General features: G+C 36.4%; 32 protein-coding genes, 1 long non-coding RNA gene, 3 other non-coding genes and 2 pseudogenes across 46 annotated transcripts in view; 12 read left to right on the forward strand and 26 right to left on the reverse strand.

Moving 5' to 3' along the window:
* The first annotated feature begins 9,283 nt into the window (after positions 1-9,283).
* CML41 (calmodulin-like 41) lies at positions 9,284-10,119 on the forward strand. Its single transcript, XM_018113995.2, has one exon. The coding sequence runs from the start codon at positions 9,444-9,446 to the stop codon at positions 9,987-9,989; it is 546 nt and encodes a 181-aa protein (XP_017969484.2). The 5' UTR covers positions 9,284-9,443; the 3' UTR covers positions 9,990-10,119.
* Positions 10,120-12,138: 2,019 nt separating this feature from the next.
* Positions 12,139-14,408, forward strand: LOC18611001 (cold-regulated 413 plasma membrane protein 4-like). Its single transcript, XM_007046987.3, has 4 exons — positions 12,139-12,594; positions 13,780-13,887; positions 13,978-14,048; positions 14,155-14,408. The coding sequence occupies exons 1-4, from the start codon at positions 12,500-12,502 to the stop codon at positions 14,379-14,381; spliced, it is 501 nt and encodes a 166-aa protein (XP_007047049.2). The 5' UTR covers positions 12,139-12,499; the 3' UTR covers positions 14,382-14,408.
* An 836-nt stretch (positions 14,409-15,244) lies between these two features.
* LYK4 (protein kinase family protein / peptidoglycan-binding LysM domain-containing protein) lies at positions 15,245-17,506 on the forward strand. The gene has a single exon (XM_007046990.3). It carries the CDS (start codon positions 15,375-15,377, stop codon positions 17,307-17,309), a length of 1,935 nt encoding a protein of 644 aa, XP_007047052.3. The 5' UTR covers positions 15,245-15,374; the 3' UTR covers positions 17,310-17,506.
* Positions 17,507-18,199: 693 nt separating this feature from the next.
* On the forward strand, positions 18,200-21,554 carry LOC18611003 (lysM domain receptor-like kinase 4 pseudogene; annotated as a pseudogene). The gene is made up of 2 exons (XR_016027221.1): positions 18,200-20,306; positions 21,064-21,554. The product of XR_016027221.1 is annotated as a lysM domain receptor-like kinase 4 pseudogene (transcript).
* LOC18611004 (serine/threonine receptor-like kinase NFP) lies at positions 20,304-22,464 on the reverse strand. The gene has a single exon (XM_018114238.2). The coding sequence runs from the start codon at positions 22,447-22,449 to the stop codon at positions 20,536-20,538; it is 1,914 nt and encodes a 637-aa protein (XP_017969727.2). The 5' UTR covers positions 22,450-22,464; the 3' UTR covers positions 20,304-20,535.
* A 1,250-nt stretch (positions 22,465-23,714) lies between these two features.
* On the reverse strand, positions 23,715-26,206 carry LOC18611005 (Tetratricopeptide repeat (TPR)-like superfamily protein). Its single transcript, XM_007046993.3, has one exon. The coding sequence runs from the start codon at positions 25,888-25,890 to the stop codon at positions 23,941-23,943; it is 1,950 nt and encodes a 649-aa protein (XP_007047055.3). The 5' UTR covers positions 25,891-26,206; the 3' UTR covers positions 23,715-23,940.
* A 390-nt stretch (positions 26,207-26,596) lies between these two features.
* On the reverse strand, positions 26,597-32,156 carry LOC18611006 (protein DA1-related 1-like). Of its 5 annotated transcripts, XM_007046996.3 has the most exons (13): positions 31,628-31,978; positions 31,375-31,523; positions 30,845-30,987; positions 30,518-30,608; positions 29,463-29,784; positions 28,866-28,986; positions 28,649-28,732; positions 28,148-28,267; positions 27,811-28,023; positions 27,650-27,712; positions 27,421-27,539; positions 27,284-27,342; positions 26,597-27,194 (listed from the first exon to the last, which is right to left on the reverse strand). In XM_007046996.3, the coding sequence occupies exons 3-13, from the start codon at positions 30,944-30,946 to the stop codon at positions 26,845-26,847; spliced, it is 1,644 nt and encodes a 547-aa protein (XP_007047058.2). In that variant the 5' UTR covers positions 30,947-30,987; positions 31,375-31,523; positions 31,628-31,978; the 3' UTR covers positions 26,597-26,844. The 5 variants fall into 5 exon arrangements, with proteins under 5 accessions (XP_007047058.2, XP_007047062.2, XP_017969503.1 ...); XM_007047000.3 differs by lacking the exons at positions 31,375-31,523; positions 31,628-31,978 and adding an exon at positions 32,000-32,156; XM_018114014.2 differs by lacking the exon at positions 31,375-31,523 and having other exon boundaries at positions 29,463-29,781.
* A 22,752-nt stretch (positions 32,157-54,908) lies between these two features.
* On the forward strand, positions 54,909-61,856 carry LOC18611010 (BEL1-like homeodomain protein 2). Of its 2 annotated transcripts, XM_007047008.3 has the most exons (5): positions 54,909-55,165; positions 55,509-56,974; positions 58,039-58,424; positions 59,137-59,197; positions 60,777-61,856. In XM_007047008.3, exons 2-5 carry the CDS (start codon positions 55,628-55,630, stop codon positions 61,455-61,457), a joined length of 2,475 nt encoding a protein of 824 aa, XP_007047070.3. In that variant the 5' UTR covers positions 54,909-55,165; positions 55,509-55,627; the 3' UTR covers positions 61,458-61,856. The 2 variants fall into 2 exon arrangements, with proteins under 2 accessions (XP_007047070.3, XP_017984454.2); XM_018128965.2 differs by lacking the exon at positions 54,909-55,165 and having other exon boundaries at positions 55,193-56,974.
* A 5,596-nt stretch (positions 61,857-67,452) lies between these two features.
* LOC18611011 (BTB/POZ domain protein) lies at positions 67,453-71,442 on the reverse strand. The gene is made up of 2 exons (XM_007047011.3): positions 69,908-71,442; positions 67,453-68,745 (listed from the first exon to the last, which is right to left on the reverse strand). Exons 1-2 carry the CDS (start codon positions 70,541-70,543, stop codon positions 67,777-67,779), a joined length of 1,605 nt encoding a protein of 534 aa, XP_007047073.2. The 5' UTR covers positions 70,544-71,442; the 3' UTR covers positions 67,453-67,776.
* A 2,814-nt stretch (positions 71,443-74,256) lies between these two features.
* LOC18611012 (transmembrane family 220 helix protein) lies at positions 74,257-75,282 on the forward strand. Its single transcript, XM_018127728.2, has 3 exons — positions 74,257-74,461; positions 74,563-74,889; positions 74,999-75,282. Exons 1-3 carry the CDS (start codon positions 74,371-74,373, stop codon positions 75,076-75,078), a joined length of 498 nt encoding a protein of 165 aa, XP_017983217.2. The 5' UTR covers positions 74,257-74,370; the 3' UTR covers positions 75,079-75,282.
* A 129-nt stretch (positions 75,283-75,411) lies between these two features.
* On the reverse strand, positions 75,412-85,535 carry SUVR5 (histone-lysine N-methyltransferase SUVR5). 2 transcript variants are annotated; one of them, XM_007047013.3, is made up of 12 exons: positions 85,238-85,535; positions 83,177-83,732; positions 82,528-82,830; positions 82,310-82,420; positions 81,671-81,781; positions 78,455-81,331; positions 77,940-78,101; positions 77,400-77,516; positions 77,226-77,329; positions 77,000-77,137; positions 76,610-76,697; positions 75,412-76,153 (listed from the first exon to the last, which is right to left on the reverse strand). In XM_007047013.3, exons 2-12 carry the CDS (start codon positions 83,660-83,662, stop codon positions 76,046-76,048), a joined length of 4,605 nt encoding a protein of 1,534 aa, XP_007047075.3. In that variant the 5' UTR covers positions 83,663-83,732; positions 85,238-85,535; the 3' UTR covers positions 75,412-76,045. The 2 variants fall into 2 exon arrangements, with proteins under 2 accessions (XP_007047075.3, XP_088662061.1); XM_088805935.1 differs by lacking the exon at positions 85,238-85,535 and having other exon boundaries at positions 82,528-82,835; positions 83,177-83,319.
* Positions 85,536-86,675: 1,140 nt separating this feature from the next.
* Positions 86,676-88,710, reverse strand: LOC148764422 (uncharacterized). Its single transcript, XR_016025311.1, has 2 exons — positions 88,391-88,710; positions 86,676-87,206 (listed from the first exon to the last, which is right to left on the reverse strand). It is a non-coding gene; the product is annotated as an uncharacterized LOC148764422 (long non-coding RNA).
* Positions 88,711-95,107: 6,397 nt separating this feature from the next.
* Positions 95,108-100,530, forward strand: LOC18611014 (uncharacterized). Of its 2 annotated transcripts, none has more exons than XM_018114276.2 (12): positions 95,108-95,600; positions 95,714-95,790; positions 96,438-96,513; positions 97,026-97,115; positions 97,289-97,411; positions 97,670-98,089; positions 98,383-98,783; positions 98,914-99,013; positions 99,107-99,166; positions 99,252-99,338; positions 99,660-99,788; positions 100,011-100,530. In XM_018114276.2, the coding sequence occupies exons 2-12, from the start codon at positions 95,744-95,746 to the stop codon at positions 100,311-100,313; spliced, it is 1,836 nt and encodes a 611-aa protein (XP_017969765.2). In that variant the 5' UTR covers positions 95,108-95,600; positions 95,714-95,743; the 3' UTR covers positions 100,314-100,530. The 2 variants fall into 2 exon arrangements, with proteins under 2 accessions (XP_017969765.2, XP_017969766.2); XM_018114277.2 differs by having other exon boundaries at positions 95,109-95,600; positions 96,441-96,513.
* Positions 100,531-100,661: 131 nt separating this feature from the next.
* On the reverse strand, positions 100,662-101,575 carry LOC18611016 (protein MIZU-KUSSEI 1-like). The gene has a single exon (XM_007047023.3). It carries the CDS (start codon positions 101,375-101,377, stop codon positions 100,778-100,780), a length of 600 nt encoding a protein of 199 aa, XP_007047085.3. The 5' UTR covers positions 101,378-101,575; the 3' UTR covers positions 100,662-100,777.
* Positions 101,576-102,893: 1,318 nt separating this feature from the next.
* LOC18611017 (CAP (Cysteine-rich secretory proteins, Antigen 5, and Pathogenesis-related 1 protein) superfamily protein) lies at positions 102,894-103,768 on the reverse strand. The gene has a single exon (XM_007047024.3). It carries the CDS (start codon positions 103,628-103,630, stop codon positions 103,097-103,099), a length of 534 nt encoding a protein of 177 aa, XP_007047086.3. The 5' UTR covers positions 103,631-103,768; the 3' UTR covers positions 102,894-103,096.
* A 9,389-nt stretch (positions 103,769-113,157) lies between these two features.
* LOC18611021 (uncharacterized) lies at positions 113,158-113,942 on the reverse strand. Its single transcript, XM_007047028.3, has one exon. The coding sequence runs from the start codon at positions 113,868-113,870 to the stop codon at positions 113,385-113,387; it is 486 nt and encodes a 161-aa protein (XP_007047090.3). The 5' UTR covers positions 113,871-113,942; the 3' UTR covers positions 113,158-113,384.
* Positions 113,943-121,319: 7,377 nt separating this feature from the next.
* Positions 121,320-123,940, reverse strand: LOC18611023 (CASP-like protein ARALYDRAFT_485429). The gene is made up of 3 exons (XM_007047030.3): positions 123,538-123,940; positions 121,786-121,918; positions 121,320-121,692 (listed from the first exon to the last, which is right to left on the reverse strand). The coding sequence occupies exons 1-3, from the start codon at positions 123,669-123,671 to the stop codon at positions 121,495-121,497; spliced, it is 465 nt and encodes a 154-aa protein (XP_007047092.3). The 5' UTR covers positions 123,672-123,940; the 3' UTR covers positions 121,320-121,494.
* A 1,672-nt stretch (positions 123,941-125,612) lies between these two features.
* Positions 125,613-127,398, reverse strand: LOC18611024 (oxygen-evolving enhancer protein 1, chloroplastic). The gene is made up of 2 exons (XM_007047031.3): positions 127,039-127,398; positions 125,613-126,507 (listed from the first exon to the last, which is right to left on the reverse strand). The coding sequence occupies exons 1-2, from the start codon at positions 127,276-127,278 to the stop codon at positions 125,749-125,751; spliced, it is 999 nt and encodes a 332-aa protein (XP_007047093.3). The 5' UTR covers positions 127,279-127,398; the 3' UTR covers positions 125,613-125,748.
* A 477-nt stretch (positions 127,399-127,875) lies between these two features.
* On the reverse strand, positions 127,876-127,949 carry TRNAI-AAU (transfer RNA isoleucine (anticodon AAU)). Its single transcript has one exon. It is a non-coding gene; the product is annotated as a tRNA-Ile (tRNA).
* A 443-nt stretch (positions 127,950-128,392) lies between these two features.
* LOC148764423 (small nucleolar RNA Z105) lies at positions 128,393-128,461 on the reverse strand. Its single transcript, XR_016024383.1, has one exon. It is a non-coding gene; the product is annotated as a small nucleolar RNA Z105 (small nucleolar RNA).
* A 90-nt stretch (positions 128,462-128,551) lies between these two features.
* Positions 128,552-128,639, reverse strand: LOC148764424 (small nucleolar RNA SNOR75). The gene has a single exon (XR_016024367.1). It is a non-coding gene; the product is annotated as a small nucleolar RNA SNOR75 (small nucleolar RNA).
* Positions 128,640-129,218: 579 nt separating this feature from the next.
* On the reverse strand, positions 129,219-132,511 carry LOC18611025 (cold-regulated 413 plasma membrane protein 2-like). 2 transcript variants are annotated; one of them, XM_007047032.3, is made up of 5 exons: positions 132,356-132,511; positions 132,021-132,228; positions 130,563-130,670; positions 130,405-130,475; positions 129,219-129,601 (listed from the first exon to the last, which is right to left on the reverse strand). In XM_007047032.3, exons 2-5 carry the CDS (start codon positions 132,194-132,196, stop codon positions 129,348-129,350), a joined length of 609 nt encoding a protein of 202 aa, XP_007047094.1. In that variant the 5' UTR covers positions 132,197-132,228; positions 132,356-132,511; the 3' UTR covers positions 129,219-129,347. The 2 variants fall into 2 exon arrangements, with proteins under 2 accessions (XP_007047094.1, XP_007047095.1); XM_007047033.3 differs by having other exon boundaries at positions 132,021-132,233; positions 132,356-132,504.
* Positions 132,512-133,708: 1,197 nt separating this feature from the next.
* LOC18611026 (Phototropic-responsive NPH3 family protein) lies at positions 133,709-136,510 on the reverse strand. The gene is made up of 4 exons (XM_018127940.2): positions 136,050-136,510; positions 135,888-135,957; positions 134,443-135,792; positions 133,709-134,363 (listed from the first exon to the last, which is right to left on the reverse strand). The coding sequence occupies exons 1-4, from the start codon at positions 136,085-136,087 to the stop codon at positions 133,782-133,784; spliced, it is 2,040 nt and encodes a 679-aa protein (XP_017983429.2). The 5' UTR covers positions 136,088-136,510; the 3' UTR covers positions 133,709-133,781.
* Positions 136,511-140,272: 3,762 nt separating this feature from the next.
* Positions 140,273-142,952, reverse strand: LOC18611027 (Tetratricopeptide repeat (TPR)-like superfamily protein). The gene is made up of 6 exons (XM_007047036.3): positions 142,633-142,952; positions 142,143-142,399; positions 141,608-141,805; positions 141,352-141,442; positions 140,880-141,153; positions 140,273-140,796 (listed from the first exon to the last, which is right to left on the reverse strand). The coding sequence occupies exons 1-6, from the start codon at positions 142,950-142,952 to the stop codon at positions 140,461-140,463; spliced, it is 1,476 nt and encodes a 491-aa protein (XP_007047098.3). The 3' UTR covers positions 140,273-140,460.
* Positions 142,953-143,247: 295 nt separating this feature from the next.
* YCF37 (homolog of Synechocystis YCF37) lies at positions 143,248-143,792 on the forward strand. The gene has a single exon (XM_007047037.3). It carries the CDS (start codon positions 143,248-143,250, stop codon positions 143,731-143,733), a length of 486 nt encoding a protein of 161 aa, XP_007047099.3. The 3' UTR covers positions 143,734-143,792.
* Positions 143,793-143,995: 203 nt separating this feature from the next.
* On the reverse strand, positions 143,996-148,134 carry LOC18611029 (Protein kinase superfamily protein). The gene is made up of 4 exons (XM_018125623.2): positions 147,907-148,134; positions 146,816-147,601; positions 145,503-145,577; positions 143,996-145,371 (listed from the first exon to the last, which is right to left on the reverse strand). Exons 2-4 carry the CDS (start codon positions 147,558-147,560, stop codon positions 144,089-144,091), a joined length of 2,103 nt encoding a protein of 700 aa, XP_017981112.2. The 5' UTR covers positions 147,561-147,601; positions 147,907-148,134; the 3' UTR covers positions 143,996-144,088.
* Positions 148,135-155,467: 7,333 nt separating this feature from the next.
* Positions 155,468-157,685, forward strand: LOC18611030 (UDP-N-acetylmuramoyl-L-alanyl-D-glutamate-2, 6-diaminopimelate ligase). The gene is made up of 5 exons (XM_018113801.2): positions 155,468-155,599; positions 155,705-155,757; positions 156,687-156,866; positions 156,957-157,037; positions 157,139-157,685. Exons 1-5 carry the CDS (start codon positions 155,540-155,542, stop codon positions 157,323-157,325), a joined length of 561 nt encoding a protein of 186 aa, XP_017969290.2. The 5' UTR covers positions 155,468-155,539; the 3' UTR covers positions 157,326-157,685.
* A 4,104-nt stretch (positions 157,686-161,789) lies between these two features.
* LOC18611032 (vacuolar protein sorting-associated protein, putative (DUF1162)) lies at positions 161,790-185,274 on the reverse strand. The gene is made up of 36 exons (XM_088806965.1): positions 184,801-185,274; positions 184,627-184,720; positions 181,927-184,109; positions 180,995-181,109; positions 179,751-180,620; positions 179,235-179,499; positions 178,722-179,161; positions 178,443-178,569; positions 178,236-178,360; positions 177,069-177,730; positions 176,857-176,956; positions 176,648-176,764; positions 176,057-176,151; positions 175,573-175,724; positions 173,253-173,308; positions 172,924-173,137; positions 171,202-171,621; positions 170,851-171,128; positions 170,612-170,697; positions 170,447-170,521; positions 170,057-170,315; positions 169,554-169,961; positions 169,345-169,441; positions 167,310-167,626; positions 166,514-166,630; positions 166,234-166,401; positions 165,913-166,041; positions 165,743-165,832; positions 165,496-165,602; positions 165,272-165,420; positions 164,697-164,779; positions 164,515-164,610; positions 164,250-164,372; positions 163,789-163,872; positions 163,368-163,511; positions 161,790-162,339 (listed from the first exon to the last, which is right to left on the reverse strand). Exons 1-36 carry the CDS (start codon positions 185,088-185,090, stop codon positions 162,007-162,009), a joined length of 9,468 nt encoding a protein of 3,155 aa, XP_088663091.1. The 5' UTR covers positions 185,091-185,274; the 3' UTR covers positions 161,790-162,006.
* Positions 185,275-186,862: 1,588 nt separating this feature from the next.
* LOC18611033 (Transducin/WD40 repeat-like superfamily protein) lies at positions 186,863-188,724 on the forward strand. The gene has a single exon (XM_007047043.3). It carries the CDS (start codon positions 186,976-186,978, stop codon positions 188,395-188,397), a length of 1,422 nt encoding a protein of 473 aa, XP_007047105.3. The 5' UTR covers positions 186,863-186,975; the 3' UTR covers positions 188,398-188,724.
* A 3,261-nt stretch (positions 188,725-191,985) lies between these two features.
* On the forward strand, positions 191,986-198,140 carry XLG1 (extra-large G-protein 1). The gene is made up of 8 exons (XM_007047044.3): positions 191,986-193,496; positions 193,595-193,732; positions 193,817-193,921; positions 194,060-194,245; positions 194,826-195,006; positions 195,414-195,655; positions 196,929-197,092; positions 197,339-198,140. Exons 1-8 carry the CDS (start codon positions 192,333-192,335, stop codon positions 197,916-197,918), a joined length of 2,760 nt encoding a protein of 919 aa, XP_007047106.3. The 5' UTR covers positions 191,986-192,332; the 3' UTR covers positions 197,919-198,140.
* A 255-nt stretch (positions 198,141-198,395) lies between these two features.
* On the reverse strand, positions 198,396-202,631 carry RUS4 (root UVB sensitive protein (Protein of unknown function, DUF647)). 2 transcript variants are annotated; one of them, XM_088805719.1, is made up of 11 exons: positions 201,987-202,631; positions 201,527-201,673; positions 201,155-201,301; positions 200,835-200,897; positions 200,675-200,751; positions 199,816-199,921; positions 199,404-199,506; positions 199,138-199,289; positions 198,964-199,029; positions 198,682-198,847; positions 198,396-198,591 (listed from the first exon to the last, which is right to left on the reverse strand). In XM_088805719.1, the coding sequence occupies exons 1-11, from the start codon at positions 202,443-202,445 to the stop codon at positions 198,518-198,520; spliced, it is 1,560 nt and encodes a 519-aa protein (XP_088661845.1). In that variant the 5' UTR covers positions 202,446-202,631; the 3' UTR covers positions 198,396-198,517. The 2 variants fall into 2 exon arrangements, with proteins under 2 accessions (XP_088661845.1, XP_007047107.3); XM_007047045.3 differs by having other exon boundaries at positions 198,396-198,847; positions 201,987-202,628.
* A 250-nt stretch (positions 202,632-202,881) lies between these two features.
* On the forward strand, positions 202,882-205,617 carry LOC18611036 (B3 domain-containing transcription factor VRN1-like). Its single transcript, XM_018114116.2, has 5 exons — positions 202,882-203,348; positions 203,750-203,868; positions 203,975-204,584; positions 204,773-204,978; positions 205,162-205,617. Exons 1-5 carry the CDS (start codon positions 203,336-203,338, stop codon positions 205,474-205,476), a joined length of 1,263 nt encoding a protein of 420 aa, XP_017969605.2. The 5' UTR covers positions 202,882-203,335; the 3' UTR covers positions 205,477-205,617.
* A 641-nt stretch (positions 205,618-206,258) lies between these two features.
* Positions 206,259-208,629, reverse strand: LOC18611037 (strychnine-10-hydroxylase-like). Its single transcript, XM_088804571.1, has 2 exons — positions 207,579-208,629; positions 206,259-207,122 (listed from the first exon to the last, which is right to left on the reverse strand). The coding sequence occupies exons 1-2, from the start codon at positions 208,533-208,535 to the stop codon at positions 206,490-206,492; spliced, it is 1,590 nt and encodes a 529-aa protein (XP_088660697.1). The 5' UTR covers positions 208,536-208,629; the 3' UTR covers positions 206,259-206,489.
* A 1,525-nt stretch (positions 208,630-210,154) lies between these two features.
* Positions 210,155-212,743, reverse strand: LOC108660616 (cytochrome P450 CYP82D47-like). The gene is made up of 2 exons (XM_018114848.2): positions 211,732-212,743; positions 210,155-210,928 (listed from the first exon to the last, which is right to left on the reverse strand). Exons 1-2 carry the CDS (start codon positions 212,686-212,688, stop codon positions 210,284-210,286), a joined length of 1,602 nt encoding a protein of 533 aa, XP_017970337.2. The 5' UTR covers positions 212,689-212,743; the 3' UTR covers positions 210,155-210,283.
* A 1,345-nt stretch (positions 212,744-214,088) lies between these two features.
* LOC18611038 (putative B3 domain-containing protein At5g66980) lies at positions 214,089-216,760 on the reverse strand. Its single transcript, XM_088810432.1, has 4 exons — positions 216,656-216,760; positions 215,236-215,602; positions 215,010-215,155; positions 214,089-214,227 (listed from the first exon to the last, which is right to left on the reverse strand). Exons 1-3 carry the CDS (start codon positions 216,725-216,727, stop codon positions 215,136-215,138), a joined length of 459 nt encoding a protein of 152 aa, XP_088666558.1. The 5' UTR covers positions 216,728-216,760; the 3' UTR covers positions 214,089-214,227; positions 215,010-215,135.
* A 3,065-nt stretch (positions 216,761-219,825) lies between these two features.
* LOC18611039 (B3 domain-containing transcription factor VRN1-like) lies at positions 219,826-222,648 on the reverse strand. Its single transcript, XM_088809050.1, has 5 exons — positions 222,544-222,648; positions 221,119-221,802; positions 220,500-220,931; positions 220,049-220,331; positions 219,826-219,944 (listed from the first exon to the last, which is right to left on the reverse strand). Exons 1-5 carry the CDS (start codon positions 222,646-222,648, stop codon positions 219,826-219,828), a joined length of 1,623 nt encoding a protein of 540 aa, XP_088665176.1.
* A 2,083-nt stretch (positions 222,649-224,731) lies between these two features.
* LOC18611041 (putative B3 domain-containing protein Os03g0621600) lies at positions 224,732-231,730 on the reverse strand (annotated as a pseudogene).
* A 3,560-nt stretch (positions 231,731-235,290) lies between these two features.
* LOC148764425 (B3 domain-containing protein Os01g0723500-like) overlaps positions 235,291-237,415 on the reverse strand; it is a 2,507-nt gene continuing 382 nt past the window's right edge. Inside the window, exons 2-6 of the mRNA XM_088809061.1 lie at positions 236,846-237,415; positions 236,439-236,724; positions 236,035-236,343; positions 235,738-235,943; positions 235,291-235,581 (exon numbers count right to left, since the gene is read on the reverse strand). The exon at positions 236,846-237,415 is cut by the window's right edge and continues 30 nt beyond it. Coding sequence (XP_088665187.1) covers positions 235,291-235,581; positions 235,738-235,943; positions 236,035-236,343; positions 236,439-236,724; positions 236,846-237,415 — 1,662 coding nt within the window. The remainder of the gene's footprint in view (positions 235,582-235,737; positions 235,944-236,034; positions 236,344-236,438; positions 236,725-236,845) is intronic.

Raw genomic sequence — 237,415 nt, forward strand, 5'->3', positions numbered from 1 at the left:
GCGTACCTCTATCGGGGCAACTCCGTACTCATTAGTATACGGTGCAGAAGCAGTTCTACCTGTTGAAGTAGAAATCCCATCATTGAGGGTGTTGATGGAAACGAAATTGAAAGATGCTGAGTGGGTCCGCTCCCGCTACGAACAGCTGAATCTGATTGAGGAGAAAAGGCTGGCGGCTCTTTGTCATGGTCAGATGTACCAACGAAGGATGATGCAAGCATACGAGAAAAAAGTTCATCCCAGGCAGTTCCGAGAAGGAGAGTTGGTTCTCAAGAGAATACTCCCTAATCAAACTGATTTTCGGGGAAAATGGATGCCGAATTGGGAAGGGCCATACGTGGTAAAGAAGGCTTTTTCAGGAGGAGCTTTGATTTTGACTGACATGGATGGGGGAGATCTGCCTAATCCAATAAATGCAGATGCGGTGAAGAAGTACTATGCCTAAAAAAAAAAAAAAACGGAAGGGGTTCATGCTGAAAACCCGAAAAGGGCGGCTCGTACCTAAAGGAGGGGGTTCGTGCTGAAAACCCGAAAAGGGCGGCTCGTACCTAAGGAAGGAGGCTCATGCCGAAAACCCGAAAAAGGGCGGCTTGAGGTCGAAAAACAGGAAGATAGAATGGAATTTGGGGATGTCAGCCTAAATACACCATGGATGGAGCTCCACAATTTCACAAAGAAGGGGAAGCTAAGGAATCTGCAACCTACAGATTTGATCAAAGCATCAATCAAGGACGATTCTTGAAATCGAATATCAGATTGTTTTCTCTTAGTGGTCTGGGTGTTCATTATTTAAAAGATCTAATGTCTGCCCTGTAAATTCTGTTTATCTTGAACTATTTGATTCCTCATATATGAAGTTTTTCTTCGCCTCTTTATTTCAACTCTTTCGTTATTTACCATCCCATGATTCACATAATGATTGTCATGGAAATGAATAATGATTGGTAAAAGAAATAAACTAATTAAGCAAGAAGTTACACTCATTGTTCAGTAAAAGACTTAATGATGAAAAAAGGAATGGCAGAGCCCTGAACCAAAGACAAAGCCAGATGTCAAGAGAGAGGGTACTTAAGGAAAAATTTGGAGTTACCTGAATTCTACAGGAGGAAAGAAAACAGGCAAAGAAGATCGAAAGTTGCAGTGAAAATCGGATGAAGCAGGAGAAAGGTCTTGGAACCTTAATCATAAACATGAAAAACATTCTATCATGTCAATCATGCATACATGCCTAACCATGCACTCGACAAGAGTCAAAATTAATTCATGTCCCAAGCTTTGAAGGTCAAAATTCACTCGACTTAAAATGTTGAGATTGTAAGACTTCAATGGAAGGATTTGAGTCTTTTCATTTCATGTTATTCCAATTAAGTTAGCATTAATTTTTAAATCGAACATGTTGTGAGATAGGTCGAACCTAGATTAAGTCTAGGAATTTCAATTTTTAGATTGAACTTGTTGTGAGATAGTTCGAGCCTAGATTAAGTCTAGAAATTTTAATTTTGTTTAAATTGAACCTGTTGTGAGATAGGTCGAACCTAGATTAAGTCTAGGAATTTCAATTTTTAGATTGAACCTGTTGTGAGATAGGTCGAGCCTAGATTAAGTCTAGGAATTTCAATTTTCAAATCGAACCTGTTGTGAGATAGGTCGAGCCTAAATTAAGTCTAGGAATTTTAATTTTGTTTAAATCGAACCTGTTGTGAGATAGGTCGAGCCTAGATTAAGTCTAGGAACTTTAATTTTGTTTAAATCGAACCTGTTGTGAGATAGGTCGAGCCTAGATTAAGTCTAGGAATTTTAATTTTGTTCAAATCGAACCTGTTGTGAGATAGGTCGAGCCAAGATTAAGTCTAAGAATTTTAATTGAATTTGTTCTAACATGGGTCAAGCCCAGATCAAGTCTAGAAATTTCATTTTTGTTTAAAATCGAACTTATTTTGAGATAAGTCGATTCTAGATCGATTTGATTAAACCAACTGGCTTCAAGATAAGCCAAATGTGGTGTCTACGTCTTTGCACTATCCTTGATTCTCAAGAATGTGCAAAGAGGGGCAACTGTAGACACATAAAAAAATAATAAATAAAAATAAAATAAAATAAAATTAAATTAAATTAAATTAAATAAAAAAATAAAAAAATAAAAAAAAATCGGGATGGCTGGGCGTACGCCCAACCATCCCTTCGCCTTCCCATCCCCCACCCACTACGCGTGAAGTGGGGGGCTCTGACCACCAACTCCAGGGGGTGGCAGAACCCCCCTCGCCGGGTTGTCCAAAAAATTGGACAACCCGGCTCTTTAAAAACCCTGCAAAAAAGAGAGAGAGACAGCAGTTAGCCACAAACAATCAAAGAACAAAAAACAACAACAACAAAAAAGGGAAAAAGGGTTGAGATCTGAGAAGAGGAAGGGGTAGAGAGAGAAAAGGAAGGAACGACCGGCGGAGAGAAGAAGGGAGAGAGCTTGACGCCGGCAACGGAAGGCGAAGTGATTCGCCGACTAGGAGAGAGAAATTCGAGAGGAGAGGGGGGGGCGCCGGCGCCGGTGAAGAGAGAAGAAATGAGAGTTTTAGAGAGAAGGGAGAGGAAACGCTAGAGAGAGAAACTGAAAGGCTGAAAATGAGAGGAAAGGACGAAAGCGGGGTTTATATACACGAGTCCAAGGCCTAAAACGGCGTCGTTTCGGTAGAGGGAAGAATTCAAAGGGTCGACCCCAAAACGACGTCGTTTGAGGGAGTCCCCAAAGCCCCAAAACGGTGCGTTTAGGAGAGGGCCAAGCGGACCAAGGAAGCGGGCCAGGCAGACCTCCACGCGGCCCAGACAACTTGGGCCATCCTTCCGGCCCAAGCAAGGTGAGGCCTTACCCATCTCTTGTGAATTTGGGCTCATCTAGTTTAGTTTATTTTAATTATTTAGCTTTAATAAAGATATGTAAATAATAAAAAATATTAATATTATAAATATATTTCAAGGCTTGCAAAAAAATAAAATAAATAATAATATTAATAGTAATTCATGATGCAAATATACGTATATATATTATATTATATTTAAAAAATTAAATAATAAATAAATAAATATAAATATACATATATATATTATATTATATTTTTAGATAAAAAAAGTAATTAAATAAAAAAATATATAAAATAAAATAAAATAATGATAGTAATAAAATGAAAAAATAAATAAATAATAACAATAAATAATATAATTGGAAGAAAATATTTGAGTATTACCGCCAAAAAGGGGGCAAAGAGTTGCCTCTTTCGGGCGGAGGTTTTTCGGGTGCGAAGTTCTAGACGGATTTTCACCGAAGCGTCGGGATAAATCTGAACTCTAAATTTCAAAACCCATTAAGTCAAATAGTTATTATTAGAAAATAATATATGAAAGATTTCGTTAATTCAAATAAATATTACCAAATAAAGTTAAATTAATCGTTTAAAAGTTAATTAATTAATTATTTAAATAAGCTTTGTAAACAAGTAAAAAATTGACCAACAACAAACATGGATTTAAATAACCAAAAAATAAAGTATATATAAAAATAATAAATAAAAAATAAAAAAAATAATAAATAAATAACCAAAATTTTTAAAACAATCAATAAACGCGTGCATATAGATACCATCATTTTATACTGTCATTGCATGCCACTCATATTTTGCAAATGGCGCGGGAATCCCGATGATGGGATTTCCCCGAGGAGCTTGTAGAGACGAGTTCTTCCGGGGATATCTCTAGGTGAGGAAGATTTCGAGACTTCACCAAAGCGTTGGGATAGTCTTCGAATAATTTTCCAATAAAAGATTACCGACTCCATCATTTAAAATAAACAAGTCACGACATCATTCTACGCTTGCATCATATGCATACGTAAGACCAAGTGAAAAATTCAGTCTGACAATTCAATAAAAATTTAATTAATAAAAGAGGGATTAAACTAAGAAAAGGCTATATTAAGATAACTTAAGATTAAATGGTACCGTTCGTAGAACGGGCGTCACGGAGGTGCTAACCCTTCTCCGTGCGTAACCGCACTCCCGAACCCATCTTTAAAAAACGTGGATCAGTTCTCGTTCTTTCGACGGACCTAAAATTAATTTAGGACTTCGTCGATTAAGAACCGGGTTAATAGGTGACCAATCACACCTAGATAAAAAAGATTGGTGGCGACTCCCGCACCTTGCGATTTAATTTTCGCCCCACGTCTGGCGAACGGCTTCCCGAACCCGCACGTCACGACAGATGGCGACTCCGCTGGGGATATCGAGAGTCAAGCCATTAATTAATCATAAGTTATCTTAAAGCCTTAAATAATTTACTGTTTTCCATAGCGTCAATTTTGCACATTTTTGTTTAATGTATTCATTTATTTTGTTATTATTACTTCACTATTTTAATAGTTGCGGGAAATTTAGGATAAGGGGAATGTGAAATTATTGGTCCAAGGTCGGTATATTCCTTCTCACACACTACACATCTTGCATTCATGCATAAGCCTTCCACCCGGGCTTTATCCTTAATTAGGAGGGAGTTAAGTAGCTACGCTCTCGTGAGGTGATAACCTCCGCATGGGCTAGTGAAGACTCCCACTCAAATCGAACCTAGTCCGTTTGAAGCCTGTAATGGGTGAGGACCGGGGTGCCTTACTAGTCCGTGTGGACGACAGTGAGGAGCGATTAGGGAACCTTTAGCTCCATTTTCAACCCAAACTCAGCATGTAGAATGCCGAGAGTCGCCTTTGCTTAGGTAGAGCTTCACCCGTGAGAATATACCTTTTGACTAGGTACACATGAAGGAATTTTCATAATCCCCTCGTTCTAAATCCTTCTCCGCAAATAATAAAGGTATCAGGTTACTAATTACTTTCATTCATCTTTTGGGAATTTTTGTTTATAGTGCTAACTTGAATTTTTGTCATATGCATATTTGCATCATAATAGGAAAAGTATTTGTCACCTGACAACCATTAACAGAGTAGATCCAATTGCATACATGGAGTCGTCATGGCCATCCTCCAGTTACGATGGAATTTATCAAGTGACTCAGCATATGGCGAGTACCCAACAAAGTGAAGGAGATTGCTTGTCAAAGGATCACTTCTCATCACTACCTGATAGGGTCCACCTTGATCTCAAACAGAACGACTTCACCGATTTGCTCAACATATGGGATAAGTGGGGGGCTACCACTCGGGCAAATTTTGATAGGAAATATGGTCACATTGCTCGACTCCTTAAGGTCCAGGTAGATGAACAGTTGTTGAAGGCCATTGTGCAATTTTGGGATCCGTCGTATAGATGCTTCGTGTTCAATAAGGTGGATATGGTCCCCACGATTGAAGAATACTCGGCTCTCCTGCAAATCGATCTCGATAATCCGGACAAGATATATTGGAGGGGACAGAAGACCGGACACAGGCGAAAGTTAGCCAAGATGATGGGTATTACTTCGGCGGAAGTTGATCAGAACCTAAGGAAAAAAGGGGACAATGAATGTATCCCGTGGAGTTTTCTACGTAGTTATATCATGAAGCAACGGGACACCGAGCAAGGACAGCTTGTGATGGCCTTGGCAATTTATGGGCTAGTGATCTTCCCCAAAGTTTTGGGACATATAGAAGTCGGAATTATAGACTTCTTCGAGCAAGTCGTCAACAAGGCCAATCCTTCGCCTTCTATTCTAGCGGAAACTCTCAGATCACTGAATTACTGTCGAAGAAAAGGTGAGGGACGATTTGTGGGATGCGCACAGCTTCTTTCCATCTGGATAGTGAGTCACTTTGAATGCAAGGTCAATAAGTTCAGAAAGCCATTTCATCCGCAAACCGCCCCTGTCAGAGAATTTTGTGAGAGTGAATGGCCAGAAAATAGGACTAAGGAGCAATGGATCTCTAGATTTCGGGAACTCATGAATGTGGAAGTGACATGGAGAGCTCCGTGGATGCCGCATCACCCAGTCTTGTACAAATGTGGAAACGAACCTTGGGTACCGTTAATGGGGCCATGGGGAGCCATCAGTTACGCCCCAATTATGGTGAGAAGACAATTTGGGTCAGAACAGTTTGTACCGATGACACACCGACTTAATACTTTAGAGTTTGCTTATGGAGAGCCGGGTTTTTTGAAAAGGATCGAGGAAATTGCGCAAGCTTGGAAGAAAACTAGCCGAGTTGATCAAGGGAGGTACACCGATGAAGTGACTACCGGATATCATATATGGCATGACCAACGAGTTAAGGACGTGGTATATCCGAAAGAAGATGCACTACGTGGCCCAGTTGATCCAGAACCACGAGACGCTTTGCTCGAAAGTGAGTTGGCTCGAAAGAAGTCCGAAGCTGAAAATGCCAGTTGGAAGCAACGGTATGAAGACCTTCAAAAAGAGTGTGAGAAAATGAAAAGAGAAGTAAGTGAGCAAAGAAAGAAAGTCCGAAAAATGGAAGGGAAGTATGAAAGCCTGAATGATAAGTTTTCTGCCACAACCAGCGAACTTCAAAGGGAAATACAGGTGAGAGAAAATCGAGGCAATGAACTTCAAACGCACAATGATGGTTTAAGAAGACAAGTGCGATTCCAACAAGAGTCCATCCAATTACTAAGACAGGAGTATGAAGAGCTCGAAGGGGTCATGACGACTTATCAACAGGAATATGAGCGCCTCAAGCAACAGAGCACCAGAATCCAAGAATGGGGTGAATCGTACAGACAAGCTTATACAGAGAAGTACAACCAGATGGATTACTTGGTTTAGAAAATGAGGGAGGTGGCTTACAAGGCGAGAAGCATGGCTTGGAAGACGGACATATTAAGAAGCCAGATCTTTCCAGTTGGAAAACAAGAGCAACAGTTGATCAAGTATTTAGATGAGGTGTATAGCCATTATAATAAGATTGGCGAATATTTCTAGATGGCCTTTGAGTTGTAATCTAAGACAAATATCTTATGCAATGGATGACTTTTGTTGTTGGGTGTCATGTGATGAATACTTTTAGTACATAATCATTCATACATGCATAAATCATCATTTCATGGCAATAAGTATTTTCATTTTAAAAAAAAAGATAATGGGTTCACTCATGCATCAAATACGCATCTAATTCATGTTTATGATCAATAATAAGGTTCCAAAATAGCTCGACCACCTAAACCAAGATTTCGAGACTTCACCAAAGCGTTGGGATAGTCTTCGAATAATTTTCCAATAAAAGATTACCGACTCCATCATTTAAAATAAACAAGTCACGACATCATTCTACGCTTGCATCATATGCATACGTAAGACCAAGTGAAAAATTCAGTCTGACAATTCAATAAAAATTTAATTAATAAAAGAGGGATTAAACTAAGAAAAGGCTATATTAAGATAACTTAAGATTAAATGGTACCGTTCGTAGAACGGGCGTCACGGAGGTGCTAACCCTTCTCCGTGCGTAACCGCACTCCCGAACCCATCTTTAAAAAACGTGGACCAGTTCTCGTTCTTTCGATGGACCTAAAATTAATTTAGGACTTCGTCGATTAAGAACCGGGTTAATAGGTGACCAATCACACCTAGATAAAAAAGATTGGTGGCTACTCCCGCACCTTGCGATTTAATTTTCGCCCCGCGTCTGGCGGACGGGTTCCCGGACCCGCACGTCACGACAAATAAATATAATGCATTAATATAATACATAAATAATAACAAAGTCTATTTCTTGTAAGACCTTTAAAGATGCCAACTGGCCCACGAATACCTTTTTGCTAATATTAATGCCGCAGAATTAAATCCAAGTTTCCATCTATACCAACGGTCACCCAATTAAGGCTCCTTAGGCTTTATTTTATTTTAATGCATTAAAAAAGAAAGAAAAAAGGAAAAAAGAAAAAGAAAAAAAGAAGTCTACTAACAGATAAGTGTGGCATAAAAATACACACTTAATTAAACAAAATAATATATATTTGATAAAAACACATATGAATTATTAAATAAAAAGAATATGAATTAACTATTAGTTTCATGTTAATAAAAATAAATATATATAATTAATGCTAGTTCATTATAATATAAACGTTAAATTTTATTTTATTTTATTTTTAAACAATGTAATATGTTTATATGTTTTATTTAAATAGATTAATAGATAATTCATTTCACACTACTATTTTTATATTGTCAAGAAAGACAGACATGAAAGTGGAGAATGTGTAACATAAAAATAATATATATGAATCTTACGAGAAGTGATATGATATATTGAAATCATATTCATACTTATCTTTTTTAGAAGGAAGATTAGAAACCAACTCTTTGATAGGGAAACACATACACTTATCATTAAACAAAATAATTAACTATTAATTTCATTTTATAAGCTATATCTAAAAATAAATTATTGAAAAGCGTAATTGGTTATATCAACAATATTATGATTTATATAAACAAAAAAAATTAATATTAATTACTAATTAAATAATATTATGAATCGTTTTATAATATATTGATGTTAACATATATACTAAGATATGTAAAAGAATATAAATATTTTAAAAAATTACAAATTGTTCAAATAAAAAAATCATTTTTTGAAAGAAAAAAAAGTTAATATTACGTCAATTAGAAATTCAAATGTTTAAAGTATTCAAAGAAAATATACATGTATTTATTATTAAATTAAATATTTAAATATAATATTTTAAAATTTAAGAGTGCGTGTATATTTCGTGTTAGGCAATGGTTGATTTTCCATTTCCGATATCTAACATAACGAATTGGGTCTAGACAAGAATGCACCAACTTACCTAAATTTGTTAGGCAAACTTGTATTGGTCAATTAAATGAAATCATATCATTTAACTTCCAATTAACTCTACCTAAACTCTATCCTTTCAGGAAGGAAACTCTTCAACTCACTCTTAGAATAAAGTGCGGTTCAAGTTTTAGGAATGACTATATTATAACTTGGTTATCAATATCTCTCTCTTGTTCTATAAGAAAATACCATATAATTTTGATAACTAACGAAAATGACCAATTAAACCAAATAATTAAGTGAATTGGACATTTTTTTTTCATTTCAAAATATTAAAGGAAGGAAAATAATTAATAGATAAGGGTTGATTATTTTATAGTGCAAGGAGTTTCATTAATGAACATATGGAAGAACTTTATTTGCACGACATTTAAAGAGAGTTGGCTTTTTACTGGTAAGGACAGTGGTCAATCAATTTTGGGGTCCTTTAGGAAACTGCCATGCACTTTCCTAAAGAGAAATAAAAAAAGAATGATACGTTTATATCAATATTTTTCATCTTCCACGCTTCTCTGCAATTTCTCTAAAGCGAGCATTCTATGGTATCATCATGGAAAAAATATTTTTTAGAGATTTTTCCTCCTTTATTTAACCTGTTGAACTCTTGCTAATTTCCTTGAAACTAGGCTAGATTCCCATCTTCAACATGGCGACTGCTAAAGTTTCCAAGGCTTCCAAGTGGCTCTCTAACAAGTCCCTTAGGTTAAGCCTTCACCGGCGCCGGTCCAAGTCTAGTTCAACCTCGAGCTCCTTTGGACCATCCCCAACGTCACATGAGGGAGACGAGATGAAGGAAGTGTTTCGCTATTTTGATAGTGATGGGGATGGGAAAATCTCTGCCCTGGAACTTAGGGCTTACTTTGGATCCATTGGAGAGTACATGTCACACGAGGATGCTCAAGGGGTGATCAATGATCTAGACTCGGACGGCGACAGCATGTTAGACTATCAAGATTTCTTGAAGCTGGTGAAAAGAGATGCCCGCGATGGCGATGACGATCTGAAGAAGGCCTTCGAGATGTATGAATTGGAGAAAGGATCGGGGTGCATCACTCCCAAAGGGTTGCAAAGGATGTTGAATCGCCTTGGGGATGCAAGATCTTATGATGAGTGTGTTGCCATGATTCAGGTATATGATATTGATGGTAATGGGGTGCTTGATTTTCACGAGTTTCACCAAATGATGGCTTAAGCTTAATCTTATAATCTGTGAACAATATTAATAATACTAGTAACTGTATTAAGAGATGTATGATTTTTTTTTTGTAAAATGATATGACACTCAAATAATATGATTTTAATAAATCGCGAAAATTAATTAATATTCATTTATAAAATTTGACACATCGTATCATTTTGAAAAAGAAAAATGGTACTGTCTCTTTGCATATGTACCACTATTATTAGTTTTCCAAGGACAAGATGTACATGAGTGCACAGATTCTGTGCCTTTTTGTGTTTTTTTTCTCCATTTGAGCAAAAGCAAATTTGTTGTTAATTACCAGCAAAGCAAGAGTTTAGGCCTAAACATGCAGCAATTGTAATAATTAATGGTTAATTACCTTCTTTACGTTTTGTGGAAACAAAGCATATATAGTTTGGGTCTGTAGAATATTCTTGATAATTATTCTCCACTCTTAATTTGTTCTTAGACAAGGTGAGGTTGCCGACTAAGTTGCACTTGTATGACCATGAGAAACAGCACATGTATATTGTCGTCTTGAACTCTGAAAGAGCCTTACCATGCTATCTGCAAAAACCCTTAAAGCTGAAGCAAACTATTTTGGCATATAGTTTTGGAGAAAGCAAAGGCAAAGGCAGACCAGTATTAGGTTTAAAACTAATTTATTATATTTATCTACTTAATATATCTTCAACTTAATAGATGTGAAAATTTATTATTATTATTTTAATTTTTTTTTAAAGATAATAAACTTAACACATGACAATTTATTACAAAAAGTATTTATCACGAAAGAGATAACAATAACAGAGATATGCATATTTTGATACCATGTTAAATTTTTTTAATATAAAATCGATTGACTATAGATGAGGTGAACATCGATTTTTTTTTCCTCATGGACAATCTGTGAAGCATCAAACTGATTTCAAAAACCGTAAAATTTAGGCAATTCCCACAGTATATTTTAGAAAAATTAAATCAAACATTGTGGGCTGGTGCCAAGCTGAACTCTGAATCCGCAACTGCAATAAAATTTTATACGAATTAAACATGCTGAAGGTGCTGATAATTGACTTTCTTTCAGTATTTGTTTCTTTTTTTATTTAACACGAGAGAAAGGAAGCAAAATGTGTGTCGTCGACACATTTTCTGTTCCTTAATGATTTCTTTTCATCATTAGTTACGAAGGTCGTGTGCAAAGTGTGAGACTGAGAAGAAAGTGATGGCAAATTGTCCTTTGACGTCCAACTGCAACTTTCCAAAGTGCCCATGGGTTTTGCATGTGCGTCTTGGTGGCCGCTGGAATTAATTTGTTTGCTTCAAAGTTGGGTAGAGCTTGACCTGCTAATGTCTTTGTCAACATAATTTTAAAAGATTATGCACTTGACAAAAAAAAAAAAAAAAGCACTCTCTGTTGAATAGATTTAATAGGGAAAGTACGGATACACCTACATATAAGAGACAATCAGTATTGTTAATTAACGAGATGAAAGCTCATATGAACTTATCGAAAGAAAAGAGAATTCATACTTAGATTTATCATATTATTGATATTTTAGGGTGAGCTCCGTTTTATGTTATAAAACATTGATTTATCACTTTGTCAAATTAATTTTAAAACAAATAAATTGATAGCATATCAAATATATATTTATTAAAATAAAAATTTTATGTTAAAAGTTTTGTTAATTCAATGAGACGATGAATACTTGCAATTCACAACTCAACCCTAATTTTTTCTTGTTATAACAAATTCAACCCATTTCGACTTATCTTAATTGTTTCTCTCAATTTTTAAAAAATATAAATTATTTAATACAGAATCAATCGGATTTATAATTTAACAGCCAAGCAAACTCCATACAAAAAATTGATGGATCCAAACATTTAAGATCATAGTTAAATAATTATAGAAAAATATAAGTAATTATAGTGGATATAATCTTGTTAAGAATGATTTTTTTTTATCATCCTTGCTTTTGACTCAATGAATTTTAACTTGAAAAAAAGGTAACAAAAAAAAAAGTTTTGCTTGACAATAAATGGGCTTAGGGCCCGGATTAGTAAAAAGAGCCGAAACGCCAATGGCAAGACACCGGGCAGTCATTGGCCCAACTTGAAGGAATCTTTCATTAATTTCCTTGCTTCTTTTCCCGTGTTTGATGCTTGTGTTCAACCCCACAGGTTGGAGCTTCCTTTGTTGAATGGAATATCCGAAGATGGAAATTCGAATGTACGAGGAACTGTATCAAGAACCAGAGATCAGAAATCCAAGGGGTACGTATCTGCCACGTGGCACATTTCCTGACAACTGCTGCGGGTAGACAATTTGGAGTTTGGATACCCCGACCCATGAACCACGATGTCAAAAGCAACAGCCAACAGGAGACAAAGCCAGCAGCGTATTGCCAAAGCTCAGTGGAATGAAAAGACAGGAGTTTTAGTCAAGCATTCTTTTGATATTAAGATAAACATTAAAGCAAAAGGAAAAATTGGGAACTCTAGGATTGGCAAACATGGAGATGGAAGTGGTCTCTAATTTCGCAAATTCGGATTTTGGATCCACTCGGGCTCGATCTGCTTTTCAATGGGGTGGCACCGTTTTTGCTATGTGAGTCAACCCAGTTCTTGCTTTCTTAATTTAGGTTCTTTTCCCATATTATTGCATCCATTGTCTGTATTTTTTTAATGGTTTATTAATGGGGTTGGTAAAGTTAGCTTTTCTTTGGTTCCAAGAATGGTTCAAAGATGTTGAATTTGGTAGTATGATTGAGTAAGATGAGTTATTTCTCTTTAATTGTAGATGAAAAGTCGTTTTGGGTTGTTTTTTATGTTAGAGATGAATGGTTCTGTTGGTGAATTGGTGGGGTTACTGTGTTTTTGGCTGTAGAGCCAATGATGCTTATTCTCTTGAAACTTTGAATAGATCAAAGACATGTAAATTTTATTGATAATTCAGCTACATTTTTCTGTGTTTCAGGTTTAAGACTGTATGTTTGAGGGATGGTTTGTGGTTTAAAATTCTAGCAAGGATAAGATAAAAGGTTAGGTTTTGAGGGCTTTGAGGATGCTGAAATAGTGGGAAAGAGTTTAGTATCAGAATCTAATGTGCTGGCAAATAGAATAAGCAGGAAATAGATAGAAGGAGATAACAGAGGCAGATCACCAGAAAGATAGAAGAGATGCCGGCTATCAAACCTTATTTGGAAGCAAATTTTGTTGAGAAAGTTTTATTATTCTCTGTTCTAAATCAGTACAATGTTCTCCTGACGCGTATAAGACTTGGGACTCCAAATCAGTAAAACAACAGAGGAGAGGTCTCATAATCTATTTCTAATATGACTGGGAATCATTGACCAACACAAGCATAAAACTGCAAGTATGACATTTATTTTAAGTCCATTTGACTCTAGATCCTTGATAATGCTCAAACAAACTAAACCTGGAGAATTATAACGTAAACAAACATGAAAATAGACTCAGTTTTAACTGGAGAAGTACTAACATTTCCGAAATAATCCCAGGAATAGTTGTTAGATCTTGTCTTCCTTCTTGTTGCCCCCATCATTCACTTATGCTGATGCCTGACCTGGACATTCTTGAATAAGATGCCAAGAAGTAAGCTGACATATTTGAGTAACATCTCATTCAAAATATTCTTTGTCCATGATTTCTGTTTTGGATAAGAAGGCTTCAGTTCCATCAGTGAGCCATTTCTAGGATTCTGTAACACTCACTCTGCTGTTTACACTGTTTTCTTATTCAAACATTTGTACATTAAATGTTTTCCCTACAGATTTTTATTACTCATGAACCGAACAGGACGGAGATCACACATGCAGACTAACCTCCTAGTATTATATCTCTTCACTAGTTTTCCAACCGTACTCTTCAAAATCTTAAGGTGCTTTTGGATACTCAACATTTATTTCGGTTGATTAGCTTCTGTTTTAGAGTGTTATATTTTACTGAAATTTCTCCACTAATGATGCAGAGGGCAATTTGGTTGCTGGGTTGCATTTCTTTCTGTTGCTGCAAACCTGTTTTTTCCTCGAACCTTTCCAGGTTCGAACCAAGATTTTTACAAATCAGTTGATTGTTAATATATTTGGGGTAATAATATGAGCACATTTTCCCTCTGATAAAGATTTCTGTTTGTTGTATGTAACAGTTGCCCGTTTCATTCTATTTGTCATTACACCTGATTGGCTGGCGGATAGATTGCGAGATGACATTGTACCAGGCATCTTGTGTCTCATAATTTTAATTTTACTTGTCCTGACAGAAATTTGTGGAATTGGAGGATTGGAGAATTGCCAATGTAATTGTCATTGCTTTGGTTATTGGTTTGGTGTAGCTTTCTTATTCTTCTTTACAATATTGTATGTTGCTAGTTAAAAGTATTGAAAAGAACCATTTGGAGAACCTTTTCTTCTTTGTGACTTCATCGTAAAGCTTGCTTATAGCTCCAAATGAGGAACAATTTTTTCGATCAATTGTTTTGGGAGCTTCAGCTACTTAATTCTTCTATAAATAGCCTTGCTAAAAGGGAAAAAACATGTTTCCTAAAGAAGAAAAGGTGGGATTCTTGAAGCAGGGCAACAAGTTTTACTCATGTATCACCAAAAACAAGCTGTTATACCCCTAACACTTGCAAGAACTTCATTGTTAGCATTGTCAAAATGTCTGCTTGGTTGAGATTTCCCTCATTAGATTTATTTACCCACATTAGAGGCAGGAGAAACTTGGGTCATTGGCTAAGTCAAAAGCTCAATTATTTACTATACTGTAACTGAAGCGATGAGCCGAAAGAACCTTTTGATGATTTTGGCACCCTGATGTCGGCTAACCTCCTTGCTCCATTTTGCCTTTCAATAGACTTAGAGCCTGACTTTGAACTTCAAAAAGAAGGAACATAGGCATATTGGCATCCGCTGCCGCGCTGCGTCATGGTTTGAGTGGTTGAACTTTATGGCTGCTTTGGCAGTCTCATTTGACCAACCATTAGCCGCCGCCGATAGACACAAGAAAAATCTCTTCTTTTGTTTTTATGCAACCGAGGGACGGGGAAGAAAAAGGGTGGGGTTTGGTCAGCGCAGAAATGCATTACTTGTCACCAGCATTTAATATCTGAAATGCAAATTTCGTATCAAAAGAAAAGTCAACTTTGTGATTCTATATCACACTTTTCCCAGATGTTACGTGTCTGAAGACTGGGTTATTTCAAGCTTGGAAAAGGTATTTCCTGGATGTTTCAGTCAACCACCCTGTTTAGTATCCTCTTACAAATTCAACCTGCAGGCTTCTTAGACAATTATTCAGTTCTACAGGTTTTGCCAAAACAAATATATTCACCCATCAAGGAACATTTTTGCACATCCTACATTGGCAATGGGTTCTTTCTCTCTCATTTCTCTCTTTACCCTCTCCTTATTTTGTTGTAGCTGCTTGATACACGCTCAGCAGCCTTATGTTGGACGAAAAACAACAGATTGCACAAATCCAGATACTTCAGATTCTGTTCTTGGTTACACCTGTAATGGCTTAAACAGGAGTTGCCAAAGTTACCTGATTTTCAGATCCCAGCCCTCATTCAATACCGTTGCATCAATATCCAATCTCTTGTCTTCTGACCCATCTCAAATTGCTGAGATAAATGAGGTTTCTGAGACCGCGTCATTTGAAACAAACCAGATGGTGATAGTTCCTGTCAACTGCTCATGTTCTGGTGACTACTATCAGGTAAACACAACTTATACTGTTCAGAGTGGGGACGGCTACCTTTTTATTGCAAATAACACCTTCCAAGCCCTCTCAACATGTCAAGCTATACAGAACCAGCAGCCTGATATTCCTTCTCAAAGTTTGACCATTGGATTGAGAATAACGGTTCCTCTTAGATGTGCTTGTCCCACAAAGAATCAAACTGATGCAGGAATTAACTATCTTTTGAGCTACCTAATTGCTGAAGGTGATAGTGTTCCAGGTATTAGTCAGTTGTTTGGGGCAGATACCGCAAAGACTCTTGAAGCTAATGAGCTTTCCGATCCCACCATTAATTTCTTCACCACACTTTTGGTTCCCCTTCAGGACCCACCGTCTAAAATCACAGTGCCCTCTCCACCCGCACCCCCACCTTCATCTCCACCTCCACCTCCACCTCCTCCCAGTGGAAGCTCAAACAAAACATGGATTTATATTCTTGTTGGTGTTCTTGGGGGAGGTGCTCTTATATTGGTTGTTGGCGCAGTGATTTTTTGTGTGTTCTTCCGTAAAAGCAAGAAGAAACCTGACTTGATCATCACCTCAGAAAGTTTTGAAGCTCATGGAAAACCATTGAAGAAAAAGTTGGATGATGAGTCCCAGGACGTCTTGGATAGTATGTCAAATATAGCTCAATCTCTCAATCTCAAGCTGTACAAATTTGAAGAATTGCAGGTTGCAACAGATAACTTCAGCCCCAGCTGTCAGATTAAAGGATCAGTTTACCGCGGTGTAATTAAAGGTGATTTTGCTGCTATTAAGAAAGTACATGGAGATGTGTCAAAGGAGATAGAATTATTGAACAAGGTCAACCACGCAAATCTTATTCGCCTTTCTGGAGTTTGTTTCCAAGATGGGCACTGGTATCTGGTCTATGAGTATGCCGTCAATGGAGCATTGAGCGATTGGATCTTTCACAACGACAACAGCGGAAAATACTTAAGCTGGAAGCAGAGAATTCAGATTGCATTAGATGTAGCCACAGGACTAAACTACCTCCATAGCTTCACCAATCCTCCTCATGTCCACAAGGACTTGAAATGCAGTAATGTTCTTCTTGATGGTGATTTCAGGGCTAAGATTGCAAACTTTGCTCTTGCAAGGGCAACGGAAGGGCGTGAGGGCCAATTTGCCTTGACAAGGCACATTGTTGGGACAAAGGGTTACATGGCTCCTGAGTATGTGGAAAATGGCTTTGTCTCCACAAAGCTTGATGTTTACGCATTCGGGGTTCTTTTGTTGGAAATAATAACCGGGAAGGAGGCTGCTGCATTCTATGGTGAGGAATACATGAACTTATCAGACATCTTAAGCAATGTGCTTCATGAGAAAGATGGACAGGAGAGTTTGAAGCATTTCATTGACCCCTTCATGCTAGAGAATTATCCTTCAGAACTTGCCATACTTGTTGTCAAATTGATAAATACTTGCTTAAAGAAAGATCCAACTGCTCGCCCAGCCATGCAAGAAATTGTGCAGTCTCTGTCAAGAATTCTGACCACCTCATCGAGGGATTCATCAAGCAACATGTCGTGGTCTCAAGCGTCTAGTGGGAGCTACTGATGGCACCGTGGCTGAAATGGAATCTTGAGTTACTTTTAGTTAGCTTTTAGCTTCTATTTTATTTATTTATCAAGTTTCTGCAAGTTTTATGGCCTTCTCTGCCAAACCCTGTCTCCCTCATTTTCTAGTTGGCTGCACCATGAGTTGAGTTAATTCACATCTGCAATGGCTGCACTTGCAGTTCTTCTTTTTTGCTATTCATTTTCCAGATATATTTGAACAGTTTGCCATGATAATTAGTTGTTCCCTACGTTGCTTTTAAAAGATACTAAGCAATTTAAAAGTGTACAAATGAAGCATCTGATTGGATATATAACCATGGCGGTCACCATCTGCAATATCTAAAAAACCAATTTAAGTGAGAATTTCTCAGGATCCCGGTATTTGGATTTTGCCTAGAACTCCAATGAACAACCTGACAAATGCATCAACAGACAATTTATCTTATTAAATATTGAAAAAAGATGATTAGCAGGCTGGAATGTACTCACCTAATGCATAGGTATGGTTCACAATAAGAACAATAGAAATGATGTTTTGTTAAACGTCTCTTAGCTTGATGAGAACCAGTCATTTGTGGAAGGCATGGAATTCTTGTTCAAACCAACTAATCCCCATTTTTACTCTAAAATCTATATCAGTAAAATAGCTATGCTGACCCAATAGGTTGAATACTGAATCATATGAAGTCGGGTTTTCCATCCCATGTGAAACTGTAATTAAATTCTCATAATATAGTAACTAGATACTATTATCCTCCATTTTTTTAATCTTATCTTATATTTCTATCATTTTCATGACTCCTGAGTTAATAATAGAAGGTTACTTCAGATTGTTAACCCAACTGCTTGCTTTCATAAAGGGAAAACTTCAACGCTGTTTAACGATTCCTCTTCTTAATTTTTAAGTCATTTTCATTTATTTAGAGTTGGTCTAATCTTTATACCAACTGGAAATCTTAAATAATTGAAGTGCCTGAGGGGTTGATCTTCCAGGTAAAGTCCAGTATTTAGCACATTTAAGTCAACAGATTTTTATTTTGTTGTTTTTTCCATCTGTGCAAACATATGAATGTTTCTCAGACATATCTATAAACCTTCTCACCTTCCTGGCATGGATCAGTTTCTGCTCAGTTTCTTCATATTCTTCGGTATTTTCATGCCAAAGCTCCATGCTCAACAAAGTTATTCAGGAAACTCAGTGATGGACTGTGATGCTAGCAATGAAACAGGGCCATCTTCAGCTTTTCTTTACACTTGCAACGGTCAAAAGCTATCCTGCCAGGCCTTTCTCATCTTCAGATCTCAACCTCCTTATAATTCAGTCTCGACCATCTCAAATCTTACGTCTGCAGATCCTTTGGAGCTCGCTTATATCAACAATATTTCACTTTCTACAATCTTGCCTCCAAACAAAGAGGTGATTGTTCCAGTGAATTGTTCATGTTCAGGTCAGTACTATCAGGCCAACACCTCTTACATCATTCCAAGTATGCACGACACTTATTTTTCGATTGCCAACAATACCTATCAGGGGTTGTCCACCTGCAAATCTCTTTTGCAGGAGAATGTCTATGGTGGTTCAAGCTTGCAAGCTGGTTTAGTTTTGAAAGTACCACTTAGATGTGCTTGTCCTACAATCAATCAAACTTCAAATGGTACTAAATTTCTATTGACTTATGTGGTTGATTGGGGGGATACTGTTTATGATATTAGTAAGAGATTCAATTCTAGTACAATAAGTGTGGATGATGCAAATGGAATTGATTTAGATGATGCAGTTATTTTTCCCTTTACAACAGTTCTTGTTCCACTGTCAACCAAACCCTCAAGCTCGCAAACAATAATTCACTTTCCGCAGCCACCCTATTCTTCTCCCTTCACTCCAATAAATTTGAAGAGAACTTCAAGGAAAGGACCAATTGCTTGGATTGGAATTGGAATTTCCTTGCTAGTCCTCTGCCTTCTGTTGGTGGTCTTACTACATCATAGGAAGAAAACAAGGGAGGCTGCCCGAAAACTTCAACTGGGGAGAAAGAAATGGGAGTTACCCAAGGATTTCGTAGTTAGCATAGATCAAAGTTTGAAAGTTTATGACTTTGAAGAACTAGAGGTGGCCACTGAAGATTTCAGCCACAAATACAAGATGGGTGGTTCGGTTTATAGAGGTGTTCTCAATGGAGAATCACTGGCCATTAAAAAAATGAGCAAAGATGTAGATAAGGAGGTAAGTTTGCTGAAACGGATTAATCATTTCAATCTAATAAGCCTTCGCGGGGCTTGTGAGCACTCTGGTGTTTTCTACCTTGTTTATGAGTTCATGGAGAATGGTTCTCTAAAGGAGTGGCTTCAAAAGAAGAGTTGTCAAAGATTTCATATTTGGAATTACAGAATTCAGATTGCTTTAGATGTTGCTAATGGGCTTCACTATCTTCACAACTTCACTTCTCCAGCCTATGTGCATAAGGATATTTGCAGTGCCAACGTGCTACTCGATGGAGATTTGAGGGCCAAAATTGCGAACTTCAGTCTTGCACGATCAGCAGAAAGAGAAGAAAGCAGAAAGTCATTAATGTGGAGTTCTCTGGGAACAAAGGGCTACATGGCACCTGAATATATGGAGTATGGCTTGGTGACACCTGAAATGGATATATATGCCTTTGGGGTTCTCCTGCTGGAACTGATTACAGGAAAGGAAGCTGTTTTTAAGCAGGATGGAAAGGAGGTACTATTATCAGAAGCAATATTAACAATTATGAAAGGAGAAAATGCAGATGCTGAACTTGATGGTTTATTAGATCCTAGCCTGAAAGGACACCTCTGGAAGGAACTTGCTCGTCGAATGGTCAAATTGAGCATCAACTGCTTGGCAGAAGAACCAGAAATCAGACTGAGCATGGCTGAAGTTGTTTCATATCTGTTGAGGATTCAACTGGATGCACAGCGATCAGAATCCTTTTCTTCAGAGTGGCGTTAAAAGCAGAAACTATATATACAAGTAGTATTCTTCATTCCAGTTTCAATAATACACAAGCTTAATTCTTCTGTAAATTGTGTACATAGATTACATGGACCTGTTTGAGGTTTAACAATTGTACTATTGCTCTTGTTCTTCACATAAAACACAAGCCAAACATCTTCAAAACTGAAAACCAAGCAAAACCTGTACATTAGATCATTCCATACTGGATATTACATGAAATGAACCTAGGGATTTACTGCAACTGTCAACGAGCTATGACTGGATTGATGATTTGAGCAAGTTCTGTTTCTATCCCTGAAGCCCAAGAGCCTTCCGATGTCTCAAAAGATGACTGAATAAGAACAGAAAGGCTAAAGACGATTTCCGCCATGCTTGGCCTAGCCAGAGGATTCTCTTGTGTGCAGGCCATGGCCAGTGTTGCCAAGCTTAGAGCACCATCAATGGGATAAAAGCTCTCCAAGTTTGGATCCATCCATGTCCTTAGCCTCTTCTCCTTCTTCTCGTCAATTTCTAAGACTTCCCTTAGATTCTTCCACAACAAGAAAATCTCACCATTTTCTTTTGTTGCCATGGCTTCCTTTCCTGAGAGCAACTCTAATAGTACAACCCCAAACGCAAAAACATCCACTTTTGGCATTACAGTATTTGTAGTGGTTCTAGCCATGAAGAAATTAGCAATCTTGGCCCTAAACGTGGAGTCAAGAAGTATATTACTTGTTCTGATATCCCTGTGGACGATGTTTGGTTGAGTGTGTTCATGCATGTATTGCAGGCCATTGGCCACATCAAGTGCTACATGCAACCTCTGGCTCCAGGTGAGAAAGGCTACATGGCTTGAGGAAGATGAAGATTTTGGATGCAACCACTTATCCAGTGATCTATTTTCAGCATATTCATAAACCAAGAAGCAATTGCCATCTGAATCAGCTGAGACACCCATTAACTTCACCAGATTTGCATGATTTACTTTCTGTAAAATCTTTAGTTCCTCTGTAACATCATCCTTTGTTTTCTTTATGGCTAACAGTTTCCCATCAATAATGGCCCTGTACACGGATCCTCCAATCCTGCAGTGCTCATTGAGGTTCATGGTTGCTACCATAATCACGTCAACCTCATACATGACGGGCTTGCCTAAGTAGCCAGAAACTCCAGGCAATAGCTTGTTTTGTATGATCTGTGGCTGGAAACTTTGACTTTTTGTAAGTGCCTTCTCTGTAATCAAACCAACCGTCTCCAAAGAGGAACCATTGCGCTTAAAAATCTTCTTTCTCTCATAAGTTAACCAAGCTGCTAAAAGGAAAACAAACAAAGAGCCTACTGTGCTTATAACAACAATCAGGATCCTCTGATGTTTGGATTTGTTTCCTCTCAAAGGAGAGAGGTGAGTTTGAGAGAGAACCGGCAATTTCAACACAGGGATCATCAATGGAGGAATTACCGCCAAGCTAATATTCTGGTAACTATTTAACTTATTTTCATCAACGATGTCTAGTGGTGATGCATTAAACTTAGCACTTACACTCCAAACACTATCATTGGGTTGCCACACATAGCTAATAAAAAATTCAGTACTTCCATTCCCCTGGTCTTTGGAAGGGCACTTGCAGAACAAAGGAAATACCACTTTGTCACCAACCTTCAATTTTCTTGGATCTCGATCGGGGTTCATGTCTTCCACTGCAGTGTAATTGGTGAGATTCTCAAAAGTAGTGGTTGAAACTATGTAGAAGGTGTCACCAGGCTTGATGTTGTAAGTGATATTGGCAAAGTAATGCTTCCGGGTGCAACCACAGGTTATGGGTACCAACAATAGTTGGCCTGGGAACAACTGGGTATCCACAGAAGCCAAGTTACTTGCTCTTGCTGTCTCTGGGGGACTGGTTCCAAACAGATCAGATATCTTTTGCAGGTCCAAAAAGTCTGGTTCCTGGGCAAAATACGCAGCATATGTTGAGCATGAGGTGGATGACTTCGAGCAGGAAAAGTCTGCACCATTGGTATGTGGTGACTGAGCACTGATATAGGAGGCAAAAAAGTAGTTAAGTATAAAAAATAGAACTTGCATGGATTTGAGAGAGAGCACAGAAATTGCCATTGATAACAAGCTGTGAGTCAAGCTTATTAGTGCATTAGGCCCTGAAGCAGTATATTTCATAGGTGCTAAGATGAAAAAAGTCTTAGGTTGTCTCACTTAAGGTTGATGGAAAAGCTAAAAATCATTGCTATTTTGTTAACATGTAGCTTTCCATATGAATAAATAAGTTTTTCAACTAAAAATCCAAGTGGCCCTTGTCTCTAGCTTTGATCTTAAATGATAACATGGTTTTCTTCTCCTCCATAACACAGAAGAAAATCAAAGATGACAAAACTTCTATTACTTCCAGCATTTTCTGGATTATACTTCAATTTCTGGTAGGAATCTTTTGATTAGTGTCAGATTAGTTTAATGCAATTACCCAAGTCAGGACGGCAAGCGGTTGCAATCCCATAAAAAAAGTAAGTAAGCTGACCTATATGAGCTAACTAAAATGACAACTCCCGCATCAGTATACATTTAAAATTGATTGAGAGAATATTCTAGTTGGTCTTGCACTGTACACTAATTGCATCTCAATGATGAAAACTGACAAAATCTACTAGCATTAAATCCTACATGAGGGACTTAAGTTGCCCACAGAAATGCTTACAGTTTGGCTTGCTGGAAACGTCCAGTAACGGGAACTTAGCCTTCTGCCTTTCTGGATCAATAGATACAACCAGCACAGACAAAGAACAGAGATAAACAAACAAAATGAGCCAGCTTTATTATTAGAAAAGAAGAAAAGAAATAGTTCTGCAGGTTTTTATTACCTTTGGCGCCCTTAGCTCACTTCAGTACACAGTATAAGTTCCTTTTTCCTTTTATCATCCCTTTCAACATAATTTTCTTCCTCCTTTCCCCTCACGATTTCCCCCTAGTCATGATCTCGTCCCTTATTGTTTCTTACATCCAGACAGTTGGCCAGTAGAAGATGTCAAAAGGTTGCTTTCCAACTTAAGAGATAGTAGTATAACCCTGAATTTATTTTCAATTCTTTTGTTCAAATCATTAAAAAAAAAGGGAAAAGAATAACACTACTAACAATATACAATCCAATCACGTGAACTGAATAATGCCAAATATGATAAAAAAAAGGGTGGGGTGGAGGGGGAAGGGGCCCTAAAAGATCTTGCTTTCCCTGAATATTAGCTAGTTCAAAGCCAGAGATGAATAAAATTATTAACAGACAAATTCTACCTGCATCTTCAGTGCAACAGAAATATGAAGATACTTTGAACACTGTAATGCAGTAGAATTCAGATTTTGCCTATGGTCCTGAAAATCTGCAATTCCAGAAAAATAATATGGTGCCACTGATTTCACAATGATTACACTACGAGTTTTGAGAAAGATTTTGCCTTCATTTGCTGAGCCAGTTTTATCTGTCAAATTTCATTTGATAATCTGTTCCAACAGGTTTGCAACCCAGATACACCAAAAGATAAAAAAGCACTAATGCAGTTTCCTGCCTGCAGGAAGTAAAAAAAAAATGGTGGGTTAGGGGTTGGCAACCCAATAAGACCATGCTGCTAAATGCTTTGCTTTGTAGAAGATAATTATTCAACTCTATGTAGTGGCTGTAACACTGTTAGAATAAATACTATAAACTCTAGTGAGATCTTCAGAGCTAACTGTCCATACATGACCACGTAATGCCAGTGGAAGGATTCCATCAGTATCCTCATACCTCTCTTCTACAGTAACAGCCTCTTTTCGCCTGCCTTCTTGCCAAAGACTCTTCACAAGCAAGTCTTTTGTGGCAGAATCAGGCATTAGATTTGAATTCCTCATGTCTTCAAAAACTCTCCATGCAAGTGCAGCTCTCTGACACTTGCAATAAGCTTGGATTAGCAACTTATACATATAGGCATCTGGTTCCAAGCCACTCTGCCTAACCATCAAAAATAGTTGCTGGACAGTTTTGATATTGCCCTGTAGTGCAAAGTGATATAGCAACCCAGAAAATGTCTGAATATCTGGGCAAATACCATTTAAAATCATCTCATCAAGTACATCCAGGGCATCGGAATTTCTCTGACACTTTGTTAATGCCCTCAAGAGAGAAGAATACAAAAGCATTAGATTAAACTTTGATATGGGACCACAGAGTGTTCTATCATCACGGAAGACCTTCAAGGCAGCATCAGCATTCTTTGAAATGCCATAGAATTCAATAAGCAACCTGATGGTGCTGAAAGGCAATCTCATTCCCTCCCTCCGTACTTTGTTTATAAGTTTATTGACCAATTCAACATTTCCATGACGTGCCAGTAGGGTCATCATTCTTTGCACTGTGTAGATATCATGAGTGAATCCTGGCTGAGAAGCGACCCAACAGAAGAAATTCCAAGCTGTCTCAGCTGAACTGAAATTCCTAAGAACTTTGCAAACCAACCTACTAGTCCACACAAATTTAGCATCCTCTAGTACAGCTACCACTTCAGGCACCCATTCTTTTAAGGCATTTGCCAAAGCTTTTGGATCTAACCATGGTTTCAACTCAACCTTATGAACATCAACTCCTTCGTTCATATCATCATCCTCATTCTCATCCTCATCACTACTATCCTCACAAGAACCTATGCTCTTGATCCTTCCGTCAGGCAACATTTCTACAAGAAACTCATCAGTCTCATCAACACATCCCGCCTCTTTCATTCGTTCTAAATACACACGCATTGCTCGTCCAAGTAACTTCCCATCCTCTTTCATTTCCTTAAGCAAACGTTTCACCACATCAAACTGTTCTCCACCAACAAACCCTTCAATTAAAACTGAATACTGTTTTAAAGTCCTCTTGATTCTAATTAAAGGCAACACACTAAACACTTCCATAGCTGCATCCAACTTCTCTAACCTCACAAGATGCTCTATTAAAATTGTGTAAGTCCTTGAATTTGGAATCACACCTTCATCAATCATACCCCGAAAAGCCTCCACAGCCTCCAAATTCATACCCTTTTGAGCATAAAGCCCCATGAGAATGTTATGAGCCTCTGTCGATAGTCGATTTTCCTCACTCCGATACTCTTCCCATCTACTTAAAACTTCTTCAAGGTCCCCAACAGTAGCATACCAAAACAAAAGGTTCATAAAACTGACTTTAACATGGTTAAATTTTCCACCTTTAATGTCAACAATCAACGCTTTAAGTTCATCCTTTCGCTTGAACTTTGCAAGAACAGTTGCAAAAGCAAAAATGGTATTCTGGGAATGCTCGAAGTTTGGAACTTGCTCAAGGTTTTCAATAAGCGAAACAGCAGAGTCTGCTGAAGGAGCAGAACGAAGAGCGTTAGTGACAACGAAGGAATCAAGAAGGCGAGTTTGGAGAAGAGGATTGAGCGAGTTAGGAGAGTCGGAACGAAGAGCGAGTCGGATAGAGTCAATGAGTTTGGCTCGATGAAGGTAATGGGTGAGTTTGTTGGGGAATGGATCACGTGCAAAGGAGCGAACTTGTTGGTTCAAGAGGCTAAACAAGTTTTTACCAGGCGAGAACTGTTTAAAACACATTGCCATTGTATCAAATGAGAGATTGGGGAATGATTAAAAGAGCTAGCTTTGGGTCTTGGCTTATGGCTGTAACATAAATGCAAACACTTTGTGTGCATCAAATTTTTTATCAATTTACACCGACGAAGTTTCAAGGGTTGTCGTACTTCCCGCCAACATGGAAAAAAATATGCAGGGTTCTGTTAAAACTGCGAGTTCAATGGTTTGGATCGGGCTTGAATAAAAAATGGGCTCCTTTAAATCATGGGTTCAAGGTAGCCTCTACCCTTGTGTCATTACCTTCTCAAAAGGTTAACTTGGTAGAGTGTACACCAGTTATAAATGTACTTTGCTTATTTCTTTATAGCCGTGACATCTTCACCCACCCGATTCGGCAACACCAACCTCCTCAAAAGTGCTTGAAGTAGAATTGAATCAAGATTGAATCTGTTCTGATATCACTTGTTATAAGATCACTATTCTCTCTTCAAAAAATTAACCTAATTGAATATACAACGTCCCTATTTATAAACTTTTTAAAATTTCCTTACATTTTTAGATACATTCTACATCATGAAAGTCCTTGATATCATTACATATCAATATTTTGTGTAATACTTTAATAAAAAAATGGTTCAATATTTCTTCACGTTTGCAAGGCAGCTAAGAAATGGCAGGAAAATCCCAGAGATGCTGGTCAGGAAAAGAAAAATAAAAGGTGCACAATGTGAAATACTATATATGTATTTGTGGTATTCTATTGCTTATGGTCACCAGTACTGAAGTACAGTGCAGTAACTAGTAACATACTACGTGAGGGAGAAAAATTACAATAGTCGCAAATGGACATTTTCATTTTGCTTATTCAGTTCTATCATATATTAATCTGTAAGGCTTTGGATGGTATAAGATTTAATAAGATAGGAACCCGGTTCTTGAATGATGTAAAGGGAAAGACCGGTTATTTGTTCACTTTGAAAATCAGTAAGGAAAGCTTCCGGTCATCCGAATATGATCAAGGGTTCTTTTAAGGCCGTACTTGGTCACTGCTCGATCACCTTGCCTAAATCCCTCTCCATAAGCTGTGGATGTATCTGATTCTATCTGGTGCTTAAAAAAACCACCGAGTTTCTTCTCGAAATCAGAGCGCTTGCCTTTCTTTGATGATGTTGATGAGGACGATGATGATGGTGAAGATGATGAAGAAGAAGATGATGATGAGGATGAAGCAACGCCACTTCCCGATGCAGCATAGATCTCGGAGTCCAACCACATGTGAGCCAGAACCTGACATATACCTTCCTCAACTTCTGGACTCAGACTGGGATAACCTGTCAAAGATCCCACTCTGTTAATAATCCCTACCTTACCATCATAAAAATGCAAACATTGATCATGGACTAGTGGAACAAATTAACACCTTTAAGCCTAAGCCAGGCGTGCATCATCTCATGAGCTAGGATCGATCCTGTCAGCAACCTGTATCATATCAAAGGTACAAATAAGTCTGAAACTTTGGATAGAAATACCGCACAGAAAGGAAACAAAAGATAATACCTTGGAAGGCCATACAAAATGAGAATAGCTGTAACTTCACATCGACGAGTTAGCCTGTAAGGCTCAGTTATCATGTCTATGAACCGATAGCCTGCCCCAATCCTTGGCCTCCTTAAGACCTGGAAATTTGAATCAAATAATTGTGGAAATCACCAATTAAACAAGAAGGCATCTTGACAAAACTGAACTGCTGGAGTTAATATGTAAGAATCTGAAGGGAAAATCGTACTGTGGTAACAGTCTGTTCTTCTGACAAGCAGAGTCCTCTAGTTTCTGGTAAGTGATGATGCCCCTGCCAACAGTTATGACATTATGGTAAATGAGATGATAAAGAAACAAGGCAAAGGTCATTACCTCTGATAAATAAAACTTTCAATGTTTAAGCCTCACATTCTTTTCTCCCTCCATGGCCTCATTTAGAGCTTGCCTCTCAACCAAAAGTAGAGGAACCTGTTGTTCCACTTTCATATTTAATCCTTCATAAAATTCTTGGATTTCAAGGTAAAGAGGTTGGCATTCATGAGTATCCATTATTGCAGAATCTAGACACTCTAGACACAGCTTCCGACCATCATCCAGTGATATATATTTTGCATCCGTTGGCTGCAAGCATTGCAAGGCTTTAAGAAACTAACGATGTAATTTTTATTAAAAATCTACAAAAGGATGCAGCTCCCTTCTCTTTGTTCCCTTTCTTAAAGAAAAAGGGTTCATTCTTTCAACTCACCTCCACTCTTTCACAGCTACAACAGCGAGGAGTGCCATCACGCTCATGCGAGGGGCAGTACTTTTGCATCCAGTAGGGATGTGCCCTGTACTCAATAAGACCAGCTGGATTTGTCGGAATCTGTAAAAAAGGAAAAAGGAAAAAGAAACAAGGTCAGCTACTCTGACAGGCAGAGAAAAAATAACTGGATGTTCAAAAAATTAATGCTTAAAGTAAGTAAGAGATAGCCTTAACCTTGAAACACCACGGCCTTGGAAATATCATATATCATTAAAAATCTAAAAATAACACATGAACAGTGGCTTAGACATTGAGCAGCTGGCTCATACAGCAGACAACAAGCTGTCTAAGGACACTTGATCAGGAGTTCTCAGATCCAGTAGCTTTTGATGGGCTAATAGGAATATTTAATGATATATTGGATAAGGAGATCAGATAAGAAAACCTGCTTATGCAAAATAAATAAGGTTGATAAGACCCTGAGATGGGTTTAGCACTTACAAATTTCTTGCAAACATCACATTTTGGATGATGCTGCTCCTTATAGCAGGATTTATGAAAAGGGCGATTCCCAGACACTGAAAACTATCACCAGGGAAGAAACTTAAAATTAGGCCATGCCCATAAACTCAATACAATTAAAATGTACGAGAATGACTGAAGCACTATGTTTAATATCTTTGAATTAAAATATCGATAAACTAGATGAGATTTAGACCTCATAATCATTAATTGGCTGGCCACAAGCATGGCAGCGAAAACATTCTGGATGCCAAACAGCACCCATGCAACTCAGGTATCGTCCATGACCAATCTCAGCGTTGCAACCAGCACAGATTCTGCAAGCAGCATGATTATGTAAATGAAGTCAGGTTTCATATGATACATGTGAATAAACTCAAAAAACTTCAAGAGACAATGTGTTATGATTATATATTTGCAAGTCTTGCATGCAAGTGGTAATGTTGCATAAGAAGTACTACACTAACAATTTTTTAATCTTCATGTTAAACACAGTAAAGTCAGACCATACTTTACCCATTTTATTCCAAAAGAAAACCAGATTTTGTGACTAAAGGAAGTTCTCTAACAACTGAAATATGGGTATCAACTGCTTAGTGCTAACAGGCACAAAAAATAGTTGTGTTTGTCTGTGTTAATAGGTCTGATATCTATGCCTGCAACCAAGCCTTATGCAGGTTTTATGACTTCGCCAACATCGTATGTAAGTATATATTAGCTTCCTTCTTCTACACTAGTCAATTTGAAAACCAATACGAATTTCATGAAGAAAGAATTAGTACGACTACATTACCTGTAACTAGCTGGGAAGAAGAATGGATAAGGTGAAAATAAGCCCCCATGACCGTAACGAGGTGGAGACTCCACACTCAAACTTTCTTGAATAGCCTTAGCAAGCTGTTCGTCTTCTTCCAATTGAACTTTAGCACGTTCTTCATCTTCTTCCTGTTGCACTTTGGCATAGTAGTCATCATCGTCCTCGACATGAGCTTTAGCATATATGTCTTCTTCCTTCTTCCCATGAGCTTCGGCATATTGGTCATCCTCCTTCTCTACATAAGCTTTAGCATCTCGATCATCCTTGTCAGATTCCTCCTCCGGTTCAGATTCATCTTCTACCAAGTGAATGGGAAACATGAGATTTAATATAAAAATAAATTTCTAACATATTAAAACCCAGGAACCAATTTGAATCTACCCCCTAATCCTGACAGAGAAACTGGTACGAGAACAATGACCCTTTGGTTTTCATTTTTTTTCTTTTTGTCCAGCCCCTAGAGAAGATGAAAAGTTCTATTTGTTTACTTCTCAAAAAAAAAAATTTTTCTATTAATTCATTATGGATATGGATATCTCACACATTCAAAAACTTTTCAGCAGGATATAATGGAGCCAATTCTAATATTTGTCTGCTTTGGCAATTTTCTTACAGAAACAGAATCAGTTCACTACTTAAAGATTTTGTTTCAAATCAATTCACATTTGCACTATAAAATATTTTACCACTAGTTTAGAAACAAATTAAACTGGTTGTAAATTTTCCCAAATGGCCCCTATGACACTCAAGAAGGAAATGACATCATCATCCCAGTTCCCCAGTTCAAAATCTTTGAATGTGTGGTTTCAACCAGAAATAACTACGCAGAATACAAATTTCCAACCATCTGAAGCAATTTGGATACTGCCAAAAGACTATTTTTCAGAAAACAAGGATTAAATATTAGAGGGTTGAAGGGGACTGCTATAGCACAATCATTTTTTCCTTTGTCAAAACCATCTGAGTCACCTTTTTACTAGTTAAGCACACTGTTAATAGGCATGACCAGTACTTCACTCATGCAACCATACCTATCACTTTCTTGCCTTTTGCATCTCCTTCTGAAAGGGAAAGTGCAATAGCACAATCAATTTCACCTTTGTCAAAACCATCTGAGTCTTCCTGCATCCAAGTTTTCCAACAAAGACTTACAGAGTTAACACTAGAAAAACCTCATAGGAATGATGAACCAGGATCTTGCAGACAGAGGTTTGTAAAGCATGACATTACATGCATAAACAAAGTTGTAACATCTAAATTTTATCATACCATCCAACTGCATTTAAGAAAATAACAGCAGAATCAATGAGAGATAAACACAAGCAACCGGCAAAAATTTATAAAGAGCAGAACATTACTTCTGAACGGCGAGGCTCATCCCAAGTTCTATCATCTCCATGTCTCCCATAATATCGACCTTTATTACTTGAACCTTTAAGAATCTTGGTCAGCCAACCCATTATGTGAAATGCTATTCGCTACCCAACCGGCAGCCTGTTGCCTGCACCCAAGTCATCCATTAAGGACAGCAGAAACAATTACAAAAGGAAAAAAGGAAGCATGTTTATAACTAAAGATGGAAAGAAACCATAATTAGTAAACAAATGCTGTTTACTTTGTTTTAGATATCATTCTTGTGGAACATGGAAAGGCACTTCCACTTTGGGAGGCATTATCTCAACTTACTGTCAAGGCCATTAATTCTATCCCTTCACAAATCTATTTTTGACGAAAATAATTTAAATAAAGAAAGAAAAACAAAAGAGAAACCGTTGAGATAGCAATACCAGCTTTGGCCAAAAGCATCAAACTGAAAGAGAAACCATAATTTAAGTTTCCGAGTAATTAAACGAACCCAAAAGCATTGAAAAATTTTCTGAATTACAACCTGGAATTCCCAATCAAGTAACTTTTCCCCATGTATCAGAATTCAATTCCCCAGAATTCACACATGTGTGGCTCTCAGTGGCCTTAATATAACCACATCTCATATTCATATCAATATCAGGAAACTGGAAACATCCGCAACCAATATTACTGAGGGAAAACAAATCCAGCTATTCAATTACTGAATTAAAATGATATGAAACAGTTGCCACTGGAGTGAATATAAGAAAAGTTAAAAAGTATGAAAGACTAACCAGAAAAAAAGAATGAAGAATATGCAGAAACAATAGAATCTGATGAATCCCCAGATCAGAAACAGCACCAAATTTAATGCACAGTCACCAAATTACGGGAGACAAAAGGTTATTCCAAGTTGGACCCTTAATTGCCATCAGCTAGCAAGAAAAAACAGAGCCTTTTTCTTTTATTGTGACAAAGGAAAAAGTTAGATAACCAATTCTTAGTGAAAGATAAGATAGAGAAAAGGGAAAGCAAAGAGATGAATTAAAAAGAGAACTTGAATCCTAAGCAACAACCAGTTCTTTAAAAGGACAAAAAAAAGATGGAAAACAGTGAAAGTTGGCTTGGAAAATTGGAAATAATGTCATGTGCTGAATGATGTTTACCTTCCTTAAAAATCACCAAAAAGATTGGTTTTTTGAAGATTAGAGGTACCAAAACCCAGATGGGTTTGTTGAATTGTTACATTTTCTTGCCTTAGCATGTGGGTCCTTTATGTTATGCCCATTTTCCACCACACTCCACTACACGTCAAAGACACTTCAGCTTTTCTTGTTGAAAAGATGACAAGGAGAGAGAGAGAGAGAGAGAGAGGGGGGGGGGGGGGGGGGGGGGGGGGGGGGGGGGGGGGGGGGGGGGGGGGGGGGGGGGGTTAGGATTTCATGTCTTGATTTCTTGAGCTTCCTTTGTGGTTGTAAGTAGTGGGACTTGCAGTTACTCTGTACTTACTCTGGTTTATTGCTGTCTCTAGTTTGCCCCCCCAGTCAGTCAGTTACCCCACTCTTTGGTCATTGCCCCATAAAATGACACCATGCCAAGTGGCAAACAAAATCAGAGTGTCACCCCTATTTTTAATTTAAAAAACTCAAAATCCTTTATGGTAAATGCAATCTTTTAAGGAACAGGTGAAAAAATAGTAGTAAGATACGTATATTACAACCCCATGTCAAAAAATTGTGATCACTCTCACTAGTGTGAGAAGGACACCCTTCACTTTTTATATCCCACTCCTTTTTTCTTTCTAAATAAAGCTTAGAAGACTAAATGGTATATTATATAAAGTAATATACTTTGAAATGATTTATTGTCCATAAAAAAGTTCTTATGATAATCAAATTATCTGTATACATAGATCTTTTTAAAAAAAAAAAAGTTTTCAATGATTATGCTTGTGCATGCTACTTTTGTTTACTCTGTTAATTCATGTATCCACAGACCGCAGCTCTCTTTTGCATGTGTCATGAAACTAGAGACAGCTAAAATTTCATCAGTCAGGTGCTTCTTCAAATATGTCATTTCATTCAAAACTTGCTGTATTACTAATTTTTATAGGTTTATTATAAGATTAGGTGATAGTTTTCTTGCTTGGGTAGTTGGACATAGCTGTGTAGCTTTCATGTAGCTTTTATTTTATTGAGTGCAGTTAATTAGGTGCTAATTGATGAAGTGTCAAAGCAGATAACTTCAATAATAAAACCTTGTTCAATTGCCAAATGGTAACTTCAATAATAAAACCTTGTTCAATTCCCAAATGGTGTCTTTCAATCAAATTATTATGCATTTAGGGAAAGGTACCAACCAAAAAAAAAAAAAAAAGAAAGGGTAAGATGGAAAAGAGACTGTTCCTTCAGGAATCAATGACTCAGAATGCTTATTATATTCATGGAAGAGAAGCCATGTTCAAAATTCAAGGTCTTGTTGCAAAGGAATATATTTCAACTTCTAAAAATTGACATGCATTATCCTTTTCAACCTTCTTGTATTCATTTTTCTGTTGATAGATACAAGATTTTGTTCAAAAATATCATTCTCTCGTCCTTTCACTACCTCAAGGAGGTGTCAATTAGGTGCCTCTTGACTGAACAATAGGGTACTTTTGACTTAATAATTGGGTATTTACTTGGTTGGGATTACATTAAATATCTCATTTTCTTCTCGCATTTGTAACAAAGGGCAACATGCTTTTTTGGAGAATCTTATGTTCAAAGAGTTGTTCTTATCATATTTAAAATTGTTTTACTTTTGGATTAAATTATTTATAAAAAAAAAAAAAAGGAGGGGTGGGGGCGCAAATTGGATTCAGTATTTGGAACTGTGCTTCCACCAGAAGGGAAGGATCTGGAGGACATTGGTGGGCTAAACAATCATGGGATTGTCCACCACTTTCAACCCCAAAGCCAAACATAACAACACAACAACAAGTAGCAAGTCCTTAGGGCATAAGGCATCAACTCATCCCATCATCACCAAGCTTTGGGTATTTATGCCCATATCTTACCTTGGAATCTTGACCATTTTGTTTGGAAATGAGCCAAGCACATTCTGAAGCATCCTTTTTTTCCTTTTTCAGCTTTTGTTTTTCCCCCTTTTTTCCCCATTTACTTGTCCTAATTTCATTAGTTAGGATCTCTGGGAAACCACAAAAAAAGAATGATAAAAAAAAATCAATTCACCCACCCCCAAAAACCAAAGCATCCTCAGCCGACCACTCTAGGTTCTTTTGTAGCTTTTCCATGTAAAATGCCATGGCCCCCTGGCCCTACCCCTCGTGTCTATTAGCTGATTGAATGGCACTAATCTCTTTTCCATTAGTCAAGTTGTTATATTATGGCCAAATGAAAAGCTAAACACTCATTGCCTGTACAATTGATAAACCCCAGTGCTGCAAAGTGGAAAGCCTTTGATGACCCTTAGCTTAAGTAATATCTGCGTAAGGAAATGAATGCACACCCTTTTTCTATTTCTAAACCAACTATTATTTTAATATATATCTTATCCATTGAAATGTTGAATAGCTTTTTCAAGATTGTACAACAGAAAATAAAGATGCAATGTAGAATCTAGGTAGTAGTCAGTAAGTTGGAGCTTTCAAAGGGGGTATGTGATTGGTTTCTGGATTGAAATCATGGCAGCTGCCCCACGAAGCTGTGGCCGGGGGGAGGGCGTCTGGCGTTTTGTAAGTTGTTGTTATGCAGAAAAAGAAATCGAATTTGGCGACTGCTTTCATCGCACAAATAATGGAACACCCTTTGGCCTTTTTTGGTGCAGCCGACTAAAATATTTCTGTTTGACACAGGCAAGCAACACACAAGCCAACTTAAAGCTATGTTAGCAACCACGGTCACCTTTGACAAGAAGCATAGATTCTTTAGCATCGTAGTAATGAGAAAAAGGGATGACAATTGAACCATCAAGAGGTTCTAGCTAGTTGATCTATAGCATCTTCTATATGCAGCTACCCTATCGCTGTTTTTTTCTTCTTTGTTGCTAATCCAAATCATTTTATTAATGTGTCAGAAGGATACAAGGGGGCACGCCTACTACAAACATATTGCAGCAACTGAGACACATCAACAGGGAAAAGTACCCAATTTGTACCCAATCATTCCATTCAAACTGTTCTCCCAACACAGTGGAAACAACAGAACAAGGTCAATACCCCTTCACGAAACAAAGCATAAAGCCATACCATTAGGAACTTTCACCTCAATTCCAAGCCACAAACATAACAGCTCTATCCATCCCCAATTTCGCAAAAGGGTCTACACAATAATTAGCTTTCTTAACAATATTTTAAAAGAAAACACACTCAATGCAATCACGAATCATGACAATTTGTTGAAAAAGTTTCCAATACTTTCATGGCATTTTGCAAGTATCTATCCAGGATCCAAATAATAGCATTCTTTTGAATCTGATTCAATAATTAAAGACTTTTGTCAAACAAAAGTGACTTGAAAGTAATTTCAAGAGCTATTCCTCGAGGGGCTTGGCTTTCCTCCAATGGAACCATCTACCTTGATCTTTAGAAAATCAGAATTGGGGAGATTCCATCGGGCATCTTTATTGCAACCAAAGAATCTTGAAACACGTGGAGATGAGACTTGTGTTGGCCCTACCCACCAATTCACTGTCCTTATCCAAAGCAACCAAATCATTTATTTCTCATTCCTCCTTTCGATCACAATTCCATCTCTAGCTACCCAGAGAATCCATAAAGCCACATCATAGAAGCACATTGTTGGACAACAAGCTGGGCCGAATTAGGAAGACAGCCGAATAACAACACCCCCACCGGTCTAGAATTCCTTCCCCAAAGAGTCCAACTCTAGTATTAGGTAAAATCTAAGTGGGTTACCATCCTCGACTTCAGCATGGCATCAATTGGGCATTAGCAACGTTCCTCCAACCACGAAATTTCCTTCGAAATCATAAACTGTTTTCATTGGTATACAGGTTCATAAAAGATAACCACAAGAAAGCATTGAAGTTTGGAAGGATTTTAAACTTTCCATACATCCCTTCCTTAAAGCAATGAGATTGTTGTTCCTTAAAATTTTCCATAAATAGAAGGCTTGAAAGGTAAAAACTAGTTTCTCTATAATTAGATTTCCTTGTGCTCTTGATGTCTATTTCTCTCAATGTTGTTTTTGGCCCATATTAAACTAAAATATCAAGTTTATGGATTATATTTTCCAGAACCGTAGCTTGATTTATGGATTATATTATTACTTAATTTTTTAAGATTTTTTTCACTTCAAAATTATGAAATTTTTTGAATTGTTAATAAAATAATTCTGAATAATTTATTTTTTTCATCATTATGTGTCTTTTATTTTTTAAATTGATAAATGTTTAATAAAAAGTAGTTTCATAATTATTTAATTAAATTAGATTAAGATATTTTTGTATTTTTTTCAATTATTTGAAATTAATTATGATTTTAAGGAAGTTTTTATATTTTATCCTGTAAAACTATGTAAGAAGTATTAGTAAGTTTCACTATGTATGTGGATGCCTTCTTTTTAAAAAAAAAAAAATTATGATACTCTTATAGTGGAAAAAGAAATAAACCAAAGTAAAAATTATGCAAGAATCGACGGTAATTTGGGTGCAAATCAAGGTAAAAACTGACGGCATTAAAGCATAATTGCTGGTTGTCCATGATCGGGGAACATTTTTCGCAAAAGGTTTAATGTTTAAATTAACTTCCAACATGGAGAAAAAGGAAAAAATCTAATTCTCCAATTCTTAAAATTTTGCAATTTAAATATAATATTTCGTTATTTGACCACAAGTCACAGAGTTAGAACTTTCCTCTCTACTTCTTCTTTTTCCTCTACCAGGAGTCGGACTGGGAAACAGCATACTTGCTGGAGAAGGACTCGTAGTACTTTCAGGAAAAGGATTATTCTCTTACATATAGGCGGAATGCAAAGCCTTGTTTGGTTAAATTACTGAAGTAGGGATTATAGTGAAATCCTGGTGTAGCAAATTATTCAGAAGGAGAAGACAAAAACGGAAGATGGCGACTTCGAGATGTTCAGCAAGCTGCACAGACGTACGAGAACCTATCAAACTAAGCTCCGGATGCAGCAGGGAGAGATATCTGATGAGGCAAAGGTACCTGAGAAGCTATCCCTTTACCATCAAGAAAGAGAATGTCGTGCATAGAACGAAGAAGTGGTTGAAGGAGGAGCGCAGGAAGTATAAGCAGACAAGGGAGGATAACAAATCTAAGGGCAGTAATAATCGTGGTGGCGGTTCTATTTCTTCCTCCTACCTTGAAGCCTGTTTGAAGTTGTTGCTTTGTTTGCATGGCAAAAGTTGATGTTAGAATGGAATAGAAAAGTAGCCCAAATTGCCAACCTTTCTATCCGATTTCTATCTAGTGAAAAAGCAGGATATCAAGTTTCCGGTGACAGTTTTCTCATTGCCAATTAGGCAAGTTACTGCTGCAACTGCTAAGGTAAGGAAGGCTGTTTTTCCCTTCAATTTTCTCTTGCAATATCCATATTAATGGGGTACTTAGGCATAGCAATTTTCCTAGACTAAACTGTTTACATGTCAACTTGGCATATTAGATACTGACCAAGCAATTTTATATAGTGGGGGAAAGAATTCGAAACATGTGATACTCATGAAAACGAATAAAATAAAAGGAATATTGTAAAGTCTCATTAGCATATATCGTGCACCCAATTTGGAACAGAATTAGTGAACTTGTGTTTCTCCAAATTTGACTTCTGATTTCAACCATTCAGAAATTCACTCTAATTGATTTCCTCTTTAAAGTTTTGAGAAAAATCGATCAATTTATAATCAGCAATCTGCATGCAATTTTCTAGAATAAAGCTCTTATTCCACCACAAAAATGGGAATAAACATAAGTAGTACTTGGTAGTGCCACTAGCCTAATCAATCTTTCAATATGTAAGCATAATTAAAGTGTCGTCAATTCTCCAATCAAATCTTATCCTAGCATGAGATTCTAATTTATAGTTTAGAGTTAGAAGACTATCAGAATGGACTAATTTAGCCTAATTATCCAATTGATCTCATATCATAACTAATAGTCTACAAGATATATACCAAACTTTCAATGGGCCGTTCCACACATCCATAAACCTTTGGCGATTTGAAAAATTTTGCAAACCTATCCTTTTGTGCTTTACAATACAAAGCAGTCTTAAGTAATACTATGAGAATAACAAAAAGAAAAGGGCAGATAAAAAAAAAACCTTCGTAGTTGGGAATGAAAGCAGTGTTTTTTGCTTCATCTTTTGTATAAATTTTAATTTGCCTTTTTAGTGTTTGATCTTTATTTTCACCTTTGGACGGTTATTATCGGTTTGTTTTTGGTACTTGCATAGAACAATGTTTTCTTCTTTGCTTTCTGTTGATTAGTTTTGTAACCTTTTGATTGCTTGGTAAATATCTTCAACTTAGCCAAAAAAAAAAAAGGCAGAAAAATTGTTTTCATCTGATGAAAAATATATAGTTGCTATGTAGGAAAAGGGCAATCTAGTCCTTTCAGGAAAATCAATATCTAAGTCTAGGGCAAGTGTATATATATAGTAATAATCTAGGGCTATATATATATATATATTAATTTTTTTTTAAAAAAAAAAAAGTAGTACTCCTCGCTAGTGAAGGAAATCCCAGAGGAGAATATCAGAAGAAGAAGCTGCAGAAACTTTACAGGCAGGGGGAGGAGCAAAGGGACCAGGAAAGGATGATGGTGAACTTGAACAGCGCAGACATCCGAACTGCCGTTAAACCAAGGAGTACTGATCAATGGAGCAACGAACGATATCTGATGAGGCAGAGATACCTGAGAAGCTACCGCTTCACCAAGAAGAAAGAAACTGTGATACAAAGAACAAAGAAGTGGCTTGTGGAGAAGCAGAAGGAGCAGTACTTGTCGTCCGATGACAAACATGCGGCAGCAGGGACTAGAAAACCTAAACACAAAAAATTATCTGCTTACGTTCGAGCTTGTCTGATCAAGTTATTGTTGCGGCTTTGCGTGGCCAATGTTGACACTAATGCGGAGGAATCGAAACTTTTGCCCTAAATATCTGTCATAATTCTAGTAAAATTTTTCTTTTCTTTTTTTTCCTGTTTTGCTTTTGCAAACTAATAGAGATTATTATGGTTTTGCTATTTTTCGTTTTCCTTCTGTTTTCATTATAAGTATTTTTTTAGATATCTCCTACTTGTCTTTCATTTGATCTTGTTTCTATAATTTTACATCTCATGTTAAGTCTTATATTATTAAAACTCTAACCCCTAAATCTCTAAGCATAACTTTAACAGCAGCTGCAAAATAATATTAAAATAAAAAATTTATTAAACACGTGACATAAATTTATAAACGGACACCGAAGGGGTAGAGAATTTTTTTTTCAAATCTCATGTTAGTGATTAATTTATCACGGAACCTCATATATAATTTGAAGTTGGTAATAGTACACCTACCATTGCCAATCCTTTAAAATAAAACTTTTTCTTCAAGACATCATACTCATCACATAATTGAACTTGCAAAAGTAATAATTATTTTTATGTAAGATTTTGACATCAGATTTTATAAATAAAATTGAACATTTTAATTTTAAGATTATGGTGAGGGTGATTTTTTAGAGTATATCCCTAACAATTAAAAATAACGAAAATGCATTCCATGAAAAGCCCATACTTCTTCCACATGAAAAAGAAAAACAAAGCCCATTTCATGAATTTGTAGTTGGACTTTTCCCATCCATAAAATCTAAGCCCAAAAAGAGAAAGATCCCCAAAACAATACAGGCTTGGTTTAGCCCACATGTTAACTGGCATAGGCCTCTTGTTGAAATAAGAAGGAAAAAATTGGCAAGAAAACATTTGGGAAAACTTTCATGAAAATACATTAATTGTTATTCTTTTGGTAAGAATATAGTAACTATATTGTTTATGATACATAAAAATTGGGACATATTTTAATGGCTAATAGTGATTCACATTACAAAGTTCAATGATTCTATCAAAAGGGCAGAGCATTTACTATTCCCAACTACATAGATATTATTTAAATTACAATTTCATTCAATTTCGCAGTCACCAGATTCTTATACTTATTGTGTGCTTGACCCACAGGCTATATTGGGACAAAAAATATATATTACATGAAGATGCTTAAGGCCCACTTGTAAGATTGAAATCATGAAAGTAGCATTCAATTTGGCTGCACGCTTAAATCCTTGAATCACCAAAAAAAAAAAAAAAACAAATAGAGAAGAAGGAGAAGGCTACTGTTGAATTATGTATTATTTAAATTAAAACCCATGATTCCTTTTCCTTTCAGAAGAATGATCAATGTCTCTACCAATGATTAGGAGTTATTAGTTTGACTCATATGATAAAGAATAAATTTGTATGTTCATCATAATCAAGGAACTCTCTCACTGCAACTGGTTCAGGGGCTAGAAATTCAGTATGCAATTATGTCAAATGTAAAGTAATTACCCTAAACATGTAATAATGAGCTTTTATACTTTTCTTTCTTTTGTTTCCTTACATGAACCCATTCCTCTTTAGGAAGGTCTATCTACCCTTTTCAGCAAGTGGTTAATTGTAATTTGAGAGAATAAAGAATCATTAATTTCCAAGTGTTAGCTAGGCATATGGAAATGAGAAGCACACATCAAATCTAAGTTCTCCTCCATTTCTACATCAAAACTTTAGCAATTCCCCAAAAACGTGAGAAGTGTATGGAAAAATTGACTGTTAGGAAAGGAGCTGGTAATGGAGCTTATGCAAGTTGTACGACAAGTGCAACCCACATAGGTCCATGCCAAAAGCTCAAAAAGAGCTTTTCTAGTCTTTAGTCTTTAGCCTTGGACTGATGAAAAATAAAAAATTCAAGTTCCCACCTTGCAAGGCTGCAAATCACTCCACCAACACTCCCCCCATACCCACCACTATCGACCCCCATTTCCTCATCTCATAATCAAAAAGAGAAGAAAGAAAAAATCACTCTCTATGAACAGCCTGTCACCTATCTTTTATCGACACATGTTGCTATCCAAACACCTTGATATCTGCATGGACCACGGCTCCCACGTGGCCGCGGCCACACTTTGCCGGCCGTGCCACGTGGACCCCCTTATGCGAATTTTAGGACCACCTTTGGAGATATATGCTCTTTCATATATTATCAGAGAGCTCCCATTTCTGTATCAGAAGTGCTATGCTTTTCAATTACTTCAGGTCGTTTTCCAACATGGGGCCATGTCCATAAGGCGTCCAAAACCGAAAGACTCACCACCAATTGCTTTTTTTCCTTTTTTCCCCCCTCCCCTTCTCCATTTCAATTTTATCTACAAACCTGGATCAATGATCATGGTCAATTACAATGGGAAAGGTGTAAGTTGAAAAAGAAAAGTAATGGTATGCTACTATAACAAAAGAAAAAGGAAGTAAAATTATCTCGTAAAGGGTGGGAGCCATGCCATGAGAATGTTTGGTCCCCTAGTTAATGTAATCATCTGCGACGAAAGTGACCCACTGGAGAAAGACATGGGCCGGTTTTGGTTCTCAAGTCCCAAGAAAAAAACAACTCACCCTTATGATGATCCGTCCATATGGAACCCTACTTGTCTTATTTTCTGATATTTTCTAGGTATACAAACAGATCCCCCAGACCCAGAGTCTCTAGATTATAAGTGGAATTTAGTTCATCACATTAATTGCATTTGTTCATATCTAATCTTAGTCCTTTTCAAAGATTCAAGTTCCATATATTACGAGTGTTAGGAAATGCCAGATCCAATGAATATGTACGTATTGTCTTCTTACTCTTTGTACTTTGTTTTTATTAAACATGACATTATATTTGTGATCACTATGGTTCTGTCTATTTCTCCGAATTCCAAAACATGAAAAAATTTCATTTTGCATTAATAGATTAAGCTGCAGTACATATATATAGATACAGAATATCATATCGGACAACAGAAAATATATAAATCAAACCATTTTAACATATATCTTAATTTATGTAACATGAGAGAGAGAGGTATGGTATGCGACGTCCTTCAAGTTTATTTCCTTAAATATGATTAAGACATAGAAGAAGTGGCCCCTATATCTATAATTTCTATCCGTTTTATAGCAAACGTACAAATTGCTCAGTCTTAAATCAAAGCATCATACGTACGAGATAATGTTCAATAGTGATTATAATAATTAAATAGTACACTATATAAAATGCAATCTGACATGATACCATATTGGATCTGACCAAATTGTACCTAAGAATTCCTGACGTTTTCGTTTGTTTCCCTCTCTCTCTCTCTCTCTCTCTCTCTCTCTCTCTGTCCCTTTGTTTCCTTCTCAAACATAAACAAACAATCTAGCATGACAAGAATAGCACCTTTGAATTCCACAACATTTTGATAATTTTCTAATCAGTTTCTCGTAGTACACGCATTAACTAGCAAAAGGGGTTGGCTTGGGTTGGGTGCTATTAAAGAAAACAAAAACGACAAAGGGTTGGGGTTTCAGCTTCCTCGACCAATGGAATTGGAGACTGAATCATTCACAACAAAAAAAAAAAAAATAAAAGCTTTAGAGGTTTGGTTTGGTGGTGTAAGAGTCGTGACAAAGAGAGAGAGAGAGGGGCTTAATTTTTAAGACAACAGAAAAAAAATCATATTATTATGTTAATAGTATCTAAAGATACTTGATTTGGAGAAAACAGTTGGTTGAGGCATAAACATCATTAGGTGAGAGGGAGGGGGGTTTCCCCCTTTTTCAAATAATTATTGTCGATGATTTGTTGTACAAACAAGCAATTGGGATATGATTGCATTCTAATTATACATATATTTAATTTAAGTAAAGCTTTTGCATAACTATTACTACTACTATAACACACGTCATTTTATTGTTTGTAATGTTACTAGATAAAATATAAGATAAGATATTACGACACCCGAAAGCACAAGCTTCACAAGTTAGATTTTAATATTAAATCCTTATCTTCATACTATGAATCTGTCAAAAAATTATACAAGATTTTTTTAAAATTAAATTTTAAATTCTTATCATTATAAATTTATGCAAAAAAATTAATAAAAAAAAAACTGTACTAGATGAGATCTGATAGCCGTAAATTGGTATTATAAGTGGTTTAGGTAATTTTATTCAATTATCCATAAGAGGAAACACGTAAAAAGGTATATTAAATGTTGGAGGAGTGACATCCGACATGAATAACACTAGGTCCCTCTCGATTTGGAGAATCATAAGCAAGGCTGGACATTAAAATCCATGGAAGATATGAAAACCAGGTGCCTCCAAACCTGGAAAAAAGACTTGACCTATGTCGATGCATCATAGTCATTTGGGGACATGCCTCAACCTTGCCTTATATTTGTCTAGTGTTTTCAGTTGCTTATTTCCCCAGTAAATCTCGTCTCAAAAAAAAAAAAAAATTACACATACACTAATTTTAATGTTTATGTTTATAAACCATCCACGAATTTTTTACTTGTTCTATGTGACATCATAAAAAATTAAATTTTAATCACTTTTTGAAGTAATATATTTTTTTTATAGTAAAATGTTAAAAAGTACAGTTATTTAAACTTTAAACTTCACTTTTTTCACATTTAATAGTAATATAAAAAATATCATCTTTGTAATTTTATGCAATTTCTATCATTACATTTTATTTACAATGCATATAAAAATTTATATATTAAAGTTATATCTACAAAAATGTTCTAAAAAATATAAAAAAAGTATTATTAAAAATATTTTTAGTAATATATTTTAAAAATATGTTGTTTAAGTCAAATTTGTTATAGTGTGAGATTAAAACACCTTGTATACTTCTTTTGAAAACAAATATCGCACAGTATTGAAATTCATTTTAACAAGATACACCACAATTATCTAATTTCATTGATTGTTACTTTTATTCAATGCAATCAAATTTTAATATTTCTTTCCTTTAGCGTCGATAAAGATAGAGCGGAGATAGATTATAGGAATAATAATATGAGAGTTACTTTATTAAGAATACATTTATTTAATTAATTCCTTAATTATTGTACTTTAACTTGAATATTTTTTAAGGGGAAAAAACCTCGGCTGCCCTCAATCCCAGCCCCAGGACAGGACAAAAAATTGATTTTAGGCCACCATCAATTTTTTTTTTCCATGCTATTACGTGTGCAATATTAGTATTAAAAAAATGTTTTGTTTTATTTGAGACTTTAAAGTTAAAGAGTTTTTAATTGCAGAAGTCGTCGGTAATATGAGTATACCGCCACTAATAATTAATTCCTTTTATTCTAACCTTAGGCAAATTTGGCCATAAGTAATTGACCTCACATGAAATTAACCTTGAATTATTTGGATTAGTAGCAGCCTGAACTAAACCATGCACCCTTTTTCCACATTAAGTGGTTTACGATTTGGGGTTAATTGAAGTACTTAATTAAATTTATGATATTGTGTTAGACTTTTCGACGATATACAAATGACATGGATATAAAAATAATAATTTTTTTAATCTTTAATTTTTATTGGATTATCAAATATTTATAATAGATTTTTATATCTTCCATTAAAAAAACCATCGAGTTCAAATTTTTTTTAAAAAATAAATAAAAGAGAGGGCAAATCCAACTTGTAATATTTATTCTCAAGGGTTTGGTAGGTAGGTGATTTTAATTTTAATGGTTGCTTTCACAAAATTCAATGGGCTTTAAAATATTAAAGGAAAAGGATTTAACTGAAGAGGAAAAAGAGAATGTCCAAAGGGGGAACTAATCCCAAATTCCCAATTCCCCAAAGCACAAAAGTGAAAGTTGTGGTCACCCGCCCTCCCCTCCCCTCCCCTCCCCTTTGTAATTAATTGGTATGCAAATGTGCACAAAAGTTAGAGAATTGAAGAAAAAAGAAGAGAAAGAGAGAGACAGAGAGGATGAAGCATCAAGAGAAAAGGAAGGGAATAATTTTGATTGACATAAACCCAAAAAAAAAGAGACAAAGAGAAGACCAAATTTCAATTAGATTTATGAATTTTATTTATTTTAATTTTTAATTTTTTCGCTTTTGGAATTGTGGAGGAGAGAAAGCCTTTTGCTCTGCGTCACTTCCTTTTCCACCACAGAGACAGTTACAAATTTGGCGTTGACGCTTCCTCGTACAACTACTTCCCTCTCTTCGTACCTTCTTTATATAAATCTTTACCTCCTTTCTTCCTTTTTAATTTCAATTTAAATTAAATTCTTTTTCCTCCTTTTCCTTTTCCCTTTTTTATTTTTATTTCTTTAAAAAAATACAAAATTTTTTTATTTAATATTATACTATCTGTCCCCTGGGAATCCTCATTCGTTTTCTTCTCCTTGGCAACGAGCCTGATTCCCTAGTCCTTGAAAAGCTGCTCGTGGTCAAACGCTATCGTTTTGCACCGTTTTGTTGTTGTCATCACCACTGTTGCCAGTTTTGTTAAATCAAAATCTCTTTTGATATTCTATCCGTTGCTATTTGGACAGGCCACTATCAACTTATCCTACCATTTCTTTTGCATGGCAGATAAATCTTTTTATTTTGTTTTTTTCTTCCACCTCTCTCACTATACATATAAGCGAATTGATGTTTCACGACGTTCCAGTTATATTTTATATATATAAAAAAATATCAATCAACGAATCGACATATAATTTTTCAAAGGAATGTTACGGGACTTGAGTCGAGAACCAGAAAATTTTAACTTTTATTTAAAAGACAAATTGTATAGTGAATATGAAAAAGGCAAAAAGATGCTATACATTCATTAACTAGCTAGGCTTTCTTGTTTGGATCATGTAGCCTAGCTGTCGCACATACCCTTTTTGCCAGCCATGTGAAAAACGAGCAAAACTGATAACCTCATCTTACATATTAGCTCTTAGTCTCTTTTACAGCAAAGATAGGAAGCTCAAGAACCTTGTAAACAATGGGGTGTGTTGATAGCTTTGTATATATGTAAATCACCTTTTCTTTTTAATTAAAGCAAAGTGATGCAACATGTGAATTTCTTAAGAGATTACTTCTTTTATGTCTAGTCTCATGGAAACACATTTAATTGCGGAGTTTTGTTGAGATTCGGTGTATTAGTATTAGTGTAAATTCAAACTCGTAATCTCTTTTTTTCTCTTTTCGTAAGATGAATTTATAAAACAAGTTAATTTAATTTTAACGTTTAATAATTTTAAATTTCAAGTTATTATGGAACTTTGCTAATAATTTAATTAAAATCAAATCTCTTCTCATATATATCTTAATCAATTAAACCTCGTTACTTCAAATACCAAAGCAAAGATAATCTCACTATTCTTACCGTGACTATATTTGTATCAACTTTTTTGAATGGAATTGTCATTGAAAATAGAAAAAAGGAGTTCATGCCACATTAGGACTTATATATCAACCAACAAAAATGCCTTAACTTAGGATCCTATCATATAATTCAAAAGTAAAAACAAAAAAAAGATAAAATCGATGTCGATTAACATTGGTTAATTATAGTATTATTTATTCGGAGAAGGGAGATTTGAATTTCAAATATCGGTTTCAATGAAAAAAAATTGATACATATATTTAATGTTGAGTTTAAATATTTAAAAAATCCGATTTTACTTGAATTTTAGTTACAAAATTAAAACATACTTTTGACGATGAGTCCCCACGTGTCTAGAATTAGAGAGAAGCCAAAAAGCAATAATTGCAAATGAACACATAGGCATCATTTCCAACCGGTGAATACAAGCACAGGGGAGCAAATTTTTCGTGCATGTGGGTTTCCTGCAGGTTTCTTGGATTCTGATCAGGAGGATAAGATTGCGTTTACGAAGGTATTGCTCATCATGGTGTTCATTGACAAGAAAACTTGAGAGACGACAACCCATAAAATCATTATGTATTGACAAACACAGGGAAATTTAATCAAGTTTCTTGACAAGAAAATGAATAATGTATGCAATGCATGGAACACTGCAATTAATTACGGTAAGGGTCAGGTTTTGCGGCTAATATATATTACAGCTGCAAATGGGCTGTGAAAAACATTGATTAAGCTTTGCCAACTGCATCTGAATATGTCTAGATTTGCATAAAACATTGAAGCATTTAAACTCCATTGCAGGTGTTTCAAGAGTACGCAACAACAAAACAATTTTTGATGATACATATATATTAATTATTTCAATGGAGAAAAACCATATGGAGACAACTCGAGGACAACAATGTCACCATCCAAAATATGCAAATTGCAGTGATAAAAGTAATATGACTGGCAAGCAATGGACGACATCTCTTTCCAATTAATAGAGACATTTCCAGTTGTTGTAAATGAGGAAATGAGAGGAAATCGTTTTGAGAATTTAATTAGCAGGCAGTGTTGTGTCGGCCTCTGATACCGATCAGGCTCGAAATTGAGGCATTAAAATTTTTTTTCTGGATCTTGGGGTATATGTCCAGTCAGTGTATAGTGATTGAGATTGGTTTACCATTGGATTAAAACCAGTAAAGTAGAAGAATTTTTAGCCAACTGGAAAAGGAGCCCAAAAGAGAAACAAAAAGAATTTAACCCATTGAAGAAATTAAAGAGCATGTTTTAAACTTTAAAGCATTATCATGGTTTCATTATAGGTTCGTTTTAAGGCCGTTTGCAGATCATATAGGGCGTAGAAAACAAACTAGAGGTCAGCGTCCTGCCTTGTGACCGAAGCAGAAACAGACTGAAATTTTGATTATTAACTGAAAAAGAACATGTAATATCTGCCCCTATCATTGTACTGCCTATTCCGCCATCAACATCTCTGAGTTTCACATCTACCGCCATCTTTCTCCGACAATACCCCCGCCTGCTTCTATCAGATACAGGGCTGCAACCATTTTATTGATACACCGTTGCACCAACATTGAACCGGAATGAGTGCATGCCAACAGCAGAAAGTTTCTATCAGAAATCATCAAGAAAAAAATGTGACTGCCTGCAATCATGCCCTTTTCTCCTACTGTTAAGCACGTTGCAGTTGTCTGTTTTCTGGGGCATGTTGATGAAAATGATTTGTCTCGTCACGTTTTAGGGATTTCAACATCAAATGATGAATCAATAACAACGAGTGATCATGAAGCACCGAGTTTTAACTAGGAAAACGGTCTGAAACAGTGACCTTCATAAGAATCTTTCCGTATTCTATCAAGTATGATGGTTAATTGCAGTTCTTGCTGGGATCAGTACTTGAATGACTGCAAATGAACGGCTTTGTTGTATTGATAATTATAATGTACTACTGTACATGCAATGAAACAAATGCAAAATGCCAAAGCAAATAACTCAAAGAGGTTAAATCCAGTTCCTTTCAGCATGGAAAATGCAGGATGCATACGGTTGATATGTCTTTCCCTCTTTTGGCTGATCAAGAAACATGTTTTCTAGTCCATTTTGGCTGCACTTGTATGAAAAGTAATGCAAATGGGTGCAAGTTTCTGTCGGTATAAAAACTACAAAACGACATGTTTAGCATGCAACCCCCTCTTTCCGGATCCGGGAAATGTCCGTTTAAGATTTATTATTCCTTAATAACGAGCCAGCAAATTGGCTCTAGAGGCTTCAATTCCTGGTTGCAGGGTCATACTTCGGTTCATAACCATAGCTGAAAGACGATGGTTCAAGTTTTCTGATATTTTTGCATGCGTATAGCTAGCACTGAACTCCCATGCATGGCGTGGGCCGTGAGGGGAGACAATGATAACTGATAAATCATACACCGAGGATTCCTTAAGTCGTGGTACAGAAAAAGCTTAGCCGGCCTGCACTGCACCTAACTGTAGTTAATGAATTCAACAACGCCAAAGTACTGGTGCAGGTCTGATCACATGTCTTCTAATTAATTAAGACCCTAAGTTAATTTATGTGGGACTCACTTCCTAAAGCTACATAACTTTGGAATATATGGAAAATTAATCTAAGATCATCTAGCTTACTTATCAATACATATTTCAGAAACTTACATAAAACCCTTTTGCTCAACTGATGGTAGTTCATGGTGGTGCTTTTGAAACAAAATTGTAAATAGCAGATCACCATGATCGATGAATGATCTCTCCATTTCATCAACCCCTAACAGCTACCTAAACCTTTGCTATGAACAAGTTATGACGCTGAAAACGTACTGTACTAGTTGCAAAACAAGTGCGGCGAAAACAACTGCCACGTTAAATGAAAATCACATCGATGATAACCATATATATGCATGCATTATTGAACCATATGCAGTACCATACCGGCCAGTTTTCTTCTGATCTGATGCTCAGTATCTGACTCAACAGAAAAGCAAAAAATGTGAAGAGAATGTCGAATTTCTGTTACAATCATTTATCAGTGGAAAATAATAAAACATTGCAGGGACGATAAATCACGGATCGAATCATGGGGGGCGTACGTCCCTCCAATCACTGTGTGTTTTATTACGACATAATGAGTTTGATGTTGGCTTCGTTCATCAAATTGAAGGGGAAAATGTTGGCACGATTAACTTGTGGGATTCCCCATCTCTCCTTCATCATTAATCCTTGTGAAAATATTAGAATGGAAACAATAAATTTGATGCAAGCCAACCACAGAGAGCTAGCCTGATTGAACTGGGTGCAAACAATTTAGACCGTACTGTTTCCACAACAAGGAGCTTAAATGGAGAGTTCACATCAATCTCATTCGGTCCCGTATAAGTAGATAAAGATTTTAATATCTGATCACATGGTTTTTTGTCTGCTATAGATTATGAGATTCTCAATTGACGTTGCCATCTTTAGGTCCATAAATTCAGAAAAATAAAAAACATGTACACATATATCTTTTTGAAGTTTTGATGGCTCTTTCCCACTGTTCGACCAAGTTCAAAATCATCAAACCATTTCCATTCCAAGCTTGTCTGAGATACAGTTTACACGCCTGAAGGTGCAGGGTACTCGATCAGAACTAAAGTTTTCCTGAGACAGCATGATGAAACCTTGCTCTGCATGCCACATTTTTGGGGGCAAAATGTACAATAATGAAACACAAATTGATGCAAAATAGCAATCTGTAATTGTTTGATGGGTGCTTTGCTTGATATTTTCATTTCAGGATTTTGAGCCCCTCAATCGATGCGAGCTGAGATAGCTTGCTGCTATCTTTCTGTAGCTTTCCTCTTGCCAGGCAAAGGGGACGTGTACATGAGAATAATAAAGTTAAGCAAGGACAACAAAAGTTTTGGGAAGGAAAATTTTTCCCTTTTGGAGCTGCATGGTAACATTAAATTTGCAAAGAGAGGGACACGTGCGTGGAGCCGACTTTCACACGTGAGTTGGGGCAGATGAGATTGATCTGATTTTTCATCAATCATGAAAAAGTGGAGGGCTGTCAAGCGTGTGATCGGAGGGGTGGGATTCACGTGACCCTTCCCCCAAAAAGACGACAGATTTTATAGATGGAAAATATATATATATATATATATATATTAAAAAAAAAGAAAAAAGAAAAGAAAGTTGGCCTGTCAACATTCAATCTGGTTTGCAGTTGAATAAACAAAGCAAAACCCAAAATGAAAATGGGTTTTGTTTTTTAATTTTTTAATTTTTTAATTTTCGATTGAATGTTAAGTCTTGAGTGGCAAATGAACTAGGAGAGAAAAAGAACATTTTCTCACTTTTTATGATTTTTTTCTCTCTCCAATTTTTTAATTTAAAGTCATGCTTGTTTTGAAAGAAAACAATGTATTGTATTTTGTTGGTGAAACCATAGACTAATAATTATTATATATGTGAAAATTTCCATGAAATTATTGAGAAGAAACCTTGTTCCGATAATATAATTAAATGTAAAAGGGATGGTGACAAGAAGACTGGTTAGCCATACAAAGAAGAAACTGCCTAGACCTGTTACTATATTTTTCTTTTATTTTGAAAGTCAAATATCATTTTACCTTGCAGCTTCCTTGACTTCAATACCAGCACGTCATAGATTTTTCATTATACATTATAATTTATTCATGTTTGAATTGATGCAAATGGTCCTCCATGCTTCACGATTGCTTTCTTTATCTTGGTTTTTTTTTCCTTTTTTTCAAATGAAATTTAGGTAAAGGTTGTTTCATCTGTATACTTCCAATGATATATTGTTTAATAGAAATAAGTCTTATATTTAAATTATTAACTTTGTATCAATTTGTTTATTTCCATTGAAAATTTTGACAAAAATAATATAAAAAATTCAATTTCAATTTGTTTTAAACTATGATTACAAGTATTTGATTCCAAGAAGTAACATTTTCTCTCTTTCGTCTATTAAAAAAAAACCCTATCATGTTATCTATTGTCATTTATTTCTTATTAAATAGATTCTACTATCTCACGACATCAAAGCTTATATTTATATACTTGTGTCTAAACTTACAACTATTTATTTGAGCACGACGTTATTTAGCCACTAAGCTAAAGATCTTTCACGATCAATAAACCGATTCAGTTTACTTCTTTTACGACACAATAATTAGTAGTTTTATGCAAATTTTATAATAATATTGCTTTCCTATAATTGTCAAAATTATGATGATGCTTAGATCTGTCTTTTAATATAATTCTACATCTCCACTTATTTGAATGTGATGTGAATTATTAATTACTTATAATGTATGCCAATAAGTTAAAGATCTTTCATATCTAAATCAATTCCTTCTTTTTTTGGGTGATATAATCAATAATGTATTATAAACCAAGCTCAAGTAATAAGAGAGGAATAGGAGTTTGGATAGAGATTGAAATTTGACCCATGGTATATATATTCTTGTTTCTCAAACATATAAACAATTAATATGTCATAAACCTTCACGACAACATTTTTCTTCTTTTTTTTTTTTAATTTTTTTTGGCTCCTCTAGCTTATGGAATAAATTAGATTTGGCATTATATGGAATTGTGAAGCATCCATTTTTGTCACTCTAATAATTATGGAATAAATGGTTCTATTTTTAGGTACAAAATTTCATGTCACAGATTGACTAAGACCCAAACTTCCATATGCATTTGGGTATATGATGGTAGTCGAAATATCCTGACAAAAAAGGCTTGTAGGTTTTAATAGACAGCTTAGTCCATAGTTGATTACAGGGTGGACAAACATAGTGCTGCTTTGCATTGGAATCTCTCAACCAGAAACTGGATATGTCTCCTCTCTCTCATGGCAAATCACCAAACCTAGCTAATATATATATATATATATATATATTTAAAAAGAAGAGAAAAAGAAACCCAAAATGCTGCATGAGATCATATACCACTTTAAAGTTTAAAACTAATGCATGAAATCTGACACCATATAGAAACAGTAGATGCCAAACATTTGGGGGAAAATTATTTTAAAGAAACAAAAAGAGAGACCCCAAGTTGGGACTGAAAGGTTGGGGAGCATGGCCATTGTATTTATTAATACATCCAAGTCACCTATATCCTGGCCTACGTGAATTAAATTTTTATACTTACATGTACTGATATTCTAGAATATATATATTGCTGTTAAATAGAAAAGGGGGTTAATTATTATATATATCCTTAAATTGTAAATATAGAATAGGCTGGAAAACCAACATGGGAGGTTATTCATTGTTCATCAATTATTATCTCCACCTCTTCTCTCTCTCTCTCTCTCTCTCCATATCCCTCCAAAATAATATGAATGCCCACACATGTGATACAAGAAAAATGGTAAATCAAAATAACATGAATGCCCATACATGTGAAACAAGAAAAATGGCAAATTAAAGTTACTTGGTTATCATTAATTATTAGCTAAGAGGTATATATAGTAATAGTTTTTTTTTAAATTGAAAAAAAGAGAGATTTGAACCTTACTTTTTAAGTAAATAAATCATAAATCAACTAATGAACTAAATATTTATGTGTTATATAATAATAGTTTTGTTTAGAAATAGAACTAATATTAGACAAATAGCATTTCTCACATGATGGAAAATCTCTACGATAAGTTTTTGCCGACTTTTTCTTCTTTTTTTTTTATTTTTCCTTGTTAAAAGGTAAATATCCCTTTGGTATATATAGAAAGATGAATTTGGAGGGATAATAGAAAAAAAATGTAATTATAAAGAAAAGAAACATATTCATAGCTTTTGTTGTAAGAAGTGATAAATATGAAGTACTAATAACTTCATTTTTTGTAATATAATCAAGGGTATTTTCATATTCTATTTAGTTTAATCTCTTTTTAAGATGATCTTAAAAGACATACTCTCCCATGGTGTATTAAAAGTTTTACTTTGAAATATTTTTAGATAAAAAATATAATAACTTGGTGTTAACGGGAAAAACAAATGTCTTTTTCTTGATAATCAATTAATAGCATCATTATTATGTCATAAATGAGTGCAAGATTATCATCTTCCATGATACGAGTCCCATATTGTTTATAGCCCTACCATACCCCCAAATACGTTAGAATCAACCATTTATTCCATGACATTGAAATGAAAAATCAGTAATAAATAATACGAAAAGAAATAAAAACGTTTTGTAGTTACAACCATGCAAGAGAGGAGTAAATCGATGTAATTAAATGATCAAAGTGGTCTCTAATTCAAATACTATCATAATAAAATGTAAATCTTATTGACGAACGAGGACAAAATTAAAATAAAATGATTGTCTATCATAAATTAGGGTACTCTACTTATATATATATATATATATATATATATATATATATATATATATGAGAAAGGAAAGTGAAGAGATAATTAAAACTCACGGGACTGAAAGAGAAAAAGAAAACAAAAAAACATAAGTAGAAATCAAAAAACATGAGTAAAAGGTTACTCAAAACATGCCCATCGCCAAACCAGAAAGCAGTTACGTGTGCTTTTCAGACCTTACGAACCCCCCCACATAAACCTAACTTGTCTTCAGCCCCAGCCCTTCGGCACGTGCCACCCATCCTCGGCCTGTAACCTTTTTTATTTTTTTTTAATAAATATTTTTAAAAATTATAAAAATACTGAATTTTTAAATTTGATTTGCTGATAATACATAAAATCTATATACTCACAAGGTATCAAATAAAAACTCTTAAAAAAATCTCCATTCCTTTCTCCCTATATTTTTTTATTGCTTTCTCATCTCTCTCTCTCTCTCTGAGCTTTGTTTCTGATATTAATGCAAAAAATAAAAAAGCATCTCAAAATGGCCTATTTGCCCTTACCAACTATTGATATCAATGAATATATATAATGATTAGTTAGGGTATTTTGGTAAATTGAACATATAAAAGGGATGGTGGTAGTTTGGATCATTGAGATGACTTTGTACTGACCCTTATCTTTATTTTATTCCGTAGTTTGCGTTGGTTTCCAAAGGACGTCTATTAAAATTACAATAATAGCCGACTTTTTCCAACATAAAATTTTTATTTTTTTTATTTGAAGGTTATTTTACATCTAATTTAAAAAAAATTCAAAATATACCCCTAATCTAAAATTTTTAAATAAAAAATATTTATCTCATTAATTGATACATAATTTCTTATCTAAGAAGTAAAATTCAAACCCACCTTCTCCCAATAATTAAAAAAAATTGAAACTCAAGTCTTTGTTTTTTTTTTCCTCAACTTAATATTATATTATTACCAAATGTCACATTTTAATTTAACACCCTTTTTTAACTTCCTTGTCGTCCATTTGAAGAACAAAATTATAGTAATAATAATAATAATAAAATATTGGAGAGTAAAAAGTGGTGAAGAAGAAAGAATAGCGACCTCTTCTCCTTTTCTGTTTTTTGCCCTCCTCTCTGTGGGGGGAGAGATATCAGTTGTTGTCTCAGCCTCCATTTTCCTTCCCCACTTCCATTTTAAATTTATTTTTCTTTTTTTTGGTTAATTATTGTTATTCCTTCATTATATTTCACCTTTCCTTGCAACAAGAGTGATTACAAAAAAAAAAAAAAAAAAAAGAAGAAAAAACAGTCACTGCTGCAAAGAGCAACAAAGAGAAAGAAAAGGAGAGAAAGAGAAAGAAAGAGACGACAGACAGAGGACAACACACATATACAGAGAGAAAGAGAGAGAGAGAGAAAAGAGAAGAAAAGAGAGGGGGAGGGAATTGAAGAAGCTTTCAATACCACAGAGGAGAAAACGATGTCTAAGAGCTTTACATCCTTTCATACTCTGCAACTCTAACAAGGTCTGCCTATATATACACTCTTACATACACTCTTTCACACACATACATGGGGGGGAGGAAGAAAAAAGAAAAACTTTGAAAGATGATTATCCAAAGCTGAAAATGATAAAAGGGTTACAACCAAATCAGAAAGATAATCAACAAAGACCCATTTCATACCTTTCTTTTTTTGTTTGTTGTTCCTTCTTCTCTCTTTACCCTCTTTTCTTTTTTCTTTCCTTTGCTTCACTTAACTGAGAGAATTTGATCCTTTCTTTTCTTTCCTTTTTTGTGTTTCTGATGTTCTTTATGATGAATAACACTAATTCCAAGATGGGTGTTATTTGTTTTTGTTTGGGGTTAGCGATCCATAATTGAACAGCAAAAAGGCGAAGAGAAAGCACAAGTAGGGGCTGCTATACTTGCTTGAGAGGGAGAGAGCAAAAAAACGAAGGATATGATCATGAAGAAGAAGATATTGATATGGGAATAGCAACACCGCCACTCGTCCCATCGATTCTTTCTCATCACTCCAAGACTCTCCATCAAATTCCAATTCAAGACAAGAGCAATAATTCTACAAATTCTATGTCCCAAGATTACCACCAAGCAGCAGCTGGCATCTTCAGCTTCTCGAATGGCTTCGAGAGACCAGCCGTGAGCCACCAAGAACACCAACAGCAGCAACAACAACATCACTTTGCTCAGCAGATCCGGAGAGATAAACTAAGAGTTCAAGGCTTTGAGCCACCACCTCCACCATTAATAGGGATCGACGAGGAAGAATCAAATGCTCTTCCTGTTTATGAAACAGCAGGTATGTTATCAGAAATGTTCAATTTTCCTTCAGGTGTGGCTGCTGCCGCCACCGCCTCTACCGAGTTATTAGACCAGCCTATACAGCCTAATTATCGAGCACACAGGCCACCGGGTAATACCAACGACTGGTATAACAACAGGCAAGGTGTTGTTGGGGGTTTGGGACAGTTAGGTGAATCAAAGAGTCACAATAACCGTGACAGTTTAGCTCAACAGCATCATCAGCAGTTACCAAGCATTAATGCCGACTCAGCAGCTGCCATGCATCTTTTCTTGATGAACCCGCAGCCAAGATCACCATCTCCTCCTCCAGCAACTACTTCTAATACTCTTCATATGTTGCTTCCAAACCCATCTTCTTCTCTTCAAGGGTTTAATGTATCAGGTCCTGGAGGGGCTTTCGGTACTAGTGCTGTACTATCTCCACCTCAATTCACTTGGGTTCCTGACAGTGCTCATGAAGGAGGTAACACCGGTTCCCAACTCAACAACCCAAGTGAAATTGGAGGTGTTGTAGAAGGTCAAGGGCTTTCACTATCTTTATCATCTTCTTTGCAACACTTAGAGGCTGCCAAAGCTGAAGAATTGAGGATGGGAGATGGTGGGTTACTGTATTATAATCAAGGAGGGGGTTCTTCTTCTGCTGCTCAGTTTCAGTACAAGGGTTTGGGTAATCATCATCAGCCACTGCATTTGCAAGGTGGAGTAGGACAAAACCATCAGGTTCATGTTGGGTTCGGGTCTTCATTAGGAATGGTCAATGTATTGAGAAATTCAAAGTATGTGAAAGCTGCTCAGGAATTGTTAGAAGAATTCTGTAGTGTTGGAAGAGGTCAGTTCAAGAAGAACAAGTTTGGTAGAAACAACACAAACCCTAGTTCTAATCCTGGCAGTAGTGGTGGTGGAGGTGGTGGTTCTTCTTCATCAACAAAGGATCTCCCCCCTTTATCAGCAGCTGATAGAATTGAACATCAAAGAAGGAAGGTCAAACTTTTATCCATGCTTGATGAGGCATGTAATCTCTTTCTCTATTCCTCTCTTTTCTCTTTCTCTTGCATTCACACCTTCTCTCTCCCTCAAGAGTCAAAGACCCAATCCTTTTTTTTTTTCTTTCATTAGTTTAGTCATCCTTTATTTTTCTAATCAAAAACTTTCACAAGGACAAATAGAAAATTTCCGGCCACTTATAGCGAATATTTTACTAAATAAAACAAAACCCAGATAGAGAAAAGCCGGCTGGTGCAATAGGGTTCTATAGGATCTAGTTGGTAGAGTTTGATTACGCTTCACTTTGATTTTTCTATTTCACAAATTTCGTGTCACACTGATTGGATTGGTGGGTGTGAAGGTACCCTGGGGCTGTGGTTTGGTGGAAACATGGGAGGCTACTATTAGGGGTATGCGTCCACCGAGAAGCGACGTTCCTTCTGATTTGGAGGATGACTATTAGCCCACCATATTACGTATCAATATTGTTGTGAAGCTACTGCTACCAGAGAGATCCATACCCATAATAGTAATATTGCGGGGAAAACCATTGATATTATAACTTGGTTGACCCTGGGGAAAGGGGTTGTTATTTCCTTTTCCTTTCTTTTTCAAATTTCTTTTCTTTTCTGTATCCCCGGCCCTTTGTTTTTGTTTACACACACAAGCCCGTCAATTGGCTGTACTGCAGGCAGAAAAAAAAAAAAAAAAACAAGGATATGGATATACTTTGTTCCCACTTCCCATTAACAATCATTTCACTGTAGTTTGCTTTGATTCACGCATTTATTCTTTTGGCTTTCCTTAAACAGCAACTAAGTCTTGTCAAATGATTTTTGGGGGTTTTCAAAATTCTGAAATAGGAAGTTGCCGTTCTCCTCTAATCGTCTGCTATCCCCGTCCAATGTCAAATCATGTCATTGGTCAGCATTATTATTATTATTATTATTATTATATTCTCCTCTTAGCATCAGAAAATTTGCCTCCAGGATTGGGATAAGGAATCGAAAGGCGATCATCAACATTTATCTTCATTTATAATTGTGATTAACAACAACAGTTGAAGTCGTGTAATTCTATGGTTGCAGGTGGACCGGAGATACAACCATTACTGTGAACAAATGCAAATGGTCGTGAACTCATTTGATCTAGTGATGGGCTTTGGATCAGCAGTGCCTTACACTGCCCTTGCTCAGAAGGCAATGTCAAGGCATTTTAGGTGTTTGAAGGATGCGGTATCAGCACAATTGAAGCACAGCTGCGAGGTGCTGGGTGAGAAAGATGGAGCTGGAACCTCAGGCATAACCAAAGGGGAGACCCCGAGGCTAAAGATGCTAGAGCAAAGCTTGAGACAGCAAAGGGCGTTCCATCAAATGGGTATGATGGAACAGGAAGCTTGGAGACCCCAGAGGGGCCTGCCTGAACGTTCTGTCAACATTTTGAGGGCCTGGCTTTTCGAACATTTTCTCCACCCGTACGTTGCCTTTACCTATCTCATCAAACTACTATCACTAGAATCTGCATCTTCTTAATGAAAGTGGACAGGAGGGGGAAAAATTAAGCTAAAAAGTGGAAAGACAAGCCATCATAAATAAGCAAATGACATAATGACACTTTATTAGCTCACAAAATCCAAGTTTTTTTTCTACTTTGTCATACTTTCTGATTAGTGCTTAGAGGAAACAGTAATGCAGTGTCCTTGGGTGTTGTCTCGTCAGCAAAAAGCTGTTAAAAGACCTTCATTTCCTCTCTGCTTTCCTTCTGATACATAAATAGCTTTATTTTGTCACTGGTAGACCCTGAAATTAGTTATTAAAAAAACAACTTTATTAAAGCATAATTTCACAGCCTTTTATCTCTCTCTCTCTCTCTCTCACTGTCTCATATGATATTAGATATACACACCCAAACCAAATAAAAAATAACTTTTTCTTTTGTTTTCATTACTTGTAATAAAGAAGTGATGCATATGCATGTAAATAATAAGAGATGTTGAAAGTTGTTGTCCTCTTTACTTCTGCAAACTACTGCTGCTGCTGTTGATGATCTTTCTCCTCTTAGATTCTCACGCCCATGCAGGGAAAGAAAAGAAAGGTTCAATCCTATCTAGGGGTACATAAAGATCGGTGTCTCTTTATACGGTTTTGGGCAAGGCCTCTGATGTCATTTTCTCGTCTCGTTCTCAGGTACCCAAGCGATGCAGATAAGCATCTGTTGGCTCGACAGACTGGTTTATCGAGAAATCAGGTTGGTCCTCTCTCTCTCTCCTCCCCCCCCCCCCCCCCCCCCCCCTCTCTTTCACTACAAAACAGTAAATTCAGAAAAGGAAAATATATACATATATATATATATATATATATTAGCTGATAGTAATAAGTTCTTTTTTTCTCTCTCTTTTTTAAATTTCATCCTTTGGGGTCTGAACCTCTGCGTTTTAAAAAGCATCACTTAACTAGTAAGTAGAAGAGAAAAGGATACCCTTAGGAAGGAACCATCAGTAAGTTCAGAAGAACTTGCATGGATTTGAGTTATATTTCCCTGATTCTTTTTTTTGGGGTTTCATTCACTGTTTTGAGAAAAGGACCATTTCTTTTTCTTTTCTTTCTTTTCAGTTTTTTATTTTGTGTGTGTTGTGTTCCATTTAGAAAAGAATTATTATACTCTTTTCCTTCTGATACTTTACCCCAGGACATAGATTCTGATTTCTGAGTTGAGAGACATAAATACTGAATGGTGAAGGAACTTAACAGATTATATTTAAGAGCAGAGACAAAGTACACTAGAGATGAGACATGAAAGTTTGCAGCTTTGATTTTCTCTCTCTCTCTCTCTTCTCTCTTTGTATTTGTCTCTCTCCTTTTCTCTCTCATAACAAATAGCCCTATGACACCCTCCAACCACACGATAAAGCCCCATAAATACACCAAGATAAGTTTTTTTTTTTTTTTTTTCTGTACTTCGAGTAGTAGTAGTCGTAGTAAACTTTTTAAGTACATATTTTTTCTCCACTATACTTTTATTCATTTAGCTAGCTTTTTATACTACTTTGCAGAATTCCATTGTCATGTTCATGCAAAGTTATATCAGTAATTAATATTAGAATCTGACTTAAGAATATTGGTTTAGTTTAATTAATGCGGGGGGGAAGGGGTAATTCTTTAGTAGGGGCGAGTTGTTTTTGCACTGTTTAAGTCTGCATGAAAGCCAAAATGGAAAAACGTGTGGCTGCAACGTGATAGGAAAGACAAACACCTAATTCTAGTCCTATGTCTTTTATAATTTATAACTCGGTAATAAAAAGACAGTGATTCGAGGTCATAAATGGAGTGCCCCCCCTAATAATCATGACTGCTTTTAGACTGTGTCAAGTTTTTTGGAGCTTTCTATAGCAAACAGACATCATTGAACAAAATGTTAGGAAAGATGGCTACCTGATGAATTATTCCTGATAAATTATTTATTACCTATTGCTTCTCTGGACTACTACTTTTTTTTCTTTTTTTCTTTTTTGGACTGGACCATAAAGTAGAACAGTAAGCTCATAATGTTGGAAGAAATTAAGGTTGCTGATTGAGGTGAAGATTTTGTTCTTAAAAATTAATTAATCATGTAAACAGCTTTTAGGGACAGATTAATGTTGTACAAGATTAGTCTTTGTCTGATGGAAACAAACAAAGAAAAAAGAGAGTAATTACTGATGCACGGTTTGCATATAATCAGTAGCGACTTTTGTCTTGTTATGTTAAACTTGTCATTGATTTTGTTCTTTGCCTGGGATTTAAATGCATGTGGTGCAATGTATTAAACTGATCATATGTGTTTGCAGGTTTCAAATTGGTTCATAAATGCCAGGGTTCGGTTGTGGAAACCCATGGTGGAAGAGATGTACCAACAAGAGACTAAAGAAGGGGAAACAGATAAAGAGAGAGAAAGGAACCCAAACAATAGTAACAACAACAGCAACAATGCACAAACATCAACGCCTTCAACAACAGCAGAAGCAGCAGCTGCCACAGCAGCATCAACACCAACAACAACAACAACAGCTACAACAACAACCACACCAGCAGGCAAAAGATCCGAAATCAATGCCATGGAAAATGACCCATCACTCATTGCAATCAATAGACAATGCTTCTCGGAAAACCAAGCAAAACAGTGCACCCCCAATACCACCACCACCACCATTATCAGTAGCCCTTCCACCACCACCTCCCCCACCAACAACAACGCCACCGAGGTGGCGCCACCCATTTCCCAGCCTTTCACCACCAACCATGACCCGGATATGCACCACAGGATAGCTGGCGTTGAAGATACGTGTCGTCGTGGCAGCATAGTCACAGCGGATTACGGGACCACCACTGGTAACACTGACATTGGTTCTACTCTCATAAGGTTCGGGACCACGGCTGGTGATGTGTCACTCACTCTAGGGCTACGCCATGCTGGAAACATGCCCGAGAAGAGTTCTTCTTTCTCGGTTAGAGACTTTGGGGGCTGTTAATTTCATAATACATATTCCATAGTATTCTCTTAAAATAGAAAACAAGAAAATCCCATTCTCATTTCTTTTTCTTTAATTTTCCTTTTGTTTTCACCCTCTTTTCTTCAATTCTATTAAGAAACAAAAATTGCATAACGATAAACGTAGCATTAAGTTAGCTAGCTGTATTTGTCCTTATTATAATTGTATAGTAGATTGTTTTACTTCTATATGTACTTAAGGTTTTGTACCTTTTATATTTTCTAGAATAACATGACCTATTCATGTTTTTGAGGGATAGAAAGAGAGAGGTGATGAGAATTGCTCCTGTTTTCGGTAATGGAGGATGATAGATTAACATACATGTTCTTCCATTTTTGTTATTTTTACCATAATGACAAAAACCCTAGTTATGGCCTATTTATCTGCTAGCTATAACTGTATAACTACAGTCCGTATATATAGATACGTCCACACACATACAAACATACGCAGAACGTTTGAGACTATATATTATTAAGCAGTGATAGCTACCAATCTATGATTGAAATAATTGTGTTATATGATCACATGGAGGAAACTGTAGATGCAGATGGTGAACATGAATTTAAGGCACGTCAATTTTGGTCACCTCAGTTAGGTATGAACATTGGGTGCATTAATGGTTTCATATTTGAGCTTGTAAGTTTCTCTTTCCAAATGACAACACGAATTTACTATCTGAAACTGTAAAGTTTTTATGGAGGATGCTGCTGAAGGGATTTTACCTTCGAATATAAAAAGACCAAAAGGAATAAATATCCCAAGAGTTAGGAGGGAGAAAAAGAGAAGAAATTTTTCTTTCATGCATGCTATCTGCAAATTTTATGCAAAATTTTGTATGGCTGACAGTTTTTTATGGTCTGGACCTACGATTATTTCTGTCTTGCCTTCCTCTAGAGTCTAGTCCTAGGTATGACTCTTTAATCCAATTACTTCAAGCACTGTTTCACATTTGTCTTTCTTTGATTGTTATCTCCTTGGACGTTAAGTTGGCAAACAAGATATAGAATTCTTTTATGAATGTGTAAGAAGAATTTAAGAAGAAGTAGGCAATAAAATTTTAAGGGCTGTACAGATCTTCTCCTTCCCTTCCACCCTTCTGTTGATACAAGAATCCAACTCAAAGTGCTTCAATGCCCTTTGCACAAGCCCTGAGCAGCTTTAATTTCTATATGGTTATATTAGTTATCCAAGTCGCTTTAAAAAAAAAAGATATCCAAGTCTTTAAATGAAAAAATATATACTAATCATTAAATCAAATATTCGAATAGTTAATTTTATTTGATCGTCAATTAATGCTTACAAGTTCGAAGATTAAATTTGTTTTCTTACGCAAATATACATTTGTAACATCATTCATTAACTTCCATAGGGGAACCTTGGTGGGGAGAAAAGATTATATTTTGAAATGCTTTCACAAAGACTGGAAAAAGGGTGCAAACAGCTGCCCCCAAAATAATCATTTGCTATCTTCAAAAGTCACTAGTAAAATGATGATTATAGGTGCTCGAATATAGTCCATATGCCCAAAACTACAACTACTATATAAATGTATGTAAAAAGTATTTGTGGCTCAGCACATATAATTAAATCACAGGAACAGTGTGCGTTTCCAAATTGCAAAATTGTGTCAGACAATATTGTCATTGCATAATGATTCCTTGTTTGGTCTCTTGACTGGAGAAATGCCCAAGACAAAGAGAGAAAAGAGGAGTACAAAACGTGAAAGTAGCTAATGTTACCTAAAAAGAAATTGCCTGGCAGGATGTGGCTGGTACAAGTCATTGTTATGCACAGCCACCCCGGCCCGAACCAATCGCTTGTCAAAGTTTCTGTCTGCTTTTGCTCGCAGAGCTATAACTAAGCAGATTGTGTTACCTGATAAACAACTCTATATGTGAAAGGTTCCTTCAAATCCAAAACAAATAACTTGCAAAGCAACAAGTACTCGTTACCTAATATGTTGCTTTTCCTTTGAGAAAACAATATAACCAACATCTCTACATTTAGATTTACTAAGTTGTTCTGCTGCAACGATCAATTCCTTTTTAATCCAAGATATGTATAATTTCATGGGTGAAAATATTGTGGCCAAAAAACAAGAAAAAGAAGGGAATTGTTTAAACTTTGCTGGGGGGGGGGAGGAGGGGGAGGGAAGGGCTTTTGATATGATATTCCAGCGGTTAAAATCATTATCTAAAGCCGCAAAAATACAAAAGCCTATCAGGCTCAAACGTTTCTCTATCACACAGATAAGTCGCAAGCAGTGTCGCTTTCAGCTGTGTCTCCATTTTCTTGATTCGAGAGACAAGGTGGGAGAGACAGATGCTAAGTCTCAAGAGTTCTTTTTGTAAAAACAAATGAAATGAAAGGAATGACTGCACCCCCCATTTGCATGATCGAGCAAAGGAGTTTGATTTATTTAATGTTTTTGAAGCAACCTGTAAGAATTAAACCATGCTGAAACAAATGCAAAAGTAGGCATTGACTATACGTACAACAACAGCAACAGCTTTGGTTCTCCTTGATGTAAGAGCATTCAGCTGAGCAATGTAAGGAGGGTTTTGGTTTAAAGAAACTAGCTAGAATTGAATATTAGTTCATGACACGAAAAGGGTTTAAAAAATCGACCCTCCAAAGGGAACTGAAGTCTGATAGAGAAATACCATTAGAATCTATGATGAGCCTTAAATGAGGGCTTCTGTTTTTTGTTTCTTCTTTTTTACCTTACAATCTTACATTCAATGTCTGATAAACGTTATTTTCTTAACCGATGGAGAGGGTGGTCCTGATCCTGACCCAATTCTTTGTTTTTCCTTTTTCTTCTGATCGCTGTTTCGTAACACCTGGGTTTTTGTTAGGCTCGAACCTCTACTAGACTATTCAAAAATGGGTCGCCCATGTACGTCCAGAATGGTTTGTTTGTCTTGTTTGGGGTGTGTAAATTACGAATTCAATGCGAAAGAAACAGACGAAAGTTCATATGAGTGCCTTTAATTTCCTCCATTTAAAACAGAGGACCCCTCCACAAAAGGGTGCTTAAGTATTTTGCACAACAACTTGGGTCAGTCCCCACCTCGAAAATGGCTACTCAGAAGCTACCCAAGGACTGTCCACCAACCAGATGACTCTCCTCCCATGGACCCCACTTGGAAAATTTTGGGTTTTTGGGCTTGGGCCCATCTTGGGAAGAATTTATGGAACTGATTGAAGATTTCAGCCAGCCAGGGTGAAGGATGGGGGTCACAATTGTGGATGGCCTCTGCTACACAGCACCCCTCTTTCCAGACTCCAGCCCATGTGGGGTTCAAGCCTGGTTGCCGGTAGATGGATAGAGCACTACCGCCACAATTTTAGTACTAATTCGTCACAAACTTTACCCGCAATGCGGATAAAGGTTCACAAACAGGATGAAAGTGGAAACAAAAGTAAAGAGTTTGATCTTTCCCATGTAGTTTGGGATTGTTGTTAAGATTAGCATTTCACATCATTAGATACTAATGCTTTTTTGCCTCTTAAACTGAGACCAGCTTTTGTATTAAACTGTCAAGGAAATTTTGTAATGTTGTATGTTTCTGATTTCTATTTTTTGCATGGTGATTGCTTGCAGCTGATTATTGGAAATATCAATGACAAGGATGGGCTAAAAACTAAAAGGTCCCAACTCCCTGGAACATGGGCCGCCAGCAAGAAAACCCATATATGAATTCATTAGGAGCAAAGTTCAGTTTCTACATCCAGCCAGCCATTTGTAGGGGCCACTGCCATTCAAGTCTTGTCTGCAAAAGATCCTATGGTTGTATAATGACACTCGCCCGATCTTCTGGTCAGGTCTAGGTAGGGGACCTTATTTGAAGACTTAAAATAAGGGTGTGTAGTTAGGTTATAGAAAATGGAAAGAGTCCAAGACTTAAGATTGGTGAAAAGGAACTCAAAGCATTACGATATTGTTAGCTTCCTTGATGTCCATCTCAGTTTTATGAACTTTACATGTTACACGAGTTTAACTGAATTAGTCTTTAGTCCTTTAGGGACCAGGGTCATTCCAAGTTGGTACGAAGTCGTACATGTCCAAGTTATTGGTTTTGTTGATATTAATAGAAAGGAAAAAATACAAAATCACAAGGATTTGAAGGCTCGAGGAGACTGGAAGCTTAGAAACAAAATGATCTTGGAACAATGTTCATTAGTGGGCTTGAATGCCCCATGTCTCTCTCACGCCCCATCTCAATTCCTGGCCCCCTGATCTTTACTTCATTGTAGAGGTGTACTAATTATAGGACACGCAATGAAGTCTGCAAATTGACTGAAGCTATATGTATCCAATCAGAAAAAGAGAACTGGACTTGAGATCATAAATGACAGGATAGAATAGTTGGATATTGATGCAAATTTGCTTCCTGATTGAAAAATTATTGCGTTGATATCACCTGACATGTCAATTATCTGGTATTAAAACCTGTAGACCGATCAAGAAGTAGAAATTATTTATTTCTTTCCTTTCAAATTTTGGATATGAATACGAAGGTCTAACCTTTTAAATATATAAAGAAATTGATGATAACAGTCACCTCGAGTTCGAATATCATAGGTTTCTAGTTTCTGTATACTTGCAAATCGCAATAGATTGAGAGGAACCCTCCATCCCAAAGCTTTTCAGTAAAGAGATTGGTAACCTAGAAAATGACGGGCCAAGGGGCATGTATATTCCACTTGCAGAAGTGTAAACATAATCAACTCTCTGGTAGTGGCAGTCATGACACATCTTCTCGAACTCGTACAGCTATTTCCATTTAGGGGTGGGTATTAACGGTTTTGAGATCGATATCTGATTATAATCTTAGACTTCCATGTTTGGTTTGAGTTGGATCCCATTTTTCTCAAATCACAATCAATCTTGAAGGCAATCACGCCAATGCATTTCACTGCGTCGGATAGTATATTTACTTTGCAGCTAAAACTTAGGACGGGGCATGCCTAATCCAAAGCTACCGCTGCCTAGTATCTTTACTTTGCTTAGCTACGGAAAAGCATGGCATCATGTGCTGTGGGACACGAAAGGACGTATGATTCAGGGCGAGAAAGCACGAGAAGGGGCACATTCAAAGCACATGTACATGGACAAACTGCACCGACAACTTTAGGATGAAAAGTACGAACACTGTCACGCCTTTCAAATTCATCATACGAGCATTTTAATCCAAAAGAATACAAAATGTCTCATCCATTGCATTTATATTCTCAGTCATGAGAATGGGAATTGTTTTAATAGCTGCATGGCAACAGACAAAAAGAGCCTAACGACGCCAAGTGATGCACGGCAGTCCCACCCTGCATCCGTTGGTTTGTGAAAACTGGAACCGGAAAGATTAGAGATAAACCTTTCAAGGTTGGCCCACGAACTTGGCCTAGACTTGATGGAAGGTTTGGTCCATATGAATACAGAGCCAGAGATTTGCCCCACAACATGTTTTGGTCTTCCCTTGCTAAACTCTTGTTTTATATTTAAGGACGGGCCGTGCGACCAAAAAGGCCATTGTGTCAAGTTTGGGAAGAAAAGAGGAAGGGCCAATTTTCATGGAGAAGTACAACAAGCACTTAGTTCAGAGAGATCCAATCCTTTTAAAAATGGGTTTGGAAAAAAGAAGGAAAGTTTTCTATAAGTATTCTCATGGAGCAAAATGGAGTGAGGGGCTTCAGAATAGTAAGAAAAAGAATTGCAGGAAAGAAAATGGTTAAACTCTGCAGTTATATGAAGTGTGTTAGTTAAGGTGTGTTTGGGTTCTTAGCGCATACCGAAATTTCAGAAAGCAACTTTACTTTTCACCACCCAATTTTCCATTATCACACATGTTCAATCACAGTTTTGCAACCTTCAACAAAACTTGGATTCAGCAGAGGTAAAGATAAACTGAATAAGACATTAATTTGCACCAGGAAAAATGCACAACCATATATCAAGCTAGATGAAAAATTCACAGGAAAGAACCTTGAATTAAAATTTCCTTCTGCGAATTGCCAGATCAAAACAATCAACCAGCACTCATCAATCCAAAGTAAGTTTCATACATTTCATATTGTATTCTAGTACGAAACAGCAGCATGAAGTAGTTAACTGAAATCACGCTACCTCCAAGGAGACTTGCCATTGGTAATGGAGAAATACTCCAACAAGTACTTATAAGTACTTTTGTTTCAGTATACCGTTATTTTAAGCTGAAGTGAGTTCTCCGCAAACTCTGCAAGGTAATTCCAATTAATTTACACATGGTCTCACTTGTATTGTTATTTCTTTAGTCTACTGCTTTGATGTCACCGAGCTATCTGACTGGAGTGCATTGCCTTGGGCATCTGCATAAGGTCTAATGAAAGTTCTACGCCACCAGACCTCAAAGGCCCTCTGAAGATTTGGGCAGTTGTCACCAGCCTTCAGAAAACTGCCCAACCAAGCCAGCAAAATACTCTGCTGATCCTCTAGAGGCAATGTGAGGATTGTCCTGCCGATGCCTTCCTCCACAACTTTCCGATCAAATGATCTGCAGCTATGTTGCAACCAGCTGTAGTCATTGATCAATGGCTGCAACCAGGTTTGTAACAACAGCTGACGAGTGTCCTTCACTGGTAGCAACTCCCCTTTTCCAATTCCAACAAACAACCGAGCTGTAATGCAGCTAACATGGTGACGAGACACAATAGGCAGCTTTGAATGTAACGTTGCTAACTCTTGCTGGCTAGCCCACATTAGTGCAAATTCATCTGCAGCTTGCCTGTCAGACAAAATCTCAAGCAGCCATGAGAGATTATCTGCCTGCAAAGCTATTTGTTTCACCACAGGTTCTTTGCTTTCCATGGGTTTAGCAGTGAATTCTGGGTCAGCTGCTTGCTTGAACAGAGACAAAAGTGAATCCAAGCAGCTTCTGCATGATGCATAAACAGTTTCATTGCAGATGTCAGCTGAACCAGCATAGCTTGGAAGACTATTATTCTCCCTAAGAAGCTTCAATACTATAGATTTCATTTCACGCCGGCCTCTCTCCTCATTGCTTTTAAGAACAAGTTCCATTATGTGTGAAATTGTGTCCCTGGGGGGATTAGAGATATCAGAAGAGATGCGTTTTAGTACTGGGGTAACTCCAATACCTTCACCCTGGAGTTGCAAAACTAAAGAGACCACCTTTTCTTCTTCCTCTTCACCAACCCAAGGAACTGCTTCCAAGTATTCCAAGCATGATTGAATGCATGAGTTAAAGCCGAGTAGTTCAGCGACCTGCAAAGATGTTGATGACATGCATAAGGAAATTTCATAAAAGGAAAGAACTCTAAAATCCAGTAGCTGGCTTCACATACAGCAGAAAAAAAAAGATATTTTAACAAAACATGCTCACATGTATTAAGTTTATGACTGAACAAATTGTTAGATATCCATCAACATCATGTTAAACTTTTAATATGCAAATGTTAAGCATAACTAGCAAACAATGAATCCAGTGATGGACATATGATACAACATGCCCTTCAAAAGTTTCAGAATACACATCACTAAGAATGCAAGTTTGTAACAAAATGACAGGTTATGCCATTCTCACCTTTAGCAAGAATAAAATAATTGGCATCAAGCAGAGAAACAGAAAGACATAGGTAGTTGCTAATAGGATCAAATCTTAATCATTAATTTCTACTAATTCTCCAAGTCAGAATCATCCTTTCACAAGGCAACATCTTCATTCTGTCTCTGAGGCTGGAATTCCATCTCAGACAATAGAGATAGGACATTAGCAAGAATACAAGTAAATCCAAACTACACTTATAGCAAACATCCTCAATGGTAACGTTTGAGTATTTTACTTGGCTTTCCAAGCATGAGAAAGAAAATTTTGATCTGCCAGTTATGCAGCATTTCACAGTGTGAATATAAATATCTGTTGCAGTGAGACAGCTAATTGCCTTTTGAATTCATGTACATCAAAAAATGGTATATTCAAATAAAGCAGAAATAATAGCAAGTATTGAAGATGCAAGAAACAATTATACAAAAGTTGAATAAATTAATCAAACCACATCACTAGATCCAACAAGAGGACAGAATGATATGTTGATATGTAACCTGGCAAGCATTAAGTCCAAGTGCGCAACATATGTACCAAAATTTAGGCAGCTTGATAAGAGGAGAAAAGGCTATAGAAAGATGATGGTGGTAACTAGTCACATGGTAAACTCAGGTAAGATAAGGTCTCAAAATAACAAATGGGCCTCAGCATCAGATATTCCTTCAATCTGAGCTGGGAAGAAGACTTCTCTTTACTAATATAATTATTTGTTAAGGTTGGAAACAAACTACAAATGGTGTCCCTAGCATGTGTGTGTATGCAGAACATAAAAAGATTCAGCTCCTAAAAATAGAAAGGCCATAGCATGAACGTGCAAATTACCTTGAGAATGCGGAGCACACGTGAAACACTTTGTTTGATCAATCGCTGCTTCATTTCCTTGCAGTACATCAGTCCCACAGTTTCAACGTAAATTTCAACATCCTCACAGTCATCAAGTTCAAGGCAAGACAAACCAGACTCTTGCTCAGAAAGTTTATCAGTGAAAAAACTACTATGCTCCAGTAGAACTTTCTTGTGCACACTCAATTTCACACAAAACCCTTGCTTTCCAAGCAGAATCACCTTCATATCACTGGTTCCTGGTTCACCAAACTCAATTGCCACCTTCCTAGGCACATGTTCTACCTTAGGCCTCGGCGCCCTCTCAAGAACAACCGGTGCACTAATACCAGGATTATCTGGGGTAAAAGTTCTTTGATCATCAGAGGTAACTGCTGCCCTTATTGGAGTGGTCATTGGCTTCTTCTCAGTTAGTGGGATCTGTTTCTTCTGAACAGTAGTCTTGGGTGGTGGTGAGGAGGATTTGGGTTTGTTAAGAGGATTTTGTGATTTGAGAGTCTTTTGGAACACAACAGGAGAGGGACAACACCAGAAACCTTCCGGGGTCACAGCAATTGGGACATTTCTAATCTTGGTTTGGCCTTGCTCTACCCTAGTGAGTCTAATTTCAGCCATTTTCAGCAATAACTCAAAGCATTATTTTATGAAAATAAGGCACATACCCACTAACGTTAAAAGATTTCTATACAGTAACAAATTAGCTCTCTCCTCGCCAAAAAAAGACTGTTCAAACTTGCCTAAAACAATTAAGTGAAATCTTATTTGAAATAAAACTACCAAAAATTAAAGTACTCCAACTTACAGCTTTCCTAAGATAAAACAAACTGGAACAGTAATCTAAAGTTAGCAAAATAAAGATTCTACAAAGTAAGAACCTGAAATTTCTTCAAGACGCTTGATTAGCAATACAAACAACAATAACAACAAATCCCAGAAAGACAGGGAAAGGAGAAAAAAAAAGAAAAGCAAAATATTTAGAGATTCTCCTACCTCCAGACTATAGATCAAAATCCTAGAGAAAAATAGGGGAAAACAAAAAAAAAAACCCTTGAAAAAAATGAGAAAACAAGCATGAAAAAAGTGTACCTTTTTATACCCAACAAAGAGAATCTTGAAAACTTCCAAACACAAAAACCTCAGCTAAAGAAAGACTGGTGTTAATGTGTATACTGGGTATCTCCTCTGAAAACCCATTTCTTATCTCTTATTTCTAAGCCCACGGGTGCCTAAAATGATTGAGTGAAAGCTCTGGTGTCAAGCATCAAGGGAACCATTCAACTCAAACTTTGCCCGGAGCAGAATAATGAGTAAAGTGTCACTCTTTTTAATTTTTTGTACAGAGAGGAAAAGAAGAAATATTAACCCACAACAGCTAAAGTAAAAATAAACCAAAAATTAAAAAGAAAGAAAGAAAGGAACTTGATGCGGTTTGGTTTGCTTTTACTTTAACACTGTTTCTGTCTCTCCCTATGCTTTTGATGATTGTTTTACTTTGCATGTCTTTGCCACTCTGAATATTCTTTCTTTTGTCTTAAAACGCTTCCTTTGTGATCAAACAAGCTTCTTTTTTTTAATTGCCTCTCATCACCTTTCTTTTAAATTTTCCACCTTTATTAACTTCATTTTTATATTTTTGCCAAACCCCATAAATTTTTGGGTTCTTTCTGTCTCGAGTCGTTGCTTTTGTGGGCCGCTGCTGGATTTTCTATGCAAAAGTGAGCATCGTTTTCATGAGTACTGGTGGCCTGGTGGGTTAATGAAATGACTTGAGATGCCCTCAAAGGGCTGCTGAATTTGGCCGACAGAGTTAGGAATGGGTGAAGGGCATTGTGGGGAGATCCAACAGTCTTTGATAGTGCTGGGGGATAGTGAAAATGATGGATGTTCCAAGAAAAGTCTCTTAACTCTCAACTCACCTTTGTGTATTTTTGTGGGTGATGAAGAGCACATGCTGATCTTTCTTCGTTACTTTTTTTCTCTGTTAGATGAAGAGAAACTTCAACTCTGGTTTGTCTACGTTAAATCACTCACTTTGTTTGGAGGTTTTCTTTTGGAAATATTGGAAAGGCCAGAGCAATTAAAAGAAAGCATACATTTGGATTTCTTCTTTATTTGAACAAGGTCATCATGCCCAACAGAAACTACATAGTAACTTCTTCCATGTTGAATCTTAATGCAAAACCAGAACATTGTGAGAAGATGACGAAAGGGTTATTTAAAAGACATTGGTTTCATTAAATTCCAAACCTAACATCTAAAATGGAAAATCAGAACATGCATAATACTTTGATTAGTTTGAACAGTAATTGAAATAGCTGTGTCAATGCCTTAACCATGTTCCTTCTTGGTTGGATAGTGTAGTTTGAGCTTAGGTTAACAAATTTATGATGACATTTAAAACACAAGAAGAGCCAACAACATTATTAGTAAAAGTTGCATGGTTATAAAAACTTTTTATGAAAGATTATTATGACCTTGGAGGGTTCAAATTTAAACTAGAACAGCTTTAATATCCCATCATACTAGCAAGTTATAAAGAGCCTAATCAGAACTACTCATGTTATTATTGGGAGCATTCTCTTAATTCAACTTCTCATATATATTAGATAATTCATCATTTCCTTCATTCTTGATCCTTTTATTTTGTTAGCAAAGGGGGGAAAAAAGCTTGTTATAGGCTATATTAGATAATTCATCATTTCCTTCATCCTTGATCCTTTTATTTTGTTAGCAAAGGGGGAAAAAGAAGCTTGTTATAGGCTATAACTACATGTCTTCTTTCCTCTCTGATTTGCCATCAATTCAGATCTTAACAAAAGCTTCTGAATGGACCCATCTGTCAAGAGGGAAAAAAGAAAAAAAATAAAGGCAGAGAGCATCATTCAAATTGATTCATAGGAACATGAAAATACACTTGCTTTGTTTAAAATTGGCAATTCCCCCTACTTGCTTTATAAAAAGGAAGGAAATTATCACAATCAAATAGAAGAAAAAAAAAAGAAGTTAGCATGTGGCACAATTCCACACAAGATGATGGCATTAGTTAGAAGACCAAATATCAAAGCAAGGCTCTTGAAAAATCTTTTTGACTTTGGGGGCAGCCCCTCCTCCCCTTCCTCCTCATTTCAGTAAACTCTCGCTTTCTATGCTGTAATGCAATAATGGAGTTCTAAGAAATGATGGGGGAAAAAGAGAGCAAGGGTTCATCATCAGTGGTTCCAAAAGGAAAACCATTTGCAAGATGGCCTGGCTGGAAATTTGGCCCACCTTGCCACTCATTTGAATCATTCTCCATGTGGTGGGTCGTCCCTGGTGGACTCGTGTGCCATGTTTGTGCTATCAATTACTCACTAATCTCTGTCATTTGCTGGTTTTAATCTTTATATATAATTTCTTACATCGTAACTTATATTCCAAGCATGATGATTAATCATATCTTATTTTAAAAACCCAAGAATAGACCTCATTATGATATGGGTCAAGAGTGGGAGCTGAGGAATAATCTCTATAGAAATATCTCAAAATTTTCCCTTTTTTCTGATTTTTCTCTTATTAAAAACTTCATAAGCAAATTTGTACATTTGTCACATATATCTATTTGATTATAATAAGCTAGTTTCTCGTGGTACATGTTTGTATATAAAAAGAATAAAAAGATGAGCAATGTTAACATAATTTGAGGAAACCCTTTTTTGTTTTCTCTCTTTTCTTTCCTTTTCGCAAGATTCATTCGTTCTTTGTCTTCAATTTTATCTACGCAAAAACTGTGTTTGACAGAATTGCTCAACATCTAGAAACAATGAGTTCTTGGAACCCTATCTGTAACATGCTTTGGCTCAATGGAGGCACTTTTACTTTGCATGCCTGTGGGATAATGTCTACAGCAGATCAGCCAAGTTGCCTGCTATGTCTGCGCTAGATTTTGAACTGTGTCACCCCAAACCCCGTACCCATGTGGACATGGTCCCTGCCGGGTTCCTTTACCCAAGCTTCTGTTTTCCACTCCCAAACAAAACTCGATTTTAGCAATGGCAAAAAAAAAAAGGACCTTAAACATGGTTTTTCTTTAACCAAAATTGATCAATTTAACATCATTGTTTAACATGTAAGAACTTGAAGATGCATGCCCTCTCATTCCTTCCAAAGCTTTACTCATTTGTTAAAGAATATTCTATTGCATATAATACAGGTTTGGTATGGAAAGATGCTTGATATGCCCAAAAAGTCAAAAGCCTCACATAAAGAAAGGTGATCTGCTGATAAAATAAAGCAATTTTAATTTTATATACAACTCCAGAATACTGCTAGTACATTGCTGATTGATAATTAAGAATACTGAACTTCCAGAAAGTTGAGCAGTTGACTATAGGAATTGGGCGTCTATTATAATTGTTATACACAAAACATATTAAACTTTCTTTGCATCTTTGAAACAGAAGACAATGGCAAAACCCACAAAGCTATTCAGCTGGTGTTCTCTGCTAATGGCAATCATGTTTGGTTTTTCTTCATCTGTCCAGTTGAATGATCCTGGTATAATGATTATAGTTTTTCATCTTGAGATTTTGTATTTGCTTTTGTTTTATTAGCTAATAATTCTTTTGTTTTTCTTATCCTAATATTGATTGGCATAGATTGGTACTTCTGGTTTCCCCTCTATGCTTGTGCTTGTGTTGTTAATCTGGTAAATTGGATAAACTCCAGTAAAGGAGCGATCAGGCATATCGCAAAAGTAGCACTGTTTCTTGCAGTGTTCTTGTTTGTTAAGGTTGTGATTGAAGATTCTTTGAGTAAGATAGCAGGATTCTGGTCATTAGATTTGACTGAGAGGGTTGTTAGGGAGAAAACTGGTAGTGCCTTGGTTATCATCTCTATGATTTTGCATCTCAAAGCTATATCAGAACCAACAGATCTCAAGCAAAGGAAGAAGAAGAACAAAATTGGAAGACTTGTTGAATATGGTGAGAAACTTAGAACCAGTTTATTCCATTTGTATTGTTCGTGAACATCAGAATCTGAGATTGAAAGAGTTTTTAATTGTTATGTTTCTGGTTAAATTTGTCAAAACAGGAATGGCATTCGTGGTGGCTTTCAGCTACGGGCTTCCCTTCGTCTTCTTTGTGGTTCAGAAAGGGGAAATGAGGTTTTGAACAACAGCTATGGATGGACCAGAATTCCTTGTCCTGCCTGGAATCTACGAGATAACTTACACCAACACACCATAGTTGATCACACTAACTTCTAGCATTTTGCTAATGCAAATCCTGTAACATTTTTGTGACAGATACCAGATATGTCAGAATAAAGAAGAATGAGGAGCAGTCGTCCCTGTTTCTGTTCGTTTGTGGAGAAAATTTGTACATGACCCACTTCGGAAAATTGAAGTTTCGACATGTCTGTAATGACATATCTTGTCTAGTCATGTCTTTTTTAATCGGTCAGTTTCTGACATTACACAAACATGTGACAATAACTGCTCAAACTTTTGGTGCAATGCAATGGAGAATAAATTTTATACATGGGAGAACAAACTAGAGAGAATGTCACAAATAATGCACTAATACCAAAAAGAGGCAATTCATGCATCAAAAAAACTACAGTACTTACTTTCTAGCATTCCTAGGCTAAGCTATCAACCTAAGAACTCCGTACAATGGGGAAAAACAGAAAAACCTACAGTATACCCTACCCAAAAGTGACTTCAGTACTCAAAAAAGGGAAAAAAAAAATTAAATTGGGGGAGAGGAGGGGGGAAATCTAGAAAGACATCTACCAAAATACACTTCAAGATTTCTATCCCATTCCTTGAAGCCCGTTTAGAAAGAAGCATGTAGGTACAATCTGGCTTGGTAGAAAATCTATATTGAAAGTTGCACCTTCTGTCTGGAGCCTGCTGAATTCCATTGCCAGTTATACAGACTTGGCCAGTTTACCCTTGCCTTAATGCAAGAACGTCCCCATAAAAAGGTAGAACTGTTGGCAATGAGACTCCCAGATTTAGTCCTGTGACTAGCTTGATGGAGGTAAAGCTCCCATGGTCGAGCCTTGTAACCTCATTTGTGAACTCTAACTGCAAACCTTAGATATCATAGAGACCCCATAGTGTTCACTGAGGGTTTAGTAAAGGCGGCCCCGGCATGTGGAAGCTCCACATTGACATGGATACCCTTGTCCAGGCAGTAGTTCATATCGATAGTCATAAGTCAGCTCTTCACCCATAGCTATCTGCAAAATTGTACAACAATAGAATGGCAGGATTCAACACATGCATAATACTATAAGAATGACACCCTTTGATTATTACTTTTTTCTTTCGAAAAGTAAACAAGTGTTTTTTATTCAATAACAAGATCTTAAATAATTACTGCTTATCTGCAAAAGAAAAAAAAAAACTAATTACTAATTAGATGTGGGGGTGAATCCAATCCAATGAGGTAACAATCATGACCAGCATTGAAGAGATCACCTACTATATCTTGGTAGAAGAAAAAAGTCAAGAGATGCCTATTTCTTTCACCCAACTAAACTCTTTTACTTTCTTCTTTCCTTTTTCCGATAAGTCACCCAATTAAACTAAGTCATCTAAACCACAAGGTCTTCCACAAAACATTTTGAACCTTAGTTCATTGAGATTTCACAGATGTGACAGATTTATACTCTACATTGTTGAGAAGTGCTTACATCTTGACTGGCATAGAGACCAATGTGAGCACGCTGACAATCCATGCTGTCCACAAGAACTTGATGATTCACAAGATTTGGTGAGCAACTGGGAGAATTAAAAGAAGAAGGATAAGTTATCAAGAGTGAATCAACAGAAATTCAAGATCTCGAAAGTAGAGATATGGGATTCATAAAAGTTGAACTGCACCACTTAGGCAGAATAGATACTCAGAAAAGTCATAAATGCTAAAGGGCATCTTACTCACAGCAGAAATAAGGTCAATATATTTAAAACCTCTGAATCCTCAGTCACACAATTATTATGGCCAAGTTACAATTTAGACAAACCAGAATCAAGAATATGGGCAAGCATTTCAGTATGTGATGCATGGAAAAGTGTATCCTCACCTATGATTGATAAACCGAGAAACATTTCCATACTTGGTGGCATCAATGATGTATCGAACCTGTCCTTCAATCAATCTGCTCATATCATTGATATGAGAATCAATGTTATACATGTAGTTGCAACCGTCTCTACCATACCTGAAATCAGATCATATAGCCTATTCAACATTAAGCATAAAAACAACCATAAGGTGAAAACGGATCTTCATAAATAGAGAAGTGGAACCTGGTAAGCCTATTGTTTGCCTCCTGCTCATCTAAGATCTCACCAATGTACTCACATACAAATGTGCCACTCAGAATTGGTTCACCAGCCCTGACTCCCCAGCCCTGAAGATCAACATGCAGCAACATCAAAGAACAAACCTATAGGCATTCAACCAAAAATTGAAAGCATTACCTTATTCTTTGTTTTGAATACTTCCAATTTCAGTCCTACTCCATTTTGCAAAACCCTATTTGGACATGACCTACTGCAGCTACACATGTGATTGCATTCATAGACAAGGTAGCCCTCCTGCACAGTTTTACAAAGGTTTCATCACAAGATATAAACCAGAATCAAAGACAGCATCAAGGATGCCAACCAGACTAAGTAGCCATATCTACTTATCAATAAGGGCTTGCCATTTTATAATGTTTTGAATGGTGAAGCTATGCAATTCTAAGAGGAGGAAAAAACATCGTATTAGATGCTTATGAGCATCAAATCAAGTCAATAATTCACTCCTTGTCAAGAAAAAACCATCCATTGCATGCCAAGCAACAATAAAGGGCAAGAAAAAAAGCCATCTGATTGACTGTATAAAAAGATTCTTCAAGCGAATAACAGCACACACTCTTTTATATGTGACCTGAAAAACACTATAAGTAAGCAACACCAAGATATGATGCTTTAGAGTGAAAATAGTAAAGGTTGATAGAACAGGAATTAAAGTACCTCCAAGATAATTCGCCCTTTGTCATCATATGGAAATCTGCCACGCATGGGTTTCCCATATATGTCTCTTGCATCTTCATAATCATTGTCAAAGAGATATACATGATCACATGTCTCAGGACAGCATGTTGAATTGGAACAGGTGCACCTGAGTTGCAAACTCTGAAAAAATTTGTATACATAAATAGAAGGAAAAATGACAATTTTTACAAGACAAAACATAAGAGTTAAACCTATCCAAACAATTTACAAATGTACATCATGTGAGGGGTGAGATGCAAGCCATCTGGCACAAAGATGATGCCTGTCCTTGTCTTAAGAAATAGCATTTGATGGTATTATCAAACAAAACCCAGAAATCTCCAGGCAAGAGAATAATCAAGTATCTTAAAAATAACTTCTGGTGGTAAGGTCATTGTGACATTCAATCAAAGTAAACTGCATTGAGGCATAACTGCAAGGAATCTATATGTAGCAATAGACAAAAGGCTATAATAATCTGAACACAAAGGTACCTCAGTATCAAGATCAAGGGATTGATGAAGCATAGATTTTGTAACATAAGTAAAGTTCTTCCAAGGCATGGAGGATCTAGCATTTTGTTCATCGGAACTATCACCAGAGATACAAAGAAAATCAGAAAGATCATCATCAACCACACAAGCTACTCGAACAGATTCCTTCCCAAAGCTTATATCATCACAAAAGACACTGGCCTTCTGCATGGGCCATTGTTTAAAATGTTGTGAATCGATGATATAGTGACACTCATCCAGTTCCCACTCCTCATCTGCATGATCCAAGGAATCTCCTGATTGGTGGCCCCCAAAACCATTAGGAAGAGGCATCAATGGGGACAGAAGATCTGGGTCCTTGACAGGCTTACATCCATTTACACATACAAATTCCTCTTGGTGCCACTCGACTTGAATGTTGTGCTCACTGCAAAGTTTGGCCGCCTTAAGGTACATACATTCTGGTAAAACTCCATACTTCTCCTCCAATGAGGCTCTGAGGCTCACTTTGCAACAAGACGAGCGAGCAATAGACAAAATGTCTAAGTTATTAGGTCGCGGTTTTGTTTTATGAATTTTGGAAAATAATATTTTTGCAATGGCTGAGCAGTGGAATTCTGCTAATCTACCAAGATTTGCTGTCTTTGTTGCATGAGGCTGTACACTAATGATGTCAGTGTCAATCGATTTTGATGCCTGGAGGTGTTTTTTCATAGTTGCAGTTGCCCTGTTCCTTATCCTATATGATACTGCCCCAAGACCTTTCTTGAATCTAGGGCGGCTAAGTCTCCCAGATTTTAATTTATAAGCATAATAACGAACCCCTCTCTTTGGGGGGCGAGAGCTAGCTAAACTAGGTCCCATGTGCGCAGCCTGGTGGTGGCGACCAAGATCAGGCAGCAAATCAAACTTCAAGCTGCAAAACCTGCAAATAAACTTTCGAAAACTGCCTACATTCTCTGAATTATTCTCCAAAGAAGCTGAATTTCTGAGCTCAAGTTTCAGTGGAGATTCATCACCTGCAGATAAATTATGCTGTTGAGCAACCCTTGACAGTCTAAAATCAACAGGATGAACTGACAGCACATGCAACCATAATTCCTCAGTATTGCCAAAATGGCTGCCACAGGGAATGCATCGAAGAAGCATGCACTGTTCAACAAATTGCACATGGTGTCTCTCCTGAACATGGGACTCCAAAACTTTCTTGTTAGTAAATGAATCCAGGCAAATTGCACAAGCATAACCTCTAAACAACCATTGTGCTTCTTTTTTATGATTCTCCATCCAGTGTGTGCCAAGTTGCTGGTCATCAAGAAATTCCACTGAGCATATTTTGCACTTAATAGTCTTATCATCATCAAAGCTATCATTTATGGCCAATGGCAATGGAACTGGTTCTTCCACAAAAGAGGACAGAGGTGCACCTTCGTTGCCAGTGAAGCCCCATAACCTTTGGAGTCTCTCCTTTTCACTGTAAACTAACTTCATCAAAATTTCCCCAACTCTAAAATCTTTTGATGCTTCAGAAAGGGCCCACTGAAGTTGGACTTCCACAGGAACTGGGTTTCTTAGAGATAAAATACTTTTAAAGAGCTTGTAGAAAAGTTCACATGCTTGGTGTAAATGCAATTTTTGCTCAAGTGAATAGCAGTCCTTCAAAAGATCTAGAAACACTTCTTTCGAAACTATCCTACTCTTACCATTCCTTGCACGCTTGAGCCAGCTCGGAAGGTGTTTATCACAGTATAATGAAAGCCGTTTAGGACTTTCATGACAAGGATCAAAACCGCTATGGGAGTATAAGCCTATGCAACGATGATCATGATCTTTACTGAAATGTTCAGGCTTCTCAATTAAGCTGTTTCTTTCATGGAAGGCATCACCATCAATTACTGACACTGGCTCCACTTGCAGGGGACTTTCACTGTCTCCCACCAAAACTATATCTCTGCAATACGTGGTTTCTGAACTGGGAATAATCTCCACATGCTTCCTTTTATGTGTGTGCTCCAGAGAATGTGAGATATTATTTGCATCATTTTTGGGTCTGTGTTTCTTGCAGAATGAGGAGCCATATAGGGAACGATGCTTGCATCTAGTGCCAAGCACGGTGGTACCTTCACACATTGGTGTATCAACAGGGGGAGTCACTTCTGCTTTGCCAGAGCTACCAATAAAACGAGAGGCCAAGTGCACGCAACAATAAACATCCCCATCATTTGCCCACCTCACACACTGCCTTCCCTTAGACTCTATAAATGCTATGCATTGCCGGTTTTTACTCCCAGTATCTATGGATTTCTTAACAACTGCTTCATTCACAGGTGTCAACTCCACTTCCTTTGGCTGAATGTTCAGAGTTGAGGTGCTCTTGACCTCTTCACTTGCTGGTTTTATTTCAACATCTTTAGTGTGGATGAGCTCAGAATGCCTTGCTTCAACCACAATATTCTCCCATCTATCAGTCAAATTATTTGATGCATCCATCGTTGTGGTTTCCTCCCTCTCATCCTCCTTTTTACAAAGTTCTGGTGTTAGCATGTTGACATCTACAGCATCTCGGCTACTAAAAAAATCAGAGTCAATTTCAACTGTCATAGTTTGATCTGAACCATTGCTTTGCACCTGCGAGGCATGTGTCTCTGCACGACGTACTTCAAGTTTGGGCCTCTTCCTGCAAACTTGAAGATTTGTGTTCAAGGGACCATCACTGTTCCGATGCTCAATATCTCCAGCAGTAGATACAGGATGAGAAGTTGAGAACAACTTCATAACTTCATGCTTCCAGGTTTTCCACTCAGAACCAAGTGTGGGCTGCACAGGTGCATCCCCAAGAGACCTAACCTCATTCCACAGTATAGAATCAAACAATTCCTAAATCAAAGGCAAAGAAAAAGTATTACTTTTATATCAAATTGACTATGAAATGGGCAGAACAACAGTCCCCACCCCACTGCCCCAGAAGAAACAAAAGTTATGCAACTGATGCACGCCCCCCTGTTTGCCTTAATGGAATGTTAGATGTAGTTCTAAAAACTTTACTTCCAAGCCCAAAGGTCAAGCAAAGCGGGAGAGGGAGGGGTGACAGTGACTGTTAGGTGACAAAAATTCTACACACTTGGGAAATCCATTTGAGATTCATAATTTCAAACCACGTTCTATTTCAATATGCACCGATATCAACAGAAATGGCAACCATAGAGAAAAACATACCTCCTTTAGCAATTCAATTAATTCAGCACTATGTGCATTCTGACATTGTTGTACCCATGAGTGAAACGATTCTTGAAGCCAGTCAGCATTTATGTAGCGCTGCAATATCATCTGCAGAGAAGAGAAATGTTATTACCTCATTCTTATTCCATGTAAAGAGGGGAATGGCAGAGGAGATTGACATAAATTAGATAAAAGGTAAATGGTGGAGATGGCTGTGTGGTTATGATATTGACAGCAGTCAACGCCCTACTCACTTCAACAAAGATGAACTCAAACAACTAAGAATATGCGACCATTCAGCTCCCGCCAGGATATATTCTCATATAGTAACAACTAAAATCTCAACAAAAAGGTATAAGGTTAACAAAGAGCTATTTTTCACGCGTTTCTAATAAAGGGTGTAAGTTAATGCATGAAATTAAATCAATTTCTGGTTTAGAGTACGGATATAGTAGGGAAGACCTTTCACTTATCCATGTTTGTTCATTTTCCAAATACCTCCCACCTTATTTTCATTTATCCACAAGGTTTTACATATGTCAAATCATCCACATCACATGCTATTATTTGGTGTCCATCATCTAATGCAGGTAACGTTTCTAACATCTTTTGAAGCATGTCAAGTTAAGGATTTACACTTTGAAGCTTCAAAAGCATCTTTCCAAGATCAGAATAACCACTACAGTGTGAAGCCTCCATAGCAAATTCCTTCCAGACAATCACATTTCGTGCTGTCTCTATCAAAGCCTACACAATTAGGAATAGAACTCTGGTAAGAAGAGAGCTAAGGAACTGAGGAAGTATATCAAATATACAAGGATTAAAAAAAAACGGAAGAAGAAGAAAAACAATACCTCACAATGAAACTGATCAATTATATTCAGCATCCCAACAGCTAGCTTTTGCATTATGTAGCGCCTTGCAACAGTCAAATCTCTAACCATTTTTAGTCCAACTTTATGACTCCTATATGCAATTGGCTGAGGGAACTCATTAATGGACCGGACAAGTAACATGTCTGCCCAAGAATAATTCCTGGTATGAGGAAAAAATATCACAAAATACTGCTTCCGATCATGAGTCGGTTTTGCTTTTAAAGTCGATAATGGCCAGTCCGCCCTTGCACATCTGATTCCAGCCTGCCATTTTCCTCTCCACTATACTTGGAAAAACAGAAGAGTATCAACATGAAAATAAATTCACATGTATTTCATCTTCTAGCAAATAAAAGAACTAATAAACTGATAATCATAAAAAATTAAACAAAAAACTAGAAACAGGATTTTAATAGAGAAAATATTCAGATGATATAATCAAGGGAATTTAAGAGAATAAACGGGATAATGTGTTAAGCACACAAATATACCAATTCCTAAAAAATACAGAAGGCATAATGTGAGAGCACATCCTAGAAACAGTTGCTGAAATGCAAATCAAAACCTTAAACTTTGGATAAGAGATATGGTATTTGATGGATATTAAAGCTAAAACAAGAAATGCTACCTTGACCCACAATGCCACAGATTCGTCACGCTCTAACCACTTAGGCTCTAAAAGAGACAGCTCTCCCTCCCTGTTGTTGCTCAGCAATTCACTTTCTATGGTATCCACGATTAAATTAGAGTTTTCAGATGGCAAATAAGGTCCAGTGCAACAATTCTGTGCATTTGAATCATCATCTTCATAATCATGTGATCCACAAGATAATCTTTGGCCCTCTGCCTGAGCATCATAATATGAAGATCCACTGTGGTGTTCTTCCGAAATAGGCAATTCATCCCTTGTGCCTTGACCTTCATCCTGTCTTTCCATTGGATTCCCTTCCACACCTAGCAATAACTCATCCATCCTACCATCTGCCACTTGAACTTCTTTTCTATGTTCCAAGCGTTTAGATTCTCCGTCAAAGATTACAGTAGTTCCTGAACTCTGTTGAGCACAATCAGAATCCGCAACATACTGAACACCAGAACAGGGGAGCACTTCCATGATTCAAACTGAAGTCTCTACAACAGTGTATTGTGCATATGAACATTGATTATCAGCCAAAGTCACTTCCCTGTCCAAATAAAACTCAACCATGGAAGAGTAAGATGATGCCAAAGAAATATGGCCAAAGATATATATTGAAAACTGCAAAAAAAAAAAAAAAAAAGAAAGATAAAAATACAGAACCAGATACATTATATAGTATAGACAGGACTTAAGATAAAGACAGAACAGAGATACAAGTTACACATGAGCACGAGCATGTAAAATACATAGATATGAATGCTCAGAATGTACTTCATGCAATTTAAATGAAACACTAAGATCCTGCAAGAGGGTTATGGCTTAATGCATGGTGCCATTCAGCCATGGAAAAGTCCTACATAGGCAAACATCTACATAGTGCTTACATGACCAGTTTAACATGCTCTCAGTCACTGTATTGTTACTTATTTAACTTTATTTACAATTTTAAAGAACATGACATCTTCCAGGAAAGGAAGTGCTAAAGCTAAAGGTATTTTGTCAGCATTAATTTCATCAAACTTCACCTTTCACAACAGTTTATACATTTCTAAAACATCCTGGATTAGGTACAGAATTGGCAGCTAAAATTCTGGAATCCATGCAGAATTTTAACAATTCCGGTTCATCCCATTTCTACAACAAACGTGCACTATCTATCAATACCAATGATTTCATTTTGATGCCATAAATTTAGCATAGTGATAATCATCTTTTCGATAGAAATGAAAAGGCTGTCCTCATGTATTAGGCAAAACATGTAAAATAAAACCAAAAGCTTCAAATTATTATCAAACAAGAAAAAAAAAATTTCCAGAAACTTAAGAGATACCTTTATTTTATAATGAATTAAATTAGCAGAATAAAAAAACCCATTTAGCGTTTATTTTAAAGTGTAGGGTTCCTGGCCAAAGCTAAGCTATTTCTGCAAAGAAAATATGCAGCATGGCTAAACCCAGATCTTAAAATCCATCCCAAAAACCAAACTTTCCAGAGATCATTAGCTAAAACCCTAAACCAACAAACCCAGAAACAGAATTGCCACAAAACCCTAACATAATCAACCAATTTCATCATTAATTGTCATAATATTAACCCCCGAAAACCCCTTTCTATTATATTCACATTATGTAAAAACCCCATAAACAGATCATTAAAAATGGTGACTCCATGGTCGGTGGGTCCAAATTCCAGATCATATAAGTAAGAAAGATATCTAATCTCCAAATCAGATAACATGTAGCTAAGTACATAAAAACAATTAATCTCTAAAAATTTTGGATAAACTTACAAGGGAAGGGAAAGGGTTCATTACATTTAAGATAATGGGTTTTTTTGGGAGGGGTAAGTCATGTAATAATACTAATATTTAGGGCATAGCAGCAGGAAAGAGCACAGCAACGAGCAGCTAGGTCACAGAAGAGAACCATAGAATTAGAAATTGACTGCAAAATGTGACATACATAATGCGCATAACATGTGAAATGCTATATAAGCCAAAGTTAATTAACAGAGGAGATAAAAGAGAAGGGGGCGGCTAATGTATTTTACCTTCTATATAGAGTTTAAGGAAGATCACCCAATTTTTTTTTCCATGGATGTTAGGTTTTTTCGCTAGGCAAATGGAATTGGAGAAAAAGGGTTTTTTTTTTCTTTTGAGTTTGGGTGTTGGGGGGGGGTTAAGGTCTAGGGAATAGATAGATAGATAGATAGATGTGGTTCGTGAGTCGTGACAACCAGGTTTTCATGGGGAGTTGGGCATGTTCCCGTGGCCAAAAGTGAAAGGAAGAAAGGGAATTCGATATAAAGGAAACAAAAATATAAATTGGTGTGCCTGGGGGGGGGGGGGGGAGGGATGTGTCTCTAACTCGAAAGACTTCTAAACAAATAAGAAGACCAAACTCAAACTGGGTTTGGTAATGTTTTGGGTCTCGTCTTGTGTTCTGTTTCTGTACTTTGGTTACGTGTCGTAGGTCTAAATCTAAAAAAGAAGGCTTTGGGTGTGTTTTTTTTTTTTTTTGTTTTCCCAATCAATAGAAAGGAGAAGGAACCACGAAATGGGTATTTCCAGGGAGGATCTGAAATTATCGGGGTGGCTTTGGGGTTGTTGGGGCGAGGGGGGATTGTGATAAAATTGGTAAAGATGAAAACTTGGTAAGATGGGGATTTGGTTTCCAAGGTTTCTTAGTAGTAATAGTAGACATCGAGATGCGAAATTGAGGTCCGTCTCATGTTTTGGTTACTGTGTAAAGTCTACTCAAAACGGGGGGCTACTGGATATTGCGATGCGAATCCCCTTTCCTTTGGCCCTTTCAGATCAGGTCATGACCCACTCACCCTTCTCATACCTTACATTGGTCATGCTGTTATTTGCTTATTCCACCGTTTTCAAAATTACAGATTTGCGATTCCTTTTCCTATATAGACTTAATGCACAATTCTGACTTCAAAATCTCTTACTCAAATCTCCCCCTAAAAAGGCTCATTTTTTTTTTTATATATACGCAGCATTCCCTTCAGTTTCCATTTGTAGCCAGAATACAATTATTAGAGCAGGCATGGTGAACTTCTCTTTCCAAAGGATAATGCTATCCTTCTCATCTGTTGAATACTATACTGCCCTTTATCATTATCAGAATATTTGACTCAAAATCAACCATTTAAGAGGGGACAAAAGTTTCATTACTCATCTTTCTCAATAAATTTTCAATGTTTGATACATGATCTCTGTTTAAAAAGTATGATTTAAGAAATTATCGTGAAAATTTAATCTAATTTCGATTCATAACAACTTTTCCTTTTAGATAAGAGATACCAAAATTGATCAATCAGTAATTGTCTAGGAATCAAAGGTATGGACATTGACTAATCACCAACAATATTTATATGATCAGTTAAATGAAATCAAACTGAAGCATGCTTGAAGACTTGAAGAGGATAAAAAAGTCTTAACCCATTCGAGCTGTCTTCTTCATCTTCTACCTTTCAATTTTTGCCTTCGAAAATATCTTGAAACCCAAGCCAATAAAAACATATTAGGTCTAGGAAGCAAGCTTATTCATTCCTCTTTTCTTCATGATTATCTTTCAAGTTAAGAAAGCTTTCACAAGCTTATTTTTCTACTTGTCAACATGCACAAAAGCTATTTAAAAAAAAAAAATGCTACAAATCGATACTAACAGCAATAGCCATTTAAGTTGGAAAGTAAGAAAAAAAAAAAAAAAGAGAATCCAAACAAACTTAAGTAGTTCATTCTAGCAGGAAACTGAAGACCTTTTGCAACAGCAATGGACAGGTTTGAAAGTAACTTGCCCACAACCTGCTTTTATCCTGCAATAAATTAAAAATCGAGGGACAACATACTAGTAAAAGAAAAGTAGAATGAGGGAAAAAATAGAGGCTTTTGGCGGGAGGAGATGCCTGAGGAATGAGGATGATTTTGAACCTTTTGCCAATTCTTGGGTGAGAAGGCAGGCTACAATATTCTGACCAGCAACCAATATTGAACTCCAATGAAATCCTGACAATAGAACACACACCCGCAGCAAAACTAATTGAAAGATCAAAACAACCCCAACTCTCACCTCACTAAAGGAAAAGAGAAAAAAAAAAAAAAACTGGATTTGAAGATGCTATTTCTAGCTTGATACAGTCTTCAAAATCATGGCCAATATATAAATATATAACAATTTTAAATCTTACTTGAATATATTCTCACCTGCTTATTTAAATGTCAAAAAAGTAGTATCTGTACCTTAAGCTTGGACGTTTTTTCTTGTTAACCTTTCTAATCAAGTAGCTTACTCAAATTAAGACATGGTAACTAGCGGGAATTGCCAGGAGAACCTGATTATGGTTATTCTGGAAAAATCTTTCATCAAGGTGCTTCAGAACAGAACTCAATCCAAACCCAGATAAGGAAAAATCTATGGGAAGCTATCAAATGTAACTACCATACTAGTTAGAAGAATTGTTAGAGATCAACAAAATGAAGGATATCAAAACAAGACTAATAAGTGAACTCTATCAAATATAACAACCCATACTAGTTAGAAGAATTGTTAAAGAACACAATGAAGGAAATCAAAGCAAGACCAATAAGTGAGCTCTCATAGACTAGGTGTTACAACTCTACACAAAAAAAAAAAAAAAAAAAACTGCAGATAAATCAATGGTGCAATCAACTTTTATGCAGGGGTCACAGCAATATTCTGTTCATCATTCCAGCTTTTTCTCAAAGGACATGCAGTCCTAAGTAATTATAACTAGGGTGATATTCAGATACAGTTTGCCAATCAAAGAGTAAAAACATCTGATGGGTCTCTATGGCAGTATAAGACATGTACTTTCCACCTTGAGCTTTGAAATTGAAAATGTTCTGGCTACCATATAATTTAGATAGCAAAGAACTGTTGTACTTGTCATAATCATAAAGGCACCATGCAAATGCATCAAACCCAGACCATTTCTTTTGGACACAATAATTGCATGCATTTACCATTGGGCATCAAATTCTTTGCAGGTGTACCAAAAAAGGGGAAAGAGTGATAAAAAAAACAAAAATATAAGCAAAAATGTATAAAATTCTAGCACGTCTGTATCAATTAAAATGCTAAAAAGTTGTATTGGGTGATTTTCAAACAAGCAACCACCCTTAGACAGGACTATAATTTGCAGGACCAAGCAAATTATGTTAAATCTTACCAAATTGTAACAGAACTCAGCAACCCAAAAGAACTGCAACATATGGAGCATTAACTGGTCAGCAAATCCATAAACAAAGAAAGAAAAAGCAGAAAAGGGAAGCCATTGAAGCAGATGTTCACTCCTTTTGTCAATGGAAGATGAAAATCAGCAGGAAAAAATGTGGTTAAAAAAATCAGGAAAAAAATTTGCGATCTATCTCTCGATTTGTGCGTGTCATCCGCCCACGACGGCGGTTGGATTTTTCTACTTTAAGAGCCAAACATAATCAAAGCTAAGCAATGTGGGAGTTTTCCGCTTTCGACACATACTGTTGACCATTTGGCATCACCTTGTTGACTCGCGAATCGGTAGAGACTCAAAACTAGATTCAAGTCCAAGGATAAATTCAAAATCAGCACTCAAATAAACTTTTAGAATATGTGAACAAATATTTTGTTATATAAATAATAATAATAAAAATATTAAAATTTCACAAGTTATAAAGCTTGTTAACTACTTAAAATTGAGCATCACAAAATTCTAAACTTTATTTGACACGTTACTTATTCTAATCCTTCAAGCTCGAGTTGGGCTCAATAATAAATGAGTCAGATTTGAGTTTTGAATAACTTCTGAATAGCTTGATTTGTGTTTCTCTTTAGTTCCATTAAAGTAAATTTGACAATGATTGAATCGAATTTAAATATTTATCAAAATAAATTCAAATAACTCACAAATGATTGAATTCAATTCGAGTCGATTTTGACAATAGTTGAATTTAAACATTAATCAAATCAAGCTAGAGTAACTCTCGAATAATTTGATTTGTGTATACCTTTACTTCAATTAGAGTTAGTTCAACAATGACTGAATGAGTTGAATTCGAAAGACGTGATATGCTTATTACCTTATTTTAAATTAAATAAATTTTTATATTTTTACTTTAAATGATATAAATTTTTATAATTAATTATTAACTTAATTAAAATATCATTTGTCATTTTATACTATATAACATTAATGTGATATAATAACATATTATAATTGATGACAATATGACATGCTAACATATCATAATAGATGATAACATGATATATTAATTTAACATGATAATATAATTATGTGATGTTTTTCATATTTCGTATCAATACCATTGTAACGTCATGCGAATATTAAATAACAAGTGATATTTTGATTAATAATAAATAGTTAATTATTAATCATAAAAATTTATTTATTTCAAAATACAAAAAAAAATTTGATTAAATATAATAAAAAATAAAAAATTATTTAATTTTTAAAAATAATTTATAAAGTTATTAAAGTATTATATCCATTCGAATTGACTTGGTTGTACCCTTTTTCTATGTAGTCATGGGCCCGTTAAGGATAACCTTTCGGGTCTTGAAAGTCAGCCCAATCAAGAAACCAATGGGCCAATAATGAAAGTCCAAAAACAAAATATTCGAGACCTAAAAAGAAGTCAAAACATAAAGTTATATGTGTGTGTATATATATATATATATTTTTAAGGTCAACGTAGAACTCAGCTAGGTGAGTGGTTTTTTACTTGAATTTTTTTTTCTTTTTGGCAGGCGGCCTTTCCATGTGGCCTCTAGCTGGTAGAGCAAATTATCTAATAATTAAATTTTTAACAGGATTGGGGTTTGTGGTTTGATTTTCAACTAATTAACAGTAGCCAACTTGTTTGTTGGATGTGGTTTATTGCTTTATGTTAAGTTATTATATTTATCAGATAAGTCTTTAAGGAAATAGTTGAATGGATCAGTGGTTCTAACCTCTAAGATTTGCTACAATTTGGTACAACCAAAGCATATTCATTGAGACATAATGAAACCAGGAAGCAATCTGTGATTATCTTCTCAAATTTTAGTTGCTCTCAAGCTAATTTACACAATGGAATGAGATGTCAAGAAGTGGGTATCCACCTTTTGTGTTTACCTGCTCTTTTTTCATGGCCTTTTTTTTTTTTTTTTTGCTCCATACTAAAATTTTCTATTGCTTTCTGGAGCCCCCCTCCCCCCCATCCTTTATTCTATTATCTTCCTTTTGAGAAAGAAAGTCTGCTTAAAAAGAGTTGAAAGTCACATTGGATTTTATTCTCCATTGATCGAAATTAGTGAAGCAAGCTATGCTTTTAAAATAGATCTGATATGGGTTTTACCAAGTTTCTTTTCTTCGTAAAAACTTTTATTAACAGAGTTGAACCAGTTCTCAAGTCTGGTTAAGGCATAAAGGGTACTAGTATGAAAGCGAAAAGGAAAAGGATTGTGGGTACTTTAGCAAGATGGGGAGTTTTTAGTAAAGCAAAGAGTAGCAGGTTGTCAATCCTCATTCCCTTCACGAGAAATAAAGAAAGGCACATCAGCTTTTTCTCAGAATTCGTCAATTCATGGTAGGTCATATCTGCTGCCTGCTGCCTGCTAACTTTCAAATGTTCTTTTCTAACATAACCCCACTTCCTTGTAACATAATTACATGATTAATTTTGTGATTAGCGCAATCAATGGACCCCTCTAAGTTGGAAATTTGGTTGAACCATGCAGTCTGAATGTGGCATAGTCATCATCATCAGATTGTTATTCTCTTCTCAAAAAATTAATCTGATGTATTGTGCAGTGGTCACGTTTCAGCAAAGAATTGATCATAGATTAATCCTTTTGTCTTGGTGAAGACATGATTTAGTATTTTCTTGGACCATGAGGCAATATTTCAGCAAATGACAAGTACTACATAGGCTTAAAAAGGAGCTTTTGTTGTAGACATTGTAGTACTGTTTCTTTATATTTGCTCAAAATCTGAAGAACATTGATTGGATATACTGAGAAAATTAAAGAAAGGAAACCAACACAAATGTTGGATTTAAACTAAATTTCATCGCTTGAATGTTCTTGGTTTACACTACATTTGTGTACCATTGTGGGGATTAGGACCATGACAACACAGATAAATTATACAGGCCTTGAGAATGATTTTATTGATATAATATCTGATGGAGAAAAAACAGAACAATGACAATGCAGTTGATGGATATTAATCAAGCCTTGACCCCCCTAAGGGATGCATCAAGTTTTCTTTTGGACTTTGAACCAACCCATATGGGAGAGATAGAGAGAGAAGGAGTGGAGTGGGGACAGAAACGGGGAAGGGAGAGATACCTTTTGCTGGTTATGATTGGCATTGACTCCCTTGTCCAAATGTCCTTGGAAAGTTCGCTTTTTCTATCGCAATTGTGGGATTCTACGCCTTCCCCATTCCCTAACCCAAACTGCTACAATCAAACCTTGTAAAACACCCCCCATATGGCCACGAGGGCCATAAGCCTTCCCATTTTCCCACCACTTTAACATACAGTAATGCCAAACTGCTTACCCTCTCTCCATCTCTCTCTCTCTCTCTCTCTCTCTCCTCTTTGGCCAATATTAATAGGTATTTTCTGTGGATTTCGTGGTTTTGTTCGACCAACTAAAAGCACTGTTTAGTCCCCCACTCTTTGAGGCTTGACAGATTCATGGGTAGTCTCAATGGAGAAGCCCTGCTTTTGAATTCTGAATCACGTTTTTGAATAAAGTTACGTGATTTGGGCACTTCATTCTTGTTTATATGAATTGTCCTTTTCTTCTTATGTCAAAGCTGATGGCAGAGCTGGTTTTGAGTGCAGAATGATGATAACTACAAATAAATTTGATATTTTCTGCCTCCAGGCATGCCTCAAGAATCCACAAATTATCATTATCAAATAAAGATTTATACCAGCAAATTTCTGGTATGGCTAGTAAAGAAGTATCAACAATTTTGTAGGAATGCAGCAGATGCTTAGAGATGTCTGAGAAGCTATGAACAACAATTTATATAGACAGATTGAGTTATAATTTTGTTTCCACAAGAAACAAGCAACTATGGTAACAGAAACAAAAACAAGCACCTTCGTAGCAGAGTCCTATGAACCTGTTTCTCTGAATTTTCCAGGCTTCCTTTGAAATTCATACATCTTTTGTTTTCGTTTCTAATTTGTCTTCGCTTCAGTTGAATATTGTAGTAAGAAATTCCTTGAGAAGTGCAAATTTTGCTGCAAGTACAGGATGTGAACTCACCACCTTCTGATTGATTTTCAAGTTTCAACTTCTCTTCTTCAATACAACATGGTCCTAGGGGATCTTGGCATTGTTTAACCATTCAGAAAAAAATTTTGTTGAAAATAAAACTTGATAATTGAGGGAATATAACCTGATTCAAGACCCCTGGAGACACATGGGTATCTAACCTAACCTTGTGCTTACAAACTGACAACTTTTCGAGAAAAATCTCAGTTTGCATCATGCATGGAACTTCGAGCCTGTTAGATTAGGGGGATATTATTAATACACCTCGATGGTTTCATTGATCTATGAAGCATGTCTGTCAGTTTCATTTGAAAATTTGATTCTCTTCACTTACTCTCTATAACCAAACAAAAATTTACAGGTTTTTCTCGGAATTCTTATATTTTTTTGTCATTGAGAAGCAACCCATCTGACTTGTATAAAAATCTAGATAATAAGATAAAATAGAAGTTTCATTTGTTTATTATTGAGACTGCAAAATTTCAGCCCTTTGCTGATAGAGCCTAAAATATCAGAATAGCTCCAAAAGAACTCTCTGTCTCTCTCTCTCTCTCATTGACCCCAATGGAAGAATCACTTAGCAAAGTAGATATAAGAAGACGTAAATGATGATGTTAAGTACCCAGGTTAAATTAATCAGTTTCATAATATCGTATATAGTAATGCTTCTGAAAGGTAATATCTCACAATCTGTCAATGTAGAAATATTAGCAGCAACCGAAATTGATTTGACAGAAATGGCCAAAATTTTCAGCTAATCTAAGCCATCCTTCATCCTGAAGTTTAATCATATTAAAACATCATTTTTTTTCCTCTAAGCTACCTTGCAGATTGGACTGATTTGTTTATAGACTAGGCTTTTGGATTTTTCTGCAATCTCAATATAAAAGGTGTCAATTAAACAATTATTAATAAGAAAGTTTTTCAATTTAGCAAACTCTCTCTTTCCCTCTTCCTACCTCCTTCTTCCTTGTTGCAGTGATAAGAGAAACTTTTTCTCAGTAGTTGAGTATGACGACAAAAAGAGAGACCTGGCTACCTTACAACACACACAATCCTGCTTTTTTCTTTTGTATTGATCTTGGAAAAGGTCAAGCCCCAATAACCCTTTTTTTATTTTTTAGTTTTGTGGATTCTATGACAAACGTTAGTCTCTTTGACAGTGAAGGACAATCTGGGAATCTGGCTTTGCCCCTATTTTCTCCAAAAAGGAGATTTAGACAAAGAGAAACCCCACAAAACCTCATTTCCTATTAAGCATCCAATGTCTCCTTTTAAAACTTCACCTTTCATCCCTTTTGAGGTGAGGTGAGGTGAGAGCCTGCTATTGGTTTTTTAACCTTACTATTGTTAGCAACTTACATTTGGACATAAACAAGTTCTTGGTTAGTGTTCATTTGTTTTTTGAAAATTTCTTGGTTAGTGTTCATAATCCTTTATATTTGGAAGGACTCGCCTGAGACTTTCTTCTAGCCGGTTAAAGTATAATTTTTGCTGAATTGACTAGCTAATCAAGCCAATGGAATCATGATTGTTTTTTAGATAAAAGGAACAAAACAACAGGTTGAGTTGAGGATAATTGGATGTTAAATGGCCTGCATGAATGATGATATAATCCAAAATGGCAGTTTGCCCGATAACATAAATTATTTGCTTAGAGTATTGTTGTAAGATTAGTTGGAAAACCAACTCAAAATACCAGCCTTTCCAACTGGATTAGGCCAATTTGTGATCTTTTAGTTGAAACATTTTAACAATTAATCAAACTAACCACCATTTTCCACCCATGTCAAGCAACCATTTTAATACAGTAATGATGGTTTTGTTCATTGAATTGATTTGAGTTGCTTGATTTGCCAATTGTGAGAACAGAAACTTTTGTCATGTATAAACATGTGATAGGCTGATTTTTCTCACATCTGAGTCAACAAGTTGGTGAATGGGTGATGCACCAAATTCAATCAAAGTGCGGAGCTAACTTCATGGCTAAAGCTGGAGGGGGAAAAAGAGAACTTGACCTTTTGTTCTTTTCAGATTTTGTTGAGAAAAGTTATGTTAGCTAAGACAAGAAATTCTGGTGGCCAGACTTCTGTAGCTCTGCAGTTTTGGCTTATTACTATAGTAAGCCTAAAAATGAAATGAATAGCACAATATTATTTTTTCCCCAAAGATTATACCAAACTATTGGTGCAAAAGTAAATTAAGATACCACTTTGATAATTTTTACATTTCACAGCTTTACTGAGATATGTCAGAGATTTGCTCATGAAAAATTTACCAAAACAAAGTAATTTTCAGGTAATTAAACAAAATTCTGACACGTACCCATAATCTCAATACTGTTCCTACGTATATATATCAAGTTGAGGATAGTAGTATCAGTGTAGAGTAGCAGTATCAGTATGAGACAGGGCAGCAGGGAGGGTCACCAACTCCCACTTGCTTTCCAACAAGAGAAAAGAACGTAGAAAATGAGGTATCAATAAATAAATGCTTTTGTAGACTAAAATTTCCTTCTCTCTACGTCTAAAATCCTCCTCTCATTGATCGATACTTTGGACCTCTTGTTGAGTGAAGAAAATTGTCCACTTTTGGACCTTTGACAATTGACATTAAAAGGGGGTATAGTGTCAAAAAAGAAAGCTTGTGTGCCTGTGCTCACTTTCTTCTTCAGCCCACGAGCTGGTTTACATCTTTTAACGCGAAAAAAAAGAGACCCTCCTCATTGCAAAAGCTAACTGATTTATAGAGTGAGTGAAGTGAGTGCCTTAGAAAAGAGAAAGAAAACACTGGTCAAAAGCCAAAAAGTCTTATCTTTTCTTAGCCGTATTTGTGGGTTTATATGCAAAAGCATTTTCACTCCTCTGCTAAGTTGCAGGCTGTTTTTAGCAGCAAAATGATCAACTTTCTGCGTTGTGGTTGGTTCCCGGAAGTCCTAGTACTCTAAAAAATGCAAGAAGACAAGCTAAGTTTTGGAGTGTAATCACGGGTCTCTGTGCACCTACTTGGTTTCTGTCTCTCTCTCTGTTCACAATACTGTACCCGGTTGATCTTCCTCAGAACCCTTCTGGAGTTCCCTTGTTTTTTCTTTTAGCGTCTAATTGGTAAAGCCCTCTACTTTGTTCCATTTCTGCTGTCCTTCTATCAAGAAATGTTTTCCTTTCTTCTTTTTTGGTTGTTATGTTCAGTTATAAGCTCTGTGATCATATTTTCTCAGTGAGGGGATTTCTAGGCAGTGGAGACTAAAATGTTGGGACTGAGAGTGACATCATCAAGACACAAGCGTTCAAAGAGGTGACTGTTCAAAAATCTTTTGTTGGTTTGCGATCACTATTGTTGTACCATGATGTTAAGATTTTCTCTAACTGGAAGGAGTTCTGGGATGGAAGTACTTAAGAATACTTGGAACTTTGAGCATTTACAGAAGTAGAAAACCTGAAGAGGCATATGCATGCCTATTCTCCTTTATTAATTTGGTTTCATGTCCATAGTTTTGGTCGGTCATTAAATGCTTTTGTGGTCCAGATGGAGTAACAAAGGGGAGTGTTTTCAAATTATGGAACTGCTTGATTTTGGGCTTCTGGCATCAAATGTTTCTTTTCTCTGCTTAAGATTTGTTGATTATTCTGTTTTTTTTCTTCCTCTTTTCAATCTCTCAGTTTTCTTATTTTTGATAACTTTTGTAATTAATAAGTCATAGGTGAGCTATTTGAAGTAATTGAAAACCGTTTTCAGAAAATGATAGCTAAGCGAACCGCTGGTACAGGGTGAGGAAGACACCATTGGTCTTTCTGCTTCTAAAAATATGTGAGAAAAGTTAATCTCATTGCTTGAGTTTTCGAAAATACTCATGAGAGGCTACGAATTGCAATGACAGTCTTCAAATCCTGCGTTTTGCAAATCTTATCTATTGATTTTTGGCGCTTGATTTTGTCACATAGCAGCTTTCCTGATAAGAATAGAGATGAGGAAGATACCTTGGGTAGTTCTCTTGAAGCATCAAATCGAATAAAGCTGGTAATTCATTCCCTTTAGCCTTTTAACTCTAAAAGTAATTTGCAAGCTACTATTTTTCTATAGTTGGTTAAAGAGCTTAAAGCATAATGATTTGATTATCTTATTGTTTCTTTGACTAATGACTGTTTTTCTCCTGCATCCAATGTAAAGGCCTAGTACAATGCCAGCTACATGTAACTTATTTCAAGGATCTCTTTTTTTCCTTCCCTTTTCCACGCTCCTTTCTCTTTCTTTTTTCATTTACCTCCTCGTTGCTACAAAGTGGGGATAATGTAATCGAATTATTGATACAAACCAGTCCTTTAGCCGAAAGTCTAGATGGAGATGTATAAAAAAATTATATTATTTCATTTATGCTTGAAAAACTGGGATATAAGGCTGTCTAAAGGAGTTAATATCTCTTGCTAGACTAATCATTTGAGATCAATAAAAGAATACTCATCCTAAATTCATCTGCTCCTAGAGAATATTTTTCCATTGGCCAAGGGTCTGATTTATATATCCGGTACCAGGATATGGGGCACTTAAAGGACACTGCCAAAACCCAGAAGAAGCAATCTCCTACTCCCAGCACTGAGGTCCAAAACTCTTTGAAGCAAGAGGTGTGGAACTGAACCTGTTTTAGCATTGTGCTCATCTTTGGATATCACAGGGCTTGAATTCATATTGGGAGTGGCCCAGTCAGGTCTTACATAACCCAAGATTAGGCCACAGCTCACAAGTTATTCTATTGCTCTTATGACGTTTTTTTTCTTTCCAAAAATCTTTTGTGCAGATTTTACAGCTTGAGAAAAGATTAGAAGATCAATTTGAGGTTCGTCGTGCACTGGAAACAGCATTGGGTTATAGAACTTCCTCCCATGATGATACAAATGAAACGTCAGTGTCAATATCTAAGGTAGCTCCTCTAAATTCTTATTTCTCTGGGAAATAGGTGTTCATTGTTTTTGTTTTTCGTCTTCTTCTTGATTTTTTTTTAATGATATCGCTCCGAGTAAATTGCAATTGTGTTTTGGCACTGCTACTTCTAGTCTCAGTAGACAATTGAATTCTCATATATGCCCATGTTTACCTTAGAGATAAGTTTCTTCGTCTACATTTAGGCCTTTCATCATATGTTCTTGATGGTCTGCCTCTTGACACTGCTTTTCTGCAGCCAGCTACAGAATTAATCAAGGAAATTGCGGTTTTAGAGTTGGAAGTTGTATATTTGGAGCAGTACCTTCTCTCGTTGTATCGGAAAGCCTTTGATCAACAAATTGTTTCTATATCACCATCTAAAAGGGATGAAAGGTTAAAATCACCAGTAGATACCCCAAGAGGAAGATTTCCAGATGTTTCCAGACCTGATGATCCACCAAAAGTTGAAAATTCAGCTGTAAAGTCTGCTTATTGTGACAAATTATGGAAGGAGCCTAGTGGCATTGGAGCAGAAAAACTATTAGATTCTGGTGTTCATCGCTGTCATTCCTCACTATCGCAGCGTTCAGCATTTTCAAGTAGGACTTCTCCTCCAGATGAGACTTTGGATAAAGCTGTTCGAGCCTGCCATTCACAACCTTTGTCCATGATGGAGGTAACTTATTTTTAGCATGTAATCTTCTGAGTTTCTTTGTGTTTTACATTTTTTTTTAGTTGCTGGTCATAACATCATAGTAAAGCATTACGTTGTTTATTATTTCTGGGAAGGGGATCAATGATCAGAAATGACTCCATACTTGAGATAATTTAGTTCAAATCAATCATCATCAATTGGATTGCATCCACAGCAGAACAAATTAAATTTATGAGAGAATTATCTCTTCAGATGATAGTTATGGCAATTTGAGGATCTTTTGTGGATTATAACTTTTACTTGGTTCTTTACAGTATGCTCAGAATGCATCCAATATAATCAGTCTGGCTGAGCATCTTGGCACTCGCATTTCTGATCATATTCCAGAGACACCAAACAAGCTTTCTGAAGATATGATCAAGTGCATGTCTGCTATATATTGCAAGCTTGCAGACCCACCTTTGATCCAAAACGGCTTTTCATCTCCCAATTCATCCGTGTCATCAGCAAGTGCTTTTTCCCCACAGGATCAGCAGGACATGTGGAGTCCAGGATTCAGAAATAATTCATCTTTTGATGTACGGTTAGATAACCCTTTCCATGTGGAAGGACTTAAAGAGTTTAGTGGACCATATAGCACAATGGTTGAAGTCCCATGGATTTTCAGAGATAGTCAGAAATTGGGTGATGTGGAACACTTGCTACAAAATTTCAGGTGAGTCTTCCTGACATGTAATTATCACAAGAAAAACCCATTTCTGATGATACCGGGATCATCTAGCAACATTAGATGGTGTGCTCATCTTGCAGCTTTTCAATGTGTTTATCAAATAATTCTGTTATAGGTCACTTATCTGTCGACTGGAAGAAGTTGATCCTAGTAAGTTGAAACATGAAGAGAAGCTGGCATTCTGGATAAATATACACAATGCACTAGTGATGCATGTAAGTTTTCTCAACGATGAAAAGAATCTGCTTTGTAGTGTCAGCTCCATTTTTTAATGTGACAGATTATAATCAGTCTTTCTTTCATAATAGGCATTTTTGGCTTATGGTGTTCCACAAAATAATATGAAGAGATTCTTTCTACTGTTGAGAGTAAGAATAACCTGTCTCATTGTTGTGTTTCTTCAATGATGAAACAAGATTAGTATGTGTTAGCTCATACTCTTGTACTATCCAGGCAGCATATAACATTGGTGGTCACACCATCAGTGCAGATACAATACAGGGTTCCATCCTTGGATGTCGAATGTCTCGGCCAGGACAGGTAGATCTCGGGCCATATCCTTCCTGTCCTTGATTTTGATTTCTTACCTAAAAATTTTGTTAAGACCTTGTAGAGACAGGACTCCAGTCCAAAATCACAATTCTTCATGAGAAGCTTGTCTATGATATACATGAACAATATTTCTGCTTTTCCTTTTCTTCGTAAAAAAAAAAATAAGATAGGACGGAAAAAGCAGAGGAACCTGTCAATTATTTCACCTGAGGTGCAATAAAGCATTTAGTTTTAGTTTTAATTTCCCCAGTGAGGTTGATTTAATTCATGTTTTAAGGTGGTGCTAATAAAGCTTTCTCCTGCTTGTAGTGGCTTCGGTTATTACTTTCTTCAAGGGCAAAATTTAAAACTGGAGATGAAAGGCAGGCATATGCAATTGAACATCCAGAACCTCTTTTACATTTTGCACTCTGTTCAGGAAACCATTCTGATCCTGCGGTACTTTATCATCTTTTATCTGTGTTTTTCTCTTACTATTAACACCAATGATAGAATGTTCTATTGTCACTCCAATTAATTAACGATTACTGGTGAAGGATTGTTAAAAAATTATAACTTAATGGCAATTTATAATAACAATCAGTTGAAAGATACTATTCTCAATGTGTTTTTTTACATGGGAATTATCAACCTTCTGATTAATTTTATTCTTTTCTTTAGGTCCGTGCCTACACACCAAAGAGAGTATTTCAAGAGCTGGAAACTGCAAAAGAAGAGTACATTCGAGCTACCTTTGGTATCCGCAAAGACCAGAAAATTCTGTTACCAAAGATTGTAGAGTCATTTGCAAAGGATTCAAGTTTGTGTGCGGCTGGTGTCATCGAAATGGTCCAACAATCTTTGCCTGAATCACTTCGTAGGAGTATTAGAAAATGCCAGCTAGGAAAATCCCGCAAGAGCATTGAATGGATTCCTCACAACTTTACCTTTAGGTATCTAATAACTAAAGAGTTAGTAAGATGATTGCATGTATGCATTCATGCATAGTTCTTGGGCATGATGCATTTGCAAGTATTTTTGTTTTGGAGGATTTCACATTTTTCATTGTACAAAGTAGATATGAAAAGGGAAATGGTAGGATATAACAATTTGGCATCTTTTGTAATGTAATTGCCATTATGCTGTGTCATGCAATAGAAGAATCAATGATTTCTGTACTGTGCATTGAAGTTTGTATATAGTTTTGGGGTGAGCTATTCCTTGATTTAGCCTGAATACTTGCTAATCTCCATGCTTATTTGCTGGTATCAAACCAAACTGTAGTATATTCAATCACAAAAAGTATAGATTCTGACATGGATTCCTGCTAAATTGTTAACTAGGAATGTTTCATAAAAGTTGTCTATTTCACAAACCAATACTAGTGCTTGCATGTTATATTTTGAACAATCAAATAATGCTGCTAAAAGAAACAGAAGAATGAATTGCTAATTACCAAGAAAGAATATACTGAACTCTTGTCCGAAACAATTCGAAGGATCTGTCAAATGGTATGACTCTGTATCATCAGAACCAACTACTCGCTCAAACTGGCCTCTCAAGTATTTGTATCCACCTGTCTCTGTACCTCTGTGCAGCATTATCCCAGCTCCAGCCGAAACCATCTGCATCATATCAAGCACCAATTTCTCCTCTCCCATTTCCAACCTTCTGGCGAACCCTACCTTCTGTCCATTGCAATACGTCACCCAGCCCTGTGAACTACCTGGACCATGGACAGGCTCCAGGACTACTCGAAGAACACCGTACTGGATCGAACTGGTGAATCCTCGTGTGCTAAGAGGAAGTTCGACGAGGACCAAGGGAACGCTTTTTGTGTTTTCTTGCAAGCAAAGCTTAACTTTGTTACCATATATGGGACAAATGACGGTGCCAGTGACTAGTGTTACGGTGTCAGGTAAGCAATAGGAAAAGATTAACTTGTTGTATGCCCAGCATGGTGCCAAAAGGTCCATGACTTGACGTAATAAATTCCCCAACGTAAGTTGATGATGACTGTTGACGCTGGTACCTTCACCCTTTTCCATCAATGAACAATTCTTTGCTGTTTCCTAGAAAAAAAAAACCGCCCAAGAGGAAAAATGTCAAAAAAGATAAAAGAAAACAGTTGCATGGGATAAGAAAGAAGATTAAAGGGATTAGGATGGAGAAATTTGAAGGACGAAGAGTTCTGAAGGGAATCAAAGTGTTCCAAGTTTAGCTGAAGAAGTCCTTGTTCAGTAACATCTCAGATACCTTGGCGCTTATCCTGCTTGTTTCATTGATCCCAAATGCATGTTTTGAAGTTTCTTGGGCCGGATTCGGCCCCTCATAGTTTCGTTTGGGTTTGTAGTTTGTACTTCTAGTTGGGCTTAATCTAAAGTAGAATTCCCTTTTCTAACTTCATTATTGTTTCACATGGACTTAAGATAACTTAGAACTTGAGAATTTTGACAACTAAGTTTTGATTGGGCTGGTTAGAGTTGAAGCATATGCTGCAAATGTGCCCAGGCCCAATTAGCCACAGTTTACATGCCTATTGTCTATATGGATGAATAAAATTGGATCAAATCAATTATCAAATCCAATCAAATGTAATTTAGATAAAACGGCTCAATCTCATTGATTCATTCAGTTTATTGATTTGAAAATTTTAGTTTAATTGATTTATTTGATCTTAAAACCGAACTAATATATATTTTAAATTTATATAAAATAAATAAAATTTTTAAATATTAATTTGATGGTTTGTGTAAAAGTACATAATTATGTGAGTGAAAGACAAATTTTATTTTTTTATATTTAGATTATTTATATATTTTATAATTATGAATGATGTTTATAAATTTTAATATTATAATTTGCACAAGATAAAAGTGATAAAATTTTAATTCTTTTGACTTAAAATTGAAGCCACTGAACTAATTTGATATTTGATCAATTTGATACTCTTTTAAATTTGATAAATTTTAATAAATTTTCTAAAATTATTTGATATATTTAATTTTTAGTGACATGACGGATTAAATAGACTGAACTGATTAATTGTTGACCCCTGACAGTCCAGCGGGTAAATAACTCAGTCAAGCACAGCGAGTGACACATTGAACTTGAACATCTGACTCCAAAAATCCCTATCTCAATTCAATTTTAGCTCGTCTCCTGCATCTGCACGTGACCCCATCTCATAATTTGACACTAAAAATCTGGCAATCTCGGTGAAACCTACAGAGTTGGGCTCAATCATGATCATCTGTCACACGTACGTTGTGCCAGCCAAGTCTTGTGAGGACACTCGTGCTCTTGGCCCGGGTTCTGTCGGCAGAGTGCATCAGTTTTGGTTACAGTACCATTTCCTTTTCAGCAGCTCAAAGCCTTGACCTGAATTGTTGGATCACATTCTTAGTTGTTCCTTTCAGTTATTAATCAACATAATAGCCTGAATCTCCCTAGTCCCACCACCCACCTTTTATAGTTAATTTTGATGATGAATCATGCTCAACAAAGTGGTCAGTCACTCCCAAAATTGTAAATGGAAGGAAAGAAGAATGTACCAGAGAAAACTTTATCACAACAATTATTAATGTTATTTAGTATCCAAATTATGGGATATTGGAAGATATGATATAATAGTGTTGTTCCCTACTTTCATCCAGTACAAGAGACTTAATCAAGCTAGCCCTCTCAAAGCTTTCAAGACATTACCCAGAAACTCTCAGATCGGATCAGATCAGATCAGATAAGCAGCTACATATATGGCTAAATTTCTAGTATGGCTTCTCGCCTATATAATTTCCAGGAGGATTGTAGAAACAAATAGTTAAAGTAATTTGCTCCTTGCATGTAGCTTGTGCGCACCCCAGCTCCGAAGAGTTCTTCCAAACCACTTGCGTGTAAACTCCACACATATGATTTGGTGCACAAGAATTGCTGGCATAGTTGTAGTAGTTCTTCTCCTTCACCCATGTATCTACTGCCATGCGCGGCGTCACGGCTGCTCCACCGCTCCATAGCTGGTTTGCTCCATACTTATGATCTGTCAGGTTTGCAAACTGACAACCCATTTTGTTCCTTTGGTATCTCGCAAGCCGGCTCGTGGCATTGGCTAGTTGCTCGCTCCACCTGAGTGGTCCAACCCCGACTGCAGCTCTTGCTTGGTTATGTGCTTCCAGGAATTCTCTGGCTGCACTAGGCAGCAGCACTGCCGGAGCCGTGGTGCCAGGGCTGGCTGCTGGTACGACCCCCTGGGCTCTGTCGTGGCAAATAGCTAGAACTAGAACTGCAACCAAGGCGTAGGCCATTGTCTGTTGTCTATAACTGTGTCGTGGTTACCAGAAATAATTTATAGACATCCAAGGATGGGTCTGATCTATTGGGAGAAATTATTACATCACACTTCAACAAATTAAGACTCCTTTAAGTGTGATTTGAGGGTGTCATTGTTTTCAAGCTGTCATAAATTTATGATAAACATGATTTCTTTTCTTGCAGTGACATTACTGGTTTACCCTTTTTGGGTTTGGACAATTGAATCAATGATCAATGAGCGATTGAAAAAGAGATCATGCTCAATCTGTAGGCAGAGACGTGTGGTATTTGGGAATTGGGAAGTGGGGGCAATGTGATGGGTGGGAAAGGGTCCAGGTCGGGTAATGCTATTGAAAGACGGGTGGAATTTATGGGATTTGCTGCATCTTATTATTGTTTAACTAAGTTGTTACTTTGATTAATCAGAGTTTTGCATCTATAGATTTTCCTTGGAGCATTGCACGTGACCTTTGTTGACTTCGATATGTAATTTAGTTGGTCTGCCCATGTGATGTGCATTTAATCGTTTACTTCATTAATTTCAACTGTAATTTAAAAAAATAAATAAAATATTTCAATCTCACGTTACAAAAATAAAAAATTTTAAAAAATTTATAAATATAAATACTGCATACTCTATAAAATTAACGTCAAGCGTTACAACGAAGTAAGCAAGATATCCCAATGTCATTTATAAAAATAGACATTGCAAGCTCTATGGAAATTAGTCTTTTGGAGGGAAGAGAAGTAATGGCCTGTGACATAGCCGCTTACCGGAACCAAAAGGATAAACCAATTGTTCACCCCGTTCTAAACGGCCCAATGGCTAAGTCTGCCATGGTCTTCAAAGGTTCACACACCTTAACTCCAAGATAACTGATAAAAGGCAGGCCCGCTGTTATCTTCATTGGGCAACGTCTTCTTTCTAGAGTAAGAAACTAAGGATCACTTGAAAACAATTCACCCTCTAACCATTTATGTAAAGTTAAAATATACTTAACTGGAGCAACCCAAACAAATTAAGAAAGGAGTTCATAAACCTAACGAGCTTAATGATTTTTCTTAACATAGTTATATATGAACATACGTAAGTATTTAAGCTTGAAATCAAACTCAAAATCATACGTAATTTGAGGATAATAGACGTAATCAAGTCAAATTTGAGGATCTCAAATATCTTTTCAAATTGAAGTTCAAATTTAATAAAACAAGTCTTAGCCGATATCAAGTTAACTTTCCTGTTTGTACTGGAATAAGAGTTCTGACCCAGAATTTCATTGTCCGCTTGACAATACATCCGCCAATTATCCATTACCAGTGCCACAAGGAAAATACAGCTCAAGATTCCAGGGAATATGTTCATTCCAATGTTCCTTGCATAATCACTTTCGGTTATTTTAATCAAGTTCTGTAGGTTGAGGAGATTGCTAAGCATCCTGATATGTATTTCAGACAATGAATTAATTTTTCCCACAAATCTATCTGTAATAATAAGTTCCTTTTGATGAAGACAAAGGGTTACTGCAAACTCTGCTGCATTAATTGGACACGAGCCTGCCAATGGTTCTTGTTTTTTACCCTTTATGTTGGTCTGGCACCACCACTCCTTCAGCCCTTTTCTTGGCAGAAAGGGCCAACTGCTGATTCTTGTGTAGTCAAGCCCCTTCATTTGCTGCTATGTTTCTGTTTACATTTTATAAGGTTTGTAGTATTAGGCTTCAAAGGGAACAAAAAATGGGCGACGAACCCTATTAAACAGGATAGAATAACACCACAGAAGCAACCAAAAGGGCAGGTGATAATTGAGAATTTGAAAGACTAATTGGGGAGTTAAGAGTTACCACAATACAGAAAAACATAGGGCAAGAATACTAGAACAGGCCACCCTGGCTGCGTTGGCAAGCTGGCCGTAGTACTTATTGTTTCTAACGAGTGGAATGGTTGATCAATAGGCCTACAAAAGTTAGACGGACAGCTACTTGTTCAAGGAAAGTGATATACCAATCCAAACCCGTTGACTTTTTACAATCTATATCAAATAATATTAATCACATTTATGACGGAAATTACAAAACCATTAGCCAAAAAAATTACTGAATCTCTCTGCTAATGAACATGTCATCTTCCCACTTTGATCACCGGGGAATGAGTTTTGAATTACTGTAGGAGAGGTCAACACTGTCTTTCCTTATGCCAGTGCTAGCTTTGATGGCAAGAGAACACAAGTCTGGTAAGGAAAGAGGTTTGTCGGATTGGGAGAGTGGCAACAGGAAATAAATTTGTCCCGGTTGGAGTTCCTCATCATCAGGCAGCCGGGGCACGCAGGTGCCAACGGACATGTACTCTGAGCTGCAAAGGAAGCAGTTCGGGTTCTGGGAAACGACGCCCTTGGCTTGGATTGGTTGCCTGAACTCCTGAACACGACCATCGATGTGAACCACCTTGGCGGGCGTTGTTGATGAGCGTCTGATCGTGCTCGACCCTTCTCCTCCTCCTGCTCCCACAGGCTTACCTGATTTGGGGTTTGAAGTTGAGGATACACAGGCACCCATTAGGCTTCCGTTGTGATTTTCTTTTAATGCGTTAAGAAAGGCTAGAAGGGAATTTCGTTGGGGGTATTGATTACATTTATATCTCTAGGTTCTTGTATTTTTAATTGTTGCTGATGTCCCTGGGATGCAATTTTTATATATAGCCTATAGTTTTTTGGTGAATAGTTTCCTTGGTTTAAAACGTAAACTCAACATGTCACCATGACCCTTAATCATATAGTTAAAAAAAGGTCTCAATTTTAGTTGCAGTGCTAAATCTCAATCCTCAATCTGAAAAAAGAGTATGATTCCAACTTTCAGAATTTAGAGACCTAATTCTTTTGAGCAATGGAAAAGGCACGTTATTATGCAAATAAAAAGTCTCATTCGGCGGAAAGCCCACTCACCGCCCTTTTCTTTGTTCTTGTTGTTATGGTTGCGCCACACCTATGAACTTCACACTTTTAATCAATAATTCCTGACATCTTATACATACAATAATTCATGACGTCTAATTTTGAATTACATAATAAAATAATTATTTTATTTCAAAACTTTTGATTAAAATACATTATTAAATGTGTTATTGTACTCATTTCAAATTTAATATAAAATACTTAAATTTTATATAATTGGGTCAGATACCAATAAATACCCGATCGAGGAATACCCATTACCATTTCTATACATTATTCATAAAATTCTTCATGCTATGTTTTCTAAGAAAGGTTTTGCTCAATTAATTAAGGAAAATACTTACAAGTGTTTAGAGGGTTTATATCATCCAGGGTCAATTTTAAATTCACACCGGCCATGTAACTTTATGCTCAACAACAAAATGGTGAACAGTTTGAAAACGATTATATATCCGATGCCCACCATCCAATATGTTCATATCTTGTTTGACAAAAATGAGAAAAAGGGAACTATCAAAAGGCAAAAAGTGTTCCCATTTCATTATCTTATATAATAAAATTTTGGCCATCATGGAAAGTTCATTAGCTTGGCTCTACTAAAACATATACTTATAAACCCTACGCATTTAGTTTTTTGATTTGCAATTAAATAAACCCTAATTTAATACTTAAAATTTAAAAATAAATAATTGGGTATTTGAATTTTATTTTTGTTAATTCTCATAACATAAATAGTGGCGTACGTGTTCCCAACAATCAATAAAAACCCGACAAAGAATGCATTTTGACAAGTTGTTGAGAGACATATCAAACTTTTATTTAATAATTTTTTTTAAAAAAAATATAGTGTGTAATGGAAACAAAATTTAAATATTTAATTACACGTTTTTAAATTTTAGATAACAAATAGAACAAAGGCCAATGCGTAATTAATTTGGAATTTTTATGTTGGGCTGGAAGTGATAAAGGAAAAACAAGTAGTACTAGTTTCTCTAGTTGCTCCCTTTCCATGTCCTTCCTATCACCTTGATTTTTTTTTCTTTTGTCGTAACTGCATATTTAATTTACTACGTTTCTTGTAGCCTTGAAATTCAAGCTAGGTTTCTCAATCAGACCATAATGGTCAAAAGTTTTTTTTGCTTATGAAAGTGAAATCCCATTAAATTAAGCAGGGTTATCTTCACCCAAAGTCTAATTTATAGGCTGTTGTCCCATAACTGGGGGCTTGCTACAAATTGAAAGCTATGTCAATCAATATTATTGAAGAATTTTTTATGAAATAACTTTCAGTCACTTTCACAAAGCAGTAAGCATGAGGTAGGGTGAGTAATTTTTAATTTGAATTTTTATATATAAAACTGAGTTCTCTTAAATAGATTTTAAAAAATTTTTAATCGAATTAATCAAATCGATTGTTTGTTCAACCCTAAAAAGAGGTACTGATAAATTCCTTTTCTTTTCCAAATTTTCAAGCTAAACACTCTTGCACTTGATGAGAGGATCATATTAAAGCATATTTCCAAACTTCCACTTAATGATTTAAACTTGTTAAATTGAAAGGTTTCTTGATAGGTCCATTCACATTTTTCTAATTTCTCTTTTACTTTTGAAATTATAAAAGTAATGAGTATAACATATAAAATTATTAGAAAAAGATAATAGAGTGAGCTTTAAAGGGTATCTGAAGAAATAAAAAGGTGAATAATTTAAAGTTTCATATATGCTATACAAAAAGAGTTTCAGATATTGAAATCTTGAGAAAAGGACAATGGAGTTTATTGAATGACATAAACTGAAAGAATTGTCTCTCAAAAGATAGAAAAGGGCTGTGAGAAGAGGAAGCAAGTGTAGTAGGAAGTAGTTTCCAAATTGAAAATGGCAAAAAAGAAAAGATAATGCAAGATCACTAGTATTGAGCTTGGAGGGGGTCCATGCTGAATATGGTGAGCAGGACAACAGGCTTGACAGGCAATCTAAATTGGCCTCCTTTTCCAGCGACAATTTGTTTCAACACGATTTTTCCCATATGCCGACTTCCATCTGTCTTCTTCCTCTTTCTCAGTTCCACAATCCTTTAAAGGCTATCTTTATGTCATATTATCACCTAATTCTCTTGTCTCTTCACGAATTCCCAAGTTTTGATGTGTTTCTTTCAGTGAGGAACACCGACAGTGCACCATCTTGGAGTTACAAACTTACATATGGATGGAGCAGCCTTGCCATCACCTTATCCAAATTACTAACCTGTGACTTGAGCATTTGAACTTGAACTTGATTGAGTTACAGAATGAATTGATTTCAGTTTATTGATTATCTTAAGTTAACTCAAACTTTTGAGGATTAAGAGAACTTGGGTTTGATTGTTTTGATCAGATCATCAGCTCCACCATCCAACATACTTTGACAGTAAAGTATTACTGCAATCTAAAATAAACAATGGGTATCCATCTAAAGGAGGCTTTCATAAATAACATAAGTAGCACAGGGAAAGTTGGTTGTCTGCTCTTGAAAATTCTGATGGGTATATCTTTTGAACTGTAGAGGAGGGAGCTTTTCAGTGGAGGCAAGAGAACTCAAGTCGATCAAAGGTGAGCAATCATGCTTTTGAAGATCCACATTATGGCTTTTTCAGATGCCAAAGGCGTGGACCACTCTTTTGTTCTCTAGGTCTATCATTGTATGTAGTCATAAAACAACATTCTAGTTGAACATTAACTCTTTGATCAGTAGGAGGAGGGGGAAGGCCCTTTCCACGATTTCAATAGGTTAAGAAAGTACCCGGAGATCTGCCCTTAAACCAAAAGGGAAGAAAGTGTGAATGCCCCCTAGCAGAAAAGAGCAAAAGGGTTTGGGGTAGAGCGATGTATAGTATACTGAATCATACTTGCCATCTCCAAAACTTTTATCATCTATAAGGACGGAGGGACAGTTTTCTTCATGGAGAAGGATTGGCAATTGTGACATTGAATAATGAAAAGGAGCAATGGAGGTTATCGATTGTGATCATTCTATAATCATTCTCTGAACAAATCCCAAAATCTAAAGTAATTATTACAAGCCACATAGCTACTACACGTGCACTGTTTAACATTTGATTTATTGAATTCTTTATTAATTAACCTGCATGAAAGAAACCATCAAACTATATTAAAGTGTTGATTCAAATTTAACCGGTTCAAGAAAATTGAAGTAAGAGAGAGAGAGAGAGAGAGAGAAAGAGAGAGGGAAAGACAAGTTGGAATCTGAGAAACAGCTGGATCCAAATCCAAAAGGAGGCTCCGCAACCAAGGTAGTTGAAGCCATGAATAATATAGCAATAGCACGCAAGGAGGAAAAAAAAGGGGAAAGAACACTAAGCTAGTGGGGGCCAATGCTTGCTTGGAGTTAGCTATGGAGATTGGAGCTCTCTGCTAATCAGTCCAAATTTAAGCTGCATCCCAAAATTGAAAAAGATGTGGCATTCAACTCTTTTACTAGAAACACTTGCAATGAAAGTAAGAGGGCCGGAATCTTCCTTTCACCCAAGTACGCACAGAAAGGTAACAACAAAAATAGTGGTGAATAGCAAAAGTGAGTGGAGATCAGATGTTCCTGGCCAGCTGCTAACAAAGTTGCAAAAAAGTATTTGTACCTACCTCCAAGAATAGGTAATGTGCATTATTGTTGCATTTATGAGAAAGTCATTTGCCTCGAATTCAAGCCGGCCGGTCACACTTCCCCACTGTCCATAGCCTCTAGACAGCTAGACCCTGAAACTTGCATATTTTATATGACTGGCAATGAGGTAACCCTACCAATGTGAAATGCTTTAGACCCTTTGATCCCAAGATTTGCACTGCTTTTGGCATTGGTGGTAGTAATATATTTGGTGAGAGACGTTGGAAGATAAGATTACCCTTTGACCCCAATAATGTCTGCTTCCTTTCCTTGTTTAAAAGCTGAGATTTTACCAAATGAATTGAAACATTTTTGACAGCGATGGGCAGTACTATATGTATGTATATATATGAATTTCCAACTAGCCTAATCAAAAAATAAATGAATAATGCCGATGTACTATACATTCCACCTCAATTGGACCAACTCACGAGAAGCTGAGGACCACCAACTTGCATGAAATGATGGAAGCTTTGGGTGTTTGTTGGCCATGGTCCCGCCAATAAGAGCAACCCGTTCTGATTTCAAAACATGACCATTTTCCATGCCACTTGTTTATCACATGCCAGCATGGTAATTTCTATGCAACTAAACATGTTTCCTCCATATTTTCTTGTTTCCTTTGTTTGGTAAACTTTAATCCTCCCTCTGCTTGACCCTGATTAGCAACGCATTCGGTTCTTCCAGCTGTCTCTAATTATGGAGTTAGCTTGACTAATTAATCTTTTATTCTAAGTGTCGCATGCATTGTAATGATCAATATTAATTTTTCATTGGTGAATCTTTGTATCTGTATTGGTTGCTTGAGACTTTAAAAGCAGGCCAACCCAGACCCAATCTTTGGTACAGTGAGACTTATCAGCTTTAAAGAATTCCAGTTGGCTCATGAAAAACATCCAAACCAATTAATTCCTTGTTATCGATGGTAGCATCTCTTTTTCTTTCTGCGTTTTACATTGAATGGAGATGGGTTTTGAGTTTAATCCCCTTTGGAAGGTGAAAACTTGGGACTCAATTAATTCAAAGGTACCCAACTAGGCAGCTGATGATGATGATGATGATATGGTTACAACTGCATAGAAATAGAAAGACTGAGCCCCCATCCCAACAAGGAGTTAGGTTCCAGCTAAGTGCCAAAAGTTGAAAGAGAAGTTGGAACAATGACCCTGAAAGAGAAAGGCTTGCTATCACACTGTACTAAAACCACCACTATCGTTAACTAGGCTAAGTACTCCCACCCAAATTAATTGACACTTCATGCATCTTTCTGGCCTTTGATCGAGCTGAAATCCTTTCAAATCAGGCTGCAGTAGTAGCACATTTCTGGAAAACAGAAAAAAGAAGGGAAATCGATTGCTTCAAGAAAAAGGTAATGGTACTCATAATAGCAATCATTACTTTACAGACAAGGGGCCAAAAGCTAGTTAAAGAACAGTACAAGAACAATGGAGCTGGACTAAATTTTGTATTATTTTTTGTACAACTCTTTTAACTTTGAATCGATTTAAGGTAACATTAACTTAGATGCCATTCATTCCTCTTTGAACTTTAAAGGAAATGTGATAAGATCAATACATTGAATGCAAATACTATTATTGTTTTTTCTATTCTGCACATGTTGATAAAGCTTGTTTAAGTGCCCGTCCAAGATTAAGCAGATTCACAGGGCAATAGCCTAGTCCTTAATTCCAGCCTCGAACACTTTTTTATTCTTGTTTGTGTGTGTGAGTGTCAGTTGGGACTTCTTCCCTATCCAAAACCAACCAATTGTGACCCATGCTACAGCCAAATAGTGATAAGTTTCCACAGATTAAAATTTGGAGAATCATGTGTCGTTTTCACGAGCATCATCATCACCATCATGAATGAATCTGAAACTATTCAAACTCGGACAAAAATCTTTATCCATCTCAATTCCATTATCAACATGGCAAAAATTTTCCAAGCTTTGCAACAATGCCACAATCTCAAGATCTCCGTTGGGACAAGGCTGAGGTAATATAACAGTACTAGCATCTGTTCTGATAAATCATACAATTAAGAAATTTCATATTCAAGCATTTGATGTAGTGATATGTTTCTAAATTAATATAATGTAACTAAAAGAAGAAAGAAAAAGTAAGAGGAGAGTGGTTTTGGTATTCTTTACCCACTCTGTCAAATGAAACGAACCGAAATTTGGCTGTTTTCATTATTGTTGTTATAATTGTGCAGCTCCAAACAGCTGTAAAGAATCCTCCCTATGACACTCAATCCATCACAAAAGCGTTAAGCAGGACATAAGCTGGTTAAAACGTGAGCCGCGTTGGTTAGCCCGCAGCATTAGGCCATTTGCTTCCTTTCCTTTGTCTCCTCCTCCCTGTTTCCGAGTACAATGCCTTTCCCCTCAGTCACTTGCCTAATACCCCATCGTCACCCCTATAATATGACTCATACATTTTTCCCTCTACTACAAGAAAATCTTCCGAAAATTCGAGCTATTTTAGTTCGTTTTATTTAATCGAGATATGTTTCAATTAAAAATTTTAAGTTATCATGTTAAAATTTACAAAATGAATAAAATTTATGAGATTAATGATAAGAATAAATATTTAAGTTTCGCATCCGAATATTTGATTCATTAATTAGTACATAATTCCCTATTTAAAAAATAAAATTCGAATCTCACCTCCTCTATTTATAAAAAAAAAAAAGACAAAGATTTGAATTTTACTTTTTGAGTAAAAAAATAATATAGACATCATTGAAACAATTACTTGAAAGTTTTTATTTTTAGTTTAACCAAATTGTGTTTTATTATTGGCAAACTCGGTTTTCATTTTTAGTTATTTTAGACAGAGACTAACGCAGGCATCAATCCAAGGTTTAGTCTGTTAACAGCATTTAGAATTAAATAGAATTAAAGGGAACTATATGGTTTGAATATTGTGTATTGACCCAAATAGGGGTAAAATTGTAACACGACGCTCACATGGGCAAATGGGGAATGCAAGGAAAAGGCTAGAATTCTGAGCTTAAAGCTAATCGCATCCACGGTGAGGGTCAACCACCTCCCGTTTCAAACAATAATTTGACTAACACGTCCTCAAGATGGTTACATATTTACATATATACCACACCTCGTTTCCCAAATTAACCCCCCACTATTCAGGAATGGCACTCAACATAGCCTCAAACTTTCTCCTCCCTCTACCTCCTCTCCCTCTCTTCTCACCACCGTTCCCAGCACCGTTGCCGCCGGCATCTTTCCGGCGAGGAGACTCTTCTGGAAACACTAAAGGAGTAACAGTTTTACGTCTGCACCCACACTTTTCACCCCCACTTTTCATTAAAGCAGAGCTAGCTTTGACGGCCAATGCGGCCATTTCTTCAGCTTGTAAAGGATGTTGAAGCCAACTCAATGGCAAAGCAAAGTAAAGTTGACCAGGTTGGAGCTCCTCATCTTCCTGAATAGCCGATGCGACATCGTCAAAGTCCATTTCATCTGAGTTGCAGATAAAACACATGGGATTCCTTTGTAAGACATAGGAAGCCTTAACAGGGTAAGGGAACTCCTGTAACCTCCCATCTTGGAGGATCAGCTTGGCTGTTGCGACATGAGTTGACTCGCATGAACTACAAATACCCATTTCGGATTCGTGGATTTTAACGTTTGTTTTCCGGAACCCTACTCAGTTTCTGAGTTTTGGAAATGAGAGGTGTTGAATTCGTTTGGTGAAGGGAAACGGGAAGGGGGAGTTTTTATAGGGGGAGTAACGAGAGACAGAGAGAGGAAGAGAGGCCTCGGATTTTGGACCCAAGGTGCCACATAGGATTTTGTCGTGTTGTGCTATTAGGCATTTTTATGGAACAGTGGGCAGGGGATGCCAGCCTGTAAGTTGGTGGTGACAGGTTGTATGAGTGCTGAGGATCAGTGTCTTTGACACATCAACCCTCGTTTCAAGATGATATTACTCTGCCAGGGACTGTTGGGCTTTTCCCTTCCTTCTCCATTTTTCATCGTGGATCTCATGTCAGCAAATACCATTTCTCCACTGTACTATTTTCTAAATCTCAAGTTTAACATTTGAAGCAGTAAAATGAACACTTGCAGAGTTTTAACATGTTTTTGTTCTAACCTGTATCGTTTAAGCTAATACAAGATTATTAGTACCATTAACTGGAATTGGGTTCCCATGTTCTAAAGAACCATGCATGTCAATAACAATACTTGTTAGGGAAAAGAAATTTCATTTGACATTTGACAGTTAAGACTTATATAAGTTAAGGGTTTTATTGTTTAGTAGAAATGTCTTTTTAATGAAGTCAATTCATGGTTTGAATCTTGGTTTCTTTCATTCTTGATATATACATTTACTACAAGAGATGGAAACCCAAAGTATACATGACAACTTGGTTTTTATCGAAAAAATGCTAGTATGAATATATTCATAGTATTTTGAAGGTCTTGAAAAACTCATTAGCATTGAAGTCAAAAACATAATGTGTAATAGGTTCGGCGAGGGGGGTTTTTCTTTATGAACCTATGTCGTTTACTGCTGATTTTAGGGTTGAGAGGACATGGGTGAGATGGGGATGATGACGTACATTGTTGTAGAACCTGAACTAGGCTAATGGATTCATCACGTGAACACATCTTTGGATGTAGAAACTCCCCCCTTTTAACGGAAACGATACCTAATACCAACTTCTTGAATGCACCACCTTCCTTTTATGGCTGCTTGACATGAAGAGCAGGAAAACACCTACTATCATGGTAACCCAGATTTTTTATCTTCTTTAATCTCATCTCTTTTGACATTAAAAAGCTACTATCAAAGTTGAATATCTCGATTGTTAGAAGTCAAATTGAAATTGAAGTTGTAGAGTTTTGAATGGGACCAAACTAACACAGTTGCTTTACTAGACTTTACCCTGGACAAAAACTGGGGGCGAAAGAAAATGGGGGTAGGTAACAGGAATGTAGTTATGTTGAAAAGAAAGGGTGTTTGGAGGAGAGAAAGAAGAGGAGGGAAACGTGTCAATAGAGCATTGTCCAAGGGAATTGAGGGGATGCAACTGTGCAGGGCAAGGAAAAGACACGTGGAACAGAAGGGCCTCGGAAAGAGTGAACCCCCAACAATCCGACAAGAGATGGCGTAAGGTGATCTGGGTCTGCTGCTGCTGGCTCAGGGGTTCAACCCCAATGCCCTACGTATTCCTGCCATGTCCCTGTTTCCCGCTGCCCACTTATTTTATTTTTGTAGTTCAAGCGTGGACAATGGCAGGATTTTCCCTTCTCTGCCAATTTTCCATTAGCCCTGTAGCGTTTACATGTGCATGAGGGATGGGGGTGAGACTAATTGAGAGCTTACATTACAGTCTTCCCCACCCTTTTTCCATCCTTGGAATTGATTAATGCCACTAGCTAAAATCCCATGTTTTACCAGAGTTCAATACCCATTTGTTAGTAAGACTTGAGTTCTATTGGTGAATAGATGGTACTGATCAGATTTCAGCATAAATTCACAACTTGCTGTCTACCACACTTCTCTAAAAGGGGGAAGACAGGTTCAAGCGTTGAATTTTAGCCTTATTAAAGAAGGATAACATTAGGAATTGGATCAAATTTGACTTGTTTTGGTTTTACCATACAACCATACACTGCATGATTTCCATTTGTCTAACACATGCTCGTTGATGAACGATATCTGTAATCCAAGTTCAAGTTAGGAAGAGATCTCTTGTTTCTTTTTCTATTTAATTAAAAAACAACGAATATTGCTAATAATTGAGGAATGAACATGTCCCACTGCAAACGCTTTCTATGAAGCTTCATGGGGCTCCTTTTCTCCTCCCCCCATTCCATCCACCGAAAACACTCACCCTAGCCAGTAGAAAGCAAAACCAATCATACAATCAAAGTCTTGCCCTCTTGACACACGAATGCTTTTCATTTTCTTTAATCACGTTTCATTAAACTACATTAGTTTCTTCGGTTTTATTGGATGTCCTTCGGATTCCCTTTTTTGACTTTCATCAAAGCAAATCCCATCACCCCATTTCTTAATTACTTCTTTTCTTCCTATAACTTTTACAATAAGCTCATAATTATAACATTAATCTCTATTTAATATGAACAAGTTACATGCAGCCCATTTCCTTAATCTCTCTATGGGTTAGGCTGACATTAAAACCCCTATCAAAGCATTTGGTTGAAATCTTAAAGGAAAATGCTAAATTAATTACATTTATAGATTTGAGATTGATTAGATTGCCTAACAATGGATAAGGACAAGAGTTTGGCTAAATGTCTTGTTTTCCACTTGGTTAACATCAAGATGACCAGTCTAAACCCTAATAATAATGCAAAAAACTACAATTGGAGATCATGCTTGAAGCTTCCACATATAAGGACAATGTTCATAAAAATATGCAATAAATCGGCATCGATTTGATCTATGACGTTCTGTTACATACATGTCTTTGCTTAATCCAATGGATTATGAGCAAAAATAGTTGGCAAAGAAAAAATTAAAAACCCCACCAACCGGCATAAACACATTACATTCATAATAATGTAGTCTAAACACCCTAATATAAATTAATTTTCCATAGATCTTTTAGGTTTTGGAATGGGATTTCAGTGCCAGACAACTTTTCTTCCTCGGTATCTTTGAATTTCAATGATGGGATCATAAAAAAGGTGGCCAATGGCATATGCCATGAAAGTTCCTCCCCTTGTATCTAGAACTTGGAGCTCTTTTTTTTTACAATGGAAGGTTGTCATGCTCATCTAGGTAGGGCCTTAAGGGGTCTGATTTTCCGCATGGTCATAATCTCAAAAATCATGCCACAACATCTAATCTCTCCTAGCAAATCAAATTATTGGGGTATTCATTTCAAAATTATTTGAGGGAAAACTGCATGAATGCATTCATTGTATGCCCAAGGATTTCTATTATTATTATTTATTAAATGACAAGGATCAATGCATTTATAGCATACACATCCAAGAAACCCAATAAAAGAACTTTTGTTTTATGTAATAGATTCATGTTTTCGTTGAAATTCTGTCTAATCCGTACTACCCAAGATTATGTGGAAAATAAATTTTTTGGCATCATAGTGATGAATTTTAATATAAATTAAGTAGTAAGTGGATACCATTAATTCAAGTAGAAGTTCCTATAGTTTGCCAATATATTCATGACCAAAACAAATTAAATTTGTTGTTAATTAGACATAAATAAAAAAAAAGGGCGTGACCAATAAATAAAATTATATGTATAATTGGTTCTTAATGTGTAAATACGTAATATCATTTATGAACCTAAATTGAAGGATAAATTCATTAAATTTGAAGTTTTGGCTCTTAGATCCTCTACCTCTATTCGAGTGTAAGAGCTTGAATGGACACAAAATGAAACTTTGACATACACAATTCTTATGCGACATTTTTTGGTCGATATGTTTTTAGCATTAATCAATGGGATTATGAACAAAAATTGTTGAGAAATTGAAGAAATTTAACCCCCCCCCCCCCCCCCCCCCCCACCCCCACCAACCGGCATAAACACATTTCACTCATAATTAAATGGTCTAATCACCCTAATTAAACAACATGATATATATCTTATCCAAATAAGTTTCAGCTAGTATACAAAGAAACATTTTGGATGGGTTTTGACTGCGGGTACAAACTCTCTCTTTAGTATCTTTGATTCAATCATTGAATCATTTAAAAAGAAAGAAAAAGAGAGGCCCTTGTCATTGCCATGAAAGTTCATGGCTCTTCCCTTTAATTTGGATTAATTCCACTCTGCCTCCTTGGCCCTATTTGGGTAGTAAAAAAAGAATAAAAAGATTGTCAGTTGTCTTCTCTCATTCTTTCTCTCTCTCAAATCAGCCACCACATGCATATCTGATCTCTCCAACAAATAAAATCATTGGTATCAATGAAAATTATAGGCAGTTCATGAAATGGATTAATAATATCAAGTACCCTAGAAGGAAAAAAGACCAGACCAATGGTTTGGAATGGATTAATAACATCATACTTATCAAGAAAGGCTTGGAATTTTTGTTTTATGTTACAGGTTCATATGTTTTGCTTGATATATTGTCTAAATTTGTGATACTCACAATCATGTAGAGAATAATAATATATAGACTTTGAAATGAAGAAAGGTATTCTAATTAGTTGGTATCATTATTTGTATTAAGTTGGAGCTTGGAACCTGCCTTCAATTGGAAGTTTCCATGCTTGTCACAATTTATGTCTACAAGCAAATATAATCTTCTTTTGCAGCATATTGAATAATAGGATTCATGTACTGCATCAAAACAATGCATCAACATATAATTAAGAGAAAAAGAATTTTCGCTCTTGATTCATGTTTTTTTCATCTACTTATCTTTTATAACTTAATCAGATCGACAGAAAAAAAGTATAATATAATAAAATACGATAAGTTTCGATAATATTTTAATTTATTAATCAATCTAACTAACTTAGATGAAGCCAGATGATATATTTAACTATGAAAAACTCAAAAAAATTTTGAGACCTATTTCTAAACGAAATGGAGATTTGGGCTTCATTAGGCCCAATTAATCCTCTCCGGAATTTAGCTCCCAGGCCCATCATGTTTAGTTCAATTTAGAGATATGCACATTAAAAAAAAAAGCATAATACTAAAAGAACTCCTAAATTATAGAGGAAATTTTAAATAAATTTTATTTTTTATTACGTTTAATTAAGTTTTTATATTTTTATTTTGAGTCAAATAAGTCTTTATATTTTTATTTTAAGTCAAACAAGTTTTTATAATTAATAGTTGACTTAGTCAAAATGCTACTTATTATTTTCTGCTATTTTAATATGTTATAATTGATGATAACGTGACATGTTGATATATAATACTTGATAATAATATGACATGTTAATGTGATCTACTGACATCACCATATGACATTTTGTCATTCTCTACATCAAGGTCACGTTAACACCCTATGACATAAAAATAATAAGTTACATTTTGATTAAGGGTAATTAATCAACCAATAGTCATAAATGACTTATTTGATAAAAAAAATTAAAAGTATAAGGGCTTGATTGAACATAATAAAAAAACAAAGGCTTATTTATATTTTCTTGAATAATTCAAAAGTTTTTTTAACATTATGCCAAAAAATTGGATTATTTATTTCTAAACCTATTAATTAACCATTTTAATATTTAGAAATAAATAAATGTATCAAATAAAATAAATTATAAATGTATTTAAATTTTTTTAAATAGTTTAAGGAATTTTTTATATCAAATAAAAAATTTTATTATCTATCAACCAATAAAAAAAATTAAAGTTAAAGGGTGTTCGATCCAAAATTATATGAAAATTGTGTACATTTAAAATGAAAGACAATTACATAAAAAGCCTAGATTAATGTAAACTACAAAATTTCTAAAACAAAGGAGATCTTCTTGGAATCCCTTTCCTACTCCTCTTTCTGTAAGAATGTAGAGATTGATTGCTTATACTCTCGTATTTGATTTTCTTGGGTTCCTTTTTCCAATTCTCCTTGTCTTTGCTCTACAATCAAAATTTCGAAACAAAATCAACAAGAATATATATATATATTCTCGATTTAATTATAAAATGTCAATTCATAAATTGTGTAAAAATAAAAATTTAAACGTTCTTTAGAATAATTTTTTTAAAAAATTATAAATTGTTTTTTAATATTTTCGATAATATATAAAATTTAAACACGAATAAATACCTTGCATTCGATCGAGCAATACATTGATGTCGTTCCGGGAAGCAATTGCCAACCACATGTTTCACACTTGGCTATGGAGTTGAAGTAATATGGTTGCTCTGTTTTCCTTCGTTTATTGATAAAAACAACTTTGGAGTCGTTGTTGATATAAGGTTGGATATCTGATATATCATAAAGCTTACGCAAGTCACCAATTTTAATTGCCACTTGATGTGAGGCTTTGTATACCTAAAAAGAGTAAGATTAACAAAAAATAATTAGCTAAATTTGAGTGTTCAAAGAAAACCCAATTCGATTTAATATGTTTTATTGATTTTAAAGAATCTCGTTTTTATCGTAAATTATTTTTATGGTGTAGTTTAATTTTGTTTAAAAATATAAATTTAATTTAATCAATTACGTTTTATTTGGTGTACTATCAAATTACATAACAAAACAAGGGTAAGCTAGGACCCAATGAGTATGAAAATTTGATCTGCTTTTTTTGGTTCAACCAAAAGAAGATGAATTTGGTAAAGAGTTGGAACTTGAAAGGAACATACTTGGAGAATTTGGTGATGAGGATGTTTCTTGCCTTTCAAGCATCCTTCGCAAAGGACCAAACCCATACAATCTAGACAAAAGAAGGTATTTTTGGAGTCATGGCTCTCACACAAGGAATAAAACTTGGCTTGCAACAATGGCATGAGCCAACAAGGCTTAAGCTTATGCTCTTCCTCCATCGTTTGACCTCTCTCTAATTCTTGTAGAACGATGGTTTGAGGTTTTGCCAGGCTTTCGCCCTTAATTTCGATAGTGCTACGTGCATTCTAATTGGGAAGTCCTGGTTTATATTTAATCCTGAAATCCTAGTTGTAAGAGGACTGGGACAAAATTTTCAAGGTTTCCTAGTTGTGGTAGGAATTCCTACTATTTCCCATCTTTGGCTTACCTTGTAAAGGAAATATAAGAGTATGATTCAGTAAGGTTTTTTTTACTCGTTTTCCTTACTATTTCTTTGGCTTTTTGAATCAATTGTACAAAAACTTATATTGGGTTTACGTATTTGATCAACTAGAACATAAAAACTAGAAGAAGATTAGATTGCCGAGAGTGAGGATTTCCATTGGTAAGGACATGAAAGGATTGTTTCGAGCATGGATTTGTTTCCAGTTTGTTCATTGATAGGCAAACGGTCTTAGTTGATTTGAGGGTGAGATGGGTGGGTTTTGAAGGAAGAATAATGGTCAAGAAAGCCATAACCGTTCTTACTTTTTCCTTTGATATCGCCATGATTTTGTTGACAAACAACTTTAAGATAATGGGACGCCAGGAAAACGTGAATTGGCATTAACCTTTATTCAAAATCATGGAAATCCAATTTCGATCGTTCGAGATTTTGTTGTTTGTATATGACATACAGTCAATGTACAATCCTCAAATTTTGAGTATCTAAGAAACCTGTCAAGATTTGCCTACTGGGTTTTCTGTGTGTGAAAAATGGGGACGTTACAGAGATGGAAGGAGCCAAAGATTGAAGAGAGTTGAAGCGAATGATAGGAACCAGGACAAGAAAGCCATAGCCGCAGACAATTGATATCTACTACATAACCTTGATGGGCAGCCTGACGGGCCAGCACTACTGAGGATGAGACTGGTAACGCTAGCAGTTGAGCAGGCCGCGGCTAGTGAGAGAAAAGACAAGGCCTGCAACCAAATGCAACAAAATTTGTCATCAAGTTGTGGGAAAGAGGATAACGTAATGGTGATGATAACGAAGCAAAAAATCTTGTTACATACCCAGTCTCCCACAATGAGGATCAGCAGTACCCTTGGATGTCGCGGTAAGCATTTAACAAACACGGAATATGCATCAACCAATGCTAATGAAACGCTCCATGGAGTTACTAAACCCATGACTGTTACCAAGTAACTGCAAAAAATTTTAAAGAAACGAGGGAATTGGTTTGTCACCCAACAATGTCTTAGTAGCATGTGGAGGTCACGTTCAACAACGAAAACAGACATTATCTTCTCTATAATTACAGCTACTGAGCAATTCAACATGGTAGGTTCAACCTTGCAACTAATCAAGCAACACCATAGACCAGACAAGTTGAGACAACAGGAAGACATTAATCTTGGCTACTCTTTATTATTCACCTTGTACACTCAGCACAAAGGCTTTGAAGTTGCAAGAACAGATAAAGAGAACATGACATATTCCAGCAGTGATCAGTGGTAAATAATTTCTATGATGAATCAGAACAAATTGGTACTTATAGTGTTATCTCATAGCACACAGCAAACCTACCAAAACAAATCAGTAATTGGATATGAGAAGCTTGGAGTAACAATCTTTATAATGAACATAAATCACCATACAAAGTAGTTATATTCTCATCTTAAGATCGAGATGGACAGTGCCATATTATCTAGTTTCATTTTCCTAGAAACATGCAAAACAAAAGGATCTCAAGTCAAGGAATAAGCACTAAAACATACAAAGATCAATTAAGGGTCCTGGTAACAACTTTTATTATCCACCTAGTGGGAAATTCCTGTAGGAAAAGCAGAAATAACAAACCAATTCACTCCTGAACCCAGTGAAAAGGAGAGACACCATAACAACCAGACATTGGACTACAGATAACAAATTCATCAGCAAATAAGTTCTCTTCTTACATCGAGTTCAGCAACTAGCAAAGAAACAGGCCATGTGCCAAACCAAAAAGTATTGGTTTTAATAACTATAATTGTTGGTACTCCAAATTTCATGTACTCTTAATCAACTACATTATAATCTTCATTCAAGCCTAATGGTTTAAGCAAGGGCAAGCATCTGATCTTGCATATCCCTGCACCGAAAAACAAAAAGAATTGCATACAGTTCATTTGGCTGGATTTTCCCCACCCCTTTGCTTCCTCAACCAAAATGGAAGAGAAAAGAAATGTTTGATCCTCTTAGATAATTTTCCCCTTCCAATTATTAAAAGGCACGTTTCTCTGCATTCATCAATAAGCAACACTGTTAAGAAAAAAGATGAAGCATGTCTCATCTTATATTCATTAACCAAATTGCTAACAGTAAAAAAATCCAACTTTTTCTCGTTTACTTTCAATCCTTTTAAATTCATCAAAAGTTTCACCTCATTCATTTTCAATCAAAATTTCCTAGAAAGGCTTTATTTAAACAATTTCCAAGAAACCACTGGGAATCAGAACTTTTGCTCTCTCCAATGATGGTAAAGCTAACTATTTTCCCTGGAAAAAAGACAGCTAACATTGCCAATTTATTACTAGATTGATTATGATCATGATCACAATAGCTTGCCCATGAGGCTTCCAAATTAACATCAGAATTCAGAAATCAGCCATCAAGTCAATAGTAAAAGCAGAGGAAGGTTTCAAAAGCTGACAATAAATTAAATTCCAACAGAACAACAGAAACAAAGAACTGGGTATTGAAGATTAAAGGCCAAAGAGTTAAAAAAAAAAACAAAAAATTTTGATAAAAACAGGAAAAGAAGAATTTAAAATTTTGGGAGTTACCTAAAAGAAGTGTAGCTATAGAATTCAACATCCAAACACATGAAGAGAAGTGAAGCAGAGGAGAAAATGGTTTGTCCCAAACGAAGAGCCAAGCTGGCGCTTGTTCCCAACGCCCCTGGCACTCTCTCCATCATCCTTCATGCAAACTTATCTCTCTGTTTCTTCATCTTTAATTTCCCCCCCGCAAAAAAATGATCCTGACAAGTTTGTTCAAAAGGAAAAACAACCTCTGGCTTTTTTTTTTCTGTTTCCTATGATGAAGAAATTAGAACAGAAAGAAGAAAAGAGAGGAAAAGGACGTGATGGTTACTCTGCATAAAAAAGGTTACCAAATTTTTCCTGATGGTTTATTGGGTCAATTTATATTCTCTCTCTTCATTCTTACATTTGGACAGAGTTGAGACTCTGTCTTTTCTCCGAATGGTTATCTCCATTTGACTCTCGTACGTGAATTCCCGGGGTTTCCCGGTGCCCACTCTTTGACATATTCTATTTTCAAGCCCCATTATTTCTACTGCTGTAATTACTTCTTTTATGGACAATTATGATGATCTTTATCAACATTAAATTTAATATTTAATGAATAAGTATCCCCTGTTTGAGATTTTACTCTTGATAAAATGGGATGAAAGTAAAGTTTTCCTGTGACAGGTTGAGTTCATTTGAACCACACAAAGTTGATCGCCGGGCCGGGCCAAGACAATTTGAACCCCACAAAAGGGTATTCAAAAATAACTAATTCCTTCGTATAGACTTTATTTTAATTTATATTTTTTATTCACATCTTTAATAAGCTTATTCTTCTCTTGCTTTAGTTGATCTGTACGTCATGTTGGAACAGCTAAAACAATGAAATGAACCTCTCCATTTCATGATTCAATGATTCCAAGCCAAAGTTTCTTTTTAATGTTTAAATATTGGCAAACAAGAAGCTCGTGCCAGTTTCTTGAGTGTCTGCATTTCTTTATATCCCTTTTCCGAACTAAATTATTGAAGAACAAATCTTTTAGCATTGACGAGTTGGATGAGTATGACAGGATTGTGCCCTGCCATTACTCTTTCAGCACACTATTCGGCCGCAAGCAATAGACTCAGCGAGGCAAAAAAAAAAGGATAATAGACCTAAGTAACAGGTAGGATAATCCTAGACTGTCAATGGCTCAGTTATTCAGACTTCCAAAAGTGGCTGCTAATGACAGTTATTTTATTATTCTCTAGTTAAGATTGCATTACTATAATCATGGCATGTTCCAGAACAATGATTGGCACAACGAAAGACAGCCAGATAGAGTCCAAAAGATCATCAACCAATTCCATTATGTTAACATCCAAGATTCACAGCTACCCATTTTTTTCCTTTTTAGCAAAAAGCTTCTCAGGTTTTGAATAGCCTTAATTTTGGTTTTCTTTTTCTTTTTTTTTTTCTGCTTTTCCTTGGTTTGGGTATTTGCCTGGTGTTGTGCTTGGTCTTATGTTTCTCAATGGAAGTCCACTGATTTGGTACCAATGGAAAAGAAAAGTGTTTGGGTACTTGTTGCAGTTACCATAATTTATCGGAACCAATGAACCATAAGCAGGAATAATAAAAGCCCAGAAAGAACAAAATCTTTATAGACAGTATGTATTAGCAAGCACCGGTAGTGACATTGAGCACTAGGGGGGAACAGAATCAAATATACTTTATTTTTCCTTGCTTCCTTGTTCCACATGAGCGAGGGTCAAAAACCAATTATTGATCAACATTTAAATCCCATATGTGGTACCAAAGGAGTTATACTGAGCAAATTAGATTATGGTGAAAAACGATGAACCCCTTTAAAACAAGAACAGAGTTGATCTTTGCTTCCATCTGTTATGTTGAACATGGTGACAAAAACCAACGTTTTGGTTTATTCTTAGGTGGATCTTGATCACTTTTTACAAGGTTGGAAGTTTGATTTCATCAAACCTTAGTACTTGATCGAAGATCAGTACAAGGTTAAGTACTAATTTGATTAGTAACCAGTTTTGGTGCATGGAACAGGGAGTTAGGGCCAGGCCACCCAGGAACCTTTGGAAGTAGGAAGTTTGAAAAATTATTATAGGAAGCCACCATAATATACAACGAAGATGATAATCTCAGTGCTTTTCATTGGGTTACAGCAAAGTTTAGCAACACCTTCAAATTACAAAATCTGAAGCAAGAATAAATACATTCATACAAGAGCCTCTCTATGAGTCGAGCTGAGCATACCAGATACCAGTGATCTTCACATCCTTGGGAGCCTTGGAACCCAAGTCAGTATCAGATGGCTGAAGGCTCTCAAACACACCAATTACTTCTCCGGTCTCAGGCCTGGTCTTGGTAACACTCAAGGTGATTTTCCCTGATGAAGATGCAACACTCTTGTTGTTCTCCTTAGCTAGGTCCTCCTCATCTCCCCTTCCTCCGGCGGGCAAGGCAACTGCATTGTCATAACCGGTTGAACCACCCCTTCCTTTTGGGTCCAAGAAAGATGAGCCACGGTAGGATGGTACAAGAAAGTCTCCTCCAAAGCTCTCAGGTTTGCCTGATGCCACCAATTGCTTGATGGTGAAAAGGAAGGGCACACGCTCACCCCCAGGAAGCTGAACTGTCACAGCAGCGTAGTCAATTCCATCTTTCTCCTCAAACTTGACTGTGCCATCAGTAGATACTTCGAAAGGTCCCTCGATTTCATCAAGGGTGTAGGTTAAACGGGTCATGAGCTTGGTTCTTTGGAACTCCGGTGGGGCATTCTTGCTAACACCCTCAGCCTTGACAGTGAAGGAAGTAGGCTCTAAGCAGAACTTCTTGGCGTAGTATTTGCCAGGCTTGAAGGCAAATGAGTCAACACCACCGTCGATGGTTGGGCACTGGTTAGCAGTTCCTGTTCCTTTTACTTCCATGTATGTCTTGCTCTGGATTTCATCGTAGGTTAGCCTCTTTGGAACTCCTTCAGCGTTTGCTCCCTTTAGAAAAGAGGGAAAAAAAAAAAAAACACAAGTACCATTTGTTACATCAGATCACATGCCAATCAACCCTTCTAAGATAAAACTGAAATGAGAGTGTATGCGTTTTAGAAACAGATCAGCTTCAACTAGTCCTGGAGGAAGAGGTATTGTTAACAAGTTTTCATTGAATAACAGACCAATATGCATATACTAATACTACATACGTTTTCCTACATAACAGATCACACCCTATTTCATTTCTTCAATCAAAAAAGGGGTATGGTAGGATATATGCATGCAGCCAGGGATCTATAGAAAATTGTCACAAACCTTGCTAGTTACAACAACCATAACAAGCTCATATTTTCAAATATTTGACTATTCTCTTAGTATCCTACCAAACAAACGAACATAGAATTGAACTTAGTCAGAGTGAGAATACTAGGAAAAGCTCCCATGCAAAAGAATTCAGCTCACCCCCTCACAAGCATTGATAGTTAAACAATTTCCAACCCAAAACAGAAATGAAATCAAGCAAAAGAACTATACCGAGACAACAAGAGCAGATGTAGCGAGAGCGAAACCAGCGATCTTGGTAGCATCAACACACTTTTGAGCCAAGTCCTTAAGGTCAGATTGCAAAGAGCAAGTCAGCCTAGCTCCAACAGGCTCCAAACCAAAGGCCTTAGAAACGCTCTGGGAGGACCTAAGCTGCACGCTGGTCCTAGATGGCACACCAACCTTGGTTGGTTGCATGAGGGTAGCTGCTGCTTGTAGTGAGGCTGCCATGGCTTTCAAACTGCAAATTAGAAAACCCCCTTGTTCTTTACTGTGATTGTGTCAGGGAACTCGGAACCTCCAAAATAGGAGTGATGTTACTAGTGAGAGTGGCGAGGGGAAAATTTGTGGCAATTATTTTGATGGCTTTGGTGTGAGTAAGATAAGGGGATAGGATAAGGGGTGTTGCTATTGGTGGATTGAAGGTAATGTCTCTGGCTTTAGGGTATGCCACGTGGCGATTTTGTCAAATGGGATAAAGATACTGTTAGTCAGATTGGATGATGTGGGAAGGAGTTGAGATTCTTAGGCCCTGGAGCTTAATGTTGCATGGCTCCGGCCATACAAATTTTGCATGGTTGTCCTCACTCCCAACAGCGGGGTCAGTGTCTGTCACCGTGGGGGCGCACCCACATCATTTTCATCAGCTCCGGTCCTACATTACTCGTTAAGATTTTAACCTTTAAAGCCCAAACAAAGCAGGCCTAAGTTCTAAGCCCAACCAAAACGAATAGGGGCAAAAAAGCTGGCCTCAGTTCCAAGCCCAATCTAAACGAATAGCGGAAAAAAAGTAATAGGGCATTGAAACATAAAAAGATTGAAGAAAACTGGCCCATGCAGGTCTCGAACCTGCGACCTTCGCGTTATTAGCACGACGCTCTAACCAACTGAGCTAATAGGCCTTGTGATCGTAGCAATCATATATTCCAATAATAATGTGAAACTTTGAATTAGTTTTATTTTTCCCCATTTCTGTGTCTCGATCAATTTTTCGTCGAATTTGATTTTAAAATTATCTTAAATTTTGCGTTAAAATCTTGAATCCATTAATCACAGTCCAAAAATCTTAAATCCGTTCATGGAAGTCCCAAGAGAGAGGCAGGCAGCTCAGAAGTGCTTGAAATATATTAGTAATCAGAGGTAATGGTATTTTCCTCATTAACCCTAAACCATTATTCATCATCGCTACTCTTCTCTCCCTTTAACTAGTATTGCAATTCAGCTCAAAAATGGTTGAAAGCTAAGCACTGGTGCTCCTCATTAACCGCAAACTACAAAAAAGCTTACGAATAAAAACATTGTCTTCGAAAACATTGGAAAAATTGTCTTTTTTCTGTTTTGGCATTCAGAATGAGTAGGAGGTGATTGATCATCACGTTAATCAGAATTTCATAATTCATCCTCATTATGCCTTTGCTCGTTTTCGAATTACAACAACAAACTGATTTTAGAAAAAATTGTTTTTTTTTTTTTAAATTCAGCATAAATAAGAAGGAAGATGGATTTCTCTCAGACAAATGCCTCGATTTGTCGTCACGATTTGAAAGAATGGAAAAGATCGGACTCGTCATCATTTTTGATCATCACCGAGAAACCCCTCATCATCCCACATTATCAATCAGCCATTGATGAAAACCAAAGAAAGCACTAGAAAACCAAGAGAAAAAGAAACGAAAATATAAAACCCCCCGTTTTTTTTTTTTTTTTTGCAGCCTCCTGGAATTTTTGGACGACTAGGACGGGGAAATTTCGGGGAAGAATTGAAGCTTTGATGGTGTGACGCTTCTGGCTTCCTATTTATAGGCAAAATGTGATTTAGGGTTAGGGTTTTCCTTTGTTCTTCACCCTCCACATCAATCAAATTTACAGAATAGCCATTGGGTTCAAATTGGGGCAAGGTTCCAACCGTGGGCCTGTAACCCAAGTTCAAACTTCGGATTATTTAGTTTTTATTATTTTATTTTTTTAAACAAGAAAAATGTTCAATAATGTGAATTTTCAAGAAATTGTAAATTTTGTACCTCATAAATTACCATCAAGTTTGATATAAATTATGAAGCAAATACTGACAATGTCGAATTTTGAACAAACCCTTGACATTATATTCTTTTTTCCCACTAAATACAACGGATTAAAATTTTCAAATTATTTTCTTTTAACAGAAAATATACTTAAGAAATTAAATTATTGGTTTCTTTTTCCCACTAAATACCAATATCACATCATAAGATTGAAAAAAAATTACAATTTTTTGTTTCAAGTTCTGCAGAGCAGCAATAATTCAGCACTGCACGGTGCGCCTAGACGAAGTGAAGCACCAGGGACCAGACAGGGTAGACTAACAGAAGGATAATGCCAACGGTGTTTGATATTCCATGGCTCTGAGAGAAGGAATTCCTGAATCCACCCGAGGCCCGGATGTGCTCTTGCAGCAAGTAACAACCGATGAGGAGGCATATCAAAACACCGACCCAGCTGTCCTTCAAGGTGTGTGCAAAGAAGTTTGGAGCCACAACCAGGAGAAGAATCAATGATCCGGGCATCTCCAGCCAATCTGTAATCACCAATGAATTGTAGTATCAGAGAAGGGAACTAAGAAACCACTAACATGCTGCAAGCAGAAGTTCCTGATGCTTCGCACTCAATCAGTGAGAGGTTTTCATTTGAATATGGTCATAGATACGCAAACTATTCTGGTAAAAGGAACTGTAGAAGGCACTTGTTCTGAGTTGGGGCACGTATCGATAGAAGGAAGTTACAGATTGCAAGTGTATTGAGTTCTAATCAATGAATGTGTACTCTACAAATTAGAGCAATGCAGATAGACTTGTTTCGCATGTTATACATTTGAACAAAGTATATCAAATCTCAACAATGTTAAGAACATGATGCAGGTGTGAAGATGCCAAATCATCAAGTGACTACTCACCAAATTTCATTGTGTCCAGGAAAGTGCATAGATGAATAATCAATGAAACAAGCAAGACAGAAACTCCATTTACTATATTGAAATGACAATGATGAAGAAAATTAACAAGAAAGATAAATGCAGCAGGGACTTTTCTGCAAATTTACATGACTAGAAATACCATCTGAAAAGTACGAAATCAATAATGAGCATGCTATTTATCAATACCAGTTAAAAAGCCAGAACATGTACTATTGTCAAAGCCAGAGTTTTGATTCCACATGAGATATATTTATGTTTGTTATTGTCAATAAATGCATGATAGAGAGAAAGAGAGATATGGAATAATTTTGCTTGTTTCTACAACATAACATATCAGTTGCCACAGTTAGATAGAAGAACAACAGAGCAAGATAAGCATTGATGCCTAAATAGTATTGAGCATAGACCTGGAAAGTGTCGGGGGAAGAACAGCCTTAGAACAACTGCAACGAATGCGATCCATTTTCCAACCTCTCCCCTGAATGTATTTAAATAACTTTCAGGAAATCTACTTAAGCAGAAGAAAAAAGAATAGCCGGGAGAAAGCAGTAGAAAAGATTATCACCTTAGAAAGTTGAAAAGCACCATAGGAAGACTAAAGAAGATGTAAGGTATCAGAAGTGAAGTCAACATGTTTGTTCTCCAGTTTGTTCGGTCTAGGATTAACAAATAACTGCAGAGAACATAAAGAAGAAGCATTAATTGCAATTTTCCAGCTTGTTATATACAATATGGTAGTTTATGAAGTTCAATCTCGAATAACGAAAATGGAGATTCAACAACTAGGCGAGAAATGAATCACAGTCATAGTATGAGAGAAAGTCCAGTCATTTATAGCACAGGTCAGAGTCTAATAGTTAGATCAAAGACAAGATAAAAGAAATTACAGGATCAACAATATCATAACTGTTGATAGTAATCCCCACCTTTCTTCTTTCTTTCCCATCTTAACATCCAATAAAGAAGTAAAAGTGAAGCAGAAAAGGTTTTTTTTCCTAAGTTTCACAAGTATCACAGTCCATCCCTTCTGCAACTCTGACAATACAGTTGAACTTCTTATACACATTACAAAACCTTCACCAAACGGCAGATAAATTAGGATAGTGATATTCCTGAGGCACTGAGCTGTGCTTAGCTGCTTTGGATAAGCCAATTTCAACAAGCAGGGGTTAATGGCTCAGATAAATTGCCAATCTGAACCACAAGTCCCACAATTTGCAGACAAACAAAGCCATCAAATCGTTGCCTTTATGTTATATAACATTCTGCATCCGTAAAGATTCTGTCAACAAATTAGTTCCAACTTCCACTTCATTGATATTCTAGAGAAAGATGAGAGTACTAATATGCCTCAGGCCACAAAGCAACAGCAGAACACAAGCATGCTGGTCAGATCCTTATTTCATTTAAAAGCTTTTCGTGGTTGCTAGCTTAGGCAATAGCTAGTTGAACTTGATCGTTTCATTCAAACTGATAAATTTATCAGTTCAAAGCACCGTTTTCGGCAAAGGTCTTTGCTCCCAAAGCAACAGCAGAACACAAGCATGCTGGTCAGATCCTTATTTCATTTAAAAGCTTTTCGTGGTTGCTAGCTTAGGCAATAGCTAGTTGAACTTGATCGTTTCATTCAAACTGATAAATTTATCAGTTCAAAGCACCGTTTTCGGCAAAGGTCTTTGCTCCCTTTTTATGTTCCTTGTTGGTAGCTAGTAACACAATGGTTATTAAATACATAAGCACCAAGTTTCCTGAACTCAAATTCCCTTCCCACGATGGAAAAAGACTTTTAACAAAATAAATGAATAAATGTAAAAGACAAGAATGACATGGCGACCCTAATAAACATGAAGAAAAACCCAGTAAGATAATTAAAAATGCACAACTAATAAGCACTTGCCACATAGAACTCCACTCCACCCAACAAGGATAACCTTATTTTAATACACCCAACAAATCCAAACCACTGTCAAATCTTTAGGAAATTAACCCAGTGTTATGAAAAGGTCAAAGAGGGGATACTTACATAGCAGCAAAGGAGGCAACCCATTTGAGAAAAGAAGTTCCAAAACCAAGACCTCCAAGCTTAGTTGCATCATTGATCAACTTCTTTGCAGCCAGCTTCAGCTCAGTCATATCAGAACTAATCAAATCTTCTGCTACAGGATCTGTTTTCATAGCCAAATAGTCCATTCTCCCCATTTCTCAGTTCTCACTTTTCTTCCCCCCCAGATCTAAACTAAAACAAATGAGAATTATTCAGAAATTGAAAGTTACGATCCTTTTTAAGGAAAGAAGAATCTGGAAATAATAAGGGACAGGCCAAAAAATTTAAGACAGAGGGACAGACAGGCAAGTTACCTTTGTTTTGTCTTTTAGTTGTGTGCTTTGTTGGATCTTATCTGATTGCTTACGGATGCAAATTTTCTGGAGAGTTCAACAGTGAAAGGAAGGGCCCCTTGGTTTCAGGATTTCAGATTAGTTTAAAGTGAAGGGGATGCGAAAGAGGGAGGAGCAGAAGTTTCGGATCCTAGCTGTAATCTCGGCTTTGACTGTCGGAGGTGAGGGACAAGCTTGAACGTGGCGTTTTTTGATTGACAGGGACGGACACGTGGTGAATGGTGAAAAAGTTATGTTGGGTTGGGCCAATGAAGAGCTACCGTTATTAAACCAACCATTGATAAGACCATGGGCCTCATTGGTAAGTCAAGAACCTACCGACTATCAGTAAGATTTACTTCAAATAGGCTCTTCGAATGGCCCTGCCTGCCTGTAGTTTTCAGTCCTAATCCGATATAACAACCCTAATTCATTGTTGTAATAATAAAATAATAATGTCACCAGCAGCTAAAAGTGAACCAAAATACCCGGTTCATATAGGTGCTTAGGATCCCATTACTAGATTTCAACACTTTGTTAGCATTAATAAGGTAGATAATGCTGGAGATCCTCATCCAATTATCCAAAACAAAAAAGTCTCCCGCGGGCCTAATTCCGCAGCCTAAAATATACTTATGGAAGAAAGACATTCCCTGCCCAAAGTCAGCAATTTAACACAGGCATTTGGCATTTCAACTAACCACCAAAAAAGAATGAAAGAAGGAGGTACGCATCCGTCCATGTCCTTCACCAAAGACTTCTAGAATTATTGATTGGCAGAGCCCGGCATGTTCTGATTTCAAACCATATTTGTGTGGAATCTCACCAAACGACTCTACCTCCCAACATCTCGACTCCAACTAGGCTTACTACCCACCACCTTCTTCATTTTCTTTAGTAGTTACTTGGATTTGGAAATGGTCCCAACCTGAGAAGGGGGGAGAGGGGCCTCTAAGGTCAGAGACTACTTTAATTTCATGAAAGATGAAATATAACAACACATGAAATACGAAGGATCATTTTTTTGTAGTCTAGTTTGACTCTTAGTTCACCCCCTAAAACAATCCAAAAAGCAATCATCATAACATTACCCCCCTGCCCTGATGCTTCCAATTTCTAAAACTCCAAAAGCAAACACAGGCAGATGCCCCCACACTTCCCACTTCAAGATAGCACAAAAAATAAAGCTTTTACTAAAAGTCAGGAATCCCCATCTGCCTTCTCCACTATCTACCCATGACTTGCAATTTTCATTGTATACCCCCCATTGTCTCGAAAGATGGGTTCGATCAACCAATCAACAAAATTATTGTAAACAAAAAATGAAGCAACAAATTTTCTTTTTATTTCTCTCTTTACGTGGCACATTAAACAATCATTTGAGGATTATGTTCTTGTGCGGGCAGCTCTATTGTTCATGATGATGATGGTGTGACTGATGCCTTCCCCTTCTGGTTTCCGTAACCGTCGATTCATGCGAATCACAAACTTGAGTCCTGAACTTACACCCGAACCGCCTATTCAACGATCCTCTCCAGCCACCGCCACGTGGACCTTCCTTATCGATCTTCTCGATCACTTTCTTCATCGTGGAACATTCTCTCTCCAGCTGGTGCACCCGCGTCCTCATGCTATCCATGTCCAGCCGCAGCACCTGATTCTCCCTCACGGCCGCTCTCCACGTGCTACTACCTTCTTCCCCAAGGGAGACCGAAACCACCCCCGCCCTTTCCTCCTCCTCCTCGTCCTCTTCCTCTCTCATCGCCTCCGACAACCTCCCCGCATTCGTCGGCGCCGCTTCCGCCGCTAACAACGTCCCGGCGATCGCGTGACGTAGCTGCAACTGCTCGAAGAACAACACTTGCACTACCGCGCGTAATGGTAACCGCTCGTTCTGTGCCGCGTGAGTGCATGCTTCGAGCGTCAGCTTTTGACAATCTAACACCCCGCATATCTTTTCCCTCTCCGATTCCGGTATCCAAGGATGCGCCTGCGGAAGAAAAATACTCAATTAACCAACTTTAAGCATGATTTTACAATTTAGTCATTTTCATTTTTGTTAATTGTACCTTGAGGTACACGTCCACAGCTCTGTACAGTCCGTCGTCGAAGAGTCTAGCTTGGTCAGGAAGAGAAATTGCGAGATTATAAAATTTCTCCGGCTTCAAATTCGCGTCGGATGCAATCTCCGAAAGGTAACCGTCGATTAACTTTCCGACGAGCATCAGCGCAGGCGGTCTAACGCTATTATTGTTAAGAATGTTATTGTTGTTACCTCTCGTTTCGGCTTCGATTCCTTCCGCGTTTCTCTCTTCCAATCCGTCCAAAAAATAACCTAAAATCCTTTCAATGCAATCAACGTCATAGAGCGTTTCGTTGAGATACGAGTAGCTCGGAATCAACAGATCGTCTAACGTAGCTTGCTCGAGCTGAAATCCAATCTTCTTCTCCAACGCGGCTTTGCAGGATTCCGAAGCGTTTAAAATGTTAGCGGTTCGCAACAAACCGAATAAAAACCGCGTAGCGGTTGATGATCTGGTGGGGCTCTTTTCTAACGGAAGGTTCGAGATAATAGTTTCCAAAAGCTCTCGCTGTTCACCCTCCGAAACACCAGAGGCCGACGACGACGTCGATGGTTTCCGATTTGACCTTGACGTTCCAGGAATATACTTCTTAGCGTAACACATAAGGCAGCTTTCGATGATCTCTGGACTCAGATCTCGCGTTTTCAACGTTAAAATCAAGCGTTTAAACAACGGCAAACTCAGCAATGCCAGATCTTCAAACCAGGACTCTACATTGTTCGTTCGACCTAGACTTTTTCTTCTCAAACCAGTTTCAATTCCGTTCCATAAAGCTTGACTGGAAGCGCCTTTAGCTTCGACAATCCCGTCATTCACCGGCCAGCCAAACAGAGTCGGATCTGTAGAAGAAGCTCTCGCAGCGATTGACTCGATCAATCTCTGAACAATGCCTAAAGATTCCGCTAAAGACATCACGGATTCGCATGATTTTAACGCTTTGACCGATTCCTTAAGGCTTTTGAAAACGGATTGAGAAAGGAACCGTTCGGTTTTTGAAATAAGGTTACCTTCGGAGTACTCTTCCGTCATTTCAAGAAACTCGGCGGCGCAACGGAGAGGAACGACGGTGGAGGAGGAGAGATCGATTTTAACGCCGTAACAGAATTTGGCGGCGCCTTCAAAAGTTTCCGAACCACCCGGGAAATCCGGGAGAGATATCTGGTATTGATCTTCTTCTTCTTCATTTTCCTGTTCTTCTTGATACTCTCCTTCTTCTTCTTCGATTTCGGTTTCGGTTTCGCGCTGCCTTTGTTTGGTAACCGTTGTAGTGGATGATTTCCGACCTTGCTCCGCTATTAACTGATCAAGCTTTCGGCTTTTGGACATCAAAGGGAACTGAAACCGAAACCGTTAAAAAACCATCAATTAAAATGAACAAATGCTTGGGCAGTAGAAAAACCATGGAAGTTGGAATTTAAAGCTTAGCTAACCTTATGGAGATGAAAAGTCATGTCATCAACTTCAATCATAATGTCACTTGGTAATCCAGTGGCACAAAACCTGTAAATTAAAAATGAGAGGAAAAAATGTTAACTTTTCCCTTTTTTTTTTCCTGTAACCTTTTTGAGGGATGAGAAATGAAGAAGTCTAACCATGCTTGGCCCTTAGAGCTAGGTTTGTCAGCTGCCATTTTTTCTTTGTTGAAGTCTGAAACTCTTGGGTTTTCTGAAACTGTTGTGAACCAAAGAAGGAAAACCTAAAGCAGATCCATTCAGGGTTTTTGTTCTTTCAAGTTTTAAGCTTACAGAAGAGAGAGAAGGGGGAATGATGAGAAATGTTTGTGTTGATGGGGGTTTGGTTTTGTGTGGGAAGAAAAAGCAAGACACAGTTGGTAATATAAAAAGGTGGAAAGGGTGGATTGGAATCCTAAAAAACTCAAACCGGGACAAATGAAGCTTGAACAAATTTCGAAAAAGGAGGATCAAAATTTTATACTATCTCAATTTTTTACCCAAAAAAGTTTTCTTCTTTTTTTTTCCCCTTCTCTTCCTTTGAATCACATCAGAATCTCAAGTCTCAACCACTCCAACTCTCTCTCTAAAACGTCAAAGAGTAGGAAAAAAAGGGCACTGAGAAAGGATAGCTTTTGGAAGAAAGACCGTATAAAGAAAGCGGTAATTAAAATTGTGTCAAAATGGTCTCAAAAAATAAAATTGTGTAAAAACAATTATTACAGAGTAAATCCTGGCCTGAACAACAATGACCTTTTAATTTCTTTCCTTTTTCTATCTATAAACTAGTGGACTCAAAGTAAAGTTTTGCTTATTATATAATTGTAAACATGGTGAGGAATGAGTAATCTTTGCTGTTATTGGCCATTGCTAAGCACTGATTTGGAAGCTTTTCTATTGCACCATGGCTAAGAGACAATAAGATGACGTACGTTTGATTAAGGTGTTATTGGATTTTAATTGCTTTTTCTTATGTGGAGGCTGGAATATCTTAATCAATTTGGTACAAGATTAACAAAGCATCAAAAATCCCATAAGCATGAGGACAAAACCTTCGCTTGTCCATAGGCTTACACCCAATTGAAGGGGGGGGGGGGGGGGGGGGGGGGGTGAAGAAAGCAATTGAAATTTCTTGGATGTCCCAATTCTACAGAATGAGATGAACTGTTATTAAATACAGTCATGTGGAAGTAAATGACACCACTGGCCATATCTAGCTCATGACCCACATAAAAGAGAATGCCCCACAGCTTGAAATGGTTGGTTTTAGTTTTTGGATTTGAAGCTTCAAATCCATTTTTTTTTCCTTCTTTGTTTTCCCATTTTGAATTCTTTTTGAAAATTCATGTCTGAAAACAAATGTATGGAGCTGGCTTCATTTATGGCAACATATCTACCATAGTACCCCCTTCCTTGCTTGTATTTATGACTACATTAATGAGGTAACCACAAAAGAATGTTGCTTTGTTAATCACTACCCATGAAAGTTGACAGCTATGCTGCCTATGAGATAGTACAAAATTTCCCTTTGATTATGTTGTAAACAATGTTCATCAAGGATGGGGAAGATGGGAGATAGAGAGACAGGGGAAGGGAAGGGGTTTGGATTAGAGATGGTTTATGACTCACTTGATTCTTTCTTTTATCTTTTTCCTAAAGAGTGTTGCTGTTCCTTGATTGTTTCAATGATGATGGTATAAGAATTGAGTCTTATTCATTCAATAATTAAACTAATAATACAATGATCAAACAATTAGGCTAAAGTCAGTGATAGTGGTGGTGGTGATGATGATGTCAAAAACAATGGCTGTAGAAAAGGAAATATGAACCCTGGCTGTTCAAAGCTGAATCTTCTGATAATAATTGCCTTTGAATGAGGATTGGAAGATGCAGAAATCATTGAAGAAGTAGACTGATGGAGCCCTTTTATTTTCTGCATTCCACGTTGTTAGGTGAGTAATCATAGACAAAATGCACAAAAGGAGGATGGGGGTAAAGCTCATTGCGGCACACCTCATTGTGGGTATATATGAGACTGGCTCTTTGAACTAAAGACAATAAAAGGCCAAACTATAAAAAGCCAAAAAAAAATTTACAAGGTCAGAACGTTTGAACTTTTGCTTTGCTTTTGCTCTTGGTTTTATGAAATCAATAATTCTAAATGTGGGTCACATTTGTTTATTTGAGGGGACAGATGCCCCCCACTACAGAGAAATCCAATGCCGGCCTTAAATTCCCATCATCTAATCTCTAAGATTTTCAAATCTCTCTCAAGTTCCCTTTCCCCTCTCTCTCTCTCTGTCTCTCTCTCTTTCTGTCTCTCCATGCTAATGCTGCTGCTTGGTAGTTGGAACTGGTCAGAAAAATTTAACAGACTGGGGTTTAGAAAACAAGAGAGAAGCACAAAAACCATGACAGAAGCATCCAAAAGAAAAACAAAACCCCATGGAGACTAGTGGGGTGGGGGGTTTAAGGGGGTAAATATTTTCTGGCACCCTGCACAAGATAGTAGCACTTTGATTTTTAATTCATTAATCCATACACCCTGGAAAGACAGAATGGTCAATGAGACATTAACCAGATTACATTATTTATAACATAAATCACTCTAAAAAATTAAACCCTTAACTCTCCCTTTCTCTCTTTGCTTTATTTATTCATGTTGCCCTATCATTACTCTAAGGCAGCACCCCTCTGACAGGCATCCGAAGACATCATGAAGATTGCTGGTTGCCTGCAAAAGAAAACTCAAGTAATTATTTACTAGAATAAAAGATTCATATCTAATTAGAATATGATGCCGCTGCTTAGTCGACAAGATTGAGCTAGGCTTTGTTGGTTTGTTGTCCTCTGCTTTGCATCCTTTCCAGGTGCAATTTTTCAACTTCTTTTTTTACCACTTTAGTCTTTTTGCTTGTTTGAACAGCTAAACTTTAAATGCCAAGCAATGAATAAATGACAGTGTAACCATTTCCCCAACAAGTTGTTGTGTGCATAATTAGGTGATGGAAGTAATGCAACCTCATAACCTACGAGAGAAAAGTAAACCCAAAGCTAATATACCCGAAGGTAGAGTTCCGGTTGCGGGTGGTTGATTGCTGTTTGCTGCTACATTGTTTGCCGATGGAATGACAACGCCAGGCCATGAGCGGCACATGCAGCGTTTTCCCTCATCTATGCTGGCGTAGAGGGTGGATAGGTGGTTGCCACAACCACCCCAGGAGTATTTCCCGCATTGCTTGCAATCCACCCTGTAACACATTCTTTTTCTTTTTTTGAGAAATTCTTTGATATGAAGATTTACAAATGTGGTATTGATGTTGCTTCCCGTCTCTTTATCCTTGTCCAGTTTTTATGGTGAAAACTATTGCTTTGATGTAATCGACCCCGTTTTCATAACATTGTTGCTTAATTATCTTAATAGCAGCTTTAATGTTGAACGTATCGCTTTTGCTTAGTAAAACTCTCGTCGATCCTGACTCAGCCGCTCTCCCTTTTTCTATTGGCTGCATTATTACAAGACTGCCGAATTATGGCTGGTTTACTTTTATTGGTATCCCGACAGCGAAGTTGCCCATGCCAGAGGGGAATCTTAAACGTTGTTGTTTTTCTTGGGTTATCAAAACAAATGTAAACAGACCGCCAAGGAAAACAAAGAGAAAGAATAATGGAAACAAATACATATTAATTTTACATATGGATCACGGGAAATAGTTGTGACATTTAATTGTGGCCACAAGTTAAGTATAATTATAGCAGAAAGACAATTGCCAACCCAATAACTCACAACAAATAAGAACATAAACAGAACACATTCTTTTTGTTTTTGGAATGATTTGTAGATCAATCCTTCAATTTTGTTTCGGAGCAGCATTACAATATCGTACCTTGTGTACTTTTTGTCCTTACTATCTCGATAACAAATATGTACGAAATTAGTTGGCCGTTTAAAACAGAGGCTAATGTTTTTGTTTTTCAAGTCAAAGGTGGCACATAATTTCTCTATAAATGCCGCACATATTCTTAGTATTTCTCTATGATTGATACGACCCCAGACAACAACAGCATTGCACGCACTAGGTCCCCATGACCGAATCAGACAAATTATTACACTAAATAGAAATCTGAATTTCAAGAAGAGATCCCCATTACAAACTGTAGAGAACTGATCTACAAAAGAGTTTGGTAAAAGTAGTGGCTCCAGGATTTATACAGGTAAAAATTGGGTCCTATCTCCTAATTGCTAACCAGGGATATTTTTCTGAATGGAAATGCTTGGCACCAAGAAAACTTTCACCAATACCAGGTGTTGGTTCTTCAGAAGCATATGGCAGCAGAATAGATCAATTATGAGTACAGGAAACTGGTACATAAACCGTAGCTTACTATTACAGATGGCAGTTATAAGCAGAACCAGTTTATCAGGTTGGCAAGAATTCATAACATCAACCATTAATATGGTATGGTTCAACAGCATAGCATAAACCAATTACTACTAATTAGTATTAGGAATTACTAAAGCATGCATTGCCAAAATCTAGGACCAAAAACATCAGGAGGCACTGCTGCCATCTCCATTGTCAGATGATGGCTCGATTGCAGGTTTCTTTGCTGAGCTTGATTCTACCGAGCCTGTACTCATCAAAACTCGCTTCACTCCTCTTCCTATAACTCCAAGGTGTGTGACCCCTGCAGTCCCATTTGAGTGAGCAGTGGATACAGTTGGAGAATCAAAATTTCCATTGCTGTTAGCAGTAGCAATCCGTGAAGAGCTCACTGCAGTGGGAGCAGCACTCTTCTCACCATCCCTTCCCCGGGCAGATACCATTCCCAGGAGTTCAGCAATAATTGACTTCGGGTTGGAGGCCAGCTGCTGTAGATCTTCAAGCTGCAAATGCAGAAATGCACCAAATAATTAAGCAAGTTATACAATAAGGTTTCAGTTCACATAGACAATCGAATTGCACTTGCCTTCTTTTCCAGGTCTTCAGCAAGTCCAGCAAGTGTTGTAATTTCTGCTTCTTTATCTGTGATAGATTTAACAGTCTGAGAGCCATCGGAGGACTGTTGTACACCATCATCCAATTCAGAGGCAGCCGAAGACAATGCTGATCCTGCAGAACTCTTTACTTCATTTGTTAGACGCTCCAGCCGAGACCTGCAAACTGAGATGGCCTTCTGACAGTACGGAATTGCTTCTTGGGGCTTTGAGCCAATTTCCAAACACATACATATTCGAAAATTCCTGAATTATAAGGTTAAGTTGCAAATATAGAATCTGATTGAGATTGAAGGGTGGAATTGAGGGAATCCATATTTCTTTTTTAACTAGTATGCATTTATCGACCAACATGCAACACTATTTAATAGAACCTGGGATTGATTATCTACATAGAGAGTAATAATCTCAATAATAAAGACATTTCAACCTTATCAAAGATACAGTTCAGCAATTTGGCGGTGATCTGGTTCAACCAGCTGTTGCAAAATGGAAAGGGCTTTCTGGTAGTCACTGAGTGAAGATTCAATGTCCTCTAAAGAAGCAGCAAAGAAACAAAATTGATGTTTTAGGATGCTTCAAGAAAAGCTACTGTAAAAATTAGTGAAGGCGGTTCTTCCCTCCCCCAAACCACCCCAAAAAGAACACGCATAACAGAAATACTAAGAAATCTTAATTAACAATAAGGAGCAAAATCGACCTCGTTCCAAGGCAACCTCAGCCAATGCTGATAAAATATCCACTTTCTCCATGGTGTCACCCAGCTGTTGTTTATCAGCAATTGCCCTGGCAACATCTAGCATTTTCCATGCCAAATCCAGGTCAGAATCATCCTCATCTGCTTCAGCCACATCATCAGTGTCACTATCCTCATCTTCCTCTTCCTCATCTCTTCCACCTGAAACACATACAGGAATAAATTAATTAAGCGTAAAGAGCAGTTAACATTTTAGTCTATGGGCAGCATATGCAATGATGATTATAACATTGGTGCTACAGCAGCTACTGTCTACAACTGACGATAATGTGCATGAAAAGTTCAGAGGAGTATAAGATGGCTTCGGTACCATCTGTAAGCAAGAGCACTAATATCACGACATCCAAAAAGATTCAAACTACATTTAGTTATCTAAGCTCAATTTGAACTAGAATTAAAATAATGCTTTGTGAACAAGTAACCAAGATGTATAAACTCTATAATAAGTAAACATAGACAAATTCAATAATATACTAACCATCTTTGGTAGCCCCTTCGTGCTGAGTTGAACTCTCGTCCTGTTTGGCATCACTTGATACAGATGCAACTGAAGATTCACCATTTACAGCACTTTTAACAGACTCTTCTTTGTTCGAGCCTTGCTGAGTCTCACCCTCCTTCTTTGGCACAGAAACTAAGGGATCAGTCTCCTCTTGAGCCTTGTACAGCAGTGCACGTCCATACAGATAGTAAGCCTTCAGACATTCAATGGCAAGTTCACCATGATGGGCAACCCTAGCGTGACATAAACAACAATTTTAAGAATAAAGACACAATCCTGAAACTTGAAAAGCAAATTAGGCCACTAATGGAAAATCTCTAAACCTCCATTTGGTTTACTTCCTCAAAAGTCGTTCATCCAACATAAAATTAATTGTACGAATTCATTTCCATTTCCTCATACAGAAAAAAAATGGAAAATACTTCAAAAAAGAAAAAGAAAGGTGAGATGGGGCCCGAGGTTTAACCTGATTTCAAGGGCGCGGCTAAAGCAATCAGCAGCTTCGGCGAAATCGTTTTCTTTAAAAGCCTTAGATCCTTTCTCCGCCAACTCATCTGCGAACTCCAGCGTCTTCTCTCGATCAACATCCGAAGCAAGTCCAAGACTTTCAGCATTATCGTTATTGTTGCATGTCGACTCGGTGCCTCCTTGAACCGCAGATTCGATTGTGCCTTCGATTGAACCTTGCGTTCCTAGGGTTTCCCCAACTTTCAGGTCTGGAGTTTGCTCCGTCATTGTCACCGACGCCTCTGATGCCGCTGGCGCCGTAACTTCTTCTTCAGCCATCACTTTTTTGCTTCAATTCTTGACCGAAAATGCAAAATAAAAGAAAGGAAAATGGAAAAGCGGGTTTTGGGGGTTTCTCCTTGCGCTTCCCTTAAAAACCCCTCTCTGGAGGAAAATAGCATAAAATTTTTGAGATTTTAAAGCGGAAAAGACAGAAATGGAACGACTGTTTTTCGAGGAGGCAAAGCTATAAAGGGTATTTTCGTAATTAGAAGAGAAACAACGACCTTTTTAATATATCAGGGTCACAGGATTATGATTTCGAAACATCAGGCTGTGAAGCGAGCAAAGGAATATGGCTTCCACAATTTCGCCACCTGTACTCCAATCCCTCTCAGTAAGCCGTGCGCACAATGCGCACGCCGGACGATCCGTCAAGGCGCAGTTTAGTAAACCTGCGCTGACGGTTTCTCTCCCGAACCGGAGACAGCTTCTGTTCTTTCTGACGGCAACGACGGCATTGACGGTTAGAGACGCGGCGTCGAATGCGGAGGATATTCCGTTATTCGGTTTAAGGAAGAAGTTGAAGAGCGCGGAGGAGGAAGCGGTGGAGATTGTGAAGGAAGGGTTCGAGACGGCGGAGAAAGGGATCATTACGGTGGAGAAAGGGTTGAAGACGGCGGAGAAGGAGATCGAACAAGCGGAAAAGGAGATCGAAAGTGCCGTTAGTTTCGGCGCGTTGGCTCAGGCGGGTGCCGTGGCGGGGGCTGAGTGTCTCGGCGTTGTGGTGGCTACTTCTATTGTGAATGGAATTTTAGGGCCTGAGGCCCAAAAATCTTGATTTTCCTGTTGTATCTTAAATTTGGTCATTTATGTTGTTAATTAAAGCTGTTATCACTATTTTATTCTTGTTTTAATTATAATATTATTTTTAAATTATTTTCAAATACAATTTAAAAATCTCATAATCCAATTAACCCGAATTAATCAAAGTTAATTTTTATTTTCGTTTTCAAATTTAATTAGAATAAAATTAGAAACTTGATTAAGAACCTAAATTCAGATAATTTGATTTTAAATGCTTTCTAACTTCAGAATTGATGTATAAAGTAAGAAGTAATGGCTTTACTAATTGCTATTAATGAAACACTTGTCAAGAGGCAAGCAAGCAAATGGGAAAGGGATGTTGTGAGATCTCATTCTCGATGGGATGCATTGCCCAACAGGCTGTTTGTTGAAGGTGAGCTTTGTTCACTTAACCAATGATCTTGGACTGAAACAGGGGAGCTGTTTTCGACTTCATCTAAGGAAGTCAGACAATCTCCTCCCCTTTGCTTCACAATCAATCTCTGGCTTCCCACCACTGACTTCTTGCTTGTCTTGGTCCTTAGGGATCTCTCACTTTCATCATCGGAGGATGGACAAGAGGAAGCTGTTGGTGATTCGATGCACATGCCGGGTACCCAAGCGCTGAGCCGGATGTGTTCTAGCTCTTCCGCAACCTCGGTCATGGTAGGCCTCATGTCCCGATGGAAAGCAAGGCATCTAAATGCTAACTCGGCCACATTATGAATTGATGAAAGTGTCCAAGCATCCCTATGTGGTTCAAGGTATGGATCGAGTATCTCATCGACACAGCCTCTTCCTATCCTATCATTAGCGAGTGCTGCCAGGTTTACCTCACTATGAGGACGTGAGAAGTCGACCACTTTCAATGCAGTTATTATCTCCACAAGAACGACCCCGAAACTGTAGACATCACTTTTATCTGACAGATGGAAGTACTGATGGTATTGAGGATCAAGATAGCCTGGTGTTCCTTGAGGGGCAGTTGAGATGTGGGATGATTCAGACATCCCAAGCCTGGAAAGACCAAAATCAGCTACCTTGGATCTATAGCTGAAATCCAAGAGTATATTGCTAGACTTTATATCTCGGTGAAAAATAGGTGGATTCACAGAGTGAAGATAGGCAATAGCCTTGGCAGTTTCAGCAGCGATTGTGAGCCTTACTGTCCACGGAAGTCCTTCACCCCTCTCTCTTTGCAGATGCTGGGATAAAGTTCCGTTAGGCATAAATTCATAGACCAGGATGGGTTCGCCCTCCTCTATGCAGCAACCTAAGAGGCGGACAAGATTCGGGTGACTGACAGAGGAAAGCAGCTTAATCTCATTCATTACTTGGTCAATACTGTCAGGGTCTCTATATCTGAATCTTTTTATGGCAACCCAATCATCATTGTGGAGTTTTCCTGCATAAACTGTACCATAGGCTCCAGTCCCCAGCCTTTGTTTATCAGAGAAGCAATTAGTAGCTCTTTCAATTTCTCTGTAGGCATAAAATGGAACACTTGAGTTGCCTGCAGCTTCACATAGAAGGCGCTTTGCACTCATCTGTTTGTTCAAGGAACTAGAACGCCGTCGCACATAGCAACATAAAAGAGCCACACCACCCGTCAGCAAAGCTCCAGCAATAAGCCCTAAGAACGAAACAACATGGTTCATCAGTTATGTGAAGAAGACAATACAGAGTGCTATAAGAAGAATTATGAACCCTGTCTTGATGAAGAGAATAGTCTAATACAAGTATTGTACTTTGTTGTCTGATTACCTCCAACCAGGACACCAACTCTTGTAGTTCCCCCGCATTTGCCAGATATGTATTTTGAAGGATTGCAGTGAGGAACTGATAAATGTAGCAGTCAGAAAAGTTGGGGAAAAGAGGAATTAGTGAATTTATTCAATTACTGCAAAACTACAAGGTATATTCAATATCATCACAAGAAAAGACAATGCATTTAAGACATATTTCACATGCTAGCATAAAACTGTTCCTACCAGAATCAGCAGGGAGATGTTTAATTCCAGCCACGCTTCCTAAACCACTTATCTCTAGATTTTCCAAGGTATGGATTATAACATCCCAAACATTACGAACAGTTTTAGTGCATTCCACTTTTATGCAATGCATTAACTTTCCACAGGTGAGAAAAGTCAGGTATCAGACAAAGATGTAACTCCATTTGTTTTGCCAGGTCAACAACGCATTTCTTTGTTGACGTAAACCATTCAACCTTCATTCATGCTTCCTTAAAAAGGGCGGATTATGAGGAAAATTAAAAAAAAAACCAAGCATGAAGGTGAACAATCAGTTTAGGTAGATGACTCTCGCTGCTAATGTTAACCAGTTCTGTTGAAATTTGTGAATGGTAGAGAATCTGTCACGGTGTTTCTAGAGTATAGAACTCAGAAATGAATGTTTAAAGTTTGTCAAACCAAGAACGAAACTTTGCATTGCAAGATACATACATTGTTGAAGCGACACTGCCTATGTCAAAACCTAAAAAGATCAGATGTGCTTAACTTTTAAAACAGAATGAACAAGTTAAACTGCTACTTAGGCTAAATTCATGGCAAACATTGTTCATTAACTACAATCGTAAAATTTGTAACTTTGACCAGAAGAAACTCCTACTTTTGATGCAATTCAACCACAAAATAAGGACTGCACAAACAAGGACTACTATAACTTCACAACGAAATCCCCCTTCCCCAGTTTGAATATGCAACTGACATGTAGAAACTCTCCATGTTAATTCAGATAGTAATAAAAACTTCTAGCTTCATTGCAGATTGAACTGTTGAAACTACCATTTCTAAGTACTAGTCAATAATCCCATAATCTAAATTTAGAGTCGAACAAACAAAAAAGCCGATAATTAAAACCAGTCATAAAAATGAGGCGTCACCCTTTCAATGGAAAAAGGGAAAAGGACACCCCACAAACGTCTACATTCCCACTTCCCCCTGTCAAAGGTCACCCATACCATCCACCAAAAAGACCAAAGTCCAAACCTAAACCTAAAACATGATACATAAAACAAAGAAACAAACAAAATTATTGACCCGAAATACTTGACTCACCTCTCCGGCAACCACCGCCTGCTTTGAACCCATCACCTTCATACCCTTTATGGCAAAGGCACGTGAACCCCAACGTTCTGTTACCTTTCTTAACATTTGTACAATTAGCGTTTGCATCACAGCTACACGTCCCTTCAACCCACCATGCCAATTTAACTCGTTCCAACTCCAAAGAAACCACTGAGTTACTAGCCGAGTTAACTACGATCGAAGTCGACGAGAACAAGAAACGGCACTGCGTATTACTAACTTCCTTGAAATTCAACAACTGCTCACCATCGCCGCCAGCAAAACAAGTTATATTATCACTCTTATCAATGCAAGAGTTAGGCAAAAATGATCTTTCTAAAAACTTCGAACGTATTTCACAAGGAGCTGGTAACTGCTTCGTACAGTTTTGGAGCAGAAGATTATTAGCGACAGAGACCGCGTAGTTTTCACCGAACAGAACTGAGAGTGAGGCAAGCCGTCGTCCGCATTCGACGGGAAGTTTGATGATGATATCCGTAGAAGTTACATTCAGGACAAGGAATTCTCCAATCCGGACTCCGTCTGAGCTGCAGTTGAGTTGGATGGGGCAACCCGGTGAGAACCCGAATGGAAACGGTAAGGTTGTTGGGAAATTGCCTTTTCCGCAGAAACCTTGGCACCGGTTCTTCTCTGAGTTAACTGATTTTGCTTGGGAGATGACCAAAAGAATTGCTATTGTTATTGAGAAGGATAGTTTTGCTTGGCACAATATCATTTTGGATTCTCCAAGAAGAAAACAGAGCAAACATCAGCTTCCTGAAAAGAACATAAAAAACAGAGCTTGATTAGGAGAGAAACAGAGGAAAAGTAATACTGGGTACTTGAAGGGTTAATAGTATTGAAAGGAGAGGAAATTTGGGAAGAAGGGGGCAGTAATTGAGGGGAGTTAAAGCAGGGCAATTGATGGCGTTGGGGAGGCCATCTAATCTCAATAAATGCTAACACAAAGAAAGGTCTATGCATGGTAAATTCGGGAAATTCAAAATTTTTCTTCGTGTGGTGATAAAAAAAGAAAATTTGAATGAATGGGTTGGTTTAGTTGGGAATATTTATGAGCTTACCTCTGATCTTTTCCAGTTCTTCTTCAATGGCTGCAATTGACTCTGCTCCTTCTAAAGTACTGAGCTTCAATTCAAAAACTGCTAACGATTTCTTTTGAAGTTCCTTGATTTGGGCTTCTGGTTTTTCTTTCAAAGCAAACAATAAAATGAAACAAAAATTCAGGAAACCAAAAAACAAAAACTGAGACTTTTGAGAAGAGGTAATTAGAAATGAGAGAGAGCTTTGTATACAGAGTTGTTAAACTCCATGTCAAGTGGAATTTTAGTATTTTATTAATGAAATGACCAGTCTAACCTCTAAGTTCGGGAACATGGAGTTAGTGATTAGACGGAATTGTCCTCGGAAAGGGCAGTAATTTACGGAGATGGACCCAGGAATAATGTTGTGGTCAGCACGCAATTAAAAGGCTATTTGACTAGGAAGAAAGAAAAGAGAGAGAGAATGTTCATAAACTGTGTGAATGGACGGCATCTGATCACGAACCGTTGTTTGATTAAAGATCTGATCGTGGTGGTGATGGGGTCCCACAAATATTCCATTTGTTTCTTTGAAAATTTTGGGTTTAGGATTAGCATATTATTGACTAATTATTGAATATCTGAAGATATTTCTTATGCCCCTTTACGCTGTTCTTTTGGCTTAGTGGGTAGATAAAGGCTGAATAACAATGATAGGCTAATAGTGGAATCAGCAGCATTCTTTTAGGGAGAGAGGAGGATTTGTCTAATTTAGAAATGATCAAAGGTTTAAAAGTCAACAAGACCAAGTGATCAAACATTGAGGGCCGTTTGATTTGTTGACATTTTCTTACGTATCGTAAGATAAGATGAGAAAAAAAAAAAACCTAAATTGAAGTATAAGCCATGTGGTTGTTCGGTTTTTGCATATGCTATGTGTAATGTAAAACTATGGGATTTGATATTTTTCCCTCTTTATGGTTCACTCAATCAAATATATTTTTTGTACTTAAATTAATTCAAGATATAATAATGTAATAAAAGGTAAATAAATTAAACTCTTTAATATGCATTTATGAATTTAATTAACAATTTTAGGTTTGAGTCATTGTATTTTTTTTGAAAAAAATATATTTTTTTTAAAATCTTGAATTATTTAAAAAAATTTAGATAAACTTTTATTGCATTGAATCAAACTCTTATATTTTTATTTTATGTCAAATAAACTTTTATAATTAACTACAATTTAATTATTATTAATCAAAATATCACTTTTATTTTTTTTATTTTATGTGGTATTGAAATAATATGTTGACATGTCATATTAGATGCTGAAGCGACATAATCACGTAACATTCTCATCATTTACGTAAGCATGATATAAAATAATAAGTGTAAAAAAAATTATTTCATGTACTTTAATTCGGATGAAAAGATAATTCAACCCAATCTTGTGTTTTTTATTTTACTAGTATCATAAAAAAAAAAATTGTAATGGCATTAATTCAACCAAATCACATGGGGAAACTAATAAATATGAAAGTAAATGAAAAGGGCATTTAAGTAAAATGAAATTAAACCGCAAAAGAAGCAAGATGGGCAATTGGCAATAAAATAATTCAGTGTTAGCCATTTGTTCTCTTTGCCTTTTAAGGACTAAAAAATACAATGCTCAAATCTATATTGGGAGCTGGCATAATCTGATATAAATTAGAGGGATTGTAGTCAAAGGGTATTAATGACAATTTGCTGATCCTGCGTGCAGTCCTTTTTCTTTACAACGCGCATAGGGTTTTCTTCTTCGTATTTATTGCCGTACAGAATAAGGTGACATTCAAGGATTGGACAATATTGCCCGCACAGCCAAAATAGTTGACCCAGGCGGTCCTTCACTTTTAGGTCGTTGACTTTGATTAACACAGGAAAATTGAATAATGAGAATATATAGCTTTGTTTTTTCTTTTATTTATTTTAATTTTTCTTTCCCCAAGGATAATTAGTGTCAAAACCGTGTGACAGCTCCTCTAATTAGGAGGCTAATTACGGCGTCGAAAATATAATCCCAACTGTTTCAATCATTTTTAAATTCAAACTATTTAATATTTAAAGTGTCTAAAAAGGTACGGAATGATTAATTCGAAATAATACGTACCGTTATTAATCAATGTGAATAATTCAAAGTTACTCATGAATTATCTTGATTTGACTTAACTATTGTTGTTCACTATGATTTGGGCATTTTGATACTGTTGTTCAACTAATTGATTAAGAGACTAGTCAAATTATTTTAATCTTTAAATATGCATATAATATTCTTCAAAAAAAAAAAAAAGCCACACATAGTTCATAAACAAAAATATAAATATAATAATGAGGAATTCAAAATTGAATTGGGTTCTAAATTTAATAACAATAGAGTCTGACATAATCATGTTGGAGTTTGAAATTTAGAATTTGATCGAACTTGAGTTTTGAATATTTACAACTATTTTGATTATTAAATTAATTAAGAGATTAAGTGAGAAATAATACCAACACCTTTTTAATTTTCCAAAAATATAAAAAGTCCAGATAAGTCATTATATCTCAAGCAACAACTTATATACGAGTACAATAATTGTAAAGATAAGTCTCTTTCTTTATTTTCTCTTATTCTACAGAAGAAAATGACACTACTACTAGTCTCACACTTGATCGTGTGAGTGGGTTCGAAAAGACTTGAAGACCATCAAGCACAAATTATTTGGGAATGTCCACAACAATAATTATAATTATTATTTCACCATTTGCATAATTAATTATGAATAATATTATGAGATATTCAAATCGTAATCTCAAATTTTAACTAGTGAAAATAGATTCATTTAGGATGTTCAAGATAATACATGGATAATTACGTAAACACGAAACAGCCATGGCCATGGAGAATGGTTGTTTCAGATTTAAGTGTGAGATTGCACATTAAAAAGAAAATTAATTAAGTTTAAAGATAAGATTTTATATTGAGTTTTTTAATATTAAAGGACAATAAACACCTACATGTAAGGAATGCATCATAAATTTTACTTTATATTTGAGTTTTTTATGAAAAATTTCAAGAAATAATTTTATTTTTTAAAACTAGTGGAAAATATATATGATGAATTTGTACGAAGTTGGAGTGTCAGTAACGCATTCTAAATAATGAATGCAAGGATTTGCAGGAAATGCGACTAAAGTGATAGGTAAAAGGAAGAGTAAAACAATCACCGGTTGAAGGTTGATCAAGGTAATTATAAGAAATCGATTTATTACCAGGAGGAGAGTAGTATTGCTATAGTGATTTGAAGGTGTAAAAAAAGCTCCTAATCATTATCTGCAAATACATTCTTAAGATTATTTACTCCTTTGAAATTAAAATTGTTAATTATTTGAAATATTGTTGGAGCAGATAATCAGTTGAGGATTCTATTAACATACAGATTCATCAATATAAATTTTTTTCTTGAAATTTTTCATAAAAAACCCAATATAAAATAAACTTTATGATGCATCCTTATACAAGTGTTTATTGTTGTTTAATATCAGAGCTTGGGGTTCAGTATAAATAAGATTTTCTCTTCTTCTAACCTCGTCAATGCAAATATACCAGAGTTTCGTATCCATTTTTGTTTGGGAAGGGAAACAGTGATGACAAAAGTTGGTGATGAGAAGCCTTGAACCCCGGTGTTATTTCCCCCTCAATTTCGTTAAAGCAGCCGAAGAAAAGAGCAGCAAATTTTGACCAGTGGGGCAGGAGCAGGGGTGGGGAGGAAGCCCCAACCTCCTGAAAATGACTGTGGCACAATTAAACCATATTTTTGTTTCCTCTTTGTTGTTAGGTCTTTGATTTACATATCATCATAAGACAAAAGCTTGCATGGCGTATAATTTAGATGGCTTTCCAGATAAAATTGAAAGACTTTGTGTTGGTTTATCTACTTTTGTCAAATTTTCCACAGCAAAAGTGTTTTTTTTTTTTTTTTGGAAGGCAAAGTAGATTCTCCGAGCTTTTCACATGGGTTATAAAATCAAACTTTGCGCACGTAGCAGGGGGACAAGTTGCGCGGAAATTCACCTAACTGCATGACCAACAAGCCTAACTCGAAGCCTGTCCCAACCCAATCCTTTGGATCTTTCCCTACTTTCATTCCAAAGATTCTTAAGCGTTAAACAGTGTAAGACTGTTAGTAATCTGGCCACGAGAGGAATGTCCGTGAAACCTGGCACTAGGAAAATTCAATACAACTGTCAGTCAAAGACTTGGAAAAATCAACTCTCCGAAGCTAAGGGGAAGCAGGATTGATTGGGCATGGAGGAAGTTTTTAATAGATGAAACTGAATATCCAGTTGGGTAGCTGAAAATTTAGGAGAATAATCAGAGCAGTCCCACACGCAAATTGGAACAATGTATCCTGTTTGGTTCGCATGGCAATTCCTGCCAGCAGCAGGGAAAATACTTCCCCATAACGTGCAACTTACGGTCTAACAACGATGTGTGTATAATTAATCTTTGGTTTATTGACTCAGTCGTGCTAACGTCCGTTTTGAGGAAGAAAACCGTAAAGCGTTGGATATGGTGCGGAAAAGGGGATAGGAGAGAAGAAGCAAATTGCGCTACTTGGAATCAAAGTAGTCAAGGGATATGGCTCATCGCCAGTTGTATTTGTAGAAAGATGTAACATTTAGAGGCAAAGGTTGGCTTTCCTGGGTCCAAATAAGTTAATTTTAAGAAAGTGATGCCTAAGGCTTAGTATTGGTTACTTGGTTTCTCTTTATCTAGATTCAATTTTTAAAAAAGACTTATTGTTTTATAAATTTGATTTCTTTTTGACCTATCGATATTACACGTCAAAAAAATAAGAGAAAAATTAAAAAAATGAATATAAATGTTGCATGTGTATGAGATTATCTATCGTTTTGTTAAATTTATATTTATTTTTAATTTATAAAAAGTATAATGATAAATTAATATAATTTTCATTTTTCAACTCAATTGATAAGCAATGGATAGAGACAAAATCATTTTTTTTCTCTTATTTTTTCCATCTTTTTCTACTAAGCATGCTTAAAAGAAGAAGAAATTTGAGCAAGAAAGGAAGAATGTAGAGAAATGTGAAGGAATTGAAAGACTTATTTTCTCCTTTCATGACCTGAGTACCAAGACTTCTTACTTCTCATGCACCCTTTTTGTTAAGGTGTTTTCATACTCTCAGGCTTTTGCTCGATGGGGTGGAAAAGTGAGAGGATGGAAGGTGCCAATGACAAAGTGGAAAGAAAATTATTTTTTTTACTACTTAGTCAAAAAGAAAAGTGAGAGGAAAGAAAATAAGAGAGATTACGTTTTTCATCTTTATTTTCTGAAATAAATTATTTTAAAATGAAAGGATAAAAGAAGAGAAAACGGAAGAAATGTGAGTTAAGCCTTAGTATTTCCGTGATTTGATTTTTTTTTTTATAATTGAGAGAGGGAAGATTCGAATTTTACTCTTTAAGTAGAGGATTATACACCAATCAATGAGACAAATGTTCGGATGCATTATTTATGTGATTTGTTAGTAACTCATCTCATCCTAAAACTTGGTAGTAACGAATAAATTAGGGTATTATACTTATAAAAACTTTAAATTATTTAAAAATATATAAATAAATTTTTATTTTTTTATTGAGTTCAATTAAATTCTTATATTTTTATTTTGAATCAAATAATATCTTATAATTAAGAGTTAATTAATTACCTTTAGTCAAAATATCACTTGTTATTTTATATTATAAGATGCTAACATAACATGCTCACATGTCACGGTGAATGATGACATGACATTTTGACATAATCAAATGGTAGTTTTCATTTTCGACGTTAATGTTGTCACGAATCTCACATTAGCAAGAAATGGAGTGGGTCTTGACTATAGAAATATGAGTTTTTTACCACTTATAAGGTATGTCTTTTGAGTTGGGAACGTAAATTCGTGATTTATAGATTTACTTACACTTTATTTTCAGAATTTAAGGTTGCACAGGGTTGGATTTAAGTTCCAACACATGACATTTGGTATTGGAGCAAATAAAATTTAAGATTGCATGAGGTTGGGCTTAAGTTCCAACACATGACATTTGGTATCAAAGCAAATTCGGATTTTCACTGATGTGGGGGTCCCATATGAGAGATATAAGGGTTAAGGTTGACTCGGATTAGTGTAAGAGTCTTTCTCCTTTTCAGAATTTAAGGTTGCACGAGGTTAGATTTAAGTTCTAGCACGTGACATTTGGTATTGGAGAAAATAGAATTTAAGATTGCACAATGATGGGCTTAAGTTCTAACACGTGACATTGAGAATCAAAGCAGATTTGGATTTTCATTGATGTGGGGGTCCGATATGAGAGATATAAAAGGTCAAGGTTGATTCGGACTAGTATAAGAGTCCTTATCCTTTAAGGGGTAAAGAGCGGGGGCATTGTACAATTAGATAGGGTAAAATGTCATGGATTTTACATTAGTAAGAAATAATATGAGTATATAAATATGAGTTTTTCATCACTTATAACGTATGTCTTTTGGGTTGGGAACGTGGGTACGTGATTTATAAGCTTACTTAAACTTTATTTTTAAAGTTTAAGGTCATATAAGATTAGGCTTTAAGTTTCAGCACATGACATTTGGTATCTAAACAGACAAAGTTTAAGGTTGCATAAAGGTTAGGTTTAAGTTCCAACACATGACATTTGGTATCTAAACAGACAAAGTTTAAGGTTTCATAAGGTTAGGCTTAAGTTCCAACATGTGACATTTGATATCAGAGCTGACAAAGTTAAGGTTACATGAGGTTGGGTTTAAGTTCCAACACGTGACATTTGGTATTAGAGCAGACCTATCTTCACTGATGTGGGGCCCTCATAAGAGTCGATATAGGCTCGGACTTGTGTAAAAGTCCTTATCCTTTATGAGTGAAGAGTCAGTACAACGGAAACATTACACAATTGAATGGGGTAGAATGTTAAGGATCCCACATCAGTAAGAAATAAGGTGAGTCTTGGGTATATAAACATGGGTCTTCCACAATTTATTACTCATGTCTTTTGGGTTGAGAACATGAGTTTGTGATTTATAAACTTACTTAAATTTTATTTTCAGAATTTAAGGCCGCACAAGGTTGGGCTTAAGTTCTGAGTTTAAGGTCGCACGAGGTTAGACTTAAGTTCTGACCCACAACAAATGTCACTTGGGTATAAAAAAATGGCAAGTACTATTTGATTAAGGACAATTAATTAATGATTAATTATAAAGATTTATTTGATAATTAAATAAAAAGTAAATATTTATTTAAATCTTATTTAGGGTAAAATAATATCATAATTTAAAATCACTAACATTACTTAAAAGGTAAAATAATAAATAAAAAACGATGGTGGAAACCATAAAAGTCTTACTCACTTTTCCAAAACGAGTCTTTACGGAGAAGTTTAACAATAGAAAAAGAAAGCCCAATCGCAACAAGCCCACTAAGACTGGGGCTTTCGGTCCAACCATCTGACTACTTGGGCTTTCGGTCCAATATCTTCCTAGCTTTCTGGTTTGTAATGGCATTACCTTAAACCCTACGGAGACAGCAGCCTCAACGCCCCCGAACCAAAAACACAAGACACTGCAAACGGCATGTCGGGAAGAGAAGAAGATAACGACTCGGACGCACCCGAAGAATTTACAAACGAGCAGGTTTTCATCAATATCTTCTTTTTTCTTCTTCCTTTCTTTAGTTTTTTAATTGAAAATTTGCAAAAAAGTTGAATTTTTTTTCTTTGAATTTGTTCTGAATTGCAGGGTTTGAAGCAAGATGAAGAGATAAGAAAAATCCAGAAAGAAAATAAGGCCAGGTAATTAGCTAATTATTTACAATTCTCTTTTTTTTTCCTGAAAATTTTTGGCTTTTTGATATGATTGTTACGGGAAAAAAGATTTTTTTTTATTTTGTATTAAACCAAGTTGCCATTGCCCATTGAGTTTCTCCCACCCCCCTACCTTATTGATTGGCTAAAGCAAAGAGGAGAAGAATTTCTAGCTCTGGGTATGTTCAAGCTACTTAGGATTTAGTGTATTTGGGGCTTAAGACGATGATACGTTAGTACCCCTTTTCAGGAAATACTTGGTTAAAGGTAAGATAGTAAGAGTTTTATTGATTTGTTTGGTTTATGTTTCTGAAGTCGATATTGAGCTTAATGAACATGGCAAGGTTGATACTTGGCCAGTTTTATGGTAAGGTGGTCATGCTTAAGTTCATTGTTTTAATGACGGCTCTATTTTGAGACTAAAGACAAGTGATGTAAAGGTTAAGTATAGGAATTGAGGTAGGCCAATTTTGAGTTACCTTTGATTTATGATTTTACTGGGCTCCCCCGGTCTCATGGGATGATCTTGAAAGTGCAGTCGTAGCGTACTTGTTATGATTTTTTTCTTGTCTATTACTGTTTAAGCATATTTTGGAGATGTCTATATAGGTGGTATTACCATCATCTTGTGAATGGAAAGAGTTGAATGAAACAGCAAGACATTCGTATTCTGACATGAGAAAGAATATAAGGTAGTAGTATTATTTCACAACTAGTTTGAGATGAAGGTTCTTTTTTGGACCAAATAGAAGAGCATATCTATACACCAAAGTGGGATTAAGGCTTGGTTGAGTTCAATATTTATGCTGCTTGGCACTGTAATTGTCATGTTGAACTTTTGATTCCATCCAGTTTACTTATATTAAACGCAAACATGTTTTTATTCAATAGAGCTTAATGTGATCTCCTCTATACAGGTTTATTCGTGAGGGAAAAGAAAGGCGCAGACATTGGGCTCAGAAGAAAACACCGCGTCAATCTGCAAAAAAGGTTGAGAATGGCCAAGAAGATGTAGAAACTGGGATGGATGAGGAGTCTCAGGCCAAGAAGGGGATGCTTCCTACTAACATTGTTGAAATGCTTGCATCTCGTGAAAAGTATGATGTCTCTTTCTCTCTCTATCTGTGTGTGTAGTTTTGGTCTCTAGATGTAAATGGTCTAAGGAAGAAAACACGTTCTTTCTGCAGACAAGTTTTTTTATCAGACTCTGAGGATGAGAAGACTGAGGTAAAGCACACTTCAAGAAAGAAAAAAAAGAAAAGCTCAGGGTGAGGGACTTTTCTGATTAACAGAAAAATCTTTCCTTCAACAGAAAAGCTATGAAAACCTTTGAAACGTAATAATTATGATTGTGCATTGTTATCTGCAGGTTAGAACCTGTTATTTTGGAGGACATACCACCTGCTCGATGCTTGCAGAATTCCTTGGAGTTCTTGAAGAAAAGGAAAATGCAAGTTCCAAGGTCATCTTCAGTTTTAAACTACTCCAACCAAGCACTTCGCCTTAATTGTGTCCTCACTACTTCTGGGTTACGTGAAAGCTGTAAAAGATTGTAACAAAGTTCCCTGGGGTCCTTCTAAACCTGAGATCACTCTCAAACTTTCTAAAGGGGGAGGGAAATTGAAAAGATTATTGATCAGTGCCTGAAGGAAATGAAGACAAGAAGGAGTTGCCTCGTATACAACAGCCCCCTCTTGATGAATTTCATGATGTTTTTTCCAGAAGATATCCTATTCCTACCTGATCTTCCACTTCCAACTTCGGGGTTGTTAATTTGGCCTATTGCATGACAAACTTTTTGGCAGGTCCTTAATTGTTTGTGTTATGTAAAATTATTGAATTTGTCTGCAATTGTTTAGTCTATAGTCTGGGAGAACAGTATCATATCAAAAAGGCTCTACTTTTGCTTGGTACAAGGTCCACTGGCATCTCCCACCCATAACTTGAATCTTGAGATAAAGAAGCAAAGTGCTGGATCCATTACAAGCGCCACATTTGGTGACCTACTCTTGGATATCAGCAATGTGCCTACTTTTCATTGGTGGGCTTTGCTTTACATCTCTTCGGTCCTTTATAGTAGTTTTAATCGTCCTGAACAAATCAAGATCCATTCAACGTTCTCTTATAGTTGTATCAAATTGTAGCTTGTCAGAATGGATTTTAAAACCTTAATGGGATTAGCAATTTCACTATTTGCAAGCCCCCATCAACATCATTGGACAATCAGCCGGCAGCAGTTTCTGCTTCATGTTGTGATTTAATAATCTTCCCAGTCATAATCAGAAACGCGTTAAATGCCAAATTCGTTGGATATCAGGTTTACCTTGTTACCATTGTGATTTGGTTTTTCGTTTTCAATGGAAACCTTTTCTGTTTTTTAATAACTGGGAGGGTAAGAAAGAGACTGCAAGTTAAAACAAAGAAAGATCCCTCAATAGTAGAAAAGCTGTATAGAAAAGTCCGGTAAAAACTCTTTGACCCCTTCAACATTTCTGAATATAGCCATAGGAAAACAGCCCCTAATGAGGTTAGATCGTCTCTAGTTGATCTAAGAGGCAAACTAGTTTGTAATAATTTGCAATTTGCATCATTTCGATTCCTTTTGATTTACTAAAAGGTTTATAATATCTCCCAATGGACCTGTTGGATTGTACAAAATTAAGCTGTGCAGGGTGAGGTCAAAATCATGAACATGAAAAGTAATAAAATTATCGTACCAGAAATATAGGACAGATAACAGAACTCCGGATTCAAATTCAATCAATCAAAATTGCAATAATTGATACACAGTGGTAGTTCTTTCTGAATCAGAGGGAGCAACAATACCACATGCCCTCATTAGACCATGAACAGTTGTTTCTGGGAACTTAGCCCGCTTCTACAAGAGAGTTTTATACTCTTAATCTTCATCGTCAAATATATACTAACAATTCGTAGTCATTCAAGGGGTTTAAGATTTCATGGATATATGGGGGTTTTTTTTTTAGCTTTCCTTTCAGGGGCAGGTGAAAGCATCACCCAGTTCCATCCACTTTTCTTGAGCTTGTGCTGAGCTGCCAACCAAAGCCTGGAAAGCACTTTTGGCTTTGTTCTTGCACTTATGATGACGGAGACGCCTGAGGACAACTTCTTTGTCCAGGGCTTCAGGGGAAGACCGAGCTGAGGATTTTATCTGAAGCTGGCTGGTGACAGGGTTGGTTGTTTCAGTTTCTTTCTCTTCTGGGTTATTCACATTCATCACCTTGTGAGCAGCACCTGAGAAAGAATATGGCTGAGCTTTGGGAATCATGAAATCCATTTTCTTTGTTCCTTCGTGAGGAGAATGAACTGAAAAAAGTGTAGTATGGAGATTGGAGATATGGAGGAGAGTGAAGGAACTAAATGGGGATTGTATATATAGACAGAGAGCGAGAGGCTTCGGTGGGGTTGGGTCATTTCCTGCTTCTTGTTTTGTTCCTTTTCATGTGGTTTTTGGGATGTTGTTTTCAACGTTGAACTCCAAACCAGTGGCGAGTGGGCCTTTTTTTAAAACAAAAATGGCGGATTGCGCAATGAGTGAAGCTAACGTTATAGCATTAGACCGGCAGAGGATGTTAGCCGACTCAAAAGGATGTTAGCCGATGACAGGCCCATGGTGCGAGCCATGGGTCCTTATGGGTTGTGAAACTGGGTGCTTTGGCGGCTCTCTGCTGCTGAGGATAAAGCGGGCAGGGCAAAGTGAAGATAGGCTGACAGTGACACCACGCCCCCTTTAGCTCTTCCCTCGTGGGATTATAAGGATTTTCCTTTTTAAACTCTCAAAACTGGATCTATGATTCTGGCTTTTCATGCACTCGTGCGTTTTAGTATATATAAATACTAGGGTAAAATATTTTTATTTTTTCAAATTCAGATCAAAATTACATACAAATTTATTAATTTTTAAAATAAATATTTCATCTAAAAAGTATAAATACCGTTAATACAAATTATAAAAAAGTAAAATATTTTTATATCAATTTAAAAAATTATAATTATATTTTTAAAAAATAAAAAAATAATAGCGTCAATCACTGCTTCCTAACTCACCAAGAAAGGGGAGCATCAATGCTCGCTAGATGGGGAGTTTTTTTAATTAATAAAAAAATAAAATTATATAATAATTATTATAAAAATTAATCTAGAAAAGTTTATTTTTTTACTCTTATCATGTTAATAAATTGATGAAAATATTAACAATTGATTAACAATTGAATTTATATGTCTAATTAAAATATTTTTTTGAAACGAAATATCTAGTTCGAAGATTAATGAATTTTTGTATAATTTTGATCAAAATTATAAAAAATAAAAATATTTTATCTTAAATGCTATTACTAGTAAGTACGCTTTGAGACTACCACCATCCAAAGGTTAGTTTGCATGATCTTTTATTTACATAATACGTACTTTTTTATTAAATTTCAATCAAAGAATGTTTACATTTCAATTAATATTTAATAAGTACAGAATGATTATTCGAAATATTTCGTTTAATTTTGTTACATTATCAGAGATAGGGTTTCAACTTAATTAAGATTTCCATTTTGTTTATATATTAAGATTTCCTTTTCATTTTTTAAACGAGCTACTACTTTCCTGGGAGGATTGATTTAAATTATTCAGATAATCTCAAGTATTGCTGGTCATGGGAGAGGGGATCTAATAAAATAATGATCAAGAAAGGGTAATCATTTAAAACGTTTTTCCTCCCACCATCGCCTATCATGAATAGAAAAAGAGGTTGCTAAAGCACACGGATTCGTGCAAGAACAAGGTAATAATTAATGAGATATTCAGATGTAAAACAAAATGGGAGAACAGTTGGCAGGGTTTGGTTTTAAGTTCTTTTAAAGTATATTAATGCTTTGTTTCTATCCAACAGAACATTGTTAGAGCTGTCCAAAAATTAAAGCCGTGACCCATGAGATGTCTATTGCTTAGAATTTAAAATAAACTTAATGCACGACAGATTCAAGAAAGACTGTTCAATTTATGCAATCAAAAGCATTATTTGAAGCTTGCTTGCAGCAGTAGGGGACCCGAGATGACATTACCGAATTGCCAAAACAAACCGTGGGCAAATCCAGTAGTTTCTCGACCAAACTGGGGGCGTCATAAATCTTGATGGCGCTATCTGTCACTTTCAACATTTCCCCCAAAACGATGAACTTACAGTAACCAAAATTCCTATTAAGTTTGGTGATTCTAAGAAATTTTCACCAGAAAACACAATGAAAGAAAAAAATAGCTCTGATTGATTGCGTCAATGGCAGAGAGTGATGATTACATGGGTGCAGACACTACAGAGTTCAAAAGGTCAAAATGTTCATGGATAACAATACTAAAGACAGATTGAATTGGATTCGAGTACTTCCGATTGCAAATTAAAACTACGTTTAATATTTTATAATATAATATGATTATAAATAATATGATTGTAAAAAAAATAATATTATAATATTTAATATATAAATAAAAATAATAATTAAAATATAAAAAAATAACATTACAATATTTAATTTATAAATATTTTACTAAAAATATAATATTAATTTTTAAAATTACTTTTATTTATTAAAATATAAATATAATATATTTATATTTTTTATTATTAATTTTTATATAATATCATCTCTTAAATATATTTTTAATATCATATATTTTATTCTTAATATAATTTTTTAATATTATATATTTTATTTTAATTTCTTTTACTTATATGATATAAATTTTAATTTCTTATATTTTATTTTATTTTTTAATTCTTATATTATATATTTTATTTTAATATTTTTTATTTTAATTATAATATTATAAAATATTTTCAACAAAATAATAAAATTGAAAGATAAAAATATTTTTAATAACGTTACAAAATACAATATAATGTGATTGTATTAGTTTTGAACTACAATCACATTATATCCCTTGATTGTAATGTGATTGTATTACAATCTTACATTGTAGTGATCTACTGCAAAACAAACATTGCAATGTAATTTAATTAAACACATTGCAAGAAATGTGTTTTCACTTTTTTTATACCAAACGTTACCTAGATATCATTATTTCATACCCATATACATATATACGTGTATATGCATGTATATGAGAGAATCATGTAAATAAATAATTTTAAGAGAAGTAGAGCTATATAGAAAGAGAAAGAAAAAAAGACAGAGGAATATCAGCCTAGCTATACAATTAAGCTTTTCATCAGCCATTATTTTGGTCGAGAAAACTCAATAGAAAGCCGCTCACAATTCGACGCGCTACAGGGTTAGGGATACATCGACATAACCTTCCATCGATATACGCCAGGATACCTGAAAGAACGAATTTGGCAATGCCCCATTTCCAAACAAACCTTACGTTTTGCTCTTCTCCTGTGTTTGCAGGGATAATTGCTTTGAGATCATCACTCTCTAACTCTTTCTTCCACTGGATGCTCCTGATATATTTATCCGCTTGCTTTCTTAACTTACGGATTGCAAAACTCACAAAGAGGTGTTCACACAATGTTATGATGGTTGGTCCAATTCTCCATTCCTGGAATAAGAATTATCTATTGATTAATACTTTTAGTAGAAAGAGAGCGAAGTAGTGCGGCAATAAACAATGCACATATGCATGTAACCCTTTTTACAATAAACAACGAGAATGAACTAGCTGCAGAAGGGATGATGCAGAAACCAAAAAGTGGCCAAATATTTTTGAAACATTAGCGTACTGAGACATATAACAAAAAGACACTAAAACATGCATGAAATTATGTTGGGAAAATGCAAATAATTTGGTCTGATATAGATATAGATTCCACATGAACGAGTTTGCTAGGTAGAGGCATTTGTTGCTACGACCATCAAAACATTTAGCCTAACATAAATATCTACACTACATTTTTCATTTTAATGCTAAATTTTGTGCTTATTAAATTTTTGGTATAAAATTTTTAAAAACTCTGCAACTAATCAAGAAAATTTAAGTAAGTTTTTATTCAATTAAATCTCTGTATTTTTATTTTAAGTCAAATAAGTCTTTATAATTAACGGTTGACTAATGGGTAACGACAAATGACAATTTAACTAACTGCAGTTAATCAACCGTTAATCATAAAAGTTTATTTAACTGAAAATAAAAATATAAAAGCTTGAATGAATGTAATAAAAGAATAAAGACTTTATTGAATTTTCTTAAATAATTCAAAGACTTCTTTTAAGTATTATGTCTAAATATTTTAAATACTAGAAAAAGGAGTAATAGAGAGGGATATAGCAACGCAGATTAAGGCAGTGGATTGGGCATCTACCATGCACAGGTATGCTTCTGTTCATACATAGGTAACTAATATTAACAAGAATGCAGATGACTAAATTATCACCAACTTCTTTTGACGATTTAATCTTGACTCTCACATGTTGTCACAGTGTTCCATATGTACGAAAACTTGAGCAAAGACTGAAAACATTATTATTCTCATTAAACAATTTATGCTTACATATAACACCATTTGTTGAAGCACCTTCAAAGCAGGAAAAGAAAACAGAGAGGCTCATTAAATTGATGGATACACTTACACTTTCTCCTTGAACATTGCGCATGGGGCGAGAAGCTGCTGAAGGATCTCCTTTTAACAATGCTTTGCTAATAAGAAACCCCTTTACTCGATCCATGATCTCATTTGTGAGGGATTTGCTAGGAGGTAGGTTCTTAAGGATAACCTAAATACACAAATACATTAGTCAGAGCTTAGTTGAGACACAATAAGTCAATAAGGTGAAGCAAGATTCTAAACATGGTGGTGGGATGGGAAGACTGGGGCAGCCAAAATTTGTCCTTGAAAGCGAGGTAAATTCAGAGAAACATTTTGTTAGAAGTGATATTATAATTCTGAAAGATCCATGTAGATTGGATGTCCCATCAAGTGCGCTCTCAATCTCAAATAAATAAAAAATCTTTGTTGCAGAAATGATTTTTTTTTCCCACTTAACCAGTTACCTGATCATCGACTACTCTGACTCTAAGATATTCTTGCCTGTACATTGTGTCCAACATAGCTTGTAAGTATCCTTCAATGTACAGCTGCAGAAGTCCAAAATTTATCAGTGTCTATTAAAGCAAAAGAAGAATCAATAGAAAAAATTTGTTAATAAGTCCAGCAGAATCAGCAGCCCCACAGCAATAAGGCAAAGCAATAACAATCTGAATTCCAGCAGAACAATATAGATTCTTCTCAATAACATATGTAATAAAACACTGGTTCCTGTCTTGTTAACGTTTGCTAATATGCTTCATGGACTCAGTTACCTGACCACTCTTTACTTGGTATCTATATCTTTATTATTATTTGTCAATTCAAGGAGGAAATAAATGAAATGTATTCAATATGGCAAGGACATGAGTTGACCAGAATAATAAGACAAGGAATTAACATTAGAGTACAATAACAAAGGTGTTACCTCATCAACCCCAGGACTCCTATCAAGCTTGATTTTTCTTTCTGGCCCACCCCCCATCAAAGCTGTACTCAAGACTGATGGCTCCATGGCCAACTTTAATATTCCTTGGTGAAAACCACTCACCTAAAAATAATATGAACAGTCAACTGTCAGTTTCAACAGGTAAATTTGTACTGTAATTCTCATATCATTAAATAATAGCTAGAAAATAAACTAGAAAAGTTTTGTCATGCAAACATATCCAGAATGAAAGATTGACTGGTACCATCCCATCAAAGCCACTTGTTTCTGCTCCCTTAAGAACAGAGTCAGATATTTCGGTAACAGCAGCAAAGACTACGTTAGTTCCCGCTTTTCTCAGCTGGAGAGTTGGCATAGAAATAACTTAGTTAATTGCAGAGAGAAACAGAAAAACCATATCCCTAATTGAAAGTATATAAAACTTACAGTTGTGCCCAGATCACCAAAGTAGCGTTTTGTTCCGGAGAAACCTTTACCATGGATACATTTACTAATGAATTTGAAGGTACCTGTGCACAATGCCCAAAGCAGAAATAAACTATCTCAACTTTCAAAGAACCATAATAAGGGGCTTATGGTTGACAAGATGAGAGGTAGGGTTGTTTGTTAGGCTAACTCTTGCATAATATACAACCAGCTTAAATATATCAGAAATTGGAACGTGGACTTAATCGCAATATGCTCAGTTTACACATTTATCAGCACCTTAAAAATAATTACCTCTGACAGCAAAAAGAAAGTACCCTGAACTAACTATGAACTTTTTATATTTCTCTTAGTCCAACAACTGCAAATGAAATTCCCAACTGCAGTTTCAGTGGTGTAGTTCATGAGCCTACAATCAGGTGATCATCGCCCTCTCTACACCCAGACAAATCATTGATGCAGAAAATGAAAAACAAATATTATAGATGCTATTATTAACATGTTCTTTTTCCAGGGTGGAGTGAAGCCATACAGGAAAGGAAGACTTGAGTGAACAAACCACATTGCGAACATACCCCATTTGATACCAGGAAGATTCATCAGTCCTTGAGAAGGATCAAAAAAGATATCAAGAGAAGATGAAGCTAAGTCATCAAAAATCGATGCAAATGCTGGGGGAAGCAATTGGCTGCCTTTAGCAATGGAGATGGCCCTCATGGTATACCTGGTTGATTATATCATTCGAAAGTGAGGATACCATATAATCACAAAACAAGCAAAATATAAATGAAGATCTTACCATGAATAATGTTGTGCACATCTTATTAACAATTCACGAATTGTTACCAGAGCATGCGTAATCGAGACGCCATTAAGCTCCACAACCATCTTTTTTATAGGAGGAACCTATAGAAGCACAAAAAGGAGGTAAAAACAAGTAAATGACCCTACCCAACATGACAACAAAGAAAGCATGTTTCACTATCTAAGAATGAGTGAAATCAGTCACGCATATATTAAGAGAGAGCAGAGCACACAGGTCACACCTTTACCACACTATGCAGCAATGATCTCAGAGCGTCCTGGGCTGAATTATAACTTGAATAGGATTCCCCAGGAACAAAGCTAGCAATAATCTGTATGTACAAGATAGATTTCAATTAAATGGGGTAATTTAAGACAGTCTGTCAAGATATAACAGAAGAAAGCATAGTACCTTTATTGGGTGGATCTCAAAATGATCAAAATAGAACTGCTGACTTGGAGCATTTGAGTCACTAAGAGATCTTCTCCAAAATGAGACAATTTTCATCAAAGTATCCTCATCAACATTCAAATCAATTGGCTGTGTAAGAGAAAGCAACATTAGAGCTGCTTTACTCATTGCATGGAAGTAAATAGCTCCTTCAAAACTAAGCTATCATCAATTATCCAGCAGTTCTCAATAGTTTCTAAAAGCAAATGGAAACAAAGGGAACAAAAGCTATATAAGTTCAGGAGACATCCAAAAAGCTAGACATTAAGTGCCTCATTATACCTGCAAAATGACAGATGAATATTTAACTTGTTTAACATCAGTTCCCACTGAAAGTAGGACAAATACAATTTTGAGTATGCTATCATTCTCATCACTGTAGTCTAACTGATGTCCACGAAGCATTGATACAAAAGGAGCTCCCATCCACTTCACATCAACATTCAATGACTACATTGAGGGTTAAATCAAGGAGCTATTAGTGTTCCACAGCAGAAATTGTAAATATCCATATATAGCATTAACACCTATTACGGCATCAAACGCAGGGAAACATTGTTACCTGTACAACAATCTGGTTAAATTTCTGTTGGTCAGTGAAGACAGAATCCAGACAAATATTCTGAAGCCTTGCAACTATAACTGGTGTATAAGATGGTGTTGAACTCTGGTTTAAATCCTTGACAAAATTATAACATCAAATAAAGACAATTAGATGAACAAACTGGTATCATCAAGATGCACTTCATCAAACAACTGATAAATACACAATACGATCAAATAAGCAAATTCCAATTTTTACTATTTAATACTATCATGTAGACTTTTGCAATAGTTCTGTTGCACTGAAGGCTATTTACTTCATTAATCATCCTAGGATGAAAAAGTATTATGCAGCCATGGAAGAACAAGTTTTACATGCCATGAAAATTTACTTTTAAGGATTTTCAATCAGTAGAAAGATCATAATTTTTGGCAATTCAGTCAATCCAGGGTTTATAAAGTCTCTAAGAGTTACATTTGTTCTCTTATGTGTAGTAGAGTTTTTATACATTAAGTAGTTAGTTCCCTATTTAGAATCTGAATCCTGGTGGGTCACAGTTCAACAAGGCCTCATGCTTGAGCAACTTCAGGTCAAAGTAAAGCTTGTTAAATTTAGTCATGAAGGCCTAGAAGGCATAGTCTAGTTTGGGAAAAACAGATAAATAAGCAGTTAAGCACAATCTCCTCTACAAATAAAACCATAAGCATAACATCTGCAAACCTGAACATATTGCAAAATCCCTTTTAAGTTTCATGAGTTTCAAACAATGAAGGAATAAAATTATCTCCAAAAGAGAGAGGGAGGAGAGAGAGACCTCTTTTCCTTGTTCAAGCAATTGGATAGCAAACTGGGACACTCTCATTCGGATCTTTGCACATGAGTGAAAAGCTTTGTTTTGCTTATGGATATCTGAAAACTCACAAATCCGTAAAACCCGTGTGGGACCATCTGCATATACTTCATACCCCACCTTTACAGCATTCATGCCCTTAAGGTCACCAAAATTACTTCTCCTGCCCTTGGATTTTTTGTCCAAAAGCATATGAGATGCTAACCTTTCTTGTGTAAGTTTGTAAAAGGGCTTCCATGTCCGCACTTTGTCTAAGTTGATTTCACGTGGCAAATTCATATCTACAAGGAATATCAGCATACCCAGTAATTTCATCAGCACTTTGCTCAACGTGTTAGCAGCTTAGAGCTAATGTATCTTCGTATAACAGGTATTCTTAGATAATTCAAAGAGGAAATGCATAGTTCAATTCTAAAGAAACTATAAAGAATATATTTTCATGCAACATGCTTACTTGGATAATTCTCTAAGTACATTCGCTACAGTAAATGACCACTTCCATTCTAACTAAAGACATGGACAAGAAAATATAAAACTCAAACACTTTCTAAGTTTGATAAGCAGAGCATTGGAGACTTCAAAAAATGTCCTCATTCTTGTTGCATGTCCCTGTCTGCAGGACAAAATTACGGCACACAACAGAGAGAACATTGGGATGAAAGATCAAAATAGAATTCTCATTCATGAAATGCAAGAAAAGATCAACAAATTTTGACACATAATTCTCTATCAAACCCTTTAATTGTTTTATTATCAAAATCATGCTCCATGTCTAAGAGAAACACATAGCAACATAAAAAGCATCTAACAAATAAAGAATAAACTTTAAATATGAAATTTATCAATAGCTAGCCAATGACCTTAAAAGGTGTGTCTATTATCTGAACAAGGCATTAACATTCCAAAAATGAGTATACCGACTTACAAGTATCCAGGTGGTCAATAAAATTGGTTTCTAAGAAAGCAGTAACTGATTTGCCAGGCCTTGGGTACTATTTTTTTTTCTTAAACATCATCCTATATCTCCTGTCTTCCCAAATTCTGTCAATGATTGCCCTAATGGTGAATTGGCAAGTAATAATATAAGTTCATATCAAACAAATTAAAACAGGTATTTAAATGTGAAGTATAATACACGTTCTACACGTTCTTCTTTTCCCTAGCACTCCCATTAAAAATGGATGATGGTTAATACAAACCAAGAAACCATTATTGCCTATCTTCATAGAAATCTCCATAAACTCTTCACAGGTTGCCAAACCTGGTGAGAGCTCAGGAGAAATGTATTACTGGTGTCAAATGTTTCCTGCATCATCCTAGTTAAGAAATTGTGGGTGAGAGCTCAGAAAAAATCTATGAGACCCTGGTGTGGTTTGAGGATTTGTTTGCTTAAAGTGAGAATGGTACAAGGATAAAGGATTTATGCATGACAGTTTGTAACTTTTATCCACACCTCCGCAGAGACACAGGTGTTAATGTCACTGGGGGATACTTCTGCATTCTAGTAAGATTTTATCCCACATTGTGCTTGGGCTATAAATCATACTTTACATTGTCAGGGATGGAAATGTGTATTCAGATTCACTAAGCAACTGTAACATTCAATGCCTCATTGAAAGGGCAGTCCTCCAATTATTTCTATATTGTTCTAACTGTTGAGCCTGCTAGATCATGTGACATACAGGTTTGCAACCATCATGATGATTGCCCAAAGAACAAACTAAAAGTAAAGAAAATAAATTGCATATCAATCAGATAAAAAAGAGAGAAAAGAAGAGAAAGTATATATGTGCACCCACAGTGAATACTCCACACTCAGGCAAATTATAAAGCTCATATGCATAGGAAGCAACAGCACATATGATAAATCCAAACATGTTCCACAAGGGAGTTTGAATGTTCCATTCTTCAAGTTCAAATGTCTAATTTTGGTTACAGCATAAATTACTATAAAAATACATGCAATGCAAGTGTGGAGTAATGAGAGGTAAGTGATTACCATTTATTACAACAACAAGTTTATGAGGAAGAGTAACATCATCCCAGGTATAATCAACACTGCATTCAGATCCAAGGAACTCCAGCTCTGATGAATTCTGGGAAATTCTCCAACAATAAATAATAGTAACAAATTAATACATATAGAATACCTCAATGAGCATCCATTAATTTGAGATGAAAATAAGTAACAAGGCATAAAAACACAACCTTTTGAAAGTAAGTGAGAGATACACCAGGCAGATGATTCTCAATCCGATATGGTAGTTTGCCATTTGGTGGCTTCTGGAAGCGCACTACAATAGTAGAACCCTCTTCTACTACATGAACTGCTGCAAATTCTACAATTTTTTTGTCTTCTATTGTCAACTGATTTGACTGTTTTCTGAATTTTAGGAAAAAGCATCCTAATGAAGTGATGCATAATGGTCCTGACCAGTCCAATTGAGACTCATTCAACTGAAACTGAATATATATTAAAGAACTATCACTATCATTTCTGTGCTTTTTGATGAAATTCTCAAATACACTGTATTCTCTCCTCTTGCTAATTTCAGTCTGCAACCAGAGCGTTCTTCTCTGTCTACTGTTGATGGAAATCATGCCATCTATGTCAACCTTCACACCCACACGCCAAAAAGGGGAAGAACACAGGACGTAAGAACTTGAAATGCATAAAAGAAAAACTAAATCCTATATTGGTAGATACAAACCTCCAAATTACACTGACGAACAGTGATAGTTTCCTCTGACTCATTCAGCACAACATGCCTTGGAGCCATAGTTATTATTTGCGATGGCACAACTCTACTCAATGTGGGCCCCATAGATACCCCAAACTTTGCAATATATTTCACTCCAGATCTTTCCTCTATCTCCAAGCTTACCTCTGTAGCGCCTGATAGAGCATCTAAATCAATCTGTGTCTCAGATGCATGATCTTCTAATAATCTGAGACGCATCTTACGAGATCTGGCAACAGCAGGTGCATAAAATGTTTATAAGAAACAGAGAAACTCATAATATCGAAAGATTCTTTGATCACAAAGGTAGATAATGAACTTTCTACTCTAATACAATTGTTCCAAATAAATTTTTCTTACTTCAGAAACCATGACCCTGTTGACTTTGGAGGCAAAACTAAACCGAATTCAGGACGAACGCTCCCCATTTCATTTCTGCAGATATTTATTGTCCTCAAGTACTTAAGTACAGTCATAAACCAGAGCTTAAAGAATTTGCTAACAATTTTCAGAGATAGAAACTACCTAAAAGAAGGCTTCTGACCAGGAGCGAAGAAGAAAAGAGAAATATCGGTATCATTTTTCAGGGTATTTGGTGTATAGACAGTGGCCTGCAACAGATACATAATTCAGCTAACAAACATGCACTGGAACTTCTACATCACACAAAACCAAACATAATTGAAAACAAAATTCATGGAATATGCCCCTTAGACAATATATACATCAAGAAAAATTTAGGAGATACCACATTTGAATACAACCTCTAATATGCCTTTGTATCCACGGGATAATCTTATGGATGCAAAGTACTTTCCACCACCAAAATCCAGGTCAATGTCCAAGCAAGGAACATCCTTCTTATGCTTCAGTAACTTTTTGACCCATTCACCACTGTTTACTGGTTTACATGTTGAACTAAAAGCAGTCAAAGTAACAAATAAGTACATTATGGCAGGATTAGCATAAAAGTCGACAGTTGATCCGCAAGGTAGAGTTGCCTCCTTCCCAATGTTATCATGGCCAGTAGGGGTACATAAATCTGCAACAAGATGGAAGTTAAAAGAGTTAAAAGAACAGAAATACTTTATTGTTCAAAAACTTGCAGGTCTTACTTGTCTCAGTCAAAAGCACGTGTATTTCTGAATGCAGAAGATTGGTCACCCGCACAGTGGGGAGAATAAAAACTTCCTTCTCCTCCTGTAGTGAAATTGGTTCATGTCTATTCTGAAGCTCATCCTTAGACTTATCAGGTTTCATGATAGGAACTTCTCTCCCAATGCTTTGAATTAAAAAGTGCACGTCAGAAAGATGTGCAGCTGCAGATTTGATGGTACAGCACGTTGTGCTAAAGGAACATTTCACTGATCCAATAGATAAAGCCTTTCGCACTTTATAGCTTAATTTATCAAAAATTCCAGAAAGACGAATTGCCTTTCCACCTTTAATCTCATCTGACCACTCAACTGAAAGCGGAGAATCAGAATGCATCAAGTCATTTGAGATTTCAGGTCTAAAAGAAAATAAGAAGTTACCTGCATTATCGCCAACCACACAAACCTCAGAAGACTATAAACCGAAAATAAAAAATCACACAAGATGCAAAGAAAGGACAAGCAAGCAGATTGTTTCTATATCCCCCTCTAACCCCTCATTTCTTTCTTTTCCTCCTTTTTTCTCAAAGCACTGACCATCATTGTCTTCACAATACTTGGCAAATAAGTAATGGCAGTTAATAGGGAGAAAAAAGTTAAAAATTGTAAGTTGGACATTGTCATCTTCATTAGAAGTAATTTATTCTGAGGAAAACAAAGGAATCTGGAATACAAACAACTACTTTTTTTATAAGATAGGATTGTTGGGAACGGGGGATTCAGACCTGACTCTTTGAGCTGGATACATGCACTTTACCATTTGGCCAAATACAGACAACTACTTTTAAGTATTTACAGTCAAGGTTTATTATGGTTGAGCAGCCCCCTGATAAATGAGGCAATTTCAGCTAGTCAAAATTTGGAATTTGTTGCAAAGGCTAGTTATCTAGATATATGGTACAAAAAAGATTGCCAAAATCTAATAACCTTGAATGTGAGCTCCGTTATATCCACAAGCTTTTTTCTATTTTCCACATAACAACCTTTCAATTTCTAAATTAAAGGGAAAAAAGGTACACCCTAGGGCATAACTTTTGAGTTTTGCCTCATATTTCTTCCACTATAATATCACATGGTACATAGAACACATCATACTGCAGCAAGCTTTGTACAAGAAAACATTGTACCAAGTCCATTGTCACATGAGGTCCCAAATAGCCTAGTCATCTGACTCCTCTTAATGCCAAAAAGGGAATGCTGTACTGAAGCCCCACTTATACCACCAAAAGGGGAAAACATATATAATGGTATAATTTGCCCAAAAAAACAAAAACCTTTTAAGTATTTGAACAGTTAAAGTGGCAGGGCTAACCAACTAGAGAGAATAAATCAACATGGCGTGACAGTAGAACACAATGTGGATTAACACTTTCTTATTTAAGATTATGCCTAAATGAAAATGTTCAATTCATTTAGAGCTTCAATCAAATTAATGACACTTCCCAAATGCATGTGTAAGAAAATGAGCATCTGTTATTGAATAACTTCTGCAGACACATGATGAGCTCTAGTGGAAACATACTACCACACCACATCCAAATCCTTCCAAGGTGATAATACACACTGTAAGAGCATAAGCATGGATACTAATACAAAAGATGAGGAAGATAGCCCACAACAATCAGAGGAAAATTAAAGGATAGTAAGAAATTAAATTTAAGCAGCAGTGTCAGCAACACATACCAACATTTAATGACATCACCGCTTTTCTAAATCCACCAGAGAAATTTATAGCATCAAATGATGCCATGGAGTCATCAAATGTATCACCAGCCTTCAATAACACAGATGCAAACTCATCTTCCATTGGTTCCGGTCGACTAATTTGTAGCTCAACAGAGAATTTAGTTTCATTGTGTATTCTGATTAATGGAGAAACTGATATTGACAAACCATCCTACAAATTATCATCAATGTCAAGAAAGAACAACAAAGAACGTTACAATAAAAGCATATATATCTGCATCTGTTTGTGCATATGTAACAGTGAGAATACAAATTTGGGCAAATACCTCAGATTTCCTAGAAACGTCAACCACAACAAATGGCCCAGGGTAAGATTTTGAATCTGTTCAAAGATGGTAGCAGGGGACAAAACAAAGATAAAGTCCAGGTAAGAACCATAGAAAAGGTAAATCAATTAACTTTTTGAAATCATCTTTGATAGCAAGCAGGATATTGTCAAAGAACCAGCTACAAATTTAGCAATGAAAAATGATGAAAAGACCAACAATTCAACCTAAAAATAATCACTTCAACCTAATAAAATTGACCTGTTTCCTCACACCAGCCTCACGCAGCTTGACTCAGTTTCTATCTTAGAAATGCAGCTCCTAAATTGACTTTTTTCCAATTTTGGCTCAAAATACCAACCTTATGGATATTTTAGAGATGAGCATGCCAAGGTGCTCAAAACCTCTGCCGCCAAATGTATTACAGGTCTATTTTGAACCAAAAAGTCAAAATATGTCATCTTAGGTTGTTTAGAATGTTTAAAGCTCCTAGAACCTTGAAAACATAACTCACGTCACTTTGCTGTAATGCAAATATATTGTTCTCCCAGAAATTTCAGCCCTCTTTTACCACCCATATAACCAATTAAAAATTACAGGCAGTGGTCTGCAGAGGAATCTGCTGCCAACCATAGTGCACTTTGGTGTGTGATCAAACCAACATGGCATGCCATTAATTAGAACCTGGCTTGGTAATAAACCATCAAATTCCATGGATTGTTTATCACCAATAAAAGCAGAATAAGAGTCAAACCCCACATATCAATAAGCCCACTCTAGTAAAACAATGTCTTCCCAAAGATTTTAAAGTCCAACATAAGCTCTATAGAAGACACATAACACATGGAAACAATTCCTTCAATATTTAAATTAAGAATGGACTGTTACAAATAGTAAATAGTCCTCTGCATGTTCCTCCAATTCTTCATGCACATACAAACACACAACACAAGCTCCATTAAAATTTTATAAAATGACACAAGGAAAACTTACCTGATATTTTCCTCTAAACAAAGTATATAAAAATAATAAAATACAAACGACTAAAACTTCCTCCCTGACTTTCTTTTGTACAAAGTAACATGGACAAAACTCTCTCTCTCTCTCTCTCTCTCTCCCGTATGTAACACATTAGACCTTATATATAATTCAGAGTTAGATGAAAATGGAATGTGCTAATACAGAGTCTAATAAAAATGATATTGGTAACTGACACTGCATAAGCATCCATTACCTAAATTTATAACATTTCATACATAGTTGCACATGTGGATTAGCTGCCATAGCCAAAAATTGTTATTTAGAAATGTAAGATACAAGATCAAAAATTCCCTTTTTTTTTTTGTCCTATTTATTCTCCTAGAGTTCAACTGATCTGTGACAATTAAGTCAGCAGCTATGAAGCACTGACATGGACACAGGATACGGTACGGCATGATATGGACAGGGTGACACGGTATTTTCTAGAAAGTTAAGACATGACATGACAAAGATACAGCAATAAAAAGTAAATTATATATATATGAATATAATTTACTTAATTTACTACCATATGTAAATTATTTTTATTTTTTCCTATAAAAATCCTTTTTCTTCAAAATCTTTTAAGCAATTAAACTAATTTTCACATTTCGTATTGATTTTAAATAGTTTTATTCCATCAAAAAATAATTAAAAATTTTTTAAATTATCTCAAGGCTCAAACTCATATAATTGTCAATTAGGCAAGAGCCCAAGAGACAATCCTTTGCCTTTTGGGCTAGACTAAGACTAATTGGAATGGAAAGCCAAGTTATACTTGAAAGGAAAAGCCTAATTTCTCTTATTCTTCTTCATCTTCTTCATGCTTCAGCAGTGCAGGGGAGTCATCTTTTCTTCTTCCTCTTCTTCCTTTTTGCCTTTCAGTGACAATGAGCATCGCTTCACCAGCGGCAATGTCTCTCCTTTTTCTTGGTTTTGTTTTTAAAATCTACTGCTGATTGCTGTGTATGAATAAACAAATATTGTTTTTATTTTTTTCCATATCCTGCTAAGTCCAATACGTATTCTGACATATTGGAGGAATGTCTGTGTCAGACATGGGCACGACACTGATATGCAGGGGGTTGAGACGTGTCGGTGCTTCATAGGTTCAGTAGTTAGATTGTTCAATATCGTGGGCAAATTTGAACTGACAAAAGCACATTTCATTTCCTCACCAGTATAGTAGATATTATGATGCTACTTCTAGAGTCTTTTGATGCAAGTTTCTCAAAACAAGAGAAACAACTTAGTAAAACTCTTCAATGAGTTGCATAGTGAAGGTAGCAGATTCACATACCTTTAAGTGACACTAGTCGTGTTCTCCAAGCAAGTGTTTGAGCTCCTAGGAGAGAAAGATGAATTGGAGAAGTTGTAAATGAACCAGGAAGGGAAAGCTGGATTGAAAGGGCTGCTGCTGCTTCTGGTGGTTGATTTTCAAAAGCTGAGACCCTTACAAACATGCGTAGAGCAGGATCAACTAATAAGTAAAAAAATTGACTCAAATCCTTAATAGACATAAATGTGCATAAATTACATGCACAGGCACAGATGCATGTATACATAAATCTATAAGCTTTGTATGGAAAACCCTATAAAACAAAAAGGTTAATAGTACTAATAAAATTAAATTTTGAGGAACTACTTGCATCTGTCAATACTAGTTTGTTTCTGAAAAGTCATGCAAAAATGCAACTTTCAGTTTACAAGAAAGCAGGAAGTAAGATTTGGGCAAAAAAACTAGCAAGCAGGAAAAATATGGCCTGTGCATTTCCAGGAGGTACCTTAAAGAAAAGGAAGCAGACTGTTTCCTGCCCACTGTCACACTTTGCTTGCCATAAAAGTGACAAAGAAGGTTCAAACCTGTCTGGTTTTCCACCTGCCGTAAGATAAATGGTTAAAATTGAGTAAGCACGAGATTCAGTAGTACAACAATCTTGGATAAATGAAAGGAAGTGACAGGAGGACGGAAGATGAATGCTATGGAGCACAGGTGGAATACATCAGTTAAGGCTGGCCCAGAATCAGGTATTACATATTAAAATGAAAACAAAAAACACTAAATAAGCTCTCAAGCAATATCCAACAAAATCAAAACAACAGCATCCAGAATTGGCAGCCTGATGCTTCCATACCCCTACCATTCTGTGCTTGAATTTAACCCATGAAGATTATTTAACAGTATGAGTCTAGTGATCCAAGGAATGAGGATTGTAGATGTTCTATGCAGTATCACTTTTTCATATGGCTTGAAATAAATTTTCATCAGGTATAGATCAGATAGAGGCGTCAGACATATCAATCCGCACAAAATTTGTTCTACCAGTTAAGTCAGTTAACTAATGGAGATAAAAATATGGGAGTGACAAACTGACCTTGCCGCAGTTGGCAAGAATCATGGAGCTTCTCACTGAAAAAGGACCAGCCAAATTTAATTTCCCAATCACAAAAAGAAGAATGTCCAACGAAAGCTCAGTTAGGGATATTTCCAACTGCCAATATGCCCCGGCATTATTGTTAAGAATGTTATAAATAGTAAAAGGAACCATAAAAGAAATATTATATGGCATATATAACTCCAGACCTCTTTGGTTCTGCAATAGACATGGACAGGCACACCATGTGGGTTTTGGAAACAAGAACGATAGAAAATACATATTTCAACAGGGCGAAGAAAATCTCTCCTGCAACCAAAAGGGGGAATTATTAGATACATTTAAATGGAAAATTAATTTCAGAGAAAGGCAAATGCCTTAATAATTAGTTATTCCTTTCTGTTCTGCTTAAAACACTCACCAAGAGTTTGTCTGTGCATCAAAGTATTGAAGCAAAGCCTTTGAGGTGCATATAACTCTGGCTTTAGTGGATAGAATTTGTAAAGTAAGTTGAGTACCATTGATGCAACCATGAAGGAGAGGAAACCTGTCATTTGTATCAGAAAGTTCGTGGACAACAGTAAAAGCAACTTTGTCAATAGTAATATCAATGCAGGGCAGATTTCGACTTTCCCAATAACTCTCTCCATCTTCATGAGCACTTTGATTCACCTCGGTTCCAGAAGAGTTCAAAGGGTATGTACTGTATGTCACAACATCTTGAGCAACCGACATATCACTAAACACTTTGAACTTGAATGGATTTCCAGGCTTCCTGACAAACACTGGAACCGTATCACTGAAAGCAACAGCACATCCATTCTTCTTGTTCACCAGGTAAAAAGTATTTCTAAGCCCTTGATTGTAAGGCTCCCAGTCAATGTCACCGTCATAAGTCTCTCGTTTACAAGAAAGAATACTCCAAAGTGCCCAAGAATTATTAGTGGTGCTGGAAAGTTCAACAAAACCTGATCCTGGATAAGAGTTTAATCGCAATGGCTCCCCTGAGTTGTTCTTAGCATGCAATGATACTAAGGAGAACAACAAAGCTGACGAGTTCCATTTTTGTTTTTGGTACTTGACCTGTACATATTACGGCAGTAGTATATATAATCATTAAGGCATTAGAAAGACTTGACAAAACAAATAAAAACCTATTCAAAGGGGGTATGAGGAATGAGTTGTTAACCTGCATATTCATGTAATAATTCATAAGATCAGGCATCTTCCTTCTCTATATATACCAAATAGCAGTAACCAAATTTCTCAGCAGTGTAAATATAACAATTCACACATACGAACAAAATAGCAGTATGAACAGGGTCAACAAATAAGCAAAATAAAACAAAAATATAGTAATAAAATTGACAGGGCACTGCATCGGCTGGCTCAAAAAGCATTATACTTCAAGAGAATTAGAAAAATTAGCGATCTTAATTTCTTAAAACTTAAGGATTTAGGGAAAAGCAACCTGAATTTTGCACCAGCATGTACAAATCTAGGTTTTCTCATATAAAATACATGCAAACAACCTTTTTTTTCCTTTTAAGAAGCTCGCATTAACAATGCCAGTTTATGGGAAATATACCCTGAAAAGAGCCCTTTCTCCAACAAGGGAATAATGAACTGCACCTCCTATAGAGTACTGATTTTCTCCACCTTCAACCATGAAGTACAGATGCTGGTGTACATCTTGAATAGCAACAATTGCTCCTGGGCATATCATGAGTAATGTTCAGTACAGGTTCATCAAAACTTGCAAACAACAGACAAAAATCATTGGAAAATAAAATACCATCAGGAATCCTCGCCTCAAAGTTATTGTCATCTTGTTGGTTATATGGCCAATTCCTTTGCACAAATTCACCACTCGATCCTTTGCCAGATAAACCAGAGAAGGACGAGACCATGGACAGAATCATCTGATGTTGCAAAGTAAGTTAGATCCAGCGACATGAGCCTTCACAGTTATAGTCAGAAACAAGGTATGCATATGCTATAATGATGGTATCTTAGAAAGTCATCAGGTCATAAAAATTAAGGAAGAAATGGGAAAAGATAAAGAATTTCTTACTTGTAGTTCTGACAACGAAATTGTCATATCAAAACCTGAAACAGAACCACTGCCAACCCAAACCTGTTTTGGGTCCAAAGGACTAACTTCGGCCTTCTCAACTAATAAAGAAGCAGTAAGATGGTTCAAGATATAGTCCTGATGACGCAAGCAAAAGGCCCCCGGGGAAACAGGACCTCTTGAGCAACCGTCATCAACCAGACAACTCCCATCTTCATGCTGAAAGGCTAAAGCAGATTCTCTAGATATAGGATGAGATGATAATTCATTTGATTGGGCAGAAGAGAAATGAAGAATTTGGATTTCATCTTCTGCACTTTGTTGAATGACTTGAGAAAAGATTGATAACCGAGAAAGCTTAAACATAAACTTCCTTCGCATATTTGCCATATCAAGATTCAGACTAAGATCAAGCTCCAACAAAAATTCCTGAATATGATCTGCATAGGTGGACTAACTATTGAAAGCAATATGGATAATCAAAACATCCAACTAAAGAAGGGATATACTTACTTGATTCACTTTCGACAAGAACAAGAGAAAATTGAGAAAGATCCAAATTAAAAGCTTCTGGCAGTTGCCGTTTGCCTTGCTGAGATGTAAGGGGCATCTCTTGGGCATGCCCACCAACAGGATGATTATCATCACGTTCAGCTCTTTGCATGTGCTTGGCAGTTGATTGCACGATACATATTACATTTTTTAAGCAATGTATGTAGGAAGCAAAACACTGCACAAACATTGCCAAAGCTGTTGTTTCAAGGCAAAGAAAACCTCCCTGCCCATCATGCGTCATTCATCACAGGTTAAGATTATAAAATAGGTGAAAATAGTATTTTATAACTTGATTGAACCAAATAAAATTTTCAATGGATTAAATGTACATTTCAAAACATCAGGTGGCTAAATCATGCCTTATCCCTCACATTTAATTATTCCAAAAGCATAGTGAAAAAAAAATGGTTCCAACATATATTGTCTGAGCAAGTGAAAAATAAAAGAAACATAAATGATCTACAATATTTGCACCTGGATTCCCCAAGCAATTGTCTGGAATTCTGCCCCAACATAAAGTGATGACAGAAGCTTATTGAATTTTTGTGCACCAATCAGAATATTTTTCACCGAACACCTTGTCATAAAAACCTCAGCCACTACCACAGTTATGAATATCCGATGGCTTGAAGATGGCACTTGGATATTCGAAGTAAAGCCCAACTTCTGAAGAAAATCAGGAGACTGAAAACTTGGCTCCTGTTCACTGCTAAAAGAGGTATCTACCACCGCATATGATGCATTAGCCTCAGAAGTAGAAGCATCTAGCCTCTCGTTCACACTAGTTGAAGATGAGGAAATCTGAGGTAGACTCCACAACAAAGTTAATATGCAATGAGAAAGAGATACCTCATATAAGCAATTGTCTGCACAAAGCACAAACTCTCTAAATGCAGGGCGATTAACACTTTTTCTTATGTAGTCCTGGTATCTGACGATCACAGATTGAAATCCTGATAAATCAATGAGTAATTCCAATTTCCTTTCCTCACACAAAATGTCAAAACATATTTGATGGAATGAAATCCAAATACCACAATCAGATAAGTAATTGGCAGCTGGATTGTTACTACTACCAGCGTCAAGACCTATCTTCGAACTCCTTTCTTTACTGCATATCCCAGAATTACAAAGAAAGATATCCACTGACTTGAGTTTAAAGATGCCATTAATTAAAAACAGCGTGTTATTATAAATCAAGGGTGTTGCCTTTGTATTAAGCTCTTCATCCTCAGTAACCCCAGAAACCATATCTTGTCTCCTAAACATATGGACGGATTTGTTACCAGGAAAGCTAAAGTTGTGAAAAGGATGTGATAAATCAGAAAATAAACCAGTAAGAACCTGGAACAAATAACATTTAATTATCATTAACTTGTATAAGGTCAAGTAAGCATGTAAATGAATCAAAAAGGAATCAGAGGGTATTAACTTGAATCGTAAGGAAAAGAGACAATGAAAGCAGACAGAAGCAACTAAAAAACTATTTCAAGTGCATCTAGAAAGCAGACAGAAGCAACTAAAAAACTATTTCGAGTGCATCTAATGAGTAGTTAAGATAACTAATGCTGCAATGGTTATAATTTCAGTAGTAATTATGATCCTGCATTTTGATTAAAAACAGCAAAATTATCATAATCACATAAGAAATTAATGCATGCTCAGAAATAATAAGACGGTCAAAGCCAATTAGACAACAAAAGTTGAAAGGAAATCACCTGAATGCGAGCATACAACTCATCAAAAAATAATAATATAGTAAATCCCATGGCCAGCCCATAAAAAGCCGTTGAAAAAGCAATAGAGGTTGCACTAAACGAATGTACACACTCCCTGTGACAGATACATATTCTTGGTCATCAAAAACTTCTAAACAAAGTGAGGACCATGATCTATAATAGAATTAAAGAATTGCATAACATACAAATAATTAAATTGGTGGCGTTAAGAGACGGATAACAGAAAGAAGACAGGAAACACAATTCACAAACATTATATATATGGGGAGAGACAGAGAGAAAGAAGGACGGGCAGAAATAAATCATTAGTCAAGTACATGTCATGTCAGTTAAGAATCACAAGGCTTTTATAAATCTATTTGTTTAAAGCAAGAGATAAAGATCAGTCAATTGGAAGCATATTCCACTAACTTGCCACAGTTCAAAAACACAATGTCAAATTTTCAATTAAGAGAAACGAATCCAATACATCTCAGCGCATAAAACGTTATTCCAGTAATTAAAATTTTTACGGAAAAGAAATTATGAATCATTCAGTAGATAAATAAAATAAGCACCATTTAATCATTTACATTAAAGTTGAATAAGAAAACAGTATCTTATTATATTTATTAACAATGTTTCATAAGAGACTACCAAAATGCCGCATAAGAGTTCGACTCAGCTGAATATACACTCTAGAAAAAGTGAAAGTAACTTCAAAATCTACACAATGCTTTGATAACATCAAACAATTAACAAATATGATTGCAAGCTCAATTAGAACCAAATTAAAAATTATATTCAATAAAAGAAATGAAAAGCAGGTTGCACTAACTAACCATTAAATCTTACTGAGTTTAGGCAGAGCAACCAACCATAAATTAACTTTTCAATATTTGTATAAAAAAACAAAAGGCTCAAATCCCTACCTGAAGGATGAAAACTGAAATGTTAAGGGATCCAGTACGAATATTTGATTTTTCTGTTTTTCTACCATGTCCTCAAAGTAAGCCTGCAAGCCATTGAGTCTCAGATAGAAGCGAAGAGAATTCCCATCCTTCGATGCATACTTTGTATTTTCCAGTTTCGGAATATCAAGTATCTTAAGCTCCTGCAACCTGAGGCACTCAGGATCTTCATCATCCTGTTCTGCGCAGGTGTGTATTGGTGCCAAATCAGACTTTGAAGTTGGCCAAACAACAACTTCAATGTCACAGATATCAAATCCAAGGTGAAAATCGTTCCCACTAACTACATGGCTGTTCACACCTACATTAACATTCCTTGCTCCAATCTTCCTTGATGACAATTGGACGTGAGGACCAGCTACAAGCACTCCTATTTGAATGTCTTTCCCAGTAAGCATTCTAAGAAGGCACATCTTTGTTTTACTAGAATAGCACTCATATTTTTTTTCCCAACTAACATCTGGTTGATGCTCAGTACTTCGAGGAGAATACGAAAGATCCCTGGCCCTCCCATTTCCCTGAGTCCAGTTTAGCGCATGTTGTATCTGCCTAAGAAGCATAACCACTGACAGTATTGACAAATATCCCAAAACTATGTTGAACTTTCCCACCGTCAAATTGCATTTCCAAAGCCCGGAACCCAGTTTTTTGAGATCTGGATGTCTCAGAAAGCTTTTCATCTCAAAAAGAAGGCGTGGATTTTCAGGACACTTGATTTCACTTTCTTCAAATTGCTTGCAAGCTCTTCTCCAATTCAAGCACATTTCTCCTATAAAACTTTCTAGACATGGGTCACAACCACCATCTGCATGACTGCAAGCACTGGTTTTATTACTTTCTGAAAGGAGAAAGATTTTTGCAGGCTCACCATGCAAAATATTTTTCAAATTCTTAACTCTCTCTTTTGCTCCTCCAACAGAACTGATGAAATACTTGACTTTCAGTTTTCCACAGGAGAAAGACAATGTCTGTTCAAAGATGTCTTCTATGTACATTAGTAACAACACTTTAATAGAGAAACGGAATGAAAAAACATCCGAATATGAGATCCCAATATGTGATTCCACTTTTTCACTAACAGTTTGAACTCCACTCATTGAGGAAAGGGTAATGTAAATTTTTCCAACACTTAAAATGAAGCGGAGGCGTGAATATGAACACTCAGAAACATTTCCCAGGTGTCCAACAAACTGTTCATCTTGAGTTGAAGATTTCCTGAGATAGAAAAGGCATGCTGTTGACTGGAAAATTCTGTGCATAACTTTCCAAACAAAGGTTTTGAAACAGGAATTAACAAAGAGTTCTCTGTAATTATCTTCAGAATGTTGATCACTTGACACAGCTTTAATTCGAGCTATAGTTCGAGCCTGCGCAATAGCTTCAGCAGGTAGCTCTTTCTCAATGTCAGATATCACCTCCCAATAGTGCTTAGCTGAAGTCAAAATTACCTTGTCTCTTGGCATCTTAATATCAGATCTTTCCAACAAGTGATCAGCACGATATCGAATTAGAGACAACAAATATTCGTAATGGTTAACATAATGTAGCCACAGAATAGTAAGACCAACTAATTTATACCATGACAATTTGGGAGCCAAAATCACATGGCCAATTTTGATTGCTGCTAGTCTCCATAGATGCCGACCATTTCTGACCCGCTTGGATTCTTTTGAGAACACTTTACTAAGTTCCATGAAAACAGGAAAATCAACTGGAGAAAATAAGAAACTTAACTCTGGAATTCGAAGAGTGAATTCTACAAGTTTGAAATCGTATAATTTGATGCAAGCAGACAGTGTCTCGGAGGAACAAATATGGTTAATTTGATTGCTTTCCTTATACCCTACCTTAAAGCAACTACAATTGATAACCAAAGATCCCTCCTTCAGAGGTAGAAAGAGTACATTAGCAAGCCCTCTGCAAAGACACCCATGAACAAAATGTAGAGATTCTGCATTGAACTCCTCTAATTCCAACAAATATGCAAAGGATTCATTTAAGGTAGGGACTTGTACTTGCAAATTAATGCTAAGTATCTGTAGACGGCAATGTTGAAGAATGAGATTCAAAAAAGAAGACTTAACCCGATTTCTCCGACAATTAGTAGCCAAGATTGCTTCCAGAATATCATGCAGAGCACTACCCTGGTCAGGAAGAAAGCCAAAGTCATTTTGGCCATGTTTTCCAAATCAAGTAGTAAAAGTATTGGCACACCTAAATGATGAGCTAAGGAAAAGAATCTTCTAATTCAATGAGATTCAGTGATACAATAATACATCATCCCAGTTGAGCACAAAGAGGCATAGAGATGCTTAAACTATCACTTTTAAAAGTAACTATGCAGTAAGGAAAAAATTTCAGGAAACCATTTGTAATTGAAATAACGGCACCTAATAATAAGTTCATTCTTAATTGAATTCAATACCAACAAGACATTAACAATGCTACTTAGTCCACCACGTTTAGCCCAACTATTAACACTCCCTAAGATGGAATTTATGGCTATTACCAATTCGTTGATGAGTTTAATAATCCATAAAAGTAAAACACCAAAGTTTGACCACTAAATCATTGTCATGTCTGGTGCAACTTAGAAACATGATTTAGCTCCAAGCAATTAAAATTTATATAAAATAACGCCAGAAAAGGGTAAAAAAGAACCTCCGGATCGATCATGAATAAATCCTTCTTCAAACTCTCGAACGCCGCATTACTCGATTTCCGCACCTTTCCAGTACCTTCCTTTTCCATTTCCCTTCAATAAAAGAAATTACATAGTTTTTTTAAAAAAAACCAATAAACAAAGAAAAAGTGAAACCGAGTGACGTGGCTTACTCATACGATAATGTAACTTTGATTCCACGAGCTTCGAAAGTGAAGGCGGTTGCAGACCAATTAGAGAATCGAACGACGAACTCTTCGATAACAAATTCCTTGAAAATGAAGCGGGGAGAAGATGAACCGTCGACCAGCTCGCGGTTGAGAGCTGACGTGTCGAGACGGAGGTTTTGGGCGGTTGCGATGGAACTGATGAGCCCTAACTGGAGGTCCAGCTCGGGATCTTGTTCCAGCCATGGACGAAGCAGAGACGATAGTCTCCTTTTAACGAAGTTGTTGAAAAACATTTCTGTTTGAAGCTTGGTTACTTGAAGCGGATTAAGTTGATCTTTGTTTCTTCCATTGCACAAATAACAGAAATTTCGCGAGAAACAAACGGAGAATTCATAAAAGAAGCTCCGAGAGAGCGGGAAAGTTCGATCACACCAGAGTGTACAAATTTGCGCACTGAGCACTAATTTGGTATTATCCTTTTCTTGTGCGTTGACGCTCTCTTAATTTGTTCTGAAGGTGTTTATATTATTCATCTTTAAAAAAATAATAATAAATTAAACAAACACAGTATGGGCCGCTCAATGATCCCGGGTCCAGCCCACTAAAAGCTAAGAAAGCCCAATTATGGAAAGATCTGTTAGCCCAAAGACAGGACAAGTAAGACCGGAATTCTCTACCAACTTCAAGAAACAAATAAAAAAACAAAAAGTGTTTTTATTGAAAGCATAATACCTAAGAAAATCTCATAATTATTTTAAAAATTTTAAATAAATTTTTATTTTTTTATTATATTCAATAAATCTTTATATCTTTATTTTCAACCAATTAAACTTTTATTATTAATTATTATTAATTAAAATAATACATATTATTTTTATATTACATAGAGTTAATATGATATTGATGTGAAGTATGAAAATATCAAGATGACATGTCATTATATCATATTGGCATATCATGTTACAATTTAATATGATATACCATTATCACGTGATATAAAGAAAACAAATGAAGTTTTAATTAATAATAGTTAATTGATTATTAGTTATAAATATTTATTTAATTCAAAATAAAAATATAAAAACTTAATTTAATCAATAAAAAGATAAAAATTTATTTTTTTATAGTTTAAATATTATTTTAAATATTGTGTCTTAATTAAGTGAGTTGATTGTAAATTTTAGAATAGATTACATTGCAGAAGTTTGAAGGGTAACTGAGTTGAATTAATTTTGGATATTACAAATTCAACTCACTTTATTTTAAATTAACCTTACACCTAACAAACAAATCAAATCGATGTAAGTGTTTTATTATTTGACTCGAAACAGTTTTCAAAATTAACCAAAATGTTCAAATATATTTCTAATGTAACATTCACCAAATTAAAAATGCATATATTCAATCAATTTTAGTATTATTATCTTAAATTTAAAAATTGAAACTAACTATAAATAATCATACTTAATTAAGTAAAATGTTGAACCTAAACAGATTATATTTTGATGTTGACTAAAAAAGAAAAGGGTAAACCTAGATTCATTCATTTATGAATTATCCAAAAAAAAATCAAATCCACGTCAGAGGAAGTGATCGAGAAGACAACAACTAAAGCTTTTGTCTGAAATTATCCATGTAGGAAAACGAACATTCACCCTAAATTCTGGGAATTATTTGCCTTAAAAATGGAGATATCCACCTAAAAGGCTTAGCCCCTAAAAATATTCTTTACCACAATCTTAGAGACACAAGACAGGATAGAGAAAGTAACCTTATAGCCTTTTAGACCAAGTCAAAACCTTTCGTAATTTTCCTATCGAATAAAACAGCCAAAAATAGTTCAATGACAGCCCTTGATAGCCGAGACAAGATCGTCATCCTGCCCTCTGAGACCGACGTGGCATAATCCAACTGGATATACGAACTCGATCTCAAATGACAACATAGAAACAATCCCAGCGAAACATCCATCAAAACTACCCGGCAAAAAGGAAAAACGAAATTCTTCCTTGTTTAATTTGAGCCTTTATAGTTTCGGTTTTCTTTATTCTTCCTTAGGCAACCGCATCTTCCTCCGCTTCCCTTTGGTTCCTTTTATCCTTCATCTCTTGGTTTCCCTTGTTCTTTGGTTTACCTTTTCGTTGGATTGTTTATCACCATTGTTGTTCATTTTTTTTTATGGAATCAATAAGGGGTAGAAAAAGGGGTGGTCGCATTTTCTTGGAACAAACCAGCTCTGTTGGCCAAAAGTTCGGCAGGCTAAAGAATTCAGTCTCCACGGAAGAAGATTCCGGGGATCGAAAGAGTAACACTCCCAAAAACAGCAGCCAAGATTATTCCTCAATGGCTATCGACGGTGGCGCCTCTCCCTACAATGACTCGTCATCATCTCCTTTCAAAAAGTCCCCATGGTCATCTCACCTAGCCGGTAATTGCAATTCTTCTGCCGTTGAAGACTCCAACTTCTCTCCTAATGTGCTGATGGGGTCTTTGGTACGAGAGGAAGGGCATATATATTCCTTGGCGGCCTCTGGGGATTTGTTATATACTGGTTCTGATAGCAAGAACATCAGAGTTTGGAGGAACCAGAAGGAGTATTCAGGGTTTAAATCGAACAGTGGATTGGTGAAAACTATAGTCATTGCTGGAGAGAAGATCTTTACGGGTCATCAAGATGGGAAGATTCGAGTTTGGAAGATTTCTAACAAAAACGCAAGTGTTCATAAACGAGTTGGGACGCTACCAACTTTGAAAGACTATTTGAGGAACTCCCTCAAGCCTAGTAGTTATATTGAAGTGAAAAAAAATCGCAGCGCGATATGGCTCAAACATTTGGATGCTATATCTTGTCTTAGTTTGAATGAAGACAAAACGTTGCTTTACTCGGCTTCTTGGGATAAAACCTTCAAAGTTTGGAGAGTTTCGGATTCAAAATGTTTAGAATCCATTCAATCTCATGATGATGCAGTTAATTCTGTTGTTGCAGGGTTTGATGGGCTGGTGTTTACAGGTTCAGCTGATGGAACAGTCAAGGTTTGGAGAAGAGAATTGCAAGGAAAAGGAACTAAGCACTTCTTTTCTCAGACATTGTTGAAGCAAGAATGCGCTATTACAGCATTAGCAGTGAATCCTGAAGCTACGTTTGTTTATTGTGGCTCATCGGATGGGCTGGTCAACTTTTGGGAACGTGAAAATCATCTCTCTCACGGTGGCGTTATGAGAGGCCATAAGCTGGCTATTCTGTGCTTGGTAGCAGCTGGGAACCTTGTAATCAGTGGATCAGCTGATATGGGAATTTCCGTATGGAAAAGATCAGGCAGCGAGCATTTGTGCTTGTCAATGTTAACAGGCCATAGCGGCCCTGTCAAGTGCTTGGCAATAGAAAGAGATCATGAATCAGCATCTGGTGAAAAGCGGTGGATTCTTTACAGTGGTAGCCTAGACAAGTCCGTGAAGATGTGGCGCATATCGGAGCGAGCACCTCCAATGATGCAAAACCAGCACCAGCCTTATTCATCAGACAGCAAACGTGTGCCGACCTCATTGACAGTGGCTCCTAGCTTCTCTTCTCAAGGCAGAATTAGCCAGAGAAAGTACTAACGAAGAGTTTCAACCCTTGTGCTGGACTCAATTTTGATTCTTGACCTAAACTTTGCATGGTCATTTCAGGGAATAGACCGAGGTTGTGATATTTCATGTGTGAGTGTGACCAGGGACTTGATTTGGATTGTGAATGCTACCATCATCTATGTATTCCTTTAGGCATTGGGGATGTTCATACCAGATTCAATTGATCCACCAAACGTAATGACAAACTTTTTCTTTGTAAAAGAACCAAAATTGAATTCAATTTATATTTGTGCTTAGAAGCCTATCACCTGTACGATTGTTCCTGAATCTTAACAGAATTTCTTTCCTTGCGTGTCATGTCTGCTTGTTTCTTTCACCAACCAACATTGTTAGTCTTGGCTTGGAAAACTTAAGGACACGATTATCGGTTGTTTCCCCTGTTTTCAGTGTATCTTCCATGATGACCCTGACCCTAATGTTGACTTCCTTTACAATTTTGGTGTGAACAGAATATCAAGTGATGAATTTCTTCTAAACATGAAGTCATAAGAATCTTGTCATTCTCCTAAATCTTTTTCTTATTGTCTGCAAGAAAAACTCAACATTGACTCTCCATGCATGGTCTAAATTCTCCTTTGAATGTAGAAACTTTTGGATAATGCAATGAGCTCAGCATAAGCTACATAAGTCAAAGTCTTAAACAGGACAAACTAATGAAACAGTTCAAGACCCATTTGCGGATTAATGAAATGCAGATTAAGTATTTTTCTTTCTGGGTTCAACGTTGACATATGATTAAGAAAGGATCGGAACATTTTCCTTTGTAGAAGTTCGAAACCAAACAATTTTGACTTGAAATCCCAGTTTCCAAGGGTGCAGATAAAGGTAAAGTAAGAACCAAGTATTAAGCCAAAGAACATGGAAAAATCAGAGCCAGTGCAGAAACTGAAGTTTATGATTATGTTTGGAGCGGACCACCCTGGCCGGTCTCTTCGGCTGGTCAGCTGCTACAACTGTACTTTTTCTTGGTACCAAAGCACGAGAGTTAGGTGAAAGCACACCATGTGACAACCCAGTGTTTTAATTCCTTAAACAGGAAAGTTCTTGCCTTTTGGTTTGGCCTTATTCCTTAATTAATGTTTCAGCTTGTTTTGGCCTTTGCATTGTTGAAGTATTGAAATCTCAATATAACTAACAAGATTACAATCATAAAGCAAGGAGAAGGCAGGGGTTTGGTTTTGGGTGTATGTTGACAGGCCAATCACCTATTAAAAGCATTAATTAAATTGCAGTAGCTGACTAATCTTTCCTGGCAAGGCTTAATTTTTTGAACATTTTGGAGGAAAACGAGCTGGGAGTTTGGTTTTAGAGATAAAGTTGATGGAAAATATATTGCTATGAAACAGAGAAGCTGGTTAAACGTATAACATAACACCCAAAATTTAAGTGTCGCCTTCAAATCGTCATAATCATGGCCTTAAATCATAGACTTTTTAAGTTTTGAGACAATGAGATATTTGGTTAGATTAAGATCCATTAACTAATAAAGATATGTTAGGTTGGAATAAAATTTTTTAACATGAAAAGAGACATTAAAAGAATTTTAATAGATATATGATTTAAATTATGAAAGGAATATTAAACGAGATGCATAAATAAAGATAGGTAATTTTTGTTTTATTTAAATGTTTATAACTGAGATTATCAATTACATTAATTTTGAAATTTTGACTACATGTCAAGAAAGAATACTATTCATTAATTTTTATTTTTTTTATTATATGTATAAATTTTGATATATATATATATATAATATGATTATTTTTATAATTACTTTTAATCACTTTTTATATAAAATTCTGAATCAATGATTTTTAAATAAAATGTAAAATAAATAAAATATATATGATTTAAAAATTTAATTTAATAAAAATATATATGATTCAAATCCTGTACCCATCCAATTGTCACCTTTTTCAGACATGAACCAAAAGAAAAGCAGTTGTACGGGGCTGTCCAAGGCCCGGCCTGTCGTGACATGGATCAGGGATGAGGAAAGTACAATGCATTCCAAGGATATTGTTGCGGAGGATTGAAGCTTTCCTCTTCCGTTGCCCCCAACAACGGGGCCTGTTGGCCCGGAGGCCCCCCCCTGCCTCTGCGTTTATCTCCACCATTCAAGGAGCAGGAGCTGGCCGAAAGAAAGATTTACGATAATCACTTTATAATCGCTTCTTTTTCTTTTTTTTGGGGTAAAGGTTTGGCCATTAGGCCTTAAAAAGATAGTTTAATTTAAATTTTGGAAATCCCATTTTGATGTGTATTTTTTTCTAAAGGGAAATAAATTTCGCTTTCAATCAATAATTTAATAGATTTTTTTTTCCAATTATAACTCAGTGTCTAACTTTTATTTTCACAAAGAATTATACTATTAATTTGTTCAGCAAATTATTAAAATATTTTTTAATATAAATAAATAAATAAATTTTGAATTGAAGGTAACTATTTTCGTTGAGAAAAGAGATATTTAGAGAGTGCTAATTATAAAAAAAATATATACATAAAACGGGCTTTAAGAGAAGTTGAAATCACAATAAATATAAATGAAATTTACTTAAAAAATTGTTAGTTAAAAGTCAAAAACTGTTAATAATTTGATGATCTGAAATCCAATTAAAACATTGCTATATTGTATGGTGAGAATGGTTATAAAAATAATTGCTACCAAATAACCATCCCATGACTATGGACATGTAAGCTGCTTCAAAAATTCAAACATTCCCACACTGTTAATCTTAGAAAACGCTACCAAAAAGGCAGTAAACACAATCAGATGAACCTTTTACCAACCCATCAACCACTCAATTGCAAGAACTAAAGGAAGAAAAAGGGAAAACTTCCTTTGATTCCTTACCTATTCCTTTCAAATTGAACAGCCCCAAGAAAAAGGCAGAAACCTCCAAACCTAACCTAACAGGTAGAAAAAAAGAGAGCTACAATGCAGTCCCCTGCATAATAATAATAATAAAATTAAATATTTAAATAAACTCCTGAATTATGTAAAAAAAAAAATTTAGACTTTCTCTTTTTATTACGTTCAAATAAATTCTTTAATTTTTTTTTAAATCAAATAAATTATTTTTTTTAAAATTAATCTACGATATATGTGATACTTTTATATCATATCATTTGTCACGTGGCAGATGACGTGATATTAAATATTATTGATTAATATTTATATATTTATTTTTTAACATATTTATTCAATTTTAATCAATAATATTTAATATCACATTATTTATCACGTGATAGATGATCTAATATAAAAGTGTTACATGTATCATTGATTAATTTTTATTAGTCAACGATTAAGAAAAATAATTTATTTGACTCGAAATAAAAATTTAAAAAGTTATTTGAACGAAATAAAAAAAATAAAGATTGAATTAATTTTTTGACATAATTTAAATACTTATTTGAACATTTAATCTAATAATAATAATAATCAAACAAATTGATACAAAAGTACATAGGAAAAGGAGAAATCCTTAGAGCCAAATCCGAATCCAAAATCCACCATGGCTGCTCTCCTTCTGTCTTTTTGCTATTATACTTTTCTTCCCAAAGCTCCAATTCCGATACGACCACTCAAATTTTCACTAGCTAGCTTAGCCCCCCTTACCTAAAAAGACAAAAGTTCTTCCCCAGCTCATACCCCACATGCTCTCTTTACGAAACTTAAAATAATTGAAAATAAAGAACTCCAGATTCCAATTCTAAGCCAGTAAGCTGTAAGCCCCATTTGCTGTTTTTTTTTTGTTTGCTGTCATTTTCCCTTACCCTCCACCCACAATACTCTTTTCACCTTTCCTTTCATTTCGTTGTAGTTCTTCCCCATACTTCACAAGACTTCTCCCATCTCTCTAATCCAGAAAATACAGAAAAAAAAAAAAAACAACCCAAAGATGCCACCGGAAGAAGGCACAACTTTTCCTAGCTTGGAAAACGAAGAGGAACAACAGTACTCTTTTGCAGTCGAATACACCGGCCCTCCGTTGCCGTACGATCTTCCACGAGCGGTTCCCATCAACGTCGAGAAAATCCCAGTAGCGGCCGTAGTTTCAAAGGTACCACTCTCCAATACTGAACTCCATATACCAGTTGTACCTCCAATTTTGGCACCAGATCGTAACAAGTTCTCGAAAGAACTCCTTCTTCAACCAACTGTGTCACCAACTTCCGTTATTGCTTTTGAAGAAAGGGTTTCTGAGGATACTAATAATTGTTTGTTATCTGGGGAGTTAAGTAGTTACGAGTCTGGGGAGTTAGCTGAATTGGTTAACAATAATGATAGTGCTTCGAGGCGGTTAGGGGCTTGTTCTATTAGTAATGAACATTCGAGTACGCTTGATTATTGTGATAGCTTTGATAAATCGAGGGAAAGTTCGTCGCAAGCAAGGGTCTCGAATGATGATGATTTGAATCAACCTGATTGGGGTTCTAATGAGTCTGTTTTGAGTTTAGATTACCCGTCTTCGCGGGTTTCTTCTCTTAAGACTGGAGACTGTAATAATGAGTCTAATGGTGATGTTAGAAGACCGCAGGTTGTTACTTTTCTTGATATTGAATCAGATGATGGACTCGATGAGGAATTTAGTCAAGATGAGGTGCAGCCTCAGGTTGTTAGAGCTAAAAGGGAGCCACAAACAAAAGGGAAGAAAGGGTCATGTTATCGATGTTTTAAAGGGAATAGGTTTACGGAGAAGGAGGTTTGTATTGTTTGTGATGCTAAGTACTGTAGTAATTGTGTGCTTAGAGCTATGGGGTCTATGCCTGAAGGAAGGAAATGTGTTACTTGTATTGGTTTTCCGATTGATGAGTCAAAACGTGGGAGTTTAGGGAAGTGCTCTCGAATGCTTAAACGGTTGCTTAATGATTTGGAGGTAAGACAGGTAATGAAGGCTGAAAAGTTGTGTGAAGCAAATCAGCTGCCACCTGAGTATATATATGTGAACGGACAACCTCTTTGTCATGAGGAGTTGGCTATATTGCAGAGTTGCCCAAACCCACCGAAGAAGCTAAAACCAGGAAACTATTGGTATGATAAAGTATCCGGTCTTTGGGGAAAGGTGAATATGGAATCTTTAAATGACTTTGTTATTTGATTACTTTGCTGGAATTTATTTACATCATTACAGAATCTAATAAATTGTGCTATCATTGACAGGAGGGACAGAAACCTTCGAAGATAATTAGTCCCCATCTAAATGTTGGTGGTTCTATCAGGCCAGATGCTAGCAATGGAAACACACAAGTTTTCATAAATGGTCGAGAAATTACAAAAGTAGAACTTCGGATGCTGCAGGTTGAAATTTGTAAACATGTAATTTTGTTAAGATGGTCCTTATTGTGCTAGGATTATTAATGATCATTTTGGTGAACATTGCAGTTGGCAGGGGTTCAAGTTGCAGGCAACCCACACTTTTGGGTGAATGAAGATGGGTCATACCAAGAAGAGGGACAAAAAAATACGAAAGGATATATATGGGGAAAGGTATATACTACATACATATTTGAGTATGCTCTCTGCCTTTATCTGTTTATTCCCTTTTTTTTTTTAATTGATTTGTTTTTTCGGTGAATGAAGATCGTTCTTATTAAGCATTAATTTATTGTTCAAATTAATATTTAGGCTGGAACAAAGCTCGTTTGTGCAGTCTTGTCACTGCCTGTTCCTTCTAAATCTTCAAATAATTGTGGGGAGCAGCTGAACAGCATGGCCAGCAGATCTGTTCCTGACTACCTTGAGCAGCGCACACTACAGAAAATTCTTTTGGTTGGATCTACTGGATCTGGGTCAAGCACCATATTTAAGCAGGTAGATATTCACCAGGAATCATATCTTTACATTCATTGCTCTGTAGTTCTACTTATATGCAGATATATTTTCTATGCTAGACACAGTTTCTGTAAAATTCTCATGTCCTCTTTTATTGAAGGAGATCCAAATTTGATTTAAAGAATATAATTAAGTATATCAATCTTTTTTTTTTTTTCACATGCCAGCAACAATACTGCCTTACATTTGGGTATAATTCTATGATGGTTCTGTAGAATTTATCTATTTCAACACTTGTTACACTACAGTTTTACTGAGATAAAAAGTGCGAATAGACTCTCAGGGATAGTGTGTTACAGTATTTATGATTCTCAAGTTTAAGAGAAAGGGAATATTTATATTCCTAATCGTAACCCTGAATTTTCTTGAATTTATTTTTAGTGTTTCTATTTACCATTTTGCCTGCATATAACTCATTATTGTTTCCTATGTCTTCATTTTTTATGTGCGGTTGATGGCGTATGTTTATGTGATAATGTAAGATTACTGCTTAAAGACAGAATGTAAAATGCAAACGAAATTAATTAATTAGTCAATTAAATGAAATGGTTTGTTTCAGGCGAAGATTCTTTATAAAGATGTACCATTCTCGGAGGATGAGTGTGAAAATATCAAGTGGACAATCCAGACCAATTTGTATGGTTATCTTGGCATACTTCTTGAGGGCCGTGAACGGTTTGAGGAGGAAAGTTTGGCTGAAATGAGGAAAAGGAAATGTTCCAAGGAAACTGACCATGAAGGTGAAGCTACATGTTGATTTTATTCTCCAAGTCATCCTTTTGACCTACATATATCCATGGATTTGCTAATATATATGCAGGCTTCTATCATTCAACCCTATCTCTTTTGGCAAAATTGGTCTTAATCTGAAAGGAACAAGCTTATTAGAATGAGAAGTTAGTGCACACATGTTTCTTGCTGAATGTTCAAATATGACATTGTTTATGCTATTCATAGGCTGCTTCGTTTGTAAACAAATTTCTTTACATGTGGAGATCATTGAGGGTTTAAGTCTTTAATTTTTCCCACCCCTGTAAATTTTGAAGGGCATTTTATCATCTTATATCCCGCATGATCAGACTGACATTAATTAATAGCATCTATTTTGGAAGTATCTGATTATTTTGTTTTTCATGTTTATTGGCAGGGAGTAGTAATGATAGTGATGGCAAAAGTATCTATTCCATTGGCCCGAGGCTCAAAGCATTCTCTGACTGGCTTCTGAAGACTATGGTGTCAGGCAATTTGGAAGCCATTTTTCCAGCTGCTACTCGTGAATATGCACCATTGGTTGAGGAGCTATGGAAGGATGCAGCCATTCAGGCAACTTACAACCGCAGAAGTGAATTGGAAATGCTACCTAGTGTTGCTAGTTATTACTTGGAGCGGGTAAGATCATGCTTGTTACTCCTTTGCTTGTTCCATATCACTAGTTTTATGTATCTGAAGTTTGCTTGAACATCGTTTGTCTCTTTTAACTAGAAAAGGTAGCAGTAGCTGTTGTCTTAAAGAACAGAAGGTGACTGGTTTTGGGATAACAATCATGTAGAAGCCATTAATGGAATTCTATGACTGACTTTCTGAATTGGCTCAAGGTGAAAATAGTGCTTAGAATTTTTTGTGCTAAACTGATCTAGCTGTCTTTGGATGAGAAGAGTACTCGAAGAAAGGAATTCATCATGTTGACTTTTGACTTCATGACCCTAATTCATGTTGTGGAACAAATGAAGCACCAATAACCTAGGAACAATCTTCAATAAATTGGGCTTCTGACATTTTTTGGCCCAAGACTTTAGAGAAGAAAATAGAGCTCTAATTGCATTTTGTGTTATGTGGTAAGCAACTAATACATGAGGAGCAATTACATCAACATGAACTAATTGAGGTGCATGCGACTAACCTAAATTGCCAGATTTTCTATACTACTGTTGTTTATTTAAAAAAATGCTATGGTGAAAATCCTAATCAAACTTTATGACTACTTGTGGGTACTTAAGAATAATACTCCTTCCATCTTTCCAAGTTGTTGTCTATAGCTAAACTGTAGCATGATGTTCAAATTGAACATTTCAATTAATTGCTTTTATGAAAAATCGTACCCTTAGAATGTGGTTAGAGGAAAACATTATTTCAATGAAAGGAGAAGGTGCTGATTTGTTTGTGTTTCATTGGAGTATATAGACAGTGGGGTTTTGCATGTGAAGATGAACACATGGGGACAATGTTGGGTTTTAGAGATATGGTGTTATAAGTGTGGTACCCATAAGTCAACTGGTTCTGCAACACTAAGATTAATGCTTCTTGAAGAAAATAAAAATCTCCTCGGAATGGAGAATCTTATCAGTTCTACAAAGATTCTTGTTTGCTGCACAAGCATGTAGGCTCATCAAGCAAGTGGATAAGCAGAGCCAGGAGTTCCTTAATCATGGCTTATTTAGCAATACACTTGCCTTTATTTAGGCTAATGCATGACATTAGGCGACCTCTTAGTGAGCTCCATTCTGAACACTTACCCATCGAGCAATCTCAACCAGCACTCATACTTGCACTTGTTTGTTGCAGTATGTTTTTGGTTTTGAGCTTTTGTGCCTGATAGTTGGTATGACCAGTGCTAATTTTTTATTAATTGTTTTCTAATGCCTTTTTTTTTTGTACACTCCAGGCTGTTGAGATATTGAGACTGGACTATGAACCCTCAGATTTGGATATCCTATATGCTGAGGGTGTTACTTCATCAAATGGGCTTGCGTGTGTAGACTTTTCGTTTCCCCAGTCTTCACCTGATGAAACCATTGACACTGCTGATCAGCATGACTCGTTGCTCAGGTGGGTGCCAATATTGAGTGCACACTTTAGTCACATTTTTTTTTTCAAATGTATCTGCATTTTGTGAGGCCTGTAAGTCTTATTGATTGCTAGTTGCTACCGAGCAATGGGTACGTAAATCACTTGGTAAAACTGTGTACTCTGTGGTGATCTAATTACTCTATTGAATTTTGCAAACCTATTCGGTTATAACTTAATATTCTCATTTGGAGTGTGATAAACTTACAGTTTCTGATTGGTTCTCAGGTACCAACTAATTAGAGTGCAAGCAAGAGGCCTTGGAGAAAACTGCAAGTGGCTAGAGATGTTTGAAGATGTTGGAATGGTCATCTTCTGTGTTTCCTTGAGTGACTATGACCAGTTCTCTGCTGATGGGACTAATAAGATGCTACTGAGCAAGAAATTCTTTGAAAGCATCATTTCTCATCCGACATTTTATGAGATGGACTTCCTTTTAATACTAAACAAATTTGATCTATTTGAGGAAAAGATAGAACGGGTACCATTGAGTCGGTGTAAGTGGTTTGATGATTTTCAGCCGGTGATCAGTAATCATCGTTCGAATGCAAATAGCAACAGCATTAATCATAATCCAACGCAGGGACAGCTGGGCTTCCATTATATTGCTGTCAAGTTCAAGAGGCTTTATTCTTCGCTCACAGGGCGGAAGTTGTATGTTTCTAATGTGAAAGGATTGGAACCCAATAGCGTCGATGCAGCTCTTAAATTTGCAAGGGATATTCTAAAATGGGATGATGAGAGAGCCAACTTCAGCTTAAGTGAGCACTCATTTTATAGCACAGAAGCAAGTTCCTTCTCTCATTGATGTCTAATTTTCTAGGACCAGGAAGGTTTGTTTTAATTCATGAATGCTAGTGTACATACAAGTAATGATGGAATAGTAAATCTCCACATCTTATACAGTGAGGGCAGAAGATGTGTTTTTGTACAATGCATTGTGTGACTGGCTGCCTCTTTGTACACAATTCATTACATTCATTTGTAAGATAAGATGAAAATGTATGATTCAGTGATAGCTCCTCCAGTATATTACAGTTGTGAAAAAAATCTCCTTGGGTTGTGATAATTCCATGTCCAAGGTCACCATATCCCTTCTGTTCTAACAATTCAGCACCATGCACATGGGTGGTTAATGGTTCATGTGTTACTCTATTTTCTGGATATGCTTTGTTCTTTTTCACATCTCTATTAGATAAATAGCCAAAATCACTATTTATTTATTGTTTATTTTCTACAAATACAAGCTCAAATGATAAATTTATATATCACAAACTGTTGTAACAAACCAGTAAAAGTCATTTTGTTATTTTCATCCATTAAATGTGAGTATAAATGTTTAATACAAAAATGAAACAATGACATTTATGTGTAAACAAATTTGCATTGTAACTAGATTGATGTGTATTACTGGGTTTCCAAAAGTGAAAGAATCGAACTGATCAAACCCCAAAACTCTCCAATGGCTGAAGGAGAGCAGCCTGATTCAGAAGAATAATTATTTCAGTCATCTATGTAACTATAGCGTGCCTGCTCCTCTGTGTTCAACAAAATGTTTTTAATTGCCCAACCTAGTGCTGCCATTTGTTCATTCAACGGGACAAACTCTCGCTGTACGTATTGCCTACTATCCTCAATCAGTTTAAACCATTCTTTGAGAAAGAAGTCTGAAGAATCACTAGCCTTCATCATGCTTTCTAACGTACTTGAATGGAGGGCCTTGCGAACATAGCATGCCTGGAACAACACAAACATTAGCGTCACCTTTAACCTCAGCAATTGTAAACATAAGCTCCTGTATACATAGATGTCAAACAAAATTTTGCATAGATTTTAAAAGAATTCTTTTTTACCTGCAACAATCCCATGATAACATCAGCTGTGCGAGCCCCTTCACGTAAGCAAAGAAGAATGCCTTGCTAGAGTTTCATAAGAGGCAAATGAAAAAAAGCGATGAGCGAGATATCATTATACATAAGCACCATAGTTTATGCAACAGCTAGTAAAGAGTTTCATTGTGTATGCACCTCTCTAGTTCTTGGTAGTCCACGGTAGAAGATCTCTATGCATATGAAATAATAATCCTTGTTTCTTACAGACTGCATTGTACTCATCGATAATTTAGGTAATTGACCCTTGGGATTCAAGCCCCCCATCCTGATGCACCATGGCTCTTTGCCTAATCCAAATTTCAGTAATTGATTTGAATCTCATCTATCTTTAACAGTTAGTTCTAAAACAGATCATGTAAACGATGCACTAAAAGCTAAAGCACAGCCGTGAGAAACTTCACCTTTTCTCCACATAAAATTGATGTCTTCTTCTTTACTCACTTCTTCAGGTGAAGGCACATATCCCATTGCAATCCATGTATCAAGTATGATTTCAAGTCTATCCTGAATGTTGGAAAAGAAAAAGAGAGAAACAAAGACGAAATAGAATTAATGAAACAGATAGCTTTGAATTTTCATGAGGAAAATTTCCTCAATTTCCCCCTCTCCCCCCCCCCCCCCCAAAAAAAAAAAAAAAAACAAACAAAGCTGTCCCAAGTTTCATTTACGGATCGAACATGAATTGGGTTGGCATATAGAAAATATGAGATAAGACATGCAGATTTTTTACTCCTCTAGAGAAGTAATTAAAATATGAGAAAGTTGATTTGCTCTTCAATAATTGAACATGTATTGGGATAGAGATAATGCCACCTTAGTCAAGGTTTGGAGATGGACGTGCTTGAGCCCCTGATATATTCCAAAGAGGTCAATCATTGAGAAGAAGGGGTATAGAATGAAAGGTAGGCCTGTTTGCAATCTAGCACATTAAGGACAAGTCAAGAAACCATGCCAGCATTTAGTTTCACAATGAAATCAGTTAAATGATCAAACATATTTCTAATTTTTCTAAAAGAAAAAGAATATAAGATTTCCCACTAAATTCTAACTCCAATGTTACTATTCAAGTGTGGCAGCCATTACTTATATGTTTCATTGTCAATATAGAAATGGGAACTTTGGCCAGAGACAGATTACAAATTTTGTCTCCATTGAAATTTATTTAAAGAAGATTAAAATGGATTTTCTAGAGTATTCTTTAACCCTTGGTGCTCTGGTGTTTATTCATTTGATATTTTTTCAAATTATATGGTGGACACTTGCATGAGATAATGAACTAATTTAAATGACAAGACTTCTAAAAAAGTACATCTCCATTAGATAAATAACCTAAATCACAATTCACTATTAACAACTATTTTTTTTCAGCGTCCTCAATTATGTTTTGGTTGCAACAATGAATTTTCTTTTAGTTTCATAAGTATCTAAATAGTCAAACTTTATTTACACCTATATAATATATAGTAAAATATTTATATTTTATTTGCCCCCCTTCCATGAAATTAAATTCATATTAGCAAAGATTTTAAACAAATATCAGTCACATAAATGGCATCTATCTGCGATTATGAAATGACACCAGAATTAGCAACCAGCAAAAGTGGTCATGTTAGTCCAATTAAAAACAATAACAGTTTAAAATATTACATCAAAGAGATGAAAGAGTATAAACCTTTGATTGTTCTTGAGCAACATATTCAAAGCAGCAGCAAGCATGAGACCAAGGTTATCAAAGCATACTGATTGAATCTGAATTCCAATCCAAGATCAGAGCTTTTGCCATAAAAAAAGTATCAAAGATTATGCAAAGAATGTGAAGAAAGAACCATAACCTGTGACTTTGCAGATACTTCAGCAAGGTTATCTGCTATTGCAAAGCTGCGATGAATAGCAGACTGTTTGTACAAGATGGAAAACATCAAAACACCAAATGAGAAGGTACTAAAAGCCATCAACAGCAAAAGACTTGAACAATTATTTTCTTGAAAAAAATTTCCTAGGGGTTAGGAAGAGTAGAAGGAAAGATGAAGCAAATAATCTTTAAAGGATAAGCATAAGCATAAAATGTGTAAATGAAGTAAAAGACTGATATAAATCTTGAAGGGAAAATAACTGAAGATACCACAACTTAAATGGAAAATTAAATCCGTACACTGGTTGCTATATAGCATGCCAAGCTCATTTGTTTTGCAATGTTGGCTAAAGATGCAAGAAGCAAGAAGTGCTGAGGAAATATGGGCGTAAGCAGCTCAACTCCAATGCTCAAAGTGAACAACAGGGATGTTGAAAACCTAACTCTCTTCAAATGAAATAAGACAAAAAAAAAAAGAATTTTATTTCATGTTTTGCAGTTCTTCAGTCACCATAAAACAATTCTTCACATTACTAATTTGTAACTTCTGATTATATTTGACCAGACACCAAAATAGACTACTGGAAACTGCAAAACTGCAATTTATACAACAAGTAAGAGGTGAAGAAGATGTGACATGCAACCCAACTTCTAAAATTGTGGAACTCATACCTTCAAATTGGTGTCAAAAGCAGCTGCCAAGCTAGCTGTATAGATGCACCTGCTTAGCCGTCCAAGTCCATCCTTCAATACCCAGTTAAGGGCAGCAGCTGATGGAAGTGAACGAGAATATCCAATTCCTATAGCCCGAAACATGGCCTGTTTTCATCACATTCTGTCAAAAATAATTTAATTATTGCCGAATTTTCAATAAAATGTCTAACTTGTAAAAGTACCTTTTTTTTCTTTATCTGTCAAAAACCAATATATTATAAAAAAGAAAGCATTTGTCAATTCCTACCCTACTATCTTCTATTAATGTTTTCCTATTTAACAGAGTCACCAAATATTTCCACACTAATACCCCATTTATAAACCAAATTCCCCATTGTTCTGATAACAATATCTTTAAAATTCCAAAAAAAAAATCCTTTTGAAAATTTGCAATAACCAAATAAAAAAAAACCCTTACCTGAGTAGCAAGAACTTGAAGAGCAGAGCTAAAAACCCTGTGTAAAAACTTCCACTTTACATACCCCATATAATTTTCACTAACTTGTTTAGGAATAAAAAAGTTCCCGACAGCCAAGCTAGAAACTTCAACCACCTTATCAAAATTGAAAAAAAATGACGCCGCAGCGCCACCGCCGCCATCGACGCTATGCAACAGAACACGGTTCCCATCCCAGAAGTACCTTGAAACTTTTCCGTACCTCCGTATCTCAATAGGGAGCTGGGCCGGTTTTGACGGCGCAGGCCGGTCGTTTAGTCCTCCATCAAGCTCGTAAGTGATTTGGGTTCTTAGTGTATTGGTTAAAGTTAGGATTTTTAAAGATAATTTGGGGGTTCTGGAAATGGGGTTTTTTGGAGATTTCCATGGGAGCGGGAAATGATGAGAGTTTGATGGTGTATAGTAAAGAGTTGATTGCATGAGAAATTGGGGTTGATGAAATTTAGGGTTTTCTACTGATTTCCCGCCAAATTTTGACGTTGGGTCCGAAGGGTTTGGTTGATAACGGTAGGGTTTAAGGGTTTAAGTAGGAAGAGAATAGAGTCAGAGTAGATACAAGAACTGGCACTGGATAAAGTAAGTTACTGTATAAACCACACACTCAGCTTGGTGCAAAACCAACCGCTTCGAGGATTTTAGTTCAACTACTCCTTCCTTTCCTCCCACGGATTATTTCCTTTAAAATAATAAAATACTGTCACTTAAAAGCCTTATTAATCAAATGTTAGAATTTAATGACTTAAAAGTGTATAGAAATTATACATTATGGGTATATTATTAAATATTAATTTTTTTTTATTATCATTTAGTATTGTTATTATTATGAAATAACAAAAATAATTTTTTTTTTTATAAAAAAATTGTCACATGGTGAGTAACTGAAATATAGATAAGTAACATATTAGAAATCCAAACAAATGAACATAAAGGGGACTGCAAGTCTGCAACCTTTCATGTGTAGCCTGTTGTCAGTTTAACTATTTTAGGAAGGTTTTTTTATGGTATGAAGAAATCACTGGCAACAAGAAATTAGTGCTTTAGTGTAAACATTTATTGTTGTTTCAGTTCAAAGGTATCATTTTCTTAAAAAAAAAACCATTCCTTTTTAAGGTTTTTTTCTTTTCTTTTGCTCTCCTTCAATGAAAGTAAAAGGTGACCTTTTCTGTTTTTGTTCTTGATTTATGTCTGGTTTATGAGAATTGTGTGGTTTGCCATAGCCAACTGTAAGACAGTGTAAAACCCAAATTCATTGCTGCTCTTCGGCATTTCCTCACTGTTCAAAGATCAAGGAGATTCATCCTTCAAGCTTCATGCAGAGCCAAGGTTTTAACTTTCTTTTCTTCACTTCCATTTTTTTAACAGAAGGCTGCACTTTTCTTCAAGTTGAATGTTTGGTGTTTTGAAAGACATGAATGCCTATAGGATCTTTATCTAAGCAAGAAGGCTCTAAATCTGTAGGATAAAACCTGATTCCTAGTCTCTTGGATAGCTAAACTTTTTGATGTTTGTGAGAGCACCGTTTAGAAGTCTAATCTGTTTCTACCAATGAAAACGAAAGTTGCTTATTTATGCCTTCTTTGTTCAGGAATGAAGAATCGGTTCTTGTTTCTATGTAAACTTTACCAATTAAGTTCCAGTAATTTTATATATTATTTTTCTAATAAAAATTACAAACCCAAGCTCTGTTCTCATTTTCATTCTGTTTGTCATGTTTTATGTCTCAGGGATGGCACCGAAGAGTCAGAATTGCAGAATGATGGAGAAACACAAGTACTGGAAAGAATTTCAGTCCAACAGGCACCAGTTTTTCAAGATAATGATTGGTGATTTTAGAAATCAACTGGTAAATGATGAATGATGAACCCTTGAGCATGAATATGATCCCTGTGCTTGCCTCCTTGTTGCTTTCCAATGCCTTTGGATTGACAAACTTTTTGCTTGTTTTGCAGAGGATACCGAGAAAGTTTATGAGCAATTTCCGGGAAAATTTGTCAGGGACTGTTTACCTTAGAGGTCCAAGTGGATTCATGTGGGCTGTAGAAGTTGAAAGAATGTTTGATGATGTAGTTTTCGGAAACGGCTGGCAAAATTTCGTGAAAGACCATAGTTTGGCAGATGCTGATTTTGTTGTTTTCCGCTATGATGGCAATTCAACTTTCAATGTAGTTATATTTGATTTAAGTGGCTGTGAACGAGAAGGGTCATACTTCGTGAAAAAACACACGAGTGCCTGCTCAAATGGCAGATGTGGTTTTCGAAGGGAAGATGGAGAGGGCTCTGAAGAAGTAATAGACTTGGACAAAGTCCACGAAAACCATATGCAAAAAGAGAAGCTCACCAAGGGAAAAGGAAACACAATTTCAAAAGCTGTTGACACCATCTCTCAATTGAAGGCAACACAGGAAAAGCATCTGCGAGTTGGAAAATCAGCTATTGCTAGCGAGGTAATTGAAATACTGATGGATGAATCAGAGGAATCCTCAGGGAGTGCAACGGAGGCCAGTGAAGATTGGAGTAATAATTCTGTATCTTTGAAGTGCAAATCAAAAAAGAAAGAAGGTTCGTTTCCTCTAAATTCTCTTGGGGGAAGTAGATAGCTATAATAGTAAAAAATCTTCTAGATGAACAAAAGATGGAATGTGGTTTGAATCCTCCTTCACTAACAAATTAGATAATTTTCCGTTTTGTTCTGTTTCAATATACAAAAAACTCTCTGTTTCTCACTTTTCCTTCCCTTTTGGTTCTAGTTGGTTGCTTAACAAATGATTCAGGTAAAATGAAAAGGCCACTAGATTTGCCAGGATCATATAATCTGTATTTCATATCAAACAGACGAAAGATAACAGAGGAGGAGAAGCAAAGACCCCGTAGATTGGCCAAGCAGTATTCATCTACTAGACCCTCGTTCAGCATTGTTATGAAGCCTACTCATGTTTGCAAGGCTTTTACAGTGGTAAAATCTTTGTCCTTGTGTCTCATTCCCGTTTCCATGCCTAGCTGTTCAAAATCAAGATTAAGAATTATTTTGCAGTAACCCTATAAGGCTATGCTAACTAAGTATGTCTAGCTGTTCATTTGTTCATCTTGAACTTTGTCTTTGATCAGCAATCTCATCAAAAAATCTCTCTGCATGCAGAATATTCGTGAAAAATGGCTAGACATGCACGTCCCTGATAAAGTTAGAATAGCTCTGCTGAGAGTCGCTCCAGATGAGAAGAGATGGCTTGTAAGAATCATGCGCACCAAGTGGAGAAGAGGTTTTGCAAGGGGATGGGGTAAATTTGTCTTGGATAACAACTTGGAAGAGCATGATGTTTGTGTTTTTGAGCTCAATGAGGAAGGCCAAGCCAACAAGAAAAGCATAGGCTTTAATGTTGTGATATTTCGAGTTTTGGATGAGATTGTCCCCTTGACACGGTTCTCAAATACTCAACCAAATGCTTCAGATTAGAGAGAAAGGACTGCTTAATTATGAGGTTGATATGTGTGTGTGTGTGGAAGTAGGTTGTTTAGGATAACTCTTATGGTAAAAGTACTGTATCTGGTTTATTGTGACTTAGAAATATATTATGACAACCACTTATTGCTTTGATGCCTGTTGCTTTCGTATCTGGTTAGATGATTAAAAATGTTTTTGGATGGTTATCATGGTCATATGACTTCAACAGAAACTGAGTGCTGGGTAGAGGCTGCAGTCACGTTCAAGCAGTCTGTTGTATGGAAAGTACAGCACTGTGTCTTGTAAGAAAAATATTTCTTGAATCATCAGGGTTTTCCTGATGATGCCAGAAGACAATTGTTATCCTTATTAGTAATGGTCAACAGCTTGTTTTATTCTTCCATGCAGCTCAAATGAACTTGTCTAGCTCCAACTCGAAGATATCATGATTTGGTTGGATGGGTAATTGATTGGGGATTAGGTTCTATGAGATGATCAGTAGTAACAAAAGGTTGGCTAGAGGCAGTCACATTCAAGTAACTGGTTCTCAGTCAAGATAAAAAACAGATAATGGCTACCACAGAAAAAGAGAACAATGGCAACTACTATCCATTATCCAATTATCCTTTGAAGATTAGATCTGCGTAAAGAGTTTTGTTGATTAATCCACTATTGCCCTAATTTTTTCAATCTTCTGCTGAGCAAAAAATAAAAATAAAAATCGATCTTTTGGGGTTGTGCTGCAAACATTTGGTTGAATAAAACTTCTAATTCATTCAAAAGGGAGAAGTATCTTTTTAGCACGCTTTCAAAAGTATCCTTTATGTTCTTAAACCAATTACTTGAAAGGAGAGAAAATTCTACTCTGTTTGTATCATAGGCAACTAGGATAGCCATAAAGACATAGCAATGATCAACTCAATAACAGAGTGCAGGACTGCAGGACCCTTGTGACAAGCCCTTATTTCACCACTTTAGTTACAGAGTGTGCTTTCTTGTTCCAGGTAATTGTGTTAATTCTATGCCTATACCACATAGAGCTGGGAATTAAGACGTGGAGTGACGAGTACCTCAAGCGGGGTCGCTTTCAGATTGGTCAATCCAGCGCTTTCTGTCATATCTACATCTTCGAGCTTTGATGGCTTAGCAACATCAAAACTGTGCAAGAACCTGCCCAAGATAAAGTGCACCATCTTGAGGGCTAGTGAGGTCCCAGGGCATGATCTTCTTCCTGAGCCAAAAGGGATGAGTTCAAAAGTTTGGCCTCGAAAATCCATATCCTTATGGCTGGTTAAAAATCTCTCAGGCTGAAAATCATGGGGGTCTGGCCATACACGTTCATCACGCTGAATCTTCCAGGCATTTACCATCAACCTTGTACCGGATGGAATGTGGTAGCCTGTTGAGAGGGTGCAATCTTCCAATGCAGCCCGAAGGCCTATGATCGGACTGGGTGGGTATAGGCGCAATGTTTCCTTGACAATGGATTGAAGATAGACCAGGTTTGAGATATCAGATTCTTCCAATGGTCTATCCTTACCAACGTGCATGTCTAGCTCATCCTGGGCCCTCTTTAGCACGCGAGGATTGTTCAGTAGCAAAGACAGGGCCCAGGTGAGAGTGACCATGGTCGTGTCACTCCCTGCTAAGATTAAATTCTGCCAGAACAAGACCTTATCAGCAAAACTAGGGGACACTTTCTTTATTAAATTATGATCAAACAGTTAGTGATAAAATATATGAAGACAGACGAGCTTGATGACCTTATCACCTTAGGGATCAAGATGACTCGATAAAAGGTTAAGAATTTCTTGTCCTTATACCTACTCCAATTCCAAGAGATAACTAATTTAATAAAAGCGTTATGGGCTTTTTAGCACTTACAACGCAGCTTCCATATTCTTATGATAACTTGTTTCAGTTCTGATTCTTTGGAAGAGGTTGTTTACCTACCACTTGGATTTGTTCAGTGTCATCCCAAGATTACTTATGTATAATTGAGACAATATAAAATGGATATCATCAAGAATCATAAACAGGACAGTTCTAGATATAATTAGCAGGATTTATTTGGTTGGGACTAGGACTACGTGGAGTTTTATTTGGGTTCTTACCAAGCAAGTAGCCTTGTTGATGGTGTCAGCATCGAAACCAGTAATCTTGCCATCTTCCAGGATGTTCAGCATCACATCCATGAAATCCTGCTCTTCAATCACCCCTCCACCCGAAAGTCTCTTCTGTTTATGCTCCTCCAGCCACCTTTCTACAAGACTGTCCAATTGTTTTGCAGTTCTTTTCATGGATTTTTCATATCCTTGAAAATCCAGCCACCCAAGAAATGGTATTGCATCAGACAAGACGAACACTCCAAACAGATAAACAAAATCTCTCATCACTTTCTGGCATCTTCTTGCATCTGCTTCCTCACAATCAGCATTTGGTCCGAAGTATCTTCTCCCTCCTACCATTCTCAAAGCAATATTATGAGTTAGATCACCAAACCACTGCTTCATATCCACGAACACTTCAGTTTCTGCACTACCCTTGCTAAGCCATGACTTGTACAGTTCTCTTATTGCAGTCTTTACCTCAGAAGCTCGTATATGTTTGAGCATATCAATCCGGTGGCTTGACAGAAGCTCAATTGTAGCAATCTTGCGCATCTCACGCCAATAAGACCCATAAGGAGCGAACCCAAACATAGCAAAATCATAGCCTAGATGCTTTGAAGCAGCAATGCTTGGTCTAGTGGAAAAAACTTTATCATGGACAGTGAAACATTCTTTGGCCATTTCCCAACTATTTAAAACCAAGACTCTGTGTGATCCTAGCCTTATGGAAAAAACAGGTCCATATTTGTCAGCCATGGCACCTAATGTTTTGTGGGTGAGTTGCTGGCCACCTAAGAGGTGCATGTGGCCAATTACAGGTAAAGCACCGCCAGCTTGCGGTGGAGTGCAGCATCTTTTCCCGTGAGTGCTTGCTTTCTTTGATTGATAAAAGTAAATGCAACTCAAAAGGGCAACAAGGCTGCAGACTGTAGTAAACAGGTACTGAAGGAAAGGGTCCATCAGAGGATTTAGAGCTTGAAAAAGGGGGATATGTAGCAGAACAGGCTTCCAAGTCTGAACAGCTTTTAAATATCTTTGGTGAATCTTTCCAAACCTGTTAGTCTTTTCTTGAACAACAATAATTTGACTTTTGGGACCAGTGCAATTACCATGATTAATTGCTGTCAAGTGATCTGTAATGCAGATGTTTATAAATCTAAGCTGAAATTTTTGAATTCCACAAACAAATTTAGAAGATTATCAGAACTTACATAATTATTTCATGAACATATCTGTCCTATATAGAATAATAGTAATCGTTTCACGTATTTTTTCAAATATGACTTTGTTATTTTCTGCTTATTGGCTTTTGTTCCCTGCTACAATCACATATCCTCAACCTCTAATTTTTTCATTTTTTCGCCAGGGATCACCATCTATCTAAACACAATTGGTCAAAAATAAAATTAAAGAAAGAAACAACATCAGCATCAATGATGTAAGATATGGTGAAAAATTTTCATGCACAAAAATAAAGTATTTGTAATGCTTTTTTCAGCTTTTGGGTTAACTTCAGGAGTAAATCACGTACGGAGTTATGAGAAGAGAGGAAATATGATGATTTTCCATGGTCTAATTTTCTTTTTCTGTACAAACAATTCAATAGGGAATTCTATTTGTGTTCCAGTGGTAAAAAATTTGCAGAAATAAACCAACAATCATGGTGCCATGAACAACCATCAGATTAAAGCCTGATAGTTAATCTGTTGTCCAAAATAGATGCATTCACTTTCCACCAAAAAATGCCTTTAATATTTATTAATAACCCTTACTGATGTTATTTTCAAAAAAAAAAAACCCTTACTGATGTAGGCTTTTGGTGGCCACACGTCTCCTCTCCTTTCTATTTCCTGTTTCTTTCTCTTTGGTTTGCCAAATAATTACTTCAGTACATCACATTGTTTTCACTTCTCAACAAGGACGAAGAGATATTGTTTTGATCAATGAAAAAACCAACTAGAAATACCCCAAAAGTTTGTAATCACAGCACCTTTAGATTTTAATTTCTTGGTTATGGCAACAGGTAAGGTGACTGACGGCTCTGCTGGATAACCATTTGGGTAGCAGTTCCGAACCTCAGACAATGGACCTGATGATCCCAGAAGTAACCACAAGTCCTAACTCAATAAACTCTTGGATAACATGACAATATTTTGGTATGGCTCTTGGAATTGTAGTGTCAATATCTGATAGGTTACTTGGATAAGTACTAATAAGTTGTCTAACAAGTAACCATCTTGGGCACGACCACTCTAAAGACTTTTGTCTTAGACACAAAAAGGGAAAGGAGAAAGCCAAAAAGAGAACTAGTTCCAGTGCCAGACTGTGCCTGTTATCTTTTATTGCATTGAAATCTTGCTTTAATTATAGAAAGTGACCTTGCAAAAGTTAAAACTTAGTTTATTCCATATAAGATTGAGTGTATCAGAAGTACCTTTCTAGCACGCCTTCAAAGTTGGAAGTGCATTGAAATTTGAAAATGTTCCCAATTTCAACAACGTAGCGGTAGTTTGTCTTTCATTTTCTTAACCGGTTGTTGTAAAGAAGTTAATTTCTGTTTGTATTTTAGACAACTAGGAAACCAATAAGTACATAGCAATGATCAATTCAGGAAAGCCTAGAGTAACAAGCAGGGTAGAACCCTTGTAATAAGCCCTTACCTTGACCGCTCTAATCACCACAGCTTACATTTTCTTTACTGATAATTACTATATTAATTCTGTGCCCAAACCATAGAGCTTGGAATCAAGACGTGGAGTAAAGAGAACTTCAAGCGGGGTTGCTTTCAGATTTGTTAATCCTGTACTTTCTGTCATATCTATATCTTCGAGTTTCGATGGCTTAGAAACTTCAAAACTTTGTAAGAAACTAGCCAGTGCCGAATGCACCACCTGGAGGGCTAGTGAGACCCCAGGGCAGGACCTTCTTCCCGAGCCAAAAGGGATGAGTTCAAAAGTCTGGCCTCGAAACTCCATATCCTTGTGGCTAGTTAAAAATCTCTCAGGTTTAAAAACATGTGGGTCTGGCCACACACGCTCGTCACGTTGAATCTTCCAGGCATTTACCATTAATCGTGTACCTGCCGGAATGTGGTAGCCAGTCGAGAGAGTGCAATCTTCCATTGATGCCCGGAAAATGATTGGACTAGGCGGGTATAAGCGCAGTGTTTCCTTGACAATGGCATGAAGGTAGACCAGGTTTCTGATGTCAGATTCTTCCAATAGTCTATCCTTTCCAACGTGCATGTCAAGCTCATCTTGGGCCCTCTTTAGCACGCGAGGATTGTTCAGTAGCAAAGATAGGGCCCAGGTGAGAGTGATCATGGTTGTGTCACTCCCTGCCAAAACTAAATTCTGCCAAAAACAAAAAACTTTATCAGAAAAATGAGAGGCATGCTCTTTATTAAGATATAATCAAGTATTTAGCAATATAATACACAGGGATGGACAAGACTGATAACCTTAAGGATCAAGCTGACTCAATAAAAGGCTGAGAATATAAATCCTGGCCTTGTACCTACTCCAATTCTTAGAGATTCTTAATCTAGTTTTATGGCCTTGTGGCATTCATCATGGAACTTTGAAATTCTTAATTTACTAGGATTTTGTTTCATTCTGATTATTTGTCAATTATTATCACAGGAAGATTATATACGTATTGTGGAGATAATTTTGGCCCCACTAAATTAAGTACAAGATCCCGATAATACTTCATCTCTTGCTCTGGTATTCATATTGATTTGATGGGATATTGTGTTACCTAACTCGCCCACATGACCAACTTGAAATTATCCTTTTCCTTCTTCAATAGGCCTAATGACTCCGGAACAAGTGCTTTCACAAATATTATGATGCCCTATTACTACTATTTTTGCACTGTGAATATGACAGATACGCCTATCAATTTCTTACCACAAAGCCTAAGAAATCCATGCAGAGAGGCCCCAATTTTCTCATGTTGTTCAATTTAGCAGGATTTAATCTTTCTAGAGAGCAGTACACTTATAGCGGTAGCTTTATTAGCATCGATTTATCCTAGGACCTCATTTTCAGAGATATGTGTTGTATATCATCAAGAATTGAAAACAGGGCATATTCTAGATATATTTGGACTATGTATTCATCATTTGGTTGGGACTAAAGGCTACGTGTCTTACCAAGCAAGTAGCCTTGTTGATGGTGTCGGCATCGAAACTAGTAATCTTGGCGTCTTCCAGGATGTTCAGCATCACATCCATGAAATCCTGCTCTTTTTTCAACCCTCCACCTAAATGTTTCTTCTGCTTATGCTCCTCGAGCCACCCTCCTAGTAGAATGTCCAATTCTTTTGCAGTTCTTTTCATGGCTTTTTCATATCCTTGAAAATCCAACCACCCAATAAATGGTAATGCATCGGACACGACAAACACTCCAAACAGGTAAGCGGAATCCCTCATCACTTTTTGACACCTTCGTGCTTCTGCTTCCTCACAATCAGCATTCGGTCCGAAGAACCTTTTCCCTCCCACCATTCTCAGAGCAATATTATGAGTTAGATCGCCGAACCACTGTTTCATATCTACCAATACTCCAGTTTCTCCACCACCTTTGCTAAGCCATGACTTGTACAATTCTCTTACTGCAGTCTTTACCTCTGAAGCACGTATATGTTTGAGCATATCAATCCGGTGGCTTGACAGAAGTTCAATTGTAGCAATTCTACGAATCTCGCGCCAGTAGGATCCATAAGGAGCGAACCCAAACATCGCATAATTATAGCCTAGAACCTTTGAGGCAGTAAGGACTGGTCTAGTGGAGAAGACTTTATCATGGACGGTGAAACACTCTTTGGCCATTTCCCAGCTATTTAAAACCAGGGCGCTGTGTGATCCTAGCCTTATGGAAAAAACAGGTCCATATTTGTCAGCCATGGCACCTAATGTTTTGTGGGTGAGTTGCTGGCCACCCAAGAGGTGCATGTGGCCGATGACAGGTAACGCACCGCCAGCTTGTGGCGCAGTGCAGACTCTTTTCCTGTGAGTGCTTGGTTTCTTCGACTGATAAAAGTAAATGCAACTCAAAAGGGCAACAAGGCTGCAGACTAAAGTAAACAGGTAGTGCAGGAGAGGATCCATCAGAGGAATTTAAAGCTTGGCGGAGGGGATATGTAGTGGAACAGGTCTTGCAAATATTAACCGCTTTTAAATCGCTTTGGTGAATCTTCCCAGGGCTGTCATTTTCCTTGGAAGATAAGAATATCTGACTTTTGGGATCATCACGGTGTATAATACATGATCTTTTTCGGCCAAATCTGAAATGTAGGTTATTTTTAATGCTAAAAGCCTACATCAAGAGATCACTTGGAGCTTGAAAAGATTTGCTTGCATATGATCCAAAACCACCAATATTCTAAAGCAAGAAAAAAGTTTTAAAAAGCCAAGCTCCCGGTTACATTCAAGTCGGCAAATTAAATTAATCATACTTTCAAACCTTTTTGTTGGCGAGCAGGTCAGCAATGGCGCCACTGATCAGTCCGAATATAGCACAATTGCTTCAAAATTCGCACGTCTGAATTAACATGCTATGTTTTTGTTTTTGAGCCAAGAGAATAACTGCAACTTGGCATCAATTAAACGCCATGCTGCCACTTTTAAATTATATTTTAATTTTTTAGCTTTGATTTCTTGAATTAACTAATATAATGATGGAACTTAAAATCCTGTTTATTAACCACGACAAGTTCCTGTTTATTTAATTTTTGTTGCGTCCAAACGGGACCTAACTTCTACCAAGCATTCACAATTGTAGATCGGAACTGACTTTGGCTTTTAACTTCAATGAATATGTGAAAACATTTGTCATCATTACAAGCAGTGATGCACACGGCTGAAGGCTGATGCAGAGGAATAGGACACTGAACATGATTAGGCCTTGACCAGCAACCTGTTTATGTAAGATGCCTAGTGGGAAACAATACGTCAATACCTGATGCAGTGGCCATAATCAGCGGGCAAAATCAATTGAATTTGTGTTTTTGAGAAAATATAGGGTGACTACTCAAGGATACTTGCAAAGCATATGACTCGAGAACAGGCTCCTCTGAACAAAATTGTCCTGAAAGGGCCCAAGAGTTCATGTGCTTGTAAGGGCGGGCACGACAAAGAATTTGGTCTTAAAGCAGTATGCCTAACGAAAAACAAGTTTCCCTTCCCTTCAGCAATCATAGAACTACGCTTCCTGTCAAGCAAGCAGTACCAGCAGAAGTATCTTTCAGTGCCTTTTCTAACCTACAAACAGCTTTGCAAGATCTAGTACTAATATCTAAAGGATTAAAGAGACGGGGGGAAATGATAGTGACTTGAGGGGGCTCCGTATTGGGAAGGGTTGTAATTGAAGCTTTCCCAATCTGACGTCTATGGTGCTTGTCTCCTGATAACTTGTACAAGTAGTTTCTGGCTAATATTTCCTCTACCAAGGACGAACTCAAATACACACTTATCTCCTTTCTGCAAATTGTACTCGTGCCGGAAAGAACCCCATCCATGATGGATAAAAACACGACCGTCTGTCCTCGAACTAACCATCACTGGCCATTTCTTCCCATTTTGATCAAGAAGCACCACCTCTGGCTTGATTTTAATTCCATATGAGGCCAGAAGTGATCTAGGAACATACTACAAGATGAAACAAAATCCTAATTAAGTACATGAAAAACTAAACGAAACCAACATGATCACTTAATATAATAAGAAGAGGATGATTATACAAGTAATGAGAGAAAACTCCTTTAGTTAAGTCCAGAAATAATAATTTGCCCCAACTGTCATTGATATGGGAAAGGAGGTCCAAAACAATAATATGCACAATGACAATAATAACTCTACAATACAGAAAAACTTGTGAAAATGGTTTCTAACAAGGATATATGGTAATTTTGATCCACTCCTAGCGGCTTTGGAAAAAAAGAAAAAAATACTGATTTCTGTCTAAACAAAGAAACTTCCTGTAACTGTGAGTAGCTGATAGCAAACCTGATGAACTTGAATCATGAGAAAGAGAGGTGAGAAAAAAGTAGAAGCAAGGTTATGCACTGTCTGCCAACTTCCCAAAAGTTATTTTCAAATTTTCAAGGACCTAATTTCTGTACTAAGTAAAATACAGATCCTTTGACCCAAAAAAAAGTATAATAGAACTCCAGGCAGAGATATTCCTAGATAGTGTTCGCCACATCAAGTTGGATAAATATGTTGAAAGCTCAGACAAGTATTCTTTGCTATATGCACATCCAATAAGTCCTACATTTCTTTGTCTTCAGCTTCATGAAAATTCTTGACAAATATTTTGACATAACCATCTTATATATATATATATTTATATTCCAATAACTTCTCCATAAATGAAGACAACCTGAAGTCATGAAAAGTAGGTAAAATATAGAACATGACTTGAAACTCACCACAGCAGACCGCATCGACTGAGGGATGTTACTGACAAAATAAGGGCCTTTTGGTGTCACATATGTTGCTGCGTTAAGTGCCTTGCCTTCCCCAAGATTTGTTCCTCTATTTCTTCTTAGTTTATATCAACCACCTTCAGCTAAACCTGAAAGCATACAGCAGATCAAAAGTAATCATCCACAAGAATCTGGGAATAATAATAATTTGACTTAGACTGCACGCTACCTAAGTTTTTAACTGAATACTTCTGCTTGCAAGTTTGAGTAGGCTCATTGCATATGTCCACCTCCTTTATCTCTTTTTCATTCACTGCATGAGTGGTGGTCATGTTGGAAGATAAAGCCGCTTTGTTGCATCCATTTCTACCAAATATTTCCACATCAAACAGACATTTCCCATCATATTCGAAAATGAGGAAGTCTCCAAATTCTAAAGAGTTTTCACTTGCAAAGCCTTGCCACCCGTTTGTCATAGTCAAGCCTCCTTCAACTTCTTCCAAATCGACAAGCCAGTGCTTTCCAGTATGATTTTTAAGCATGGCATCCTTAGGAATAGTTCCATCAAAATGCCTAACGAAAGCAGGTGGTATTTTCTGCATAATTGAATAGTTTAAATTTTAATTGTCTGATAAAACAAATTTCAGCAAAAAAATACTTGATTAATAATTAGCAGAGAATGTAAATTCCCATTTAATGCGTTTTAGATGTTGTTTACAGGCTAATTCATCTAATAATCCCTCCAATGCAAATTCAGATACAGGATGAAAATTAGCTAGACAAGAATGAACATTTTGGTTTCAAGATTCAACTAGCATCATACAGGACATGACCAATTTTCTAGAAGCAAACTTCTAAAGTATGGTGACATTTTAAAATTAATATAGGATTCTTACACTTAAAAAAAAAAAAAGAAGAAAAATGAAAACCCAGCTTGATACAGAGCTCCAGGCTCCATGACCAAGCTAAATCAACGATTGGTTGCATGAACTGCAGATGGAATGAATAAACACAGCAGCATAAAATGATTGAAACAGAAACACAGCAGTGGGCCGGCCCCAAGGCAACAGTGGACAAACTCCAACAACAGCAAGACAATGATCATTAACATAACAAAGCAGAAACATAAACAAGGCAGGGTAATAGCAGTCAAATCAAATCAACTCTCAACTATGCCATGGCAGCACTTCTCAACAACGTAACATGTTTGCAAAATCTCAGCCCATAATTACATATAATTCTTGATTACTTTCCTTATCCGGGAAAAATGTGGAATAAACATAAATTGATACAGGCTTCTCACTGCCTTTCTTCTCTCCTCCTGATCTTAATCTCCTAAATTTTCAACAGGAAAATCCCCAAACATTTTCAATCGAACTTTATTATTATATGCCCTATGAAAAGAAACAATTTCATGGATAACAAAACCTTCTTTCCTCCTATACAAATACTCAAGCTTATAACCCCAACTGTGTATTTTGTGCTCAGTAAAGTGTAACAAAGCTTTCGATGACAAGCCCTGAGAAGGCAGAAGGCAGTGTCAAGGCTACCCTCTCTACTACAATTTCATAGTTGTCTTCTTAATTCTTATACAAACGTAAAAGCACATGCAAAGATGCACATAATGAGAGAGCGAAAAGAGAGAGTACCAGTTGCTGAGAATTGAAAAAAGGGAGATAGACTTTGAAGAACTTATGGCATTGTTTCCGGGGTTTCGCCATATTCCCAGCATTCTCTTCGCCCTTGTGAGAGAGACAGATTGGTGGGTTACGTTCATGTAAGGTCGCGGAAACTGAAAAGACAATCCCAGTTAAGTTTCACTGATAAATACTTGACATCCAATAACAACATGACACCTGGTGAAAAGCAATTACATCGTCCAGCATTCTTTTTTTTTTGGCTAGTTTGCTCAAAACCAATTATAGTTATTACTTCTTGGTCTCTATTGTACTCTAATTATATGTTAATTTCTATTTGACAAGAATTTGTTTCCATAGATACCATATATATATATATATATATATATATATATATATATTATATTTTTCTCACTCAACAAGTATATCTTTTCTCATTAGTTTTACTTGTATAGAAGAATAATTACAACTAGAGTTATGACCCGTGCATTGTACACGGCCAACAATCCACTTGTTAAAAGATCGAAAATCTAACAAACTTATGATAAGACTGTTTTGACTCTCAACTCATCATTAAAAAACAAAAATATATCTATGAAGAGTCGGTTGGTTCATAATTCAGGTGTCTATTTAACTTTTCTTGCAGCACTTAATTTTTCCTCGAAAGCGATAGAACTTTCTTGAACAGAATGAATAAGCAAAACCTTTTCCTACAGTTATCTTCCATGCTTGTGGACAAATTAAGATTGCTACGAGTCATTTTTCTTTTTCTCAAGCCTAATATTGGATAATTGTTTTATTTAATTTGTGATTTGTCTATAAAGGTATGCTTCAACTCCCCAATCCACTAAAGACTCACTAACTTAAGTATCAAAGGCTGGTTGTCGGACCTACTCCATCACCTTTCCCTTTTGTACAATCTTTGCAGGACCTCAACTCAATCAACCCAAAAGTCCTTGCTTTGATCTGGGCATCAATAGGAATTTTGGCCATTGAAGATTAGTTAGAGCTCAACCCGACCATTGACCGTTATGTTTGTGGAAGTTGTCTATTCGCATCAAATTAGTTTTATACTTATTTATTTATTTCAAGTCTTCTATTAATTCTCGTGAAGTTCGATTACATTCAACAACTTATAGATTAATGAAATAAGAGGGGCATACTGCTTGTCAGGAGGATAATTGGCACCTTAAAAATGAGTTGATCATCATTCAATTCAATTAAATAAAAGTTAAATGTATCCTGTAAATAGATTTCGATGAAATCAAATATTAAAATTATTATTCATTGAGATAGAGATATAAAATAATTATTTTTCTATTTTTGTTTGTTCGGATTCATTTTAAATTAGTTATCAACTCGCATTACACTGCGATAGTTATTAATTGACATATAATTTGAATATCATTTTGTTAGAAGATTATTTGGAATGGTTAAATAATTTAATAATATATTTTATCAATAAATTACATAACAAAGTGTTTTTTAACAATATTGTAAGGAAATAATAGTAATTGTAGATAATATCAAAAAACATTTTCATTATCTAGAGGTTTTAATACCGGTTTGAGTCCATTAATCAAAATAAAAAAATAGATAAGAGAATTTTCAATTTTTATAACCTAATCCTCTTTTTTTTTTGTTTGATTTTTTTTATTCTGAAACAACTAACTAATCCTAAAAAAATTTTAAAAACTAAAAACTAAAATCATATTATAATTTCATTATTTCTATTTCCCTATTACTAAAAAATACATAATTAAAAATAAAGAAAAAAATAAATACCAAATAAAGCAAAAAAAAATGCATAACTCTTTTACGTAACTTTTGGAGCTAATAATTTTATATTTGTTGTCTTAGTGAAATGCTGTTGTTTTCGCATAAATAAAAGCCTAGCAACTCCTCTCCTTTTCGTCCCTTCTTATTTTTGCTTTCTTCCTTACTAAACGACGTCGTTGTCATTACTGATAAAAGCCCTCCCTAGAAAACCTAGCCTATTTTCTTTACTCACTTTCTCTCCCTCTCTCTACAACTTCACTGGAAAAGCAAATCCCTATCTCTGAAGCAACTATTTTTGTCGCAGCTGCTATGCGGAACTCCAAATCCAAAGAGCAACACAATCGAGGGGGAACAATGCAAATGCCCTAACTGATTGAACCCAAGAAGCAAAAACAAAGAGAAGAATGAAAGAGAAGAAGAAAGTAAAGAGACATGGGATAAAGAAATCAAAAACCAAAACCCCTTTCAATAAAAAGAAAAACCCCAACACAACCGACGGATAGAAGAATGGGAGAGGTTGGATCCTAAAGGCAAAGGGAATCAGTAAGAAAGGAGAAAAAAGAAGTAAACATCTAAAAATGCCCTTCGAACATAATAAAATACCAAGGGACAACTGTTGAATGTAGAGCAGGTATGTTGCTAAGAATCAATATAGTTTCGATTAGGCAGTGGCAGGCCATTCCAGTTGAATATGTGGGTGTGGAAATATGAGAGTCAATATGGTAGACTTTGCAGTGAAGGAGAGAGATATAATAAGAATTGCTTAGAGATGTCGCCAAGCAGAACCTTTAAGAAGCCTGGCCTATCTTGGAGCACTCGTTTTCTTCCCATTGGAGTCGATTGTAGTTGGAAAGAATACAGTTTTTTCAATTTATTTGTTTTTATTAATTTTGCATTATGGATTTCACGAATTAAACCATTTCCTCGAATTTTGATGAGCTACCATTCTTCACTTCATTCAACGTAAGTTTTAATCCTGTTAGGACTTGGGAGACTATGTATGGTCGCAGCCCGCTGAAATTCAGATTTTGTGCCTCCTGATTCCTGAAGCAGCAAATACGTACCCCTTCAAGACTACTTTTGCAGGAAAATTAAGAAGCCACCTTATTTAAGGTAAAAATATTCGTTGGGAGTCAGGACAGCATCAGAAAACATGTTTCAACGTTATGTTAAAACTCAAGAAAGCATTCAAACATAACTATCCATGGAAATGGGCAAACTACTTTCTTTTCCCAAGTTTAAAATAGTTTGATTTCTTGTGTCAATAACTTCAGTCCTGCCGGTCGGTATCTTGGATTGGATATGTTGATCTTTCTTCCTGCGTTTTCTGCGACAGCTAAATGTCATCTAAGATTTCTTCGGAGGCATTCCTCTTATTCTCCTCGATCTTTGGCACTGAAGTTCTACAGTGGATGTTGGTTGTGCAGGCTAGACATGTTTCCATTATCATGCACCGAATCAGAATCAACATTAATCACCAAGCTTACCTTGGATTCAACTTGATTCTCTGTACTTTTATCAGCTGCTTTTCAAGAACAAAATGATGATAACGAAATCCAAGCATATAGTATTAGTAGCAGAAATCAAATGGACCATTAATTAATACCTAAAATCGATCCTACTTACCCAATGATGAGCCCAAATTTGCATCTTCAATAGCCTGTTTCCTATAAATGGTTACTTTAAATGAGGTCTCAATGCCCTCGGTCAGCTCGAAGACACAAACATTACCAACTTCTAACTTATTATCCAGAACAAATTTCCTCCAACCATTACAAAGTTTTGCACTTGGCGTTCTGATACTGTGTTGGTAGTACTTTACCGGCCATGATTTTCCATTTGAAAGACGAAGTATGACCTCATTGTGCTTCTTTTTGAAAAATTTTCTAGCAAATTTCTCTGGTACACTCTGCTCAATACAAAAATAAAGAAGTTAATTCAATTATTTATTCCAATGAGAGAATGCAAAATGCTTTTAATCCTTTTATTATTCCGGCCCTTACTAGTTGTATTTATCATCTCCGTAATGTGGTAACATAACTTGGGAAGGCTAGCAGGTATCAACCGAAAAACTCACCAATTTATTTAAATGAACATATGATGGCTGTAAGACAACAGCAAAAGATGGATTTTCAGATCTGAAAGCACTAGCAATTTGAATAGCTTTAGCTTTTTCAAATGCATTCAATGGTTTCTGGTAGTCCTGACCTGTAGATGATTTTCCAGCATTCCTTTTCACTGGATGAAAGACATCAGTCTTACCTTGGTAAATGCATACTTTGAATGATATTTCAATGCAATTTGTTAGCTCAAAGACGCAAACATCACCGACTTGTATATTGTTATCGTTTGCAAAAGTCTTCCACCCTGATTGTAGACTTGCATTGAGCTTTCTCTCCTTTTCTCTGCAATGGAAGCTGACAGTCCATGTTTTCCCATTTGAATTGCAAAGATTTACCACACAATCCTCTTTCATCAAGTGTTTCCTGACAAAGTTGTTCGGTATGGCCTGCATAAAAGAAAATTAAAAAATAAATTTCAATTCAGAAGGAGAAAGGAAAGGATTAAGGGGGCAAAACAAAGAAGTCCATTGCAAACAATAGGAGTGATAATACTCAAAACTTTTGTTCACTAGGTAACATATTTCATATGCAAGTGGAGTAATGGACTCAACATATCGTAAGATTTTAGTGGGAATTCAACCGATTGCTTACCAGTCTACATGTTGACTTGAAACCAACATATGATGGTTGCATGACAAGAAGAAAAAATGGGTTTTCAGATTTAAAAGCTCTAGCTCTCTGAAGAGCCTTAGCCTTGTTATCAGCCTTCAATTTTTGAATCCTATGACGACTTGTTGTGCTTTTATCACCTTTTCTGGCTGGAGATCCATCATGCCTAAATTGTGGAAACAGGGATTCAGACTTCAAATTGCTCTCAGTTTTGTTAGCTGAATTAGTACTTCTCATCATTTTATGAGGCCGAAGACATGACAAATGCGATTTCTCTCTCGTTTTCCTGCTTGGAGCGATGTCCTCTAGGATCTGTATAGAGTTATCACCTTCAGATTCCTCAATCTTTTCTTCCGGAAGTTCTTTGTGTTGCCCATGATTGTTGCTGGTGTATGGATATTCTATCTCTGAAGCACTCCTATCAAATATGATGACATGGAAATTGCAATTCCCTTCATATCTGAAAACCAAAAAATGCCCGTACTCCAGAGAGTAATGATTTAAAAATTCTTGCCAGCCATTTTTCAGCCAAACTTTGCCATCAGATTTTGTTAGCTCTACCTTCCATACTTCACCATTTGGGACCTTGAGCAGTGCTGGGCTTGACATGCCATTTCCATATTTTTTCACAAACTTCGTGGGAATCCCCTATTAAAAGAACCAAAAAAAAAAAAAAAACCCCTCTAATCAAGATATGCACAAAAAAAAAAGCAATTTCCTATATGCTGCCAGAAACTGTTACTTCTGCTGTACATAAATCTAACAAATCTTGTAGCTTCAGACTATTTTCAATTATCCATCGACAAAATGAGTACTCATTCACTACACCAGCTATTTTGTATAGCCATTTTTGCATTGATGAGGTTTGTATGCTGGTAAAATCGAGTGCTTGCACTCTGTGTAGTACTCCTTTGGAGCAGTTCTTACTGCCTCCCTACTGCCTTGAGCAGTTTTATTAATGAAATCTACTTTATTGGCTGAGCAAAAAAAAAAAAAAACAAACTGATTTATCAGTATTTAGTTATTGAATTAATGCAATTGGATCCCTTCACCTGTAACTTTCACAAAGAACATTGCAGTTCCACTAACTAATACTGTTGAAGATTTATAGAATCTGTGACGACAATAAGAGAATAAAGCTAACTAAGAGACAAAATGGGAAGAAAAAGGGCATCCAAAATAGGTCATGAACATGCAAGGCGTGATGATTATGTTTCCTGTCAAATGCCAAATGTCATGGAAATAAATCAATTTTATTTTGTTATTCCAGTTTTCACATTTCAGAACATCAACGTCAAGTCCTCAGAAATCAATTCGTGAACCAGTTATACTCAGGAAGAAATCAAAGTATATCAGACAAAAAAGAGAGAGGAGTAGGAGAATGCTTACAAGTTTGCCATCCCGAAGGGTCTCTGGGAGAATTATCTTGAAGAAATGAGGCGATTCGGTTGTAAATGTTGAATGGTCATTGCCTTTCCGGTGAGAAGAAGCCATACTTGAAAAGTGCCAGAACTTAATGCCAAATAACAGGAATAATATAGATGGCTGTTTGGTTAATTAATTCTCAACCTTTTTAATGTTTTTTTCTCTCTTAATTGAATATATATATGTGCTATTTACATACATACACACGTTTTCTTTCTTCAATTTTTCCTTTTGTTTTGTAGAAAACATTAAAAATTAGTACAAATTCCAACTTTTGAGATTATAAAGTTTGGAAAAGAAAACTCATAAACAGCAATTAATGCAAATCCAGGAAAACAAAAGGACAGCCAAGTGTTGACTGAAAACTGCAATCTTCTTTGTCAACGAAGGGCAAACTCCAAGGCCACTAGACCATATTCTGGCCAGGAATCAGGAAAGTATAGGCGATTCAAGTACAAGGGCAGACCCATCGGATTACTTCCCCCAACAGATGCTGGCCTATTTTTTGACTCATAAATTGACAAGAAAGCCAGGAACAAATCTTCCAAACTCATGACTTTGGAGATATGGTGATTCCGTGAAGCATTTGCTCAAATAAAATGCAGCTGAGTGCCAGAGTTGGTAAGGACAAAATACGTAAAAGAGAGAGAAACCAAGCCCTGATCTAGGAATTAGTTTTCTATCTCATGGATGCCATTTCAAATATTAAATGTTTTAAAACTAGGAATAAGAGCACCAAAAAGAAAAACACTAATGTTAATATCAAACCTTAATGAACAATTATATGAAGGGAAGAAGATAGAAGTTCTATAGAGAAAACCCAATGTGTCTCCTGATTGACTGATCCAGATCACTTCCAGATTGCCATATTCCTGGCATTCCCTTTGCCGTTGTGCTAGAGACAAGAGAGGCACAGATTGGTGGGTACGTACATGGAAGGTTGCGGGGACTGAAAAGAGATTCATAGTTATATTTGACAAAAAAAGAGTTACGTACTTGACATCCAATAACAACATGACACGTGGTGAAAAGCGTTGCATTCGAGGATATCACGAGATCTTAGACTAGGTTTGGACCTATCCTAGTTGAAGTCTTGATTCTCTGACTATATTTTCCGAGGACAGGACGGGAAGAAACAGAAAGGGTCAAAAAATGGAAATTAGAGATTTTCTGTGTAGTGGGTAAATTTATTTATCAAGCCTTTTAATAGATACTATACTATTATAAACTTATAAAATGTCTAGGGTTATTCCCTTAAGCCTTGGTCTTAAAATTGGCAAATAATGTACTTACATCTTTCACCCTTTTATGTTTTTGGCTAGTTTACTCAAAACCCATTTTAGCTGTTACTTCTTGGTCTCTATTGAACTCTAATTAGATGTAGACTTCTATTTTACAAGAATTTATTTTCGTTGGAACTATATAATATATATTTTTGTCACTCAAAAAGTATATCTTTTCTCATTAGTTTTACTTGTATAGAAGAACCCTGGAGTTAGGCATTGGCAGGCTGTTCCAGTTGAATAATATGTGGGTGTGGAAGTATATATGGAAGTCAATATGGAGATATGCAATACCAATTGCTTAGAGAAGTCGTCATGCAGAACCTTGGAAAAAGCCTGGCCTAACTTTGAGAACTGGTTTTCTTCCCATTGGAGTAGTTTGAATTGTAAAATAAAGAACCTCGAGACAGTTTTTTCAATGCTCCCTTAAAAATTCATTAAACCATTTCCTAGAATTTTGAAGAGTTACCATTCTTCACTTCATTCAATGTAAGTTTTAATCCCGCTGGCTATCTGAACTTTACTCGTTGGAGACTTGGTGTCTATCAATGGTCGCAGCCCGCTGAAAAGTCACATTTTGTGCCTCCTGTTGCCTGAAGCAGCAAATAAATATCCCTTTACAGGAAAAATTAAGAAGGCTTCTTATTAAGGTAAAAATATTCGTCAGGATTCAGGACAGCATCCGAAAACACGTTACAACGTTATGCCAAACTCAAGAAAACATTTCAAACATAACTATCCATGGAACAGGGCAATCTATTTTCTTCTCCGAAGTCTAAAATTGTCTGATTTCTTGAGTCAATGACTTCAGTCGTGTCGGTCGGTATCTCGGATTGCCTCTGATGTCTTTGACTTGTTACTTTGAGTCCTTACTTGGAGATGTTGATCTTTCTTCCTGTATACAGCAAAATGTCATCTAAGATTTCTCCCGAGGCATTCCTCTTGTTCTCCTCGATCTTTGGCACTGGAAATTCTTCAGTGGGATGTTGGTTGTGCAGGCTAGACATGTCTCCTTGAATTGTAGATGATGCTCCAACATTCCTTTTCACCGGACGAAAGACATCAGTCTGACCTTGGTAAATGGTTACTTTGAATGATATTTCCATGCAATTTATTAGCTCAAAGACGCAAACATCACCGATTTGTATGTTGTTATCCTTTACAAAAGTCTTCCAACCAGTTTGTAGACCTGCATATAGCAGCTCTCTCCCGTTTCCTCTGCGGTATAAGCTAACAGTCCAAGTTTTCCCATTTGAATTGCAGAGAATTACCTCACAATCCTCTTTCATCAAATGTTTCCAGACAAAGTTGTTTGGTATAGCCTGCACAAAAGAAAATTAAGAAATAATTTCAATTCAATAGGAGAAAGAAAAGGATTAAGGAGGTACAACAAAGAGGTCTATTGCAAACAGTAGGAGTGAATATTTTTGTTCACTATTAACATATTTCATATGCAAGTGGAGTAATGGACTCAACACAAATCATAAGATTTTAGTATGATTTCAATTGATTGCTTACCAGTCTGCATTTACCATTGAGACCGACATATGATGGTTGCATGACAAGCAGAAAAAACGGGTTTTCAGATTTAAAAGCTCTAGCTCTCTGAAGAGCCTTAGCCTTCTTATCAGCGTTCAATTTTTTAATCCTATGACTTGTTGTGCTTTTATCAGCTTTTCTATCTGGAGATCCATTATGCCTAAAATGTGGAGCCAGAGATTCGCACTTCAAATTGCTCTCAGTCTTGTTAGCTGAATTAGCACTTCTCATCATCTTATGAGGCCGAGAACATGGCAAATGCGATTTCTCTCCCGTTTTCCTGCTTGGAGAGATGTCCTCTAGGATCTGTAGAGAGTCAGCATCTTCAGATTCCTCAATCTTCTGCTCCGGAAGTTCTTTGTGTTGCCTATGATTATTGCTGCTGTATGGATATTCTATCTCAGAAGCACTCCTATCAAATATGACCACATGGAAATTGCAAAATCCTTCATATCTAAAAACCAAAAAATGCCCGTACTCCAGAGAATAATGATTTGAAAAATCTTGCCAGCCATTTTTCAGCCAAACTTTGCCATCACATTTTGTTAGCTCTACCTTCCATACTTCATCATTTGGGACCCTTAGCAGTGCTGGGCTTGACATGCCATTTCCATATCTTTTCACAAACTTGGTGGGAATCCCCTATTAGAAGAACAAAAAGAAATGCACAAAAAGTGTACTGTTAATTCTCTGCATGCCGCAAACTGTTAATTCTCTGCACTACATAAATCTAACAAATCTTGCAGCTTCAGACTATTTTTCTATTATCTACCGTCAAAAAGTAATTAAAACTGCTTTATCAGCATATAGTTACTGAAGTTAATGCAATTGGATCTCTTCACCAGTAACTTTCAGACTAAGAACATTTTAGTTCCACTAACAAAAGCTGATAAGATATATAGGAATCTGCAAAGACAATAAGATAGTAAAGCTAACCATGAGACAAAATGGGAAAAATCAAAGGGCATCCAAAAAAGCTCATGAACATGCAAGGCACGATGATTATGTTTCCTGTCAAATCCCAAACGCCATGGAAATAAATCAGTTTTCTTTTGTCATTCCCATTTTCACATTTCAGAACACAAATCACAAGTCCGCAGAAGTCCAAGCATGAACTAGTTACTCCAGAGATAATCAAAATTTATCAGATGAAAAAGAGAGGGGAGTAGGAGTATGCTTACAAGTTTGCCATCCCGAAGAGTCCCTGGGAGAATTATCGTGAAGAAATGAGGCGATTCGCTTATAAACATTGAATGGTCATTGCCCTTCTGGTGAGAAGAAGCCATACTTGAAAAGTGCCAGAATGAGTTTGAGAACTGAATGCAAAATAACTAGAATACGTATGGCTGTTTTGTTAATTAATTCTCAACTATTTTAATGATTTTTCCCTCTTATAAATGCTCAAAAAATACTTAGCTATCAGTGATAGTCTGATAGTGTCAATTAACTATACATATATGTGTGTATTTACATCCATACACAGATTTTCTTTCTCCAATTTTTTCTTTTATTTATGGAAAACATTAAAAATTAGTACAAATTCCAACTTTTGTGATCATAAATTTTGGAAAAGAAAACTCATAATCAGCAATTAATGCAAATTCAGGAAAACAGAAGAACAGCTAGGTGTTGACTGAAAACTCCCACTCTTTTTTGTCAAGAAAGGGCAAACTCCAAGGCCACTAGGCCGTGTTCTGGCCAGGAATCAGGGAATTATAGGCGGTTCAAGTACAGGGGCAGGCCCATCGGATTACAGATTACTTCCTCCAACAGATGCTGGCCCACTTTTTGACTGATGAATTGACATGAAGGCCTAGAACAAATCTTCCAAACTCATGACGTCGGAGATATCGTGATTCCGTAAAGCATTTGCTCAAAAACCCAGCTGAGTGCCAGAGTTGGTAATGACAGAATACGTAAAAGAGAGACAAAGCAAGCCCTGATCCAGGAATAGCTAAGCAAGGGTTCAATCTGAGTTTCTCGACGCAATAGCTAAGCAAAACTAGGAATAAGAGCACCAAAAAAACAGAACATAAATGCTAGATAGTAAACCTTAATGAACAATTATTTAAGGCGAAGAAAATAGAAGTTCTATAGAAAAAATCCAATGTGTCTCCTGATTGACTGAACCAGATTGCTTCCGCAAAGTACAGAAATGTCCATTACAATTTAATGATCATTACTGAAAATGGATACTTTTAGCAAGCCTTTGCTCACTGTCTTTTGCTCATAGACACATACATCTCCTTCTGCCAGAAAGTTTATCCTTTCAAATTTGATCTAGCCGCTTGTTAATTTAGCTACGCGATAATGCGGGTTGCTTGCTCTCTTGACAGGCCGCGATCTATCTACAACCTGAAGTATTACCATCTGCATTGAACGTTGTAAGTTGTAATTTTCCTTTGGAATCTCAAGCTTAATTCCTCTAAATACAGTGTCATTAGGTCTAAGATTTGGACCCATGGCTTTTAAATTTTAATTGCTCCTAGTTTTGCAGGCCGAATTGGTTCTGATCATCATCTTACAAGGCTGAGGACATGGCAATGTTGATCTCTCTCCAGTCTTCCTGCCTGATGAATTATCTTCAGCATCATTTATCTCAGGTTCTCGAAATTCTCCATTAGAATTATTTTTTTTTTCAGAATAGGTGCAAAAGTATGGATAGTGTATCTCTAAAGCGTTCATGCCAAATATGAGTGCATCGAAATGGCAAATCTAAAAACCGGGGAATGTAGGGAGTGATTACTCTGCAAATTCTCGCCACCCACTATGCATGAAAATCAATAGCCACATTTTCTTAATAGCCACTTGGGACCTTTAGGAATACGGGCTTGAGATAGCATTTCCATTCTTTCTTACAAAACTTCTCTGGGATTTTCTACGGAAGAAAACTCCAATCATTAACATCATCAGCTTCTAATTTTGGTATAAAGCAGTTTCTGGATGCAACTTGATTAGCTCCAGTATCATCAGCTGGATTCCAAAAAATATATCGATCACTAGATTTAATTTCTCTTTTCTGGTAAGCCAATAGCTTCATTAGTGGATCAAAATGGTATAGAAGCACTGGTAGGGCTGAACACAGAAGCTAAACGTTTTGTTTACATTTTCTAACCTTCCAGAATTGTTCCACTTACAGTTCCATAACACCTTACAACACCTTGGATCATTCATATATCATCCATAGAAATCCTTTACAAAGCATAACAGCCCAGATTACACGAAGCAATACCCCACCCTTTCCCCAACTACATTTTACCTTATGTTACATTACCACACACTGGTAACTTGTCACCGCTCCAAATTACAACCAAGCCACAAACAGGCATGTTATTAACTTAACAACAATAGATTCCTACTAAGCTTGGGGTGACACAAAATAATTTGCATCTGGTGCAGCTCAAAAAATGGAGACTTTGAATGAAGTTTCATCGCGGTTAATCAGCTCAAAGACACATACATCACCTACTTCCAAGTTATTGTCCTGTGCAAAAGCCCTCCAAGTATCATAGAATCTAGCTTTACGTTGTCCACTGTTGGTTACTTTAACAGAAAATTTAACAATCCATCTTCTCCCATCTGAAACTTGAAGGATGACTCGGTCCTCCTTTTCATCAACATGTCTCTTGGCGAATTTGTATGGTATGTTCTAGCAAAAAGTGAGAAAAGAAAAATCAAAGAACCTGATATGAAAAAATTCTGCTCCAATCAAGAAGCTAAAGGAAGTTATTAGTTCTACATGGAAATTTTAAAACAGCAATCATACTCAGAGAGACCAAAAAACAATCCACAGATGGAAAATGTCTCTGTCTAGTGTTTAGCAAAGCTTATGTAACCAACCTATTGAGATCAATTAAAAGCAGTGAACCGAAAATTTTTTGGTAGAATTCTTACCACACTACATCTTGCCCCGAGGTATGCTGGTTGCATGACAACCTTGAAAAAAGGATTTTCAGATCTGAAACTGCTAGCTCTTAGCATTGCTCTTGCTTTTTCATGGGAAGACAATGGTGGCATCAAGAGATGCCTGGACTTTGTGCTTCCTTGTGTTGACAACCTTCCATTATCACAATTTGCCAAAGAGTTTAGTCCGCCCTATAGGTATCAACATAATTACGAGAGAGCATTCAAACCTTGGCATAATATATAATAAAAAAATAAATTTCGGAAGTGTTATATATCACTGCTTACACTTCCATTAGTTCTCATTATATTATAAAGCCTAGGATACATTAATTTAATGCTGATCCAATAGACATTTGGGAAAAACATATAAAGCCTGTGAAATATTGAACTCCAAAGCCAGGAAGACATCTGAGACTTCTTTGGAAGGCATCAATCTGATTTTTTAAATCTTGAGCACCAGAACGATGGCACAATGTTTGCAGAGACTTATAAATTTAGTTCCATTATTGATCTTGCAGTCAGATTCAAAATCAACTACTAAGTTTTACTTGGATTTGAATTGTTTCAATCTGATATTATCATCTTGTTCCAATCCACATTGAAAAAGATAGAGAAACGATCCAGATATGCAAGTGCTTGGATCAAAGAAGACAAAATGACCTAGAAGAGTATTACTCAACCAATGAGGAATCTTGACTAACCCGGTAAATAATTACTTTCAACAAGATTTTAGTTTGCTCAATCAGCTCAAAGACACAGACATCACCAAGTTCCAACTTGTTATCCTGCATGAATGCCGTCCAACCACAATGGAGAGCTGCTTTCGTGTATTTGTTGTTGGTTAAATAGCAGCAATACTTAGCAGGCCAAGTTTTCCCGTCCAATGTGCAGAGGGTTACATCACCGACCTTTTCTTTCAGGCACTTTGTAATAAAGCTTGATGGTAAGCACTGTGCAGTTAAAAAAAGTTCAAATGGCAAGAAGAAAACATTAATGTTGCAAACAACATCAATTGAAATAAGATGCTCATAGTTTAACTAATCTCTACGTAAGAAATTATTGCTTACACATGGGGGAATCACCAAATTCAAAACATTGTCATGGTATAGCAAGTTTCATCAAGGCTTTACCAGTTTTCGTCCAGGATTAATGTATGAAGGCTGCATTTCAACCACAAAAAAAAAATTCTCCGATTTGAAAGCGCTGGCTCTTTGAAGAGCTGTAGCATTTTCGTTGTCCCCAAATGCATGTCTTCCCCTAGGAACCCTGGTTTTCAGGTATCCTTCACCACTAGAAACATCTTCACAGTCTCTTTTATCTGAACAAGTCCTCCCACAGAAAAGCAACACAATCAAGGAGTAGACTCAAAAGTATGACATGAACTTTATCTATTAATACCCCAAATAGAGGGTTAGGGGAAGTCAATGTTTGTTAACAGGGGTAGGAACAGCGACTATCTTGGAGTCCCAGACAAATAGGGGTTGCAAACAGGGGTTATGTAATGGTCCTATAGTCATATGGCTGTCCCAAGTCTCCTGTCTATCCAAGGCTAAAGACTTGTAACAGCGTTATGTATATAAAACACAAGTTGAAACTCTTTATGTAAGACAAGATAGAAAAGGATGAAGGTTAGTTAAAACTCTTTATCCAAACTGATTTAAAACACAAGTTGAAAAAACTACTAGTAAAGAATGATACATGCCCCAAAAATCTTTCATAAAATAGGTGAGTTATCATTTTCTTGAAATTTTTGTAGTTAAAACCCACTAGATTTGCAACCATATTAAACTTAGAACATCTAATGTAGAATTGCACTTACATTTGTCTGATAAAGTGGTTCGTCTCAGTATCTTACGAGGACGTAAACATGGTGTTTGTGAGTTCTGTCTTGTTTTCCTGACTCGAGGAGTCTCATACAATACTTCAACAGAATCATCTTTAGCATCTTCTTCCTTGTTAGGTTCTTGACATACTTCATCACGATCCATATTAGGACTAATATGTGGATATTCTATTTCTGATGCACTCATATCAAAAATGAGTACCTGAAAATTGCAGTCTCCTTGATACTTGAAAACCAGAAAATGTCCATGCTTCAGAGAGTAATGCTCAGCAAATTCCTTCCAGCCATTTTGTAACCAAACATCACCATCAGATTTTATCAGCTCAACATGCCATGTAGAGCCACTTGGAACCATGAGCAGTACTGGACTTGATAAGCTATCTCCATATTTTGTCACAAACTTTCTTGGAAACCGCTGTAGAAAATACGTAACAAAGATAAGGTGCAACGGCATAAGAATAAATAATTAAAAACCAATAAAAAAATTAGACAGGAAAAGAAGAATGCTTACGAGCTTGCTATGTCGAATAGTGTCCTCTAAAATGATCTTGAAGAAATGGGGTGTTTTTGGTGTAAACATGGAAGGGTTAATCTCCCTCTGACTGCAAGAAGCCTTGTTACTAGGACTCGCCATTTTGGGTACACGACTCCCTTTGACTGCCTACGGTTTCTGCTAGAAGGAGGAGGAGGATAGAGAAAGGGAGAGAGAGAGAGAGAATTCCAGTCTGTATTGTGCAGCTGGCCGGAAAGAGTCCCGGAGAAGAAATTTTTAATTAAATTGGGCATGCACGAAGAAAGCTAGTAGTCAGTAATCCAGCCAAGAGGCAAAAGGATTCTCGTGGGTTCTTACCTAGCTATTAATTATCTGATAAGTTTTCAAAGCATAATTAATTATTTTTTGATGCAATAAAACTATTTTAAAATCATCCAAAATAACACAAAATCTTTCAAATAATAAATTACACATTACTCATTAAAATAACTATAAAATTCAAAATCATGATAAACTTGATGAGTTAGAATCAAATTTAAATTGTAATTCATTATAAAAAATAAAAAGATTGTTATCCAGTAGTTTCAACAGTTTTCAATAAAAATAAAATATCTTTAAATAAAAAAATCGAAATCCAATTTTGTTTGATTCATGCTTGAGTAGCTTTCAAATCATATAAAATTTAAATAGCAAAAAAAATTATAATTTAATATAAGATTCAAGCTAAAGTTACAAGTAATTAAAACTCACTTCATGCAAAACAATTTTTCTTAATAATTTTCAAGAATCTAATATCTTTCCTAGTTAATCTCTTAAGCCAAACATATATTCATGTTCTACTTATAAAGTAATTATTAAAACAAATTACAGCTAACCGACTTCAACCAAATAAAAAAGAATACATCTAAATTGTATAATCTCTACATATTTTTAATAAACCCAACAAAAATCCTTTTTTTTTTTCAATAGAAAGAAGATTTCTACTTACCTTGAAAAGAATAACTCGATATGGCTTTCGGTTTAATCTCCAAGAGTTTGAACCTGGGGAGCCCTCCGACCCTAGAGAGAAAAGTTCTTGAATCCCATCTTTTCTTTCTCTTATTCACGTTACTTTAGTATTTAAACAATATCCAACCCTAATTTGCTTATAAAATAATATATTACATTAAACCCTAATTATAAGAAATTCAGAGATAAATTCCTTGATTTGATTATGAGCTTTTATAATACTCTAATCCGAAAAAAAAAAACCCTAATAAGCTAAATAGTATTCTAATTTGATTTGATTAACTCGGAGTATTAAATTGATCTCTAAAACTTCTGGGTGTGATAATAGAATATAACTACTATTAATTGAATACCCAAAAAGTATTTTCTGGATAAAAATATTGTGCAAATATGGAAAAAGATTCAATTTTGTACAAATATTGAACCATCTTTCCTAAAAATTGATACATTGAACATGGCATCGCTTGAGTTAATCAACTTGAAAACACAAATATCTCCCTACTTTCAAAGAGTTTTCCGTTGCGAATCCCGTCCAGCCGGTTGCTAAATTTGCTAGCCGAGAATGTGTGCTGATTATCATTTTCACAGGCCAAAGTCTACTCGCAACTCGAAGGATTACATTTTTTGTGTCTGGCTTAAAATATTTCTCGATAAACTTAAATGGTATATCCTGCGTAAAAACAAAAATGAGAATTCATCGATAAAAAGCTAGAAAGAGTGGAATCATTAATTATCAAGATGATCAAGGACAAAGGGTTTCAATGGAATATTTATATGTGAATTCATTGATCATAATCCCTACCACACGGCCAAGATACAGATGAGACGGCTGCACGATTCTTCTGAAGAGTCGAAGGTCTGCAGGAGGAGCTGGCGAGGACGAGCATGAATGTCTCTTAAGACCTTTTTCATGTATCAATTTGATTTGATAAACAATCAGGTAATTCATACATAAGAAAATAACAGTAAGTTAACAAACATTACCTTGTGATGGATCACAATTCGCAACATCTACAACCGGTGAATGAATACTTTAAATGAGATATCAGCACCTTTAAGCAACTCAAATACACAAACATCACCAACAATCAGATTATTATCCAGAGCAAATTTCTTCCAACCACCTGAAAATTGTCCTCGTGGGTTTCCATCGTCACCTCTGCGGTAGTACTTGACAGACCAGGATTTTCCATCTGAAAGGCAAAGGACTGTCTCACCTCCATGCGTCTTTGTAAAATATTTCCTAGCAAAGTTACTTGGTATGCACTGAAAAAAGAAAAAGAGAGAGAGAGACTACGCTATTAGAAAGTGATTATTAAAAAATGAACAGTAGTTATTTGCTCAACTCTGACTAGTTCTCACTAGTCCATATCACTAGAACATTAGACTAATTATTCAATATAATGATAGCAGGTTTTCTTTTTTAAGGCTTACGTACCAATTTATAATTACGGCTTATGTGTGATGGTTGAATTACAACCAAAAAGAAAGGATTTTTTGAGTTGAATGCTTTAGCTATCCGCAGAGTTTTAGCCTTTACTTTGGCTGTTAATTTTTGCGACCTCAGAATCTCAGCTTGTTCTGGACATTCCCACCCCTTTTCAGTGCTTGTTCCTGTCCTTGTAGCAGGCTTAAGTCCTTCCATTGAAAACAAAGAAGAAAGGACAAATTGGAGGATAATATGAGCATCTTGCACTAGTAAAAAAAACATTAATTTCACACAAAATAGCAATCAATATTTTACCAACTTCCTGCTTGCAACAGCTTGAGCTTGTACTTCCCTTGGGTTCTTCAAGCTTAATTCCGCAAGCTTTGTTGCAAAAAGGTCTGAAACGTGGATCTATATATTCTGACTCCAGTATCTTTTCAGTTTTGTTAATCATATTGATCTTCATCATCTTCTGAGGCCGAGGGCACTGGATTGATGATTTCTCTCTGATTTTCTGGCATGGGGCAGTGCACTCCAGGATTTCAATGGATCCTTCATCTTCAGCTTCTTTACATTGATATCTTGAATCTTTCCGTCAGAATCAAACAAAGAATACTAGTTACTTAAATATAATCATGCCTGTGATTGTGTTGTAGAATGACATTAATTCAGATGAAGAAAATAATACTAGAACATCTAATCTAAGGTTTGCATTACAAAGCTGATACATATAATTAAGATAAAGAAACCAATCAAGGAGAATCCTAAGGGCATATTGTCTTTTGCTTGGAACATATCTATGTCAATACCATTATGGCAAGTCGCTATCATAATGGTGCTCTCCTGGTGAAGCGACCAGACAACTCTTTTGAAGAATGGAAGCTTTGAAACAAATTTATACAGCTTTAAGAGTTTGTGTGATGCCAATGGCAGTGAACTCCATCGAGTAACTTGTACACCGTACCCTTTTCATGTTTCTACAGATTAAATCTTCCTACATTTAGTCAACTGGTGGTTGATAAATATTGTTTTTGTCTTGAGGATCTGAAGCATGTTAGCAGGTTAGTTTTAAACTTGAATCTAATTAAGATGCGTTAATTCTGGGGACCCTAAATTGGAAATGAGTAGAATCTTCAGTTTCCTGGGCTTGACTAGATTTAGCTTTTAACCAAATGTTTGACAGCAAAGGGGATCAACACATTTAACTTGTCTACCCACCTAATTTTGATGAGGAACAACTTGCAATATTAGCATCTGGAAAAATGACAACGTCGAAGGAATTTCCATTTGCCTTTATCAGCTCAAAGACACAGACGTCTCCCACCTTCAAGTTATTGTCCAGCACAAATGCTCTCCAACTCCTACTACGAAATTTGCCTTTTGGACATTGACCATCTCCTTCTCCATTGTAGTCAACAATCCAAGTCCTCCCATCTGAAACTCTCAGGGTGACTTCACCATTTTTCTTGAAATACCTTTTGACGAATTGGGATGGTATGCTCTGCCAAAGGAAAAGAAAAATAAATCTAATAAAAGAAGATATGCTCTGCTCCAAACCTGACACTCTCACCACATATAGTAGACTAGTGGAAAAGCCATTTACTAAACTTGAATTATATGATTGGAATGAACGCAAGGCTTTGGGCCGAAATCTCACCAGAGAACCACCAGGAAGAACATATGATGGCTGCATCACAACAGTGAAAGAGGGGTTTGCAGATTTGAAAGCCATAGCCCGTTTAAGAGCTATTTTTTTCTCCGTTGTAGTCAATGGTTGCATTCTGCCCAGAAAGTCAGGTTTCGAACATCTCTGAGCACCTGACATCCCTACACTTTCATCTTTCCCAGAAAATTTAAACTCACCTGTTAAGATCAAAACATTTAAGATTACAGAAACAGAAATATAGCATAACTTTCGCCAAACTCATAAGCAATTAAACCCATTGAAGATCACCCCCAAGTTCGTTCGTTGAATATTGGAAATCCAAGCTCGTCTTTTGTTTCCCAAGCTCGATCCCTTTAACTTGACTTGGATTGGTTTTCATCATCCTACAGGGCTGAAAACCTGGGAATGGCAATTTCTTCTTCGTTATTTGGTTTAGTGGAAAGTCATCCAATATTTCAATAGATGTATGGATATTCTCGTTTTGCTCAGTCTTTGGCACTCTATATTCTCTGATGGCAGGTTGATTTTGCAGACAGTTAGTTTCAGTATCACTGAACAAGCGCCGCTTTTTTACTCGATAGGCTATGCTCCCACCAGCTAGTTACCAAAAGAAAATACATCAGAAGAAAGTACTAGCCTGATATATATACAGACTGACCCTTGAATGAATGCCTATGAGAGAGCCTACTCACCCAGTGGCCTGGCTGCAATGGCATCTTCAACAAACCGTTTACAAATGACTACTTTCAACAAGATTTCAGGGCTCGTTCTAGTTAGCTCAAAAACGCAGACATCACCGACTTCCAGAGCATTATGCTTTGCAAACTCCTGCCAACCATCGCGGAGTTGTGCTCTTGGATTATCAATGTTTGGCCTGCAATAGTACTTTGCAGGCCAACTTTGCCCACTAGAAATACGTAGGATCACATTGCCCTGTGTCATCTTGAAATATTTCCTAGCAAAGCTGTCCGGTACACTCTGGAATACCAAAGATGGAAAATGAGAGAGATTTTCTTTCAAACGTAAAGGATGTATGCTTTTGCTCGTTTCTTCAATGCACCACCAAAAAAAGATTCTTTGCTGAAACTTGAAAGCTTACCATTCTATATGAGAAGCTAACATATGATGGTTGCATAACCACCATGAAAAATGGATTTTTAGTTTTGAAACCACTGGCTTTCTGAAGAGCTTTAGTTTTCTCATCGGCTGTCAAATGTCCAACCGTCTCGAGAACCTCGATTTGTGGGCTTCTCTGACCCGAAACTCCACCTCCCATTGCAGCTGGAGCTGAAATCTTTGACTTCAAATGTGTCCCAATTTCATTGGGTGAATCAACTTTCATTTCTTTATGAGGTTGGGGATATGGGATATCTGACTTCCCTTTACTTTTCTTGCAAACTAAAGCATTATCAAAGACATCATCCTCTTCTGTGGTGTTAGTGTGTGGATATTCTATCTCTGAAGCACTCGTATCAAAAATAAGTACATGAAAATGAGCATTGCCTTCATATCTAAAAACCAGAAAATATCCATATTCCAGTGAGTTATGCTCTGCAAATTCTTGCCAACCCTTTTGCAACCACACCCTTTCATCACACTTCGTCAGTTCAACCTGCCATACTGCACCACTTGGGACCACAAGACGAATAGGACTTGACATTTGCCTTCC

The sequence above is a fragment of the Theobroma cacao genome, chromosome 1 (assembly GCF_053813885.1).
Source record: "Theobroma cacao isolate CCN51 chromosome 1, ASM5381388v1, whole genome shotgun sequence".
NCBI lineage: Eukaryota > Viridiplantae > Streptophyta > Magnoliopsida > Malvales > Malvaceae > Theobroma > Theobroma cacao.

Coding starts and splice junctions, on each gene's coding strand:
- LOC18611029 (XM_018125623.2), bottom strand. CDS start 147,560: ATGATATTGTGCCAAGCAAAACTATCCTTCTCAATAACAATAGCAATT. Junction 145,578..146,815: donor AGGCGGTGGTTGCCGGAGAG/GTGAGTCAAGTA, acceptor TACATTTATCAG/TTCCTCACTGCAATCCTTCA. Junction 145,372..145,502: donor AGTTGGTGTCCTGGTTGGAG/GTAATCAGACAA, acceptor TTTCGTTCTTAG/GGCTTATTGCTGGAGCTTTG.
- LYK4 (XM_007046990.3), top strand. CDS start 15,375: ATGGGTTCTTTCTCTCTCATTTCTCTCTTTACCCTCTCCTTATTTTGT.
- LOC18611024 (XM_007047031.3), bottom strand. CDS start 127,278: ATGGCAGCCTCACTACAAGCAGCAGCTACCCTCATGCAACCAACCAAG. Junction 126,508..127,038: donor CATCTGCTCTTGTTGTCTCG/GTATAGTTCTTT, acceptor TCTTTTCTAAAG/GGAGCAAACGCTGAAGGAGT.
- CML41 (XM_018113995.2), top strand. CDS start 9,444: ATGGCGACTGCTAAAGTTTCCAAGGCTTCCAAGTGGCTCTCTAACAAG.
- LOC18611012 (XM_018127728.2), top strand. CDS start 74,371: ATGGCAAAACCCACAAAGCTATTCAGCTGGTGTTCTCTGCTAATGGCA. Junction 74,462..74,562: donor TGTCCAGTTGAATGATCCTG/GTATAATGATTA, acceptor TGATTGGCATAG/ATTGGTACTTCTGGTTTCCC. Junction 74,890..74,998: donor TGGAAGACTTGTTGAATATG/GTGAGAAACTTA, acceptor TTGTCAAAACAG/GAATGGCATTCGTGGTGGCT.
- LOC18611001 (XM_007046987.3), top strand. CDS start 12,500: ATGGAGATGGAAGTGGTCTCTAATTTCGCAAATTCGGATTTTGGATCC. Junction 12,595..13,779: donor GGTGGCACCGTTTTTGCTAT/GTGAGTCAACCC, acceptor TTTTCCCTACAG/ATTTTTATTACTCATGAACC. Junction 14,049..14,154: donor TTTTCCTCGAACCTTTCCAG/GTTCGAACCAAG, acceptor TGTATGTAACAG/TTGCCCGTTTCATTCTATTT.
- LOC18611021 (XM_007047028.3), bottom strand. CDS start 113,870: ATGGGTATTTGTAGTTCATGCGAGTCAACTCATGTCGCAACAGCCAAG.
- LOC18611039 (XM_088809050.1), bottom strand. CDS start 222,648: ATGGCTTCTTCTCACCGGAAAGGCAATGACCATTCAACATTTACAACC. Junction 221,803..222,543: donor CCCTTCGGGATGGCAAACTT/GTAAGCATTCTC, acceptor TTCTTTTAATAG/GGGATTCCCACGAAGTTTGT. Junction 220,332..220,499: donor ATGTTCATTTAAATAAATTG/GTGAGTTTTTCG, acceptor TGTATTGAGCAG/AGTGTACCAGAGAAATTTGC.
- LOC18611027 (XM_007047036.3), bottom strand. CDS start 142,952: ATGGCTGAAGAAGAAGTTACGGCGCCAGCGGCATCAGAGGCGTCGGTG. Junction 141,443..141,607: donor TGAGGTTGCCTTGGAACGAG/GTCGATTTTGCT, acceptor CTGCTTCTTTAG/AGGACATTGAATCTTCACTC. Junction 140,797..140,879: donor CTGAAGACCTGGAAAAGAAG/GCAAGTGCAATT, acceptor CTGCATTTGCAG/CTTGAAGATCTACAGCAGCT.
- LOC18611006 (XM_007047000.3), bottom strand. CDS start 30,946: ATGGGTTGGCTGACCAAGATTCTTAAAGGTTCAAGTAATAAAGGTCGA. Junction 28,987..29,462: donor TTCTTCCCAGCTAGTTACAG/GTAATGTAGTCG, acceptor TGCTGCTTGCAG/AATCTGTGCTGGTTGCAACG. Junction 27,713..27,810: donor CCATGGAGGGAGAAAAGAAT/GTGAGGCTTAAA, acceptor AACTGTTGGCAG/GGGCATCATCACTTACCAGA.
- LOC18611036 (XM_018114116.2), top strand. Junction 204,585..204,772: donor CAAATCAAAAAAGAAAGAAG/GTTCGTTTCCTC, acceptor TTTTGGTTCTAG/TTGGTTGCTTAACAAATGAT. Junction 204,979..205,161: donor TTTGCAAGGCTTTTACAGTG/GTAAAATCTTTG, acceptor CTCTGCATGCAG/AATATTCGTGAAAAATGGCT.
- LOC18611004 (XM_018114238.2), bottom strand. CDS start 22,449: ATGAAATATACTGCTTCAGGGCCTAATGCACTAATAAGCTTGACTCAC.
- XLG1 (XM_007047044.3), top strand. CDS start 192,333: ATGCCACCGGAAGAAGGCACAACTTTTCCTAGCTTGGAAAACGAAGAG. Junction 193,497..193,594: donor TATCCGGTCTTTGGGGAAAG/GTGAATATGGAA, acceptor TATCATTGACAG/GAGGGACAGAAACCTTCGAA. Junction 194,246..194,825: donor CAAGCACCATATTTAAGCAG/GTAGATATTCAC, acceptor GGTTTGTTTCAG/GCGAAGATTCTTTATAAAGA.
- LOC18611011 (XM_007047011.3), bottom strand. CDS start 70,543: ATGGCTGAAATTAGACTCACTAGGGTAGAGCAAGGCCAAACCAAGATT. Junction 68,746..69,907: donor GTGTGCTCCGCATTCTCAAG/GTAATTTGCACG, acceptor ACATCTTTGCAG/GTCGCTGAACTACTCGGCTT.
- LOC18611017 (XM_007047024.3), bottom strand. CDS start 103,630: ATGGCCTACGCCTTGGTTGCAGTTCTAGTTCTAGCTATTTGCCACGAC.
- LOC18611010 (XM_007047008.3), top strand. CDS start 55,628: ATGGGAATAGCAACACCGCCACTCGTCCCATCGATTCTTTCTCATCAC. Junction 56,975..58,038: donor TTTTATCCATGCTTGATGAG/GCATGTAATCTC, acceptor CTATGGTTGCAG/GTGGACCGGAGATACAACCA. Junction 59,198..60,776: donor CTGGTTTATCGAGAAATCAG/GTTGGTCCTCTC, acceptor ATGTGTTTGCAG/GTTTCAAATTGGTTCATAAA.
- LOC18611023 (XM_007047030.3), bottom strand. CDS start 123,671: ATGATGGAGAGAGTGCCAGGGGCGTTGGGAACAAGCGCCAGCTTGGCT. Junction 121,919..123,537: donor TATAGCTACACTTCTTTTAG/GTAACTCCCAAA, acceptor AATTTTTTGCAG/TTACTTGGTAACAGTCATGG. Junction 121,693..121,785: donor TCCTCATTGTGGGAGACTGG/GTATGTAACAAG, acceptor ATTTGGTTGCAG/GCCTTGTCTTTTCTCTCACT.
- LOC18611005 (XM_007046993.3), bottom strand. CDS start 25,890: ATGGCAATGTGTTTTAAACAGTTCTCGCCTGGTAAAAACTTGTTTAGC.
- LOC108660616 (XM_018114848.2), bottom strand. CDS start 212,688: ATGGATCCTCTCCTGCACTACCTGTTTACTTTAGTCTGCAGCCTTGTT. Junction 210,929..211,731: donor TCAACAAGGCTACTTGCTTG/GTAAGACACGTA, acceptor TGTTTTTGGCAG/AATTTAGTTTTGGCAGGGAG.
- LOC18611032 (XM_088806965.1), bottom strand. CDS start 185,090: ATGTTTTTCAACAACTTCGTTAAAAGGAGACTATCGTCTCTGCTTCGT. Junction 176,957..177,068: donor GATGCACAGACAAACTCTTG/GTGAGTGTTTTA, acceptor TTTTGGTTGCAG/GAGAGATTTTCTTCGCCCTG. Junction 173,309..175,572: donor ACGACTAGTGTCACTTAAAG/GTATGTGAATCT, acceptor ATCTTTGAACAG/ATTCAAAATCTTACCCTGGG.
- YCF37 (XM_007047037.3), top strand. CDS start 143,248: ATGGCTTCCACAATTTCGCCACCTGTACTCCAATCCCTCTCAGTAAGC.
- LOC18611026 (XM_018127940.2), bottom strand. CDS start 136,087: ATGGCAGCTGACAAACCTAGCTCTAAGGGCCAAGCATG. Junction 135,958..136,049: donor AGCTCTAAGGGCCAAGCATG/GTTAGACTTCTT, acceptor TTTAATTTACAG/GTTTTGTGCCACTGGATTAC. Junction 134,364..134,442: donor CTGTGGACGTGTACCTCAAG/GTACAATTAACA, acceptor TTTCTTCCGCAG/GCGCATCCTTGGATACCGGA.
- LOC18611014 (XM_018114276.2), top strand. CDS start 95,744: ATGTTGGGACTGAGAGTGACATCATCAAGACACAAGCGTTCAAAGAG. Junction 95,791..96,437: donor AGACACAAGCGTTCAAAGAG/GTGACTGTTCAA, acceptor TTTGTCACATAG/CAGCTTTCCTGATAAGAATA. Junction 99,789..100,010: donor GAAACCATTCTGATCCTGCG/GTACTTTATCAT, acceptor TCTTTTCTTTAG/GTCCGTGCCTACACACCAAA.
- LOC18611016 (XM_007047023.3), bottom strand. CDS start 101,377: ATGGAAAAGGGTGAAGGTACCAGCGTCAACAGTCATCATCAACTTACG.
- RUS4 (XM_088805719.1), bottom strand. CDS start 202,445: ATGCAATCAACTCTTTACTATACACCATCAAACTCTCATCATTTCCCG. Junction 199,922..200,674: donor TTGCTCAAGAACAATCAAAG/GTTTATACTCTT, acceptor TTAATGTGCTAG/ATTGCAAACAGGCCTACCTT. Junction 199,290..199,403: donor CAATTTTATGTGGAGAAAAG/GTGAAGTTTCTC, acceptor AATTTGGATTAG/GCAAAGAGCCATGGTGCATC.
- LOC18611037 (XM_088804571.1), bottom strand. CDS start 208,535: ATGGACCCTTTCCTTCAGTACCTGTTTACTACAGTCTGCAGCCTTGTT. Junction 207,123..207,578: donor TCAACAAGGCTACTTGCTTG/GTAAGAACCCAA, acceptor TTGTTCTGGCAG/AATTTAATCTTAGCAGGGAG.
- LOC18611038 (XM_088810432.1), bottom strand. CDS start 216,727: ATGGCGAAACCCCGGAAACAATGCCATAAGTTCTTCAAAGTCTATCTC. Junction 215,603..216,655: donor TTTTCAATTCTCAGCAACTG/GTACTCTCTCTT, acceptor TCAATTATGCAG/AAAATACCACCTGCTTTCGT. Junction 215,156..215,235: donor GTATTCAGTTAAAAACTTAG/GTAGCGTGCAGT, acceptor GTATGCTTTCAG/GTTTAGCTGAAGGTGGTTGA.
- LOC18611033 (XM_007047043.3), top strand. CDS start 186,976: ATGGAATCAATAAGGGGTAGAAAAAGGGGTGGTCGCATTTTCTTGGAA.
- LOC18611030 (XM_018113801.2), top strand. CDS start 155,540: ATGTCGGGAAGAGAAGAAGATAACGACTCGGACGCACCCGAAGAATTT. Junction 156,867..156,956: donor ATGCTTGCATCTCGTGAAAA/GTATGATGTCTC, acceptor TTCTTTCTGCAG/ACAAGTTTTTTTATCAGACT. Junction 157,038..157,138: donor AAAAAAAAGAAAAGCTCAGG/GTGAGGGACTTT, acceptor TGTTATCTGCAG/GTTAGAACCTGTTATTTTGG.
- SUVR5 (XM_007047013.3), bottom strand. CDS start 83,662: ATGGAAGTGCTCCCCTGTTCTGGTGTTCAGTATGTTGCGGATTCTGAT. Junction 82,421..82,527: donor TTGATCAGTTTCATTGTGAG/GTATTGTTTTTC, acceptor CTAATTGTGTAG/GCTTTGATAGAGACAGCACG. Junction 81,782..82,309: donor TGCTTTTGAAGCTTCAAAGT/GTAAATCCTTAA, acceptor TCTTCTCTGCAG/ATGATATTGCAGCGCTACAT.
- LOC18611025 (XM_007047032.3), bottom strand. CDS start 132,196: ATGGGGAGAATGGACTATTTGGCTATGAAAACAGATCCTGTAGCAGAA. Junction 130,476..130,562: donor GTGCTTTTCAACTTTCTAAG/GTGATAATCTTT, acceptor AAATACATTCAG/GGGAGAGGTTGGAAAATGGA. Junction 129,602..130,404: donor CTTCCCCCGACACTTTCCAG/GTCTATGCTCAA, acceptor TGGTGATTACAG/ATTGGCTGGAGATGCCCGGA.